This window comes from Pristiophorus japonicus, chromosome 5 (assembly GCF_044704955.1).
Source record: "Pristiophorus japonicus isolate sPriJap1 chromosome 5, sPriJap1.hap1, whole genome shotgun sequence".
Classification (NCBI taxonomy): Eukaryota; Metazoa; Chordata; class Chondrichthyes; family Pristiophoridae; genus Pristiophorus; species Pristiophorus japonicus.
This window is the reverse complement of record NC_091981.1, coordinates 158,807,053-159,095,410: the sequence shown is the minus strand read 5'-3', so window position 1 is coordinate 159,095,410 and position 288,358 is coordinate 158,807,053. Positions and strand designations below refer to the sequence as shown.

At 43.2% G+C, this 288,358-nt stretch overlaps 1 protein-coding gene across 2 annotated transcripts; it reads left to right on the top strand.

Moving 5' to 3' along the window:
• Positions 1-55,608: 55,608 nt before the first annotated feature.
• On the top strand, positions 55,609-282,275 carry glcci1a (glucocorticoid induced 1a). 2 transcript variants are annotated; one of them, XM_070881031.1, is made up of 8 exons: positions 55,609-56,240; positions 66,798-66,949; positions 182,076-182,165; positions 216,764-216,877; positions 235,903-236,055; positions 252,851-253,061; positions 272,548-272,668; positions 280,018-282,275. In XM_070881031.1, the coding sequence occupies exons 1-8, from the start codon at positions 55,859-55,861 to the stop codon at positions 280,367-280,369; spliced, it is 1,575 nt and encodes a 524-aa protein (XP_070737132.1). In that variant the 5' UTR covers positions 55,609-55,858; the 3' UTR covers positions 280,370-282,275. The 2 variants fall into 2 exon arrangements, with proteins under 2 accessions (XP_070737132.1, XP_070737131.1); XM_070881030.1 differs by having other exon boundaries at positions 216,761-216,877.
• The last annotated feature ends 6,083 nt before the right edge of the window (positions 282,276-288,358 follow it).

Below are 288,358 nucleotides of genomic sequence, written 5' to 3'. Positions count from 1 at the left end.
TCTCCTCCGCACAGGGTGTCCAAAGATCAGGAGTGTGGGACTGAAGTGCAACCAGAAATTGAGGAGCAGCCCCTTCAAATAATGGAATAGGGGCTGCAACCTCGCACATTGCGCGTAAATGTGGAACACGAACTCCTCCAGACCGCAGAAAATGCAGGCAGCCTGGGAGTCCGTGAACCGACGTAAAAATTTACTGCCCCGTGCAACACTCTCCAGGTTAAGTCCCCAATAGATAAAGGGAGGACTCCCGCATAGAGAACCCTCCATTAGGGACCCCCGCCTCCTCCGGACGGCAAGCTGATACACCATGGCTTGTCCGGACGGCACCCAAAGCTCTACAACTATTTTGTTGTGAACAATAAAAAATCATTAAATCAAAGTCAAGTGCCCCCTGATTAAAGGGCGGGACACACCAAACATTTTCAAACAAGTGCCCTCTTGTTCTTTGTTTTTTTGGGGGTTTTTTTTGAGGGCACTAAAAACACAAATTATACAAGTGCCCCCTGGCTAAAAGGGGGGGGGGGGGGCACTAAAACCGGCACAATAAACAATAAATAAAACTTTAGACAAAAAACATCAAATTTAAATTTGGTTGCCGGGGGTGATGATGTACTCCAGTCCCTCTGGTGCCCACCTCTCGCGGAAGGCCATGAGCGTACCGGTGGACACCGTATGCTCCATCTCCAGGGACACCCTGGCTTGGATGTAACCGTGAAAGAGAGGCAGGCAGTGAACGACCCACTCGACCGCCCGCTGCCTGGACCGGCTGATGGCCCCCTTGGCCGTGCCCCGGAGCAGTCTTACGAGGAGGCCCTTGGACCTACCCGCTCCCCTCCACACAGGGTGTCCAAAGATCAGGCGTGTGGGACTGAAGTGCAACCAGAATTTGAGGAGCAGCCCCTTCAAATAGTGGAAGAGGGGCTGCAATCTCACATATTGCTTTGTAAATGTTGAACACGGACTCCTCCAGACCACAGAAAATGTAGGCGGCCTGGGAGTCCGTGAACCGATTTAAAAACTTATTGCACGGGACTGCCCCGTGCACCACCCTCCAGGCCAAGTCCCCGATAGATAAAGGGACGACTCCCGCATAGAGAACCCTCCATTGGGGACGCCGGCCTCCTCCGGACGGCAAGTTGGTACACCATGGCGTGTCTGGACGGCTCCCAACTCTTTTTGTACAAAACAAAAATAAACATTAAATCAAGTGCCCCCTTATTAAAGGGTTGGACACTCCAAACAGTTTACAAGTGCCTTTTTTTGGTTTTTTGTGTTTTTCTGGGGGTGGGTTTTGTGGGGTTTTTTGGGCACTAAAATACAAATTATACAAGTGCCCCCTGGCTAAAAAGGAGGGGACACTAAAACCCGACACAAAAAAGAAACAAAACTTTAAAACATATAAAATCAAATTAAAATTTGGTTGCCGGGGATGATGCACTCCAGTCCCTCCGGCGCCCACCTCTCGCGGATGGCCACGAGCATACCGGTGGACATCGCGTGCTCCATCTCCAGGGACACCCTGGCTCGGATGTAAGCGCGGAAAAGAGGCAGGCAGTCGGGCTGAACGACCTCCTCGACCGTCCACTGCCTGGACCGACTGATGGCACCCTTGGCCGTGCCCAAGAGCAGTCCTACGAGAAGGCCTTCGGACCTACCCGCTCCTCTCTGCACAGGGTACCCAAAGATCAGGAGTGTGGGACTGAAGTGCAACCAGAATTTGCGGAGCATCTCCTTTAAATAATGGAATAGTGGCTGTAACCTCGCACATTCCATAAAAACACGGAACACGGACTCCTCCAGACCGCAGAAATTGCAGGCGGCCTGGGAGTCCGTGAACCGACTTTAAAATTTATTGCACTGGACTGCTCCGTGCACCACCCTCCAGGCCAAGTCCCTGATAAATAGTGGGAGGACTCCTGCGTAGAGTGCACTCCATCAGGGACCCCCGGGTCCTCTGGACGGCAAGAAGGTACACCATGGCGTGTCCAGACGGCACCCAACAGCTCTACAACTCTTTTGATAGGAGACAAAATTAACCAGTTAAGACAAGTGCCCCCCAATCTGGCGGACACTCCAAACATTTTTCGAAGCCCTTTTTTGTGTGTTTTTTTTTGTTTTTTTTGTATTTTTTTTGTGGTTTTTTGGCTGTTTTTTTTGGGCATTAAATCATTTTTTTTCAAGTGCCCCCTATAAAAGGGGAGGGGGACACTAAAACCCGGCAATTAAAACAAATTAAACTTTAAAAGAAATAAAATCAAATTAAAATTTGGTTGCCGGGCGTGATGATGCAATCCAGTCCCTCCAGCGCCCACCTCTCGCAGAAGGCCGCGAGCGTACCGGTGGACACCACGTGCTCCATCTCTAAGGACACCCTGGCCCGGATGCAGGCGCGGAAGAGAGGCAGGCAGTCAGGCTGAACGAACCCCTCAACCGCCCGCTGCCTGGACCAGCTGATGGCACCCTTGGCCGTGCCCAGGAGCAGTCCTACGATGAGGCCCTCGGACCTACCCGCTCCCCTCCGCACAGGGTGCCCAAAGATCAGGAGTGTGGAACTGAAGTGCAACCAGAATTTCAGGAGCAGCCCCTTTAAATAGTGGAACAGGGGCTGCAACCTTACACATTCAGTAAAAACGTGGAACACAGACTCTTCCAGACCGCAGAAATTACAGGCGGCCTGGGAGCCCGTGAACCGGCTTAAAAATTTGTTGCACGGGACTGCTCCGTGCACCACCCTCCAGGCCAAGTCCCCGATAAATAGTGGGAGGACTCCCGCATAGAGTGCACTCCATCGGGGACCCCCGCCTCCTCCGGACGGCAAGATGGTACGCCATGGCATGTCCGGACGGCAGACGAGGATGGCAAAGTTGAGAGTGTGCAGGAGCAGCCCGTACAGGAAACCCCTCCGCGCAGAACTGAAAGGCACGGAGGGAATTTCCCCGAGGCGGCTCAAGTTGTGAGGCGCCGGCTCCCGAGGGAGGTTCCGGGGTTTGGCGCCGATGAGGAATTCCATCCGGACGGGGGTCAGTTCGTACGGGATCTCCCCACGTGCTTGAGCTTCCACGATGCACCTAACGGAGTCATGGCCCAGAGCTGTTTTTAGCGACTCGATGGCATCGGTCGCGCGGCGGACGTCGGCCGAATTTAGGCGCTGCGCCAGCGTGTCTGGCGCCATCCAGCCCGCTCCTCCGCCATCGAGCAGGTCCCTGACCCTGGTCACCTCACAAGCCACAGCCCTCTCATCCGACTGCCACCTAAAACCTCGGTCGTGGAGGTACGGATTCCCGAGCAGTGGCTCCTGCAGGACAGCCGCCACTCCAGCCGGTGGAGAGCTGCACTTGGTGGAGACTTTATTCCAGACCCTGGTGAGATCCTTGTAAAAGACAGGCAGCTCCTGGACGGCGGTCCTGACGCCCCCCAAGCTCACAAACAGGAGCTGCGTGTCATAGTTGAGGCCGTGCTCCTGGCGGAAGAAATACGTCGCCAGCGCACGCCACCTAGGAGGGGGCTCGACGTAAAGGTATCTGTGCAGGGTCTGAAGACGGAAAGTCGCTAGCTGGGCGCTGACGCACACCAACGACTGACCGCCCTCCCTAAGCGGGAGACTCAAGACCGCGGCAGAGACCCAGTGCTTCCTGTTGTTCCAGAAGAAGTCCACCAGCTTCTTCTGTATCCTGGCGACAAACGCAGGAGGAGGGGTCAAAGTGACCAGCCGGTACCACAGCATAGCGGCCACCAGCTGGTTTATGACTCGCGCTGGACCCCTGTAGGACAGCACTCGGAGCAGTCCTGTCCAGCGCCCTAGGCGAGCGGCGACCTTGGCCTCCAGCTCTTGCCAGTTCGCCGGCCAGGCTTCCTCGTCAGGGCTAAGGTAGACTCCCACATAGAGGAGATGGGTCGTGCTCCAGGGAAAAGGCCTGAGCTCCTCCGGCAGGGAGTCCACCCGCCACTGACCCACCAGGAGTCCGGAACATTTCTCCCAGTTGATCCTGGCAGAGGATGCGGCCGAGTAAATCTCCTGGCACTCACGCATCCTCCGCAGGTCAACGGGATCTCTACCGCGAGGAGCACGTCATCGGCGTAAGCCGAGAGGACGACCTCCACGCCCGGCCCTTGCAGAGCCAGTCCCATCAACCTCGTTCGCAGGAGGTGCAGGAAAGGCTCCACGCAGATGGCATATAACTGGCCGGACATGGGGCACCAACAGCTCTACAAATCTGTGAGCATACTCGCAGGTGCATACATTACAACATCGTAACTCCCCTGCCACAGATTGTTGCCCATCCTCTCAAAACTGCTGTGATTACTTCCTGAAAAATACACCCTCAACCCTTTCATGCTCTTCAACTAACAACTCATCTCCAACCATTTTTTCCTCTTGAGGTCCTTGAATGCATCAGCATGACCCAGATCTGTGCTCAACTCTTCCACAACTCCCTGTTTGAATTGCTTGAGTTCCACTTTCATTGCATTAGTTCAAGTACAGTGTAGTATAAACTAAGCAGTATTGAACCTTAAATGTCTTTCAATTATTAACTGGAGACAAACATCCCACCAACATAATAAATGATCGCCTGAACTTTCAGTTTAGGCGGGGGTGTAAAATAGGTAATATCGCATCGGCCACCCATTATACAACCCACCCGATTTTGTTTCTATTGATTGGGAAGGAAAATCTGGCTAGTTGTATGACACGCTGCTAATCCAATATTGATCATTTTACTCCTCTGCCGAAGTTGAAAGTTCCACCTTATGTTTCGTAATAGATGTGTTGTCATTCTGGATAAAACACATCCAATAAAAAAAAATTTTTTTTAAATGTCATTACTTCTTGGTAATTTGGCTAATATCTAAAAATCTGTATCTGGCCTGAGTTTGATGGGGATAATGAATGCTGTAAAGCCCAGTTTCTTCCTGTGTGGTGATGTTGGGCAATCCTGTGGGTTAGTGGTGAGTGGAGGCCAGCTGCTCCCTGCATGTGATAGAAGATTGTAGGTTCATAAAAGATGTAAAATCCAGAATCTTTAACAGCAGTTCTCCTTTGAAAACTACAGACTAATTTAGTTTCAGGTTTTACAGTGGAGCTAAGATGAAGGGCTTACTTCAAAGAAAGAACTTGCATTTATATAGTGCCTTTCACATTTTCAGGACTTTCCAAAATACTTCACAACCAATGAATTGCTTTTGAAGTGTAGTTACTGTTGTTTTGCAGCCAAGTTGTATACAGGATGGTCCCACAAACATCAAAAAATGAATGACCAGTTAATCTGTTCTTGGGGTTGTTATCTGAGGGATAAATGTTGGTCAGGGCACTAAGAAAACTTACCTACCCTTCTTCAAATAGTACCTTGGGATCTCGAGGTGAACAGGCAGGTGAAGCTTTTGTTTAATATCATCTGCAAGACGGCACCTCTGACAATGCAGCACGACCTTAGTACTGCACTGAAGTGTCAGCCTAGATTATGTGCTCAAGTGCATGGAGGAAGGCTCCATCTCAATACTTTCTGATTTACAGGCAAAGTACTACTATTGGGCCAGGTTAACTTAACCTACTCTTTATACTAGCTATTCTGAAAGTTTTGTTTAGTGGCTATTGACTATGAACTATTAACTCTTAAAGGCTGATTAATGGACAAAAGAGTACAGTGTCACTTTAGATTTAATGCAGCTGAAAGAACATGTATGTAACTAAAATAACTTATTCTTACTGTTATGTCTGTAATGTACTTATGAATGACTCCACGAGGCAATGTGTTGTACTCAAACTGTAATGACCTTGGTCCTTTATTTGTAACTCCAGAGTGAGGCACAAGTATGGTGAGCAGCCTTTTATACTGGGCCCTGCACACCTATGCAGGTGACCGTCAGGTCTCCCACCGCAGTGCCCTCTGGTGTACAGCCTCTTCCACAGGGGCAGAAAAACCCGGTCTCCACCAGTTGCACCTTCTAGTGGTGCCAGCATGGTATATACACAGTGTAAACCTTATTGATAGTACATCAGGTAACAAGTCTACAGTGACTACACAGAGAGTATAACTATAATCTGCATATATAACATCACTTTCCCCAATGTCCTTTGTGCTGATTACCTTTGCACTATGTGCTCTGGCTTAGCTCTCCCCAGACCTAAGTGCCAATAGCCCTTGCACCTTGGCTGTGCTTTTGCTTGGCTCTCTCCCTGTTAACCCCCTAAGTCCTTTTGCCACAACGTTGGGTAGTGGTTACCAGTTTGGATGGTTCGATAATGCAGTGGAGGTTCCAGTGGGTTCTGGGTGTGATTCATGTGTGTGTCCATGGCTACATACATCCATTTACCCCCCCCGCCCCACCCCCCACAGCAAGATCATGCTTTAGGCCCGTTACATTAACATACAGGATTAGACACAGTGCAAGTATAAAGAAAGGAAGTTACAGCTTGTATCGTGACACCTTGGTTCAGTGACTTATATTCGTTACGTTTTGCGGTCGTGTGCCAGGATTGGGTAGATTGCATTCAAGGTTCAGTCATGGTAAGTACTGAGGTAGCAGTACAGGTATGCGAGGACGCAGGTTCCAGAGCAACCGGACGGGGTCCTGGTCCTCTGATAGCGGTGCTGTGCCCACTGCTAGCGGGGTGGGCTTGGCTCACTCACCTTGCCAGGACTCGGGGCCTTTGCCATTGCCTAGTGGTGGGCAGAGCCACAGGTGTGTGTGGCCTCCCTGTCCTCCTTTGAGGGCTGCAGAATCTTCTGCCTGCTCTCTAACGGTGTTGGGCACCTGACTGTTCCAGGTCCCGTTTGGGGAACTCGTTGGTTCTGACCTTTCGCTCCCGGACATGGCCGAGGTAGCGACTGGGTCTGGGGGCTGCGCTGTCTCCACCCAGGTGGTGGGCAACGGCGGCTGACTGCGCGTATTGGTGCCGTTTTCATTTCCAGGTCCGTGGTGAATAGTGCCATCGGGTGCCTGCAGCGTGGGATAGACCTGGGGCAGGGTATCAGGATCAGTGCCTTCACCCTCCTGAGGTCGCTGGCCTATAACTTGAGGGGATACCTGGGGCAGGAGATCAGGATCAGTGCCTTTACCCTCCCGAATTCGCTCGCTCGCTACTTTTGGGGACACTCTATTCCCGACATCTCGCAACAACATTTTGTTCTTTACATTAGGACTGGTACCGACATCACGCAACAACATTTTGTTCACAATCTTAAATCGGTTCGTTACATTGATTGCCATGCTTACAATGTCTCTAAGTTCAGTTGGTTGTAGGTTTCCTTTAAGAGAACCTTGCAGGCTTTACCTCAATCAAATCCTTTGTTAGACACCACGTGTTGCTCCCTCAGCGTTGCACCTCATGATATGGCCACGGCCATTTTTTTCAGGCTCACTGCACTTCGCTGCAGCAGGGACGCCATCTTGCCTCTCTCCTCGAGGTCGACTGCCTTGATCCTTCTCTCCCATGATTCTGCCACAAAAGCTGGAAGAGTGCCTGTGAATTCGATCTTCCTCCCCAGGAGTCCTGCCACTGGAGCCAGGAAGGTATTTTTAGGTCGTTCCGGTCGAATCATTTCCACGCAGTCGTGATGGACGGTCTGTGCCTCAGGCGCTGCGCTGGTCTGTTCTCTGGTGCCTTGACCAAGCAAAGGTGAGGTTTTGCTCTGTCTCTGAGCACGGGGGACATCGATTGCTGGAGTGAAGAGGTCTTCCCATTTTCACTGGATCTTCCCCATCCACCTTCTTCCAAGTAGCGTTGGACCATCACCTGCAACAATCCACAGAGGTAACTTGTGCATCACACCGTTATGGATTACACTTACATCCGCACTACCAAGGACTGGAATCAGCTCCTTGGTGAAGGTGCGCAACTTTTCCTGTACTGGACCCAGCTCGGGTCGTTTTTCATTCCATAGCCTCTCAAAGGCATCACGGCTCATCACTGACTGGCTCGATCCCATTCCACTTCCACGAAGACTGGAATGCCGTTTATCTCGACTTCCACCTTCACTGGAGGACAATCGGTGGTGCAGGTATACACTCCACACACTTCTTCTTGGGGCTGAGCTGCCTCTCTGGCCAAATCATCATACTCCCCGCTGGATTCAAAGTCATCTACCGACTTCTCTGCTAGACGGTGAGTCATATTTCTTTTACACATACGCTGGAGGTGGCCCTTCATGTTACAGGCTTTGCATACGTACTCAGCAAACCGACACTGGTGAACCCTATGGTTTCCTCCGCAATGCCAGCATGGTGCTACTCGATTAGCACCCCTCGGCGGACTCTGAATTCTGGAACCCTGAGGTCTGTGCTCTCTGCCCTGGGCAGAGCCACGTTCTACAGTCTTGCCTGTGAAAGGCACTATTTTGTGCACAGTACTTGCCGGGTTTGAGTCCACAGGATGAATAATTTGCTTGGTGCTGCAGGTCGAGGTCATGAATTCCTGACTGATGCTGATGGCCTTCTGCAGGTTGACTGTGGTGTTGGCAGATAGTAGCTTGTGAAGGAGGCCCCTCGTAGCCAATTTCCATAACGAAGATGTCTTGCAATGCTTCGTTGAGGTGCGTGCCGAAATCACACAGTGCTGCATGTCTCCTGAGGTCAGCAGCATATTTTGCAATCTCCTGGCCCTCAGGTCTGCGGTGAGTGTAGAATCTGTGCCTGGCCGTGAGGATGCTCTGTTTTGGTTTTAGTTGGTCGCGAATTAGTTCAGCTAGCTCATTGTATGTCTTATCTTTGTCCTTTGTGGGTGCCAGCAAGTTCCTGACGAGGCGGTAGACCTCGGGTCCACAACTGGTCAGCAGTATAGTCTTGCGCATCTCCGCCAATGTGTCCATCTCCCCTGCCAGTTCGTTTGCCACGAAATATTGCTCAAGCCTTTCCGTGAAGGCATCCCAATCATCACCCTCTGTGAAGTCTTTTAGTATGCCAAAGGTAGCCATAATCGCGTGAAAGTCCGTATTCTCATCGCCAGTTGTTATGTCTAATATACTTATGAATGACTCCACAAGGAAATGTGTTGTACTCAAACTGTAGTGACCTTGGTCCTTTATTTGTAATTCCAGAGTGAGGCACAAGCATGCTGAGCAGCCTTTTATACTGGGCCCTGCACACCTATGGAGGTGATCCTCAGGTCTCCCACCACAGTGCCCACAGCCTCTGCCACAGGGGCAGGAAACCACAGTCTCTACCAATTGTACCCTCTAGTGATGCCAGCATAGTATATACACAGTGTAAACTTTATTGATAGTACATCAGGTAACAAATCTCCATCTTATGCAACTATACAGTGACTACACAGAGAGCATAACTATAGTCTGCATATATAACACTGTAGCAGTAATTTAGTACCATAAAAAAAGAGAATAATCAATACATAGGTCGAACTTTGATAAGTTAAGTTAAGATAAGTTAAATATCATATTATCATAGAAGCTCTTCCGTGACTCCCCAACTGGACACAGTACTGTTTTTACTGCGCATCAAAGAGACAAATTGCAAACCCATTGCAAGTACATATAGATGTGATTATTTTTAACAGTGCAATTCATCAAAATATATATTTTTTAATCTAAATGACTGATTATCCCATCTTGTCCATTCTGGAAACTACTCAGCACCACACACTGATAACACAATGTTCAAGGTCTAACATTGACTGATATAAATATTAATTGCTTCAGTTAAGGTTTATCTTTTGTCAGCCAGGATGCTAGGTTTACAAAGGTGTGATATGCCACTTCAGCAAAATAGCAACTTCTTTTCTCCTCCTTATCTATTTAAACCTAATCACTATTTTCCTACATTTTAGATTCCAACAACACACACATTTCCACTGTAAACTGCTTCTAGGCCACTACTAATGCTGCTCTGCAAATACCAACCAGGAAGTGCAAGAGTGCAGTCTGAGGGATTCAATCATCAGTCCCCCACCTCCCACTCCCGCTAACATACACACACAAGCATTAAAATACCCTGGTGGCCTGTTTGTGAACTGGAGTTTGTTGTGTGGAGACCTGAAAGACTGAGACCTTTCACAATCTATTATGTATGAACTAGCAGAAACTCGCAAAACATTTGTGGTCAAATTACTATCTTTATTGCAACAGTACTTGTTTAGACTATCTTCTGTGTCTATAGAATCAGTGCTGATGTACTCCCTCCCCCTCCCGTTTCTCTCCTTCCCTCTCTTTTTCTCTCTCCCTCCTACTCTCCTCCTCTTTCTCACTCTCCACCTTGCATCCCTTCCTCCCGCTCTTTCTCCCCCTCCCTCACCGCATCCTCCCTCCCTCCCTTCCTCTCTCCCCCTCCCTCCCTTCCTCTCTCCCCCTCCCTCCCTTCCTCTCTCCCCCTCCCTCCCTTCCTCTCTCCCCCTCCCTCCCTTCATCTCTCCCCCTCCCTCCCTTCATCTCTCCCCCTCCCTCCCTTCCTCTCTGCCTCCCTTCCTCTCTGTCTTCCCCTCCCCCCTGCTCTCCCTCCTTTCCTCTCTCCCTCCCTTCCTCCCCCCCTCCCCCTTCCTCTCCTTCTCCCCCTCCCTCCCTTCTTCCCGCGCTGATTGGTTGTGAGGCCAGGCGGGCCTTGATCGCCCATTGGTCGGTGTATCTGTCATTCAGTCCAGACCACCTGCTCCCAGTCCCCTGGCCCCGGCCACACCCCAGAACAGCCACCTTTTTATTATAGATTTTTGTAGTTAACATCTGTATAGTTATTACCAATGCCCACAGATCACACTTAGTCAATACACATATATTTGTTTCCCATTCATTCAAATAGGTTATTTTTGCATTCCTCCTAATGGTTTGTATTTTGAAGGTAATAAAATTGAGGTATGGGTGGCATGGAACCATGTGGCACCCTGTTCCTCACACACATCAGAGCCACATTTTGTTTCTCACGAGGCAGGAATAAAATTTTTGCTCTTCCTCTCAATCATTTACAATCAATCACTGTGTTAATCCTCCAGATCATCTTTTTCTTCATGTTAGTTTATACAGTCGTAAATAGTTTTGTTTTATTATTCCTGTTATAAGTTAGTTTTTCTATATTGAAAATCAATGTATTTGGTTTGTGCTGCTTTGTCAGAAATAAATAGAGTTCAATAAGGAAAATTCTAATTGTCAACTGGTATTTCTTTTACCAACTGCATTCAGGGAATGACAAGTAACTTTGAAGCACCGTAGGAAGGAGTTTTAAGACTGGCTTAAATGGGAGCTGGCATCTGGCATAACTCAGGGAGGTGGGGTTGGAGACAGATAATGCTAGAGGGTGGAGTCTGACACCGTATGGAAGATATGCGTCTGAGGTTGTTGGGCACTCGGATGGAGGTCTGGGGTTTAGCAGTACTTGGTGGAGTTGGGCTCAGTAGCACCAATGTGGGTGCTGGATAGGATGTAGCATTCGAGACAAAGACAGTGGTCTGGCAGAACTGTAGATGGGATCCAGGATCTGACAGGATGCAGCAGTGATTCTATAAATAAAAAAGTAAAATATGCTGGAATCTGAAATAAAAACAGAAATTGCAGTAAGAACCAAAAAATACTGGAACTTTGATACAATAGATAATTCAACAGATCTCCTGCCTCTAACAGATAATTTGTAAGAAAGATTGTAGATTACAAATTATTTAGCAAAATAAATGGTGCCAACTTTTTGCATAAGAATAAAATAGTCTGCAATGCTTTGGACCCAGCAATATGCTACAAAGACCACCATTTATTAACAGACATAGAAACATAGAAAATAGGTGCAGGAGTAGGCCATTCGGCCCTTCGAGCTTGCACCACCATTCAATAAGATCATGGCTGATCATTCACCTCAGTATCCCTTTCCTGCTTTCTCTCCATACCCCTTTATCCCTTTAGCCATAAGGGCCATATCTAACTCCCACTTGAATATATCCAATGAACTGACATCAACAACTCTCTGCGGTAGGGAATTCCACAGGTTAACAACTGAGTGAAGAAGTTTCTCCTCATCTCAGTCCTAAATGGCCTACCCCTTATCCTTAGACTGTGTCCTCTGGTTCTGGACTTCCCCAACATCGGGAACATTCTTCCTGCATCTAACCTGTCCAGTCCTGTCAGAATTTTATATGTTTCTATGAGATCCCCTCTCATCCTTCTAAACTCCAGTGAATACAGGCCCAGTCAATCCAGTCTCTCCTCATATGTCAGTCCTGCCATCCCGAGAATCAGTCTGGTGAACCTTCGCTGCACTCCCTCAATAGCAAGAATGTCCTTCCTCAGATTAGGAGACCAAAACTGAACACAATATTCCAGGTGAGGCCTCACTAAGGCCCTGTACAACTGCAGTAAGACCTCCCTGCTCTTATACTCAAATCCCTTATCTATGAAGGCCAACATACCATTTGCCTTCTTCACCGCCTGCTGTACCTGCATGTCCAACGACTGATGCATCATGACACCCAGGTCTCGTTGCACCTCCCCTTTTCCTAATCTGCCACCATTCAGATAATATTCTGCCTTTGTGTTTTTGCCCCCAAAGTGGATAACCTCACATTTATCCATATTATACTGCATCTGCCGTGCATTTGCCCATTCAGCTAACCTGTCCAAGTCGCCCTGCAGCCTCTTCGCGTCCTCTTCACAGCTCACACTGCCACCCAGCTTAGTGTCATCTGCAAACTTGGAGATATTACACTCAATTCCTTCATCTAAATTATTAATGTATATTGTAAATAGCTGGGGTCCCAGCACTGAGCCCTGCGGCACCCCACTAATCACTGCCTGTCATTCTGAAAAGGACCCGTTTATCCCGACTCTCTGCTTCCTGTCTGCCAACCAGTTCTCTATCCACGTCAGTACCATGTGCTTTAATTTTGCACACCAATCTCTTGTGTGGGACCTTGTCAAAAGCCTTTTGAAAGTCCAAATACACCACATCCACTGGTTCTCCCTTGTCCACTCTACAAGTTACATCCTCAAAAAATTCCAGATGATTTGTCAAGCATGATTTCCTTTTCATAAATCCATGCTGACTTGGATCGATCCTGTCACTGCTTTCCAAATGCGCTGCTATTTCATCTTTAATAATTGATTCCAACATTTACCCTACCACTGATGTCAGGCTAACCGGTCTATAATTACCTGTTTTCTCTCTCCCTCCTTTTTTAACAAGTGGTGTTACATTAGCTACCCACCAGTCCATAGGAACTGATTCAGAGTTGATAGACTGTTCGAAAATGATCACCAATGCATCCACTATTTCTAGGGCCACTTCCTTAAGTACTCTGGGATGCAGACTATCAGGCCCGGGGCAATTATCGGCCTTCAATCCCATCATTTTCCCAAACACAAGTTCCCACCTAATAAGGATTTCCTTCAGTTCCTCCTTCTCACTAGACCCTCGGTTTCCTAGTATTTCCGGAAGGTTATTTGTGTCTTCCTTCATGAAGACAGAACCAAAGTATTTGTTCAACTGGTCTGCCATTTCTTTGTTCCCCATTATAAATTCACCGGAATCTGACTGCATAGGACCTATGTTTGTCTTCACTAATCTTTTTCTCTTCACATATCTATAGAAGATTTTGCAGTCATTTTTTATGTTCCTGGCAAGCTTCCTCTCATACTCTATTTTCCCTTCTCCTAATTAAATCCTTGGTTCTCCTCTGCTGAATTCTAAATTTCTCCCAGTCTTCAGGTTTGCTGCTTTTTCTGGCCAATTTATATGCCTCTTCCTTGGATTTAACACTATCCTTTATTCCCCTTGTTAGCCACGGTTGAGCCACCTTCCTCGTTTTATTTTTACTCAAGACAGGGATGTACACTTGTTGAAGTTCATCCATGTGATCTTTAAATGTTTGCCATTGCCGATCCACCGTCAACCCTTTAAGTATAATTTGCCAGTCTATTCTAGCCAATTCATGTTTCATACCATTGAAGTTACCTTTCCTTAAGTTCAGGACCCTAGTCTCCGAATTAACTGTGTCACTCTCCAGCTTCATAAAGAATTCTACCATATTATGGTCACTCTTCCCCAAGGGGCCTCGCACAACAAGATTGCTAATTAATCCTCTCTCATTACACATCACCCAGTCTAGGATGGCCAACCCTCTAGTTGGTTCCTCGACATATTGCTCCAGAAAACCATCCCTAATACACTCCAGGAAATCCTCTTCCACCGTATTGCTACCAGTTTGGTTAGCCCAATCTATATATAGATTAAAGTCACCCATGATAATTGCTGTACCTTTATTGCAGGCATCCCTAATTTCTTGTTTGATGCTGTCCCCAACCTTACTACTACTGTTTGGTGGTCTGTACACAACTCCCACTGGCGTTTTCTGCCCTTTGGTATTCCGCAGTTCCATCCATACAGATTCCACATCATCCAAGCTAATGTCCTTCCTTACTATTGCGTTAATTTCCTCTTTATCCAGCAACACTACCCCACCTCCTTTTCCTTTCTTTCTATCCTTCCTGAATGTTGAATACCCCTGGATGTCGAGTTCCCAGCCTTGATCACCCTGGACCCATGTTTCCGTGATGCCAATTATATCATATTCATTAATTGCTGCCTGTGCCGTTAATTGATCCATCTTATTACGAATACTCCTCGCATTGAGGCACAGAGCCTTCAGGCTTGTCTTTTTAACACACCTTGCACCTTTAGAATTTTGGTGTAATGTGGCCCTTTTTGTTTTTTGCCTTGGGTTTCTCTGCCCTCCACTTTTACTTTTCTTCTTTCTATCATTTGCTTCTGCCCCATTCTACTTCCTTCTGTCTCCCTACATAGGTTCCCATCCCCCTGCCATATTACTTTAATCCCTCCCAAACAGCATGAGCAAACACTCCCCCCTAGGACATTGGTTCCGGTCCTGCCCAGGTGCAGACCGTCTGGTTTGTACTGGTCCCACTTCCCCCAGAACCGGTTCCACTGTCCCAGGAACTTGAATCCCTCCCTTCTGCACCACTCCTCAAGCCACGTATTCATCTGAGCTATCCTGCGATTCCTACTCTGACTAGCACGTGGCACTGGTAACAATCCTGACATTACTATCTTTGAGGACCTACTTTTTAATTAAACTCCTAGCTCCCTAAATTCACCTTGTAGGACCTCATCCCATTTTTTACCTATATTGTTGGTACCTATATGCACCACGACAACTGGATGTTCACCCTCCCCTTCCACAATGTCATGCAACCGCTCCGAGACATCCTTGACCCTTGCACCAGGGAGGCAACATACCATCCTGGAGTCTCGATTGTGGCCGCAGAAACGTCTATCTGTTCCCCTTACAATAGAATCCCCTATCACTATAGCTCTCCCACTCTTTTTCCTGCCCTCCTATGCAGCAGAGCCACCCATGGTGCCATGGACTTGGCTGCTGCTGCCTTCCCCTGATGAGTCATCCACCCCAGCAGTACCCAAAATGGTGCATCTGTTTTGGAGGGGGATGACCATAGGGGACCCCTGCACTACCTTCCTTCCACTGCTCTTCCTGTTGATCTCCCATTCCCTATCTGTTGGTGCAACCTTTACCTGCAGTAAGACCAACTCACTAAACGTGCTATTCACGGCATCCTCAGCATCGCGGGTGCTCCAGAATGAATCCACCCGCAGCTCCAGTGCCGCAATGCAGTCTGTCAGGAGCTGCAGCCGGATACACTTCCCACACATGTAGTCGTCAGGGACACTGGAAGCATCCCTGAGTTCCCACATAGCACAGGAGGAGCATGACACGTGTCCGAGCTCTCCTGCCATGACTTAACCCCTAGGTTAACTTAATTTGGCAACAACAATGATAAAGGTTACCGACTGATAAAGGACAAAAATCAATGAATATCCAAATCAGTGCACACTAAACAAGCGATACATTAAATGAGTACAACTCCAATGAGGCACAACTGTATTTCGCACCTCGTAGCTGCATCGTCATGGCCAACAGTGTCGTGCCAAGGACCTGGATACAGTGCCAAAAGAAGTTTAACGACCTTGCATGGCATGTCAAGTTGAGTGAAGGCTTCAGTAAATGCTATATCCCACCATCTGCACCACAAGCATCGCACACTGCTCAATGCACCACACCCCAGTCACTCAACTACCAACAATCTCTACCTATCACCACTCAAATAGCAGAGGCTTTGGCCATCATTTTCCAATCCTCTCTGGCTACAGGTGTGATACTGGAGGACAGCTAACGTTGTACCTTTGTTTAACAACGAAGAAAGGGATAGACCAAGTAATTATAATCAGCTTAACCTCAGTGGTGGGAAAATTATTGGAAAAATTTTGAGGGACAGGATAAAGCTTAATTTAGAAAGACACGGATTAATCAAGGACAGTCAGCATGGATTTGTTAAGGGAAGGTCATGTCTGACTAATTTGATTGAATTTTTTGAGGAGATAACAAGGAGGGTCGATGAGGGTAGTGCGTTTGATGTAGTGTATATGGATTTTAGCAAGGCTTTTGATAAGGTCCAACATGGCAGACTGGTCATGAAAGTAAAAGCCCATGGGATCCAATGCAAAGTGGCAAGTTGGATCCACAATTGGCTCAGAGGCAGGAAGCAAAGGGTAATGGTTGATGGGTGTTTTTGTGACTGGAAGGCTGTTTCCAGTGGGGTGCCACAGGGCTTAGAACTAGGTCCCTTGCTTTTACTGGTATATATCAATGACTTGAATTTAGGGGGTATGATTAAGAAGCTTGCAGATGATACAAAAATTGGTTGTGTGGTTGATAATGAAGAAAGCTCCAGACTGCAGGAACATATCAATGAACTAGTCAGGTGGACAGAACAATGGCAAATATAATTCAATATGGAGAAGTGTGAGGTAATGCATATGGGGAGGGTGAACAAGGCAAGGGAATACACATTAAATGGTAGGACACTGAGAAGTGTCGAGGAACAAAGGGACCTTGCAGTAGATGTCTACAGATCCCTGAACGTATCAGGCCAGGTCGGTAAGGTGGTTTAGTAGGCATAATGAATACTTGCCTTTATTAGCTGAGGCATGGAATACAAGAGCAGGGAGGTTATGGTTGAACTGTATAAAAAAAACTAGTTAGGCCACAGCGAGAGTACTGTGTGCAATTCTGATCACCGCATCACAGGAAAGATGTGATTGCACTAGTGAGGGTACAAAGGAGATTTATGAGGACTGGAGAATTTTAGCTGTGAGGAAAGATTGGATAGACTGGGTTTGTTTTCTTTGGAACAGAAGATGATAAGGGGAGACATTATTGAAGTATATAAAATTATGAGGGGCCTAGAGTGGATAGGAAGGACCTATTTCCCTTAACAGAGGGGTGAACAACCAGGGGGCATAGATTTAAAGTCATTCGTAGGAGGTTTAGAGGGGATTTGAGGGGACATTTTTTCACCCAGTGGGTGACAGATGTCTGAAAGGGTGGTCGAGGCAGAAACCCTCACCACATTTTAAAAGTACTTGGATGTGCACTTGAAGTGTCGTAACCTAAAAGGCTACCCAACAGATCATTAGGAATGCTGAGGTCCGCCCCGGGAGAGTGGCAGTAGATCTGTGGAGCAGGAATCTTCTGTCCTCTATCAGGATGACCGCATTCCTATTCCTACCACTGGAACTCCACCATTTAGAAAATCACAATGCAATCCAATAAGGGAATTAAGGGTTATGGGGAGCGGGCGGGTAAGTGGAGCTGAGTCCACGGCCAGATCAGCCATGATCTTTTTGAATGGCAGAGCAGGCTCGAGGGGCTAGATGGCCTACTCCTGTTCCTAATTCTTATGTTCTTATGTTCTTATAATCAAAAGTCAGCATGGTTTTATGAAGTGGAAATCATGTTTGACAAATTTGTGGGAGTTCTTTGAGGATGTAACGAGCAGGGTGGATAAAGGGAAGCCAGTAGATGTCGTATATTTGGATTTTCAGAAGGTATTCGATAAGGTGCCACATAAAAGGTTACTGCACAAGATAAGAGCTCACGGGATTGGAGGCAATATATTAGCATGGATAGAGGATTGGCTAACAGAGAGTCGGGATAAATGGGTTATCTTCGGGTTGGCAAAGTGTAACTAGTGTGGTGCCACAGGGATCAGTGCTGGGGCCTCAATTATTTACAATCTATGTTAATGACTTGGATGAAGAGACCGAGTGTAATGTAGCCAAATTTGCTGATGATACAAAGATAGGTGGGAAAGCAAGTTGTGAGGAGGATGTAAAGAATCTGCAAAGGAATATAGATAGGGTAAGTGAGTGGGCAAAAATTTGGCAGATGAAATATAGGGCTCAAGTTTCGGCCTGAGTTGCTCCTATTTTTTTGAAGCAACTTGTTTAGAATGGAGCATCTTAGAAACTGCAATTCTCGCCATTTAGTTTGCTCCACTTCTAGTGAGTTAGAATAGTTTCATTTTAGAACAGCTTTTTTTTCAAAAGGGAACGTGTCTAGCCACTTACGCCTGTTTTGCAAGTTTAGGCAGCGAAAACTTACTCCAAACTATCTTAGAATGGAGTAAGTGTAGATTTTTGTATGCTCAGAAAAACCTTGCCTACATTTTAGAAATTAGGCGTAGGGAACGAGAGATGGGGGAGGGGAGGGGGTGAAAGGGGAGTTTAGTACCATTAAACACTTCACTTTTACAAATAAAGAGCCATCATCAATAATAAATGATAAATAAATCAATAAATCAACCAATAAATCAATCAAAAAAAATATTAAAAATATTAAGTTTCTACTCACTTACTGCAGCACCGGCAGCCCTCCAACAGCATGCTGGGACAGGGCTCCCCCAGGAGATGTCGGTCAGGCAGGCCCCGCCGCCGCCCAGGACTTCGGGCGGGCCCCGCACCTAGAAGAAGCCGGGCCGCCGCTGAGGATTTCAGGTGGGGCCCACCGCTAGCGAGATGCCGACGCCACTTCGGGCAGGGCCCGCTGCCAGAAGAAGCCGGGCTGCCGCCGAGGACTTCGGGCGGGGCCCGCCCCCCCGAGATGAAGTTGAAACTCAAAAAGTTAGAATGCAGGTACGGCAGATAATTAGGAAAGCAAATGGAATGTTGGCCTCTATTGCAAGGAGGGTGGAGTATAAAAGTAGGTAAGTCCTGCTACAACTGTACAGGACGTTGGTGAGACCACACCTGGAAGACTGCATACAGTATTGGTCTCCTTATTTAAGGAATGATTGTGATGGTTGATGTGCAACATTCACCACAAGTTAAAAAAATCCACGCACAGGCATCTTCCACCCCTTCAACTGGAGTTCAGGACTGGAATATCGGGTCCTTCATTGAAATATCTGTGAACTCACGTGGAAGCAAGTCATCCTCATTCAAGGGACCGCCTACGATGATGATGATAAGGAAGGATGTACTTGCATTGGAGGCAGTTCAGAGAAGGTTCATGAGGTTGATTCCTGAGATGAAAGGGTTGTCATATAAAGATAAGTTGAGCAGGTTGGGCCTATACTTACTGGAGTTTAGACTGAGAGGTGATCTTATTGAGGCGTTTAAGATTATGAGGGGGCTTGACAGGGTAGATGCAAAGAGGATGTTTCCTCTCATGGGGGAATCTAGAAGAGGGCATAGTCTCAGAATAAGGGGTCGCCCATTTAAAATGGAAATGAGGAGGAATTTCTTCTCTCAGAGGGTAGTGAGTCCTTGGAATTCTCTACCCCAGAGAGCTGTGGAGGTTGGGTCATTGAATATATTTAAGGTGGAGATAGATGGATTTTTGAGAGATAAGGGAGTCAAGGGTTATGGAGAGAGGGCAGGGAAGTGGAGTTGAGGCCAAGATCAGATCATGCATGATCTTATTAAATGGCTGAGCAGGCTCGAGGGGCCAGATGGCCTTCTTCTGCTCCTATTTCTTATGTTCTTATATTTATTGCTCTTGCTGCCGCCGAGGCCTAGGTGGTGCAGACTACAGCCAGGCCTTCTAAATCCACAGTTGCTCGAGGTTGTCCTGCAAGGCCATCTGAAGTCTCCCCCACGGAAACTCAGCAGCCTTCCACCAGCCATGCTGCAGCCACTGGGGGAGCACTGCGAGGGAGTACTAGACTAGGAAAAGGCACATGAATGACAGGCACTAAGGGATTGCACTAGGGTGACTAGTTCATATTATAATGTTTATTGCATACTGATAAATTAATTAATTTTGTTTGGAATGTTTGTTTTGTGGTGGCTCTCATTTCAGCGTAGTGCCAGGAGGACGCTGAGATGTTCCGTGAGAGAGCGATGGTATGATGGGGATGCGGTGAGCAACTTGGATTTGTGGTTTTATTCACTGTATTCGGAGTCTGATAAGGCGTTCATTGTAAGCCCGTCCAGAACAGGCATTTTTTGCCTACCTCCTCCCTTCCTCTTGCTCCTCTTTCTCTTCCTCCTCCTCCTCCTCCTCCTGAGGTGCTTCCGCAATCCCTGCTGGCAAGGGCTGCATCTTCATGACGGCCAAGTTGTGAAGCATGCACAGACGACCATGAAATGGGACACCTGTTCTGGCGGTTACTGGAGGGCTCCTCCCGAGCAGTCAAGGCAGCGGAATCATTGCTTCATCAGACCGATGGTCTGCTCGATGATGTTCCTGTTGGCAGCATAGCTCTCATAATATATGAGTGCTGGCAGGAGCGATGGGGTTGCGGAGAGGAGTCATCAGCCAGGTGCAGAGCGGATAGCCCTCATCTCGAGCAGCCATCCTCGAGTTTGACATAGTCGCTGGAAGATTACTGGCACACCGGACTGGCACAGGTTGAAGGCATCACGACTGTTGCCAGGATATCGGGCATTCACTATCAGGATGCGCTGGGCATGGTTGCCCCACAACTGCAGATTAATTGAGTGGTAGCCACTGTGGAAGATTTCAGGATTGGTAGGCAGCGCCCGCAAAGCCACGTGGCTGCAGTTGATGATGCCCTGTACCATGGGGAAGCCCGCCATCCTGGCAAAGCTACATGTGTGTTCCTACTGCTTCTCTCTGTTCCGAGAGAAGACAACGTAGACTCTTCTCCTGGTGTAGAGAGCCTCTGTGACCTCCTGGATGCAGTGATGGATGACGAACTTGGAGTTGTTAGCTGTGTCTCCAGCTGCAGATTGGAAGGATCCGCTCGTGAAGAAATTGAGGACCATTGTGGCCTTGAGGGCTACTGGGAGAGCCGTGGTCAGTCTGCTCGGAGGGTGCAGGTCTGGTTGCCGGAGGTGGCAGAGTTCTGTGACCACCTCCTTGGTGAAGTGGAGCCTCTAATACACTGCTCCTCGCTTAAGTGGAGATAGGAGAAGTGCTCTCTGAAGACCCTCGAGGGAAGGCCTCCTGTTGAGAGCCCTCCTGCCCCTCCTCCCCCCCCCTCTGTGCACATCTTCTCCTCTTCATTCGCTGCCTCTGTTCCCTGTCCCGAAGATACTTGAGCATGAGGCCCCATGATTGTGAGAAAGTGTTGTGAGCAGGAGTCTCCACTTGCACCAACAATCCCAGTCACCCCAGGAGCTTGAAACAAGTTTAGAAAGCTGCAAGAGTTGCAGAATGTTACACAGAGCCAGTCAAACTGAATAACCATGTCAGCTGGAAGTTGTTGCTAATGATCCCTTTAAATAGCACTGCTGGAGGCTCTTTCCTGCTTGTGAATGCTTGGTCAGCTGGTCGTGATTAACCCAGGCCAGTAAGTGGAGCGGCGAATGTGAAAATGGCAGATAAAGCATCAAGTGATCATTGCACACTTACTAACATCACAATCTGTATGCTCTAAATATCTCCAGCGAGAACGGTAATCGGCAGCACTGCCAACCTGCTGAAAATGCCGGCTGCAGTGAGACCTGCCGGAAGCGTGCGAAAGGCTGCCATTTTTTTCATCAAAATGGGCCTTAACAGCCAGCGCTAAAACCTCCAATTTCTAGGCCAAGTTGCTTAAATCCAATCATAAATAATGCCAGCCTAGTTCCTAAAAGAAAGTCAGAAGACAGGGTTTTAATACCGAAGTATACTGATTGTAATGTATTGCACTCTCTCATTATGATGGTGATGTAATGTTATGAACTAGTGCAATGTTTGTACAACTCAGCTCAACAGCACTTAGAGAGAAAATCAAAATGAAATGGTTTCAAACTTTCTTTCAAGCGACTGGCAAGTAGAGATAATAGGCAGACATGTAGAATTAGCACATGTTTAACTGCATACTCCCAAAATGATGCACTAAATGAGTTCCTCCTGCAATCTTCTGTTATTAGATGAACCAGTGTTAATATCTACCAAAAACTTAGAAGCTAAAAATAAAATTGCTGCCCCTATAACAGTGTGATCATAGAAAAGATGGATCATTATTTTTCATGCAAATTCTCTTGCTAACATCATGAAATTTGCAGTTGTATTTAAAGCCACTAGAATTGCAAAACTGGAGACAACAGTCTGTTCAACCTATACGTACAATAAATTAGATTTCAAAAGCAGGAACCCACTCAGATCCTGGAATCTTACCAGTAAGCATCAATAATATCTTAACATTATCTCTGGGTCAGTTATAAAAATCAGATTATCAGATTAAACCAAAAAGAATTTCTGTGGCATATAGTTAAAACATTAATCCCCATTAAAAATAAATACCACAAAATTAACATGAAAAATTCAATAATGCACTAAAAAACCTACCATTAAACCTCTCCATCCCAACTTATAATCACTCTAATGTCTTCTTTTCACCCCACTCCCCCCAAAGAAAAAAATCATCAGCCTCAGCTACACATAGACCATCCCCTACTAACAGAATCACCCCTTTAATCCATGGCCTCGCCAAATTAAAGCCCAATATCCTAACGCCTAATGTGGTGTGCATGTATTTGCATAGCATACCAAAAGCACATGAATATTGACTCCTCTGTCCCATTGTTCCCTCAACTGTCATGTCACGCCACTCTGCACTCTCCTATTTGCCTCTGGCTCACATGGCTCTGGTGTTGGCTCCTGCAGCTGTATATCCTGAGCCTCGGTTGGGACCACGACTACTCTGCTCCGCAGGCCCAGATTCACTCCACTCTGTTGCCAAGGACTGGACCCAGGGCAATCACTAACCACCTGAGCTGAGGGATGCACCACACATCATGGGGATGCCTTAGGAAAATCAGTGCTGGTAAGAAACAAATTTGTAAAAAGGGAAACAAAGAAACTAAAGTGGATCACATGTTACAGAAAAGAGGAAAATTATTGAAAAGCAGTAGAAAAGCAGTAGAATCCATAGGAGTGGAATCAGATTTACTTCCACATCAGAGTTTAGGGTTTTTTCTCTTATGCATTTATTAATTAAAGGATGCTCAAGAAGGAGAAAATATCTACGTGGGTTCCCACTCCTCAAAGATCTCAACAAGAGGAAGTGTGTGACAGCCATACAGAGTGAGCAGAATAGTGAGGTATACAATTACATGGAGAAAGAGTTTTTTTTTCCATGAGCAATACATCATGGAAGAGCAACCAATCTTGCTTCTTTCTTTTTACACATTCTTGTATAAAATTAATGTATTATAAACTGAACAGATCCATTTTATTTATAAAGGTGAAGTGATGTTTCTGAATGTTCAAATTGGTGCTTTTCCATTGAAGCAGTTATTTTGTTTCCCATCGTTTATCATAGGTACATGTATAGTAACAATTACAAGAATAATTTCCCAGGCAAAAAATAAATTCTGCTTGCCAGCATTTTAACACAGCTCGACTACATACAGCATACAAGCTGGACTGCTTTATAATTGGCACTTTGAAATATTCAAATAACCTCATAAATTTCCCCAAAAAGAGCTTTAATAGTTTAGTTAAACCCACAGAATATGCTATGTTCTTCAAAAATGATTCTACATATTTTCTTTTTTAATTACAGTAATTGATCCTCACAAAGTGTACAAATAAATGCTTTAAAATATTAAAATTAAAATGTTAAACAGTTTACTTCTGCTCAATCTGTCTTCTTCATCCACCTGTTTCCTGTTCTTTTTCTTTTCTATTCTTATCTTTTACATTTTACTTTTGGTTGTAATAACTGAAAAAACTTTGAATATTTATATATTTTAAAAATATTCCATTGCTACTTTTTCTTTATTTTCTGTGTTTTCTAGGGTCCCATTGTCCATTTTAGAGATGGGACCTCCAATTGAAACATTGGCTCCTTAATCAATCAAGTACCAAAACTGTAAAGATTGACCTAGATATGGACACGACCAGATAACATTCGACATATATTAAAAGATTAAACACAGATCCAGAACTACAAGACAGTACTTCTTGCCATTGCTGTTTGAGGGATCTTGCTGTGTGAAAATTGGTTGCCGTGTTTCCTTCATTACAACAGTGGCTACATTTCCAAAAAGTATTTCATTGGTTGTAAAGCACTTTGGGATGTCCTATGGTCATGAAAGGTAAGTTTTTTTTCCCCTTTTTGTCCGCAGCAATAGCAATCTGATCACAATGTAGAAAAGGTTGTTTTCATTTTTACGTCTTTTGTTTATTAGGAATGAGTAACATTAATACATGGAGAATGGAGCAAACATAAAACCTGCAAGGTATGATTTCAATATCTGACCTAAAGTTGAGAATGAATTGTTGTTAGTGTGAATCATATTCCTCAGGTCTTCATAGAGTATCCTCTTATCCTGTAAGTATTAAAGATTAATTAAGGAATTAGGTAACAAGGTTAGAAGAGTTAGGTTTAATGGCACACTATCTTATGTTGCAGTTTGGTTCCATTGTTTGTGATACAGGTTGGAATATGTGTGTGTTTAACATCCTATGCAAAGACATTTCAACAAAGAAAGATATTTAGTGGAGATGACATAATTGGACACTAAATTCTAGGACGGATTAAAAGGGAGAGTGATGCTAATTTAATCAATAAAAACATTGAATTTTTAAGGGCCACTTTATGAAATGCGTTCAGGAAGTAAGGCCTAGAAATTGGATTAGGCTGGGAAACGGCCGATGCCTCCGTGAGCAGAAGTGAATGACCGTCTGCAAAAAAAGCGCAGGGAGCATTGGTATTTTGGTGCTGCCTGCTGATTTAAATTAGCACAATGCAAAACCTACTGTATAATGTGCTGTTTCAGGTGGTGCTGTCAGCAGGTTCAATACAGCATGCCCATAATTTCCCTGGAGCGAGGCAGCGTTGTCTTAAAGCTAGCCTGACATTTCATAAAGGGGAACTGCCTTCTAAAATGAAAAACATTTTAATCATTTAAAAATAGGCAATCTTTAGCTATTAGAGCTCAACTGCCTTCTGAAAAAAAAATTAAAAATAATTCCGAAATGCCAGTCTTCAGCTCTTATAGCTGAACTGCATTCTGCACGTAAAAGAAATTGTAAAATTGCTTCAGTACTAACACAAATAGCTCAACAAGCCAGAGAAGGGGCACCCAGGGCCTCCACATAGCACTCCAGCTTGGTGTAGGGTGATAACATTCCAAGAGAAGCCCTCCAGAAAGGACAATATTGGATCAGATCTCCGAAGCCGTCACTGTCACTGTCACTGTCACTCCCAGTGCCCAAAGAAGTATCATGACCTCAGACCCGTGGTCAAGGTCAGTGAATGCATCTTCAAAAGGCGTCTCCTACCAGCTGCACCACTAGCCTCACACACTGCTCAGTGCCCCCGCCCATCACGCACCTACCAACAATCTGTACCAAATATGAGACACACCTCCCATTCCTAGCTTAACCTCACCCCCTTGAAGGAGACGGTGCTGGCCATTTTTAGTAGGGGCATAGCTGAGCCCTTGGCTAGCAGCGGGGCTGAAAGGATGCAAGATCCTGGTATCCTCATACGTTATCCTCCTTCTCACACCCCACTTCTCCCAGATCCTATATCTTGTGATTTTCAAGCGCATGGTGTAAGCATGCAGCTCTTGCTTTCCCGCCCTCCACTCACCACAACTCTACTCTTGTGCCTTCCTCATTTTAGACACACAAGAAATATAGCCTGTCTAGCCAGTGGGTGACCAAGAATAGAGAGAGGAGAATGAAAAAAAAAAGGAAAAAGACCATCAGTTGATTTCACACTCAGCCACCAGCTCCTCACGGCCATCTGCAGTGTCCTCTACTGAATGTCAGCAGCCTTCCACCAGCCATACTGCAGCCACTGGGGTAGCACTGCATGACGTCACTAGGATAGACAAAGGCACACATAAGATAGTCACTCAGCAAATGCACAATGGTGATTAGTTGATTTGTTGATGTCATATTGGATGGATAGATGTATACAGTTGAATTGGAAAGTTTGCTTTGTGGTGGCTTTTATTTCAGTATTGTGGCCAAGAGAACGCTGTGATGGTCAGTAACAGAGGGAAGGTAAGGTGTGGGAGAAATGCTGAAAGGGGAATTGGGATCGTGGTCACTGGTACAGTAGGCGGATGATTCCATCCCAGATATCCTGGTCAGTAAGGGGCTGTCTGTGTTGCATCCTTCCTTCCGCTTGTTTCTCTTCTGCATTATCATCTTCCCTCTGCAAGCAGATGCTGGAAATCTGAAATCAAAGCAGAAAATGCTGGAAATACTCAGCAGCTCAGGTAGCATCTGAACTTGGGATGTTAATTCTGTTTCTCTCTCTCCAAGGATTCTGCCTGACCTGCTTTAAAAAAAACAATTGTTCATGGGATGTGTGCTTCGCTGGCATCACCAGCATTTATTGACCTCGAGAAGGTGGTGGTGTGCCGCTGCCTTGAACTGCTGCAGTCCGTGTGGTGAAGATACTCCCACAATGCTGTTAGGGAGGGAATTGGTTCTCTCCCCACCTGCTTTTCTATTTTTCCTATCAGTGAGAAAGTAAAATGACAAAGGCTAAGATGAATTGTAAGATTATAAGCACATAAAAATACTGAGGGGCTAGGAGTCATAAAGATAAGTCGAATTGGTACAAAAATAAGGAGTAAGAGGAAAACAGAAAAGGTGGCTAGAACCACTGGAATTCCACATGTGTGATGACAACAAGTTCAGGCAAGGTTGTGATGCCCCATACAGATGAATAACCAGCCTACCTACACACATTGAGAAGTTTCACACATCATTAATTACCACTTGGGTCAGATATCCAGACTTCATACACTGGTAAAACTATATCTCAGCATAGAGACAAACCTTTTAGGGGAGAAAATTTAAAGAAAATTGGCAAGACTGGAAAAGGAAATGGATTGTAGATAGCAGCAGGAGAGATTTTCTTTCATATACAGGGGAGAATTTTAACCCCAAAAATCAGGTGAGTTGGAGTTGGTTGGGAGGTTAAAATGTTAAACAACTAAATCCCAACCCAAACCTGCTTCCAGCCTGCCCTGTTCCGATTTTAACGGAGAGGGGACGGGCAGACAACCAACCCAGGAGGCGGATCGTCCATTTAAATATTATAATGAGGCTGGCGTACCTCAGATTTAATCAGCATTTCAAATTTAATTCTGGCTGGTCGGGTATCGCAGGTCTCAGGGAACCCGCCAACTAAAGCAAGGTGATAACTGCTGGATCCAGGAGGTAAGTGCCTTTACACTTAGCTCCTGGATTCAATGTCCTTGCCTAACCCACCCCCGGCGATCAGAGACGTCTCCCACGAGGCCATCCGGTCGCATCGCTGGGCTCCCCACCCCACCCCTGCCTCACCACGATGATCCACAGGCCGGCTCTGATGCTCCCCCCCTTCCCCTCCCCCCGCTCTCTGATCCTCCAGCCCCAATCATTGCTTTTCTCGCTTCCTTGCCACCAACCTCCCCCAAACCTCCTCTGGCCCCAATCCATGCTTCTCTCTCAACTCCCCCCCTCCTCCCGCCCCAACCTTCAGCCCCAATTGTTGCATCTCTCTCTCCCTACCTGCCTGAATCTCCACAGGCCCGGATTGATGCTTCTCTCTCTCCTTCCACCCAATGTAAGATTTCTAAATCTCTGGCATTAAATTGACAGTGAGAGGATTCCTTTACAACAATTCGGAACAGTTTATTAAGCATAGAAACATAGAAGATAGGTGCAACATTAGGCCATTCGGCCCTTCGAGCCTGCACCATCATTCAATATGGTCATGGCTGATCATTTTTGCAACTTCAGTGCCCCATTCCTGCTTTCTCTCCATACCCCTTGATTTCTTTAGCCGTAAGGGCCACATCTAACTCCTTTTTGAATATATCTAATGAACTGACCTCAACAACTTTCTGTGGTAGAGAATTCCACAGGTTCACAATTCTGAGTGAAGAAGTTTCTCCTCATCTCGGTCCTAAATGGCTTACCCCTTATCCTTAGACTGTGACCCATTGTTCTGGACTTCCCCAACATCAGGAACATTCTTCCTGCATCTAACCTGTCCAATCCCATCAGAATTTTATATGTTTCTATGAGATCCCCTCTTATTCTTCTAAACTCCAGTGAATACAGGCCCAATCGATCCAGTCTCTCCTCATATGTCAGTCCTGCCATCCCAGGAATCAGTCTGGTGAACCTTCGCTGCACTCCCTCAATAGCAAGAATGTCCTTCCTCAGATTAAGAGACCAAAACTGCACACAATATTTAAGATGTGGCCTCACCAAGGCCCTGTACAATTGCAGTAAAAACTCCCTGCTCCTATACTCAAATCCTCTCGCTATGAAGGCCAACATACCATTTGCCTTCTTCACCGCCTGCTGGACCTGCATGCCAACTTTCAATGACTGATGTACCATGACACCCAGGTCTCATTGCACCAACCCTTTTCCTAATCTGTCACCATTCAGATAATATTCTGCCACCAAAGTGGATAACCTCACATTTATCTACATTATACTGCATCTGCCATGCATTTGTCCACTCACCTAACCTGTCCAAGTCACCCTGCAGCCTCTTAGCATCCTTATCACAGCTCACACTGTCACCCAGCTTAGTGTCATCTGCAAACTTGGAGATAGTACATTCAATTCCTTTGTCGAAATCATTAATGTATATTATAAATAGCTGGGGTCCCAGCATTGAACCTTGCGGCACCCCACTAGTCACTGCCTGCCATTCTGAAAAGGACCCATTTATTCTTACTCTTTGCTTCCTGTCTGCCAACCAGTTCTCTATCCACATCAATACATTATCCCCAATACCATGTGCTTTAATTTTGCACACTAATCTCATGTGGGACCTTGTCAAAAGCCTTTTGAAAGTCCAAATACACCACATCGACTGGTTCTTCCTTGTCCACTCTACTAGTTACATCCTCAAAAAATTCCAGATGATTTGTCAAGCATGATTTCCCTTTCATAAATCCATGCTGAATTGGACTGGTCCTGTCACTGCTTTCCAAATGCGCTGCTATTACATCTTTAATAATTGATTCCAACATTTTCTCCACTACCGATGTCAGGCTAACCAGTCTATAATTCCCTGTTTTCTCTCTCCCTCCTTTTGTAAAAAGTGGGGTTACGTTAGCTATCCTCCAATCCATAGGAACTGATCCAGAGTCTATAGAATGTTGGAAAATGACCACCAATGCATCCACTATTTCTAAGGCCACTTCCTTAAGTACTCTGGGATGCAGACTATCAGGCCCTGGGGATTTATCAACCTTCAGTCCCAACAATTTCCCAAACATAATTTCCTGACTAATAAGGATTTCCTTCAGTTCCTCCTTCTTGCTAGACCCTCGATCCCCTAGTAGTTCCTGAAGGTTATTTGTGTCTTCCTTAGTGGAGACAGAACCAAGGTATTTGTTCAATTGGTCTGCCATTTCTTTGTTCTCCATTATATATTCGCCTGATTCTGACTGCAAGTTACCTACATTTGTCTTCACTAATCTTTTTCTCTTCACATATCTATAGAAGCTTTTGCAGTCAGTTTTTATGTTCCCTGCAAGCTTACTCTCATACTCTATTTTCCCCCTCCTAATTAAACCCTTTGTCCTCCTCTGCTGAATTCTAAATTTCTCCCAGTCCTCAGGATTGTCGCTTTTTCTGGCCAATTTATATGCCTCTTCCTTGGATTTAACACTATCCTTAATTTCCCTTGTTAGCCACGGTTCAGCCACTATCCCCGTTTTATTTTTACGCCAGACAGGGATGTACAATTGTTGAAGTTCATCCATGTGATCTTTAAATGTCTGCCATTGCCTATCCACCGTCAACCCTTTAAGTATCATTCGCCAGTCTATCCTAGCCAATTCACATCTCATACCATCGAAGTTACCTTTCTTTAAGTTGAGGACCCTAGTCTCTGAATTAACTGTGTCACTCTCCATCTTAATGAAGAATTCTACCATATTATGGTCACTCTTCCCCACGGGGCCTCGCACAACAAGATTGCTAATTAATCCTCTCTTGTTACACAACACACAGTCTAGGATGGCCAGCTCTCTAGTTGGTTCCTCGACGTATTGGCCAAGAAAACCATCCCTTATACACTCCAGGAAAACCAGTTTGGCTAGCCCAATCTATATGCAGATTAAAGTCACCCATGATAACTGCTGTACCTTTATTGCATGCATCTCTAATTTCCTGTTTGACGCCATCTCCAACCTCTACTACTGTTTGGTGGTCTGTACACAACTCCCATGAGCGTTTTCTGCTCGTTGCTTCCCTCCTTCTCCCTCCCCCCTGAACCTCCTCCAGCCCCGATTGTTGCTTCCCTTTTCTCTGCGGCCGAGTGCCACAGGCCTACCGATCCACAGCCAGCCAGCCTCTCCATCTGACCTTTGAAATGCAAATCAGGTCCTGCTGTCAAATGCGGCAGGGCCGATCACTTCCTGGCCCCCATCTCCCACTCCCAATTAGAATTCTGGCCACAGTGTGAATTGAGGAGTGTTCATGACCAAATAGGTAATTTAAGGGATTGAAAGAAATAGTACAGTGGATGAGCAAATGGTAGATGTACTAAATGAATTCTTCAGTCTTCACAAATGAAACTTGTGGAGAAATTCTAAATCCTGTCAGTTTTCTCTATAACATGTTTAATCAGTTTCTGTATTATGAATAAACACAAGGCACCTGAACTGGATGAGAATCTCCAGTAATATGATTAATAATACCTTTACACGTTCCAGACATTTGAGGCACAATTCAGTGATGATGCAATTGTATAATGCACTCACGCATTCTGGGAGTGTGCCTCACTTAAGTGCTTTATTTGCAAGGCACTGAATTCAGTGAAGTAAACATTTTCTAACTTTTCTGGAGCATAAGCCTCATTTAATTTTAGTTAATTGTGTGCAAATTAGTCCCACGTGAAATTATCTTCAACTGTTCACTCTTTTCAATGCACCTCACTCAGTTAAACCTCTGCTCTGTCCTTTCGAAGATTGATTCTTAATAGTGCCATTAACAGTTTATTATAGTGTTTATTTTTTTTGTTTCTCTTTTTGCATAGCTGTAATCTACATTTTAAAAATTTGTTCCTGGGATGTGGGTGTCGCTAGCAAAGCCAGCATTTATTGCCCATCCCTAATTATAGTAAGTGTTTAAGTTATTAGTGTTTCAGTTGCATTGCAATACTCTTGTTGCACATGCTTCTCCCCCCCCCCCCACCCGCCCCCCCCACAGCACTGTTGCTGCCAGCTGCTGCTTCATTAGCAGCAACCAGTTTTTTAGCATGAGAATTCCACTGGGCATTTCAATAGGAACGATGGATTTGGAGGGTGAAGAGAAGTTCAGGCAGAGGGAACAATGGCAGGTGTGATTGCCCCTCAGGCATATGATCCCATAAAGCCTTGTCTCGGGTACCAAATCTTCAGAGCTAGACACACCTACTTGGAGATGTCTGAAGTGACTTGCCTTTGTTGTCTACACTTCATGAGGAAGGCAGTTGCAGAGTTATGCTGTCTCCTCAAATCCGACTTTCATACAAGATCTACCACAAAGACAGCACCGTCAGTGGCTGTGAAAGTTATCACAGTATAAATACATTGGGGTCGAAATTACCCCCCGACCAGAAAGTAATTGCACTCACCGATTCCTTAGGTCCGTCTCCGCCCCAATCCATGGGGCGGAGATTGACCGATATTCACCTCTTTGATGTTTATTTCCGGTCGGGGTGGTATTGAGTGGCGGAAGTGCCGTTGCAGCGGGGCGCCGTCGCTCAGGGTCATCACCGCCGCGCTGATGATGTCAGCGTGACACTGACGTGCTGCATTGCACTGGTGCGTCACAATGTCCCTCCCCTTCAGTTAAAGGGGAGGGCTGCATGGGGTTTAGTTACGCCTACTGGGTCACCAGGGAGCGTTTCGGCCGGACCAGCGGCCCAGTACCCAAGAATGGGTGCCGGGCTGCCTGACCGAACCCGTGGGCACCATTGTCGGGCTGACCTGGTATTCTGCCGACAATTAAAGTAAGATGGCGACTGCGGCAATGTACCTTCCCTTTTAAGGGCCGACGCGCCACCCAGCCACACACAGCTTCCCGCAGGGGAAAGCGGTCAGTGGCACTGACCGGCGGCCGCTCCACTCCTGCAGGGCAATTTCCCACGGGGTTTGGAAAGGGGGTCAGCGCCGGTCAGCAGCACGGGTGGCACGGAAACCCGTTGCACCGCTTCCGGCTCGGGGGCAATATAGGAAGGGTCGGCCCATCTGTCTACCCCCGGTCGGTATGGCCTATCCTCTAAGAGGCGGTAATGGAGTTTAAGGAGGAGGGCAATTTTGGCCCCTTTATATGATGGACAGTTCCAAGCAATTATCTGTGATATTTTTTGCATCTTTGAGTCTTGAATCTACTACTGCATAAAACAAGTGTAAGAATCTATATCTACCAGGGGCAACGTTTTCATTTCGTATGGACAGGAACGCACAGCACAAGAGGACACAGTACTTTTGCCAAATGGCAGGCTTTCCAAAAGTGCAGCATTGATAGCACTCATGTGACCATCAGGACCACGAACAACAAACCAATGGCATATATGAATAGAAAAGGCTTTTCTTCTATTAGTGTACAGGTGGTACCAAGCTATAAGAACAGAATAATCCAGGTTAATGTGTGATGGCCTGTGGGATCCACAATGCCTTTATTTGTGCCAGCCTACCCTTCCAACATTATTTGTGGGGACAGGAAAACCTAACTGCTGGCTCTTAGAAAACCAAGCATATAGATTACAGCTCTGGCAAATAACCCCATTGAGAAACCCCGAACAGAGTTGAGCCAGAGATACAATGCGCTAGGGGAACGGCTGGGTTGGGTAGATGTAGCATCATGTGAAGAGGTAGTTGGCTCATTGTGCCTCTTCTTGGCTGCCCTGGCTACTGGGTGTCCTGTTTGAATGTTAAGGGTCTGAATTCCCTTCAAGTGCAGTTCGCTGCTGGGAGTGCAGGAGTACTGAATTTACCCTATGGTACACTAAGACTTTCAGAAAGCATTTTATACAATTCTGTATCTTGTGCTTTTAACGAAGAAAACTGCTCTTTGAATAGTAGCAAATTATTAAGCTGGACTGAATAACGGATTGATAATAGAAAACAGAGGTCTTGATAATGGAAAAATTATGTTTGGGGTAGTAATTAATAGAGTTCTGCAGACATCTGTTGTGTTTACCCCTGTTAGTTCTACTGTATTCATAAATAATAGAGGAGAATACTCTGACAAGGAGGAGTTCAGTCACAATTTGAATGATAAAGTCTTTTTTAACTATCTATTGTTGATATGTGGCTGGTCACCTTAAATTTATGTTACAACAGCATACAATAAGGTCCCTTTGTTGAGCCAGTATTGTCATTATTGCTGTTATAATTAATAAACTTTTTATGTAGTTTATAGCATAAGCCATGGTCTTAGAGTATTGATTGTAGTGTTCATTTTACAATTTTGAAAAATCTGGGATATCACGTGAGGGCTTATAATGTATCCAGTGGGTTAAATACAGACTAGATTTTCTGTTTAACCACTGGGATCGCTACATTGCTGGAGATTGAGTGTACAAAGTTACACTCTGGTTTGTAGGAATTGAGGGCTTGCTTACGAGAGTGGTCTCTGGTACGTAACAGAGGGAAAATATCTGTAAAAAAAAATAAAAACATGGCAAGTACTTCTACTACTATATTTATTTTATATTAACTTAAGTACACGCAGTGTGCATTTCCATTTGTTCTTGGGATGTGGGGAACATCAGCAAACTTAAGTATTTAGTATTGAATTATTCTGTGTGTCTTTTTTATGCCTTCATTTCAGTTTTTACTTAAAGGTCACAGCCTCCCCCTTCAATCTGAGCTTAGTCTTGTATATTTTTTTAAATTTGTTCCTGGGATGTGGGAGTCGCTGGCAAGGCCAGCATTTATTGTCCATCCCTAATTGCCCTCGAGAAGGTGGTGGTGAGCCACCATCTTGAACCGCTGCAGTCCGTGTGGTGAAGGTACTCCCACAGTGCTTATAAGGAGGGAGTTTCAGGATTTTGACACAGCGATGAAGGAACGGTGATATATTTCCAAGTCAGGATGGTGTGTAACTTGGAGGGGAATTTGCAGGCGGTGGTCCTCCCATTCGCCTGCTACCCTTGTCCTTCTACCTGGTTGAGGTTGCAGGTTTGGGAGGTGCTGGCAAAGAAGCCTTGGCAAGTTGCTGTCGTGCATCTTGTAGATGGTACACACTGCATCCACGGTACGCTGGTGGCGGAGGGACTGAATGTTTAAGGTGGTGGATGGTGAATGTTTAGGGAGCTTATGCTTGAACTGTATAAAACACTAGTTAGGCCACAGCTAGAGTACTATCTGCAGTTCTGGTCACCACGTTACAGGAAAGATGTGATCGCACTAGAGAGGGTACAGAGGAGATTTACAAGGATGTTGTCTGGACTGGAGAATTTTAGCTATGAGGAAAGATTGGATAGGCTGGGTTTATTCTCTTTGGAACAGAGACGGCTAAGGGGAGACCTGATTGAAGGGGAGACACAATTATGAGGGGCCTGGATAGAGTGGATAGAAAGGACCTGTTTCCCTTGGCAGAGGTGTCAACAACCAGGGGGCATAGATTTAAAGTAATTGGTAGGGGATTTGAGGGGAAATGTTTTCACCCAGAGGGTGATGGGGGTCTGGAACTCACTGCCTGAAATGGTGGCAGAGGCAGAAACCCTCACCACATTTACAAAGTACTTGCATGTGCACTTAAGGTGCCATAACCTACAAGGTTACAGACCAAGAGCTGGAAAGTGGGATTAGGCTGGATTGCTTTTTGTTGGCCGGCGCGGACACGATGGGCCGAAATGGCCTCCTTCCATGCTGTAAATTTCTATGATTCTATGGGGTATCAATCAAGCGGTCTGCTTTGTCCTGGATGGTGTCGAGCTTCTTGAGTGTTAGTGGAGCTACACAATTCCAGGCAAGTGGAGAGTATTCCATCACACTCCTGACTGGTGCCTTGTGAATGGCGGAAAGTCAGGAGGTGAGAGACTCGCCACAGAATACCCAGCCTCTGACCTGCTTTTGTAGCCACAGTATTTATGTGGCTGGTCCAGTTAAGTTTCTGGTCAATGGTGACCCCCGCCCAGGATGTTGGTGTTGGGGGATTGGGTGATGCTAATGCCATTTGACTGTCAGGGGATGGTGATTAGACATTCTCTTGATGGAGAAGATTATTGCCTTTCATTGATTGGTGTGAATGTTACTTGCCACTTATTAGTCAAAGCCTGAATGTCGTCCAGGTCTTGCTGCATGTGGACATGGACTGCTTCATTATCTGAGGAATTGCGAATGGAACTGAACACTGTGCAATCATCAGCGAACATCCCCACTTCTGACCTTATGATGGAGGGAAAATCATTGATGAAGCAGCTGAAGATGATTGGGCCGAGGACACTACCCTGAGGAACTCCTGCAGCGATGTCCTGGGGCTGAGATGATTGGCCTCCAACAACCCACAACCATCTTCCGTTGTGCTAGGTATGATTCCAGCCAGTGGAGAGTTTTTCCCTTGATTCCCAATGACATCAATTTTACTAGGGCTTCTTGATGCCACACTCAGTCAAATGCTGCCTTGATGTCAAGGGCACTCGCTCTCACCTCACCTCTGGAATTCAGCTCTTTTGTCCACGTTTGGACCAAGGGTGTAATGAGGTCTGGAGCTGAGTAATCCCGGCGGAACCCAAACTGGTTATTGGTGAGTAAGTGCCGCTTGATAGCACTGTCGATGACACCTTCCATCACTTTGCTGATGATTGAGAGTAGAATGAAGAAGCGGTAATTGGCCGGATTGGATTTGTCCTGTTTTTGTGTGGACAGGTCATACCTATGCAGTTTTCCACATTGTCGGGTAGATGCCAGCATTGTAGCTGTACTGGAACAGCTTAGCTTGAGGCCCGGCTAGTGGAGCACGAGTTTTCAACACGACAGCTGGGATATTGTCAGGGCCCATAGCCTTTGCTGTATCAAGTACACTCAACCGTTTCTTGATATCACGTGGAGTGAATCATATTGGCTGAAGACTGACTTCTGTGATGGTCACAGGGCTGAATTTGGATTGTGCAGAGTACCTCATTTCCCAGGATACATCAGTGCCATTCAGTAAGCCACCTGACGTTTTACTTAACGTCCAAGCACTTTCTGGCCACTAACCTTTCTTCAAATAATTTGAGAAGATACATTTCAAAAGCTTTACATAGGTAACATTTATAATACAATTTAGAGGGTGTGTGATAGTGTTCTGATTACATACCTGTTTTAGCTTTTGTTTTGTTTTCTATAAACTTCAAAATTGTAAAAAACTGAAGGAGAGAAAAGGAGGAAGCAAGAAAGGGGTGCAATGTTTGACTATCCAAAATAAATACCACTTAAATTTTTAAGCGAATGAATTATCCTCACATATGTCTTATTTACAATTTTAGAAAAAGTTAAGCTAATTGCATACACATATAATTCTAATTTTGAGCACATATGCGATACAAGGGAGAGGGAAAGGCAGATATGCAGTTGTTTTTTCTAATTCTAATTAAATGTTTACGTTAATTTCTGAAAGCAAACAAATCCTCTCTTGAGAGAAACAGATAGGTAGAAGAGGAGGGAAGCTGCTTGAGGGCAAGGGGTCCTCTGGCTTATCAGCACCCACCATTAGGATAGTAAGTGGCAATAGGGGAGAGTGGATAGAATGTGATGGGTGAAGTGACAATGGAGCAAGGACAGGGTTAAGTTGGTCATTTAAAGAGGAAGATATGGGGCTAGTGATGGGAATGAGAAAGTGGTAGGAAAGGAAATGTAGAATGGGAAGTTGAAGAGGTGGGGAGATCTGATGGGAGTGAGGGGGTTGGGGCAAGGATAAGTGATTGAAGGAGGGAATGGGAAAGGAGGCATTTTCCCTGCAAACCCCACTCCAAATGCAGCCTTCATCCATTGATGGTTAGAGTACGGGAAAAGGACATTCGGCCCGTCGAGCCCATGCCAGCTCTCTGCAAGGGCACCTCAGCTAGTCCCACTCACCTGCCCTTTTCTCGTAGCCATGTAATTTTTTTTCCTTCAGGTACTTATCCAACTCCCTTTTAAAAGACGTGATTGAATCTGCCTCCATCACCTTTTCAGGTAGTGCATTCCAGATTTTAACCACTTGCTGCATAAAAAAGTTTTATTCTTATCTTGCCTTTGGTTCTTTTGCCAATCACCTTAAATCTGTGTCCTCTGGTTCTCGACCCTTCTGTCAATGAGAACAGTTTCTCTATCTACTCTGTCCAGACCCCTCATGCTTTTGAACACCTCTATCAAATCTCCTCTCAATCTTCTCTGCTCCAAGGAGACAAATCCCAGCTTCTCCAGTCTATCAATCTAACTGAAGTCCCTCATTCCTGGAATAAATCTCATAAATCTTTTCTGCACATTCTCTAAGGCCTTCACATCCTTCCTAAAGTGTGGTGCCCAGAATTAGACACAGTACTCCAGTTAGGGCTGAACCAGTGTTTTATACAGGTTCATCATAATTTCCACACTTTTGTACTCTATACCTCTATTCATGAAGACAAGGATCCTGTAACCTTTATTTAAACTGCTTTCTCAACCTGCCCTGTCACCTTCAACAATTTGTGCACACATACTCCTAGGTCTCTCTGTTCATGCACCCCCTTTATAATTGTACCCTTTAGCTTCTATTGCTTTGCCTCATTCTTTCTACCAAAATGTATCACTTCGCACTTTTCTGCGTTAAATTTCATCTGCCACGTGTCTGCCGATTCCACCAGCCTGTCTATGTCCCCTTGAAGTCTATCACAACCGTCCTCACTGTTCACTATACTTCCAAGTTTTGTGTTATTTGCAAATTTTGAAATTGTGCCCTGTACACCCACATCCAAGTCATTAATATGTATCAAGAAAAGCAGTGGTCTTAGAACCTACCTCTGGGGAACACCACTCTATACCTTCCTCCAGTCCAAAAAACAACCGTTCACCACTACTCTGTTTCCTGTCATTTTTATTTGATAAATAGGTCAATTTAAATGCTTGGTACGGTCACATTTAGAATCTTTTAAACATTGAAAGTAGGATATCTAGAACTACATACAAAGGACAGTGTTACATTTGAGAAGGTTCAGAAAAGAGTGATAATAATTCTAGGCTTTAAGTTATTGATGTTACAGAATTTAACTTGTTTTCACTGATTAACAGAGGATTAGCAAAGGTCTAAATGATGAGAATCATAGATAATGTAAAGTATTTAACAAAAACTGTGACAATAGAAGAAAATAAAATATCAAAGTAACCAGTATGAGGTAAAATCAAAGATTCAAGGGATTTTCTTGGAACCATAGAAGTTTGAGGAATACAGGAGGCCATTCAATCCACAGAGGGCAATTTTCAACTAATGGTCACCCATCTGATTACTCAGCTGATAATGGGTGGCCAATAGTTGAAAATCGGCTGCTCCATTGGTGCTCAAAACCTGCGTGGTACAATTTTCAGGCATCCCTGTAAATGGGGATGCAGCCCATCTGCCTGTTTCCAACGGGAGGCTGTGTAAATATGCAAATTTAGTCCTATGATGGTTGCAGTTTTGAGGTACAGATGAGCAGAGCAGTGCGGAGAATGCTCTGTCCATTTGTACCAGACGAGCCTAATCTGTGATGCAACCTTGAAATAGATTATAAAATCAAGGAGATATTGTATTTATATGGAAACTTAGTTAGACCACACTTTTAGAGTGCTGTGTGCAATTCTGAACTTGTTAGTACAAAAAGAATATTGAAGCACTGGAGAAAGTGCACCAATAGATTTAAAAGGTCGTTACCAGAATTAAGAGAATGCAACTATCAGGAAAGATTGAGCAGGCTGGGGCTGGAGAAGACTAAGAGGTGACCTGATGGAGGTCTTTAAAGTTATGAAGGGGTTCAATCTGATAGATGTGGCAAAACGGTTTTCATTTGTGGATGAGTCCAGAATAAGGATGCATAAATACAAGATAGCCACTAACAGACCAAATAAAAAATTTAGGAGAAACTTCATTATATCAAGTGTGGTAAGAATGTAGAGCTCACTGCAACTTGGTGGTTGAAGCAAATAGCATTTACACATTTAAGGGGAGGCTTGATGCATACATAAGGGAGAAGGGATATGGGGGTACGGTGAGAGTTGGAGGAAGTTTGTGTGGAGTATAAACACCAGCATAAACTAGCTGGGCCACATGGCCTGTTTCTGTGCTCTAGATTCTATGCAATTCTATGTAAAAATCTCCTTTTACGGAAGTAAAATGGGGGCAGAAGCAAAAGGTAGACAGGAGATAAGGAAAAGTGGAAGGCAGAGAAATCAAGGGCAAAGATCAAAAAGGGCCACATTACAACATAATTCTAAAAGGACAAAGTGTTACGCTCATAATAAAGTGATACAACTGAGTACTGTATGAAATGAGTAAGTGTGACCTTAGCTCCTTTAATTAAACTCCAGAGTGTTGGTACAGCATGGGAGACCTGCTTATATACAGTGCTCCCAAGGGATGCTGGGATCCCTTGGGACTCCAATAGGTAGGCCCTCTAGCGGTGGTATGATACAGGTTGCCTAGGGTTACATACATAACATTACTCCCTCCCAAAGTCAATAGTACACTTATTTACAGGGTGAGACGATCTGGGGCTTTTCACTTCTTGTCGATCGTCTCGGTACAAATGCAGGTGTGGGTGAGTTGGTTGGTTCTTCGCTGGGCTGCTGGGCAGTTGGTCTTGCCGAGCTGCTGGGGTTGGTGAGTTCAGCTTCGTGGTCAACAGTGATGTCGGCTGTCACTTGTGTGCGTGTTGGAGGGTCGAAGTTGGTTGTGTCCTCTTCGGGTTGCTTGTAGCTGTTTATGAATTGCAATTTGGTTTGGTCCAAATGCTTTCTGCACGTTAGTCCATTGGCCAGTTTGACCTGAAACATACTACTCCCTTCTTTATCTATGACTGTGCCAGCAAGCCATTTGGGACCATGTCCATAGTTGAGTACAAATACAAGGTCATTGACTTCAATAGCGCATGACAAGTTTGCGCGATCATGATACATGCTTTGCTGATGCTACCTGCACTCGACGTGATCATGGAGGTCAGGGTGGACAAGAGAGAGCCTTGTTTTGAGCGCCCTTTTCATGGGCAGCTCGGCTGGGGGAACCCCGGTGAGCATGTGGGTTCTGGTGCGGTAGCTGAGCAGGACTCGGGACAGGCGGCTCTGCAGGGAGCCTTCCGACATACGTTTCAAGCTTCGTTTGATGCTTTGGACTGCCCGTTCTGCCTGGCTGTTGGATGCCGGGCTTTAACGGGGCAGATGTGACGTAACATAGAAACATAGAAAATAGGTGCAGGAGTACAGCATTTGGCCCTTCGAGCCTGCACCACCATTCAATAAGATCATGGCTGATCATTCCTTCAGTACCCCTTTCCTGCTTTCTCTCCATACCCCTTGATCCCTTTAGCCGCAAGGGCCATATCTAACTCCCTCTTGAATATATCCAATGAACTGGCATCAACAACTCTCTGCGGTAGGGAATTCCACAAGTTAACAACTCTTTGAGTGAAGAAGCTTCTCCTCATCTCAGTCCTAAATGGCCTACCCCTTATCCTAAGACTGTGTCCCCTGGTTCTGGACTTCCCCAACATCGGGAACATTCTTCCCACATCTAACCTGTCCAGTCCCGTCAGAATCTTGTAAGTTTCTATGAGATCCCCTCTCATCCTTCTAAACTCCAGTGGATAAAGGCCCAGTTGATCCAGTCTCTCCTCATATGTCAGTCCCGCCATCCCAGGAATCAGTCTGGTGAACCTTCGCTGCACTCCCTCAATAGCAAGAACGTCCTTCCTCAGATTAGGAGAGCAAAACTGAACACAATATTCCAGGTGAGGCTTCAGCAAGGCCCTGTACAACTGCAGTAAGACCTCCCTGCTCCTATACTAAAATCCCCTAGCTGTGAAGGCCAACATACCATTTGCCTTCTTCACCGCCTGCTGTACCTGCATGCCAACTTTCAATGACTGATGAACCATGACACCCAGGTCTCGTTGCACCTCCCCCTTTCCTAATCTGCTACCATTCAGATAATATTCTTCCTTCCTGTTTTTGCCCCCAAAGTGGATAACCTCACATTTATCTACATTATACTGCATCTGCCATGCATTTGCCCACTCACCTAACCAAACCAAGTCACGCTGCAGCTTTTTAGCGTCCTCCTCACAGCTCACACTGCCACCCAGCTTAGTGTCATCTGCAAACTTGGAGATATTACACTCAATTCCTTCATCTAAATCATTAATGTATATTATAAAGAGCTGGGGTCCCAGCACTGAGCCCTGCGGTACTCCACTAGTCACTGCCTGCCATTCTGAAAAGGACCCATTTACCCCGACTCGCTGCTTCCTGTCTGCCAACCAGTTCTCTATCCACGTCAGTACATTACCCCCAATACCATGTGCTTTGATTTTGCACACCAATCTCTTGTGTGGGACCTTGTCAAAAGCCTTTTGAAAGTCCAAATACACCACATCCACTGGTTCTCCCTTGTCCACTCTACTAGTTACATCCTCAAAAAATTCCAGAAGATTTGTCAAGCATGATTTCTCTTTCATAAATCCATGCTGGCTTGCACCGATCCTGTCATTGCTTTCCAAATGCGCAGCTATTTCGTCTTTAATAATTGATTCCAACATATTCCTCACTACTGATGTCAGGCTAACCTGTCTATAATTACCTGTTTTCTCTCTCTCTCCATTTTTAAAAAGTGGTGTTACATTAGCTATCCTCCAATCCATAGGAACTGATCCACTGTCGGCAGACTGTTGGAAAATGATCACCAATGCATCCACTATTTCTAGGGCCACTTCCTTAAGTACTCTGGGATGCAGACTATCAGGCCCCGGGGATTTATTGGCCTCCAATCCCATCAATTTCCCTAACACAATTTCCTGCTTTAGAAGGATATCCTTCAGTTCCTCCTTCTCACTAGATCCTCGGACTCCTAGTATTTCCGGAAGGTTATTTGTGTCTTCCTTCGTGAAAACAGAACCAAAGCATTTGTTGAACTGGTCTGCCATTTCTTTGTTCCCCATTATAAATTCATCTGATTCTGACTGCAAGATTGTTGTCACTAATCTTTTTCTCTTCACATATTTATAGAAGCTTTTGCAGTCAGTTTTTATGTTCCCAGCAAGCTTCCTCTCATACGCTATTTTCCCCCTCCTAATTAAACCTCTGCTGTACTACAAAATTCTCCCAGTCCTCAGGTTTGCTGCTTTTTCTGGCCAATTTATATGCCTCATCCTAGGATTTAACACGATCCTTAATTTCCCTTGTTAGCCACGGTTGAGCCACCTTCCCTGTTTTATTTTTACTCCAGATAGGGATGTACAAGTGTTGAAGTTCATCCATGTGATCTTTAAATGTTTGCCATTGCCTATCCACCGTCAACCCTTTAAGTATCACTCGCCAGTCTATTCTAGCCAAGTCACGTCTCATACCATCGAAATTACCTTTCTTTAAGTTCAGCACCCTAGTCTCTGAATTAACTGTGTCACTCTCCATCTTAATGAAGAACTCTACCATATTATGGGCACTCTTCCCCAAGGGGCCTCGCACAACAAGATTATTAATTAGTCCTTTCTCATTACACATCACCCAATCTAGGATGGCCAGCCCTCTAGTTGGTTCCTCGACATATTGGTCTTGAAAACCATCCCTAATACTCCAGGAAATCCTCCTTCACCGCATTGCTACCAGTTTGGTTAGCCCAGTCAATATGTAGATTAAAGTCGCCCATGATAACTGCTGTATCTTTATTGCACGCATCCGTAATTTCTTGTTTGATGTTGTCCCCATCCTCATTACTAGTGTTTGGTGGTCTGTACACAACTCCAACGAGCATTTTCTGCCCTTTGGTATTCCGTAGCTCCACCCATACAGATTCCACATCATCCAAGCTAATGTCCTTCTTTACTGTTGCATTAATTTCCTCTTTAACCAGCAACGCCACCCCACCTCCTTTTCCTTTCTGTCTATCCTTCCTAAATGTTGAATATCCCTGGATGTTGAGTTCCCAGCCTTGGTCACCCTGGAGCCGTGTCTCCGTGATGCCAATTACATCATATCCGTTAACTGCCATCTGCGCAGTTAATTCGTCCACCTTCTTCCGAATACTCCTCGCATTGAGGCACAGAGCCTTCAGGCTTGTCTTTTTAACACCCTTTGCCCCTTTAGGATTTTGCTGTAAAGTGGCCCTTTTTGCTTTTTGCCTTGGGTTTCTCTGCCCTCCACTTTTACTTTTCTTCTTTCTATCTTTTGCTTCTGCCCCCATTCTACTTCCCTCTGTCTCCCTGCATAGGTTCCCATCTCCCTGCCATATTAGTTTAACCCCTCCCCAACAGCACTAGCAAACGCTCCCCCTAGGACATTGGTTCCAGTACTGCCCAGGTGCAGACCATCCGGTTTGTACTGGTCCCACCTCCCCCAGAACTGGTTCCAATGTCCCAGGAATTTGAATCCCTTCCTTCTGCACCACTCCTCAAGCCACGTATTCATCTGAGCTATCCTGTGATTCCCACTCTGACTAGCACGTGGCACTGGTAGCAATCCTGAGATTACTACTTTTGAGGTCCTACTTTTTAAATTTAGCTCCTAGCTCCCTAAATTCGTCTTGTAGGACCTCATCCTGTTTTTTTACCTATATCGTTGGTACCTATATGCACCACGCCAATTGGCTGTTTACCCTCCCCCTTCAAAATGTCCTGCACCCGCTCCGAAACATCCTTGACCCTTGCACCAGGGAGGCAACATACCATCCTGGAGTCTCAGTTGCGGCCGCAGAAACGTCTATCTATTCCCCTTACAATAGAATCCCCTATCACTATAGCTCTCCCACTCTTTTTCCTGCCCTCCTGTGCAGCAGAGTCACCCACGGTGCCATGGACTTGGCTGCTGTTGCCCTCCCCTGATGAGTCATCCCCCTCAACAGTACCCACAGCAGTGTATCTGTTTTACAGGGGGATGACCGCAGGGGACCCCTGCACTACCTTCCTTTCACTGCTCTTCCTGTTGGTCACCCATTCCCTATCTGACTGTGTAACCTTTACCAACTCACTAAACGTGCTATTCACGCCATTCTCAGCATTGTGGATGCTCCAGAGTGAATTCACCCGCAGCTCCAGTGCCGCAATGCGGTCTGTCAGGAGCTGCAGCCGGATACACTTCCCGCATACGTAGTCGTCAGAGAAACTGGAAGCATTCCTGACTTCCCACATAGTACAGGAGGAGCACAACACGTGTCTGAGCTCTCCTGCCATGACTTAAACCCTAGATTAACTTAGACGTGCTTGATCCCATTGTGGGTCATGAATTCCTTGAATTCAGCACTGGTGAAACACGGCCCATTGTCACTGACAAGGACATCAGGCAGGCCGTGTGTGGCAAACATGGCTCACAGGCTTTCGATGGTGGCAGTGGACATGCTTACAGACATTATTGCACATTCAATCCATTTTGAATAAACATCCACAACAACCAAGAATATTTTGCCTAGGAATGGGCTAACAAAGTTAATGTGGATCGTAGACCACGGTTTGAAGGGCCATGACCACAAACTCAGCGGTGCCTCTCTCGGTGCATTGCTCAGTTGAGAGCAAGTGTTGCATTGGCGCATGCATGACTCCAAATCTAAATCGATGCCAGGCCACCACACATGGTATCTGGCTATAGCTTTCATCCTTACTATGTCTGGGTGGGTACTGTGTAGGTCGCGTATGAACGTTTCCCTGCCTTTCTTAGGCAAAATCACGCAATTTCTATTGGCCCTTACGGCTAAGGGGATCAAGGGGTACTGAGGGAATGATCAGCCATGATATTGAATGGCGGTGCAGGCTCGAAGGGCCGAATGGCCTACTCCTGCACCTATTTTCTATGTTTCTATATTTCTACCCCACAAAAGACAGTCCGCCTGTATGGACATTTCATCTTTGCGCCGCTGGAACGGCGTGATCTCTTCATGCATCTCCTCTGGGTCGCTGGACCAGCTCCCATGGAGGACACAGTTTTTTTTAACCAGGGACAGTAAAGGATCCTGGCTGGTCCAGGTACTGATCTGGCGGGCCGTAACGGGTGACTTTTCATTTTCGAATGCATCCATCACCAAGAGCAAGTCTGCAGGCTGTGCCATTTCCACCCCGGTGGTGGGCAATGGTAGCTGACTGAGAGCATCAGCGCAGTTCTCTGTGCCTGGTCTGTGGCGGATTACATAGTTGTATGCAGACAGCGTGAGCGCCCATCTTTGGATGCGGGCAGAGGCATTGGTGTTAATCCCTTTGCTCTGAGAATAGTGATATGAGTGGCTTATGGTCAGTTTCTAGCTGAAAATTGAGAGCAAACAGATACTGGTGCATTTTTTACACCCCTTAAACGCATGCCAGAGCTTCTTTTTCAATCATGCTGTAAGCCCTTTCGGCCTTGGACAAACTACTGGACGCATAGGCGACCAGTTGCAATGTTCCCGATTCGTTAGCTTGTTGTAACACACACCCGACCCCATATGACGACGCATCACAAGCTAGCACTAATCGTTTACATGGGTTATACAGAACAAGCAATTTGTTGGAACATAACAGATTTCTGGCTTTCTCAAAAGCAGTCTCTTGTGATTTCCCCCATACCCAGTCGTCTCCCTTGCACAGTAGCGCATGTAGGGGTTCCAGCAGGGTGCTTAACCCAGGTAGGAAATTACCAAACTAGTTGAGGAGTCCCAGGAACGACTGCCGCTCCATCACGTTCTGTGGTCTCGGCGCATTCATGATGGCCTCCGTCTTGGCGTCGGTGGGTCTGATGCCGTCTGCCGCGATTCTTCTTCCGAAGAACTCGACCTCTGGTGCCAGGAAAACACACTTCGAGCGTTTCAACCCGAGTCCCAAGCGATCTAGCCGACGTAGAACCTCTTCCAGGTTCTGCAAGTATTCGATGGTGTCTCGACCTGTGACCAGTATATCGTCCTGGAAGACCACAATGCGCGGAACCGACTTTAGCAGGTTCTCCATGTTCCGTTGGAAAATTGCCGTGGCCGAACGAATCCCAAACAGGCATTTACTGTAGATGAACAGACCTTTGTGCGTGTTGATGCAGGTGAGGCCTTTCGAAGATTCCGCCAGCTCCTGCGTCATGTAGGCCGAGGTCAGGTCCAACTTGGTGAATGTCTTTCCTCCTGCCAGGGTCGCAAATAGGTCATCTGCCTTGGGTAGCGGTACTGGTCCTGCAGCAAAAAACAGTTAATCGTTACTTTATAGTCCCCACAAATTCTGACCGTGCAGTCGTCTTTGAGAACCGGAACAATCGGACTGACCCACTCGTTGAACTCCACCGGCGCGATGATGCCTTCTCGCTGCAGCCTGTCCAGCTCAATTTCCACTATCTCTCACATCATATATGGCACCGCCTGTGCCTTGTGGTGGATGGGCTGTGTACCGGGAACCAAGTGGATCTGCACCTTCGCCCCCGAGAAACTTTCAACGCCTGACTCAAACAATGACGGGAACCTGCTCAGAACCTGAGCACACGAGGCATCGTCGACGGACGAAAGCGCTCGGATGTTGTCCCAGTTCCAGTGGATTTTTCCCAGCCAGTTTCTGCCGAACAGTGTGGGGCCATCTCCTGGCACAATCCATAGTGGGAGTTCGTGCACTGCTCCATCATCGGAGACTTTTACTTCTGCGCTGCCAATAACAGGGAGCAGCTCTTTGGTGTAAGTTCTTAGCTTGGTGTGAATGAGGCTAAGCTTGGGCCTGTATGCCTTGTTGCACCACAGCCTATCGAAGGCCTTTTTGCTCATTATGGACTGACTTGCACCCGTGTCCAGTTCCACGGATACTGGAATTCCGTTCAGTTCAACTATTAACATGATCGGTGGACATTTCGTGGTGAAGGTGTGTATCCCGTACACTTTTGCCTCCTCGGTTCGAGTCTCTAGTTCAGCCTGATCCACCATGGATCGATCTTCCTCTGCAACGTGGTGATTTTCAGGGTTTGCAGCTCGCCTGCACATTTGCTGGAGGTGACCCATTGTTCTGCAGCTTTTGCATGCATACTGTTTGAAGTGGCATTGATGGACTCGATGATCACCTCCACAGCGCCAAACATAGAAACATAGAAACTAGGTGCTGGAGTAGGCCATTCGGCCCTTCAAGCCTGCACCGCCATTCAATGAGTTCATGGCTGAACATGCAACTTCAGTACCCCATTCCTGCTTACTCGCCATATCCCTTGATCCCCCTAGTAATAAGGACTTCATCTAACTCCTTTTTGAATATATTTAGTGAATTGGCCTCAACAACTTTCTGTGGTAGAGAATTCCACAGGTTCACCACTCTCTGGGTGAAGAAGTTTCTCCTCATCTCGGTCCTAAATGGCTTACCCCTTATCCTTAGACTGTGACCCCTGGTTCTGGACTTCCCCAACATTGGGAACATTCTTCCTGCATCTAACCCGTCTAAACCCGTCAGAATTTTAAACGTTTCTATGAGATCCCCTCTCATTCTTCTGAACTCCAGTGAATACAAGCCCAGTTGATTCAGTTTTTCTTGATATGTCAGTCCCGCCATCCCAGGAATCAGTCTGGTGAACCTTCGCTGCACTCCCTCAATAACAAGAATGTCCTTCCTCAAGTTAGGAGACCAAAACTGTACACAATATTCCAGGTGTGGCCTCACCAAGGCTCTGTACAACTGTAGTAACACCTCCCTGCCCCTGTACTCAAATCCCTCGCTATGAAGGCCAACATGCCATTTGCTTTCTTAACCGCCTGCTGTACCTGCATGCCAACCTTCAATGACTGATGTACCATGACACCCAGGTCTCATTGCACCTCCCCTTTTCCTAACCTGAACAAGGTATTAACTGCCTCGCATTAATGATTGATGGCGGACTCTGGGTCATCTGAGGTCGTGCAGCTGCCGGCGTGCATGTTCTGCCATATGCATTCCTGCCTGAAAACGACATTACTTTGTGTACAGTACTAGCCGAAACCTCTTTATGCCGCGAAATTTGTTTGGTGTTATCGCTGGTGGACATAAATGCCTGGGTTATCGTTATTGCTTTGCTCTGATTCGGTGTTTCAACAGTTTGCGAAGGATAACCTCATGGCCAATGCCAAGCACAAAAAAGTCTCTTAACATTCACAATGTCCTGCAAGACGCTTTAGTTCAACGACGTAGCCTGCTGACACATGTAGAACCGATACCTTGCCATCAAAACGCTTTCCTTTGGATTTAGATGCTCCCGGACCAGCGTACACAGTTCTTCATAGACATTGGTTGTTGGTTTCACCGGAGCTAGAAGATTTTTCATGAGGCCATAGCTGTTGCCCCACAAACGCTAAGGAGGATCGCCCTTCGTTTGCCAGTGTTCTTGTCCCCTTCCAGCTCGTTGGCCACGAAGTATTGGTCGAGTCTCTCCACGAAGGCCTCCCAATCGTCCCCTTCTGAGACTTTCTCCAGGATATCAACAGTTCTTTGCATTTTAGCGTGGTTGTTCGTTATCTCGTCGTCAATTGTTATGCTCATAATAAAGTGATACAACTGAATACTATATGCAATGAGTAAGTGTGACCTTAGCTCCTTGAATTAAACTCCAGAGTGTTAGTACATGGGAAGCCTGCTTATATACAGTGCTCCCAAGGGATGCTGGGATCCCTTGCAACTCCAACAGGTAGGTCCTCTGGTGGTGGTATGATACAGGTTGCCAAGGGTTACATACATAACACAAAAAGAGTGTTAAACAAACAAGCCTGAAGGCTCTGTGCCTCAATGCAAAGAGCATTCGTAATAAGGTGGATGAATTAACTGCGCAGATAGCTGTTAACGGATATGATGTAATTGGGATCACGGAGACATGGCTCCAGGGTGACCAAGGCTGGGAACCCAACATCCAGGGGTATTCAATATTCAGGAAGGATAGACAGAAAGGAAAAGGAGGTGGGGTAGTGTTACTGGTTAAAGAGGAGATTAACTCAATAGTAAGGAAGGACATTAGCTTGGAAGATGTGAAATCTGTATGGGTGGAGCTGCGGAACACCAAAGGGCAGAAAACGCTCATGGGAGTTGTGAACAGACCACCAAACAGTAGTAGTGAGGTTGGGGATGGCATCAAACAGGAAATTAGGGATGTATGCAATAAAGGTACAGCAGTTATCATGGGTGACTTTAATCTACATATAGATTAGACTAACCAAACTGGTAGCAATACGGTGGAGGAGGATTTCCAGGAGTGTATATGGGATGGTTTTCTAGACCAATATGTCGAGGAACCAACTAGAGAGCTGGCCATCCTAGACTGGTGTTGTGTAATGAGAGAGGATTAATTAGCTATCTTGTTGTGCGAGGCCCCTTGGGGAAGAGTGCCCATAATATGGTAGAATTCTTCATTAAGATGGAGAGTGACACAGTTAATTCAGAGACTAGGGTCCTCAACTTAAAGAAAGGTAATTTATAAGGTATGAGACATGAATTGGCTAGGATAGACTAGTGAATGATATTTAAAGGGTTGACGGTAGCTAGGCAATGGCAGACATTTAAAGATCACATGGATGAACTTCAACAATTGTACATCCCTGTCTAGAGTAAAAATAAAATGGGGAAGGTGGCTCAACCGTGGCTAACAAGGGAAATTAGGGATAGTGTTAAATCCAAGGAAGAGGCATATAAATTAGCCAGAAAAAGCAGCAAACCTGTCGACTGGGAGAAATTTAGAATTCAGCAGAGGAGGACAAAGGGTTTAATTAGGAGGGGGAAAATAGAGTATGAGTGTAAGCTTGCAGGGAACATAAAAACTGACTGCAAAATCTTCTATAGATATGTGAAGAGAAAAAGATTAGTGAAAACAATCTTGCAGTCAGAATCAGGTGAATTTGTAATGGGGAACAATGAAATGGCAGACCAATTGAACAAATACTTTGGTTCTGTCTTCACGGAGGAAGACACAAATAACCTTCCGGAAATACTAGGGGACCGAGGGTCTAGCAAGATGGAGGAACGGAAGGAAATCCTTATTAGTCAGGAAATTGTGTTAGGGAAATTTATGGGATTGAAGGCCGATAAATCCCCTGGGCCTGATAGTCTGCATCCCAGAGTACTTAAGGAAGTGGCCCTAGAAATAGTGGATGCATTGGCGGTCATTTTCCAACATTCTACAGACTCTGGATCAATTCTTATGCATTGGAGGGTAGCTAATGTAACACCACTTTTTAAAAAAGGAGGGAGAGAGAAAACAGGGAATTATAGACCGGTTAGCCTGACATCGGTAGTGGGGAAAATGTTGGAATCAATTATTAAAGATGTAATAGCAGCGCATTTGGAAAGCAGTGACAGAATCGGTCCAATTCAGCATGGATTTATGAAAGGGAAATCATGCTTGACAAATCTTCTAGAATTTTTTGAGGATGTTACTAGTAGAGTGGACAAGGGAGAACCAGTGGATGTGGTGTATTTGGACTTTCAAAAGGCTTTTGACACGGGTCCCACACAAGAGATTAGTGTGCAAAATTAAACCACTTGATATTGGGGGTAATATATTGACATGGATAGAGAACTGGTTGGCAGACAGGAAGCAAAGAGTAGGAATAAACGGGTCCTTTTCAGAATGGCAGGCAGTGACTAGTGGAGTACCGCAAGGTTCAGTGCTGGGACCTCCAATATACATTAATGATTTAGACAAAGGAACTGAATGTAATATCTCCAAGTTTGCAGATGACACTAAGCTGGGTAGCAGTGTGAGCTGTGAGGAGGATGCTAAGAGACTGCAGGGTGACTTGGACAGGTTAAGTGAGTGGGCAAATGCATGGCAGATGCAGTATAATGTAGATAAATGTGAGGTTATCCACTTTGGGGGCAAAAACAGGAAGGCAGAATATTATCTGAATGATGACAGATGAGGAAAAGGGGAGGTGCAACGAGACCTGGGTGTCATGGTACATCAGTCATTGAAAGTTGGCATGCAGGTTCAGCAGGCGGTGAAGAAAGCAAATGGCATGTTGGCCTTCATAAGTAAGAGGATTTGAGTACAGGAGCAGGGAGGTCTTTCTTCAGTTATACAGGGCCTTGGTGAGGCCACACCTTGAATATTGTGTTCAGTTTTGGTCTCCTAATCTGAGGAAGGACATTCTTGCTATTGAGGGAGTGCAGCGAAGGTTCACCAGACTGATTCCCGGGATGACAGGACTGACATATGAAGAAAGACTGGATCAACTAGGCTTATATTCACTGGAATATTATTCCCAAAATTCTGACAGGATTGGACAGGTTAGATGCAGGAAGAATGTTCCCGATGTTGGGGAAGTCCAGAACCAGGGGTCACCGTCTAAGGATAATCGGTAAGCCATTTAGGACCGAGATGAGGAGAAACTTCTTCACTCAGAGAATTGTGAACCTGTGGAATTCTCTACCACAGAAAGTTGTTGAGGCCAGCTCGTTAGATATATTCAAAATGGATTTAGATGTGGCCCTTACGGCTAAAGGGATCAAGGGGTATGGAGAGAAAGCAGGAATGGGGTACTGAAGTTGCATGATCAGCTATGATCATATTGAATGGTAGTGCAGGCTCGAAGGGCCAAATGGCCTACTCCTGCACCTATTTTCTATGTTTTCTATGTTTAGCCTTTTCTGCTCCAGTGGAAAGAGCATCTCAAATTTCCTCGTTACTTTGTTATCCCCAACATCATCCTGGTAAATCTCTGCTCTCTACGGATTTAACATCCTTTTATATAATGAAATGCCCACTCTAAATGTAGCTTAGTCAATATTTTGTACATGTTTATCACTACTTCTTTATATTATTTCTCAAATACCAAATGGAGTCGGCCATTTTCATGGTTTTTACAAATATCAATCTGTACTTGCACTTACAGGGAATTAAGTATTTCAACCCCTATGTCTCGCAGTTGATCCATATGCTTCAGTGTCTTTCCATTCAAGCTATATTCTCTTTCCTTGTTTTAGAAACATAGAAAATAGGTGCAGGAGTAGGCCATTTGGCCCTTCGAGCCTGCACCGCCATTCAATGAGTTCATGGCTGAACATGCAACTTCAGTACACCATTCCTGCTTTCTCACCATACCCCTTGATCCCCCTAGTAGTAAGGACTACATCTAATTTCTTTTTGAATATATTTAGTGAATTGGCCTCAACAACTTTCTGTGGTAGAGCATTCCACAGGTTCACCACTCTCTGGGTGAAGAATTTTCTCCTCATCTCGGTCCTAAATGGCTTACCCCTCATCCTTAGACTGTGACCCCTGGTTCTGGACTTCCCCGACATGGATTGCTTCATACTTGGATTGCCTCGGTGCAGTGTATCCAGGAAAATCAAGTGGCAAGAAGCAACGTCGTAATGGAGCCTACCTGATTTTAGGTTCATTTAAATTAATGGATTGAAAATTGGGCAGACTCCATTAGTGCCCTTCCCATCACCCCCGATTTTCCTGTATGCACTGTGCCCAGGCGATTCATTAGCCCCCGACACGAGAGTTTTCAATACTTTTTGAAATGGACCCATTTTAAAACCTACTTAATAAGTTTAATATATAATAGATAGTTGGTCAATTATTGTATGGAACCAGTCCTGCTGGTCTGTGGAATACTAATTGGTCAGAGTTAAATAATGTAAACTATAATGTTGGATTCATATCCTGGAATTTTGTGGGATTATTTCTGATGGCAGGAAAGTTTCACTGAATTTCCTCTTCTGGAAATGACTACCACCATCAACAGATTAAATAATTTGGGGAGAACTCATAATAATACAACAAAAACAAAACACTGCAGATGCTGAAAATCTGAAATAATAACAGAAAATGCTGGAAATACTCAGCAGATCAGGAAGCATCTGTGGAGAGAGAAACAGAGTAACTGCCTGTGTATTTCCAGCATTTTCTGTTTTTATTTCATAATAGTAGAACTTGTACTATGAAAGAGGCAAATGCCCTTCTTTACATTGACCCCTAAGCCACTCAACTTCATCTGTGCAGTCAGATTGCTTGTCCAACATCCAATCTTAGATATTTCACAACAACCTCCAACAAAGCATTGCGTAAACTGAAACTATTATCTTCGGCTTCTGCCACAAATCATGCTCAATTGTGACCAATTTCTTTGCTCTCTTTGGCCACTGTCTCGGGCTCAGCCACAACACTGTGCAACTTGTGTGCTGTTTGACGGAGCTAGGCTTCACATCTCACATCGTCTCCACCACAAAGAATGCTTACTTCCACTGCAACATTGTTCACCTCTGCCCCCATCTCTTCCCCTTCACCACTGAAAGCCACATACATACCGTCATCATCTCCAGACTTGACTATTTTACACTCTTCTTGCTGGCAGTCTAGGGTCAGGCATTTTGTGTTATGCAGCCACTCCTATGACATGAGTAAATTCCATCTATTAACCTTTTATATTGGGAGTACTGCCTACAATTCATGATATCGCAAGATTCTATGACAGCCTAATCCTGTAGTATTTCTTATCAACATTGCCACCAGGAATTTTTGGCTTGCAAGACAAAAAATTCTCTCTTATACACCTATCTGCACATGCTGTGCACTTTCCAATGGCAATGGCATCAGTCAACTGTGATCTTTTCAATAATGCTGTTTGAAGAGATAAAACAGCATGCTCGATACAAAGGCCTCCATGTGAAGCTCTTGCGATTTAAACTTTAAAATAAGCTTTATTGAAAACGTTTTGACATGCTTGTCATCATTATAGTTGGGTTACCAAGTGCAATATTTTAGATTTTCACTTATTACTCAGTTCCCCCAGTGGGACATAAAACCAATGCCATTAAATTTTCACTCTACGAATTCAGTCGCTCAATTAGCGATTGAGACATACTCATTCACTCCACCCTAGATGTTTTACATATTAATATAAGGAACGGCGTCTTTACAAAACAATGTTTAGAATGTTTTCTCTCCAGATGCTGCCTGACCTGCTGAGATTTCCAGCATTTTCTGTTTTTATTCCAGATTCCAGCATCCGCAGTATTTTGCTTTTGTTTAGCATGTTTATAAGTGTTTGCTAAATCTTACAACGGGAATGACATGAATCACATCATTCATAACAAACACTAGTTTGATGAGGGTTGGAACATTGGCGGTGGTTGAGTTCCTTCCACTAGTAAGTGGACTGACTGCAGAGAAACGATGGCATCCATGGATTTGCCCATTGGTGTTAACATTTTCGAAATGATGTTCTACTCGCTTCCGCCAACATGGGCAGTTAAGTATGGGTTTCCCCTCAAATGTTTCTGTTGTTGCAGATTATATCCCCCTCTAACCAAATTCTGCGGTGCTCCAAACTACCCCCCACTTCTTTATACGCGATTCTGCATACCAACCTAGTTTATACTTTGAACTAGTTAGTTTCAGAGAGCTAAATTCTAGCGAATAGGGAGATGAGGAGAACCGAGCATACGACTCGCCATTTTCATAGTAAGCGTGTCAAAGATCTATGTGGGCTTCATTTTTGTGATTAAAAAGGGCTCTCGCGAAATCCGAAAAATTCAAACCCAAGCGGACTATGCTGCACAGTCCCGCAGGCTGCATTTGTCGCGACTTGTGGACATAGGTACTGGGTCAATTTAAACTTAAATAGTGACAGTTGGCAGGTCTGCTGAGCCAAATAGTTTAAATACATTTCCAAGAAGGGATGGGGAAATAAACCTTTGATGAATAGGATACTGGATTCCGTAGCAAAAATACCACGGACTTCGAGCGCACACCACCAGGCAGTTTAGCAACTTAATGCTGAACAAAATTACAATGCAAATCAAACGGGAAAAAAAATGCAAATATTCCTATAATCAGCTAAACTACAACCAAAGAGTCAGAGGGACTCAAGTCCCGGAACAAACCTTTTGCAGGTTGAGTGTAAATGCCAATCACAGGTGCGTCATACCCGTCACCTCTGAACCCGGAGAGCTCACGAGGAACGCGCACCGCCCGCCCGCAGTGAGCAAGTGATTGGATTAACACGCTGTCAATCATACAGACACACTGTGGGAAAACGACGAGGTTGTTGTTCGAACAGCCAATAGGAGAGGAGAGAAGAGAACCCCGCCCCCACTGTTTCTTTTTGCTCAGGCTGGCTGGAGAATGGAGCTGTCCATCACAGCAGGAAGGCGGGCAACACAACATGAACAACCAATGGGATGAGGAGTTTGGGCTGTCGCGTGAATCCAGTTTGTTTCTTTGTGATTGGACAATAGCAGTGTCAATCACAGCTGGTCCTGTTCCATTGAAGAAAGGTACTGTCAGTCACAGCTGCAGCTTGGGCTCTGATTGGCGGAGACGCTGCCAATCCAAGCTCGCGAGCTGCGGCTGGCTTGTCATTTCTCTGGAGCCAGGTTGAGGATAGCAACGCGAGCGAGTGAGTGAGGCAGCGAGCAGCAGCCTGCAACAGGACCCGATTCAGGCAAAGGGAGAAGGGGAAAAATAATTAACAAAATAACTCGATTTGGGAGAGTAAACAACGGCAACAAAATATTTTTGAGCGTCCTGTATTCTTGAGAGCAGTGTGTCCGGAGTGAAGATATTTCTGCAGTTTTTTAAAACAATATATTTGATATAATTATTACCGTATTAAAGGGATCTCACCATGTCCTCCTCCTCACAACCAGCGTCTCAAAGAGTGCGACGCAATGGATCGCCGACTTCGAACCGCCTGCAGCCCATAAGGGCCACCGTGCCCTTCCAGCTGAGACAAGGCAATAACAGCCCGACCCGCTCCTCCTCCTGCAGCGGCAGCACCAGCTCACTGGCGGCGGCTGCTTCAGCACCAACTGCAACCACCTCGACCTCAACAGCAGCCACATCCACCACCTCCAACGGGCAGAAACTTTCCCCCACCTCCTCACCCACCTCTTCGCTCTGGGCTCCGGCTGCAGCTGTCGCCGCCGACGGACGCGTGAGGCACAGACGGTCTCCTGACAGCAGGAGCTCACCTGAGAGAAGGAGCCCCAGCTCTCCTGTTTATAAAGGTATAGAGGGAATCCAGAGAGACGGACTGTAAATATCACAGTTAAATTAAAAGAGTACAGCTATACAATTATTTGAACGCTTGTTTGTCAGGGTATGTATTGATGTTTCCCCCCCCTTTAAATCTGTTTACACAGGCTGGCTGTGTTTTTCTAGTGTATATATGCAGATTAGACTTTTTAAAAACAGAAAAGAGTAACTGGGATGTTTTTACACCCAATTAATAAATGTAGGTAAATAAACCTACCCATGCAGCAGTTTATAAAGCAACATAAGAGCATTGCAAGTACATGGCTCGGTATTGTTTCAAATGTAAGGGGTAAGAAACTGCAATTATGTGTATTTTCTGTGTATGATGAAGGTACAGAAAAGGATAACTGCAGGGGTTGGTGATGTTTTTGTTGATGCAGAAAGGGATTTAAACGACATCATGTGTCTGTTTATGCAGGCTAGGCAGAGACCCAGAAAGGAATTATTTTTTTCTGGGAATTAATCTACCACATCATGTCAGCTTTCCAGAAAATCCATGTATGAAGCAAGGGTATATTGTTTTATTAATGGAGATAAAAGACATTTTAATAGTTCATTAACTCATAAATAGGCAGAATATGAAAACTGCTCTTGGTTGTGTGGACTGTTAGTTTCCTACATCTGTGTTTAAATGATCTATATCTATCTTGTAAAATAGTGGCTGTTGTAATGTACAATTAAACTACTAAAATGTAATTCACAGCAAATGCCTACGACAACGCGAAATGCAGTAATGTAAATTCTAAATGACAATTTGTAGCATTGTAATATTTTTCCAATTGTTTTGTTATGGCATCCATCAATTCAGATTCCGCTTTCACCCTCTAAAGCTGAGAAACGCTAATGTAAAGCAAAGCTCAATTTGAAGGCCCAATCTGCCTGTGAAACACTACAACTAAGGAGGGAACGAGTTTGCCTTTTTAACTAGTCAGTGTTTATGATCTTTTCAATATTTCTATAAACGCTAGTGCTTTTCTCCTGAGATTCTACTAAAAGCTTTGCTTCAAAACAGCAACAAGACTAGATAATTAATGAGGTTAAATAAAACAATACTTTTTCTTTAAAATTCGAATCACTGGGATAACTATTATGAATGTTGATGTGTGCATCATTGCAACGTGAATGACGAGCTTATATTTGCAAAAAGTCTCGTCCTGCAAACATAAATGGCTGATACTCCGCATTTGTGTACAGTTGAACTTGAAACTGGATTGTGTATCAGCAGGGGGAAAAAAGGTCCTCGTGGTGTTGTTCGCCCAGTATTTATTTTTTATGTACACAGTTCAAGATTTGATGGCCGATTTCATCGTAATAGTATTTATTTTGACCACAAAATTAAAATGTCACCTTTTCCCACTGGCGTTTAAGCCAAGGTACGATTACTGGGGTTCTGGCTAAGTATTATACCTCCCCCCTCCAGGTTCTAGCCCGCTGATGCAGAAACTTAGATCATTGAAAAAAACATGGGGAGGGCGGGGGAAGAGGCGAAGAAAAACATGAATGAAATTAAAACGATAGTTTTAATTGTCTCTGCCCAGTGCAGACGTGCGTGATAAAATGCGGCTCTAAATCCGATTTTAATCACTTACAGCCTTACCAATGTATGCATTTAAGTTGGGGGAGAATATGTTTTAAAGGACGATAATCACATTCAGTGCCGGAGAATGGGCTGCTTTATGCAGAGCTGCCGATTGCACTTGGCATTCAGACAGTAACACATGGACCGAGGGTTTGTGGCATTTTAATTCATTCGGGGGCCGTAGCAAAGGGCAAAATAGGGATTCCTCTAAAGCTAGGGAACATCGAGCTTGCATGAAATGCACGCACTTGTGGAATTTGTTCAGAAAAGCTTAATCATCGATTTACATTTTAATAAAAATTGAAACCTTGAACATTTTTTGCATGAATCAATGAAAATTAAGATCACTTAACCGGAATCACCCCTTCCTTCCCCTCCCGGCCGCCAGATATTATGTGATTTAAGAGCAAGTCGGTGGGTTATTCGCCTTCACTGTTTGGAAAACATGTTTGCTGCCTGACCTGGTTTCCATGAATCGGGCATTGCATGAGTTGGTCCTGATCTGATGCTTCTCCTCTGTCTGTGCGGAGACCGCATGCAATAATCTCTGCTTCCAAAAAAGGTCCTCACGTCAGGCATCACCAAATATGTCGACGGGTTTCAGTTGCCACCAGTCGTCCTGTGCAAATTACTAGTGCACATTTAGGAATCGTGATTTTAAAAAAAATAAACAAATTAGGACGTTTAAAGTCAAAACACATTTAACCGGGGCGAAATTTGCACCGATGCCCACTTCGATCCGTCGTTCCCCATCCTGCAAATGTTTCCATTGATGTGAAAATATTTTTAACAAATACAAATATTTTCTTTCTGGAGCCCCAACTAGCTGTCACTCTCGGTCGCTGAGCACGTTGACAGGGGCTGGGAGTCGGTGGATGAAGGCGGGGCTGGAGATAGGTTTCCTTGTGTGTAGACTGGAGGCGAATGCCAGTCTACCAATATTTTAAAAAAAAATACCAACATTTTAAAACGACTTTGGACGAGCTGGACTATATCCCGACGGGTTCAGGTATCTTACGTGAATCTGTTTGGTATTATTAGCATTCACCAATTGGCAGCTTTATTTGTGAGAAAAAAAATCATCTTTTAAAAATCTGACTGCAAACAGAAAACCTTTTTGGAGACTGGAAGCACAACAAACATATTTTTTAGTAGGAGGTTTGCACTTCCTGGGCAACTCTCGTTTCTTGGGGGAGTGGATGCAATTCCAGATATTTCACTAATATCGCTGTTTCATCGGATATGTTTTAGATATTTTTTGTGTGGAAGAGGATTTGAGACCGTGATCTTGCAATCCTTGTTTAGATCCTGGTTAAAATGAAGCGTTTAGAATTGGGACCAGTTTTAAATATATAGATTGATTGTCCAGGATTACAATATCTATTTTTGGGCTAAACTCTCTATTAAAATGTTATTTTTTAATGAGGAAAGTAAATGCACGATATGGTTGGAAAAAATACATGTCATTGATGCAGTGATACAATTTTGGAACTTTATTAAAAAATCAAATACCTAATTATATTTTAATAAGTCAGTAGATTTGAGAATGGGGCTTGTCAACTGTCAGTTATTTCTAGCAACAAATGTGGATTTTTAGTGAAAAAATGTTTTGCTATTCAGGCAATGGATTAAGTCTGCTTTTTTCTAAACAAAAATCATCCTAGTTTGTGACGGTCAGACCTTGGCATTACTGGGGCACTATATCATATTTCCTTTGTTCTGTAATAGTTTGGTCTAGTACCATTTAACACTGTCATTAAAATCAGATCATTTTGTAGACAGAACCAGAGAATTTACAGCACTGAGACCAATTGGCCCATCCTGTCTTTGCCAGCTCTCTGCTAGAGCAATCCAAAACTAATCACAGTGCCCTCTCTCCAGAGCCTTGGATTATCCTATGCTTCAAATAGTATCCAACTTCTAAACGATGGAAAGGTCTCTACCTCAGCCACATGTTGTGGCAAAACATTCCAAGCTCCAACAGCTGACTGTATAAAGACATCTCTCACACATTGGTGGCAAAAACACGAAGGCAGAATATTACCTGAATGGTGGCAGATTAGGAAAAGGGGAGGTGCAACGAGACCTGGGTGTCATGGTACATCAGTCTTTAAAAGTTGGCATGCAGGTAAAGCAGCCGGTGAAGAAGGCAAATGGTATGTTGGCCTTCATAGCAAGAGGATTTGAGTATAGGAGCAGGGAGGTCTTACTGCAGTTGTACAGGGCCTTGGTGAGGCCTCACCTAGAATATTGTGTTCAGTTTTGGTCTCCTAATCTGAGGAAGGACGTTCTTGCTATTGAGGGAGTGCAGTGAAGGTTCACCAGACTGATTCCCAGGATGGCAGGACGGACATATGAGGAGAGACTGGATCGACTGGGCCTGTATTCACTGGTGTTTAGAGGGATGCGAGGGGATCTCATAGAAACATATAAAATTCTGACGGATCTGGACAGGTTAGATGCAGGACGAATGTTCCCGATGTTGGGGAAGCCCAGAACCAGGGGATATAGTCTAAGGATAAGGTGTAAGCCATTTAGGACTGAGATGAGGAGAAACTTCTTCACTCAGAGTTGTTAATCTGTGGAATTCCCTACTGCAGAGTTCATTGGATATATTCAAGGGAGAGTTAGATATGGCCCTTACGGCTAAAGGGATCAAGGGGTATGGAGAGAAAGCAGGGAAGGTGAACGATCAGCTATGATGTTGAATGTAGTGCAGGCTCGAAGGGCCAAATGACCTATTCCTACATTTATTTTCTATGTTTCTATAACCTTTCTCCTTTCTCTCTCTCGGTGATTTTAAATTGATTGCCCCTTATCACTGACTTCCCCAGTTAGAGGAAATAGTCTTTCCCTTGTCTCTCTATGAAACGCTTCATTATTTAAAGATCTTTATTAAATCTTCTTAGCCTTTGGTGCTCTGGCGGAAGTAGTCATGGTATCTGGAGTCCTTCCTCATAATTATAGTTTCCCATCCTGGTGAATCTATGTTGTAAGCTTTCTATGGTTTCAATGTTCTTTCTATAATTGTGTGGCAAAAACTGTGCACAGTACTCTTTACTGTGGCCTAACGAGCATTTTGAATACATTTATAATTACATCATTGCTCTTGTAGTCCATGTCCCTATATATAAAATCTAAAATTCTATTGGCCTTTGCACTGCATTTGGTTTTGGGTACCAAACCTCAGGAAAGATATTTTGGCCTTGGAAGGGGTATGGCGCAGATTCACCAGAATTATGCCACAGCTGAAGGGTTAAATTATGAAGACGGGTGGCATTAACTTGGCTTGTATTCCATTGAGTTTAGAATAATAAATAATAACTTATTTATATAGCACCTTTTTAACGTAGTAAAACTTCCCAAGGCACTTCACAACAGTGTTACAGACAAATAGATAAATTTGACACCAAACCACAGAAGAAATTAAGGCGGATGATCAAAAGCTTGTTTAAAGGTAAGTTTTAACGAGCGTCTTAAAGGAGGAAAGAGAAGTAGAGAGGTTTAGGGAGGGTGTTCCAGAGCTTACAGCCCAGGCAGCTGAAGGCACGTCCACTGATGGTTGAGCAGTTATAATAGATGTTCAAGAGGCCAGAATTTGAGGAGCGCAGACATCTTGTGGGATTGTGAGACTGAAAAAGATTAGCGATAATGAGGGGAAAGTCCGTGGAGTGATTTATAAACAAGGAAGAGAATTTTGAAATCGAGGCGTTGTTTATCTGGGAGCCAGTGTAGGTCAGAAAGCACAGAGGGTGTTAGGTGATCTTGACTTGGTGTGAGTTAGGACACGGGTTGCTGAGTTTTGGATGACTTCAAGTTTACGTAGTGTGGAATGTGGAAGGCTGGCCAGGAGTGAGTTGGAGTAGTCCAGTCTAGAGGTAACAAAGGCATGAATGAGGGTTTCAGCAGCAGAAGAGCTGAGGCAGGCAATGTTACGGAGGTGGAAAAAGGTGGTTTTAGTTATGCCGCGGATATGTGGCTCGAAACTAATTTCAGAGTCAAAAATGACACCTAGGTTGCGACAGTCTTGTTCACCCTCTGATTGGTGCTAGGGAGAGGGATGGAGTCAGTGGCTAGGGAATGCAGTTTGTGGCGAGGATCAAAGATAATGGCTTCTGTCTTCCCGATATTTAATTGGAGAAAATTTCTGCTCATCCAGTACTGGATGTCAGACAAGCAATCTGACAATTTAGATAACAAGCAGGGGTCGATAGAAGTGGTGGAGAGAACATTGAGAGATGACCTAATTGAGGTTTTTAAAATGATAGAGGCATTTGCTAAGATAAATACAGGGAAACTATTTCCTCTGGTGGGGAAATCCAGAACAAGAGAGCATAATCTTAAAATTAGAACTAGGCCATTCAGGAGTGAAATCCGGAAGCACTTCATCATACAAAGGATAGTGGAAATCTGGAATTCACCTGAAAAAAAGTGAAGTAAGCCATTTTCGGAGTTAAAAAAATCCCAAATAATTGGAGTAAAACACTAAATGAAAATGCACAAGGATGAACAGAGACACCTAGGGCTTCAAATATATAATTCCTTAAAATTGAAAGTCCAGGTATGTAGGAACATAGTAAAAGGAGTAGGCCATTCAGCCCCTAGAGCCTGTTCCGCCATTCTATTGGATTAAGACTAATCTGTACCTGTGGATGCTTGATCAATAAACATTTTCAAGGTTGTGATTAATAAGATTTTTGTTGGGTAAGGATATCCAGGGATATGGAAAAAAAAAAGGGCTGGTAAATTGAAGTTTAGGTACAGATCTGCCATGATGTAATGGAATGTTAGAAGAAACTCAAAGTGTTGAATGGCTGATGACTTCATATGTACATGCACGCGTATACTTAGGAATTACGTTTTTGAACCCCGAGGTGTCTCTGCTCATCAACATCCTTCAGTGTCTTTCCATTAAGCGTATACTCCAGTTCCTTGTGTTTTTCTCCCATAATGCTTCACTTCACACTTATCCACATTACATTGCATCTGTCATCTGTTTGCCCATTCTGCTAACCTGTCTGTTTTTCCTGAAGTCTGTTATGTCTGTAATGCACTTATGAATGACTCCACGAGTCAATGTGTTGTACTCAAACTGTAGTGACCGTAGTCCTTTATTCGTAACTCCAGTGAGGCAGTCGCATGGTGGCTCCCCTTTTATACAGCCCTTGCCCCAGGGCAGGAAACCCTGGTCTCCACTAGTTGCACCCTCTAGTGGTGCCAGCATAGTATATACACCGTGTAAACCTTATTGATAGTACATCAGGTAAACAAGTCTCCATCTTATGCAACTGTACAGTGACTACACAGAGTATATCTATAGTCTGCATATATAACAAAGTATTTTATAGTTCTCACTGTTTGCTGAATCTCCATTCATAGGAAGTTTGGTATACAGTGAGGAGGACTGTAAAATACATATTTTAAAAAAAAAAGGAAATAAACAGATTTAAGCTGCTGACGTGCAAGACTCATGTTGTTCTACCATATTGGACTGTGCCTTGGTCATACTATGCACTGTGGTCTCTGCGTGCGATGTGGGATTATAATATTGGTCAAATCACTTCTAGGGCTATTTCAATGATTTTTTTGCATGAAATTTCAAGATGCAGGTTAGTATTGAGTGCAGTAGCTATACCATGACCAGTTTTCTGCTCTTCCTTCTCCATGTAGTGAATATCAATACCCTAATTATTTATACATCTAGTGCTAAAACAGATTTTTTAAAAATGTAAAGTGTCAAACAAATTTATATGAATTTTATACTATATGATTTGGATGTTGCTCATCACTGTAAATTCTTTCTGCGGGTGGGATTGTTCAGACTGTTAGGCGACAGACTTCTTCAACGCACCCATGGAAATTCTTTGTGTAAATGCCTGTTAAGCCTGGACTCCGAATTAGCTGAGTCTCCAATGCTCTACACTAAACATTTTAAAACAAATGATAAATTAATATCACAGTTTGGGCTATTTAATTGATCCTTTTGTGTGAGATCACAAGATGCAGGGTAGTATTGAGTGCAATAGTCCTACCATGACCAAATAGTTCCACAGACATCCCTCTTTCTTCACAGTCAATAGTAAGTGCACTTTACTGTAAAAAATCAAACTTTCCTACATAGTGTTCCCATTGGTAACCAATTTGAAATAATTCATTGCTATGTGCGCTCCATTTAATGTAGCTGCCCAATTGTGAACTCATGAAACTAAGTTGGTGACGTATAGTTCTGCGCTCAAACCTGTCACCACCTGGCTGGAAATGAAATACACAACCATTTCAGCTTTGAGTCCTCAGATTTCACATCATTTCAATCTGTTAAACATTGAAAAATTTAAGTTTGAATTGAATTCTTTTTTAAATGTCACTAGTATAATTTTAAATGTATGGCACCTTTCATAACATTAAAGTTCCACACACTTTATTTGTATATAAATATTGCAATCTGATCTCTAGAGTTGGCATATGATGCAGCCAGTCTTGTTTGGAAGTACCTGAATAATCTTAGTGATTATTAATTGATCATTCTCTTTTGTTTAAAAATGTTCTCAGTAGTTGCATCCGAGAGTATTTGACTCTCTGCTAATTCAGATTCTAGTCTTAACTAGTATTTACAATAAGAATTTCCATGGGGATGTTTTTGATTTATTTGGGTAACCAACATCAAAGTCTTTTTTTGTGGAATGGAAGTATTCCCATATTCCTTGTATATGTGTACTAACAAAGAAACAGGATTCATGGCATCCATGGAGATTTCTATGGACTGAACTATTGTGCCCCCTTTGCAATAGTGGAGGGGATTGATGAGAGGAAATCATTCAACTTCTGATTTGGGAGAAAAAAAACACAATTTCTGTGTTTATATCCTATTCAACAATTTCCTTTTTTAGGCTGCTGCTTAGCATTGTTTATTCGAAAGGGTGAGCAGGCAGTCAGCTGCCAAACCTGTGCCACTATCATTACCCTTCTGGCTGATGAGTGGAGGTGTAAGAGCTGATTGGGATGACTTGTTTTAGTTCCTTTTTACCCCTCTTTCTTTCCTTCCTTCCCTCCCTCCTGAATCATATTGTGTTTGCCTTGTTGGCATAGTTCAGAGTGGCAATTTACCATGTGGAAGGCTGTGGATATGAACTTATTTCCTTCCCCTCAGTGGCACATAATATTGAAGCATTAATGCGCCACATGACTTTTATCTTTTGATTTTTACTCTGTGAAACGATCCCTTGCTTTGAATGTGCTGCCCAGTTGTTTGATCCCTATTCCTGGCTGTGCCATTAGAACCACCATTCCATGGCAAAACGCACTGGAGCAACAATGCACCACATGAGTTTTGCTGCTTTGTTTTGCTTTGTGAAATGATCTCCAGCCATGTGTGAATGTGCTGTCCTGCCGTGTGAGGCCTACTGCTGGCAACGTCACAAGAACTAACATGATGGAAGTAATGTCAATACTGTATTTGTCTACTCTGGATGCTAACTATGTAATCCTCAAAGATTATGTCCATTAACATCTGAATAATGTTTGCTGGGGGCGGGCAGACAGACTGAGTGACAGAGTTTTGTAGCTACTGTGTTACCAGTTACTCTGCATTGGCTATGGTTAAAATGAGTCAGTCCACAGGTTTCTCTTATGGCATCTCCAAAATTGATTAAGCTTTCTCGGTGAGATAAATTCTTACGACTTTGTCAATGATTTGCCCAGATTGTTAGGCAGTTCTCACATAGTTCAATGCAAGGCAGAGCTGAGGTGCATTTCTATTTGCAGAGGCTAACAACACTGGTTATTGCTGTATAGAAGACTCACTGAATGAGCTATACAGCAGTAACCACATGAACTGATTAAAAAAGCTACTGGGGGCTGCTTTGAAAGTTTGTGCCCCTCACTCCCCATTGAATGGAAAGCACAGCCTCATTAATTCATGTCAACATGTCCGAGGACTACTTTCCTGCAGCACAGTGGAGATATAATCTTGCGTAGAAGGCCTGGTAGCCAAAATCTTTTATCAGTGGCAATTCTAGTTGATTAATCAAATAGTAGTTGTTGTGCTCTTAGTTCATATTTACTCTGCCTATTCAAAGTACCAATGTATTGCAAGTCTTTTTGAAGAGATCTTTGTTCATAAATGTTAGAACAGAAAAGTTTTGCTTTCATTTTCTGAACAATGAATGACATATTTGTAAACACAAATTTTCACAAGGTGAACCATAAATTAGAGTCTATTGTTGCTGCATGATGCATAGTACCTGACTGAGTTGAGAAAGAATTAAAAAAAAAAACTGGGCCTAGGGGTAACTAGTGTGTTTTAATTTATGACTCTTTGGGAGACACTAATTTGACTGACATTCAAATCAGGTAGAATTTACAAACTCTGGTCAGACTGCTATAGGATGTAGGAAGAGCTTGCAGGACATGTCTCACTTTGCAGAAGGGTACCACTTGTTGGCCAGTCATGGACTAGCTGAAGGAACAAATATTGTTGGTGGGAGCTCCTGGCAGTGAGAGAGAAAGTTGTAATTATTCTGGATATTTAATGTGGTGTTAGAATGCATCTAGTAGTTGAGAAAGGCAAAGTTGTGAGGGAATGCTTACGGGATCAGAATGTCTCCATAGCCATGCATCTTATTTTATCCAATCTTAAAAATGGTGTGGGTGTCTGTGGAGAAGAAAGATAGGAGGAAGAGATGCAGTAAATTCTTAAATAAAGGTGCACCCAATGAGGTGGTGAAGCCTTGATTCCATGAAATGGTAACCACAACGTATCTGTGCATAGTGCGTTTAATAATGTGCAGCATGCTTGATAGGCCAAATGTTCTTAAGTATGTTTAATGTGTACATGAAGTATTTTTTTTCCAAACATAGTTTTACAGTGTATTTATATTCCCTCCTGTGAGGGATCATTTTGATCATTAGGGCAAGAGCTGTGTAATATTTACTGCTCCTTCATTTTTCACAGTTGAAAGATCCAAGTCTCAACAGATGAGAACATCAAATACCATCCGGCGCACCTCATCTCTAGACACCATAACAGGACCTTATCTCACAGGACAGTGGCCACGTGATCCCCATGTCCACTATCCATCATCTATGAAAGACAAAGCTACGCAGGTAAAGAGCAAAATTGTGATTTGGAGTTTTATTGTAATATCATCATTTTGTCAGTGCTTGGTTAGTGCATAACCACCATTCATTTTTTGAAATACTTGTTCCATTATTAATTGACCTTGTGCTTCGTCCTTGAAACATATCTTGAATGTTGATTTTTTTTTTAAATCATTCAGCTCTTGCTGCTGTTTTCGTATTAGATTTAGGGACGTTCCAGATTGCTGAAGGATATGCCAGTGGTAAAGTCGTTTTCTCAGTCAATGGACCAGAATTGCTGTCATTATCATATCTTATGATTAGAGAACAAGGAGTCAAATGCAGGCACGATTACTGTTATTAAATAACGTCTGTCATGGACAAGCATCATGTCTAACATGGTAGCATTGTTTCCATAGGAACCAAGAGTTGCTATATTGTGTATAGGAGAGAGATATGTTTTTATGGAGGTTCCACGTTGATGGGTTGTGAGCTGAAATCATCAGTGGCTTTGGTTTTCCAGTCTTTAATTATGGGGTCTAGAGCACTGCAATTCTTGTTTAAAGTTTTAATTTAAATTTTGTTTTAGTATCTAGTTTTTAAATCTATGTGTAGTTTTTTGTGTTCCCTCCTGTTTGTAGCACTTCTGACCTACATAGCTATTTCTGATAGTCCATTACCAGCGCACCTTTCCCCAGTTGTCTAATTATATCAAGAGTCTGCACCTTAACAGAGACTAGGCTGTTATATTGTTGCAGTGTCCAAGAAAGCAACAGATTGCATATCTGCTGCAGTGTGATTTAGGCTGAGTAATGTAACTCTCGATGTTCCTCCTTGCTCTTGCAACAGAGAGCCAAACAAGGCCATTGATGCAGGAGGGTTATTTTGCGGGGTGGCGGGGAGGGCTTCCTATATTGAGAGCTCCTGCTTTCTCAGCCCACTTATGGGACTCAGTGTTTCACTGCTGGTGGTATACCTACCAGAATCAATCATGCTATAGTCATCGAATGGCAGAAACTGGCTTCACCTGCAGATTCAGGCTGGGATTGTGGTCTGGAGCCCTGAAGAAAAATTAAACTCTTTCACTGCAGTTATTTCCATTGGTGGGGAATACCTGAAACTCCATGTCAGATCAGGTTGTGCCACAATTTGTGGCCTGTGGGTAAAGATAAACAAACTAGCTGTGTCCTTGGTGGTGTAGAACCCACCAGTGGTATTAAAATAAAGGGAGCTCTATCCAACACAGGACATTTCTCAGGTCAGTCGTGGATGTACCGAGCTAGCTCATCTTGACACTAATGTTGCCTTCTCCACCCCCATTGGATTTTCAGGGCCTTTGACCTTGGTATATGATTAAACTGTGAGGGTATTTAGATGCAGGAAAATATGATCTTCCAGACCTAGTTTATGATGACAATTGACTGCTGTGATTTGTAAGTGAAATTGACAGCTTGTGGATTTCACCCCTTGAATTGGATTTCTGCTTGGTTGCAGGAGAGGAACTGTAAATGTCGAGCTTGCTATAGGAACTAATTGATCATATGCAAGTCAATGCAACAGAGTTGAAGGATTCTAGTTATAAAGAACAATTTTCTTGTAATACTTTTTCATGGTTAAAGTTAAATCCGGTTGGGAACATTCCATTCTGTTTGAATGTATTTCAACAAGTGCGTCACTGGTTAGCTCTCTGAAAAGTGTTAAATGAGGTTATTTTGGCTGTGCTGCTGGCAGTCTTCCTTGCATGGATGCTTGTCTAAAGTAAAATTGTGGTCTGATGTATGATGTATTTTGAACTGTGCTCCACTGTTTTTCTGGGTGGTTTGAAAAGGATAATAAGTCTTATGAACTTTTAGATTGATCTGTTAAGATTTCCAAATGAGTATGGGGGATTTTGTGGCTTCTGGGGGTTGAATCTAATCCAGATTGATAAAATGAGAGTCTCATCTCACTGATTGTTCAGGTTGAGTAAATTAAATTTGGGCAGTTGCAGTACATTTTATGTTGTATTATGTTTTTGCAGAAAACCGCTCACATATTGGCACAAACTTAGTTTGTAAGGATGGGTTTGTGGACAATGCAATTCGCACTAGTGGAGTGGAGAGTCTGGTTCTTTTCTAAGGTCACGGTCAATTGCATTTTTGTGGCAGGATACAGGGAGCTTTGCTCTGCATGTGGCCAGAAGTAGAAGATTGCTCTCTCCACAACATCCCTCGACTCGATAAACACAAATATATTGAAAACTTATTTGAAAACCTCCTTCAGTATTTCCTTAATTACATCTACATGTTAATTTATGGCATAGACTAATAAATCAGTAGTATGTTTAGTCAGCAGTGCGAATGGTCTATAAGATTCACGATGTATGCATTGCTTATTCTGGAGATTTGGCTTATCCATGGAAACAGTGATTGGTAGTATTATTGATCCCTTGATTACCACTGATCAACTCTGGAGTCAACCTTGTAGCTCTCCAGCAGGGGTTTTGATCAGTTTGTTTGACACCACTTTTCGATCTCTCAAATGTCAAAGTATAAATCCCGACTTCAGCTGGTCCAGGATCACTGAAGTGCCCTATGCCCTGCCCTAGGCCCACACCCAGCCTCACATAAGAACATAAGAACATAAGAATTAGGAACAGGAGTAGGCCATCTAGCCCCTCGAGCCTGCTTCGCCATTCAATAAGATCATGGCTGATCTGGCCGTGGACTCGGCTCCACTTACCTGCCCGCTCCCCGTAATCCTTAATTCCCTTATTGGTTAAAAATCTATCCATCTGTGACTTGAATACATTCAATGAGCTAGCCTCAACTGCTTCCTTGGGCAGAGAATTCCACAGATTCACAACCCTCTGGGAGAAGAAATTCCTTTTCAACTCGGTTTTAAATTGGCTCCCCCGTATTTTGAGGCTGTGCCCCCTAGTTCTAGTCTCCCTAACCAGTGGAAACAACCTCTCCGCCTCTATCTTGTCTATCCCTTTCATTATTTTAAATGTTTCTATAAGATCACCCCTCATCCTTCTGAACTCCAACGAGTAAAGACCCAGTCTACTCAATCTATCATCATAAGGTAAGCCCCTCATCTCCGGAATCAGCCGAGTGAATCGTCTCTGTACCCCCTCCAAAGCCAGTATATCCTTCCTTAAGTAAGGTGACCAAAACTGCACGCAGTACTCCAGGTGCGGCCTTACCAATACCCTATACAGTTGCAGCAGGACCTCCCTGCTTTTGTACTCCATCCCTCTCGCAATGAAGGCCAACATTCCATTCGCCTTCCTGATTACCTGCTGCACCTGCAAACTAACTTTTTGGGCGCGGTGTCCACCGGTACGCTCGCGGCCTTCCGCGAGAGGTGGGCACCGGAGGGACTGGAGTGCATCATCACGCCCGGCAACCAAATTTTAATTTGATTTTACGTTTTAAAGTTTAATTTGTTTTAATTGCCGGTGCTTTTAGTGTCCCCTTCCCTTTTATAGGGGGCACTGGGAAAATTGTGATTTTAGTGCCCCAAAAAAAAAAGAAAAACACAAAAAAAAAAAGGGCCTTGTAAATGTCTGGTGTATCACCCAGGTCGGGTGGCACGGTTTAATGTTTTATGTTTTGCAGGTAGACTCTAAAAGAGTTTCATGCACAAGGACCCCCAGGTCCCTCTGCACCTCAGCATGTTGTAATTTCTCCCTATTCAAATAATATTCCCTTTTACTGTTTTTTTTTTCCCAAGGTGGATGACCTCACACTTTCCAACATTGTATTCCATCTGCCAAACCTTAGCCCATTCGCTTAACCTATCTAAATCTCTTTGCAGCCTCTCTCTGTCCTCTACACAACCCGCTTTCTCACTAATCTTTGTGTCATCTGCAAATTTTGTTACACTACATTCTGTCCCCTCTTCCAGGTCATCTATGTATATTGTAAACAGTTGTGGTCCCAGCACCAATTCCTGTGGCACACCACTAACCACCGATTTCTAACCCGAAAAGGACCCATTTATCCCGACTCTCTGCTTTCTGTTCGCCAGCCAATTCTCTATCCATGCTAATGCATTTCCTCTGACTCCGCGTACCTCTATCTTCTGCAGTAACCTTTTGTGTGGCACCTTATTGAATGCCTTTTGGAAATCTAAATACACCACATCCATCGGTACACCTCTATCCACCATGCTCGTTATATCCTCACAAGAATTCCAGTAAATTAGTTAAACATGATTTCCCCTTCATGAATCCATGCTGCGTCTGCTTGATTGCACTATTCCTATCGAGATGTCCCACTATTTCTTCCTTAATAGTTTCAAGCATTTTCCCCACTACAGATGTTAAACTAACCGGCCTATAGTTACCTGCCCCCTTTTGTCTGCCCCCTTTTTTAAACAGGCGTTACATTAGCTGCTTTCCAATCCACTGGTACCTCCCCAGAGTCCAGAGAATTTTGGTAGATTATAACGAATGCATCTGCTATAACTTCCGCCATCTCTTTTAATACCCTGGGATGCATTTCATCAGGACCAGGGGACTTGTCTACCTTGAGTCCCATTAGCCTGTCCAGCACTACCCTCCTAGTGATAGTGATTGTCTCAAGGTCCTCCCTTCCCACATTCCTATGACCAGCAATTTTTGGCATGGTTTTTGTGTCTTCCACTGTGAAGACCGAAGCAAAATAATTGTTTAAGGTCTCAGCCATTTCCACATTTCCCATTATTAAATCCCCCTTCTCATCTTCTAAGGGACCAACATTTACTTTAGTCACTCTTTTCCATTTTTTATATATCTGTAAAAGCTTTTACTATCTGTTTTTGTTTTGCGCAAGTTTACCTTCGTAATCTATCTTTCCTTTCTTTATTGCTTTTTTAGTCATTCTTTGCTGTTGTTTAAAATTTTCCCAATCCTCTAGTTTCCCACTAACCTTGGCCACCTTATACGCATTGGTCTTTGATTTGATACTCTCCTTTATTTCCTTGGTTATCCACGGCTGGTTATCCCTTCTCTTGCCACCCTTCTTTTTCACTGGAATATATTTTTGTTGTGCACTATGAAAGAGCTCCTTAAAAGTCCTCCACTGTTCCTCAATTGTGCCACCGTTTAGTCTGTGTTTCCAGTCTACTTTAGCCAACTCTGCCCTCATCCCACTGTATTCCCCTTTGTTTAAGCATAATACGCTCGTTTCTGACATAACTTCCTCACCCTCAATCTGTATTACAAATTCAACCATACTGTGATCACTCATTCCTCGAGGATCTTTTACTAGGAGATCGTTTATTTTTCCTGTCTCATGACACAGGACCAGATCTAAGATAGCTTGCTCCCTTGTATGTTCTGTAACATACTGTTCTAAGAAACAATCCCGTATGCATTCTATGAATTCCTCCTCCAGGCTACCCCGTGCGATTTGAGTTGACCAATCGATATGTAGGTTAAAATCCCCCATGACTACTGCCCTTTTTCACATGCCTCCATTATTCCCTTGATTATTGCCCGCCCCACGTGAAGTTATTATTTGGGGGCCTATAAACTATGCCCACCAGTGACTTTTTCCCCTTACTATCTCTAATCTCCACCCACAATGATTCAACATTTTGTTCATTAGAGCCAATATCGTCTCTCACAGCTGCCCTGATATCAGCCTAGTGAATCGTCTCTGTACCCCCTCCAAAGCCAGTATATCCTTCCTTAAGTAAGGTGACCAAAACTGCACGCAGTACTCATCCCAGCACTTTCATATGATCCTATCTTTAGGCCCTGGCCTCCAATCTCCATTTCTCCCAGTCCTGACTCTAGATCCCTCTTGCTTTCAGACCTTGGTGCTGAGACTGTCACTCACTTCCGTGGAACCAAAATGTATGCCATTGAGAGCTGAGACAAAGGAGAGACTTACCCAGCTGAGAAATGGACTGCACCCTACTGTTTGTGCAGGAGGAGTATGAAGGACAGAAGGTCTGGAAGCTGATTTGATCAGCCATAAAGAACAGGACAGGAAGTGTAACAAGCCATGCTGTAAGACTGCAAACATATAGCATGAGATTGAAGCAAGTTAATTGTAGTCTCTGAATGTTGAACACATGATAGCAAATAAAAAATAAAAACAAGTTACAGATTTCTATATTGAATATGTGTGCAGAAAATTATGTATGAAGCATCATCTTAAGAGTTCACAATAACAATACCCTTTTTCGGTCTTGCTACTGTTCTAGGTGCTGGGCCTTCTGTAGGTTAAAACTTTACGATTGTGGCTGCAGGTTTAACAGTCTACTGCTGTGATTACAGTACCACAACATGCACAAAACCACTTAAGGTGACATATCTATTGGTTTTTCTTTCTTTCCTCCCTTCTATTCTTTCCCTTTTGCTCTCTCGCGCGCACTTGCTCTTGCTCTCGTGGTCTCGCGCGCGGTCGGTATCTCGCGCTCTCTCGCTCTGTCTCGCGTGCGGTCGGTATCTCGCACTCTCGCTCTGTCTCGCGCGCGCTCTGTGTCTCGCGCGGCCTCGCTACTTGCACCATCATGAAATTAGTGATCTCAGCATATGTTTTGTGATGCTTACAAATAAGCAGAATGAATATTCGCATGAGTGAGCGCAAGTGTGTTTGTATGAAATCCCTTTGTCTGGATTTTTAATGAAGGCATTAACCTTTTTTATTGTTTACATTTTTTTGCATGTAGCATACGCACTGTGTAATTTCACAGCCATGGCATATAATAATGTTTCAATTTTGCATTTCTAATTGTGTGTAAGACACTTATTTAACATCACCTAATTTGTCAGACTTCTTTTGGGAATGACAATGTTTTTTTACTTCATCACTAGATCTGCCTGTTGATACCCACACTTTTATAATTTCAGGGAGGATGTGTGAAACCTCTAAGAGGACTGTAGTAAGAAGGTTGTAATTTGAGTGTATGGTATTCTTGTGTTCCTTCCTGCTTAAAAATAGCTTTTTTACAAGTGAGCTGCTTAACTTTAATTTTGATAACTATCAATAATTATCTTTGGGTGGTGGTATTACATTGTAGGCGGTGTAACTTTTGTGATTATGGAGGCGGGGAACACAGAGAAGGAACTCTAGTTATTTCTGTATGTAAATAAAGACTTGCATTTATATAGCGGCTTTCACGTCCCAAAGTCCTCTATAGCCAATGAAGTATTTTAAAAGTGTAGCCATAGTTGTAATGTAGGAAACATGACCGTCATTTTGCACACAGAAAGGGCCCGCAACAGCAATGAGAGAATTGACCAGTTAATCTGTTTTAGTGATGTTAGTTGAAGAATAAATATTGTCCAGGACACCGAGGAGAACTCCCATGCTTTTAATATGGACTTCATACTTAGACGAAAGATGAATGAAAGTATTGTGGGGTCTGTACAAATTACTGAGAGCGCTGAATGATCTGTCCATGTCCTTTCAACTGATGCAAACAATTTGCATTGTTGCATGCAGCCATTTGAAATGCTAAAATGATCGCCCCGATTTACTTGGGACTGTGAAGATAGTGTGGGGGCTGGATTTCCGGACGGGAAACCCTCCAGTACATCTTGAAAAAGTTTTCAGCAAGTTTGCCATCCGACACCCAGCCTGATTAACAGGCTGACTGTTGGGCAGGAAAGCAGCCGGGAAGTGGATGCCGGGAAGTTTGCGGAGTTGGAGATTGGGTGGGGGACGTCTGAGATTGGCGGAGAGAATCAGATCACGCTCTGGGTGGGGATTGGGGTTGGGGATCGTCGGGGGTGTAGAGATTAGCTTGTTGGGCCTGGAGGAAACATAACTGCTCCTCCTGGCTCACCAACAGTGCTGCAAATGCACATACCACAAGGATCTGGCCCTTCTCGTTTCCTTTTACCTGCCTGGATATCCAAGCTCTGGAAAATCTGGCTTCCATTGGTTAAAAATAAAAATCCTGTTAAAATAGAGGCACGCAGCTTCCTTAAAAACTTTACTGAACAGTTCACCTTCTTAGAACAGATTGGTCGCACGCCCTTCCACCTGCCTCCGTTATACCTGAAATTGGGTAGATTGTGGGCAGATTTGAAACTTTACATTTTTTTACTTCCCACCCGATCCCAACCCACTCGTCTACTTTGTAAAAAATCTCCTCTGTGTGTACTGTAGCCCATTACCTGATTACACACACAGCAGTACCTGGCAATCTCACCACTTGTATTTGCTGATTGCAGTGCCATTTGATATCCTGATTGCAGTCAGAACTGATCATTGCAAGATAACAGAAAATATAATTGCATAGCTACCTACAAATCTAAAAAGTGAAACTCAAGTGCTTTGGCTGAATTGAGCAACTTATCTGGTAACAAACATACATGTTCTAGTATAGGTACGATTTCTAACACTTCACTTTTCACTCCTTCTCTTCCCTCAAACTCTAATAATGCCCTTAGAGGTAATGCACTAAAGTCCTACCAAAGTGCTAAAAAAAAAGTGTTTTTTTTAAATGGTTATTAAGTCTTGCTACTGCTGGACAGCTGGAAGCATTTTTTTGTCTATCCAATAGGTTCAAGAACAGTCAAACACCCCCCTTTTCTTCTGAAGACACTGAATCATGACTATGTAAAGTTTAACGGGTGTCACCAGCTCTCCAGTATCTCTCTCAAGTGGCCATTCGCCATGTGAGTCTTGACTCTGTTGACAGGATACTTGATCTGTAAGCAGCACAGCTTGGTGTAATCTTTTCGCTCAGTGACTTCATGCACTTTCCAGGAAGGAGTATAGGTGTGTGAATCTTATCTACTCCCAAGTCCGGTGTGCTGAGACCAAATTTAGTACCCTTTGTGGCCAAGGTGAGCTCAGCTAATCCAACTAGGACTGTAGATACAAAAGCAAAATACTGCGGATGCTGGAATCTGAAATAAAAACAAAACGCTGGAAATCTCAGTGGGTCAGGCAGCACCTGTGGAGAGAAAAAGAGTTAACGTTTCAGGTCGACAACCCTTTGTCAGATCTGGCAAGTGTTTGAAAAGAACACATTCTTAAGGAGCACTGAAAGGGGGAGGGGAAGAAAGAACAAAAGGGAAGGTCTGTGATGAGGTGGAAAGCAGGAGAGATTAGAGAGACAAAAAGGATGATGGCCCAAATTGAAATGGTAATGCCAGGAGTTGGAAAAAGATTAGTCAAGATAAGGTGTGAATGGCAGAATAATGACCAACTGCGATTGGAGACAGAGGAAAAAAAACATAAGCTCAAGGGGGAGGGGAAAGGGAGCCAAAGATGGGCAGCAGTTATGCTCTGAAATTTTGAACTCTATGTTGAGTCCCGAAGGCTGTAAGTGCCTAAACAAAAGATGAGGTGCTGTACCTCAAGCTTGCGTTGAGCTTCATTGGAACAGTGCAGGAGTCCGAGGACGGAGATATAAGAGTGGGAATGGGAGTGGAGAATTAGTAACAGACAACTGGAAGCTCGGGGTCACACTTATGGACTGACCGGAGGTGTTCCACAAAGCGGTCACCCAATCTGCATTTGGTCTCCTCAGTGTAGAGGAGACCACATCGTGAGCAGCGAATACAGTATACTAAATTGAAAGAAGTACAAGTAAATCGCTGCTTCACCTGGAAGGATTATTTGGGGCCCTGGAGAGTGGGAAGGGAGGAGGTAAAAGGACAGGTGTTGCATCTCTTGCGTGTACATGGATAGGTGCCGTGGGAGGGTGAGGGGGTGACTGTGGAATGGAGCAGGGTGTCGTGGAGGGGAGCGGTTCCTTTGGAATGCTGGGAGGGGAGGGGAAGATGTGATTGGTGGTGGGATCACGCTGGAGATGGCAGAGGATGATCCATTGAACGTGGATGCTGGTGGGGTGAAGGGTGAGGACAAGGGGAACCTGGTTCTGAGGGGAAGGGGTGAGACAGAGTTGCATGAAATAGAACAGACATGGCCGAGGGCCATGTTAACCACGGTGGAGAGGAATCCTCTGTTGAGGAAAAAGGAAGACTGTCAGCGGCACTAGTGTGAAAGGTGGCGTCGTCCGAGCAGATGCGACCGAGACGGAGAAACTGGGAGAATGGAATAGAGTCCTTGCAGGTTTCGGGGTGGGAGGAAGTGTAGTCCAGGTAGCTGAGAGTCAATGGGTTTATAGTGGATATTGGTCGAAAGCCATCCCCAGAGATGGAGACAGAGAAGTCGAGGAAGGGAAGAGTCGGAGATGGACCATGTGAAGGTGAGGGTGGAGTGGAAATTGGATGCAAAGTGAATGAAATTTTCTAGTTCAGGGCAAGAGCAGGAAACGGCACCGATACAGTCATCAATGTACCGGAAAATGGTGAGGGAGGGGACCCGAGTAGGACTGGAACAAAGAATGTTCCACATATCCCACGAAAAGGCAGGCATAGCTAGGACCCATGCAGGTTCCCATAGCAACACCTTTTAATTTGGAGAAATTGAGTCGAGTTAAAGGAGAAGTTGTTCAATGTGAGAACAAGTTCAGCCTCCTGGAGGAGGAGGTCGAGGAGGTCGAGGAGGAGGAGGAGGTCGAGGAGGAGGAGGAGGTCGAGGAGGAGGAGGAGGTCGAGGAGGAGGAGGAGGTCGAGGAGGAGGAGGAGGTCGAGGAGGAGGAGGAGGTCGAGGAGGAGGAGGTTGAAGCAGGGCCATCCGCAGGCCGCCCCGGTGGGGATGGACGTGTAGGGGAACTGGATGTCCATGGTGAAGGAGCGTTGGAGGAGTCGCGGATGTTGGTGTCGAGTGGACAGGGGAGAACAACATAGTCAAGATAGGAAGAAATATATTCTGTGGGGCAAGAATAGGCTGAAACGAACGGTCTACCGGGGCAGTCCTGTTTGTGGATCTTGGGAAGGAGGTAGAAGCGGGCTGTGTGGGGTTGGGAAACTATGAGGTTGGTGGCTGTGGAGGTAAGATCTCCAGAGGAGATAAGGTCAGTGACAGTCTGGGAAATTATGGCTTGATCAGTGGTGCGGTCATAGTCCAGGGGGAGGTAGGAGGAGGTGTCAGAGTTGGTGGTCAGCTGCTGCAAGGTAGAGGTCGGTTCGCCAAACAACAACAGCGCCGCCCTTGTCAGCAGGTTTAATGACCAGGTTGGGGTTGGATCTGAGCGAGTGAAGTGCTGAAAGTTCAGAGGGAGGTAGGTTGGAGTGAATGAGGGGAGCAGAGAAATTGAGACGGCTGATGTCCTGTCAGCAGTTTGCAAAGAAGAGGTCTAGAGAGGTTGAGGCCAGAGGAAGGGGTCCATGTGGAGCGAGAATTCTGAAAACGGAAGGAAGGGTCAGCTGTGTAGGGGAAAGACTCCTGGCCAAAGAAGTGGGCATGGAGGCGAAGGCGGAGGAAAAAGAGCTCCGCATCGTGCTGAGCTCAAAATTCATTGAGGTGGGGGGTATAAGGGGATGAAGCTCAGACCTTTGCTGAGGACTGATCGTTTCAGGTCAGAAGATAGTGAAAACACAGCAGCGGATGATATTGGAAGAAGGGATGGGATCAGAGGGAAGTGTAGGGGAAGAAGGTTCCGGAGGGGCGTTAGTGTCCAAGACTTGTTAAAGTTTACGATCCTTGACACCTGAAAGGAAGGAAAAAAGTTTTTGGTTAAAATGTCGGATGAGGCGAAGGATGAAATGGAACTGAGGACCAGGACGGCTTAGAGATAGTGAGTCGGTGCTGCTAAAGAGAGAGGTAGAGAGTGACGTATAGCATTGAGTGTGGATCCCAGGATGCGGCGAGAGCGGTGGTTTGAGGAACGTTGAATATCTCAGATATCTGTAATCCTGGGTGGATCCAAAACATGAGGGGTGGTATTTCAGTTGAAATCCATGTGGCTGTAGATCATGGGTGTGGACTTCCAGTCTACATGGCTTATTACTACACTGATTAGTGCATTTACCCATTAAGGCATCAGGGAGCTTAGTAATATTTTAAAATTGATATCAATCCGAATTTGTTATGGTGCTTTCATTCAGGATTAAATAATCTATTGATATTGCACAACGGATTCTGCAAGCTTTTTTTTAATTAATTGTGAATTTTTATATCTCGATAGAATAAATGTTTTCCTTATTCTGTAACTGTACCTTTTGGTAAATCTTATGCTTTTATTACAATTCCAAATTGTTTCATATGCATGAGCACTGACTAATAGTCAACTGGATCTACAGTTTAAAGATTTAAGTTTAGAAAACAATGGCCCGGATTTTGTTCTGTGGCGAAGGAATGGCGCTTGCTGTTCACCTCGCTCACAGCTGCCCACAGACTCTTTGCGGACTTATCAGTGGAGATGTCCTCTAATCTGGTATCTCTTCCTGTTTTGGCGCCCTCTACAGGGGATCTGTGGCGTGTGTGTGTCAAGCAACAGCGAGGTTCTTTGACCAATCAGATTGAAGAATCCTCACTGAGACATGCAGAGTCCAAACCAGAAAGTATAAAGCATGAAATATAAATTAGATTTAAATGATGTACAGAAAGTGGAATAAAGATTGGGAAATACAGAAGGAATTAAACGAGAGATATGAGACAGAAAAAGTAAAAATAATGTCTTTTAATTTAATTTTATTTTTATTTATATATTTTTTTAAAATCTCCAACACTAATTTTCTTCTACGGGAATGAGCGGTTGTTCAGTAATCATCACTTATCATGCTGTTTAAAAACTAACTTATTCCTGAATGCACTAGCCCTAACATTTTCAACTGTTTTTAGTGCGGAACTAGTGGGCAAGTACCCCAAGATCATGCCATCCCATTCATTTCAGTGCCAAGTCTATTGGCGAGGACTGCAACAGCGCACCCTGTGGAGGAGCGGGGTATCTCTAACAACTACTTCTGGATTTCAATGTTTAAATGCATATGTGCATACTCCAGAAGTTGCTTCCATATACCCTCCATTGTAACGATGGAGGCTTTCTGCGCTCATCGTTATAATGGAGGAAATCTGACTTATAACAGTGCATGCTGATAGCCTTACCGTTATTCTCATTGCAAATTCTGAGCCATTATAAACTTATGAAATTGATTCTAATCTTTCCAGATATTTGGTTACATGATCTTAGTGTTCGGATAGTTGATGCTGAAATTGTATGAAGGAAATAAAAGCATCTGTAATGTCATCTCTTAAAATGAGCACCTCGGTCTACATTTCATTTTTGCAAGAAAACACATTTTGTAAATGAGGATAGAAATAATGAATTCAGTGCTGCAATTGTTTTGCAATTTTATTTACCACGCAAGCATGTTTTTACTTTTTTCAGTACTGCGATTAATGTGTTCTCAAAGTAATTTGTTGTGGGCCCACTGGGCCCCACAAATGAAAACTTTTTGGGTACATGTCGTGTCGTTAAAGCAAATATGCTGGTCATGTTTGTCTAACGTGGGGCATCATTGATTCTAGAACTGTCATCCCCTAAAATTTTTGATCCTCGTTCTGGTTTGGTTTATACATTGGATGTTAATTTTCTTCCCTCGAACTATCCATGATGTTTCATGTTTTGTTTGAGTATTTTACAATTATACAGCTGCCTTATGGTGCACCTTTGTCTCCAACCTATCCAGCTGAACAACTCTAATGCTGACTATTGAGCTAATAAGAGACATCACCAAAATGTTGGTGAGGAGCGAATCTGTACCTAAAGTAGAGAAGAGTGAACTTGACTAATGGATGGTTGATAATTTACCAATGTGACTGTGGTTTGGGTGGTTGGGATCTATGTTGATTTGAGGTTTGTATATGAATTCCTGTCCCTTCTCTAGATTGTTTTAAATGTTTTCCTTCCATAAACAATGTTGATTGCAAAAAAATGGTGCATTTAAAAAATATATATATTTCATGGATCTCCAGCTTCCTCCACCCTCTGCAGAAACTTTTTTGTCCTTGCCTTGTTTACCTTTCCTCCTTCCCCCATTCTTCCTCTTTCACAAGCAGTTTCTGTCCTTCCTTGCTTCCCAGGTACTGACTTGCTCACTGGAGATGCAATGGGCCATGCTCATGTTCTACAGCATTGGTATAACATTCCTGTAATCTTTATAGGTGTACCCAGCATCCCGGGATGCAAAAATGAAGCCAGCACAAGACATGAACAAGCCAGGAGTGGCATTGAAACAACGCACTGCAGTGTTAGTTTGATACTAGTTGGGTGGGGGTGGTAAAGAAAGGATGTTGTCAAGACTCGTCTTCAGTGCTATACATTTAAGTTCAAAATTAGGATGTCTTTCAGTATCTCTCTCTCTCTCTCTCTCTCTCTCTCTCTCTCTCAGGAGTTCTTGCAATTCAGCAAGTAGCCACCACAGCTATTCTGAGCAGTGGTGGCTGTCTTCCTTTGCGTCTATCTCTTTCTCGGCCGTAGTTTCTTTTAATCATTTTACCTACACACTGGTTCCCTGACTTAAATTGTTCTGTTCTTCTTGCCTCTGTCTCACGCCCCCAACCCGGCAACAAAGTGTACTCACAACCAGTTTAAACACTAGATTTTATTTCCAGTTCTGCCATTCACTTGCATTTCACACCTTAGACTCTGCGTCTACATTTTTCTCTTAACCAATTTTCTCCCTTCTTCTTTGAAGATGCTGATTCCTTACGGGGATATCGTTCTGTGCTGGGCCCAAGTGGTTCTGTTTTATGTGTGAAACCTAGCTAGTGTCAGCAGGCTATTTGACCACAGGACTACCATCATCCGCATTTTACATAAACTTCCAGGTTCAGTAACTGGATAATTATGAGGAATGAGATTCCTATGGCTTCTCTTCCTTTGAAATCCCTCCCCTCTCCCCCCCCCCCCCCCCCCCCCCCCAAAACAATGCAAGGGCACTTAGACCAGCTGTAGTGTTTCTGCTGATGCTTTGGTTATGGTTACAGGCTGTGGGTTAAAATTGAGGCCTTCTTGGCCTGTACAGCTCAGCTATTCACTAATGTACCTATTGCGGAGCCCTGTATATATAGATAATGTGGTTGGAGTCAGAGGATGATTAGAGTGGGGTGAATTGCAGCAGGAGGAAGATTGGGGGGGGTTGGGGTGAATAGCGGCTGGAGGATGATGATGGAGTGGGTTGGAGGGTTGATCGGAGGCCTTGGGGGCATGAGATTGGGGGTGATCGGAGGCCTCGTGGGTGGGGGGGGGCAATCAGTGACCTCTGGGAGGTTGGGGGTGAGGGATCAGAGGCCTGGTGGGATGGGGTGAGGCAGAGATGCTGAATCCAGCAGGAAACTGAAAATGTTGGATCCAGCAGTCCTTGCCTCCTTTTAGCTGACGGGTTCCCGGAGGCCTGGGAAACCTGAGCAGCCTGTGTTAAATTTGTAATAGTACACGCCAGCCTCATTATGATATTTAAAAGGATGACTCGCCTCCTGGCAGAGGGTTGGACGCTTGCCCCGTTGCGCCTCCATTAAAACTGGAAGTGCGCGGGTTGGGGTCTGGATTCAGTTTTTTTTTAAAACTCTTTAACCTCCCAACTGATCCCAACCCACCCATTTTTGGGGGATTAAAATCCCCCCTTGCCCCCCTCCAATATGTCTGGGTATTTTTAATGGCAATCAGCTGGAGCTGATCTCTGATGTGCACAAAAGATGGTGTCAATTGTCTCTGATTTTGTGTGTTGCACATAATTTTTACTAAAATACTACTCAAGTACTTTTGTAATGTCAGGGTGGGCAAGCCTCTTCAAAGACTGAATTAAATCTCTGTTCGTACAAAATATTTGCTGCATGTTGATTTGAAATCTGCTAATATAAATAAGCATGGGGACCAATTATTTTCTAGCCAATGGTTTCTAGTACTTGTCTCATCCCTTTTCATTGTGTCAATTGTAAAATCAGAAAAACACCCAAGTTGACCATCGATTTCAAGAGAAATACAAGATAATTTTCAGATAATTTAGCAGGAATTAATGAAAGCGGTGTTTTTTTTTCCCCCATCAATTTTTCTCCCCTCCACTTGGAGGTATGATTCCTTGCTGAGGTATGGTTCTACGTGCCTTGGGCACCTAAATGGTGCTTCACTTAAGGAAGCACTGTTCATACTTAACTCTTGATGATGTGTGTCAGCTGGCTAATTGGCTATTAGAGTATCTTGGCTTAATTCAATCCGGTTCTCACTGGCCTAAGCATACACATTTCTAGCATGGATTATTGATTAGCTGTCAGGGGCTCCCACCCACTGGCACTGAGGCCAGTTGTAATTTCCCACCTGTTGCCCTGCCTGAGATTAGCTAACTTAGAATAAGCCAGAGACTGGACTTGGGACCTTCCCTGTCTCTGTAGCTCAGCTACTCTGCATAAACTGGCTGAGCTGTTAGACAAGCCACATTATTGACATCCTATCTGGTATCGGGTTTTTTTTAAGTCCAAGTCCCTATAGTTTAATACTTTAAATTAAGATGATGTTTACGTTCTTAAAAAAAAATTCTAATTTATCGTAAGTGTGACCACACATAGAGTAAACATCTTTAAACTGGTGTCAAACCAGAATGATGCATCTCCCTGACTTGCATCTCCCGAATCAGGGGGAAACAGAATGATAGTAAATGCGAATCAGATCATCTTGCATTGTGCTTCTGGTCTCCTTGTTAAAGCTATGATTTTCTGCTATCTGATCACCACTTGGTTTTTTTTCAGTTGTATTGTAAATGCCACAAATGTGGAAATTCTGGAACTGATGTTCAAGACATTGAGCGATCCAATGCTAGTATCACACTGTAAACCATAATCTTCAAGTAATTATCATTTCTGCTAGTAAGTGAAAGTCTTCAGTTTGGAAACCTGTTTTGCTGTTTAAGTATCATGATAGAATGAGTATTCCTGTTTTACTACACAAAACCTGAATAAAGTCAATCTTCCCCAGAAAGGTGGGAACGTGGAGAGGGAGAGAAAGAAATGACTTAGCACTGGTACTATAAACTGAGGCGAGAGTTCAGAGCGATTTCTGAAAACTTAGGCCAAACCAGACTAGGATGGACCTTGCTGCTGTCACTCTAAAGAAGACTGCATTGTCGTCCTTCATTAACCAGAATGCAAATGTTTAAAAAAAGTGCACACCTGTTTTGACTTTTTTTATTAAACTAATACATGAAAGCAGAACTGAGCTGCCATGACAAGTTGATTTTCCCATCTATAAATGCCACACCTTTGATTTAATTTAAGTTTTTTCAGTGGATGCTAAGTGAATATTGCATGTGTTAATATATTTTTTTAAATGTCATTGGTGTCTGGGAATATTTGTGGGACAAAATAATCTAAAACATGTTTTAGTAGTTCCAGTTCTTGTAAACAAAAAAACTAAGGGAATCTGTTGCATTAACCAGGCTAGCTGAATAGAATATTGAACAATTAAAGATCTGTGAATGTATCATTAAATGGGGAACTCTATTATTGTTGAAGTTCTAGTTATTATCTCTATCTAGATGCTTGTTTTGAGGGACTAAAATACTTGTGGCTGTAGATTTTTAGGAACTAGTGGGCTGAAGTGTGTGACTGCTTGTAATGATCGATCTTATAATCTTGATTAACTGCAGTGTTCAAGGTCAAAGTAACTATTGCAGAAAGAGGAGCGAGTTCCCATGTCAGTGACCCAGGTGCAAATGCTCGTTTCTCCAGTCATTTGAGATTGGCTACCCTCTTTAGATGGGAGAACAGGTTTTTAATCAGCCTGCATGGATGGACTGTTTGTTTCGGTGGCAGAATTTTCTCAGCAAAGCGCAATTGTTATTAGCATGACCTATCCCACCTCAAGTTACATCATCTGTTGCTGATTTGTCTGTGGCTCAGACCTTCCTAGTTCAGAGAATGTTGAGACAGGAAAGCAGAGAAGGAGATAAAACATTGTTTGGCAGGAAGAGATGACAAATGGTTATGTTAAATTGTAAACTTAAAGAGGAAGCATACCATTTTTATGCTATATTTTAGCCTTTCTCTAATTTTAAATGCCCATTTACTTTTCAAGGTTGTACAGTATTCCGCAGTGTTATATTGTTGAAGTATAAATAACTGATTTTGTATATTTGGCTTGTGAGACTAGGATTTACCAGTTATAAGGTGCAGGGAAATAACACATGGGCGTATGCTTCCTATTTGAAAAATGAATATGAACGCCTCCGCTTTCTTTCAAGTATCTGTAGGAGTATTAAGAATTTCAGAAATAACATTTGCTAGTTCGCTACGGTTTTGGACCTTGGGATGTTGAATAGTATGGTGTACAAGATGTGAAATTAGTCCATGAATGTTGTCGAATATATTTAAAAAATGTATCTTTTTAAAAGAAGGAAGCTAAATCTAAATATCTGACTAAGTGGAATCTACCAGCCAACAAATTTCTTTTTTTAAAAAAAAAGGGCCCATCTCAAGAATTTGCATGTTTTGAGAGATTATTGAATGTTTTTAAGCGCTTCATTCTTCACAGTGCAATATTCCACTGTAGCTTTGAATAGCAAAAGGACTTTGTCAATTTAAAATTACATCAAACTTTCTCAAAGTAAGCGTTCTTACAGATTCTTTCTATGAAGTTACAACCTAATATAGCAAGAATAGTGTTGTAGGCTGTAGTGTCCAATATATTCTCTCTCCAGTAGCTTGCTTCACAACCGTTCGATTATTTGAAATGCAATCTTTTTTTAATCCTCATGCTGGTGGTACTTCACAATTTTAGAATGGGATAACAGATATCCATTCATTCAATTATTAGATACTGTAAAGTTATTTGTGAATGAGATGAGGTTTCAGGGCACAATTTTATAATTTGTATGTTTGCTGCAAGCCCACTGGAGGGTGGTTGGTCTTGGAGCCCCCTTCTATTCTCTAAAATGAAAAAAATCAAATGGGTTGAAAAATTTATTTTTGAACTGATTCTTTTTGTTTTCTTAAAATATGAAAAATGTAGATATATATGTATACAATATCTGTTGTGTATGGAGAAAAGTCAGACTGAACACAGAGCTCAAAGTAATGTGTGACCTTAGTCTTTTATTGCAGGTCTCCAGAGTATCTCTCCAACCTGTGAAGCCTCCTTAAATACCTGTGCTCCCAAGGGATTATGGCTATCTGATGTGCATGGAAACCCATTGCCATGTTTAAAAGTCTCCAAACAAAGCTATTAGGAAAATGATACCTGCAAAGCTCCTGTTTGCCTGATGTGTAGTGCACATTTATACAAGTCCAGATTGGTAGAGATCATGCTTATAGATCACACGGTGTGTGCTGGAGTTTAATTAGTTGTTGGATCTCCATCTTAGTGTGAATTATACTAATTAATGATGGGAAATCAAAATAAGTTTGCATTTCAACTGCTTTCTGCCAAAACTGCCCTAGTGTACATATCAGATAGATGCTGGCATTCACATATAATATTGTTATATCAGAGTACTGGAACAACCTGGTTCAGTAATCAAATTACCGAGTTTGCCACAGATGGTGAACTTGGTGGTTCCTGGTTGTTACCACCCCCTTGCCGAGAATAGCTTTTAGGAATTTGTTCTGAATACCATCCACTACTACAGATGTTGGTTGCACTTTTGGCAGGCATAGCCATTTGGGCATTGCTGTCAGATGATCCCATGGCATGTCTTTTTTCACGTAGTAACATGCAACTTGCTGGGCTGTCCTTATTCCTGCCCCTTCCTTTAAAAGTAAAACTGCTATCTTAGCAAAATTGGAGGGTACTGTGAAAGCTCACATTTATTCTTCAATCTAACTGCAGATGTTTTGAAACTTTGTGGGTTTCAATTTTGAAATTTCAGAGACTGTTCATTCATGTATCCTAGTGCTTTATCATGTTGCCTCTTCAGTGATCTGCTTGCTCCCTTGCTACTTTTGCTCCCCCTCACACTTCCTTTTGAAACATCTGGCCTTTGGGAGACTCTTCATAGAATAGTATTGTAACATTTCAGAATGTGTAACTCCAGAAGAGAGCAGAACATATTTTTATATAGATAAATAACTTGCACAGAAACAAAGTGCTCATCGGGGTGTTGGATCTCCATCCTAGTGTGAATTATACTAATTAATGACGGGAAATCAAAATAAGTTTGTATTTCAACTGCTCTCTGCCAAAACTGCCCTAGTGTACACATCAGATAGATATAATATTGTTCGAGTCCGCTAAGGGAAGGGAGTGTCTTGGGGTGTCTTTATGTTTCCAAATTTACATCTGATTTTAGGGTAGAAGCAAAGCTGTCTAAGTTTGCAGATGATGTCAATCTTTTGTTGAAGATCAAGTAATAGGGAAAAGGCAAATCAAAAACAAAAGGATCTCGATAGGTCAGGAAGGTGAGCTCATGAGTGTGCAAATGGCAATTAACGGTAATGAGATTAAGGAAGGGGAATAAAAAGTGGGAAGATAAATTAACTAGCTCTATATTCCAGGATAAGAGCGAGAGAGAGAGTGCTGGGGGTATTGATAACTGCCTGAAATCAATGGCACAATGTGCGGTAGAAGTAAGGAAAAGTAATTTGATCTTGGTATGTCTAGCTGGAGCGATTGAGCATAAATCACCAAAGGCGATCATGAGTTTGTATAAGGCTCTGAAATGGTTACTCTTGGATGTACTGTATACAATACTAGTTGCCATACTACAGCAAGGTTATGTGGCTATTGGAGGTACTGCAGAAAAGTGCAATTAGCTATGATGCCTTAAGCCAATTAACAGTTTGATAAATTCAAGAGCCTGGAATTGTTTGCTCATTAAGAGAGAAGGCTCAGGAGAGACACCCTTCAAGGATTCAAGACTTTTAAAGGAATAGACAAATTGAACCCTGATGTTTGAGATTGCTGCAAAGATTCAAACCAAAGGACATGGGCTTAAGCATAGAAGAGGGAAGGTGCTCAGCCAGTTTGGGTTTAAATACCATCTGCAGATGGAGGTGAAAATGTGGAATGAAATTCCTGGGAAAGCACTGAAGGCAGTTAGCATGGAAACATTTATAGGAAAATTAGATAGATATTTGAGTGAGTGGGTGATTTTGGGACCAGCAAGAGGACTTCAGAGTCTTTTCCAGACCTGTACTTTTCCTTTGCTCCAAATTATAGATGGGGAGTGTAAGGATTTCAAGCTTGCCACCCACCATGGCTGTGGCAGCAGTTCAACGCCTGCACCAGGGATTTCCTCGGGGCTTTTCCCCCTCCGCAGCTGTAAATTTGCCAGAAGCCCCATTTATGCACATTAATGGGGTTTCTGCTGAACTTCCACCAAAGTAATGGCGATGGGAACAGGAAAACTAATAGCACCCAGAGAAATGGTATAAAGGGAAGTGGCCCATATCTCTGGGAATGCTCATGTTACGAGAGCGAGAGAACCTAAGCCATTCCAGGGTGTTTGAGATGGAACGGGCAGGCTGTGTCTGTTCTGCATGGGGAGGTAATCAGGCACCACTAATAGAAATTTTTGTTATAGATGTGGTGCTGAAGGACAAACACACTATGTCCACCTCAAACAGGTGTGGATTTCATTTTATTATTATTGTGGGCAGAAGGGATGATCTTGATCCTTACCTGAGTGTTGTCTGAGCCTCCCCGTTATCAGCACCCTGTCTGCTTTTTGTGTATAGTATTGTGTACTATAAGATTTAACTATTTTCACCGCTTGCCTACGTGCTGGAATATGTTGTATTTCCCTATTTTGAATATGAAAATCTTTTTTTTCAGTCTTCTACTTAATGAAGTAACAACTCGAGATTTTAATGCCCATCAAAATGGTTGCAGTGCATACCTTCAAAACTAGATGGCGAAAAACCTGTAATTACACACATAATTTAGTCAGGAATACAGTTAAACTTTTAACAGTTAGCATTAAACAGACTAATATTTAGATATCCTGAGAATCTTGGACAATGAGGAATATATGTACAACATAGCAGGTGAGAGAGAGGTTACAGGAAACCAAGGGAAGGAACTGAAGAAAAAGAAGGAACTGAACAGCTACTTAATAAAGTAAAGCGAATAGAATCCCAGTATTACAAGGAAAATGGGCCAATAAACATGTAACAAGAAAAGACTTGCATTTATATAGTGCCTTCACAACCACAGGACATCCTAAAGTGCTTTACAGCCAGTGAAGTACTTTTGAAGTGTCGTCACGCTTGTAATGTAGAAAACGCAGCAGCCAATTTGCACACAGCAAACTCCCACAAACTGCAATGTGGTAACATAAGAACATAAGAAATAGGAGCAGGAGTAGGCTATTTGGCCCCTCGAGCCTGCTCCACCACTCAATAAGATCATGGCTGAACTTCCCTGCCTGCTCCCCATAACCCTTTGCTCCGTTATCGCTCAAAAATCTGCCTATCTCCGCCTTAAATATATTCAATGACCCAGCCTCCACAGCTCTCTGGGGCAGAGAATTCCATAGATTTACAACTCTCGGAGAAGAAATTTCTCCTCATCTCAGTTTTAAATGGGCGGCCCCTTATTCTAAGACTATGTCCCCTAGTTTTAGTTTCCCCTATGAATGGAAATATTCTCTCTGCATCCACCTTGTCAAGCTCCCTCATTATTGTATAAGTTTCAATAAGATCACCTCTCATTCTTCTGAACTCCAATGTGTATAGGCTCAACCTATCCTCATAAGTCAACCCCTTCATCTCGGGAATCAACCTCGTGAACCTTCTCCGAACTGCCTCCAATGCAAGTATATCCTTCCTTAAACAAGGAAACCAAAACTGTACGCAGTACTCCAGGTGTGGCCTCCCCAATACCCTGTACAGTTGTAGCAGGACTTCTCTGCTTTTATTGCAATAAAGGCCAATATTCCATTTGCCTTCCTGATTACTTGCTGTACCTGCATACTAACTTTCTGTGTTTCATGCATAAGGACCCCTAGGTCCCTCTGTACTGCAGCACTTGCAATTTTTCTCCATTTAAATTATAATTTGCTTTTCTGTTATTTCTGCCAAAATGGATAACCTCACATTTTCCCACATTATACTCCATCTGCCAAATTTTTGCCCACTCACTTAGCCTGTCTATATCCCTTTGCAGATTTTTTGTGTCCTCACAATTTGTTTTCCCACCCATCTTTGTATCATCAGCAAACTAGGCTACATTACACTCGGTCCCTTCATCCAAGTCATTAATATAGATTGTAAATAGTTTATTTTCATGACATTGCTTGTGGGATATATATTGGCCAGAACATCTGCACTTCCTCAAACTAATGCCACAGCTTGTTGCATCCAGCAGAGAGGGCAGCTAGGGCCGCAGTTTAACGTCGCAACCAAAGGATGGCACCTCCAAAAAGCGAAGCACTCCCTCAATAGCTGCACTGGAGAATTGGCCTAGATGTTGTACTCAAGTCTCTGGAGTGTGACTTGAACCCACAACCTTCTGACTGAGGCGAGAGAGCCACTAAACTAATGGGAGGGAAAGGGCAAGTCACAAGGAATGTGAGACAATAGCAAGGAAGACCATATCTAAATCTTGAGTGTTTAACTGCTTTTTCTTCCCTGTAATAGAGTTCCACTGAGTCAAAGGGAAATTCATTACAGCAAGAGATTTGCCTCAACAGAATATGTGACAGAGGGTTCAATCTCTATTTACACTAAACATGTACTTTCTCATTGAAAGGTGTAACACTTTTGAAAGTGTCATTGTCATAGATCTGGGAGGTGACTACATGTCCAAGAAATTCAGTGACTTGTATAGATAAGGTTGCCAGTCATCTGCACTGCAAGATAGCATACATGACAGTGAGATGAATGACTAGTTAATCCAAATTATCATTGTGGAAGGAATGTTGGCAAGGCACTGGAAGAACTCCCTGCTCTTTCAAATTGTGCCATGAGATCTTTAACATCAGGTGGATGGTGCCTTGTCCAAACCACAGCACATCCTCCACATTGCATTGGGATGTCAGCCTAGATTATGTGCTCCAGTGTTGGAGCATGGCTTGAAACCGCCACCTTTTGATTGATGGGAGAGAATGTTTGCAGCAGTGCCAAGTTGGCCTGACCAGAAAATGGTATTGAGAATGTGTAGGCTGTGACTATATTTGCAGCATTTTGATCTTGCAAAATTGGCAGGTGTCACTGTTAATGATTCTCTACAGTTACTTAGACATGCAGAACAATATTTTAAGAATTTTTGGGGGTTTAAATACAAAATTCTACAGATTTGGACACACTCATTTAAGCATAAATTAATCACTGGAAAATCGGGAACATTGTGAATCCGGCTAACTGACATCCACACAATTCTTGGATTTGTGCTCCCATCGTATGATATTCTGTGCTGGGAGTGGAGCTTTGCAAAATTTACCCTTTAATGTATAGATCTTCACAAGTCAGGTTTTCATCTCTCGGCCAAACCAATTAAAATATATATATTTTTCTTCACTCACCCACCTACCCCCTCCACAAGTAAACTTTATTCTAAGTATACATTGGGTGATTTTGAAGAGTGTTTTGAAGACTAACCAAGGCTGCATTTAGACTACAGTCACAATTTTGCTTCACACCAACCCTGTAGCTGTAGAGGGTAAATGAAGGCGAGGGACAGATCAACCATGATTTAATTGAATAGTGGAACAGACTTGAGGGGCTGAATGGTTTACTCTTGTTCTTTTGTTCCTAGTGTAAATGCAGCCCTGGTTTGGTGCTGATGCCTGATCTGACACCAGAATAAAGTGGAGTAATCTTTCTCTGCTTTCCTTTGAAGTTAATTCAGATCTTCATACCAAATTTAAACTCCAGATTTACAATTTCTGGATTGCCAGGGCTCATGGGCTCCAAGTAGCCCATTTGCCTTGGGATGGATGCTTCTGCTCTCGTCAAATGTTTTTTAAGGTTATTGTGTCTTTTATGGAATGGAAGTGCTCAGACTTGTATAGGGTAAGTTCACTTTTAAAATTTGTTCTTGGGATGTGGATGGTGCAGGCAAAGTCACATTTATTACCCATCCCTAGTTGCCCTGGGAAGGTGGTGATGGACCTTCTTGAACTGATGCAGTTCTTGACCTAATGGTGCTGCCACATGGTGTTAGGTAGGGAATTCCAGAATTTTGACCAGATGATTATGAAGGACAGGGATAAATATCCAAGTTGGGACATTGTGTATGATATGGATGGAAATTTTAAGGTGATTGTGTTCCATAACATTGCTGTTCTTGACCTGCTTTGTGGTGGAAGTTGTGAGGCTTGGGAGCTGCTGTTGAAGTAAGTTTGATGATGTGCTGCAATACATACTATGGATTGAGTATAGTGCAGCCACTGTACCAGTGATGGAGGGGCAGATATTGAGTTCAATTATAAGGGTGTGGATCAAGCGGATTTTTCTGCCTTGTAAGTTGTTGAGCTTCTTGAATGTTATTGCAGTTGCAGCCATCCAGGTGAATGGTTGGTATCCGATCACACTTCTGACTTCAGCCTTGTAGATGATGGAAAGGCTTTGAGTGGTAGTGTCCAGCTCTGCAGAGTGTCAGTGCTGAATCCTCCAACATCCTGGGGGCTAGCAATGATAGCTCTGAAGGTCTGAGAGCTGGTTGAGCCTTTTCTTGTTGGAGATAGACTTTGCCTGGCACTTATTTGGCGTGAATGTTACCACTTGTCAGCTCACGTTTTGTTGTTGTCCGAGTCTTGGTGAAGCATGGGCTGCTTCAATATTGGAGGAGTTGTGAATGGAGCTGAACACTGTAGAATTATCAGCGAACAGCCCCACTCCTGACCTTATGATGGAGGGAAAGTCATTGATGAAGCATCTGAAGATGGTTTGGCCAGGACATTATCATGAGGAATTCTGGCAGCAATGCTCTTGGATTGTGGAGAGTGGTCTCCAACAGCCATGATCTTGCTTTGTGTTGTAAGTCTCCAGCCATTGGAGAGTTTACTCTTGACCTCCATTGACCTCAGCTAGGGCTCCTTGGTGCCATACTCAGTCGAATGGTGCCTTGATACCTCTCCAATGGCATTCAGCTCATGTGTCCATGCCTGTAGCAAGGCTGGTATGAGTTTGAGCTGAATGAATGGTATCAGCAGTACCTGAACTGAGTGTCTGCGAGCAGGTTATTGGTGAGTAGGTATTGCTTAATGGTAATCAAAGGAATTTTTTTTTTTAAACGAGCAATGTAATTGGATCCCCTTCTCTCTTTTATTGGTAATTTTTCTGCTGCCTGCTCATTGTTTAGATGTTCTCCTACATCTTTAACAGCTTTTCATTTGTTTGCTTGCTTATATTGGGCTAGACTTTTGGCACATATTTGCCCATTTAGCACCCATATAAGCGCTGAGATGCTGTTTATTGCCCATATTTGATGATGATAAATAGAAACTAGCAGCCGATTATCACCCATTTATCGCCGGCGCAACTTTTGACATACAGGAATGAACTGAATCGCCCGGCCTATTTTTTTAAAATAAAATCTGACATCACTCGTGCAAGGCCCAGAATACTGTTTATAATGGAAACTAGCCCAAATATCACCCAGATTATCGCCAAGCGCTACTTTTGGCATTTTGCCCATATTGCACCCAAATCATCGCTTGCCCAAAAAGACACAAGAAAAGCTGCACTCACCGACCTTAACCCGGCAGTATGGACGCCATTTTGTAAATCGGAGGAAGTTTAATAAAAGGCTGCTTGAAGTGGTTGGGAGCACTCAAGTCATTTGTGAGTGATTTTTAAGGGTGTTTTAAAATCTTGCCAATCATCTAATCACATTGTGGTCAATTTCGAATTTCTATTGTATTTGTTGAGGACACTAAGAATATTTGAAGACCGATTAGGGCATTTATAGTGATGGGGCCTGTAATTTATCAGCCAGTATTGATGACTGCTCACATGCTGCAGAATAGAGATGGGAGAAGTTCATTGAAGAGCATTTCCAATTAGAGATGGCAACTGCTGAGGAGGAGACCTTACACCCAACGCGTTTACAGGGATAAGCGATCATACCTGGACTAGTCCGATAACCAGTGTGTTAGAAGGCTGCCCTTCTGAAAGGAGGTAATCAGTGAGATATGTCAGTTAATTAAGGGAGATCTGCAGCCTACCAGCGCCATCAGGACCGCATTGCTCATTGAGGTTAAGGTTACTTCGGCACTTTCCTTCTATGCATCGGGCTCCTTTCAGGCTTCAGCTGGCGACATTTGCTGCATTTCTCAGCACGCCACACATTGCTGCATTCAACAGGTGACTGAAGCCCTTTATGCACGCAGATGGACTTTTTGCCTCCCTGGTCTTAGGGAAGTTTATAGAGTGAGAGGGCTTTGGGGTTCACGAGAATAGCAAACTTTCCTAAGGTGTAGCGAGCAATAGAGACTGTGCACGCATCACCTTGCGAGCACCTTTACAGGATGCAGAGGTGTTTTGGAACTGAAAGGGATTCCACTCCCTGAATGTGCAGCTCATTGTTGACCACAAGCAAATAATCATGGTAGTAAATGCAAATTTTCCAGGGAGCATCCATGATGTGTGCATCTTGCATGAGAGCACTGTCTCTGACCTGTTTAAGAGTCAGCCACAAGGTCACGGTTGGATACTGGAGGATAAAGCCTTGCCAGCTTTAGTTCTTTTGCCAATCACCATGAATTTGTATCCTCTGGTTCTTGGCCCTTCTGCCAATGGGAACAGTTTCTCTCTATATCTACTCTGTCTAGACCCCTCAAGATTTTGAACACCTCTATTAAATCTCCTCCTCTTCTCTGCTCTAAGGAGAACAACCCCAGCTTCTCTCATCTATCCACAAAACTGAAGCTCCTCATTCCTGGAATAATTCTCGTAAATCTTTTCTGCACTCTAAGGCCTTCACATCATTCCTAAAGTGCAGTGCCCAGAATTGGATACAATACTCCAGTCGAGGCCGAATGAGTGTTTTATAAAGGTTCATCGTAACTTCCTTGCTTTTGTACTCTCTGCCTCTATGTATGAAACCCTGTATGCTTTTTTAATCGCATTCTCAACTTGCCTTGCCACCTTCAACAATGTATGCACATATACCCCCAGGTGTCTCTATTCATGCACCCCCTTTAGGATTGTACACTTTAGTTTATATTGCCTCTCCTCATTCTTACTACCAAAATGTATCACCAGGCTGAATATAGAAAGTTCAGAGGGGAAATGAAAAAGGAAATAAGAGGAGCAAAGAGAGAGTATGAGAATAGATTGGCAGCTGACATAAGGGGAATCCAAAATCTTCTATAGGCATAGACTTTCACATGTCTGGTATGTAGCAAACACTTTCAAAACATTAACTTAGAAGATATAGATGTAGATGTATATTAAAGAAGACATGTATCACAGTATTTCTGTTACTCTGCTTATGATTTGTTTGGAGAGCAATGAGGAGGTGATATTACTGTATGAATAACCAATTTAGCATCTTAATCAATGTGAGAACTAGTTTCCCTGAACATCTTAGCCTGGGCTAGGAATTGGGTCTCCAATGTAGTTGGCTGCATTCTATGGTTTACTGCTGTGAATTGCTAAAATTCAGTGTTTCCAATATGTCAGACTTCTGCATCATTTGCAGTACAAAATTTACTTCCTTTGTTTGTATTTTCATTGTTGGTTAAGCTCCACTCTGGTTTTTTGATGAGCTAATTTTGCTGGCCACCAGGCTACTTGTAATACCTTGTTCATGAGAACCAAGAATTTAAACACCTAGTTATGAGGAACATTATATGTGTGATTAACTGAATTGTTAAACTGTACATAGAAGAATGATCCCTTATTGGCTCAGGTGGGAGTTAGGAAACGTGTTGAGATTGTGGAGGTGGAGGCGGGTAGTATAGGGTAAGGATGTTTATAATTGAGAAAGTGGATGGAGTGGGCTTCATGGGCCAAATAGATTTTTTGTTTGAGGCTTTGACCTCCAGTTAAGAGGTTGGGCTGCTGAACTTCCCAGGGTGGTGGTCTATTTGCATATGTGGATTATGAATGATACCCTGTATATAACAGGATTTCTGCCATTGGAAGTGATTTGGTAATCTGGGCTCGCTTGCTAAGGGCAGAATGGCAATAGTGGGCAATTATACATGTTGAATCTCGTGCATGTGTAGTTAGTTGTGGACCTTTCCTGTTGTTTGGTGGAGCCATTTGTGCAGGCCATCAGCAGCAAAAGTGATTGCTGGCTTGTATGGGCAAGCTGAGTGGTCAATCGAATGCTGATCATGCCCAGAATGGCAGACTCCAACCCAGGTGTATCTGGCAGTGCTTTTGATATGTGCCATTGGTGTCGCCCTTCAGTCAGAGGCATTGATGATCCTGTCCCAAGAGAAGCCTTGGTGCCTCTGACACTGGTTCACTTTATTTTATAGAATTGTCTCCAGTGACACTGCTGCTATCTCAGGAAATCCAGTAAGGTAAATGTATCTTTTTTTTTTGTTCTGATTTAAAACCTAAATGGAAATACTGGAGGTTGTCTGAGGTTTTTAAGCAAGTAACAGTAAGGTTGTTGTTTTCTGGTTGCAGAAGAAGCCACCTCACCTTTTGAAGATTGTATTAAGTGAGGTTGGCACTGTTGATACTTTTGGGCAACACAATAATAAAAAAAGAACCACAACAGTTCTAATAAGCAAAGTAACCTGTTTTTTTTTTTAAAAAGGGGTGTAATTATTTTTAGATAAAATTCTCTTCACCCTTTTGTATCATAATAGTAGCCGGACAGGAAGTGAAACCAGACAAGACTACAGAGATCTATTTTCACCCTTATAGGCTCGCAGAACAACGTGTTGATGCTTCATTGAAATGGGAGTGTACTGGAACGACTCACCACAACCCAAATAGAAAGTGAGACTCTGACAGCAGCATGCTGACACAGAGCAGTTGTGTTAAAGAAAATACATCATGCAGGCTATAAATTGAAGTGTTTAGTTTGCATTTAAAGTAATACAAATTGTACTTTTTAAAAAAAAAAACTTTTCTCACCTACCACTTGGGTTGCAGTGAAACTTTGACCAAGTCTCCATTTCCTGGGAGCTTTGGCATTGTCTTTTGTTTTCCAGTTAGTTTACAGGAATTTTGAATCACTGCTTTTGCACTAGGCTGAAATACAGCTGCTTCACAGTTCAAACAAAATGGACAGAGATGAGAGTTTTCAACCCCAAATTGATGCTAAAGACCTTCTTGAAGGTGAGCCACCATCTATAGTCGATGCATACAACAACAACTTGCATTTTAAAATGCACCTTTAATGTCTTAAAACATCCAAAGGTACTTCACAGGAGCAATTGTCAGACAGTGTCTTAAAGGGGGAGAGAGAGAATTAGGGAGGCGATTCCAGAACTTGGGGCCTGGGCAACTGAAGGCACAGCCGCCAATGGTGGAATGATTAAAATCAGGGATGCACAAGAGGCCAGAATTGGAAAAGCTCAGAAATCTCGAAGGCTTGTAGGGCTGAAGGAGGCTACAGAGATACAAAAGGACAAGACCATGGAGGGATTTGAAAACCAGGATGAGAATTTTAAAATTGAGGTGTTGATGAACCTTGTTGACAATGGACATTCTGTGGATGTGATATTTAGAATTAAGAGAGGCTTTTGATACCATATCACACAAGCAAATGATCCAAAAGATGGAAAGGCATGAAATAGGAGGCAGGCCTCTGAATTGTATTGAAATTTGGATGAATATAAAAAGCAAAGGATAGTTGTGAATGCATTAACATGGCAAGGGTTCACTAGTGGGCTGCCATAGAGATTATGGTGCCATTGCTGTTTACAGTATAAATTGATGATTTGGAGCTGGGGAACACACCGCTGTCTAGGTTTGCAGATGTACCAAATGGGGGAATGAGGAGAGAGAAGGCAAACTAAATATCAAGGGATCTGCATAGGTTGGGCAGGTGGGCTGATGAGTGGTAAATAGTATTTAATATGGACAAATTCAAGGTCACTATGTTTGGGAAGGAAAATTAAACTGGGAATATAAACTAGATGGGTCTAGGCAACAAAACACAACACGGAAGAGTGATTTGGAGACATTGGCATTTTGTCCACTGAAACCACTGGTGGATAGTTCACTTCAGAAACAGAATAGAAAGCTAACTGAATCTGGCAGATACAGCCATAGGGATGGAGCACAATTCATAGGAGATGGAGTTTGTGTGAGGCACTGGTCGAGCCTCACCTGGAGTATTGTGCTACAACAAGGAGATTCAAGCATTGGAGGCATTGGTGCAAAGAGCATCAAAAATGATACCTAGTTTAAGACATCTGAGATATGTGGAAAGGCTGTAGAACCTGAAATTATTTTCCCTGGGCAGAAAAAAAGCAAAGATGCGATGTTCTTGTGGGAATAGATAAATTAAACCCTGACTGTTCTAGAATGCCACAAACTTTAGAACCAAGTTACACGGACTGAAGTTTCAAGGTAAGGCAGTCAGTTTGGATTTTAACTACTTTACAGGATGGTGAACATGTGGGACAGACTGGGGAGCTGGGAGTGGGTGGGGCAGAGGAGACTGTGTGTGGAAAAATTTGAGAATTACATAAATATTTATGTGAGTGGAAATTAAGAGGTATGCATTTTTGTGGCTGATCAGAAGGACTGCAAGTTTATTTTGCAAGACACATACTTTCTTATGTTCCTTATGATTAATTCCCCCCCCCCCCCCTCCCCCACCGTTTCAATTTTTGTTCACCTCTGCTGATGGCACTAATTATACTGGGATACAGTTACACTTGCACGATAGGCCACCAATACTTGACCCAACTAATCAATGAGTGAGTGACTCTTCAGTTCTGACAAACTCAAAAATATAGTTACCTGATCTCTGCATGTGTGCTTTCCAAACAGGGACATTAAGAGTAGGAATCCTGATTGATTCAAGCCTTCCCACCACTCCAGAACCTATTGTAGTGCCTCATTGCCCCACCCACCTATCTGACTGGGATCAAATGTGGCACCTTCTTGATTTGTATGGCTGCGTTCCGCATTCTCTAACATATCGTGGAGTACATGGACGTGCAATTCTGAGGAGGTGATTTTTGAAGCTACTCATTTTAAATATGAATACACTTCTGGCTCAGAATGTGTTCAGAATTGTGAAATTTGAAAAATGTAATTTTTGAAATTCTTCCAGATAATGGTTTGAGGCTGTATTATGTGTTGGGTTTGTGTCTCAACATCCTGAAGTTCTAGGAGCAGGGAAAAGTAGAGAGAGGGCAGATCTACCGCTGGTTCGGCAAGTCCTAAATCTCCACCTGATTTAAAGTGAACATCAAATTCCGGTTGAGGGAGGAGTGAACAAGACTTTGGCCTATCCCCCTCCCATGTCAAGAGGGTGTCAGCTCCAGGGCTACCTGGAGAATTCATGTGTAATGAATTCCCATTAAACCCAGTGGAACTCTAGCCAGCTTCAAGCTGGTGTGGATTCTGTTCAAGGCCTCACTAAAGTCCCCAAGACTGTCCAGAAGGTATCACTTACCTTCTGTTTGCTCCCTTAAGAGCAGACTAGGGGACATAATCTTACAATAACGGGTCGCCCATTTAAAACTGAGATTAATAATTTCTTCTGAGGGTTGTAAATCTGGAATTTGCTGTCTGAGAGCTGTGGAAGCCAGGACATTGAATAAATTTAAGACCGAGATAGACAGTTTCTTAATCGATAAGGGATTAAAGGGTTATGGGGAGCGGGCAGGGAAATGGACCTGAGTCCATGATCGGATCAGCCATGATCGTATTAAATGGCGGAGCAGGCTCGAGAGGCCGTATGGCCTACTCCTGCTCCTATTTCTTATGTTCTTATATTTTGTCTCAACTCCTTTTCATCTGCCGTTGAAATACCAGAGAGCTACTCTTGCTGCTGTGGGGTGGGTACCTCCTGAAGCACCATTACAGGTGTGGTTATCCACCTAGATTATGCTAATTATCCCATCCCCAAAATTTGAGAGAGGATTTGCATCTATCTCTGGATCCTGGAATTTCAGGGCTAAAATGAATAATGTGATTGAAGCTGTCACTGAATAGCTTGTGCAAGTGGCGTGTCTAAAGCAGTTACCTATTATCAAAATATGCAAATGATGAAATGTAGAATATTTTCAAATAAAAATCATTAATTAGTAACCCATTTGTGTTGTGACACTAGATTTTTAGCTATAAAAGAGCACATATTTAAATTCCTAGAAAGTGATTTCTCAAACATATTTCCTTTTTTTGATACATTTTCTTTGTTCAATTTTTGAAGTTATGAAAGATTACCATCAGGCATTGACCTATTGTGGTACGTCCTATTTTAAAAAAAAAGAATTCCCATTTTAAAAAAAATCTAGTACCATTTTAACCTGTGGGTTACACACTGATGCTTTTCATTTTCACTTGAGGTGGTGTATTCTGAAGCTAAAGTGTTCTTGTAATGAAACCACAATGGAGCTAAATTCAGGAAGAGCAGCTGATTTCCTCTGGTTATAGTAACCTCACTGGCATAAAGCTATAGATCAAAGATAATGGCTGCAGCGTGACAAACGCGTGTTATCTATGCAGTGCAACTTCTACTTTTATTAGAGGTAAATGGCAAAAATAAAATATGTTGGTGCTATAAATCTGAAACAAAAACAGAATGCAGAAAATGCACAGGCAGCCAATCAGCACCTAGAGGAGAAAGGGGCTTAATGGTGTTATTTTCATCAGTTCTGAAATGTAAACATATCTTTCTCTTTCAGATGCTGAGCGATCTACTGTATTTCTTCTCTGTGCATATGCATCTCTACAGATTGTGTCCACAGGCATATCATATTCTGGACCTAAGCTTCTAATTTTGGCATGTGAGCTACTTGTGTCAGGTAAATGTGCACAGGAATTGATTCTATGTGAATCAAACATTGGCACTATAGGATTCAGGTATCCAATCCATAACATCAATAATTTCCCCTCTGGCTTTTGTCTGGCTTGCCCTAGTTTTACACCTCTTGAACCACACTCAACAACTTCAGTTCTGGCTCTGACTAACCTTATCTTCTACCTAGTGTTTTCATAAACCTCTGCCTTCATCCCTTCACTTTTTTGTGCTTTATATAACATCTGCAAATGTGTGTACATTTTTAATGTATTTTAGGTTTGGAATAAACAGAACATTTTTATCTTGTTACTGGAAATCATTATTGTTTTAAAAGTTAAGTAAATGCCCATTACCTATATGGAGCTGTCCTGATCTAGCAACGTTGACTATTAGAGTTCATTGAGCCGATTTGATACTGTGTTTTGTGAGCATTGGTATGCCGCAAAAAAAGGAGCCTGGTTCCTGTCTGAGAGATGAAGGGCCAACAGTCCTGAGTTATATCTGTCATACATTGGGTAGGGAAAATTGTGCCCTGCCCAAGTTTTGTGTTTGTTCAGGCTGCATAGATCGCATGTTTACTGTGAACATTTGAATGCACACATATACCTGTTGCAGAAATTCTGTTGCTTGAGTTCAGTATGAGCAAATCAACAGCTGCAGAGTGCACACAAGTGTTGAGTGACTTTAACTCGCTGCCTGCCATTCTATTGATAATTCACAATTGTAATTTTATAACTCAGATTGGATGAGAAAGGGAAACTAATGTCAAAAAATGTCAGTCTCTTCTATGTGTCATAAAATTCTGCAAGGATTATCACCAGGCTACAGTTTGCAAACAGGCTGAGTTGGGTTGCTGCAATTCTTTGTACAGTACACACCATACTGTAACTGAGCATATTCATTCTCATTTTCAAATGGTGATTGTGCACTACATGCTATATATGAAAACTTTGAAGGAACTGTTCCAATTCATTCTCCCACAGGAATTTATAAATTTAAACTTGCTGTTCAAGGAGACTTTCTGTGACTAGAATGGCCTGCAAAGGGCTTGCTTCCGTTATGGTTATTTTGAGATGAGCACCACAGATTCTGCACTTCTGAAGAGAGTGGGTTTGCCATTGCATCAACTGCAAATGAAACGGTAATACTGTAATTAATGAGTGTGCATCCACATAACTGAAAAGACGAAACTAAATACAGGAAACTCAGATATCAGTCTGTGATAACACATCTGCTTTCAATATCTTGATGAATGTCTTGTGTTCAGTTTACCTCAAACCATGGATTTTATTGTGCAGAGTTTTACTTATTCAGAACACCTGTACAACAGTATATTTTGCAAGCATTTTAATACTGAATTTTAACATTGTTTTCCCCCACTTCACAAACTTGAATTAATTTTAATGTCCTCAACACCTATTTCCTTAAACTGGTTGCTTACCAAACCACCACACAATGTAAGTTAATGGAAAATTCACAAACTCATTCAACATTTTAAGCATTAAGTTAGACATATCTACGTATCTGAGGCGGCTCCTCTGCATCTTTCATAAATTATACATTTGAGCACTAGTCAGTTAATGACATTGAAGTCCATAGTCAATAAGGAAACCCTACCCACCCTTAATTCAACCTAAGTCTACTGCATAGAATGGACTCTTTCCTCATCCTTTCCTCTTCGCCTCCCACTCCACCCCCCCCCCCCCCCCCCCCCACATCCCTTCGTCAGAAAAATTGTTTAATGTGAGGAGGTGATTGGTAATGAATAATTGATGCAAGATGCCATGAATAGCATAGATGTGATTTCACATGTAGGCAATAAGCATATTCTAATGCACATGGTTATCAGGAGCATGATATTGACATTTCCTGATGAAAAAGTAGGTGACTTGACAAATAGCGAAGACTGTCAAAGACTTCAGAAGGACTTGGGTTAGTAGAATGGGCTTGCACATGGCATGTGCAGTTTAATTTGTGGAAGTACAAGATAATACATTCTGGAAGGCAAAAGAAGGAATGGCGGTAAACACCCTGGGGGGCCTGAAATTGGTGGACCTACTGCTCAAAATCGTGAAATTAATTGAAGAATACCCACATGCCGGCGGAAAATTCATCAGCGACATACCGCAGGGCAGTATGCACACTGCAGTCATACCACCCAAAATTGCAAAATTCATCATTTACCACTGACGTACTGCCGACCGCTCTGGAAAAGGTGCTTTTAAGTTGATCTGTCGGCAATATGCATCTTTACCTGTAAACAATTTTTTCTCTTTTTCACCCCCCCCACATACCTTCACATCGCTCGCAGGCCAGCAGTCTCTGGATTCTTGTCGGTGCCTCTCGGAGGGAGGGACCTAAAGATTCTAGAGTGAATAGGGTCACCACCCGCACTCCACTCGGCATACCGCCATACTGACGAGAAAAATGTGACAAAAATCGTGCATACTCCACCCCAGCGGTGTGAAACGACATACCACCGGCATACTGCTGCGAAATGAGCAGACCATCAGTTTTGACCAATTTCGGCCTGTAGTGTCATAGAATGATAGAATCATAGAAATTTACAGCACAGAAGGAGGCCATTTCGGCTCATCGTGTCCACATCAGCCGACAAAGAGCTATCCAGCCTACTCTCGCTTTCCAGCTCCTGGTCTGTAGCCTTCTAGGTTACAGCACTTCAAGTGTACATCCAAGTACTTTTTTAAATGTGATGAGGGTTTCTGCCTCGACCACTCTTTCAGAGTTCTAGACTTCCATCACCCCCTTGGTGAAAAAATGTTCCCACAAATCCCCTCCAATTACTTTAAATCTATGCCCCCTGGTTGTTGGCCCATCTGTTACGGGAAATAGGTCCGTCCTATCCATTCTATCTAGGCCCCTCATAATTTTATACACTTTAATAAGGTCTCTCCTCCGCATCCTCTGTTCCAAAGAAAACAAACACAGTCTATCCAAACTTTCCTCATAGCTACAATTCTCCAGTCCAGGCAACATCCTCGTAAATCTCCTCTGTACTCTCTGCAGTGCAATCACATTTTCCTGTAACGTGGTGACCAGAACTGCACGCAGTACTTTAGCTGTGGCCTAACTAGTGTTTTATACAGTTTAAGCATAACCCCCCAGCTCTTGTATTCTATGCCTTGGCTAATAAAGGCAAGTATTCCGTATGCCTTCTTAACCACCTTATCTACCTGGCCTACTACCATCAGGGATCTGTGGACCTGAACTCTAAGGTCCCTTTGTTCCTCTACACTTCAGTCTCCTACCATTTAATGTGTATTCCCTTGCCTTGTTGGCCCTCCCCAAATGCATTACCTCACACTTCTCCAGATTGAAATCCATTTGCCACTGTTCTGCTCACCTGACCAGTTCATTGATATCTTCCTGTAGTCTACAGCTTTCTACATTATCAACCACGCAGCCAATTTTTGTATCATCTGCAAACTTCTTAATCATACACCCTACATTCAAGTGTGAATCATTGATGTATACCACAAAAAGCAAGGGACCTAGTACTGAGCCCTGCAGAACCCCACTGGAAACCACCTTCCAGTCACAAAAACACCCATCAACCATTACCCTTTGCTTCCTGCCTCTGAGCCAATTTTGGATGCAACTTGCCATTTTACCCTGGGTCTCGTGGATTTTGTGACCAATCTGCCATGTGGGACCTAATCAAAAGCTTTGCTGAAATCCATATACACTATATTAAGCACACTACCCTCATCGACCCTCCTTGTAACCTCCTCAAAAAATTCAATCAAGTTAGTTAGACATGATCTTCCTTAACAAATACATGCTGACTTTTTCTAAATGAAGATTTATCCTGTGTCTCAATTTTTTCCAATAATTTTCCCACCACTGGAGGTTAGGCTGAATGGTTTGTAATTACTCGGTCTATCCCTTTTTCCCTTTTTTAAACAAAGGTACAACGTTACAAGAAATAAGAACACAAGAAATAGGAGCAGGAGTAAGCCATACGGCCCCTCGAGCCCGCTCCACCATTTAATACGATCATGGCTGATCCGATCATGGATTCTGGTCCACTTCCCTGCCCGCTCCTCACAACCCCTTAATCCCTTATCGGTTAAGAAGCTGTCTATCTCGGTCTTAAATTTATTCAATGTCTTGGCTTCCATAACTCTCTGAGGTAGCAAATTCCACAGATTTACAACCCTCAGAAAAGAAATTTCTCCTCATCTCAGTTTTAAATGGGCGGCCCCTTATTCTAAGATTATGCCCCATGGTTCTAGTCTCCCCAATCAGTGGAAATGTCCTCTGCATCCACCTTGTCAAGCCCCCCTCATAATCTTATACATTTCAATAAGATCACCTCTCACTCTTCTGAATTCCAATGAGTAGAGGCCCAACCTACTCAATCTTTCCTCATTTCCGGAATCGACCTAGTGAACCTTCTCTGAACTGCCTCCACAGCAAGTATATTCTTTCGTAAATATGGAAACCAAAACTGCATGCAGTATTCCAGGTGTGGCCTCACCAATACCCTGTACAGTTGTAACAAGACTTCCCTGCTTTTATACTCCATCCCCTTTGCAATAAAGGCCAAGATTCCATTGGCCATCCTGATCACTTGCTGTACTTGCATACTATCCTTTTCTGTTTCATGCACAAGTATCCCCAGGTCTTGCTGTATTGCAGCACTTTGCAATCTTTCTCCATTTAAATAATAACTTGCTCTTTGATTTTTGCCAAAGTGCATGACCTCACACTTTCCAACATTATACTCCATCTGCAAAATTTTTGACCACTCACTTAGCCTGCCGATGTCCTCCAGTCCTCCAGCACCACACCTGTAACCAGAGAGGACCGGAAAATGATGGTCACAGCCTCTGCTATTTCCTCTTTTGTCAAGGCACAGAAGAGTCTGGAGGAAGATACCATGGTGGCAAATAGATAATTTTGTAAAAGTGCAGATAGATAATCCATAAAAAGGGCAACTGTATTTTGGGTTCTGTATATATGGGCATAGAATATGAGCAAAGATGTGATTTTTTTTAAAAAAAGGTAATGGTTAGGCAACAGTTAGAATATTGTGTGCTGTTCTGAAGGCCCCATTATAGAAAGGACATTAAAGTCAGAGAGCATGCAGCATAAATTCATTAGGATGAAACCAGGAATGGGAAACTATAGTAATGATTAGCAACTTGATATATTAGAACTGTTTCCACTGGACCAAAAAAGGCTGAGGAGATTTAATAAAGATTTTCAAACTTTATGGAGGGTTTTGATCGGGTAAATAGAGAAAGATTATGGCCAAGCATTTCCCCCGCATTGCTACTGCTCTGCTCCTATAACATCACCAGATAAACCAGATTTCCAGTGAGATTACAGCAGCAGCTCCAAGGAAATTGTCGACATATTTTCTCTGGTTGGAGAGTCTGTAACGAGCAGTCAAAAATTAAAAATTGTCAGTGAGGAAAGATACGGGGAGAAATTTATTTATGTAGAGTATTAAGAGTATGGCATGCTTTGCCACAGTGAGGAGTTCTGGCAAAGAGAAGATGAGCATTTATAGAAGAATTTTACAGAACGGAAGGAGGCCATTTGGCCCATCATGCCTGTGACGGCTGTCTGAAAGAGTTATCTACTTACTCCCATTTCCCAAGTCATTTCCCCCTGCCTTTTTGGTTTTTAAAACAATATGTATTTACTTCCCTTTTAAAAGATGAGGAGAGGAGAGGGACCGAAGGGGGGGCGGGGAGGTGGAGCGAGGGACCGAAGGGGGGGCGGGGAGGTGGAGCGAGGGACCGAGGGGGGGCGGGGAGGTGGAGCGAGGGACCGAGGGGGGGGAAAGGTGGAGCGAGGGGGGGGGGGGGGGGGGAAGAGAAAGGTGGAGCGAGGGGCGGGAAAGGTGGAGCGAGGGACCGACGGGGGGGAAGGTGGAGCGAGGGACCGAGGGGGGGTGGGTGGAAAGGTGGAACGAGGGACTGAGGGGGGGAAGGTGGAGCGAGGGACCGAGAGGTGGGCGGGGGGGGAAAAGGTGGAGCGAGGGACCGAGGGGGGGGGAAGAGAGAAAGTTGGGGGGGGGGGGGGGGGAAGAGAAAGGTGGGGGGGGGGAGAGAGAAAGGTGGAGCGAGGGACCGAGAAGGGGGGGTGGGGAGAAAGGTGGAGCGAGGGACCAAGGGGGGGGGGGGGGGAGAAAGGTGGAGCGAGGGACCGAGAGGGGGGGGGGGGGGGGGGGGAAGAAAGGTGGAGCGAGGGACCGAGGGGGGGGGGAGAAAGGTGGAGCGAGGGACCGAGGGGGGGGGGGGAGAAAGGTGGAGCGAGGGACCGAGGGGGGGGGGGGAGAAAGGTGGAGCGAGGGACCGAGAGGGGGGGGGGGGGAGAAAGGTGGAGCGAGGGACCGAGAGGGGGGGGGGGGGAAAGAAAGGTGGAGCGAGGGACCGAGAGGAGGGGGGGGGGGGGAAAGAAAGGTGGAGCGAGGGACCGAGAGGGGGGGGGGAAAGAAAGGTGGAGCGAGGGACCGAGAGGGGGGGGGGGGGGGGGGGGGAGAAAGGTGGAGCGAGGGACCGAGAGGGGGGGGGGGGGGGGAGGGAGAAAGGTGTAGCGAGGGACCGAGAGGGGGGGTGGGGAGAAAGGTGGAGCGAGGGACCGAGAAGGGGGGGGGAAGAGAAAGGTGGAGCGAGGCGGGGGGGGGGGGGGGGGGGAGAGAAAGGTGGAGCGAGGGACTGAGGGGGGGGAGAAAGGTGGAGCGAGGGACTGAGGGGGGGGAGAAAGGTGGAGCGAGGGACCGAGGTGGGGGGGGGGAGAAAGGTGGAGCGAGGGACTGAGGGGGGGAGAAAGGTGGAGCGAGGGACCGAGGGGGGGGGGGGGGGGGGGGAGAAAGGTGGAGCGAGGGACCGAGGGGGGGGGGGGGGAGAAAGGTGGAGCGAGGGACTGAGGGGGGGGGAGAAAGGTGGAGCGAGGGACTGAGGGGGGGGGGGGGGGGAGAAAGGTGGAGCGAGGGACTGAGGGGGGGGGGGGGGGAGAAAGGTGGAGCGAGGGACTGAGGGGGGGGGGGAGAAAGGTGGAGCGAGGGACTGAGGGGGGGGAGAAAGGTGGAGCGAGGGACTGAGGGGGGGAGAAAGGTGGAGCGAGGGACTGAGGGGGGGAGAAAGGTGGAGCGAGGGACTGAGGGGGGGGAGAAAGGTGGAGCGAGGGACCGAGGTGGGGGGGGGGGGAGAAAGGTGGAGCGAGGGACCGAGGTGGGGGGGGGGGAGAAAGGTGGAGCGAGGGACCGAGGTGGGGGGGGGGGGAGAAAGGTGGAGCGAGGGACCGAGGTGGGGAGAAAGGTGGAGCGAGGGACCGAGGTGGGGGGGGGGGGGGAGAAAGGTGGAGCGAGGGACCGAGGGGGGGGGGGAGAAAGGTGGAGCGAGGGACCGAGGGGGGGGGGAGAAAGGTGGAGCGAGGGACCGAGGGGGGGGGGGGGGGGAGAAAGGTGGAGCGAGGGACCGAGGGGAGAGGGGGGGCGAGGGGGAGAAAGGTGGAGCGAGGGACCGAGGGGGGGAGAAAGGTGGAGCGAGGGACCGAGGGGGGGGAGAAAGGTGGAGCGAGGGACCGAGGGGGGGGAGAAAGGTAGAGCGAGGGACCGAGGGGGGGGGCGGGGGGAGCAAGGTGGAGCGAGGGACCGAGGGGGGGAGAAAGGTGGAGCGAGGGACCGAGGGGGGGGTGGGGGGGGGGAGAAAGGTGGAGCGAGGGGGGGGTGGGGTGGGGGGGGGGAGAAAGGTGGAGCGAGGGGGGGGTGGGGTGGGGGGGGGGAGAAGGTGGAGCGTGGGGGGGGGAGAGAAGGTGGAGCGAGGGACCGAGGGGGGGGGGAAGTTGGAGGGACCGTGGGGGGGGGGGGGAAGGTGGAGCGAGGGGACAGAGAGGGATGGGGGAGGTGAGGGAGGGAGAGGGACTGGGGTGGGTTGGGAGGGAAGGAGGGAGTGGGACAAGGCGGAGGGGTGGGAAGGAGGGAGTGAGACTGAGATGGAGGGAAGGAGACTGGGGGAGAGGGGGAGAAAGAGGGGTGAGGATCCCGACACATGTAGTCTGTTCCCAGGGACTGAGTGGTGGCCGCACTTTGCAACAATACAGGTGCAGGTGCAGCACGTGTACAATGGCCACTGGAAGGAGGCTAAAACAAAGAAGGTTAAAACAAATTAAGAATAATATTTAAAGCTGGGAAAAAATACGGGTATGTGATGTTGAATGTAAGTTTCAGTTAAATCTTGCCAGCTGTTATCCCCTTTTTGAACGCGTCTATCAGGGTTATATAAATCACATGTGTGGAGGGAAAAAGTTTGTGCCCCCATTTGTACCTGAGTCTGTGCGAGATGGAGTGGACCGTAATAGAAAAAGAGGAAACAACTTCTCAAACTGATCCCAGCTCATCGCCAAACCTGGGGATCGATAACCTCACTGCCGCCTTAGGAAGTTTAACCATTTTATTCACTTTCTTCTTTGAGTTCCGTTTGGAATTAGTGTATTTTATTATTTTTTGTTGTATGTTTAACAACAGCATTGAAGAGGGAAGGAGAAACTTGGAGCAACTTCTTCTGTCAAAGCTGCAACAAGACTTGTAAGAATTTAAAGATTTTTAATGAACTTTTCATGAAAAATGAGTGTTAAAAGCATCCCCCCCCCCAAAGTTTTGAATATGATTTTGGAAGAAACAAAGAAAAATCAGTGTTCCCCTCATCTAAACAAGTTTCAACCACGTCTTGGAAGTAAAAATGCTTTTAAAAAGCATCTGAAATGCTTGGAAACACTTTAAAATTGAAATTTTTGAATGTTTGATTTTGAGCAATCGACTGAAATGAGTGCTTTACACAAACGTGCAACCATGCAGTTGACGCGGGGGGAGATCGGGGAGGATTTGTAGCAGTTACATGTTGCTTTTTTAAAAATATCTGTTTAGGAAGAGAACCAAAAAAGGGGAAAAATACACACCGTTTTATTTTGTCAGTTCTATAGTCCTAAAGTCCCAGGAATAATATGAGAAGATTTCCTCTTAAATGTTTAATGGAGTTTTAATAGAAACACGAGTTATGTAATGATGTATAAAAATTGCAGGAAGTTGCTTTAGAAGAAACTATTTGTTTATTGAGAAAGACACACAAAATAATTTGATTAAACTGATATTGTACAATTTTGATTTGGTATAAATGTTTGTACTCTCAATTTGTAATCTATTTCAATGAACTTTGTTTCCCACTATTTAATTGGGAAGTACCTAAAATAATTCAATACTTTGAGATAAGAGCAGGGATCAATATTATGGAGAATGTTAGAGAAAAACATTAGAAGAAGAAGCAAAATTCATAAATTAACAGTCCCGAATTTGCGGTCGTTGGCTTCCCACGGGGAAATGCCTCTAATCTGCAAATAACATGCCCGCGTACCTGGTGGTCCTGCAAATAAAGACCCACATATCTTGGGTGCATGCGGTTCGCAAGCGCCCCTGGGATCACGTGGACTAGCCCAACCAATAACCGAAGGGAATCCCCATTCATGCTTATGGGGATTCCCTATGTGCGGAAACCCCATAATCATGAATGGGAATACACCAAAAAATACCTCTACACACCAAATTTTTTTTTTAAATTACATATTTAAAATTAATTAAAATGCCATTTAATTAAATATTTAAAACAAAAATGTACATTTTTGAAAAATAAATGTTAATGTTTTAAAGGGGGTAAGGCTAAACTTTCCTTTTGTACAGATTTTTAAAAATGTATCAATGATAAATTATTTTTCTTTTTTTAAACTCTTCGGCTGGTAAAAGCAGGCCTTACACTTTTACCAGGTGTAAGAATTTGACAGGCATTCGCTGGGAAGAAGTTGGGCAAAAAGCCCAACTCTCTGCCCGTGGATGCCCTTTTCCCAAGGATGCATTCGATCTGTCAAAATTCTTGACTGTGCGAAAGCCCAAAATTTGCGCGCCCCTAGGAGCCACAAATTACGAGCCGACATCTTTACTTCAACATATTAGTAAACATTTCCAAGTCAGTCTGATTGGTTCTCCTGTCCAGGAAGAAACATGAATGTTCATTTCTGTTCAATCATAGCTTTTCCTGCTTTTTGTTTTTAATTCGGTGATGCAAAGTGTGTATAGGCTAGATACCGCCCAAAATACTGCCAAGATTTTTAAATTACCGTCGGTGCAAAATTCCACAAAAAAAGGAAAAATTTCCGCCTGGCGGGGAAAAAAAAGACCTTGCACTCCGATTCTCGGTGGAAAATGTAATCTCGGGCCGATTGGGCGGTTCTTAATCAAAATGGGCGGTAACTACTAAAATTTAGACTGAGGCTATGGGTTGGGCCGAGGAGGAGGAAAACACATTCTTTTCCAAAAAAAAAAAATCAGAAAGCATTCTCAGGACCCTTTTCACCTTAATCACTGTAAAATAATTTTAAAATAATAATTAAAAAAAAACCATTAACTTACCTTTTTTGGCAGGGCTACTTACCCAGCTCCCGCTGCTTCTCGTGAGTGTTTTTTTTCTTCTACGGGTCACCATTGAGTCACAAATTGGGCAATGGCGGTCTATGTATGGTGCATGGCAGCGGTCTGCTCCATCAGCGGTTTTGAAATTGCAGGTGGAACTCTTTGTAGAAATTTTTGCCGACCCAGTTTTCGCCCAAAACTTCCAATACCACCGAGAAACCAGCAGAAATGCAATGCAAATTCTAGCCCCATGTCTTTTTCTGCACTTGTGAATAAGTATTACATTGCTGACATGTTGCAAGTGGGGTGTGTGTTGGTTCAAGAAGACAATGTTTATTAATGGAAGTAATTGAAGTTGGAAATATGGATACCTGTTTTTGTTCAATTCTTTTCAATACTTTTCAGTAACTAGTGGGGTGCCACAGGGATCGGTGCTGGGGCCTCAACTATTTACAATCTAAATGACTTGGATGAAAGGGCCGAGTGTAATGTAGCCAGGTTTGCTGATGATACAAAGATGGGTGGGAAAGCAAAGGGTTATAGACAGGCTAAGTGAGTGGGCAAAAATTTGGCAGATGGAGTATAATGTGGGAAAGTGTAAGGTTATTCACTTTGGCAGAAAAATAAAAAAAGCAAATTATTTAAATTGAGAAGTTATAAAATGCTGCAGTACAGAGACCTGGGGGTCCTTGTGAATGAAACACAAAAAGTTAGTATGCAAGTACAGCAAGTAATCAGGAAGACAAATGGAATGTTGGCCTTTATTGCAAGGGGGATGGAGTAGAAAAGCAGAGAAGTCCTGCTACAACTGTACAGGGTATTGGTGAGGCCACACCTGGAGTACTCTGTACAGTTTTGTCTCATTTAAGGAAGGATATACTTGCATTGGAGGCAGTTCAGAGAAGGAATCATTGGGTTGATTCCAGAGATAAGGGGGTTGACATGAAAATAGGTTGAGTAGGTTGGGCCTATACTCATCGGAGTTCAGAAGAATGAGGGGTGATCTTATCGAAACATAAGATAATGAGGGGGCTTGACAAGGTGGATGCAAAGAGGATATTTCCACTCATAGGGAAATCTAGAACTGGGGGCGTAGTTTCAGAATAAGGGGTCGCCTATTTAAAACTGAAATGAGGAGGAATTTCCTCCTGAGGGTTGTAAATCTGTGGACTTCTCTTCCCCTGAGAGCTGTGGAAGCTGGGTCATTGAATATATTTGACGTGGAGATAGACAGATTTTTGAGTGATAAGGGAGTAAAGGATTATGGGGAACGGGCAGGGAAGTGGAGCTGAGTCCACGATTAGTTCAGCCATGATCTTATTAAATGGCAGAGCAGGCTCGAGGGGCCAAATGGCCTACTGCTCCTATTTGTTATGTTCTTAAAACTGTGAACTAAAGAACTATAGCACTTTATATTTGTTGGTTGTCTGGTTGCATTATGATTAATATTCTAATGACTTATGTGGGCTTACAGCACATCAGTGCGATAGGAATGCCATTGCTCCTGCTGCCTGTGCAGCCATTGCTATAGTGACATGAGAGATGGGCTACTACATTGAAAACTTTAAAAATGAATACAAATCTGAATGAATAGATATGCCTTTTTCAGCTTGACTTGGGCTTTTGGATTGTTTGACGATAACTGTGACTGAGTGACGTTTCTGAAGTGTTAATTGCATTTTTATTCAGTTCTTTTATATCCCAGTTATTTCTGACAAGTAATTTTTTAATATAGAGTTTGTACATGACGAACTAAAAGCTTTTAATGAATTCTACCGTAAACAAATTTGCAGAATGGGCATATAAATGAGAAATGAATTTCAATATGGATGTGAGGTGGTGCATTTTGGTGGGAGGAATAAAGAGGCTACATGCTCCTTGGAAAATGAGTGTCTAAATGGAGTAGAGGTACAAAGGGATCCAGGATACAGATTCACAAATCATTAAAAGTAGCAACACAGGTTAAAAATGCTATAAAAGTGCAAATAAAGCACTGGGCTTCATTTCTAAAGGAATCTAATTCAGAAGCAGAAAAGTTATGTTAAACTTGTATAGAACCTTGTCTGATTGTCTCATGATTTGAGATATTGGGGTGGGGGGTAATATGGCATTACAGTATATGTGCTTTTAAGCGGTTGCTGTTGTAAAAGTTAATGTTTTAAAATTTGCTCACAGACGAAAATGTCACGCTTAAAGGAGATCGTGACCCACTCAGTACAAAAAAAGAGAGGGAACATTGCTTGACAGATCGCAAGTGAGGCTAATAGCACCTGCCAGTATTTATGTGCAAATGCCATAGCAACTTCGAGCGAGGTCAGATGCGCGATTAAACACAGAAATCGAGAAGTTGCTGTTGGAGATGCGCCGCTCCATCATTAGCTTCACGAAAACGGCATCTTGCTGTCTGGCTCACCGTTCAAATGCATTGAGTGGTGTGAAGTTACTGTACTTGCACAATAGATACAAAGTAAACTTACTACAGAAAGATAAATCAAGTCATTTCAAATCTAAATACCCTTTTAACGACAGTGTTAACTACTGCCAGTCAACCTCTCTGGCACTGAAGTGATGGAGTCTCATTTCTTCAGGTTTAAATTGTTGGAGATTGAAAAATATATATTTTTTTTACTTTTCTTTTCTGTCTCTTTTTCTCTCAATCCGATCTTTCTTTCTTTCTCTCTTTCTGTATCTGATTTGGCATTGAATTCACCATTCTAAATTATATTTCCCTCTCCGTTTTTGTGCTGTTAATTTCAGAAACCTTCAATCTGGTTATGGGGATGCACAGTTGCTTGGCTTGTTCACTCAGGGCCCAGATGCTCTACAGATGACAATGTGCTGTTTCCATCTTGTACTAACAGCAACTTGCAGAGCAAAGTATAATCGACAAATAACACTGGGCACAGCTCGTTGGCTTGCCACGGGAAATTTGGGGCCAGTGTTCCTTTTTATACAAAAAAATCTTTCACTGAGAAGTTGTCAGTTAACCTTTTTGCACTACTTATACTGTGCACAAAGGTGGCAAGACCCTTAATAGAAGATGTATAGCAATTGCATGTTGGATGCCCACATCATTGTGGCTACTTCCCAGACATTTTGTTTATTTGCATATAAAAAGTCTTCATTTAAAAGAGAGATTTACTGGCGGACAGGATAAACAAATGTCTGAAGTTGTGCATGTGAACAAATACTCAAGATAGAATATCTGCCATCAATATTTTTCTAGGAAAACCATGGGAGTGAATTTCCTCAAGCCTTCTCCTGTTACGTCGGTGGTAAATCCAATGGCGTTTCCGTCAAACTTCCATTGGTGCAGTGGGAGAAAGCTTGAGAAAATTCACCCCCATCTTTTTACTTTCTGTTTATAAAGAGTGTAACCTAGTAATACAAGATCAAGTAACGTTGATTAAATTGGCAGAAGTAATGTAGCCCTACTAAAAGCTGCGGCGTTTATCCCAAGGTGGGATCCTTTTGCAAGCTAATAATCACCCAAAACCAGTAAATGGAAGATAATCTGTGAATTGGTTGCAGTGGCACGGGCATCCCATTGAAGGGTTCACATGACACCCTAAAGCAAGAGAGTAGATATGGTCAATTTATTCAGCTGAATCCTATTGTGGGATTACTGCTTAAATTTATTGATAACTTTTCATTTTACAAGCCAGACATTGAATTTTAATCGTGCAGTTTTTTCTTGCTGTTTTGACAGCATATTCTTGGAATTTTGGTGTTTTCAAATTAAACCAGTGATTTAAAGGCAAAGATTAACAATTTTATGATGGAACTTAAAGGTAAATTGGATTGTAAGAGTAATGTGTGCATTACAAAAGCTGCTTAATGCATGATCATTAGCTTATTTTGGATAGGGGTATGGGTGCGCTAAAATTGGCCTTGCTATCCCTGAACTGTTGAAACAGAATATAGACTAGAATTCCTGCTCCTGATCATTATTCGCTGACCAGCCTGCATCGGATATATACTTGAACAGGAGAAGTTTGCAGGGCTCTGGGGAAAGAGCAGGGGTGTGCGACTAATTGGATAGCTCTTTCAAAGAGCCAGCACAGGCGCAAGGGGCTGAATAGCCTCCTCCTGTATTGTAAGATTCTATGAGTCACTTGGATGAGTTACAGGAGGATTGTTGGTAAGCATGCATTCATCTGGTATGACTCACTGTCCTACGGAGTGGAGGGGGAAGGCTGGAATAGGCAAACTCTCACTTCTACCTCTTGGACTGTAAATAGCCTGAAGTAGGATTTACTAAGGTACAGAGGTGAGTTAGCTGTATCCAATTAGCTAATGGTATACTGTCTTAATGCCATACGATAAAGTGAAGGTGATAACCACTTCCAAACACACTCCTGTCTCCAAAACAAGGTGACCTGCTGAGGAAGTATAACTGTCAATTATTTATGCTTACGTTGCTAGGTTTATGAAGTGCGTTACTGATATTGATCTACAGAAGGAACTGATAATATTTCTGTTGCAGAAACACTTCACATTGTAACGTCCTGAGACTCCTGGTGTTGTGGAATTGACTTCCCATTATTATCAATGAGAATAAACCCCTAAAACAAGAAACACAACATAATAAATACATCAAACACCTCACACATTTAAAATTAATTGAAAATAAAGTTTAATTAAATGTTTGAGAAAAAATATTTTTTGAAATTTTTTGTTTTAATACGGTTTAAAATAAACTTGCCTTAATGGACAGGGTTTTTAACAATGTGTTTTTAAATTTAATTTTTATGTTTTAAAACTCTTATGCTAGTAACAGTAAGCTATGTGCCTGCTTTCACCAGGCGTAAGAGTTTGAAGGACATTCGCTCGGCATGAGTTGGGCAAATAGCCCAAACTCTCCCGCGCAAATGTCCTTCTGGGGAATCCTGACAGATCGGAAAAGTCGTTTTTTGGCGCATGCGCATTGCACCCTGAAAACTGGCTTTTGCGAGGCCTTGCCGGGTCCATCTGCACTTCGTATGGACCCGATGAGACTAGAATTTTAACCTCAGTATGTTTCTATGCAGTTTGTCAACAAAATCGTTGTGTAATCTTTTAAAGCCCAAGTCACGCAATTTAGATAATGGAAAATAACTCAACCAGCGCTGTTGAAAGGTATTAGGTTCCTGTTCCAAAATTAAGGCAGTATAATGGTTGCTATGCAAAGAAGAAAATGCCTGCACATATATTCCTGAGCTGGAAAGTTACTATTATAATTTAAATTAGTAAAATATTGACTTGCAGTTTATCATTTTGAACTTCAGCTGCTAATTGTCATTTTCTTCAACAGGAGAGTGAACTGTGACTAATTTATTTCACTTTTCTGCCGCTCTAAAACTAAGCAATCTGAAACAAATTGTAATACCCTCACTGCCGCTCTGGCTCAGATCAGCTAGTGACGGTCAGTATGGGATTGAACCTGGGACCTTCCTGGTCCTTGTGGCTGGACAAATTCAGTGAGGGGCCTGAATTCTGTCTTTATTGAGTCTGAGATATGTACTGATTTTTCTTTCAGCATGATCGATCCTGTGGTCAGTTATTTCAATGTCTGTATTTTCAACTTCTGCAAAATAAACTTGTGCCACATTGAGTTTTACATTTGATTTTCAAGTCGTTGGAAATCCAGAGTGATCTCATTTCACTTGCCCTGCTCATGTTCTCTTCCCTCTTAACCCAGGTTTAAGTTCAAGCATTTCACAGGCATCAGAGATGGTAGGGCCCTAAATGTCCGCTGTTTTTAACCAAAAAAAAAATTATTCTTGGGATGTGGGGGTCGCTGGTAAGGCCAGTATTTATTGCCCATCCCTAATTGCCCTTGAAGGTGCTGGTGAGCCGCTGCCTAGAACCGCTGCAGTCCGTGCGGTGAAGGTACTACCACAGTGCTTGTTAGGGAGGGAGTTCCAAGATTTTGACCCAGCCACGATGAAGGAACGGTGATTTCCTTCCAAGTCATGGTGTGTGATTTGGAGGGGAACATGGAGGTGTTGGTGTTCCCATGTGCCTATTGCCCTTGTCCTTCTAGATGGTAGAGGTCGTGGGTTTGGGAGGTGCTACCGAAGAAGCCTTGGCGAGTTGCTGCAGTGCATCTTGTAGATGGTGCACACTGCAGCCACGATGTGCTGCATGTGCTGATGGAGAGAGTGAATGTTTAAAAGGTGGTGGATGGGGTGCCAATCAAGTGGGCTGCTTTGTCCTGGATGGTGTCGATCTTCTTGTGTTGTTGGAGCTGCATTCATCCAGGAAAGTGGAGAGTATTCCATTATACTCCTGACTTGTGCCTTGTAGATGGTGGAAAGGCTTGGGGAGTCAGGAGGTGAGACACCTGCCACAGAATACCCAGCCTCTGGCGTGCTCTTGTTGCTACAGTGTTTATGTGGCTGGTCCAGTTAAGTTTGTGGTCAATGGTGACCCCCAGAATGTTAATGGTGGAGGATTCGGCGATGGTAATGCCATTGAATGTCAAGGGATGCTGGTCAGACTCTCGCTTGTTGGAGATAGTCATTGTTTGGCACTTGTGTGGTGTGAATGTTACTTGCCACATAACAGCCCAGGTTTGAATGTCATCTAAGTCTTGCTGCATGCACTGCTCCATTATCTGAGGAGTTGCGAACGGCATCGATCACTGTAGTCATCAGCGAACATCCCCACTTCTGACCTTATGATGGAGGGAAAGTCAGTGATTAAAACAACTGAAGATGGTTAGGCCTAGGACACTGCCCTGAGGAACTCCTGCAGCGATGTCCTGGGGCTGTGATGATTGATCTCCAACCTGGAGTTGCTGTTGAAGAAGCCTTGGTGAGTTGCTGCATCTTGTAGATGGTACACACTGCAGCTACGGTGTGCCGGGGGTAAAGGAAGTGAATGTTTAAAAGGTGGTGGATAGGGTGCCAATCAAGCAGCTGCTTTGTCCTGGAAGGTGTTGAGCTTCCGGAGTGTTGTTGGAGCTGCACTCATCCAGGCAAGTGGAGAACATTCCATAACACTCCTGACTTATGCCTTGTAGATGGTGGAAAGGCTTTGGGGAGTCGGGAGATGAGACACTCGCCACAGAATACCCAGCCTCTGACCTGATCTTGCAGACATAGTATTTATGTGGCTGGTCCAGTTAAGTTTCTCGTCAATGGTGATCCCCAGGATGTTAATGGTTGAGGATTTGGCGATGGTAATGCCGTTGAATGTCAAGGGTTGGTGGTTCGACTCTTGCTTGTTGGAGATAGTCATTGCCTGGCACTTGGGTGGCATGAATGTTACTTGCCACTTATCAGCCAAGCCTGAATGTCGTCCAGGTCTTGCTGCATGCGGGCATGGACTGCTTCATTATCTGACGGGTTGCGATTGGAACTGAAAACTGTGCAGCCATCAGCGAACATCCCCACTTCTAACCTTATGATGGAGGAAAGTTCATTTATGAAGCAGGTTGAAGATTGTTGAGCCTAGGATACTGACCTGAGGAACTTTTGCTGTGATGTCTTGGGGCTGAGATGATTGGCCTCTAACAACCACAACCATCTTCCTTTGTGCTAAGTATGACTCTAGCCAGTGGAGTGATTTTACCCTGATTCCCATTGACTTCAATTTTACTCTGGCTCCTTAATGCCACACACTGTCAAATGCTGCCTTGATGTCAAGAGCAGTCACTCTCCACTCACCTCAGAATTCAGCTCTTTTATCCATGTTTGGATCAAGGCTGTAATGAGGTCTAAGGCCGAGCGATCCTGGCGGAACCCAAACTGAACATCGGTGCGCAGGTTATAGATGAGTAAGCGCCACTTGATAGCACTGTCGACGGCAGCTTCCATCACTTTGCAGATGATTGAGAGTAGATTGAAGATTGATGGAGCGGTAATTTGCCGGATTGAATTTATCCTGCTTTTTGTGGACAGGTCGTACCTGGGCAGTTTTCCATATTGTCTGGTATTCATAGAATGGTTACAGCACAGAAGAATGCCATTTGACCCATCTAGCCCTTGCCAACTCTCAGCTAGTCCCACTCCCCTGCTCTTTCCCGGTAGCCCTGAAAATTTGCTTCCTTCCTGCGTAAAAATTTTTTTTTCTTGCGTCGCCTTTGGTTCTTTTGCCAATCACCTTAAATCTGTCGTCTCTGGTTCTCAACCCTTCTGCTAATAGGAACAGTTTCTCTATCTACTCTGTCCCGACCCCTCATGATTTTGAACATCTCTATCACATCTCCTCTCAATCTTCTCTGCTCCAAGGAGAACAACCCCAGCTTCTCCAGTCTATCAACGTAACTGAAGTCCCTAATCCCTGGAATAATTCTCGTAAATCTTTTCTGCACCTTCTCTAAGGCCTTCACATCCTTCCTAAAGTCAGCGCCCAGAATTGGACACAGTACTCCAGTTGAGACCGAACCAGTGTTTTATACAGGTTTATCATAATTTCCACACTTTTGTACTCTATACCTCTATTCATGAAGCCCAGGATCCCGTAAGCATTTTTAACTGTTTTCTCAACCTGTCCTGCCACCTTCAATAATTTGTGGACACATAACCCCAGGTCTCTCTGTTCGTGCACTCCCTTTAGGATTGTACCATTTAGTTTCTATGTCCTCTCCTCATTCTTTCTACCAAAACTTTTCTGCATTAAATTTCATCTGCTACATGTCCGTCCATTCCACCAACCTGTCTGTCATCTTGAAGTCTATTACTTTCCTCCTCACTGTTCACTATACTTCCAAGTTTTATTTCATCTGCAAATTTTGAATTTGTGCCCTTTATACCCACATCCAAGTCATTAATATATATCCAGAAAAGCAGTGGTCCTAGAACTGATTCCTGGGTAACACCACTGTATACCTTCCTCCAGTCCGAAAAACAACTGTTCACCACTGTGTTTCCTGTCACTTAGCCAATTTCGTATCTATGCTGCCACTGTCCCTTTTATTCCATGGGCTTCAACTTTGCTGACAAGCCTATTTGGCACTTTGTCAAACGTCTATTGGAAATCCATGTATACTACGTGTTATGTCTCAAATAAAGCAATGTGACTGAGTACTGTAGACTTGAACAAGTGTGACCTTAGTCTCTTTATTCTGACTCCAGAGTGCTGGCACAGCATGGGAGCCTGCTTATATGCACTGCTCCCAAGGGATGCTGGGATCCCTTGGGACTCAAGCAGATGCGCCCTCTGGTGGTGCTAGAACGCTGGTTACAAGATGTTGCATACATAACACTACGTCCACCACATTACCCTCATCAACCCTCTGTTACCTCATTAAAAAACTTGATCAAGTTGGTTAAACACAACTTGCCTTTAAAAAAATCCGTGCTGGCTTTTCTTAATTAATCCACACCTATCCAAGTGACTGTTAATTTTGTCCCCAATTATTGGGATCAAATTTCGGCCTGAGTTGCTCCTATTTTTTTTTGGTGCAATTAGTTTAGAATGGATCATCTTAGAAATTGCAATTCTCGGCATTTAGTTTGCTCCAGTTCTAGTCAGTTAGAGCAGTTTCATTTTGGAACAGATTTTTTTCAAAAGGGGGCGTGTCCAGGCCACTTGCGCCTGTTTTGCAAGTTTAGGCAGTAAAAACTTACTCCAAACTAACTTAGAATGGAGTAAGTGTAGATTTTTGTACGCTCAGAAAAACCTTGCCTACACTTACAAATCGGGCATAGGTTACACATCAGGCATAGGGAATGAGAGAGGGGAAGGGAAGTAATTACATTTTACAAGCATTCAACAGTCTCACATATGCAAATAAAGAGCAATCCTGAATAATAAATAAAGCAAATAATTTTTTTTAAAAATTGAATTTTCCTATGTGTCTGAAGCAGCAGCAGCAGCACAGCAGCCTCCCGAGCTGCACTGTGACTTCGGCCGTTCGCCCAGGAGACAGGGGCGGGACACGGTTGGGGCCACACACACAGGCAACGCCTCACGAGCTGTGAAGTTATTTTTATAGGTGGCAGGCCGGTCGGCCAGGAGACAGGGGAGGCATACAAAGCACCAGGAGGGAGAGCCAGCCAGAAAGTTTAGAAGTTAAATTTGTAATTATCAACACCATGGATTATGCAATGGTTCTCCATCAATTCACTGCATGGGAGAGAATTGATTAGAGCTCACCGCACCAAGAACGTCACAGCCCATAGGCTGATGGGCAGGAGACCTTACCCACATCGGCAATATCGAGCCAGGCGCTCATACCTGGACATGAGGGAGGCTGATTGTGTCAAAAGGCTGCGTTTCCGCAGAGAAGTTGTCGTTGAGATCTGTCATATGCTGAAAGCAGATTTGCAGCCCAGAAGCAGAACGCCGACTGCCTTGTCTGTTGAAGTGAAGGTAACAGCTGCACTTGACCTCTATGCCTCGGGATCGTTTCAGGCTACAACAGCAGATGTGTGCCATCTCTCAACGTGCAATACATGCCTGCGTTTACCAGGTCACGGCTGCACTGTATGCGCGGAGAACTGACCATCAAATTTCCAATGACCGCACAAGCGATCCATGACAGGGCTGTGGGCTTCTCCAGGATTGCTGGCTTCCCACTGCTACAGGGCTGCATTGATTGTACCCACATCGCCATGAGAGCATCTGTGGAGGATTCCGAGCAGTACAGGAATAGAAAAGGTTTCCACTCCATCAATGTGCAGCTCGTGTGTGACGGCAAGCAGCACATCATGTCAGTCGATGCGAGATATCCTGGCAGCACCCATGATGCATTCATCCTATGCGACAGTGTTATATCTGACATGTTTGAGCAGCAGCCAGAAGGGCAGAGCTGGCTACTAGGAGACAAAGGGTACGGCCTGACCATCTGGCTCATGACGCCCCTACGTGTGACACGGACGGAAGTTGACCGTCAATACAACATGGCGCACATTGCGACGTGTAGTATCATAGAGAGGACCATTGGCATATTGAAACAGCGTTTCCGATGCCCGGACCATTCCGGAGGCCACTTGCAATACTCTCAGATTGTCGGTCACTTCACTGTTGTGTGCTGCATGCTGCATAACTTAGCCATCATGAGGCAGCAGGAGCTGGTAGTGGAACCAGAAGCCCCACATGAGGGGCCAGTGCATTATAGTAATTTGGAAGAGCAGGATGAGGATGATGACGACGATCAGGAAAGCATGCAAGTGCCTGATGCCGGAGCACGAGGTCGGAGGAGGGCGGTCCATCGTGCTCCTTTAACAATTGCTCGAGCCCTACACCAGCAGCTCATCCGTGAACGCTTCAATTACTGATGCCTGAGGGCTCTGCGACAACTGTTGAGCATAGACATGTTTATTTTTTGGAGTTGTTCCTATGTTGTGTTGTGTAAATGGAACATGATTCAGTTTTAATGAAAAAATATTTTATTGAAAAGTGAAGTGTAATAAAATATTTGTTGCATCAAACTTTACTTTTTCATATGACTCTTGAAGATCACTTATAAACTTGTAAAGTTACAAGAGTTACAAAACAATTTCAATGTGAAAAATCTTACACTCTCAAGATCACAAACTTTAAGATCACTTTTTAGGTGCAAAATTAAATAAGTTACGTGAGTATTTACACTAAGATCACGTAAAAACCCTCAGATCACTTAAGTTGTAAAGTTACAAAACTTACAAAACAATTTCAATTTGAAAAACGTTACTGCAGTTACATCAAGAACAAGAACAAAAGCAGCAAAGAAAGGCTGCAACCATGTTTCATCCACATCTCAATGAATGTTCACTTCTTCATGGGGGTGTAATTTGATTGGCGGGGCTGTGTGCCCTTATTGCAGCAGCTATTTCCATGAGGGCCTGTGCTGTCACTTGCATGCCCTCCCTGACGGCCTGTGCCGTCAATTGCTCTCCCTCGGACATTCCCTCCCTCATTTCCCAAGTCATTACAGCTATTTCCCCCGTTAGTACCGTCACCTCTTCACCCACTGCAATGACTCTGCCCACGAGTGATCAGGTAAGCTCATCTGTTGCATGCTGCATCTCAGGAGAGCGTGTCCCCAATCATCATCTCCTCTGCCTGGGTCTGCCTCGCTACATTGGGAGGCGCAGGCTGGGACGGTGGGGCACTGGCTGTAAACTGCTGGATTACATCAGCAGCACCACTGGGACCCGCAACATCGGAATCAAAACCATGGAAGGTGGAACCAGAACCTATGCAAGGGGTTGAAACTCTGATGCCCGCTAATGTGGGCTCATAAACATTAATTTGGAAGGTCTCCCCTGAAGACATTTCGGCCATCGCCGCCTGCAGCCAGTCTGGATCGTCCGCTTATGGTTCTTCTGGTTCTTGTTCAGGATCTTCAGGGTTGGCATCATCATCATCTTCTGCAAAATACATCAGAACAGTCAAATGTTTAGCAGTAGAGGAGGGGGCAGGATGGGTGGCATGAATACTCTCACACATAGCAGGCCAGGCAGCAGGTTGATTTGAAGGGCCACGATGCATTTTCAGGACTTGCCCTCTTCCTCGCGTGCAGGCCCAGCTTGTGCTGTACTGATTGCTTTTCTCCATGTACGACTCACCATAGCCCTCTGTTCCAGTGGATGCAGATTGGGCATGCCTCCTCCTGTTCGAGTTCTTTCCCTTTTGTTGTGGGCCAATTTCTTCTGCAAAGAGTAAAATATAACTTTTTACGGAGTGCGTCTTTCTGCAGGGTGGGACATACAGATAGTCACATTTACAATTACGATTCCATTAAAAAATGAAAATATTACTTACACTAACTACTTGACCAAGGTCGTGCCATTTCTTTTTACGCTGGCTTCCAGACCTTGGTGTTCACCACTGCGTAGTCATCTTCTGCAACTTGGTTCCAGCGTTTCTTCATTTCTTTGGGTGGCACTTTTATGCGACCTTTGTTGCTGGTATCCAGCTCCTACCATCTCTGCTCAATGACGTTAACTAATATCTCCACTTCCTCATGCAAGAAATTCTTTGTTCTTGCTGGATGTTGTTCCATTGCTGAATTGAATTGACACTCTGATTTTTAAAAATCACAGTGCTTATTTTGCATGCACCTATGCAGCACTTGTTTTGGAAGTTTAGCAGCAAAAAGCAGCACTCGCTGATTTCAGCAGGTGATTTCTTCAACAGTGCTGCTAAAAGCACTCCTTCAGGCACAAAAAATCACCAAAATTCACACTCAAACCTTTCCACAGCGCCACAAAACAAATCAGTACTTTTCCTCATGTACCTTTAAAAATGGCCGAGTGCCAATGTTTGTCTCCCACTGCGCATGTGCGCACACACAGGGCTGCCGGCACGACATCCTCTTCTCAGACCTGACTTTACTTGCCCTGACTTTCCCCGAGTGGGAATGTACTTCAACTGTACCTGAACTACTTCCTCTTTAAAGACAGTCCATTGTTCCATTACAGTTTTGCCTGTCAATCTTTGATTCCAGATCCATTCTCATCCCACTGAAATTGGCCTTTTCCCAGTTAAATGTTTTTACTCTAGATTGCTCCTTGTCCTTTTCCATAGCTGTACTGGAACAGCTTGGCTAAAGACACAGCTACTTCTGGAGCACAGGTCTTCAGCGGGATGTTGTCGTGGCTCATAGTCTTTGCTGTATCCAGTGTGCTCAGTCGTTTTTTGATATCACGTGGAGTGAATTGAATTGTCTGAAGACTGGCTTCTGTGATGGGGATGTCAGAAGGAAGCCGAGATGGATCAGCATCATAGTAAATGGCCTACTCCTGCTCCCATTTCTTATGTTCTTGTGATCATCCATTTGGCACTTCTGGCTGAAGATGTTCCAAACACTTCAGCCATGTCTTTTGCACTCGCGTGCTGGGCTCTGCCATCATTGAGGATGGGGATGTTTTTGGAGCCTCCTACTCCAATTAGTTGCTTAATTGTCCACAGCCATTCACGACTGGATGTGGCAGGACTGCAGAGCTTTGATCTGATCCGTCGTTTGTGGAATCGCTTAGCTCTATCTATAGCATGCTGCTTCTGCTGTTTAGCATGCATGTAGTCCTGTGTTACATCTTCCCCTAGGTACACCTGGTGTTGCACCTGTATGCTGCTCTGCACTTCTCTTTGAATCAGGATTAGTCCCCTGGCTTGATGGTAATGGTAGAGTGAGGGATATGCCTGGTCATGAGGTTGCAGATTGAGGTGGAGTACAATTCTGCTGATGGCCCACAGCGCCTCATTGATGCCCAGTTTTGAGCTGCTAGATCTGTTCTGAATCTATCCCATTTAGCACAGTGGTAGTGCCACACAACACGGTGGAGGGTGTCCTTATTGCAAAGACAGGACTGCATCACCACAAGGACTATGCGGTGGTCGCTGCTAACAATGCTGCATCTGTGACAGGTAGATTGGTGAGGACGAGGTCAAGTAAGTTTTTCCCCTTGTGTTGGTTCTCTCACCACCTGCTGCAGGCCCAGTCTGGCAGCTATGTCCTTCAGGACTTGGTCAGTAGTGTTGTTACCAAGCCACTCTTGATGGTCATTGAAGTCCCGCACCCAGAGTACATTCTCTGCTCTTGCTACTCTGTGCTGCTTTGAAGTGGTGTTCAACATGGAGGAATCAGCTGAGGGAGGGCGGTAGGTGGTAATCAGCAGGTTTCCTTGTCCATGCTTGACCTGAAGCCATGAAACTTCATGGGGTTCAAAGTCAATGTTGAGAACTCCCAAGGTCACTCCCTCCCAGCTGTATACCACTGTCCTGCCTCCTCTGGTAGGTGTCTCCTGCCATGGGACAGGACATACCCATTGTTAATAGAGGAGTCTGGGACATTGGCTGAAGGGTATGATTCTGTGAGCATGACCATGTCAGACTGTTGCTTGACTAGTCTGTGGGACAGCTCTCCCAATTTTGCGCAAGTCCTCAGATGTTAGTGAGGAGGACTTTGCAGGGTCGACTGGGTTGAGTGTGCCTTTGCCGTGACCTAAGCCGGTGTCGATGTCGATGTCGGGTGGTCCGTCCGGTTTTAGTAATGTTTTCAGTAGCAGTTTGGTACGAATGTGGCCTGTGAGGCCATTGCAGAGGGAAGTTAAGAGTCAATCACATTGCTGAGAGTCTGGAGTCACATATAGTCTAGATCTGGTAAGGATGGCAGATTTCCTTCCCCAAAGGACATTATTGAACCAGATGGGTTTTTACAACAATCCGGTTGTTTCATGGTCACCATTTCTGATACTAGCTTTTTATTCCAGATTTATTTAATTAACTGAATTTAAATTCCGCAGTTGCCATGGGGTATTTGATGTTGAAATTTTGCCCCAGCAGCCCAACAGCACCAGACTGGTCAATATATCTGCAGAACTTGTGGTTTATGTATCTGAATATATTCAGTGAATTGTTTCAGTAATAGAATATTAAATCAGCCCTATTAAGTAAATATGGTTTTGAACTATACCTGAAAAAATGTGAGCCAAGTTGTGGATCTATCTAATTGTTAAATTTGTCTTCAGTGTCCTTAAGCATATGTTCCTATTCTGTGTGTGTTTTATATGGAAATGATAAGGTCAGGAATATTAAATATAATGGCCCAGAATTTGCAGTCAGTGGCAAAGCAAAGGCGTCCGTCGCTGGCCCCGAAGAAAGATCTCGCGATCTCTGTGGCGATAAGTTTGGCTTTATTGACGCACAAGTGATTTCAGTGCAATATAATGGGGGAAACCTCAAAGCGAGCTGCTGTGACGTCAACAAGCTGTCTAAGCAGCCAATCACATTGCAGAATTCTCAGACAGGGAAGCAGGAAATGAGAAGCTGTTAACTCTGATTTTAAAAATATTACAATAGAGCAAAACAAAAATTTGGGGCTCTCGTGGAGATAAGGTAAACCTGAAATAAATATGAACAAACTTGTTTTTTAAAAAAAAAAAGTTTTAAATGTTTTTAAAAGTATCTTAAAATTTTAATTTTTATCATAATGGAGAAATTTGACACTTAACAAAATTAAAATTAGTTTTTCAGGACCATAACGTTTGTTTAGCAGTCAATACGCTGTTAGAACCTCAGTTACACCTAATCCAAGGCCCAATATTTAATTGGGTATTTAACAATGATATTACTTCGGAAAAGCCCAAGTTTTTGTAGATTTTACTGATCACTAGCTATTGGATGGGGGAGGGGGTGGTCCACAGTGCAGCCAGTGTCTGAGCAGCAACTTCAGGATTTCCGCACATGCGCTACATGCTGAAGTTTCAAAGGGGTAATAACGACGAATGCTGCTGGTTCACTGTTATTACCCACTGCAAATTCCAGTCCATTATATAACAAACAGTATTCTGCTTAAATGTAGGAATCTGTTTCTTAAGGCTACAATGTCTAATTGATGGTAAACATTGCATGATTTCCTCTAATGATTAATTGCTATTCAGGCTTGTGGTCAGAGCCCTCGCTTTCAGACATTGATCCAGCACTGTGTTGGCAGAGAGGTTTTCTGTGCATTCAAAATGGATGCCTTTGTTGCGTTATACTTGACTTTTGAAATATGACGCGGAAATTTGCGTTGGTGTGTGATGTCTGAAAGGTAACGGGAGACATACACATGTAATAAATAAATAATGAAAAGAAACATTTTCCACAGTGTCACACTGTCTCAGAATTGTGGAAAATCCGGTACCTCTCTGATTCTGCCCTTCACCCTCCCCATCCCCAATGCTGAATCTCACTAAAAAATCAACTTAAATAAACTTGAATCTGACCCTTTTTTAAAAAAACTTTTTCTTAATACTGAAATCAAGTATATTTTATATGGAAAATCAAGTGAGCGAAGCAGGCAAAGGAAAGGTGGGAAAATGGGGAGTAGTGTTGCAAATATGAATCTCAGTCCATAAAAATCAGATGGCTATAATAAAATGTACCTGGAATCTTGAATATTGAACAAATATAATATGGTAAATGTAAAAGTAGCTATGTAATATCAACTTTTTATAGCCAATTCCAGTCGCAGCCATCAAAATTGTAGAATGGATGCTTTGGAAAATGCAATTGTTAATTTAATGTTAACCAACAGGCTTTTCAAAAAACAAAGCTGGGCCCTACTTTATGAATAACCTCATCACTTTTTTTTTTACCTGTTTCAGCTTGAGTGTGTAGCATTGTAGGCCTCAGTCCTTCACACCTGTTTCTCAATAATAGAAAATAGGGACAAAGCACATTTTACATTTGATTTGTATGGATGAACACTCCCCTCCCCTTATTTTACCAATCACAATGGATTAGTAATAAAAGGATAGGGATGAAGAAGGTAACCTTGCAGTGGAAAGTGAGTGAATAGCAGATACAAAGAAAATACTTTGCCTCTATTTTCAGAAAAGGCGGGTATTCGGAATCTTCAACACTTTTTTAATGGCATCTCGCTTTAGCCGCTGTGAAATTTCTTCTTCACTGGTAAGAGGTCTCAAATTTGCAGGTCCACCATTTATAGCCAGGAGCGATTGACAGTTAGGCTGCCTTCTCTTTTTTTAAAAGAATGAAAAAAGTGAGAATTATCTTCCACTTCCATGAGATGCAGTAAATCTCATGTGTCTGCATGGAGCCCCTAAAGGGGATAATTGACAGGTGCATGCATCAAGCAATAAAAATGTATGTGATCCTGACTCATTACTCCGAGGTTGAGAGTTCAAATCCCATCATGTAATTTGGTAAATTGAATTCAATAAATTTGTCTAACTTACACCAGAAATAAGATGACCATAAAGCTGCTGTTTGGTCAAAAAAAATCCAACTAGTTTACTGATGTCCTTTCTCAGGGAAGGAAACCTGTCCACCCCTACCTGGTCTGGCCTACATGTGACTAGTCCCACACTATATGGTTGACTCCTAAGCCACTCAGTTGTCTGGGCAACTCGGGATGGGTGATAAATGCTGCCTTGCCAGCATATATTCTGAAATCAAATTTTTTAAAAAACATTCCATGTGAGAGTTTTAATTAGGTCATTTAATATAAGGCTGAGTGAAGGAACTTTGCATGCTGGGGGAGAGTTTAAAATGGTAAGCAATTCAAGCACTTCAGCAGAGTATGAGGGCAGGACATTGTAAATGGCAGACATGCTTAGTAGAGGCATGAACATTAAATTATCCACTGCACCAAAGAGCACTGCGTTAGGTCATGTAATTTACACTGACAGCAGTGGCTTCTTCCCTCCACTGGCCCTTGGCAGCACTCATTGGTGTCTCTTCATTGGAAATAGGGTCTACATCCTGCAGAAGCATGTCCACATCTGCATCAGCTAATCTGGGGGCTCTGTGCCCTGCTGCAGACCTTTCAGATATTGTATGCTGCTGATCTTTGAGGTTACTAGCAAAGTTCTTCTGCGGATGGATGGCCGTTTAAGTTGCTGCAGGCATTTAAAGCCTGCAGTAGGACACTAGTTACCACCTCCAAATGGGTGAGCTTTAAATCTGTCTTTTCCAGCACCTGTACATTACCCTAATTATGCAAATCGCCCTGTCTCTCCAAACATCGGCAATCATGCAGTAGGGCAGGTAGAAGTCCCGGCCTATTGCGCTTTTGGCAGGGATTATGTACCTATACAAAATCTAGGTTTATGTGTCTTAAAATGTTAGTGTCCTGTGATTTCTCCAAATTTGGACTGCATCCATTAATTGTGGGAAATAAAAATGAATCTAGGACTAGAACACACTAAAGTTAACGTAAATAATAAAAAAGTATTGGAAAAATTAATTGGACTAAGGACTAACAAATCCCCAGGACTTGTTGGTTTCCACCCCAGGGTTTTACAGAAAGTAAGTGAGGAAATTGCAGATACTTCAGACATAATCTTCCAGAGCGCGCTCGATTCAGGAATTTTCCCTTTAGATTGGAAAATTGCAAATGTAATTCGATTTCTTGAGAGGCCAGAGAGAAACCAGGAAATTATTGACCTGTTAATCTAACTTCTGTTGTGGGGAAGTTATTGGAATCTATACTGAACAATATAATGGGAGGGGGAAGATCCAGTTGTCGTGGTCCAGGTGGGTACCAATGACATAGGTAGGACAAAGAAAGAGATTCTGCTGAGAGAGTATGAGCAGCTAGGGGCCAAATTAAAAAGCAGAACCACGAAGGTAATAATCGCTGGATTGCTACCTGAGCCACGAGCAAATTTGCATAGGGTAAGTAAGATCAGAGTTAAACAACGGGCTCAAAGACTGGTGTGGGAAAAATGGGTTTTGGTTCGTGGGACACCGGCACCAGTACTGGGTTAAGAGGGAACTGTTCCGTGGGGACAGGTTCCACTTAAAGTGCTGGGACTAGGGTCCTGGCGAATCAAATAACTAAGGCTGTAGAGAGGGCTTTAAACTAATTGGTGGGGGAGGGGGGGAGGATTCAGGTGAGCGAAAATTAAAAAAGTCAAAGAATAAGGAGAAGGCAATAGATCAGCGTAGCACTGGGGGAAATGAAAACCTGAGCGTGCCAGGGAGGGACAGAATGTATAAACATAAAAGTGAATCAGAAAGTGGGGTCAAAGCAGGAAAAAAATGGTAAAACAAATTTAAGAGCTCTTTATCTGAATGCACGCAGCATTCGTAACAAAATAGATGAGTTAACAGCACAAATAGATACAAATGGGTATGATCTGATAGCCATTACAGAGACGTAGTTGCAAGGTGACCAGGACTGGGAACTAAATATTCAGGGGTATTTGACAATTTGGAAGGACAGACAGGAAAAGGAGATGGGGTAGCACTGTTAATAAAGGATGAGATAATTGCATTAGTGAGAAATGATATTGGCTCAGAAGATCAAGATGTTGAATCAGTTTGGGTGGAGATAAAGAATAATGAGAAAGTCGCCGGTGCAAGTAGTCTATAAGTTCCTTAACAGTAGCTACAATGTTGGACTGAGTATAAATCAAGAAATAATGGAGGCTTGTAAAAAAGAAACTGCAATAATCATGGGCGATTTTAACCTTCATATTAATTGGACAAAACAAATTGGCCATGGTAGCCTTGAGAAAGAGCTCATAGTGTATCCAGGATAGTTTCTTTGAACAGTATGTTGTGGAACCAACTAGGGAGCAGGCTATCCTAGATCTGGTACTGTGTAATGAGACAGGATTAATAAATAATCTCCTAGTAAAGGATCCTCTTGGAATGAGTGACCATAACATGGTTGAATTTCAAATTCAGTTGGAGGGTGTGAAAGTTGGATCGCAAACCAGTGTCCGAAACTTAAATAAAGGAGACTACAAAGGTATGAAGGCAGAGTTGGCTAAAGTGGACTAGGAAAATAGATTAAAGTATGGGACGGTTGATGAGCATTGGCAGACATTTAAGGAGATATTTCATAACTCGCAACAAAAATATATCCCAATGAGAAGGAAAGACGATAAGAGAAGGGATAACCATCCGTGGCTAACAAAGGAAATAAGGGATGGTATCAAATTGAAAACAAGGGCATACAATGTGCTAAGACTAGTGGGAGGCCAGAGGATTGGGAAACTTTTAAAAGCCGGCAAAGAAAGACTAAAAAAAATAGAGAGGAAAGATAGATTATGAAAGTAAACTAGCACGGAATATTAAAAGAGAGCTTCTACAGATACATAAAAAGGAAAAGAGTGACTAAAGTAAATCTTGGTCCCCTGGAGGATGAGACCGGGGAATTAATAATGGAGAACAGGGAAATGGCAGTGACGTTGAACAAATATTTTGTATTGGTCTTCATGATGGAAGACACTAATAAGGTGGATGAATTAATAAGATGGATGAATTAACTGCGCAGATAGAGGTAAACGGATATGATGTAATTGGGATTATGGCGACATGGCTCCAGGGTGACCAAGGCTGGGAACTCAACATCCAAGGATATTCGATATTCAGGAAAGATAGAAAGGAAAAGGAGGTGGGGTAGCGTTGCTGGTTAAAGAGGAGATTAACGCAATATTAAGGAAGGACATTAGCGTGGATGAGGTGGAATCTGTTTGGGTAGAGCTGCGGAACACCAAAGGGCAGAAAACGCTAGAGGGAGTTGTGTACAGACCACCAAACAGTCATAGTGAGGTTGGGGATGGCATCAAACAGGAAATTAGGGATGCGTGCAATAAAGGTACAGCAGTTATTGAAAGTTGGCATGCAGGTACAGCAGGTGGTGAAGAAGGCAAATGGCATCTTGTCCTTCATAGCTAGGGATTTGAGTATAGGAGCAGGGAGGTCTTAATGCAGTTGTACAGGGCCTTGGTGAGGCCTCACCTGGAATATTGTGTTCAGTTTTGGTCTCCTAATCTGAGGAAGGACGTTCTTGCTATTGAGGAAGTGCAGCGAAGGTTTACCAGACTGATTCCCAGGATGGCGGGACTGACTTATGAGGAGAGACTGGATCGACTGGGCCTGTATTCACTGGAGTTTAGAAGAATGCGAAGGGATCACATAGAAACATATAAAATTCTGATGGGACTGGATAGGTTCGATGCAGGAAAAATGTTCCCGATGTTGGGGAAGTCCAGAATCACAGGGGCACAGTCTAAAGATAAGGGGTAAGCCATTTAGGACTGAGATGAGGAGAAACTTTTTCACTGAGTTGTTAACCTTTGGAATTATCCACCGCAGAGAATTGTTGATGCCAGTTCGTTGGATATATTCAAGAGGGAGTTAGATATGGCCTTGACGGTTAAAGGGATATGGAAAGAAAGCAGGAAAGGGGTACTGAGGTGAATGATCAGCCATGATCTTATTGAATGGTGGTGCAGGCTCGAAGGGCCGAATGGCCTACTCCTGCATCTATTTTCTATGTTTCTATATTATCATGGGTGACTTTAATCTACATATAGACTGGGCTAACCAAACTGGTAGTAATACGGTGGAGGAGGATTTCCTGGAGTGTAAAAGGGATGGTTTTCTAGACCAATTTGTTGAAGAACCAACTAGAGAGCTGGCCATCCTAGACTGGGTGTTGTGTAATGAGAGAGGATTAATTAGCATTCTTGTGCGAGGCTCCTTGGGGAAGAGTGACCATAATAAGGTAGAATTCTTCATTAAGTTGGAGAGTGACACAGTTAATTGAGACTAGAGTCCTGAGCTTAAGGAAAGGTAACTTCGGTATGAGACGTGAATTGGCTAGGATAGACTGGCGAATGATACTTAAAGGGTTGACGGTGGATAGGCCATGGCAGACATTTAACGATCACATGGATGAACTTCAACAATTGTACATCCTTGTCTGGCGTAAAAATAAAACTGGGAAGGTGGCTCAACCGTGGCTAACAAGGGAAATTAGGGATAGTGTTAAATCCAAGGAAGAGGCATATAAATTGGCCAAAAAAGCAGAAAATCTGAGGACTGGGATAAATTTAGAATTGAGCAGAGGAGGAGCCAAAGGGTTTAATTAGGAGGGGGAAAATAGAGCATGAGTGTAAGCTTGCAGGGAACATAAAAACTGACTGCAAAAGCTTCTATAGATACATGAAGAGAAAAAGATTAGTGAAAACAAATGTAGGTCCTTTACAGTCAGAATCAGGTGAAGTCATAATGAGGAACAAAGAAATGGCAGACCAATTGAACAAATACTTTGGTTCTGTCTTCACTAAGGAAGACACAAATAACCTTCCGGAAATACTAGGGGAATGAGGGTCTAGCGAGAAGGAGGAATTAAAGGAAATCCTTATTAGTCATGAAATTGTGTTAAGGAAATTGATGGGATTGAAGGCCGATAAATCCCCAGGGCCTGATAGTCTGCATCCCAGAGTACTTAAAGAAGTGGCCCTAGAAATAGTGGACGCATTGGTGGTCATTTTCCAATGTTCTATAAACTCTGGATCAGTTGTTATGGACTGGAAGGTAGCTAATGTAACCCTACTTTTTAAAAAAAAAAAAGGAGGGAGAGAGAAAACAAGGAATTATAGACCAGTCAACCTGACATCGTTGGTGGGGAAAATGTTGGAATCAATTATTAAAGATGTAATAGCAGCGCATTTGGAAAGCAGTGACAGCATGGATTTATGAAAGGGAAACCACGCTTGACAAATCTTCTAGAATTTTTTGAGGACGTAACTAGTAGAGTGGACAAGAGGGAGCCAGTATATTTAGACTTTCAAAAGGCTTTTGACAAGGTCCCACACAAGAGATTAGTGTGCAAAATTAAAGCACATGGTATTGGGGGTAATGTACTGACGTGGATAGAGAACTCGTTGGCAGACAGGAAGCGAAGAGTAGGAATAAACAAGTCCTTTTCAGAATGGCAGGCAGTGACTAGTGAGATACCGCAAGGTTCAGTGCTTGGGCCCCAGCTATTTACAATATACATTTATTTAGACGAAGGAATTGAATGTAATATCTCCAAGTTTACAGTAAGCTGGATGGCAGTGTGAGCTGTGAGGAGGATGCTAAGAGGCTGCAGGATGACGGACAGGGTAGGTGAGTGGGCAAATACATGGCAGATGCGGTAGAATGTGGATAAATATGAGGTTATCCACTTTGGTGGTAAAAATAAGAGGGCTGATTATTATCTGAATGGTGATAGATTGGTAAAGGGGGAGGTGCAACGAGACTTGGGTGTCATGGTACATCAGTCATTGAAGGTTGGCATACAGGTGCAGCAGGCGGAGAAGAAGGCAAATGACATGTTGGCCTTCATAGCGAGAGGATTCGAGTATAGGAGCAGGGGGGTCTTACTACAGTTGTACAGGGTCTTGGTAAGGCCACACCTTGAATATTGTGTACAGTTTTGGTCTCCTAATCCGAGGAAGGACATTCTTGCTATTGAGGGAGTGCAATAAGGGTTCACCAGACTGATTCCCGGAATGACAGGACTGACATATGAAGAAAGACTAGATCTACTAGGCCTGTATTCAATGGAATTTAGAAGAATGAGAGGGGATCTCATAGAAACATATAAAATTATGACAGGATTGGACAGGTTAGATGCAGGAAGAATGTTCCCGATGTTGGGGAAGCCCAGAACCAGGGGTCACAATCCAAGGATAAGGGGTCAGCCATTTAGGACCGAGATGAGCAGAAACTTCTTCAGAGTTGTGGGCATGTGGCATTCTCTACCATAGAAAGTTGTTGGGGCCAGTTCGTTAGATATATTCAAAAGGGAGTTGGATGTGGCCCTCATGGCTAAAGGGATCAAGGGGTATGGCGAGAAAGCAGGAATGGGGTACTGAAATGCATTATCAGCCATGATCATATTGAATGGTGGTGCAGGCTCGAAGGGCCGAATGGCTACTCCTGCACCTATTTTCTATGTTTCTAAAAACATCTCAATAGTGGATAATCAAGGGGCTGTCGGGAGGGAGGAATGTAATAGAATCACTATCACAAAAGAAGTAGTACTCGGTAAAATAATGGGACTAAAGGGGCAAGTCCCCTGGACCTGATGGCTTACATCCTAGGGTTTTAAAAGAAGTGGCTGCAGAGATGGTGGATGCATTGATTGTAATCTTCATCCAAAATTCCTTGAATTCTGGGGTGGTCCAGTGGATTGGAAAACCGCAAATGTAACACTCCTATTTTTAAAAAAAAAAAGGCAAACAAAAAGCAGGATGCTCTAGACGAGTTTGTCTAACATTGTCGTTGGGAAAATGCTGGAGTCCATTATTAAGGAGCAGCAGTGGGACATGTGGAAAAGCATAATTCAATTAAGCAGAGTCAGCATGGTTTTATGAAGGGGAAATCATGTTTGACAAATTTGGAGTTCTTTGAGGATGTAACGTGCAGAGTGGATAAGGAAGAACCAGTGGATTTGGTGTATTTGGATTTCCAGAAGGCATTCGATAAGGTGTCACATAAAAGGTTACTGCACAAGATAAAAGTTCACGGGGTTGGGGGCAATATATTAGCATGGATAGAGGATTGGCTCACTAACAGAAAACAGAGAGTCGGGATAAATGGGGTCATTTTCCAGTTGCGGGTGCCGCAGGGATCAGTGCTAGGACCTCAACTATTTACAATCTATAATCATAGGCAGTCCCTCGGAATCAAGGAAGACTTACTTCCACTCCCAAAGTGAGTTCTTTGATAAATGACTTGGATGAGTGTAATGTAGTCAAGTTTGCTGATGATACAAAGATGGGTGGGAAAGCAAATTGTGAGGAGGATACACAAAATCTTCAAAGGGATACAGACAGGCTAAGTGAGCGGGCAAAAATTTGGCAGATGGAGTACAATGTGGGAAAATGTGAGTTTATCCACTTTGGCAGAAAAAATAAAAAAGCAAATTATAATTTAAATGGAGAAAAATTGCTAAGTGCTGCAGTACAGAGGGACCTGGGGGTCCTTGCGAATGAAACACAAAAAATGAGTATGCAAGTGAGTAATCAGGAAGGCAAATGGAATGTTAGCCTTTATTGCAAGGGGGATGGAGTATAAAAGCAGAGAAGTCCTGCTACAACTGTACAGGGTATTGGTGAGGCCACACCTGGAATACTGCGTACAGTTTTGGTCTCTGTATTTAAGGAAGGATATACTTGCATTGGAGGCTGTTCAGAGAAGATTCATTTACTAGGTTGCTTCCGGAGATGAGGAGGTTGATTTATGAAGGCAGGTTGAGCTTATACTCATTGGCATTCAGAAGAATGAGAGGTGGTCTTGTCAAAAAATATAAGGTAATGAGGGGGCTTGACACGGTGGATGCAGAAAAGATATTTCCACTCGAAGGGGAAATTAAAAGTAGGCCCATTTAAAACTGAGATGAGGAGAAATTTCTTCAGAGGGTTGTAAATCTATGGAATTTTCTGCCCCAGAGAGCTGTGGAGGCTGGGTCATTGAATATATTTAAGGCGGAACTGGACAGATTTTTGAGTGATAAGGGAGTAAAGGGTTATGGGGAGTGGGCAAGGAAGTGGAGCTGAGTCCATGATCAGATCAGCCATGATCTTATTAAATGGTGGAGCAGGCTCGAGGGGCCAGGTGGCCTACTGCTGCTACTTTTTATGGTCTTGTGTTCTTACAACAATGAGCACTTGGAGAAATTTGAGCTGATTTAGAGAGAACTGACATGGATTTGGAAGGTCGTGTGTTACAAACCTAATTGACTTTTTTGAGGAAGTAGCTAAAGTAGTGGACAGGGGAATCTCGATGTAGCTTATATGGACTTCCAGAAGGCATTCACGATGGTTTCACGTAAGAAACTGTGAGCTAAAGTTAAAGCTCGTGAAATTGAAAGCAAATTATTGACCTGGTTAGGGAGTTGATTAGGTGGTAGAAGACAGAGTATTGATAATTGATGTAAACTCAAATTGGAAGGTATGCTGCAAGGATCTGTGCTGGGACCTCAACTATTCACTATTAATAACTTCAATAATAGAGAGCCATATATCCAAGTTTGACAATAATGCAAAGATTGGTGGTGTAATAAGTAGTGTAGATGAGTGCATAATATTACAAAGAGACATTGATAGATTAAGTGAGTGGGCAAAAGGTGGCAGATGGATTTCAATGCTGGTAAGTGTGAGGTCATCCATTTTGGAGGAGGTATCGATCCCAAGTATTTTTTTTTAATGGTGAAAAGCTAGCAATAATGGAGGTCCAAAGAGATTTCGGGGTCCATGTACACATCACTAAAATGTAGTGGTCCAGTGCAAAAAAATAATCAAAAAGGTAAATGAAATGCTGGTCTTTATATCTAGAAGGCTATAATATAAAGGGGAGGACGTTTTACTACAGCTATGCAAAGCCCTGGTTTGATCACATCTGGTGTACTGTGGTTCTGGGCACTGTACCTTGGAAAGGATATATTCTAAGTGCAGCTCAGATTCACCAGAATGTAACCAAGGCTCCAAGGGTTAAATTATGAGGAGATTACATAAACTAGGCTTGTATTCCCTGGAATATAGAAGTTTAAGGGTTGATTTGATTGAAGATTTTAGGATTTTGAAAGGAATTGATAGAGACAAATGTTTTCTGCTTTTGGGGGAATCTAGGAGTCTAACCTTAAAATCAGAGCCAGGCTATTCAGGAAATAAGTTAGGAAACATGTCTTTACACAAATGGTGGTAAATTGGCCAGAAAAAGCAGCAAACTTGAGGACTGGGAGAAATTTAGAATTCAGCAGAGGAGGACAAAGGGTTTAATTAGGAGGGGGAAACTAGAGTACGAGAGGAAACTTGCTGGGAGCATAAAAACTGACTGCAAAAGCTTCTATAGATATGTGAAGACAAACTTGGGTCTCTTGCATTCAGAATCAGGTGAATTTATAATGGGAACAAAGAAATGGCAGCGGAACTACTAGGGGACCGAGGGTTTAGCGAAAAGGAGGAACTGAAGGAAATCCTTATTAGTCAGGAAATTGTGTTAGGGAAATTGATGGGATTGAAGGCCGATAAATCCCCAAAGCCTGATAGTCTGCATCCCAGAGTACTTAAGGAAGTGGCCCTAGAAGTAGTGGATGCATTGGTCATCATTTTCCAACAGTCTATTGACTCTGGATCAGTTCCTATGGACTGGAGGGTAGCTAATCTAACACCACTTTTTAAGAAACGAGGGAGAGAGAAAACTGGTAATTATAGACCGGTTAGCCTGACATCAGTAGTGGTGAAAATGTTGGAATCAATTACTAAAGATGATATAGCAGGGCATTTGGAAAGCAGTGACGGGATCGGTCCAATTCAGCATGGATTGATGAAAGGGAAATCATGCTTGACAAATCTTCGAGAATTTTTTGAAGATGCAATTAGTAAAGTGGACAGGGGAGAACCAGTAGATGTGGTGTATTTGGACTTTCAAAAGGCTTTTGACAAGGTCCCACACAAGAGATTGGTGTGCAAAATTAAAGCACATGGTATTGGGAGTAATGTATTGACGTGGGTAGAGTACTGGTTGGCAGACAGGAAGCAGAGAGTCGGGATAAACAGGTCCTTTTCAGAATGGCAGGCAGTGACTAGTGGGGTGCCACAGGGCTCCGTGCTGGGACCCCAGCTATTTACAATATACATCAATGCTTTAGATGAAGGAATTGAGTGTGATATCTCCAAGTTTGCAGATGACACTAAGCTGCATGGCGGTGTGAGCTATGAGGAGGATGCTAAGAGGCTGCAGGGTGACTTGGACAGGTTAGGTGAGTGGGCAAATGCATGGCAGATGCAGTATAATGTGGGTAAATGTGAGGTTATCCACTTTGGTGGCAAAAACAGGAAGGCAGAATATTATCTGAATGGTGACAGATTAGGAAAAGGGGAGGTGCAGCGAGACCTGGGTGTCATGGTACATCAGTCATTGAAAATTAACATGCAGATACAGCAGGCAGTGAAGAAGGCAAATGGCATATTGGCCTTCATAGCTACAGGATTTGAGTATAGGAGCAGGGATGTCTTACTGCAGCTGTACAGGGCCTTGGTGAGGTCTCACCTGGAATATTGTGCTCAGTTTTGGTCTCCTAATCTGAGGAAGGACGTTCTTGCTATTGAGGGAGTGCAGCGAAGGTTCATCAGACTGACTCCCGGGATGGCAGGACTGATATATGAGGAGAGACTGGATCGACTGGGCCTGTATTCACTGGAGTTTAGAAGGATGAGAGGGAATCTCATGGAAACATATAAAATTCTGACGGGACTGGACAGGTTAGATGCAGGAAGAATGTTCCCGATGTTGGGGAAGTACAGAACCAGGGGACACAGACTAACGATAAGGGGTAAGCCATTTAGGACTGAGATTAGGAGAAACTTCTTCACTCAGAGTTGTTAACCTGTGGAATTCTCTACCGCAGAGTTGTTGATGCCGGTTCATAGGACCATATTCTAACTCCCTCTTGAATGTATCCAAATGGCTAAAAGGATCAAGGGATATGGAGAGAAAGCAGGAAAGGGGTACTGAGGTGATGATCAGCCATGATCTTATTGAATGGTGGTGCAGGCTCGAAGGGCCGAATGGCCTATTCCTGCACCTATTTTCTATGTTTCTAAGTGTAGATCTCTCTCTCTCTCTCTCTCTCTCTCTCTCTCTCTCTCTCTCAAAAAGCAGTAGATGCAGGCTCAATTAATAATTTTAAATCTGTGATCAATAATTTTTGCTAGCCAAGGGTATTTGGTGCCATGATGGATAAATGGAGTTAGGCTACAGATCAGTCATTATCTCATTGAATGGCAGATCAGGCTCGAGGGGCTGAATGGCCTACTTCTGATCATATCTTCCGACAGTGAAGGGAGATAGTGTAGAATTAGCAACAGCTGAATCATTAAAATCAATTCTCTCACTGACTATTTCAGAACAAAAGGCGAAGAGGTGATCTGATCAAGGTTCAAATTTTAGAGTTCTGATTAGATAAATCAATAAAATCTATTCATGATTGATGAATTGGAGGACATAAATTTTAGATAATCAAGAATGAAGGGTGAGTTCAAGAGAATCTTTTCCGTAATAACTTTAAAAGGGAAATGGATAAATATTTGAAAAATTAAAAATGGAAAATGCATGGGAGTACATAACTTTCAGGAGCCAGCACAAATGCAGTGAGCCAAATGTCTGTCTTCTGTGCTGTAATCTATTACTCCGCAAGATCCTACAAATCCCCTGGGAGGACAGACGTTAGCGTCCTCGACCAGACCAACATCCCCACTGACTACACTTGATCAGCTCCGTTGTGCAGACCACATTGTCCGCATGTCAGACACGAGACTCCCAAAGCAAGCACTCTACTCTGAACTCCTTCACAGCATACGAGCCAAAGGTGAGCAGGGGAAACGTTACAAGGACACCCTCAAATCCTCCCTGATGGTACAACATCCCCACTGACACCTGGGAGACTCTGGCCAAAGACCGCCTTAAGTGGAGGAAGTGCATCCGGGAGGGCGCTGAGCACCTCGAGTCTCATTGCCGAGAGCATGCAGAAATCAAGCGCAGGCAGTGGAAAGAGCATGCAGCAAATCTGTCCCATCCACCCTTCCCCTCAACAGCTATCTGTCCTATCTGTGACAGGGACCGTGGCTCGTATTCGGCTGTTGAGCCACCTCCGGACTCATTTTGAGAATGGAAGCAAGTCTTCCTCGATTCCAAGGGACTGTCTATGATGATGATTAATCTATTAATTCTAAGACCAGAATGGATTAACTCTGGCTACAAGTGAAGAGCTTTGAAAGGTTTTGACTGACATAAACCAGACGAAAAGCTGAAGTTTACTGACACAACCTGAGGCAGAAGCAAGCTCATTCTAACCTGAAGCCAAATAAACTATACATTAAGCTGAAGACAGGAAAGACAAGTGGGAGTGGTGAAGGCATACTGTGAAATATGGCACAGATGAAAAAATAAAGCCTTGTCATTAAAGAGTTACTAAAGTTTGGAGATCTATTATAATGTTTAAAAAAAAAACTAGCATGGAGCAACTTGAGTATCAGTCCCAGGAAAGACATTGAATATCATGGTGCTCAATAGGATTAGTAAGGCTGTGAATAGATGATCATGCAATAATCCAAACTTTGTACTCTGCAAAATCATTGTGCAAGTTATGAATAAATAAAATGTCAGCTTTATCATTTAGTTCTATTTTGAAAAGCCTTTAACAGTCTACATTGATTTACAATCTGCTAAATCTTACACCATTAAGTATTTCCTTAGAAAGACATAAACATCATTAAGGAGCTCTGAAGCAATGGAATGCGATTTTGAAGTAGTGCCTAGGACCAACTGTGGTTTGAAATAAAGACACGAGTCCGGCATTAGGCCATCCCTATGATTTGGAGTGGCAGCAGAGCTGAAAATATACATAGTCAAAGAGAAAAACAGTGGGCTTGGATTGAAGAAACAGCAAATATTTGGATTTTTTAAATGATATAGTATTGTTGGCAGAAATAAAAGACATAGGCATCAAGATGGACAAATGACCTTTCAGAAGGAAACAAAAGGTCTGACCTTTGGAATGGATGAGCCCAATGTTGTTCAGGTCAGAGCAGAAACTCTGCAGAACGCAGATACTTCATCAGTCACACAAAAAAGCTGTAGTTATTTGTTCAGAAGTTTTTCATGGACTTTTACAATATTCATAATCACAGAATGTAAAGGGATTCTGTTTTTTTTTAAACACTTTGGGCTCAAATATTGAAGAGTTGCCCCGATTTTTTTTGGAGCAAGTAGCTTTTTTTGGAGTAACTTAAAAATTGCAAATTTCCCCATTTAACTTGCTCCAGTTAGTTAGGCTTAGCTTTTTTTCTCCAAAAGGGGGTGTGACCAGTCACTTAGACCTGTTTTGGCCATAGAAGCAAATTTGACCAGCTGAAAGCTACTCCAAACTAACTTAGGTCAGTGTATATGGCCACTTTTGTAGGCACAGAAAAACCTTACCTACATTTACAAAATCAGCGCAGATAGCCAGAAATGAGGCGAGAGGGGGGTGGCTGTGGGGAAGGTGAGTTAGAGGATTCCAAAGCTCTAAAGACCTTCACGACATCAGCACAACATTACAACATCTTCAGCACAACATTACAACATCTTCAGCACAACATCACCATAAATAAATGAAAGATAAATCAGCTACAGAAAATAGAGCAGTCCTACCTTGCCGACTGCAGAACACACCGGCTAGCCCTCCTGCCAGGGCTAGGGGCGGCAGGCACGCATGACTGTAGGGGTGAGAGATTTTTACTTTTTACAGTTGACCCTAAATGTTGCGTGGTCCTAATGGAGGATGATTCAGTTTTGATGCAAAATATCTTTCATGAATTTTACAGTGCACTTCAACGATACAAACAATAATAGCAGCAGGAAAGAAAGTCTGCACCCATCCCTCACCCACATCTCGGGGAAAGTGCACTTCCTTATAGGGTTGATGATAATGGTGGGGTGTGTTGGGGGCCCGGCTGGGATCTGACCGGTGGCTGGTGCGTGGAATGAAATTTGAGTCTCTGGCCTTTGTGCCCTTATTGCAGAAGCTAGCTCCCTCATGGCATCTGCCATTGTCTGTACACCCTCTGAAATGTCTGCCCTGACTTCCCGCCTTAGTGCAGAGATTTCACCCAATAGTGTGGCGACCTCATCGCGCACCCCAGTGACGGCCGCCACGAGTGATCTTGAGGGCATTGGTCTCCTCACCCAATGAAGAAACATGATTTACTTCTGCTGAGGCCTGTCTCTCAGGAGACACTGGTCGGCTCCTCCTTCCCCTTGCCGTGGGTCTACCTACTGGCACCCCTCCAGTGCGAGGAGCAGGCTGGGACGGTGGGGCATTGGGTGTCCCAAGATGCATTTCCCGACCGCCACTCAGACCTGCGAACTTGGAAGGTGTGAACCCATGGAAGGTTGCCGAAGAGCTAATGGAGGGGTCTGGCTGTGTGATGCCCTGTGATGTGTCCTGATCGATATCGTGGTCAGCATTCTCCTGAGCACACATTTCCATGGATCCCTCCTGCCCCCACCCGCCTTGGTCTGGAGCGCACGCATCTGGATCCTCAGGATCTTGAGGAGTGTCGTCGTCTTCTGCAAAAGACAACACGACAGTCAAATGGTTAGCAGCACAGGAGGGGGCAGGATGGGTGGCATGAGTAGTCTCAGGCGTAGCAGGCCAGTCAGCAGGTTGATTTGAAGGGCCACTATGCATTTTAATGACTCGCCCTCATCCTCGTGTGTGGGTCCAGCTTGTGCAGAGCTTATCCTTTTTCTGCCAGTGCGAGTCAGCAAGGCAGCAACCCTCTGTTCCAAGGGTGTCAGTTGGTGCAGATTTGGCGGACCTCCTCCTGTTCTAGTTCTCCCTTTTGTGGGCCAATTTCTTCTGTAAAGATGAAAATATAAATTGTCAGACATGGTGCGCTTCTAATGGGTGGGCCATATACAGATGGTCACATTTTCCACTGCAATTCAATTTAAAGATGAAGATATTACTTACACTCGCTACTTGACCAATGTCCTGTCATTTCCTCTTGCACTGGCTTCCAGATCTTGCGGTGTTGACCCCAGCGGAGAATTCTTCGGCAACAAGGTTCCATCTTTTCTTCATTTCCTTGGGGGAGACCTTTGACGGACCATTCTTGCTGATGTCCAGCTCCAGCCATTTCTCCTCAATAACCGTTACTAATTTCTCCACTTCCTCATGGAGGAAATTCTTGGTTCTTCTTGCACGCTCTTGTGCCATTCGTCTATTGGACTCAAACGCAGGTAATGTTCAAAGATCACACTTACACCTATCCAGCCCTCCTTTCCACTCCCTCAGCCACACAAACATCAATATTCAGACCTCACCTTTATATATGCTCCATTGCCACTTATTCTGAAGACGCTCTCCCTTTAATTGGCCAATTGCCAAGCTTCCTGTTACACTGCGCATGTATGCAGACTGAAGCACCCATTGCGTATGCGCGCTCAAACGGTCAAGCGTGTCCCTGCCGGCACTGCACGACACGCTGGAGCCAAGCCCCGCCCCCCTGCCAGACGGGCTGAGCAAGCGCGGCCAAAGCTCCGGCCCCTTCCAGACTCTGCTGCCCGACACCGATTGGATCCGGGCGACGAGGGAGCTGCCAAATTACAAGGTAGATTTTTGGCGCTTTTTTTCCTCCAGGAAGTCGGCGCACCACATCGCGATACGCCGCTCTACGCGGCTGGGGAAATTTGGGGCCATAATAAGAGTGGGATACTATTATGAAAGTCTTCATAAAAGCTATATTTTAGCTCCGTAGAGTTTACAGTGCTATCTTTAAGTACTTGACTGATTAGAGATTTTTTAACCTATGTAAAATGGGGCTGTAAAATCTTCACATCTGCATAACCCTTTTATTGGTGGATCTGGCAGGAAGTTCAGTATTTTCCCCCAGAATTGGAGCAAAATCCAGCAATGAATCTGACAGCAATTGAATATTTTTCTGGCATAATATTCTTTTGAGCAGGTTGGGGTAATGTAATCCATATATATTTTATTGTAGCTTCCTTAGTTTCTGGTACATATGTCTTTATACTGTCATCAGGATCTCTAGTTCTTTAATGCTTCCAGTTTTGTCTTTAATTACTGGTAATTGCTGACCATAATGATGTTTATAAAGTAAAAGTAGTCCAGATGTTTCCATGAAAAGTATCACACGGTAACAGTAAAGTTGTTGTGATTGTAGATGCCTGGTGGAGAAAAGGAATGCATATTCTTGTAAAACATTGGCATACTTCAGTGCATCAGAAAGCTAACTACCACAAAGTGCTGGATGCTTTTAATAAAAGGCACTGTCTTTATAAAATGTAAAATTAGCAGACAATTTTTTCTGTTTGTCTAATGCTATGACCTAATTCCTCATTACATCCGATGCATTTAGATTTCAAGACTGTCATCTTGGCTCAGCTGTTCATTATTCTGAATCATGACACTTGAATCATAAAATATATTGACTTAGCACTCCACAACTTTTGATTTCATGATGCAATATATCTGCTATAGTGATGTTCAATGCAAGAAGTCTAGTTTGAACCTTATCACAGTGAAAGGGATCAAATTGGTCTTCAGTAGTAGTGCACAATGGGTGGTAGCGATTCTGTCGCCCATGTTGCATTCTGCCTGATTTGCTTTTCCATTTGAAGTCAACAGTCAAAGACCAATTTCACCCCAAATGATCTAAAATTCAAATTCATTCACTTATCACCACTACCGAATTTGTTCAGTCTGGGATAGGACAATAACTAATCTGTCAGATTAGTTAGAATTAATGGGGAGATCCCCCTAAAAATGGAACTTTCACTCACTAATTTGTTTGCACACTGTACCAGCAGCAGTGATTCCTTGATGATTAGCCTCAGTAACGTTTGCAGTATGTTCAGTCTTTGCTGCATTAACTAATCACGTTTGTTGGCTCACTGGCATTAAGTGCAATATCAATTAGGAAGGCTCGCTAATCCAGAGACTTGCACATAATGTTAATAAACTGAAAATTAAACATGGTTGTATTTTCTTAATAACCAATGTGGTAGTTTTTTAAATTTGTAGAATATGTCAATTTGAGTATCATTTAGTTTGATGTTTCATTTAATCTGTGCTGCTGTTTGAAACCAAAGAAAAACTGCTATTCCAGTTGGGGCAAACTCTGCTATTTTACATATATGACACTGTCACGTGCACTGTTGCATGACAAACAGTGTAACTATCAACTCACAATCTGACCAGTGCAGACAACATCTGGTGCCATGTTTTCGAAGATAAACAAAGCTCTACACAGTATATTATAAAGAGTTTCAACAAGTGTTACATGTGCCTGTAGAACATAATTTCCATCACTAAAGTTGCTCTTGGCTCACAAGCAAGTTAGTGAGTAAATAGTTCCATTTTTAGGGAGGTGTCCCATTATAATTTGCATGCACACTGCATACATTGTGATTTTAATCTAGATTGGTGGGTGGGAGGGGGTTGGAAATAGTGCAGATAGGGAATAAAGAATAAGTATGGTAAAGGTACAGATTTGCCTGAAATAGCAAGCTTTGGGTGTGTGACTGTGGAGAGGTTATGAAGAAGTCATAGAGAAGGAAAGAATAAGTAGGGGGAAAAAGTAAGAAAAGGCTACGAATGTTTAGGAAATGCTCAAAGTATGAATGGTTAAGGTTGCAGTGTTTAAATGTTTAAGAACATAAGAAATAGAAGCAGGAGTAGACCATTTGGCCCTCGAGCCTGCTCCGCCATTTAATAAGATCATGACTAATCTGACGATGGACTCAGCTCCACTTGCCTGCCCGCACCCCATGTAAAGCGTAATGAATTTAAAATGAAGTTGAGGAACTATAGGCAATAATTAGAATGGAAGCCCAGGAAGGAACAATACAGCGCTAGGTCTGGTTTTGTGTAGCTTTAGACGGAAGAACACTTGGGAAATGGTCACCATAACCTAATTAGGTTCACATTGAAAATATAGAAAGAAAGAAAGAAATGGAAATAATTGTTCTAGATTAACTTGCTCCACTAGAAATTAGCTAATTTTGGAAGAATGAAAGAAGAATGAAGAATTAACAGATAAATTGGTTAGGAACAGTCTGACTTGGTTTCTCCACAGATACTAACTGCCCAGCTGAGTATTTCCAGTTTTTTCTGTTTTTGTTTTCATATTTCCGTCATCTGCAGTGTTTTGATTTTTGTCAGAATATTCATAATCATTTAATCCTCAGTAAGCTTTGAGAGTGTGAAGTCTGTATTGTAAATTCAGATCTCAAATATTAACCAAGATACTGCTAGGTGTAGAGAATGCAGCAACTGATCTGAATCATCAGCTACAGGTACGGCAGTGGTAGTGATAATGGACCAGTAATGCTGGACTAATAATTCAGAGAACCGACATTCACAGCCCACCATGACAGTTGGAGAATTTGAATTCAGAATAAAATGCCGACATCAGCAAAAGTGGCCATGAAGCTGTCAGATTGTTGTAAAAACCCAACTAGATCCCTAATGTCCTTGATTCCTAATAGGGAAGGAAACTTGTCATCCTTGCTTGTTCTGGGGCTATATATGTGGCTTCAGTCATACCAGTGTTGACATCTGAAGGGTAACTAGGGATGGGAATAAATTCTGGTCTTACTAGCGATACCCATATCCCAAGAGTGATTTTTTTTTTTTAAACAAGGTGTAAGAGGCGGAACTATATTTTCCTTCATGTGCTCAGTTGCTGAAGAATGGAAAGGCTAAAGCAGAAGTGTGGCCCAAAGTAACTCCAAGGAAAGTAGAAACATTTAATTCGCTCACCAGAAGGTAGTGATGAAGAGAGTTGCATCTTGGATTGTGTGGTTTTACCCAGCTTTCAGAATTCCTTCAGATGGGCCATGGAGCCAGCATTCCTCAAGCTTGCTAAAATTCCAACTCCAGAGCTTTGTGCAGAAGAGAACAATGGGATAAAGAAGCTTCTCCAGTACTTCAGGATTTCACACAAAATAAGTAAGCAGCAACTGCATACAAAACCATCCTGGTACCACACGTTGCCACGGTCTACACTTAAACATTCACTGCTGTCTGAAACGGTTTTATTTTTATTTTGCTGCTTTCATGTCTGATGCTGGATTTTAGTCTGTTTTTTGGTTGTACTTCATAAACAGAACAGATTACATGGTGGTTTGTAAATTATGGTTTGCTGTTGCGATGTATAAAAATATAATGCATAGCTTTGTGGTTGAACACCACAACAAATTTTAAACAGCTTGTGTTTTTATATTTTTTTTACCAAGGGAAATTCCTGTAAAACCCAAGCAGATCATCTAAGCTTACCATCTGCCATTATGTATAGAAGTACATGTATAGACGTTCACTGGGTATGAAATTCTTTCATTTTCTGTGGTCACCGGTTACAATTTGTAATTAATCGGCACATGATTTTCTGTTTGCTAACATTTGTCACTGAATACATTTTCTAGGCTGACACTTCAGTGCAGTGCAGAGGGAGTGCTGCACTATGAGGGGCTGCACTGAGGAAGTCCTACAGCAAACATCAATAAAACAGAATATCTGGTCATTTTATCTCATTGCTGATTGTGGGAGCTTGCTGTGTGCAAAGTGTTTGCCATGTTTTCCTACATTACAACAATGATTACACTTCAAATAATATTTCATTGGCTGCAAAAAATTTTGGGAAATCCTGAGGTGGTGTAAGGCCCTATATAAATGTAAGTTTGTTCTTTTTAAAGTCAGCAACAGTTTAAACAAGTAGTTTTGCTGGTTTAAGCACACCAGGATTATTGAATTCGTTATTGGTTGAGAATGCCGCTGAGTGCATTATTTTTGACTATCGGTGTGAATTTAAAGGAATACTAAATGTGTAGATTACATACTTAACAATTGCAGTCCAAAATCAATACTTCACAGTATTTATCAGGTTATTTACTATAATCTGCTCAACAATACTACATTTTAACTACTTGAAACCATTTACATTTTAAAAATATTCTGCTCAGTCACAAGCAAGTGTTGACCCCTTGCTGTGGTATATTCCGTGGATGTTGGTTGTATCTCCTGGTACCTTGGCCAAACAGCCATTATTTGGACGAGTCTTGATAGATTATTTGACTACAGACACATCAAAAGCTGAGTCGGATCCCATTCTCCTCTGATGTGAGCGCCCAGCAGAGATCGCTGGATAGAAATCTCAATCAGGAGTGGGAACTCTGGCTGGCTTTCCACTCCCTAAGCCAAGGTTGCTGAAGCCAATGTTGCCCAGCTGATATCAGCAAATTCAGCATAGACTGGGATTGAATCTACTAGGACCTACCTGCTCTATGTTTGGTTAACGGAGTCTGAGTAAATCTTTTGAGTGATTGGGAAAGCCCAACTGTGGCACACAAATTTCCCAATATGTTGCTGTCTCTAATTGGACATGTCATGTGATTAGAGAGACATGGGAAGTCCTGTGGTAAGGGCAGTCTCATTTAATGAATGCAATATATGTAGAATTGCCAACTCTGGTTGGATGTATTCCTGGTGGTTCAGTCACGTGATATTTCCCTGTTTGCAAATGTTATTTCAAAGGTTGTGTCCTCTGTAGTAGTGCATTTGCTTGTGGTTTCTTTCTTCTGTACTTGAGATGGCTTCTTGCTGCTTTCAGCAATGATAGAGACTTTTTTTGAACTATTCATCAAAGTCAGCGTAAGACATACTGTGGTTCAGTATGCAAATCCCTGGTTGTGGGCGAGCGGGAAGTCAGCTGGCTCCCACACTGGGGGTCGAGTACGGATTGTCAGCAGGCCACAACTTTTTTGTGAAGCCAGGAAAGGAGCACTGCTCCTGAGGTTCAGGAATGGCGCCTCAATGCGTGACCCTAGTAGTTACACCCACACCAGCCTATCTGTGTGGCAATGAAGTGGCGATGTGGCCTGTCGTTGGCGTGCAACATGGCCACCACATTCCAAAGCCCATTGGCTGCATCCTGCAGCGAAAGCTGAAGGCAGCTCAGTCTTTGATCTCAAGAAGTGAAAGTGTGCAATACACAAAGTAGCTTTCTCCTGGGTTCCTAGTGGCAGTGCCTGGGAAACCAATCTTCCATTTTGGGAGATTCCTGGAAAATCTGGGAGGCATTAACAATGCAAAATATGTGTTCACATCGATAGAGGACATCACATTGTTCATAAGATCATAACAAGAAATAGGAGCAGGAGTAGGCCATTTGGCCCCTCGAGCCTACTCCACCGTTCAATAAGATCATGGCTGATCAGATCTTGGCCTGAACTCCACTTCCCTGTCTGCTCACCATAACCCTTGACTCTTTTATCATTCAAAAATCTGTCCATCTCCACCTTAAATATACTTAATGAGCCAGCCTCCACAGCTCTTCAGGGTAGAGAATTCCGAAGATTCATGACTCTCCGAGAAGAAATTCCTCCTTCATTTCCGTTTTAAATGGGTGACCCCTTATTCTGAAACTATGCCCGCTAATTCTAGATTCCCCCACGAGGGGAAACATGCTCTCTGCACCTACCCTGTCAAGGCCCCTCAGAATCTTGTACATTTCAATAAGATCACCTTTCATTCTTCTAAACTCCGATGAGTATAGGCCCAACCTGCTCAACCTTTCTTCATAAGACAACCCCTTCATCTCAGGAATCAGTCTCGTGAACCTTCTCTGAACTGCCTCCACTGCAAGTATATCCCTCCTTAAATAAGGAGACCCAAACTGTACGCAGTACTCCAGATGTGGTCTCACCGCGCCCTGTATAGTTGTAGCAGGACTTTCCTATTTTTATACTCCACCCCTCTTGCAATAAAGGTCAACATTCCGTTTGCCTGCCTAAGTACTTGCTATACCTGCATATTAACTTTTTGTGTTTCATGTACAAAGACCCCCAGATCCCTCTGTACTGCAGAATTTTGTAATCTCTCCCCATTTAAATAATTTTCTTTTTTATTTTTCCTACCGAAGTGGATAACCTCGCATTTTCCCACATTATACTCCATCTGCCAAATTTTTTTCCCACTCACTTAGCCTATCTATAACCCTTTGCAGATTCTTTACATCCTCCTCATGAATTGCTTTCCCACCTATCTTTGTATCATCAGCAAATTTGGCTACATTACACTCGGTCCCTTCATCCAAGTCATTAATATAAATTGTAAATAGTTAATGCCCCAGCACTGATCCCTGTGGCACTGCAATAGTTACAGTTTGCCAACCTGAAAATGACCCATTTATCCTGACACTCTGTTTTCTGTTAGTTAGTCAATCCTCTATCCATGCTAATATATTGTCCCCAACCCCGTGAGCTCTTATCTTGTGCAGTAACCTTTTATGTGGCACCTTATCGAATGCCTTCTGGAAATCGAAATACACCACATCCACTGGTTCCCCCTTATCCACCCTGCTCAGTACATCCTTAAAGAAGTCTAGCAAATTTGTCAAACATGACTTCCCTTTCAAAAAATCATGCTGACTCTGCTTGACTGTATTATGATTTTCTAAATGTCCTGCTACCGCTTCCTTAATAATGGACTCCAGCATTTTCCCAATGACAAATGTTAGGCTAACTGGTCTATAGTTTCCTGCTTTCTGTCTCCCCCCTTTCTTTAATAGAGGTGTTACATTTGCGATTTTCTAATCCGTTGGGACCTCTTCAGACTCCAGGGAATTTTGGTAGATTACAACCAATTATCAATTATTGCGATGCTTTTAATGTCTTCTACTATGAAGACTTATACAAAATATTTGTTCAAAGTCTCTGCCATTTCCCCGTTTCCCATTATTAATTCTCCATTCTCATCCTCTAAGGGACCAATGTTTATTTTAACTACTCTCTTCCTTTTTATATACCTGTAGAAGCTCTTGCTGTCTGTTTATATTTCTTGCTAGTTTACTCTCATAATCTATCTTCTCTCTGTTATTTTTTTAGTCGTTCTTTGCTGGTTTCTAAAAATTTCCCAATTCTCTGACCTTCCACTAATCATCGCAATATTGTATGTTTTCAATTTGATACTTTACTTCCTTAGTCACGAATGGTTCATCCTTCTCGAGAGTCTTTCTTACTGGAATATATCTTTGCTGAGAGTTATGAAATATCACGTTGAAGGAATGCTCTATAAAACAATCATTTGCCTTAAGTAGGACTTTGGCATTGTCTTTAGTTGATTTTTGTCAAAATCTTTGATGTAATCAATGTAGTGTAGGACACTCTTTCCTTCCTTCTGGCCATCTTAAGATTTACCCTATCCCAGTAAGGACGATATAATCATGAGATGGCAAGTCCTGTTGCATGAAGTGAATATTCCTGGAAGGTGAATATAATTTTGGATAACAGTTTTTCTACAGTGTAGAAATTGGCAGAATGGTCACTACAGGAGGCAATGAAAACCCTGTTGTGCTTCACTAACAGTCTCAGCTAGAAGCTGTTCTTTGAAATGATGTATTTATGTTGAACAGTGGTGTTAATTCTGTAGCACAACTATTCTAATAAAAGCTGACCTCCCAGAGCTCCCAGTCTGATTTCTACATTTGGCTTGCAATCAGATTGATAGGAAATTTTGAGCTGTTCCAAATGAATTATGTGTTTGGCATCATTGACATTTCTTTTCATTTCTATGTGAGGAAACACAAAATGGAGTGAGTTCCAAAGTTTCTGAGAGGGAAGTACCTGTACATTATCAGCTATTGCCCTGTGGGCCGACATCTGGTTGAGAATCGCTGTTACTGGTGCTTGTGTAACACTTTACTCGCAACCCTGAGAAAAAATGCAACGGAGAGGAGGTGTTGGATGTTATCAGCTCTTGACCAAGTCTGATCACGAGTAGCTTACAAGCGCTCTCCCTGCTGTTTTTAAAAATAGTGTAAGTGATTGATTGCATTGGACAGGGCTAACAAGGCAACAGTGGTTCATTTTTTCACATAACTGGTTATGAACCAGAAAGCTGCAAGTTTGCTCTTTGACCAAGAGTCATTGACCTCTCCTTGGCTCAGTTACTGAACTTCATCCATTCTGGTCTCAATTGAGTTTGTTAATTAGAATGTTGCTTGGCAGCAAGGAATTCCAACTCCAGTGGAAGGGAAAACTAATTTGCCTGCATGGATTACTACTTTTGGCTGCTCATTATCAAATCATAACTGTGGAGATATCTATAACCCAGGATATTCTGTATCATCATCATCATTATCATAGGCAGTCCCTCGGAATTGAGGAAGACTTCCTTCCACTCCTAAAGTGAGTCCTTTGGTGGCTGGACAGTCCAATGTGAGAGCCACAGACCCTGTCACGGGTGGCACAGACATTCGTCAGGGGAAGGGGGTGGGACTGATTTGCCGCACGCTCCTTCCGCTGCCTGCACCTGACCTCTTCACGCTCGCGGCATTGAGATTCGAAGAGCTTAACGCCCTCCCGGATGCACTTTCTCCACCTAGGGCAGTCTTCGGCCAGGGACCTCCAGGTGTCAGTGGTGATGTCGCACTTTACCAGGGTGGGTTTGAGGGTGTCCTTGTAACGTTTCCACTGCCCACCTTTGGCTCGTTTGCTGTGAAGGAGTTGCGCATAGAGCAATTGCTTAGGGAGTCTCGTGTCTGGCACATGAACTATGTGGCCTGCTCAGCGAAGCTGATAGAGTGTGGTCAGTGCTTCAATGTCGGGGATGTTAGCCTGGGCGAGGACACTGATGTTGGTGCGCCTGTCCTCCCAGGGGATTTGCAGAATCTTACGGAGACATCGTTGGTGATATATCTCCAGCGACTTGAGGTGTCTTCTGTACATCGTCCATGCCTCTGAGCTATACAGGAGGGTGGGTATTACTACAGCCCTGTAGACCATGAGTTTGGTCGTCTCCCTCGTTTTGTGAGGCTTACTGCACCATTCTCCCTGGCTGAAGCACTTTCACACAGGTAGGAAGATGGTTTATTTAATCTTTTCTTTGCTTATGAATTTTTATTCAGGTTGGATTTATTTGTATAATATTTGTATAAGTATAAATAAGGATTGATTGTAGAATTTAATGAGTTCCCTTCCCCCACCCCCCCCCCCCCCCCCCTCACCTCGTTCTGGACGCCTGATTTATAACCTGCGCCTGATTTTTTAATGTGTAGAACAGGTTTTTTCAGTTCTACAGAAATCTTCACTTGCTCCATTCTACGTTAGTTTGGAGTACATTTTCACTGTGGAAACTTTGAAATCAGGTGTCAGTGGCCGGACACGCCACCTTTCCAATCAATCCTTATTTATACTTATACAAATATTATACAAATAAATCCAACCTGAATAAACATTTATAAGCAAAGAAAAGATTAAATAAACCATCTTCCTACCTGTGTGAAAGTGCTTCAGCCAGGAAGAATGGTGCAGCAAGCCTCACAAAACGAGGGAGACGACCGAACGCGGGGGGGGGGGGGGTGGGGGGGGGAGGGGGAGAGGAGGGAGCCAACCGAACGCGGGGGGGGGGGGGGGGGGGGGAATGGAGCCGTTCCAGACGGCTGGCGGGACAGAGAGAAGGCTGCAGGAAGCCTCAAATTGAGGAGCCATTTCCCGACGGCAAAAGGGGGAGGTCGTCGGGAAACGGCTGCCTCAACTTTCTGAGACTTCCTGCAGCCTTCTCACTGCTACAAGAAGCCTCTGTGCTGATGGTAATGTACTTTTATTAAAAAATGTTCAAAAACTAAACAGCTACAAAGAACTACAAAAATGGCCGAGTGCCAATGTTTTTTTCACACTGAGCATGCGCGAACGCTCCAACGTGCACGTGCAGCGTTGCCGGCAGGAAAAAAACTAATTTAAATAGTACCCGCCCCCTCCCACTTACAAAATTGGTGTGAGTGTAGGCTCCGCCCCCCTGGGCGCCGCGCCAAGCAGACAAGGAGCTGCAGGGCGCTCCAGAATCGCTCGTTTTTTTTTCGGCGCCGTTTTAGGCGCGAGAAACTGGCGCCCAGCTCGGAGGGGCGTCCGTTTTTTATCATGTGGAAACTTGGGCCCTATGATTCTATAAAAATTGAGGTACTTGTCATGCCACCTTGGATGAAGCTCAGTATTAACACTGCAGATATCACCTCCGACCTCGCACGATGCGCCACACTAACAATCCCCAATCCTTAAACCGAGCAGTCTCAACATTAACTTGTTGAGATTACAGCATCACTGAGTTTGTTACTAACTCGGGGGAACACAGATTGAAGTGGAAGCAATGACACACAATCCATGGTCTGTTTCCTTTACCTGCACAGCAGGAGCAACACTTGTTTCAGGCTCCGGGACAGGATGATCTACAAACCGGGCTCTGCTGTCAGTACCTGCAATCCATTTCCCATCGATCCCCCGAGGCCTAGCCGATCTTTCTCAGTCAGATTAACAAGAGCCTGGAAACAACTGAACCTGCGGCCCAGCTGGAGTAGAGAAACACCCAAGTCTGTTTAGTGATGGAAGACATGGCCAGGGGGCAGGACAAGGAGAGGGAGGGGTGTGGCCTGCAAGATGGCAGGCCCAATGGGGAACAAGCGGAGTCGGGGGGGGGGGGGGGGCGGAGGGAAGCACACTCTATGGCTTGTCCTTTTTTTGGGCCATTGGACTGAAGTGAACAGTTTGCTGAGTATTGGGACTCGGATTGTTCACTCTGTCACATCATTTCACATGGAAAACAGAATTTAACACGGCCTTTTCTAAAAGCGACTGTGCCATTATTCTTCACTGTGGGGAATGGTTCAGTCCCGCTTCCGAGATAGGAAGAGAGACTTAGAAAGCCAGTAAGCTGATTTCCCTTGATGCACTGAAATGACTTGCTATTGGATTACAGATCCAGACTGACCCTTTGATTTGATGGAGATGGATATTGAGATTTGCTTCCCAGATGATTATCCTTTGGAGATGTTTACTGTAGATATCTCCGAATCTTGCTCTCTCCAGATTATTCTACAGGCCCCCCCCCCAAGGATCCACAGACCATAGTTTGTGAAACACTGGCATGGAAGGACAGCAGCAGAAGATATGTGGAAACACCCTCACCACCAAGTTCTCCTCCAAGTCGCACATCATCCTAAAGTAAATCAAAATTGTCGTTTCTTTGTTGTCGCTGGGTCAAACTCCTGGAACTTCCCACCTAACGGCATTGTAGGGACACCTTCACCACACAGACTGCAAAAGTTCAAGAAGGCGTCTCACCATCCCCTTTTCAAGAGCAACTGGGAAGGGCGATAAATACCAGCCTTGCTGACAATGTCCGCATCCCAAGAATTAATTTTCTTAGTGTATGTCCCTGACTCTACTAATGCTTGTTTACTGCTCTTCAGAAATGCACTCTTGCAAGCAAAGACAGGGAATCTTCTGTTATAAAGCGCATTGTTTGTGTTAAAGATGCACAAATGGAAGAAGATAAATTAGGGGTTTTGCTGTCACTTTGAGATGAATGATTATTTGGGATTAATGAATGTGATGCTATTAAGTGAAATTCAGCTCCCAAGGGGTTAAAAACACTTGCTTCTGGGATTAGATCCAGGCAAAATAAGTTATATGGGGTGTCATGAAATATCATGAAATAGATTAAAATACATTATGAGCTGCTTTTTGTTCATTCAAATATTACATGTAGAATAAACCAGTTTGTTGGCTTACAATTGACTTCATGTTACTGGAGTTTTAAAATTTAATTTCGCTCAAATTTAAAATGCTCCTCCATGGCCTTGCCCCACCCTATTTCTTTGATCTCCTCCAACCCTGCTGCCCTCCCAGATCTTGTTACTCCAATTCTGGTGGCTTATGCAGCTCGGACTTCCTCACCGCTCCTTTGGCAGCCGTGCCTTTAGCTGCCTAGGCCCTAAGCTCTGGAATTCCCTCTTTAAACCACTCTGCATCTCCACCCCTCTCTCCTCTTTTAAGACACTCCTCAAAAGCTACCTCCTTTGACCAAGGTTTTGGTCAGCTGTCCCAATATATCCTCCTTTGGCTCGGTCTTAATTTTGTCTGACGACCATCCTGTGAAGTACCTTGGGATGCTTTACTACATTAAAGGAGTTATGTAAATGCAAGTTGTTGACTGTTTCAGTACAATTTTCAGAAGGTAGGAAAATGTAGGTTAAGGTATGTGCGAGATTACGGTACCCAGGTTATAGAACAAGGTGTTTCATTGTTATGAGACCCAAGCCACACGATTATGTAACTGTATATTTTGCAGTAAAGGTAAGCAGCTAATCGTAGGGGATGCAGGATCTGCTTACAGGAGTGACCAGTGTCGCTGAAGTTAGGAGAATATCCCATGCAAACCTGAAATTGCAGCATTTGCAATATCTTGGGAGTGCTGGGTATTCAGTTCTACTCAAAGTCTTAACAACTGCTATGCTGAAGGATCTGATTGTTTGAGATATTTATATTTTTTGTAAACTAGAAGAGCTTTGTTTTTGTTTTTTGTCTGTTGAGTCTGGTATGTATTAAAATTTAGTTATTTCTAGTAAGTGGATGATGTTTTAGGGTTTTAGCAAGCTGTCTTTCCTTGGTTTAAAAGTAAGAACATCTTGAGAAACAAAAAATTTTAGCATCAACTTCTTACCATATCCCTCAAACCCATCTCTTTTCAGAAACTCAGCTAATTATGTCTTAAAAGTATTTGTCCCACTTTTTTCAATGGCCTTCCTTGATGTGTTTCATAACTCTTGCCCTTTGAGTGAAAATGTTCTGCCCTACCCTCCAAGACACAGACTGCCTATTTCCATCGCGAACATCACCCACCAGGGCCTAGATGGCTGAAGGCATGGTTGCCACTGGTAGAGCAAATTAAGTGGGGGTCCACAGGAGGAATAGAATTGGAGGAGAGTTGTAGCGCTGGAGGAGGTTACAGAGATAGGAAGGGGTGAGGCCATGGAGGGATTTGAAATCAGCTGAGAATTTTAAAATCAAGATTTGCTGGATCAGAGCCAATGTAGGTCAGCGAGCACAGGGGTGGTAGGTGCATAGGATATGAGCAGCAAAGTTTTAGATGAGCTTAAGTTTATGGAATATGGGAGGCCGGCCAGGAGAGCATTGGAATAGTCGACTCTGAATGTAACGAGCATGGATGAGAGTTGCTGAGACGATATTAGAGGTGGAAGTAGGCAGTCTCCTTCATGTTGCAGCTCATGAAAACCGTGCGAGACAAATGCATTAGGTCCAACAAAAACATTTAACATCAAGTGCCGTCATTTTTCACAATACGTTCGCATATCGTGTTGAGCATTTCAGTTGTTGTGAATATCCAGATTTCTTTCCCTATGAAAAAATTTGTCTCCAGTTTCAAATACAGAAACCATAAACTTGTGAGGAACCAATGGTGGCACTTATGATTTACTTGCTAATGAAGCTGTAGCAGTGTCTAAGGGAATTAATAGAATTTGATGCATGTGCTTTCTACATCATTTGCACAGCTGAGGCCCAAAATGGACGCGTCGTCATGAACGCATGCACGTACACAGCGCCACTGTTTCAATCTGAGTTTAATAATGTAGTTGTAGGGTTTTACAGGATACTGAAATATTTATCCTTCAAAAACTTAAAGCATAAGGCGTACAGTAAATTATGGGGGGAATCTTAAAAGATACCAGTTCTCCAACAGATACTGAGACATTTACTGTTGTTTTATTCATCATGTAATACCAGAACTAAATCATAGCATTCAACAATGCAATTTTGAATATTCTCGTCTGTAATGTTTATGCAAATCTGCTCCCTGCAAATCTGCCTTGAAAAAGGCATCAACAATTTTTCAAAACTGGGAGGGTAAGAGAAGGCAGTGAAGATGATGCAATGGTGCTTTAAATGTGCGAACAAACTAAACCGAGCTTGTTTTACTCTGGCTGATATTACAGATGAGGCCCTGGTACCCTGCAGTATTCTTGCAGTGACACAGATTCACCAATTGCTGGATTTAAAATACTCGGCATGCTTTAGACAGTTACCAGATGTGTGGACCGATTTTACAAAATCACGCTCCCAGTAGGGAGCCTCACCCATCGGAAATGTTTCTTGGGAGTTTGGGCTTGAAGCTCATGGGGAGTGTAAGTCCAGGCTCCTAATGTAGACTCCCAGCAGACAGCTCCCTGGTAGGAGAGTGATTTTGTAACATTGACTCTCGCCTATTTCACCACCTTTTAGATGATTTATTGTCTATGTCTCTTGCCTTTACAGACAGACACTTTTCATGGTTGGGCTGTTTATGGCATTAAAAAAATTATGCAGGGTTTCAAAGATCTTCAGGATGTTGGCCCAAAGCTCAAAGGTGTGGAGTGGTGTAAAAACATTCTTTATATTGTATGCGTTTTGTATATATAATCATGTTACAAAGATGAACTTTAATAGTTGTAGTGATCCCTGTTATAGTAGATTAATTCAGCCCGTCATGCTTACACTGAACCGCAGAAAAAAATGCAAGGGTATGCCCTTTTCCCCCATACCCGTAGAAATGTTTCCTTTTTAAATATTTCAGCTTTGCTTTTGAATGCTATATATGGATTCTGCTTCTGTCAATATTTCTGGTTGGGCATTCCATGTCTCAACAGTTCTGTGTTTAAAAATGTATATTTTCTAACCTTAGTTCTTTTGGTGATAAATTTAAGCCCTCTAGTTACCAATTCACTGAACAATAGAAATAGCTTTCCCCTAATAACGATCATTAAAATTGATCATTTTGATCATCTCGAAGATCTCCTGTTAACCTTCTTTGAACTTTAGGGAGCGGGAAAATGAGAGAAGTGAATATCAGTTTGAATGGGGAGGGGAATGGAAGAATTGTGCCAACTTGAACAGAGGAAGGTATGGTGAAAGAGTGCCAGCTTGAATTGGGGGTGGGATGGGTTGGGGCAAGGGGGGGAAGGGAGAGTAATGAGTGTTAGTCTGATCTGGGAGGGTTAGAAAAGGAAAAATGTTTTGGCGAAAGAGTGGGGAGTTGGATGGGGTACAGTGTCCCTGTCTGGAAGTTGGAAATGAAGGGGACATCTTTGAATTAGGGTGCGGAATTGGGTGAGTGCAACTGTTGAGGTAACATTTGGAGAACTGATTGTCTGTTTGGTCTGTTGAAAATCCAAATGTCACTTTGTTTTTCCTTTTTATAAGATTAAAATGCTGACTTTTAAACGCACTTAAAATTAACCATACATCATGTTGGCCCAGCAATTGCGGTCGGAGGCTTCTCATGGGTGGATCCCTCCGACCTGAAAAATTTCTACGAATCTACCTGGTGGTCCGGGAGGTTCAGAGACATGGAGTCCTGAGCCTCTACGCAAAGGCCCACTTAGGCACTTTGCACACGTCCTTGGGATGGTGTGGACCAGCCCAATCAATCCAAGTAGGCGTATTCCCATTCATACTTGTGGTGAGTTACGTTTGAACAGAATCACCATAAGTATGAATGGGAATACCCCCCTACAAACACACAAACACTTAAAATAATTTTTTTTAAATCACTTTAAATTAATCAAAATGGAATTTAATTAATTATTTAAAACAAAAATGTATTTTTTTGAAAAATACATTTATTATTTTAAAGGGTCTAAAAATAAACATGCTTTATTGAACAGGATTTTAAATGTTTAAATTACTGGGGGAAAAAAGTATTTTTCTGTCCTTTTAAAAGTCTTACGCTGATAAAAGGAGTTGTAAGAATTTCAAGGACAATCGCTGGGCAGAAGGTGGGCAAATAGCCCAACACTCCGCCCATGAAGGGAGCTTTACTTCCGCATGCCTAAACCCGGAACTTGCTGGTCCCCTACGGACATGTGCGCACCTCGTACGTGCCCGTAGTGGCCACAAAATCAGGGCCAATAATGTAATTTTTTTTAAAATTCGACAGGAACAGGTCCCTGACCCCCATCAGAAATGCAACATAATTTTTGCTTTGATGTGCCCCAAAGTTCAATACCTTATAGACACATGTTATTAAGACTCAAACATGAATAATGGCCACTTCAGTGAAGTATTGGAGATGACTTGTGCCCATGGAACCTCAGCAAGGTGAGATGCTATTATGGAGAGCGTGGATAGGGGTTGGGAGGGAAATCATGTGCGTATAGGATACCTTCAAGGCAGTAATTCAGCAAGGGATTCAGCAAATATATCTGAGCTACAAATTACAATTGGTACCTTTAAATTTGTTTTGATCTATTTGTTATTTTGTAATAGATTTGTAACCTTTGCCAATTTGTATTTCAAATATCTTATTTTGCTACTAGATTCCATTTGTCTGATGTGGAGATTTTTTGTTTCAGATTGGGGATGAAATTATCGGCATGTGATATGCCCAGGTCACATAATTTTTTTGGATTGTATCTGAAGACTTGTGCATCTCGTAAAAGAATCTGAAAGATTACCAGGCACTTTTCTAGACAGGATTACAGAAATAAAATCTCCGACTTGTCTCGTCTCCCTCCCTCCCCCCCTCTCCCTCCTTCCCCGCTCCCGCCCCCCTCCCGCCCCTCCTAATACCTGCTCATTTCACTTGGTGTCCATTTTTTGTTGATGCCTATGGACATTTTTCTATGTTAAAGACCATATTTAAATACATGTTGATGAAATTCCTGCTCTTGACTGTTATAAATGTGCTCTCAAATTATCATCCTTAACTAATCTAGGAAAGTGGATAAAATTTATATTTTTTTAACTGAGATTTCATATCAGTTATGAGCTAAACTTTGAACACAGTCACATTCAGATAAAGCTGGTTGAAATTCTTGTTTACATGTATTGTATTTTTTTTGTCCACAGTTGAACAGCCCTGTCTGCTTGCTGTGCGTTAGGATTCCGGTGAATAAAACGATGGCTTTTTCCAGCCTTGGTCTTGCCTTTCTTGAATGAAGAGTTCAAATAGCTAATTTAGATCAATTGTTTTTCATTCATTTTGGGTTTCAGTGACTAATTTTAGTGACCGTGTTCAAAATGCTACCCTTCACTGGCGACCCTGAACTTTGTCTATAATATAAGATTAAAAGCAGCACAGATTTACACAAGTTACGCATCTAGCAACTTGTATTTGAACAGCACTGCATTCTAACACATTAGAGGAATTCAGTTATACTGTAGTACAATCTTGCATCTTTACCATAGACCTACAAAGTACTTTACACAGAAGGGTTTTGGGAATGTAATCAGAAACTTCTACCCATTCATGCTCCCATTTTGCTGATGTCTATTTACACCCAAATTTCTTGCCCATTAGTATATACCGAAATGTAAATATGACAAATGAGCAGAAATAGTGTAAGCTGTCATGGCCTGAGAAAAGGAACGAATTCACAATATTCATGAAGTATGAACATTAAATATTCAAGCTGTTTAAGTATCATCCATGCACTGTCAGAGGTGTTATTCTTTGGATGAATTAACCCAAGAACCTGTTGCTACGAGGTAGTTGATGCTGCTTGTATCTCTGGAGCTTGTGTGTGGGCAGCTTGGTATCGCCTCCTATGTGTCATTGGCATCCAACTCGGCGGAAGAAAGCTGGATGTCTGGCATGTGCTGCTGTCCTAAGAAACAGAGCCTACACCAGCCTTTGCCATTCAACTGGGCTCTGAATTTTGTGTCCCTATTGATCAGTGGGATGGTTGGTCTAGTGGCAGCTATCAGCCCTGAAAGCCCTACGAGTTAGAGGCCAGCACCCTGGCTAGCAGGATCTGAAAGTTGATACGCGGGGTCCGTTCTATTCTCTGCTGCCACCCGAACTGCAGTGCTTCAGTGCAGGAGGCCTTGCGACTGGTACCTGGCCAATCCTTGGGTGGAGGGAGTTACTGTCACAGATTCCAGTGAAGTTGACACATTCACTGTTGCTACCTGCAGCAAAGACCATGTTTCCCTGATACTGCAACTGCATGCTGTAGATTCCAGAGTCACATCTGTCGGTTGCTGCAGAGTCCAGCATGCAGATGTGATGTTCCTCAAACGTCCTTTTACATGAGATTTGGGTCCCACAGCTCAAGTCATGGGCAGCCTTCTCCTCAGCATCTGGGAGGATGGATGGCATTCTTTGAGGATGTAACGAACAGGGTGGATAAAGGGGAACCAGTGGATGTGGTGTATTTGGACTCCCAGAAGGCATTTGACAAGGTGCCACATAAAAGGTTCATGGGGTTGGGGGGTAATATATTAGCATGGATAGAGGATTGGCTAACTAACAGAAAATAGAGAGTCGGGATAAATGGTTCATTCTCTGGTTGGCAATCAGTAACTAATGGGATGCCGCAGGGATCAATACTGGGACCCCAACTATTTACAATCTATATTAATGACTTGGAAAAAGGGACTGAGTGTAACGTAGCTAAGTTTGCTGACTATATAAAGATGGAAGGAAAAGCAATGTGTGAGGAGGACACAAAAAATCTGCAAAAGGACATAGACAGGCTATGTGAGTGGGCAAAAATTTGGCAGATGGAATATAATGTTGGAAAGTGTGAGGTCATGCACTTTGGCAGAAACAAATCAAAGAGCAAGTTATTATTTAAATGGAGAAAGATTGCAGAGTGCTGCAGTACAACGAGACCTGGGGCTACTTGTGCATGAAACTCACGAAATATTGTGTTCAGTTTTGGTCTCCTAATCTGAGGAAGGACGTTCTTGCTATTGAGAGAGTGCAGCAAAGGTTCACCAGACTGATTCCCGGGATGGCAGGACTGACCTATGAGGAGAGACTGGATCGACTGGGCCTGTATTCACTGGAGTTTAGAAGGATGAGAGGGGATCTCATAGAAACACATAACATTCTGACGGGACTGGACAGGTTAGATGCAGGAAGAATGTTCCCAATGTTGGGGAAGTCCAGAACCAGGGGTCATAGTCTAAGGATAAGGTGTAAGCCATTTAGGACTGAGATGAGGAGAAACTTCTTCACTGAGTTGTTAACCTGTGGAATTCCCTAGCGCAGAGAGTTGATGCCAGTTCATTGGATATATTCGAGAGGGAGTTAGATATGGCCCTTACGGCTAAAGGGATCAAGGGATATTGAGAGAAAGCAGGAAAGGTGTACTAAGGTGAATGATCAGCCATGATCTTATTGAATGGTGGTGCATACTCGAAGGGCCGAATGGCCTACGCCTGCATCTATTTTCTATGATTCTATGTATGCAGGTACAGCAAGTGATCAGGAAGGCCAATGGAATCTTGGCCTTTATTGCAAAGGGAATGTAGTATAAAAACAGGAAGTCTTGTTACAGTTATATAGGGTATTGGTGAGGCCACACATGGATTTATTGCCTGCAGTTTTGGTTTCCATATTTACGAAAGGATATACTTGTTTTGGAGGCAGTTCAGAGAAGGTTCAGTAGGTTGATTCCGGAGATGAGGGGGTTGACTTCTGAGGAAAGGTTGAGTAGGTTGGGCCTCTACTTATTGGAATTCAGAAGCATGAGAGGTGATCTTATCGAAACATATAAGATTATGAGGGGGCTTGACAAGGTGGATGCAAAGAGGATGTTTCCACTGATGGGGGAGACTAGAACTAGAGGGCATGATCTTAGAATAACAGGCCACCCATTTAAAACTGAGACGAGGAGAAATTTCTTCTGAGGGTTGTAAATCTATGGAATTGGCTGTCTCAGAGAGATGTGGAAGCTGGGACATTTGAATAAATTTAAGACAGAAATAGACAGTTTCTTCATTTCATTTCATAGGCAATCCCTTGGAATCGAGGAAGACTTGCTTCCACTCCGGAAGTGAGTTCTTTGGTGGCTGAACAGTCCAATACGAGAGCCACAGACTCTGTCACAGGTAGAACAGATAGTCGATGAGGGAAGGGGTGGGTGGGACTGGTTTGCCGCATGCTCTTTCCGCTGTTTGCACTTGATTTCTGCATGCTCTCGGCGTTGAGACTCGAGGTGCTCAGTGGCCTCTTGGATGCACTTCCTCCACTTAGGTCGGTCTTGGGCTAGGGACTCCCAGGTGTCAGTGGGGATGTTGCACTTTATCAGGGAGGCTTTGAGGATGTCCTTGCAGCGTTTCCGCTACCCACCTTTGGCTCGTTTGCCATGAAGGAGCTCCGAGTAGAGGACTTGCTTTGGGAGACTCGTGTCTGGCATGTGGCCTGTCCAGCGGAGCTGATCGAGTGTGGTCAGTGCTTCAATGCTGGGGATGTTGGCCTGAATGAGGACGCTGATGTTGGTGCGCCTGTCCTCCCAGCGGATTTGTAGGATGTTGCGGAGACATCGTTGGTGATATTTCTCCAGCAATTTGAGGTGTCTGCTGTACATGGTCGATGTCTCTGAGCCTTATAGGAGGGCAGGTATTACTACAGCCCTGTAGACCATGAGCTTGGTGACAGTTTGGAGGGCCTGGTCTTCAAACACTCTCTTCCTCAGGTGGCCGAAGGCTGTACTGGCGCACTGGAAGCGGTGTTGGATCTCGTTCTCGATGCCTGCTCTTGTTGATAGGAGGCTCCTGAGATATGGGAAGTGGTCCACGGTGTCCAGGGCCGCGCCGTGGATGTTGATGACTGGGGGGCAGTGCTGTGCGGTGAGGACAGGCTGGTGGAGGACCTTTGTCTTACAGATGTTTAGCCTAAGGCCCGTGCTTTCGTACGCCTCAGTAAATGTGTCGACTATGTCCTGGAGTGCAGCCTCTATGTGCGCAGACACAGGCGTCGTCCACGTACTGTAACTTGACGACAGAGGTTGGGGTGGTCTTGGATCTGGCCTGGAGACGGCGCAGATTGAACAGGTTCCCACTGGTTCTGTAGTTTAGTCCCCGGCGACCTCCGGCTGACTTCCGACGTCCCCCAGCGACTTCCGCCTTCCCCCAGCGACCTCCGGCAACCCCCCGACGACCTTCAGTGAGTCCCACAAGTTTGGGCCATCCAGGCCTGCCACAGGCTCCCCACCACCTCACCCATCGACTACCTATGACGCCCCCTGGCGATCTCTGAAGACGGCGCCCTCAACTTGGACCTGGCTATCGGGAATCCACCACCGCCCCGTCCCCCCCTCCAGCGACGGCAGATGGGCCTCTCCTCCCCGACAGAGTCTGGGCCTCCTCGACGATGGCTGGACCTCCGTGGCGACAGACGTCCTCCTCCTCAATGACGATCGGGTCCCCTCTCCCACATCGGCGACGGGCCTCCCCTCCTCCTTCAGCGACGACTGGAGCTCCCCTTCTTCACCGGCGACCTGGCCTCTTATCTTCCTCCAACACCTGGTGAATTCCATGGCTGTGACCCCCCCCCTGCCCTCCCACCCTGAACCCCGGTGGGCCACTGACCCTCCCAATGCCTGTCCCCAACCAGGCTTCGGATCACCTACCACCAAGGGCGCTACCCAGCGCCGAGCCTGCGACCAACATCTCGCCACAGGCAACTAGGCCTATATAGCAGTGCCTGGTCTCCAGTCGTCTTGGGCACTGGATCAAGACCTCGCTCTGCTAAGCCCGTGTGGTAGCCGGTGTGAAACGATCACCCCACGTTAAAAGAACTCGCGCACAGGCATCTTCCACTCCGTTAACATGAAGTTCGGGACCTGGAACGTCAGGACTCTCATGGACGACCCCAACAGCGACAAGCCATAGTTGCCCGGAAACTTAGAGGCTTTGATATCGACATTGCCGCCCTAAGCGAGACCCGGCGGGCAGGGGAAGACCCGCTTAAGGAACAAGGTGGAGGTTACACCTTCTGGAAAGGGAAACCAGAAGAAGAACGTCGCCTCCATGGAGTCGGCGTTGCCATCATAAATGAGCTAGTTGACCGCCTCAAAGACCCCCCCTGCGGGGCTAATGCTCATGACTCTTCAGCTCACCCTATCCCAGTACCAGTGCTCCACAGTCATCAGTGCGTACGCCCCGACACTCGATGCAACTGATGAGACCAAAGGCGGGTTTTTACGGCAACCTTGAAAAATCCCTGATCTATGTCCCCGCGGGCGACAAACTGATCCTCCTCAGTGACTTCAACGCCAGGGTTAGCAAGGACACAGCCCTCTTGGGAGGTGTGATTGGCAGAGAAGGTTGGGGAAAACCAACTCCAGTGGTACCCTGCTCCTGACAAAATGTCTAGAGCACGAACTTGTCGTCACCAACACCTTATTCCGCCAGAGAAATACAAGGCATCGTGGCAACACCCTCGCTCCAAACACTGGCACCTGCTCGACTATCATCATCCAAGCCAGAGATTGCAAGGATGTGCGCATCACCCGTACCATGACAGGAGCCGATGACTGCTGGACGGACCACCGCCTAATCCGATCCATCATCGACATTAACATAGCCCCAAAGTGGAGGGGGCAGCAGAAGCAATGCCACAAAAAAGTCAATGCCGGAGCACGTAAGGACCCAGCTAAGAGAGCCCTATACAGTCAGCGCCTCACAACTAACCTGGCGTGCCTTAACAACCCGAGACACAGAATGCCCACAGCGCTTGGTCTGCTCTCCAGGCCTCCGTAACCAGTGTCTGCAAAGAGACACTCAGTTACTCAACTAGGAAGCACCAGGACTGGTTTGATGAGAATGATCAGGAGATCCAAGAGCTAATAGATCGTAAGCGCAGGGCATTTCTGAGCCTTAAACACCAACCCAATGCGGGAACAACAAAACGGCATTACAGACGGCTCAAGGCCGAGTCCAACAAAAAACCCGGGACCTAAAGAACAGGTGGTGGATGAAGAAAGCACAGGAGATACAGCAGCTGGCCGACAACCATGATGTGCGAGGATTCTTCTTCACAGTCAAGGCCACCTGTGGGCCAAGGCCCCACCCCACTGCTGGCCAAGAATGGGGAAACACTCATCAAGGACACCGAGACAGTCAGGGCCCTTCGAAGATCTCCTCAATCGAGACTCTGCCTTTGACTCGAGTGTTCTCGACTCCATCCCGCAGCATGCTACCCGCCACCACCTCCGTGACGGTTTCTTAAACGATAAGGGGTTATGGGGAGCGGGCAGGAAAGTGGAGCTGAGTCCATGATCTTATTGAATGGCGGAGCAGGCTCGAGGGGCCGTATGGCCTATTCCTGCTCCTATTTCTTATGTTCTTATATCTTCATTCTCTGGCTCCCTTGTGTTCTGTAAATCACCTTGTGCCATCCTCACTAATACTGACAGATTTCCCCAGGTGAAAGTGTCTGAGGTGGTAAGTGGGAGTGAGAAACCAAGTGATGCATGGATGAGATGGAGGAGGTTGTGAAAGAGGAACATGGGATAGGTTCTTGATCCTCTTCATTATCATCATCCACTTTTGTATTTTTGTCCTCAAGGATGAGTTCCCTTCTCTCATTCTCCTTTTCCCCTCCCCCACTCTAATTCCTGTGATAGATTTGCAGGAGTGGTTTGATAGGGTAGATGTAGAGAAGATGTGAGGTGACCAAAACTAGGGATCATAAATATAAGATAATCGTTAATATATCGAATAAGGAATTCAGGGAAAATTTCTTACCCAGAGTGTGGTTAGAATGTGGCACTTGATACTACATGCAATAGTTGAGGCAAATAGCATAGATGCATTTAAGGGGAAGTTGGATAAACACAAGTACAAGAAAGGAATAGAAGGATATGATAGGGTGAGATGAAGTAAGGTGGGAAGTGGCTCGTTTAGAGCAGTTGGGTCAAATGGTGTGATTCTGTGTTGTAATTCTATGAAAGGAGGGTATAAGGTACAATTGGGTAAGCCAAGCCCCCTTGGGATTAAAGAGAGAAAAATGGTGTCAAAAGGTGTGCTGCTTCTTGGGGTTGCCACGATGGTTGTGTAGATGCTCACCCACTATCTGGCACTGCAACTGTGCCTACCAGCTTTGTCATCTCCATGAGTAGAGCAGCTCTATGGCCTGCTCCTCCTCATGGGTGAGCTCCTTAATGTTGAGGATAACCCCTCTGGTCCTTTGACTCTCTGGAAAGCTCACAGAGGAAGGATGTCTTCCAGGTGGAATCAAAAAGCCGATGCAAGCGGTCTGGTGGTATCACCCAGTTAAAAGTGGAGGAAGGGGTTTTTAAGGATCTGCTTGCAAGTAAGTACTGTTTGGGGAGAAGGTAACATATACTGTGTAGGATCCTGAGTTGATGCCAATTTAAGTAATCACTCAACATAATCCAGTCGCATCATCCCTTCAATCATTCTGGCTGCTCTCTTCTATATCCTTTCAATAACTGCAATATCCTTTTTGTACTGGGGTAACCAGGACTGTACACATTATTCTAAATGTGTTTGCACTGAGTTACAATTGGTGAATCTGTGCTGTACTCTCAGTGAAGGTCAGTATATCCTTCCTGAGGTTTTGTGCCCAGAAATGAAAGTAGTATTCATGCTGGGGTCTGACCAAGGCTGTACAACTGAAGCTTCACTTCCTCACTTTTGTATTCCAACCCCTTGAGATAAAGGCCAACATTCCATTAGCTTATTTAATTACTATTTGTACTTGTACATTAGCTTTTAGTGATTTGTGTACCCTTTGCTCCCGTGATATTTATACAAGATAATGTGGGGGTTTGTGCTTTTAATGTTTGCTGATCTATGAATTTGACTGTTTTGGCTAAAGCCAAGCAAGAATTTCTATTGTAACTTGAAGACTGTTAAAAGGGTTATGAGTCACAGTCTCCTAACCTTTTTTGCTTGGTCACTTTTGCCTCCAACTTGTTTTATGTCGAACTGTTTTTCTTAGTTTAGTACATTGTTAGGTTTTGATTTTGATGGTAGTGACCACCCTTCCTGAGAGAGGCAGCCAGAGATCAACGTTAGTCTGCTTTATCAATACAGTACATGGATAGTGTCGTATTTTTCATGTACTCTGTTTAAAGAGGTAGTATTTCCTTTGCTAGCTCGCACAGGCAGGACATCTAAACTATTAAAAATAAAAATCTATGCATCTTTAACATTCTACAGCCAACACACAATTCCACAGTTTCTTATTAAATTAAGACTATAGAAATAAAAAGTGCCACAGTTAGTGGCTACAGTCTTTATTTCTAGAATCACTAGAAATGCAAGTGTTTATTTAAAACATTTTTTTTAAAGCTTGCCATATACTTGGCTGATCCTTTAAAAAAATTTTGTGAAATAGTCTGGATTACATAAAGGGTATTGCCTATTTAAACACAAAATGCTGTATACTGCAGTTGCCCTGTTTTGCTGAACAATTGAAAGGGAATTGCAATTCTTGTGGTTTACCGACAGTGGCCCTGATTTTGCGGTCACCGGCAAACAAACGGCACTCACCGTTCATTGCACTAGCCCACAGACTTTACACTGATTTGTGGGACTTAGCGAGCAAATCACAGTGTAAAAGCAGGAAAGCAGGATCTGGGACCTGTATGAACTGGGCAAGCAACAGCATGTCTCCTCAACCAATCAGATTGAAGAATTGTTACTGAGATACACAGTCTAAACAAGGAAGCATAAGTCTGTATATTTAATCCAATGCAAAATCATGTACAGAAAGCAAAATAAAGGAAAAGTAAAATGGGATTAAGAGCAAAATAAGAGGCAAAGAAAATGTTTAAAAAAAAAAAAAAATTTTTTTTTAATTACTTTAAATTTCCAACAACAATTAGAATCTGAAGGAATGAGACTCGACACTTGTAAAAGTAAATATTCAATGCCAGAGAAGTTGTTTGGCAGTGATTAAGACTTAACATGTCGTTAAAAATTCACTTGCACTTGCCTGGACAAGCCCTAACTTTTTCTGGCATGTTTAATTGATATCTAGCGGGTAAGCAACAACTTGTATTTTATAGTACCTTTAACGTAGTAAAACTTCGCAAGGTGCTTCACAGCATTATAAAACAAAATTTGACACCGAGTCACAAGAAGATATTGGGGCAGATGACCAGAAGTAGATTTTAAAGAGCGTCTTAAAGGAGGAAAGAGAAGAAGCGATGCGGAGAGATTTAAGGAAATAATTCCAGAGCAAGTTATCTTGACAGCTAACACCACGGCCACCAATGGTGGAGCGATTTAAAATGGATGCTCAAGAGGCTTGAATTGGAAGATGGCAGATATCTCGGAGGTTTATGGGGCTGGAGAAGATTAGAGATAGGGAGGGGCGAAGCCATGGAGGGATTTGAAAACAAGGATGAGAACTTTAATATCGAGATGTTGCTTAGCTGGGAACCAATGTAGGTCAGCGAGTATAGGGGTGATGGGTGAACGGGACTTGGTGCGAGTTTGGACACTGGCAGCAGAGTTTTGGATGACCAAGTTCACGGAGTTTGGAACGTGGGATGCTGACCAGGAATGCATTGGAATAGTCAAGCCCAGAGGTAACAAAGGCATGGATGAAGGTTTTAGCAGCAAATAAGCTGAGGCAGGGGCGGTCGGGTGATGTTAAAGGTGGAAATAGACAGTCTTAATGATGGCATGAATATGTGGTCGGAAGCTCATCTCTGGGTCAGATATGATACCAAGGTTGCGAATAGTTTGGCTCAGCCTCAGATAATCGCCAGGGAGAAGAATGGAGTCGATGTCTAGGGACCACAGTTTGTTTCGGGGACTGAAGACAATGGCTTCGGTCTTCCCAATATTTAGTATCTCAACTTCACACTGTTGCATGTATGTGAATGCAGAGTCTCTTGGCAAAACACTTGTTAGTGAAGCTTGTGGAGGAGCCAGGTAAATTGGACCGCATCTTCCTGATTTTCACTTAACTACGCATGTGTGGATGCCGAAAGTTGCTGTCAGTTTATTTTTTTAAAACGGTGGGCACTGATAGCCTCACCGTTATTCTTACTGCAAAATCTGGACCATCATGAAAATTCATTCTTGGGATGTTGCTGGCATTTATTACCCATCCCTAGTTGACTGAGAATTTGGTGGTGCTGGCTGCCTCCTTGAACCACTACAGTCTGTGTAGTGAAGGTACTCTCTGTGCTGCTAGGTAGAGAATTTAGGATTTTGACCGAGTGAGGATGAAGGAACGGTCCAAGTCGAAATGATGTGTAACTTGTAGTGTACACATGCATCTGCTACCCTGGTCTATCTAGGTGGTGACAGCAAAGAAGCCTTGATGGGTTTCTGCAGTGCATCCTGCAGATAGTACACTGGTGATGGGACCAGGTGGATGTTTAGGCTAGATATTTCCTGCTCTCGCCTTGAACTAGAAAATGTAATTACTTTGCTTCCAATTTCTACCCTTCCCTCACCTTCACATGATCCATCTCCGACTCTTCCCATCCTCAAATTCTGTGTCTCCATTTCTGGGGATAGACTATTGACAAATGTCTACTTTAAGCTCACTGACACCCACAGCTACCTTGACTACACTTCCTCACGCCCCACCTCCTGTAAGGACCATATTCCATTTTCCCAGTTTCTCCGTCTTCGTTGCATCAGTTTTGACGATGCCACCTTCCATACTCGTGCTCCCAATACGTCTTCCTTTTTCCTCAACTGAGGAATTCCCCTCTACCCTGGTTGACATGGCTCTCGACAGTGTCTGTTCCATTTCCTGCACTTCTCTCACCCTTCCCCTCCTTCCTTCCCTGAACCACGATAGGATTCCCTTTGTCCTCCTCTTTCATCCCACCAGCATCCACATTCAACAGATCATTTTCTGCCACCATCAAACACATCTTCCCCATCCCTTTCAGTATTCCATAGGGAGTGCTCCCACCATGACACCCTGGTCCACTCCTCTTCACCCCTCCCCTTCCCGTGAAAATGCAGGAGATGCAACACCTGCCCTTTTAATTCCTTGCTTCCCACTGTCCAAGGACCCAAATACTATTTCCAGGTGAAACAGCGATATACTTGTACTGCGTTCAGTCCGTAAGCGTGACCCCGAGCTTCCGGTCGCCTGTCACTTTAATTCTTCATTCCAATCCCATTCTGACCTCTCTGTCCTTGGCCTCTTACACTGTTCCAACGTAGGCTCGAGGAACACCTCTTTCGTTTAGGCACTTTACAGCCTTCTGGACTCCACATCGAGTTCAACAATTTCAGATCATAACCTCTGCCCCAATTTTTTCAGATGGCAGCTGTTGATAATTCTGCCATTCCCATTTCATAGAATCATAGAAATTTACAGCACGGAAGGAGGCCATTTCGGCCCATCGTGTTCGCGTTGGCCGACAAAGAGCTACCCAGCCTAATCCCACTTTCCAACTCTTGGTCCGTAGCCCTGTAGGTTACGGCACACAAGTGCATATCCAAGTACTTTTTAAATGTGATGAGGGTTTCTGCCTTTACCACCCTTTCAGGCAGTGAGTTCCAGACCCCCACCGCCCTCGGTGAAGAGTTTTCCCCTCAAATCCCCTCTAAACTCCCTACCAATTACTTTAAATCTATGCCCCCTGGTTGTTGAGCCCTCTGCTAAGGAAAATAGGCCCTTCCTATCCACTTTATCTAGGCCCCTCATAATTTTATACACCTCAATAAGGTCTCACCTCAGCCTCATCTGTTCCAAAGGAAACAAACCCAGCCTATCCAATCTTTCCTCATAGTTAAAATTCTCCAGTCCAGGCAACATGCTCGTCAATCTCCTCTGTACCCTCTCTAGTGCAATCACATCTTTCCTGTAATGTAGTGACGAGAACTGCACGCAGTACTCTAATTGTGGCCTAACTAGTGTTTTATACAGTTCAAGCATGACCTCTCTGCTCTTGTATTCTATGTCTCGGCTAATAAAGGCAAGTATTCCGTATGCCGCCTTAACCACCTTATCCGTCTGGCCTGCTACCTTCAGGGATCTGTGGACATTTACTGCAAGGTACCTTTGTTCCTCTACACTTCTCAGTGTCCTGCCATTTATTGTGTATTCCCTTGCCTTGTTAGCACTCCCCAAATGCATTACCTCACAATTCTCCATATTGAATTCCATTTTTGCCACTGTTCTATCCACCTGACCAGTTCATTGATATCTTCCTGCAGTCTACAGCTTTCTTCTTCATTATCAACCACACAGCCAATTTTAGTATCATCTGCAACCTTCTTAATCATACCCCCTACATTCAAGTCGGAATCATTGATCTATACCACAAAAAGCAAGGGACCTAGTACTAAGCCCTGTGGAACCCCACTGGATACAGCCTTCCATCACAAAAACACACATCAACCATTATCCTTTGCTTTCTGCCTCTGAGCCAATTTTGGGTCCAGCTTGCTAGTTTGCCCTGGATCCCATGGGCTTTTACTTTGTGACCAGTCTGCCATGTGGGACCTTATCAAAAGCCTTGCTAAAATCCATATACACTACATCATATACACTGCCCTCATCGACCCTCCTCAAAACATCCGTGCTGACTGTCCTTGATTAATCCATGTCTTTCTAAATGAAGATTTATCCTTCGCTCAGAATTTTTACACCTCTTCTAGACTCATCTTTTGATTCTTTACTTGTCCCATTACCATCTCCTTTTGCTTTGTACAATCATACTTTTGTCATTTAATCTCTCCTGCCTTCCACCCTATCGCAGACCTATTTTGTGCTTTCCTCCCCTCCCCCTTTCCCTGCCCCCGCACTTGCGTAAAATCTGTTACCTCCATTTTCTTTCCGGTCTGATGAAAGGTCATTGACCTGAAACCTTAACTCTCGCTCTCCACAGATGCTGTCTGACCTGAGTATTTCTAGCATTTTCTGTTTTTGTTTGTTTGCCCATGGATGAGTGTAATTGGCAAATGAATTTTGAAGTGCATGGTGGTGAATTTTGGTAGGAAGCATGAGACCACCACTCCTTGGAAAATAAGAGCCAAAATGGAGTTTAGGAGCAATGGATCTCGGGATGCAGATGTACAAATCGCTAAAAATAGTGACGCAGGTTAATAAGGCCATTTTTTTTTTTAAAAGCCCTGGGGCTCATTTCTAGAGGGAAGGCATTGAAAAGTATCGAAGCTATGTTAAACTCATATAGAACTGATGCTAGATCACACTTGGAGTACTGTGCACAGTTCTGGTCTCCATGTTATAAAAGGCATATAAAGGTACTGGAGAAGGCTCAAAAAAGATTTAAAGGCTGATACCAGAACCGAGTGGTTACACCTATCAGGAAAGATTGAACAGGCTTGGGGCTCTTTCTTCTTAAAAAGAGAAGGTTGAGGGGTGACCTGATAGAAGTCTTTCTGAAAGGCTTTGATCGGGTAGACATTGAGATGTTTCCACTTGTGCGAAAACCAAAACTAGGGACCGTTAATATAAAATAGTCACTAATAAATCCAATAAGGAATTCAGAAGAAACTTATTTACCCAGAGAATGGTTGGAAAATGGAACTTGCTACCAAAAGGAGTAGTTGAGGCAAATAGCATAGATGCATTTAAGGGAGATCTCGATAAAGAAATAGAGGGTTATGTTGATGGGATTAAATGAACAGGGGTGAGAGGAAGCTCGTGGAGCATAAACAATGGTGTGGACCAGTTCGGCCGAATGGCCTGTCTTTGTGCATTCTATGTAATTAAGGCAAATGGGTAAATTACAGGGCTTAACCGAGAAAAGACCAATGTATGGAATGCCTGAAAAAAAATGGACCAGACCTATAAATGTTGGCCTAATTCATAACTAGCCTTTTCATATGTAGACAATCTGTGAATGGGCACAAGTTGAGCTCATTAATATGTTGCCTCTGAATTGCAATATAATCCAATGTACTTGTTGCAGGGTCCCATTAATGGAAATCCTAGGGTTATATAATTGGTACGCCAGCACAATCCCAGCTTTGCTAATAGGACGACAGCCATGGGGATTTTGCACTAATGTGACCAAAACACTAGATCTTGTTTGATCCCTTTAAGCTATAACGTTAATAAGTTAACAGTAGAGAGGAGACTATTTTATTTCCCACTCCCTCCAGTTAGAACAATTCTCTTCTAAGGAAGTCTAACAAGTTTTGCTGTCGTTTTCATTGTTGTTTGAGTCGCTCTATTGGCTGCATTTGAATTAGATTAAATTACACATGGATCAAACGGAGCATCATCTCTCATGCCGGCATTTATGTTCCTCTATACCCGCCTCGTGCTTATCTAGCCTCTCTTAAATGCATCTATACTATTTGCCTCAACTACTCCCTGTGGTAGCGAGTTCTGCATTTTCACCACTCTCTGGGTAAAGAAGTTTCTTCTGAATTCCCTATTTGATTTCTTGGTGACTATCTTGCATTGATGGCCTCTAGTTATGGAAACACGTGGAAACACTTTGCATCTACTTTCTCAAAACCTTTCAGAATTTTAAAGACCTTATTTAGGTCACCCCTCAGCCTTCTCTAAGTGAAAAGAGACCCAGCCTGTTCATCCTTTTCTACCCTCTCATTTCTGGTATCATCCTTGTTAATCTGCTCTTCACCTTTTCCAGTGCCTCTATCCTTTTTATAATATGGCGACCAGACTTCTTGTATGTGGTCTAATCAAGGTCCGATAGAAGTTTAGCATAACTTCACTACTTTTCAATTCTATCCCTTTAGAAATAAACCCTAGTGCCTGGTTTGCTTTTTTATGACCTTGTTAACCTGTGATGCTACTTTTAGTGATTTGTGTATTTGCACTCCGAGATCCCTTTGCTCCTCTACCCCACCCAGCCAGTGGCGTCCCTATTCTTCCTACCAAAATGTAATGCATCACATTTATCTGTGTTGTATTTCATTTGCCATAATGTCTTCCTGTAATTTGTTGCAGCCCTCCTCGGTATTAACTATCCCCCCAATTTGGTGTTGTCTCCAAATTTAGAAATTGTGTTTTTGATTTTATAAGTCTAAATTGTTAATATAAATTGTGAACAAAAGTGATCCCAGAAAATGATCCTCGTGAAACATCTCTACCCTACTTCAGCCACTGTGAATAGCTACCTTTTACCCCTACGCTCCTGAGCAGGTAGCAAGGCACATGCCCGGAGCCAACAGGGTCCTTCTTTACATATGCATGTTGCTGCCCGATGACATGGCTCCCACACCATGCACCGTGACTTAGCTCAGAAAGTGGTGATGCACCTTCCTCCCAAGATTCTTTGTGTTGTTCAGGGTTATTGAATAGGATTTGAGAAATTAGCCGAGGGTGACTCTCTCCCCACTTCCATCCCTGTAAGGAGGTGGCTTTCTTTACTTCCATGTGTCCACTTAGCAGCACACCCATCACATGACTGAATACAGTAAGTTGCTGAGTGTGCACCCACATCCTACTGTTCAAGATTCATGTATATTGTCACTACATCTCTAACTTCTTTTAAAATAGCATGGCAAAATTTGTGTTTTCTCCTAAGGGGGGTGATTGATTTACTTATAAGTTGGGGTTCAGCTGTGGCTCAGTGGGTAGCACACTCGTCTGGGTCAGAAGGTTGTGGGTTCAAGTCCCACTCCAGGAACTTGAGCACAGAAATCTAGGCTGACACTCCAGTGCAGTGAGTGCAGTGCTGACAGAGCACTGCACTGGTCAGAGGGATGAGACGTTAAACCCAGGCCCCGTCTACCCCCTCATAAAAGATCCCATGGCACTTTCGAAGAAGAGCAGGGGAGTTATCCCCGGTGTCCTGGCCAATATTCATCCCTCAATCAACATAACAAAAACAGATTATCTGGTCATTATCACATTGCTGTTTGTAGGAGTTTGCTGTGCACAAGTTGTAATGTGGGAAACGCAGCAGACAACAGTGACTACACTCCAATAATACTTCATTGGCTGTATTATCGCTTTGAGACATCCGGTGGTCATGAAAGGCGCTATATAAATGGAAGTCTTTCTTCTTTAACGTCTCTCCTGTCGTCTTATTGTTCCACACACCAACAGCGGCTGTGGGTTAACTGTTTTCATACCTGTATCGGACCTGCTTCAAATTGGACACTCGACAAATTGCTTCTTTTTCTTCCTGTCCAGCGAGGAGGCAGCAGACTTTCACTTTGCATTGGTTACGAGCCTTGGTAGCGTTTTTCCCCACTGCTCTTCAGTAGTGCATCTACCTTCCAGTAGTAATTGGATTTTTGTGTGATGAACCATATTCACTATTTCATGTCAGGTGAAGGCTGTCTATTTACCATTCGTACAATTACGCATGTGCAATCAACATACTGAGAGAAAATATCCATTTTATGAATCAACCTCCAAAAGGCCTACAGGAGCAGGTTCAGCAGATCACAACATAAATCGGGGAGAATAGCACATGCCTGCTACCTATGAAATTTTCTTTAATTACCATAATATTTTTGAACAATAAAAGAGTATGTTTCTTCTAATGTACAGGAAAATGTCACTGGGTGGAGAGAATCATGCTGGGTCACCTTCCCCATCACTTCGGGGTGTGGGACAAAAATCAGCTATTTGGTGGTGCTTTCTTCGGACCTGATTGAGGTAATAGTGTCTTTACAGTAGTCTCAATGAGGGCCACGTATTCCACGTATTTGTCTGCTACCAAATAGCTCATTTTTGTCTCACACCCCTAAGTGATGGGGAAGGAGAATAGTGGATGACCCAGCATGATTCTCTCCACCCAGTGACATTTTCCTGCACAATAGAAGAAACATACTCTTTAATTATAATGGGTGACTTTAATATGCACATAGATTGGGTTAACCAAACTGGAAGCAATACGGTGGAGGAGGATTTCCTGGAGTGCATAAGGGATGGTTTTTTAGACCAATATGTCGAGGAACCAACTAGGGGGGAGGCCATCTTAGACTAGGTGTTGTGTAATGAGAGAGGATTAATTAGCAATCTCGTTGTCCGAGGCCCCTTGGGGAAGAGTGACCATAATATGGTGGAATTCTGCATTAGGATGGAGAATGAAACAGTTAATTCAGAGACCATGGTCCAGAACTTAAAGAAGGGTAACTTTGAAGGTATGAGGCGTGAATTGGCTAGGATAGATTGGTGAATTATACTTAAGGGGTTGACTGTGGATGGGCAATGGCAGACATTTAGAGACCGCATGGATGAACTACCACAATTGTACATTCCTGTCTGGCGTAAAAATAAAAAAGGGAAGGTGGCTCAACCGTGGCTATCAAGGGAAATCAGGGATAGCATTAAAGCCAAGGAAGTGGCATACAAATTGGCCAGAAATAGCAGCGAACCTGGGGACTAGGAGAAATTTAGAACTCAGCAGAGGAGGACAAAGGGTTTGATTAGGGCAGGGAAAATGGAGTACGAGAAGAAGCTTGCAGGGAACATTAAGACGGATTGCAAAAGTTTCTATAGATATGTAAAGAGAAAAAGGTTAGTAAAGACAAACGTAGGTCCCCTGCAGTCAGAATCAGGGGAAGTCCTAACGGGGAACAAAGAAATGGCGGACCAATTGAACAAGTACTTTGGTTCGGTATTCACTGAGGAGGACACAAACAACCTTCTGGATATAAAAGGGGTCGGAGGGTCTAGTAAGGAGGAGGAACTGAGGGAAATCCTTATTAGTCGGGAAATTGTGTTGGGGAAATTGATGGGATTGAAGGCCGATAAATCCCCAGGGCCTGATGGACTGCATCCCAGAGTACTTAAGGAGGTGGCCTTGGAAATAGTGGATGCATTGACAGTCATTTTCCAACATTCCATTGACTCTGGATCAGTTCCTATGGAGTGGAGGGTAGCCAATGTAACCCCACTTTTTAAAAAAGGAGGGAGAGAGAAAACAGGGAATTGTAGACCGGTCAGCCTGACATCGGTAGTGGGTAAAATGATGGAATCAATTATTAAGGATGTCATAGCAGTGCATTTGGAAAGAGGAAATATGATAGGTCCAAGTCAGCATGGATTTGTGAAAGGGAAATCATGCTTGACAAATCTTCTGGAATTTTTTGAGGATGTTTCCAGCAGAGTGGACAAGGGAGAACCAGTTGATGTGGTATATTTGGACTTTCAGAAGGCTTTCGACAAGGTCCCACACAAGAGATTAATGTGCAAAGTTAAAGCACATGGGATTGGGGGTAGTGTGCTGACATGGATTGAGAACTGGTTGTCAGACAGGAAGCAAAGAGTAGGAGTAAATGGGGACTTTTCAGAATGGCAGGCAGTGACTAGTGGGGTAACGCAAGGTTCTGTGCTGGGGCCCCAGCTGTTTACACTGTACATTAATGATTTAGACGAGGGGATTAAATGTAGTATCTCCAAATTTGCGGATGACACTAAGTTGGGTGGCAGTGTGAGCTGCGAGGAGGATGCTATGAGGCTGCAGAGCGACTTGGATAGGTTAGGTGAGTGGGCAAATGCATGGCAGATGAAGTATAATGTGGATAAATGTGAGGTTATCCACTTTGGTGGTAAAAACAGAGAGACAGACTATTATCTGAATGGTGACAGATTAGGAAAAGGGGAGGTGCAAAGAGACCTGGGTGTCATGGTACATCAGTCATTGAAGGTTGGCATGCAGGTACAGCAGGCGGTTAAGAAAGCAAATGGCATGTTGGCCTTCATAGCGAGGGGATTTGAGTACAGGGGCAGGGAGGTGTTGCTACAATTGTACAGGGCCTTGGTGAGGCCACATCTGGAGTATTGTGTACAGTTTTGGTCTCCTAACCTGAGGAAGGACATTCTTGCTATTGAGGGAGTGCAGCGAAGGTTCACCAGACTGATTCCCGGGATGGCGGGACTGACCTATCAAGAAAGACTGGATCAACTGGGCTTGTATTCACTGGAGTTCAGAAGAATGAGAGGGGACCTCATAGAAACGTTTAAAATTCTGACGGGGTTAGACAGGTTAGATGCAGGAAGAATGTTCCCAATGTTGGGGAAGTCCAGAACCAGGGGACACAGTCTAAGAATAAGGGGAAAGCCATTTAGGACCGAGATGAGGAGGAATTTCTTCACCCAGAGAGTGGTGAACCTGTGGAATTCTCTACCACAGAAAGTTGTTGAGGCCAATTCACTAAATATATTCAAAAAGGAGTTGGATGAAGTCCTTACTACTAGGGGAATCAAGGGGTATGGTGAGAAAGCAGGAATGGGGTACTGAAGTTGCATGTTCAGCCATGAACTCATTGAATGGCGGTGCAGGCTAGAAGGGCCGAATGGCCTACTCCTGCACCTATTTTCTATGTTTCTATGTTTTTCTATGTTTCTAATTGTTCAAAAATATTACGGAGATGAAAGAACATTTCATGGGTAGCAGACATATGATACTGCTCAGATGTCTTTATCTCTTCTCTCTTTCTTGCTCCGTTTTCTCTCGCTCTCCTTTCTCTCTCTCTCTATCTCCTTTCTTTCCCCTTTCTCTCTCTCTCTCTCTGACTAAGTCTGAGTGGTCGTACTCGATCTGACCTCCAGACTCTGGTTACTTTGCATACACTGTAACTGACTAGTACGCCTTGTTCGAACTATTTTGTATAGATGCATTTAAAACAGTGTTTACATAGGTTTGTGTTTTATTTCCGTACATGATTTTGAGTATGTAGCTATTCTACTTTGAATAAATAATACACAGCTTTCACTGAGAACATTGAGTCCTTATGCAAAACAAAATACACCTAATCAGTCTTTGGAGTTTGTAACATTGTTTTGAGAGAAGGTGCACTTTGAACCTTGTGTGTGTATTCAGCATAATATTGTGGAAATTGAATTTACCATTTCTATTCCAAAGTTGGCTTTGTTTTGTTTTATAAGATAAATTGCACTAGAATGGTGGTGAAAGAGGGTGCAGTCTGTACTCTTGTATTTTTTCCCCACTGGATCTTACAAAGGAGCATTGTAACATGACTTCGTTTATGCATTCACATTTAGTTTAGACTTTGGATTCATCAATTACCTTGGGCATTACTTTTTTGACCTAGCCATACAACCACTGGGAATATTGCACATTTTCTCTGCCTTAAAGCCTCACTTTCCTTCCCCCCTCATCCTCCTTCTGGGGACTTGAACAACTCACTTTTCCCTCCAGAAAATCCATTTCCTCTTCCAATAAGTTAAGCATCAAGGATTTTTTTTCAAGCTCAAGCACTTCCAATGCTGGCTGATAGCAGCCTGGATCCTCTGGTATTGAGTATCAGAGAGCGACTGCGTGCTCCTTTTTGAAGACAAAACACAAACCAGGAAATGGCTCTCTTTGTCTATTATTGGTTTTGTAAAGAGACCAGCTGGTTTTCATTTTTTGGAAAAAAAAGTTGGGTACTGGCTATGTCTCCCCCCCCCCCCCCCCCCCCCCCAAATCATTTCTGAATTTCCTGGGTTGCCAATTCTTTTCTGTTTTGGATTAATATTTTGTGTTGCTCACACCATGCTTTTAAAAGTATCAGTCTTAATTCATAAAACTGCAGTTTGAGATTCCATATTCACTTAGCTGATCAGTATCCTTCAGTTTGACTGCTTTAGAATGACCAGGTTGGAGAGGAGTGTCAGTAAGTTAACAAAAAATTGATAAGCTGTAAGTAACCAAGATTTTAAGAGGGAATAATAATTGTGATTCAGGAAAAGGTCATGTATACTCTTGGATTCACATACATTTTAATATAATCCTAAAAAATCATCCAGGAAATGAGAATGGAAAAAGTGATCTGAATTTGCTACTTTTTTCAGAAATCATTCAGATGTATTCTGTATGAATTCTTAATGTTGATGGGACCAGTCCAGTCAGTGGTCAAACTTGTTAGCTGAACTCCTTTTTAAAATATGGCTTTGTTGTTCTCACTTTCCAGACACCCAGTTTTTGGTCAGATGAAGGAACCGAAAAGAAAAGCACACATCAGCGCTCTGCTTCATGGGGAAGTGCTGATCAGCTGAAAGAGGTATGGAGCAAGCAGTTCAAAAACAGCATAAAATTAATAGCGTATTGTGAATCTTCTCGGTTTAATTTTTTTTAAATACATTTTTTAAAGTTTTCCATTGATCCTGAAGTGGTCCCAAAATGCTATAGTTGTATATCTGTCAGTTTCTTGACCCATTGCTGTTGATCACAGTTCTTCTCATGTTCTGGACACTCATTTCTATGAAACTGTAAACACCATGAAAATTGCAATCTGTTCCGTAGTTGGTTTCCTGTGATATTTAGTTGGTCAGTTTTTGTTTACTTAGCATTCTTAATTAGTTGCTCTGTAAAATCAATTAGTTTGTATGAGAGTTTGGACAAACAATGTGGCCAGGATATTTGACTTTGGGGGCATTCCAGTTGAGTCCAAACCTATTCTCACCAAGTGCCCAAATGCAGTGGGAACCCTGGCTAATTTTTCTGGTTTGTTGTCTGGTGGAGGGGCTGAATCAATTGCCTGGATATTGCAGTGGGTATGAGCGTCCTCTGCTGTACCTGCATTAAATCACAAACTTGCAGTCTGTCAACATACGCAGTGGCTGACGATCCACTCTGCCACCGAAAACCTAATTGCTGGTGCAGAGTTGGGCTGTTTGCCTACTAACTATCTAGCAATTACGTACGGAAATTTCACGGCTGGTGGAAATGGGCACAGGGCCTGTTTCCACAGTGTAAGGGTATACACAATGAAAAAAATACTTAAAAAAATTAAATGACATCCAGGAACATTAAAAGCTTTAATGAGAAGCAACCCTAGTGTATGTTAAAGCTGCAGGTTATTTTAAAATAACGTTTAAATTTCATTACTTTCTACACAGTGCACAGTATTTGTTTACAAGTGGAAATTGAGTAATGAATTGGATTCCCACGATAAGCGCTAAATCTATGTATTTTAAAGGCTGTAGTAATGTAGTAATTTAAATGTTTTCTGATTGGCGGACCAGGCCCATGTAATCCCAGGTATGTTCCCGCACAAGCTGCGTCCCTGGGATCGTGGGCCATTACACTGCCCTCCTGCTCGCAGCGTCAGTGAGCAAGCTTACGCAGGAGGGCTGCTATCAGGTAGATGCGTATTCTTTGCGCAGGTTGGTGGATACTTCGGAGGTATGTTGCCGACCACAATTTTTGGCCCAATACCTGGTTAATAGTGGCATTGAAGATGATGAGGATAACGAAGGATAGAAACAATGTAATATTTTTAAGGAACATGGTGCTAGTGAAGATGGAATGATTGTCATGAGAGATTGAGATAATGGAGTTTTGTTGGGTTATATTAATGGATCAAGAGGACACTTCAGAACTTTTGGCATCTTCAATGGCTCAATATAGTCAGGGATTTTTCCCTTTTTATTGGAAGGTAGTTTGTGTTGTTCTGATCTTTTTTTTTTTAAAAAAAAAAGACAAATCCGAGGCAAATAACTACAGGCCCATCAGCCGAGCAACACCCATCATTGGGACGATACTTGAAGGCATCCGAAGAGATGCCCTTTATGATCACTGGGAAAGAGAAAGTGCCAATAGAGATGCTCAACACGGCTTCCGGAAAAGATTGCCTTGTAAACTTAATTGAGTAACTTGGAAACATAGAAAATAGGTGCAGGAGCAGGCCATTCGACCCTTCGAGCCTGCACCACCATTCCATATGATCATGGCTGATCATGCAACTTCAGTACCCCACACCTGCCTTCTCTCCATACCCCCTGATCCCTTTAGCCATAGGGGCCACAGCTAACTCCCTTTGAATATATCCAACAAACTGGACTCAACAACTTTCTGTGGTAGATATTGTGTTCCTAACACAGATGAGGCTGCACACAGGGAGGTTAAAGTAGCAGCGACCTCAGTCTTTAATAAGACACTCCAGAGTGACGAACAGGCCTTAGGGGCCGGCTTATATACAATGCTCCCAAGTGATGCTGGGATCCCGTGGGACTTAAAGGGATGAGCTCCCTGGTGGCGGAACATGGGAGTGCATGCTTTACAGATACACAACATCACACCCCACCGCCCCCCCCCCCCAAAAAGTCGAAGTGAAAACTATTTACAAGGTGAGGCAGTCAGGAGCCTTTCTTTCCCTGGTGCACCGCTTCAGTACAAATGTCTGTTCTGGTGTGTTGGCTGTGCCCTCGCTGGGCTGGCGTGTTGTTGCCCTGCTCGGTGAGCCTGGCCTTGTTGGGCGTGATTGGTTCGATTTCCTGGTCCGGGGTGGTGTCATTGATCCTTTGGGTGTCTGTTGTGGGCTCGAAAAAGGTGGTGTCTGCTGTGTGTTGTTCAGGGCAGTCTGTGAACCGCAGCCTCGTTTGGTCCAGGTGCTTTCTGCAAAGTTGTCCATTGTCTAGTTTGACTACAAACACCCTACTCCCTTCTTTAGCTATCACCGTGCCCGCGATCCACTTGGGACCATGTCCATAGTTTAGCACATACACAGGGTCATTCAGATCAATTTCCCGTGACACAGTGGTGCGACCATCGTTTACATTTTGTTGCTGCCGCCTGCTCTCTACCTGATCATGCAGGTTGGGGTGAACCAGCGAGAGTCTGGTTTTAAGTGTCTTTTTCATGAGTAGCTCAGCTGGGGGCACCCTGTGAGCGAGTGGGGTCTCGTGCGGTAGCTGAGCAGTACTCGGGACAGGCAGGTTTGGAGTGAGCCGCCTTTGACTCGTTTAAGGCTCTGTTCGATGGTTTGTACAGCCTGCTCTCCCTGCCCTTTGGAGGCTGGTTTAAACGGGGCCGAGGTGACATGTTTGATTCCATTGCGGGTCATGAATTCTTTAAATTCAGCACTGGTGAAACATGGCCTGTTCCCACTGACCAATTTGTCAGGCAGGCTGTGGGTGGCAAACATGGCCCTCGGGCTTTCAATGGTGGTGGTGGCGGTGCTTCCCGACATTATTTTACATTCAATCCATTTTGAAAAAGCATCCACCACCACCAGGAACATTTTACCGAGAAACGGGCCCACATAGTCAACATGGATCCTCGACCATGGTCTGGAGGGCCAGGACCACAAACTTAGTGGTGTCTCTCTGGGCGTGTTGCTCAACTGAGCACACACGCTGCATTGCCGTACACAGGACTCTTAAGTCCGAGTCGATGCCGGGCCACCACACGTGGGACCTGGCTATCGCTTTCATCATTACTTTCCCGGGTGTGTGCTGTGGAGATCCGAGATGAACGTCTCCCTGCCCTTTTTTGGTTGCATTACGCGGTTACTCCAGAACAAGCAGTCTGCCTGAAAGGACAGCTCGTCCTTTCGCCGCTGGAACGGCTTGATTGGCTCTTGCATTTCAACGGGGATGCTGGCCCAGCTCCTATGCAGTACACAGTTTTTTACTAGGGACAGCAGAGGATCTTGGCTGGTCCAAGTCCTAATCTGATGGGCCGTGACAGGTGATTTATCATTTTCAAACGCTTCCATGACCATCAGCAAGTCTGCGGGCTGCGCCACCATCAACAAGTTTGCAGGCTGCGCCATTTCCACCCCCGTGGTGAGCAATTGTAACCGACTGAGAGCATCCGCACAGTTCTCTGTGCCTGGCCTGTAGCAGATGGTATAGTTATACGTTGATAGCGCGAGTGCCCACCTTTGTATGCGGGCTGAGGCATTAGTATTTATCCCCTTGTTTTCAGCGAACAGGGCTATAAGGGGCTTGTGATCAGTTTCCAGCTCAAATTTGAGCCCAAACGGATACTGATGCATTTTCTTTACCCGAACACACACGCTAATGCCTCTTTCTCAATCATGCTGTAGGCCCTCTCTGCCTTATACAAGCTTCTGGAAGCATAGGTGACAGGTTGCAACTTCCCTGCAACGTTAGCTTGTTGTAATACACACCCGACTCCGTACGATAACGTGTCACATGCTAGCACAAGTCGTTTACACGGGTTATACAATACAAGCAGCTTGTTGGAGCATAAAATGTTTCTGGCTTTCTCTAAAGCAATTACTTGTTTTTTTCTCCATACCCAGTTCTCACCTTTGCGCAATAACACATGTAGGGGCTCTAAAAGGGTGCTTAACCCCGGTAGGAAGTTACCAAAATAGTTGAGGAGTCCCAGGAACGACCGCAGTTCCATGACGTTCGGTGGCCTGGGGGCGTTCCTGATGGGCTCTGTCTTGGCGTCTGTGGGCCGAATGCCGTCCGCCGCGATCTTTCTCCCCAAAAACTCCCCTGCCATGAAGACGCATTTCGACCTCTTCAGCCACAGCCCTACGCGATCCAGTCGCTGGAGGACCTCCTCCAGGTTTTGTAGGTGCTCGGTGGTGTCCCGACCCATGACCAATATGTCGTCCTGAAAGACCACCGTGCGTGGTACCAACTTGAGTAGGCTCTCCATGTTTCTCTGGAAGATCGCTGCAGCCGACCGAATTCCAAACGGGCATCTGTTGTAGATGAACAGTCCCTTGTGCGTGTTGATGCAGGTGAGGCCCTTTGAAGACTCCTCCAGCTCCTGTGTCATGTCGGCCGAAGTCAGGTTGAGCTTGGTGAACGTTTAGCCAGCGTCGCAAATAGGTCGTCTGCCTTAGGTAGCGGGTATTGGTCCTGTAGCGAGAAACGATTAATAGTTACTTTATAATCGCCGCAAATCCTGATCATGCCATCACTTTTGAGTGCTGGAACAATCGGGCTGGCCCACTCGCTGAATTCCACTGGGGAGATGATGCCCTCACGTTGCAGCCTGTCCAGCTCCATTTCCACACTCTCCCTCATCATGTGAGGAACTGCTTGCGTCTTGTGGTGAATGGGTCGTGCCTATGGGACCAAGTGGATCCACACCTTCGCCCGGAAAAGTTTCCAATGCCTGGCTCAAAATGGGAAGGAAATTTGTGAAGAACCTGGGTACATGAGGCCTTGTCGACGTGATAGCGCTCGGATGTCATCCCAGTTCCAGCGGATTTTATCCAGCCAGCTCCTTCCAAGCAGTGTGGGGCCATCGCCTGGGACAATCCAGAGTGGCAGTTCGTGCACCATGCCTTCGTAGGTGACCTTGACCATGGCACTGCCCAGGACAGTGATCAGCTCTTTGGTGTACATTCTCAGTTTCGTGTGGCTGGATCTCGGGGCTGGTCTGAGTGCCTTGTTACACCACAGTCTCGCAAACATCTTTTTACTCATGATGGATTGGCTAGCGCCAGTGTCCAGTTCCATGGTTACGAGTAAGCCATTCAATTTTACATTTAGCATTATAGGTGGACATTTCATCGAAAATGTGTGCACCCTGTGTACTTCAGCATCTACCTCCTCTCTGAGGCTCAAAACTGCTTTGATCCACCATGGACCGATCTTCCTCCGCCACGTGGTGTTTAGCAGGTTTTGCAGAGCTTGCAGCTCCAAACTCGTTGGAGGTGCCCCATTGTTCCACAGCTCTTGCAAACATACCCTTTGAAGCTACATGAATAGGCTGAATGGAAGTCTCCACAACGCCAACAAGGTGTGAATTGCCTTGTATTCATCCTTTGTTGCGGACTCTTGAGTCATCTGGGTCACCTGAGGCCTGCTGGCAGTTGCAGACTCGTGGGTTCTGCCCTGTACATTTCTGTTCGCAAACACAATTCTAGTTAATTTATGAACATTGCTAGCACTTGTGTGCTGAGCGATTTGTTTGGTGTTATCATTGGTGGACATAAACGCCTGTGCTATCGCAATGGCCTTACTGAGGGTCGGTGTCTCTACAGTCAAAAGTTTTCGTAGGATGGTCTCGTGGCCAATGAACAGTACAAAAAAGTCTCTGAGCATTTGCTCCAGGTAGCCATCAAACTCACATTGTCCTGCAAGTCGCCTTAGCTCGGCGACGTAGCTCGCCACTTCCTGACCTTCAGATCGCTGGCTCATGTAGAACCGATACCTCGCCATCAGCACGCTCTCCCTCGGGTCAAGATGCTCCCAAACCAGTGTACACAGCTCCTCATATGACTTATCTGTGGGTTTCACTGGAGCCAGAAGATTCTTCATGAGGCTGTAGGTCGATGCCCCGCAGACTGTGAGGAGGACCGCTCTCCTTTTTGCAGCGCTTCCTTCTCCGTCCAGCTCGTTGGCTACAAAAAGTACTGGTCTAGCCGTTCGACATAGGCTTCCCAGTCCACACCCTCCGAGAACTTCTCCAGGATGCCCACAGTTTGCTGCATCTTTGCGTTGGATTCGCATTCTCGTCACCAGTTATTGTGTTCCTAACACACACATGAGGCTGCACACACAAGTTAAAGTAACAGTGACTTCAGTCTTTAATAAGACACTCCAGAGTGAGGATCAGGCCTTAGGGGCCAGCTTATATACAGTGCTCCCAAGGGATGCTGGGATCCCTTGGGACTTCAGGAATGAGCTCCCTGGTGGCGGAACATGGGAGTGCATGCTTTACAGATACACAAAAGTAGAGAATTCCATAGGTTCACAATTCTCTGGGTGAAAAAGTTTCTCCTCATCTCGGTCCTAGATGGCTTACCCCTTATCCTTAGACTGTGACCCCTGGTTTTGGATTTCCCCAACATTGGGAACATTCTTCCTGCATCTAACCTGTCCAATCCCGTCAGAATTTTATATGTTTCTATAAGATCCCCTCTCATTCTTCTAAATTCCAGTGAATATAAGCCTAGTCAATCCAGTCTTTCTTCATATGTCAGTCCTGCCATCTCGGGAATCAGTCTGGTGAACCTTTGCTGCATTCCCTCAATAGCAAGAATGTCCTTCCTCAGATTAGGAGACCAAAACTGCACACAATACTCAAGATGTGGTCTCACCAAAGCCCCCTGTACAACTGCAGCAAGACCTAGGTTAGTGGATGAAAATAATCGAGTTGACAGTCTACTTAGACTTTTTGTAAATATTTGATAAGGTACCACACAAGATTACGTCACAAGATAGAATCTTGTAGTATCAGTGAGAAATGTGCTGGATTAGGAATTATCTCCAATTCAGCAGCCAAAAAGTTTTAGTCAACAATTGTGGATCAGCTTGGAGGCATGTTGCTAGTGATGTCCTCCATTGGGCCCACTACTGTTCACGAGTTTGATTAATTACCTGGACAGTGGTGCTTGGGGATACGGTCAGTAAGTTTGCAGATGATAAAATTGATGCAAGGGGTAAAACAGTAGAGAAGTAAAATCTTGTGCTAAAAGATTTAGATTTGCTAGGGAATGAGCCAAATAATGCCAAATGGCATTTAACCAAGAGAAATACAGTGTCACGCATGTAGGTAGGACCAACACAGCGTATACTTATCATTTACAGGGAAGGATACTGAAAGCTGTTTAAGAGACAAAAGGATCTAGATGTCATTGTGCCTACGAGAATGTTTATTAGCTTAAAGAACCATCAGTATTGGGTAAGCTTAAAGAGTTGAGTCTATTTACTTCAGAGCAGTGTAGACTTAAAGGGGACCTGATGGAGTATATAAAATAATGAAAGGGCTGAATTGTGTGCCTATTGATAGATTATTTCAGTTTGACAGATTCGGGAGGATCAGGGGACATGTATTTAAAAGTACGAATAGGCTAGATATTAAGCGATTCTTCTTTTCCCAGAGAGTAGTGAGCCGCTGCAATGCGTTGCTGGCTTGTGTGGTGTGTGCTGACTCTCGGCTTGCCTTCAAGAGGAAGTTGGCTGGGGCACAGATGGCATCATGTAAGTGGATTAACAGTTAATGTACGTATGGTCAATGTGATCTCCTAGACTAATTTTGATCACCTGAGGAGGTCGATGAGGAATTTTACAAGATGAGCTCTATTGGCCCTGTTTTTCTTTTCCAAGTGCTCAACAACAAATTGTATTTATATAGCACCTTTAATGTAGTAAAAGGGCCCTAGAGATTACATAGCTGCAGGTGTATATGAAGTGTTTAATCATGATATTCCAGGCACCATGCATCTGGGTCAGCCGGTATTTTCCTGCCCCTCACTTTTGTATGTTCGTATTTTGGGAGGAATGCCTTGTTTGACCTATAGAACTTCTCACTCCAGTTACGTTTTTGAGAAATCTTGAGAAAATCATGGTGAGGGGTGAAGAGGATTGCATGTGTGTATAAGAGATGATTTAAAAAAAAAACTGCAAACATAAAGTTGTATCTTAAAGAACAAAGTCTTATATTTGATGCCAACATTGCTTTGTCTCTATTTCTTTGCTGGATCATACATCTTGCATCATGCTTCTTCACTGAGGGCAGACGGGAGACCTCTCCCAAGGCTGTGTATAGATGCAAAGAGTCTGTATAGTTGTTCATAGAAAATTAATGTTAAGTCATCGACAAATGGAAACTCTCAAATAAAGCTCTGATTCTCATTGTACTCATGGATTAATGTTTTAATGCTGCAAAATGCATGGCCTCCCTTTTTAATGTGCTGCAGAATTGCATAGAATAAACCCTCAGTGACTCTAATCATGCTGATTAGTGATGAAGATGGAAGATATGATTCTGTTCAAGCTCCCAATGGGAAAGCTCTGATAAGTTAGCGATAACAAACTATCTGTTCTGACTTGTGTGGGAGTTTATTCTCGGCAATAACACACTTGGGGTTCAGATTATTTTCGTCTCTTGAGCTTTGCTCTTGTATGATGTCATCCTAATTTATTAAGTGTCGCTGGTTTATAAACACATCCCAACTGCTTATTGACTTTATAATGTCTGTTATTAAAGTGATCTCATCTTGTAATTCCCACAACGTATAGAACGCATGGAGATGTCAGAATTTGGAATGGATTCAAATTTGTTGCTTTATTTGCATGGTGTAGCTCTACTTTGGAAGTTCATCATGCAGTGAGCTAAAATTTTACCCAGTGCATTTTATAATGCTTTTGTATATAAGCCAGTGTTGAAATTCAATTTTGCTATTTTTTAATTTTGTTATTTAAAAAAAACAGCACCACCTCAACACATAAAGGGGCTCATTTTCCTCTTTGGAATGTTTCCTTTGTGCCTGTTTCTAGAGCATTTTGATGACCTATTATGCTGGGTGAAGGTATGCACGTGTTTCCAGGGGCAGCATGGATGGTTACAGGAAGAAGCCATCTGAAAGAGACATTTAAAATGTCGAGGAAGTGGTATCAAAATTGGATTTCCAAAGGTCCAGGGTCTAATTGATGGCATCCATACAGCCCCAATGTGTTCCTGCAGTGGCCCATAAAGTGAATTGCAAGGGTTTTTAATTCCATCTTTGTTCAGTATGACCAGCTGCAGCAGACACTGCCGGTACACTTCCTTGTATATTGAGAACCTGCTCCCCAAAAAGGGAGAGAAAATGTAGCTTGGCAGTGTCTCATTCCATCTTTGACCTCTCCCTCATGTGTGCTACCTACTACAAAAACAGGCTCGTAATGAATAGTTGATATTAGTGGCTAGTTACATCCCTAAAGTCTATCTGTAGGTATTACGAAGACAGTAATATGCAATGTGGAAGGAGTTGGCAGGGCCTTCTGTTGTGCCAGCTCCTGTGATCATGGACATGGGAGGTGCTGGAAGTGTGCTGTACAGTCAAAAGGGCCTCCGTGGGGAACTTGGGGACAACAGAATGCATGAATAGGAGGAAGAGTTTTAGCTAGTGTCGTTGCTGCAGTGCCTAGTGAGTAAGGTCCCCTACCGTGCCACTCCTGATTAGGTCATTCTTTGGACAATGTTTCCACATCCTCTTATTAGTGGAGCTCACATTCAGCCCACCAGCCATCTCCTACCAAGGTCTGTGCCCCGTGGACATGATTGTATCTCTGGGAGCAGGAAGTTTCACTTTAGCTGCACTTACTGCAGCAGGATATCCACTGTCTACTCTTCAAAATAGGGTGTCGCTCCCATGCTGTTGCTAAATCTTAAACAGCAAAGAATTGTTCTGCCACCAGTCAAAAATAAATGAGGGCGTCTAAGGATTATAGTCACATGAATTTCTGGACAGGTTATGGACAATTGTCTTAGATTAAAGGGGGTTGGTGGGAAAGCAGCCTGGTGAGCCGGTCCAGGGATGGCAGTGGGAAAGCAGCCTGGTGAGCCGGTCCAGGGATGGCAGTGGGAAAGCAGCCTGGTGAGCCGGTCCAGGGATGGCAGTGGGAAAGCAGCCTGGTGAGCCGGTCCAGGGATGGCAGTGGGAAAGCAGCCTCGTGAGCCGGTCCAGGGATGGCAGTGGGAAAGCAGCCTGGTGAGCCGGTCCAGGGATGGCAGTGGGAAAGCCCAGCCAGTTTTAATGGCCGGACATCTTTAATGTGCCACTGATGGACTACCTGACCCAAAAGGCCAGAAAGTTACTGAGAAGTGGTTGCAAAGATCAGGCATCTCATAGGCCACTGGCCTGTCCTATGGTAAGTGGAAAGACAGGGGGTCCAGAGAAGTCAGCAATTTGGTGGAGTGAGGGGGCAATCTATGTTGGAGAGGCCTACATTTTCCTTGTGGGGCCTGGAGAAGCACTCCTACTCTTCCTAGCCCCACAAAGGAAAGATATAAGCTTTGTCTAGAAATGAGTTTACTTGGAGGGGCCTTTTCTCCTGCTAATCCTCCTACCAGCTTTAGCCTGTTGGGAAAGTCACAGCGCTTCACTGCTCAGATCAATGATAAAGTGGCAGTTGGGTTGGGACCCAATCTGCAAATTTAAAGAAGAACCCGCTGGCTTTGTGCGGATATCCTTGGCGCTTGCAATTGGTGGAATCGCAGTTGGAGGCCAGGGGGTAAGTCTCCTGCTCCATTTTAACTGCCCCAGATGTCTGGTTTCTGCCAGGTGGAGGAGGGGGTGGGGGAAGAGTGTTGCAATTCCCCCTTTGTTTGCGAAAGACATGAGTGTTGTGCATGTGTTTTTATTTTTACCACTCTGATCTGCGCTCGCATATTTGTAGTGACTCTATGTATTCACTGTTGAGGCCATCCATAGCTTTAAATTGACAGATTGCATGTTATCCTTGTGCACTTTGGTAGGTGGGTGTTAGTTTCAGTTGCTATGTGCGCTAAGTTCCATGTCCTCTCCTCCTTTGCAATACACCTTTGTGTAATACTTATGGTTAAACGGAAGTCAGATTGCCGGCCATTTCCTTGAACAGTAATATTTATGAGACTACCTCAGTACAGTTACGTAGCGGTTGCAATATAATTAGTCAGATTTTACCTTCACTGTACCTTGGCTTCAATCCTTCCACCTCTGAAGAGCCTTGGGGTGCCTTTCTATGTTAAAGGAACTATGTAAATGCAAGTAGTTGTTGAAATTGTTGAAGCTTGTAAATAGTATTTGGTGTGTACACCAAATTTCACTCATTTGGGTAGTACATGGTTAATGTTTCAGGTAGATCATAACATAGTATTTATCTTAATATAATTTATTCTGTGACATCTTCAATAACTTAAGAGAAATATGTACAGGTGGGTTTTGTAGTTCTATTGTGCATTTTTCAGCAACATTTTTCACTTTTATCCTTTAAAGAGGGGGCTCCATCAGTTCTGTATAAATTGAGGGGTTTCAAAGAGTATATTAAAGTTAAAAGGGTAGATTTTCCACAGCCCTGCTTTAAATAGCATCCCCCCAAAAAAATTTATTGTGGAGAAAATGAGCACTGATAATTTTCCTCCTCCTATTTTTGAATACTGTTGCCCTGAATTTCCTTTAGCTTTTCTGGTGTCTTTGCCTGACTGCCTGAGAGGCTGCAGCAGTGTAAATAAAATACATGCAAGTGGCTCTGCACGGATTTCCTCTATTAATGCCCAGTGAAGATCTGGAACAGATTGTCCCCCATAAAAACTTGGCTTTCCTGTTTTCTAAGCTGCCTTGTGCGTGCTTTTGTTCTTGGTGACTGGCTGGTATTTGCTTTTTTGAATAAGGTGATTTTTTTTCTGCTTCAGAACTTGGTGAATAGTGTTAGTCTAGTGTACTTAGTGATAGAAGCCGTACTCAGTACTGTCTCACTCCCTGCCTCATTTTATGCATTTTGGCTTATTTGGAAGCAGGGGAAACAGTTCCAAGCCCTCTTGATAGCTGCTGAAGAAATTCATCTGGCCATCTCCTGGGTCACTATCAGCCATATCCCGATCACAAGGCAAAAATCCTCCACTCCCCACTGAGCATACAACTGCAGCATCCCACCTTGAACAAAAAAGTCTCAGTCAAATCTGCATCTTCTGCTATTCCTGCACCATCATTCTTTCAACCCAATCTTGTTTTCCATGCTCCTCCACCCACAACTTGTCATCACGGTGCTGTCCTTTTACCAACTCCTGCCAAGGCAGACTGCAGCAGGGTATGGAGTCATGCTGAGAGTGCTACTCCCATTCCAGCCAGGGTACATTAGCATGAACATATTCGCAATGGACAGCACAATTAACTAAATGGGCAGACCACAGAAATACAAACCACAGCTTCTGGGTGGCTAAAATGAATTTCGTCCCTCATCAAGAATTCTCCAGCTGCTGCCTGGTTTAAAATTTGCTGTGCCAGACCCCTTCAAATTCACAAAAGTATTTTTTTCTTTTACGGGGCTTTCTTTGTGCCTGCCCCTTTAAGGTGGCTGTTGCTTCCGAGGCCCAGAAACACCAGGCCTCCTGTTCTCTTCTCCGTGCAGCCAATCGACAATTCTTAAACATTTGTTCAGGTGACCAGTTCTGACTGGTGACATTACTGAGGATGCTGGCTGGGAAGGGTTACTGACCTCAGCTAGTGTGAGGGAATTGAAATAACTTGCAAGAATATCAAAGCTGACAGTAAAAGTTTTATAAATATATTAAGAGACCGAACGTGGGCCCATGACAGACAAATGCCATGATACTATAATGGATAATAAGGAAATGTAGACTTGTTAGATGAATACTTGATATCCGTTCTCAGAATAGAGGAAGAGGACAAAATTCTAGAGGTTTAAGGGAACCTAAAAATAAGTCAAGGGGGAAGGAACTCATTGGAGCTAAAAAAAACGTAAGAACATGTTAATGGAAACAATAATGTTATTTAAGATAGACAAATCTCCAGGACCTGAAATAGATGAGTAAATTGCAGATGTGTTCATCATCATCTTGCAAAATGCTCTAGATTTGGGAATTGTGGATTGGAAAATTGTAAATGTCACTCCATTATTTAAGAAGGGAGGGAGAAACCAGGATACTACAGAGCTGTGGGGAAGCAACTGGAATTTATCAGCAACCGTGTGACTGAGCACTTGAACAAGTATGAGCTGCTCAGAGTCAGCATGGATTTGTGATGGGTGGATCATGTCTGACTAATCAAGTTGAATTTTTTGAGGAGGTCGCTATCATAGTGGATAGGGGAGTGTCTATGATGTCTTTATTTTTGAGTACTGCACCTCAGGAAGGATATCTTGGCCTTGGAAGGAGTACAGCGCAGATTCACCCCAGAATAATCACACGCTTAAGGAGTTGAATTATGACAATAGGTTGCAACCCTGCTTGTCCTGGTCCACAAAGATTCCTCAGAAAAGTAAAATTATTATACTTAACATGGCTGCTTCTGGGCACTCCCTCCATCTCCTGCTAGGCCTTGCTGTTGGTTTGGCCCCATGCTAGACTTCTAACATTTTTAGTTCAAATGGTAGTGTTGATGACATCATCGGGCTGCGACACTTGCAGGTAAAGTAGGCCACCACCTGCCTGGAGCAGGTGCCCTTCCGTGCCTGTTCTGAGCCCAATGTAAGTTATGTAAGGGCTCGGTTGGATGTTGGGCTGTATTCCTTTGAGAGAGCTGGATCTGTTTCTGGCTGGAGCAGAGCGCACTTCATACAAGAGGTAGGTATCCTGTGATATATAAATCAAAGACCATGAGATCCCCTGAACTAGTTACATTGTCTCACGGGGTCGGAGAGGAATTTTCCAGCTTTTTTCTAAATGATTGAAACCTTGTATTGAGAACTGGTCTAACGAAATTAGAACTAGCACATTAAATATCACGGCAGAAATACACTCATTGTGCAGGATGTAAAGATGTACCATGCTGTGTTCGTTCTTTGTAGGTAAGGTTAATTATTTGCTTTTGATATCTCAAGCTAAGGTCAATGTCAGCTTGGGATATCAACACAATTGCAGAATTCTAAAAGGCAATTTAATATTGTTCGTACAAGGCTGTACTAGATTTTTTTTAAACGGTACAATTAATTGACAGGAACACAGCATGCCTGTACATGTCTAAGCAATGCACTTGAACTTCCTGGTTGTTGGGTTCAGGGTGTGATGACTTCTGGTAATTAATTCCCCAAACCTATTAAAGCTGTGCTGAGGGAAGAAAATTCAGCATTACTCAGTTAAGAATTGAAGGACAGCCATCTTAAAGTTGAGTTCAAAATGGAAAAAAATAATGTTATAGTGAAATAGCCATTATGATACCCAGATGTATTTAAGTTCTAAACTAAATCCAACTCCAGGCTTCATTTCCTTTTCTCCAAAGTGCATCATAATCAGGGTTGTTCACTTTGTATTTTTCCAGCTTCTGAATCTCCCTACCTCTTGCCATCATTGATTTTTTTTAGCTCTCCTATATATCAGTTTATAAGCTATTTGTTTAAAGCAGAGGTTGCAATTCACAGTAGCATACCCAGCCATGGGTTGCAGTGCTAAAGCTTGAATGTCTGGTACCTGGTTGATTCCTTTTTACCATATACAACAACTTCATGGTAAAGACTAAAGGAGGAACACATGGGCCATCACAACGATGCACTGAAGTATGTTTTTACTGTTATGGGCAGGAGGGTTCTGGTAACCATGTAACAGCCATTAAATGTTGGTAGTCTGGTTTTACACTATTTTACAACAGATACTTTGACGACCTGCCATATTTTGATATTTAGCTCAATTGTCGATGGTTACCATTTAAAAAAAAAATCTACATTTTGTGTGCTTACTTTGAAACATGTTTATTTATGATTAGGCTTTCTTTATAATTTTCACTTATTTTACAGTTTGTCTATCATGTATCCAGACATGTTTACTGCTTGTACTATTACATAAGATGTGCCACCAGAGGGCACTACTATGGGAAACTTGTACATCAGCCGTATGGTCACGAAGGTATGCCACCAGAGGGCACTGCAGTAGGAGACTTGTAGGTTACCTGTACAGGTGTGCCAGGCCTAGTATAAAAGGCAGGCCATGTGTGATCCTCACTCTGGAGTTACATTAAATGGACTAAGGTCACTACAGTTCAAGTGCAATACGTTGCCTCGTGGAGTCATTATCAGAGCATCTAAAGACATAAGTCTCCGCACATGCCTTTTACTGTTTTGAATACACTTATTAATCGTGTCCTTCTTTATTTCATCGATCAGATACATTGTTGCTGTTTTCATGGAATTGTCCTGCATTTCATGGGGAGGAGGGAGGAACTCAAATTATTTTTATAAAGTGAAGTAAGAATACAAGTCAAATGTTATTACTTTCTGTGAGAAATGGACTGAAAACAATAGAGTAATAGCAGAGTTTGAATATTAGCTGATTAAGAAAGACTTGAGTGGGAAATTTTAAAGGGGAAAAGAAACTGAAAGGGGAAACACTAGCTTAGTAGAAAGTTAGCTAGCTCCCTCTACTCAATGATAGAGAACCAAATCTTTGGGTCAAGCTGCTGACAAGAGAAGGAAACAAATCTACCAAATGAATCATTGTTCAGATAGAACTGTCAGAAACATATACACAAGATAATTCAGCCTCGTGCACATCATTGTGACTCTCTCGATCCCAGTTAACTTTAATTCCCACAAATACTTCTATGCTCTAATGTACATAATATTGATTTAGGCTTTCTGCAACAGAATGAGACAAGTTTTCCCATTATGGATAATTGGCTTGTGGGTGAAAAGAATGCATTATCACCAGGGTTTGACAAGGTTATAAAACAAGTTGCTTTAGATCAAGAGTAATCATTTTGATGGTTGAATTTGTTTGAAAAGTTAGGAAAGCTTGATTAATTATGCATTCTACAGATCCACAATTTCTTTAGTGCCGCTCTATAATAAATGTAAAAAGTAAAGCAACTGATTATGATTAAGTTGACAAAGTATTTTCATCTTGAATGTACTGTGTTGAGCTTTCTTATAAATTAATCTTTCCTCCTGTTGTCAAAAATGATGCCTCCAACAAGCACTACCCATCATTGTCCGTGATTGGTACAGTACTTCTAGTGTAGGAGACTCAATTGACTTATGGTTTTATTGGGGCCAAGTTTCGGCCTGAGTTTTTTGGAGCAACTGGTTTAGAATGGAGTATCTTAGAAATTTGAATTCTCGGTATTTAGTTTGCTCCAGTTCTAGTCAGTTAGAACAGTTTCACTTTGGAACAGAATTTTTTTTTCAAAAGGGGGTGTGTCCGGCCACTTACGCCTGTTTTCAAAGTTTAGGCAGTGAAAACTTACTCCAAACTAAATTAGAATGGAGTAAGTGAAGATTTTTGTACGTTCAAAAAAACCTTGTCTACACTTTAGAAATACAGGCGTAGGTTACAAATTAGGCGTAGGGAATGGGGGGGGGGGGGTTTAAAGGGAAGTTTACAAACAGTAAACACTTCAGTTTTACAAATAAAGAGCCATCATCAATAAATCAACCAATAAATCAATCAAAAAAATTAATAAAAAATAAATTTTTAAATAAAAATCAATAAATAAAACATTTTCTATTTACCGACTGCAGCACCGGGAGTCCTCCAACAGCGTGCTGGGACGGCCCCCCCAGTGTGTCTGTCAGTGTCTCTATCTCTCTGTCTGTCTGTCTGTCTGTCTGTCTGTCTGTCTGTGTCTCTCACTCTCTATCAGTGTCTGTGTTTCTGACAGTGGGGGGAGAATGGGCGTGGGGGAGAAGGGGGGGTGGGGAGAAGAAGGAGGGGGGAGAGGCGGGGGGGTGGGAGGGGTGTGGGAGAGAAGGGGAGGGTGTGGGAGAGAAGGGGAGGGTGTGGGAGAGAAGGGGGGTGGGTGGGAGAGGAGGGGGGTGGGGGGGTGCGAAGAGAAGGGGGGAGGGGGGGGAGGAAGAGAAGAGAAGGGAGGTGGGAGGGGGGGGGGGGGAAGAGTAGGGGGTGGGAGGGGGGGGGGGGGAAGGAAGAGAAGAGAAGGGGGGTGGGTATACATGAGGATCTTTGCTCTTAGACATCCAGATGTTGGTTAAATGTTTATGTTGGCACAGCCAGCTCTCTACTAATCATTAAAACGATTTATATTTAGTATGAAAAGTTTGCTTTGCACTGGTTGCAACTGCACTATGACCAAAGTGATGAAACTATCTCCTCTGGAATACAATCCTGACAACTGCACTTGCAAGTTGCACTACTTGTATGATTAGTGTGCCAGTTGAACACAGTTGTATAATTCCTATTGCTGTGTCCAATTTATCACCACCATCAGGCATTCCATACTTCGTAATAAATTGGACAAAACTGATCAAATATCTTGATGAAACTGCTTGAATCACAACTTATACTCTGTAGCAGGAATTTCATAAATTGTCTGATAACTGGCACTGATGTTCTCTGGGCTAAGTGCACTGGATCCTTTAGGAGTTTGTTGTATTAATGCTCACATGCAGCAAGACCTGGATAACATTCAGGCTTTGATAAGTGGCAAGTAACATTCATGCTGCACAAGTGCCAGGTAATGACTATTTCCAACAAGCGAGAGTTTAACCACCACCCTTGACATTCAACAACATTACCATCGCTGAATCCCCCACCATCAACATCCTGGGGGTCACAATTGAACAGAAACTTAACTGGACCAGCCACATAAATACTGTGGCTACAAGAGCGGGTCAGAGGCTGGGTATTCTGCGGCGAGTGTCTCATCTCCTGACTCCCCAAGACTTTCCACCATCTACAAGGTACAAGTCAGAAGTGTGATGCAATACTCTCCACTTGCCTGGATGAGTGCAGCTCCAACAACACTTAAGAAGCTCGACACCATCCAGGACAAAGCAGCCCGCTTGATCGGCACCCCATCCACCACCTTTAACATTCACTCCCTCCGTCACCAGGGACCGTGGCTGCAGTGTGCACCATCTACAAGATGCACTGCAGTAACTCATCAAGGCTTCTTTGGCAGCATCACCCAAACCCGCGAGCTCTGCTACCTATAAGGACAAGGGCAGCAGGTGCATGGGAACACCATCACCTATAAGTTCCCCTCCAAGTCACACACAATCCTGACTTGGAAATATATCACCATTCCTTCATTGTCGCTGGGTCAAAATCCTGGAACTCCCTCACTAACCGTATTGTGGGAGTGCCTTCACTACACGGACTGCAGCGGTTCAAAAAGGCGGCTCAGCATCACCTTCTCGAGGGCAATTAGGAATGGGCAATAAATGCTGGCCTTGCCAGCAACGCCCACATCCCATAAGCGAATAATTAAAAAAAAAATGATTCACCTCGTAATAAAAGTAGAATTAACTACAAAGTGGTTTACTATGTTTTAGTGGCTTTGCTTTTAATAATCTCCTCATGGCCATTAACAACAAGTACTCTTCACAAAGTTGAGGTTTGTATTTCATTTTGACCTTAACAGCTTTTAAAAGCACAGTTCCAAATTCAGTTGTAATTCAAGAATATAGGAGGCGTACATAAGATCATAAGAAATAGGAGCAGGAGTAGACCACCTGGCCCCTCGAGCCTGCTCCGCCATTTAATAAGATCATGGCTGATCTGATCATGGACTCAGCTCCACTTTCCCGTCCATTCCCCATAACCCTTTATTCCCTTATCGCTCAAAAATCTGTCTATCTCCACCTTAAATATATTCAATGACCCAGCCTCCACAGCTCTCTGGGACAGATAATTCCATAGATTTACAACCCTCGAAGAAGAAATTCCTCCTCATTTCAGTTTTAAATGGCGGCCCTTTATTCTGAGAAGCTTTATTTTTTTCTTGAGCAGTATGCTACCTCTGATTGTGATCAATGCTGGCGCTGTGCCAGTTTATTGGCATGTGCTGATGAGTGTTGAGATGTGGGTCTGCACTTGGCTAAATATTTTACCGGTTTCCGCATCGTTGTGAGTAACTGCCAATCTCGCTAAGCTTGTTTCCGGTGGCAAGCTGGTCCCTGATACTGTAGTCAGGCTGCATTTAAACTGGAACTGTAGCATTGATGGCCAGCCAAACCACTTGGACTGATACAAATGTAATGTAGAATGCATTCTAGATAATTCATTTCTTGTTTTGTAATATTTGCTGTATGTTGCAACACTGTTGCTGGACTCGATTATCAAGAGTCAAAGTGATGTAGAAGTTCTTCATTGTATGCCTCTTATTGTCTGTGTAAGGCAAGTTGGAATACATTTTTAAAAATACTGTTTTTGCTGGTAACATCTTTGAAGGGCATTGTGGTATTTAAATTACACTCCAGGTACATGGTGGAATCAACATTCTCCAGGTTACTGGTTTATCTACCAGATGATCTTTGGCAAGATTGAAGGATGTGATGAATGAGATTGGATTTGTTATATATGTAAACCTGTAAATACCTGTTTAACCACCAGAGGGATCATCCCCTGGAGTCCCAAGGGATCCCACAATCCATTGGGATCACCTGTACATAAGGAGGCCTCACAGGCTGGAGAGGCACTCTGGAGACCGGTTATAAAGGACTGCAGTCACACCTTACTTTGAGCTCACGGTATCTGGTCAGACTCTATTCAATACATAACAGGATTGATTTTGGTTTTGTTAATTTTAAGCATTCTGGTTGTTATCTAACCAATTGGCAACTGTAATCATATAATTAATTAACATTTTTTTCAGCTGTTTTATTAAGCTTGTGATTTAATGTAGGACTCTTAAAAAGAAAAAGGACTTTGATTAAGAGGACATCTTGGGGATGTCAGTGTTGAATAGGAATAGAGTTGAAGATGTCTGTGCTGTAGACTCTGTGTACCTGAAGGACTTTAGTTTCAACTTTGCTTAAATCTTTTAATATGCACCATTTTCAAATATAGGTTGAACTTCCCTTACCTGGGACTCCCTTACCCGGCATCTCCCTCGTCCAGCACCATTTCCGGCCGCTCTGACATGAACAAATTGAAGTTCTTCCTCACTCTCGACTCCCACAATCGCTGGCCTGACCCCGCGATCCACCCCCCCCCCCCCCAATGATCTCTTTGCCACTCTCCAAGCCCCAAGCCAGCCAGCCCCAATATCCCCTTGCTCAGTACCTATACCATCCAATTTAACGTGACCTCCCCTTGTCCAGCAAAATCCCTTATCCAGAACAGCCCAGATCCCGAGGGTGCCGGATAAGAGAGGTTCAACAAGTACACTTCTTTCTAGGTCTTATTCAAAAGTGATTAAAACCATGGTTTTATTGCCTTGTAACAGAAATCCTCTACCAATCAACTGTGTAGTATGTTGTGGCTTTACTTTAGCAAAAAGCTACGGTCTAAAAATGTAGCTCCAAATTCAGTCTCATTCTCCGTATAGCACTGCTGTAAGTTTGCCCAGTAAATTCAGGTGAAATTGTAGAAGGAGGGGTAAAATTGCTCATTGGCAGTAGTGAAAAACAAATGAGCAAATTAGCAGTTCTCCCAACAAAATAAGAACGTAAGATGGGCTGCCAATGTTACAGCCTATTTTTATGCTACTGAAGGCCACCTTCACCCCCAGTGTGTCTACTTTAGAGCCTCATTCAGGTAATAAAACTACATTGAAAGACAAAGACATCGACGGTTTCTATGTAACTTTGAATGCTAAGGGTGACTTGACAACCTTTCAAGCTGAGGAAATAATGTGTGCCGGCTCTTGGAAAGAGCTATCCACTTAGTCCCACTGCCCCTGGAAGAATGATCACTTTGGATTCCAGACATCCATAACTGATTACTAGTTCTACATCCTGTTGCTGCACCCCCCACACACCAACCCCTCCTCAACCCATATATTACAACAACTTTATTTCTGTAGCATCCCTTATTTGCAGAGAGTTGTTTCAAAGTGGTTTGCAGGGATCTGGGCAAAGAGCAGACACCAAGCAATCAAGAGTTGAAGGGGAAAAAACATGAGATTTAGTGGTTTAGCAGACAACGGCAAAGTTGTTAAAGGCTGGGAGGAAGGTGACTGAGCAGAAGTGCTTGGGAAGAGTGTTTGAGGACGAGCTGAAGGAGCAGCCACTGTTGGGGTGGTGTGGGGGTGGGGGGTGAACAAGGAGAAGACTGGCCTTCAAGCAATTGTGTATATCGGCATGTATGGCTAGAGGAGACTGCTGAGGCAGGGCAAGGTGCAAGGGCAAAGATCTTGGTCAATGTCACGGGGCTTCCTTTGTGCAATTAATAATTTAAAGCATCATAATTAGCATTACTATAAATTGGTTAGCATGAATACAAAATACTACAGGAAGTTGTGTAAATGAGCTGGGATCTCAACAGATAAATCACTGAAAAAGGGATTTGTCCCAAGCTAAATATAGGAATCTGGCTTTTCTTGTGTCTGATGCACTAATGTATAATTTTATGCTGTTGTATTTAATTAATGTAATCCTGTAGATGCAACGCAACACCATAAGCACATTTCCCAAAACACCTGCTGCCTCACTGTGGTACATCCTTCTCTACAAAAAAAAAAAGCACAAGTTTTGAAGTGAAAACTAATTGAACTAAATGAAAGATGCCTGGTGGGCTGTCCTTGGTCTCTCCATGCCTTTCAGCCTGTCTCCCAAAGGTGTATATAATAACCCTGGACAGAGTTACTTTCAGTCTTCTTATTATCCATTTTTCTTCTCTCTTCTGCACCTGTTTTTGTATTTGATTTTCTTCAAACATTCCCAAATAGTGTCTGAGCTAGTTTCAAACAGAAGATGGCCATAACTGACTCTGAACTGGACAAACAATTCATCAGCCTCGAGAATAATATAAACATGCATTAAGATACTTTCAAAATATATATCTAATTTTATATTGCTTCGAAGACTTTCTAACATTATGGAGATGAGGTATTGTACTTGAATACTTTCCATAAGCCATCTATTCAGAAGAATAAGATCATTTTTAAACTCTGGGAGATGAAACATACGCAGAATCAACATTACGTTTGGAGGGCCTATTCTGATCCCTTGATTCACTAAGAAGTAATTCTCTCAACTCTGTTCAACATTTATCTTGTGTTTATGTAAGTGTCTTCCAACATCTAGGCTGATTGTTATTTACTCCACCCTACCACTTAGTTGGACACAAATTCAACCTTGATCAAAGATGTATGCCCACATTCATTTCCAAACTATACGTAAGATTGAGAATTCCCAGCTCCCTTGAGAGTTCTTGCAATTTGAAAAATGGATCTGAAGTATATTATTGAAAACTTGTCGAAGCTAAAATGTAATGACCCATTTGACCAAATGTAATGTGTGTGCGCGTACGTACAAGTGCTACTTCATAAAATGAAGAGAATGCATTTCACAGGATCCCAAGGTCACCCTGTTTGAGGATTTGTATAATTTAGCTGCATCTCCTGACGGAGAGAATGCAGTCAGACTTTGTTTAATTGCAAAATGATTAATACTTTAAAAATGATAAAGTTGAGCATATCACAGATCGTGCTGTGGTAGATTGACATGCTGCTGCAAGAATCCTTAGAGAGGCTCCCTGCTGGGGTACAACTCCAAGGGGGAGAAATTGGAAGTTTTAGCACTGGGAAAAAGATGGTGGCCAGCACTCTTCCGCCAGCACATGCACCGAGATGTGGATGAGAGCTAGGTGCAGCCTTTCTTTGCTGCTGGTGTTGATGTAGTAGTTGTTGATGCCACTGTTGTAACTGTTTTCAAATTGAAATTGTTTACTAAGTTTTGTAACTTTATAAGTATATAAGTGATCTTAAAGTGTAAATGTTCTCGCATTTAATAAGTTGTTTAAATTTACTGCGTTAAAAGTTATCTTAAGGTTTTTCAGTGATCTTGTTCACATTGAAATTGTTTACTACGTTTTGTAACTTTAAAACTTTATGTATTTGGAGTTTGTAAGTGATCGGAAAGAGTCATAAAATTAAATGTTGACACAAGAATGATTTTATTGCGCCAAGTACATTATAAAGCTTTCAATGAAATATATTATACATTGAAACTGAATCATGACAAGAGTGCTTTTATAATTGCACTACAGTAAAGTACATTGCAAACGTTTCAATAAAGTTTATTAACATTGAAACTGAATCCAGGCCCATTATTATATCACCACACAACATTTAGGAACACCTGCAAAAAATAGCCATCCCTCACCCCTTCAGTCATGCCTGCCTGCCGCACCTAGCCATGACCGAGGGGCATGCAGGTGTGGCGTGTCGTGGCTCGGAGATCTCTCCTGCTGCAGTGGGATGGGTGTCCGTGGGCCGAGGAAGCCAGCGACTGATTGCCCTACAGTATCTGAGACGCATAGATTGGTCCTGCTGCTGGCTGCGAGGGGTTGGGTTGGGGGCGGGGGGAGGGGGAAAGAGTGGTGTTGGGGGTGTAGGAGTGAGGAGGGACACAGGGAGCGAAGAGGTTGGTTGGGGGGGGCGGAGAGAAAGAGTGCTGTTGGGGGTGTGGGAGACAGTGGTGGGTTACACCATGTTACTCTAACAGTCAGTCCCTGACAGAGGCACGTTAATGCCAAACGATTAGTTTTTACAAACGAGAGATAATCTAGTCCGAGGTGAGTTATTCAAGCAATAGGTTGGACTAATGGGGTATGATGATTTACAAAGGATCAACTCAGCCACAATTCGGTGTTGATGTGTCTGCCTCAGCCGGGAGCCTACACTTGCTGATTTATAAAGAGAGAAACAACTGTCCTCACTGACGGAGCTGCGCTGTTTTGAGCAACATCCAAAATTTGGACCCAATGACGGGGAGAGCTGTTGTCTAGCAGCAGGCTGCAGCAGCGATATTTAAAAGCACCATCCCCAATCAGTTGCACCTGACATGGTTCAGCAGTTTCAGTGGCTGTTTGTTACTTCCTGCAACTGAAACTGCTTTCTTTAATTATTTCAAGTTTTTGATAACGGAGTGCTGCTTCAAGTGCAGAAGTCCCTCATTATTTTTTTAAAGGCTTCTGCTCACAACAGTCCTCAGTCATGAGGGCTGTACTGGCAGTCGTCCTTGCCCTCAGGATCTACAGCAGAGGGAGCGGAGGCAACGAGGAAGGCGGGAACCTGCGTACAGAGCCAGGAGGAGGAGGAGCGCCATGAGGACTCAACAGGAGCCTTGCCCAACGAGGGTCTTCGGATAGCACTTCTCCTACATCCATTTAAGCAAGGAGCAGTGTCTTAGGAGGCTATGCTTCACCAAGGAGGTGGTCACAGAATTCTGCCACCTCGCAACCAGCTCTGCAGCCTCTGAGCAGGGCAACCACGTCTCTCCCAGTGGCAATCAAGGTCACCATGGCACTCCATTTCTTTGCCAATTGACCCTTCTGGTCTGCAGCAGGAGACATAGCTAATATCTCTCAGTTCACCATCCATCGCTGGTCAGAGGCTCTGTACATCATGAGAACGGCCTACATTAGCTTCTCTCTCAGCAGAGAGAAGTGGGCATATGGCTTTGCCAGGATAACGGGCTTCCCCATCGACTGCGCACACGTGGCTTTGCGGGCATCGCATAACAATCCTGAGATCTTCCGGAACCGCAAAGGCTACTACTCACTAAATATGTAGCTGGTGTGCAGCCACGCACAGCGAATCCTCAATGTCAATGTCCGCTATCCTGGCAGCGGCCACGATACTTTCTATTGTGTTCCTAACACAGTTGAGACTGCACACAGGGGGAGGTTAAAGTAACAGTGACCTCAGTCTTTATTAAGACACTCCAGCGTGAGGAACAGGCCTTAGGGGCCGGTTTATATACAGTGCTCCCAAGGGATGCTGGGATCCCTTGGGACTTCAGGGGATGCGCTCTCTGGTGGCAGACCATGAGAGTGCATGCTTTACAGATACACAACGTCACTCCCCCCCCGCCCCCCCCCCCAAAGTCAAAGTGAAAACTATTTACAAGGTGAGGCGGTCGGGAGCCTTTCTTTCCCTGATGGACCGCCTCGGTACAAATGTCTGTTCTGATGTGCTGGCTGTGCCCTCGTTGGGCTGGCATGTTGGCCCTGCAGGGCTGCTGGGTGAGCCTGGCCTTGCTGGGTTGTTGGGCGTGATGGGTTCAATTTCCTGGTCCGGAGTGGTGTCGTTGATCCTTTGGGTGTGTGTTGTGGGCTCAAAAGGTGGTGTCTGCTGTGGGTTGTTCAGGGCAGTCTGTGAACCGCAGCCTCGTTTGGTCCAGGTGCTTTCTGCAAATTTGTCCATTGTCTAGTTTGACTACAAACACCCTACTCCCTTCTTTAGCTATCACCGTCCCCGTGATCCACTTGGGACCACGTCCATAGTTTAGCACATACACGGTCATTCAGATCAATTTCCCGTGACACAGTGGTGCGATCATCGTTTACATTTTGTTGCTGCCGCCTTCTCTCGACCTGATCATGCAGGTTGGGGTGAACCAGCGAGAGTTTGGTTTTAAGTGTCCTTTTCATGAGTAGCTCAGCTTGGGCACCCCTGTGAGCGAGTGGGGTCTCGTGAGGTAGCTGAGCAGTACTCGCGACAGGCGAGTTTAGAGTGGGCCTTCTCTGACTCATTTAAGACTCGGTTTGATTGTTTATACTGCCCGCTTTGCCTGCCCATTGGAGGCTGGATTAAACGGGGCCGAGATGACATGTTTGATCCCATTGCGGTTCATGAATTCTTTAAATTCGGCACTGGTGAAACATGTCACTGACCAGTATGTCAGGCAGGCCGAGGGTGGTAAACATGGCCTTCAGGCCTTCAATGATGGCGGTGGCGGTGCTTCCCGACATTATTTCACATTCAATCCATTTTGAAAAAGCATCCACCACCACCAGGAACATTTTACCGAGAAACGGGCCTGCATAGTCGACATGGATCCTTGACCATGGTCTGGAGGGCCAGGACCACAAACTTAGTGGTGCCTCTCTGGGTGCGTTGTTCAACTGAGCGCACACGCTGCATTGCCGTACACAGCAGAGTCGATACCGGGCCACCACACGTGGGATCTGGCTATCGCTTTCATCATTACTATACCAAGGTGTGTGCTGTGGAGATCCGAGATGAACGTCTCCCTGCCCTTTTTGGGTAGCACTACACGGTTACCCCACAACAGTCAGTCTGCCTGATTGGACAGCTCGTTCTTTCGCCGCTGGAACAGCTTGATTAGCTCTTGCATTTCAATGGGGATGCTGGCCCAGCTCCCATGCAGTACAGAGTTTTTTTTTACCAGGGACAGCAGAGGATCTTGGCTGGTCCAAGTCCTAATCTGGCGGGCCGTGACAGGTGATTTATCATTTTCAAACGCTTCCATGACCATCAACAAGTCTGCGGGCTGCGCCGCCATCAACAAGTTTGCAGGCTGCGCCATTTCCACCCCCGTGATGGGCAATGGTAGCCGATTGAGAGCATCCGCATAGTTCTCGGTGCCTGGCCTGTGGCGGATGGTATAGTTATACGCTGATAGCACGAGTGCCAATTTTGTATGCGGGCTGAGGCATTAGTATTTATCCCCTTGTTTTCAGCGAACAGGGATATGAGGGGCTTGTAATCAGTTTCCAGCTCAAATTTGAGGCCAAACGGGTGCTGATGCATTTTCTTTACCCCAAACACACACGCTAATGCCTCTTTCTCAATCATGCTGTAGGCCCTCTCAGCCTAAGATAAGCTCCTGGAGGCATAGGCGACAGGTTGCAACTTCCCCGCAACGTTAGCTTGTTGTAATACACACCCGACTCCATATGACGACACGTCACATGCTAGCACAAGTCGTTTACACGGGTTATACAATGCAAGCAGCTTTTTGGAGCATAAAATGTTTCTGGCTTTCTCAAAAGCAATTAGTTGTTTTTTTTCCCCATACCCAGTTCTCACCTTTACGCAATAACACATATAGGGGCTCCAAGAGGGTGCTCAACCCCGGTAGGACATTATGAAAATAGTTGGAGTCCCAGGAACGACCACAGCTCCGTGACGTTCTGTGGCCTGGGCGCATTCCTGATGGCCTCTGTCTTGGCGTCTATGGGCCGAATGCCGTCCCGCGCAACCTTTCTCCCCAAAAACTCCACTTCTGTTGCCATGAAAACTCATTTCGACCTCTTCAGCCGCAGCCCTGCATGATCCAGTCGCTGGAGGACCTCCTCCAGGTTTTGTCGGTGCTTAACAGTGTCCCGACCCATGACCAATATGTCGTCCTGAAAAACCACCGTGCCTGGTATCGACTTGAGTAGACGCTCCATGTTTCTCTGGAAGATCGCTGCAGCCGACCGAATTCCAAACGGGCATCTGTTGTAGATGAACTGTCCCTTGTGCGTGTTGATGCAGGTGAGGCCCTTCGAAGACTCCTCCAGCTCCTGCGTCATGTAGGCCGAAGTCAGGCCGAGCTTGGTGAACATCTTGCCCCCTGTCAGCATCACAAATAGGTCGTCTGCCTTAGGTAGCGGGTATTGGTCCTGTAGCGAGAAACAATTAATAGTTACTTTGTACTCGCCGCAAATCCTGATCGTGCCATCACTTTTGAGTGCTGGAAGAATCGGGCTGGCCCACTCACTGAATTCCACTGGGGAGATGATGCCCTCGCGTTGCAGCCTGTGAGCTCGATTTCCACACTCTACCTCATCATGTGAGGTACCACTCGCACCTTGTGGTGAATGGGTCGTGCCTCTGGGACCAAGTGGATCCGCACCTTCACTCGGGGCATTTTCCAATGCCTGGCCCAAAAAGGGAAGGAAATTTGTTGAGAACCTGGGTACATGAGGCCTCATCGACATGTAATAGCACTTGGATGTCATCCCAGTTCCAGCGGTATTTTGCCCAGCCAGCTCCTTCCAAGCAGTGTGGGGACAATCCAGAGGGGCAGTTCGTGCGCCGTGCCCTCGTAGGTGACCTTGACCATGGCGCTGCCCAGGACAGTGATAAGCTCTTTGGTGTACGTTCTCAGTTTCGTGTGGATGGGGCTCAGGGCTGGTCTGAGTGCCTTGTTGCACCACAGTCTCTCAAACATCTTTTTACTCATGATGGATTGGCTAGCGCCAGTGTCCAGTTCCATGGCTACGGGTAAGCCATTTAATTTTACAGCTAGCATTATAGGTGGACATTTCATTGAAAATGTGTGCACCCCATGTACTTCAGCATTTGCCTCCTCTCTCTCGGGCTCGAAATTGCTTTGATCCACCATGGACCGATCATCCTCTGCCACGTGGTGGTTAGCAGGTTTGGCAGAGCTGCAAGTTTGTTGGAGGTGCCCCATTGTTCCACAGCTCTTGCAAACATACCCTTTGAAGTGGCATGAATAGGCTGAATGGAAGCCTCCACAATGCCAACAAGGTGTGAATTGCCTTGCATTCATCCTTTGTTGCGGACTCTGTCATTTGGGTCACCTGAGGCCTGCTTGAGGTTGCAGACTCGTGGTTTCTGCCCTGTTCATTTCTGCTCGCAAACACAGTTCCAGTTAATTTATGAACATTGCTAGCACTTGTGTGCTGAGAGATTTGTTTGGCGTTATCACTGGTGGACATAAAAGCTTGTGTTATCGCAATGGCCTTACTGAGGATTGGTGTCTCTACAGTCAAAAGTCTTCGTAGGATAGTCTCGTGGTCAATGTCCAGTACAAAAAAGTCTCTGAGCAATCTGCTCCAGGTAGCCATCAAACTCACATTGTCCTGCAAGTCGCCTTGCGTCGGCGACGTAGCTCGCCACTTCCTGACCTTCAGATCGCTGGCACGTGTAGAACCGATACCTCGCCATCAGCACGCTCTCCCTCGGGTTAAGATGCTCCCAAACCAGTATACACAACTCCTCATACGACTTATCTGTGGGTTTCACCAGAGCCAGAAGATTCTTCATGAGGCTGTAGGTCGGTGCCCCGCAGACCATGAGGAGGACCGCTCTCCTTTTTGTAGCGCTTCCTTCTCCGACCAGCTCGTTGGCTACAAAGTACTGGTCTAGCCGTTTGACATAGGCTTCCCAGGCCTCACCCTCCGAGAACTTCTCCAGGATGCCCACAGTTTGCTGCATCTTTGCGTTGGATTCGTATACTCGTCGCCAGTTATTGTGTTCCTAACACAGTTGAGACTGCATACAGGGAGGTTAAAGTAACAGTGACCTCAGTCTTAAGACACTTCAGATTGAGGAACAGGCCTTGGGGGCCGGTTTATATACAGTGCTCCCAAGGCATGTTGGGATCCCTTGGGACTTCAGGGGGTGCGCTCCCTGGTGGCGGAACATGGGAGTGCATGCTTTACAGATACACAACATTTTCATCCTGCGCCATACTGGTGTGCCTCAATCTTCCAGCCACCACAGCAAACTCTAGGGTGACTCCTTGGAGACGGTCTATCCGGCTCATGACTCACCTCTGCACCCCCAACGCTCGTGCCAGCACTCGTAGATTGAGAGCCATGCCTCCACGAGGAACATCATTGAGCAGACTGAAGCAGCAGTTCCGCTCGGGAGGAGCCGTTCAATACTCGACGGAGTGAGTGTCCCATTTCAAGGGGGTTTGCTGCATGCTTCACAACTTGGCCATCATGAGGACGCAGCCCTTGCCAGCAGGGATTATGGGACCACCTCAGGAGGCAGACAAGGAGGAAGAAGACGAGGAGCAAGAGGATGAGGAGGGAGAGAGTAGGAGGCACCCATTCATCCAGCCAGACAGGCTGTCCGTGAGCGGCTCGTCAGACTCCGATTCCAATGAATGAAACCCCAGATCCCCGTTGCTCACCACATTCCCATCATACCATGTGCCACGGCATATCACATCGCTCTCCTATCTTTAAATCTCTCCCAGAACAGTGAAATTAATGTGCAGTCTAGCTTCTGACTTGTTGCTCAATCTATTTCAGTCTCCCAGGAGTTGCTTAATGGTTAAATTCAGCATTTAAGAAGTCCAGGTTTTTCCTGCTCCCTATCTAGGTTGTGCCATTCCCCAGGCAATTGGGTAGGCAACCTTTATCAGGGCTTCTTTGATCAGAATTGCTCGAGAGACAGAGAGTAACACTTCTCTCCAAATGTTGTGTACTACTTCTCTTCTGTGATACAGATTAATTAAATTGCAGATGCAAATCTGTTTCCTACCAGTTGGAACATTAATGGAGCACTGCCCTTCTTGTTCTCTGGCAGAGCAAATTAAAACCAGAGTTTGCAGGGGAAGAGCAGAATTCATATAACTGCGGCCCTTTGTTCTTGTGTGGTAATGTCAGAGTGCAGCTTGGGACAACTGCTGAAGTAAATACAGTTGTCACATGAACTTGATCCAGCTAGCTTATTGTAAACACAAACAGAAAATATTTGAGAAATTGTACTGTTACAAGCCTGAAACTCAGATTTCCCATATCCTGATGAATGTTGCAGCAATCAGAGTTCAACAATTGATGGTTGATTCTGTGTTTGAAGTTATCCAGCTGTGCTGCCTCAACTCTTCCGCCACCAAGAAATGTATTTTTAATTTGTTTGTGTGCGCCACTGGTTGTTCCAACATGGCATCTGCTCAAAAATAACACATTAAATTTTGATTAAATTGGAGCAACTCAGAGTGGCCCTTGGGAAATGAGTATTATGTTTTGAAGCCTGCTGATTAAATTAGTTGTATTATATTAAGCTGTTGCTGTCTGCTACCTTCTATTATGTATGTTGTGTTGTACTTTTTTTGCATTAAATACTGTTATGGGCTGATATACTTAAGACTTGATATGATAATTGTACCTAGTGTCTTGAACATTAGTCTAAATGATTTTTGTGTGTGAGAAGCTTTCTCTGTACCCAGTCAGATGTTTAATGATGGGCTAATGTAAAGTTCTTTTAGTCTTAGTCAATGCAGCATGAAAAACTGTAGTCTTCCAATTTCTTCCCATCCCGAGTTTGTGATTTCAGCTGTGCTGATGAGGGTAGGTGCCAAGCAGGAGCTAAGCACTTCACTGAAAGGGGGAGTAGAGGATTGGTGATACAAGCATCTCCTTCCCAGAGCGTGACATTGCTGGGTCCTGGAAACATGCCTGTCTGACCTTCTGCCAAGGAATAGTGTATTTTCTGATACGAAGGCTAGGAAGATTTGAAAAGTTGTGGCTTATCTAGATGATATTGGACTTTGTTTGGCAAACCCATGGTTTACTGTTGAATAGAATGTCAGTGTTTATAGTTTCTTGCTGCTGACTTCCCCCCCCCCCCCCCCCGAGATATCAGTTCAGTTTGCATCTGTAACATGATGTCTGCACATATGGATTCATACAACCATACTCTGCATCTTGAAAAGCTGGAGCAATAACATCTGTCATTTTATATTCCTATTTAACATTTTCAGCGTATGCAGTTATTTTTCTTAACGGTAGCTCCATATCTTCGGGCTGTGGCAAGAGAGCAGACCAGTGGGATAGGATTTGTTATACTCTAGCAAAGAGCATATACAGACATGGTGGGCCAAATAGTCTCCTATGCTGTAAACTTCAATGATTCTAACTCTGATAGTATACAGGATGAGTTAGGTCTGTTTTTGAAGAGGAATAGGGTTCATGGGATGTGCAGGAGAAGCATTTGGAAAAGAACATTTTTGTTTGAGAGTTAGTAGGCGTCAGAAGAACTGTGCTTTTGTTTATTATAATGGTGATATAAATTCAAATCAGGTGATGTATATTAGTGCAATATGGTACATATTTATATACCTCCATTATTATCATAGGCAGTCCCTTGGAATTAAGGAAGACTTGCTTCCACTCTTAACATGAGTTCTTAGGTGGCTGAACAGTCCAATACGAGAACGACAGACTCTGTCACAGGTGGAACAGATAGTCGTCTAGGGAAGGGGTGGGTGGGACTGGTTTGCCGCACGCTCATTCCGCTGCCTGAGCTTGTTTTCTGCATGCTCTCGTGCTCTTGGTGATGAGACTCTCGGTGCTCAGCGCCCTCCCGGATGCACTTCCTCCACTTAGGGCGATCACTGGCCAGGGACTCCCAGGCATCAGTGGGGATGTTGCACTTTATCAGGGAGGCTTTGAGAGTGTCCCTGTAATGTTTCCTCTGCCCACCTTTGGCTCGTTTGCCGTGAAGGAGTTCCGAGTAGAGCGCTTGCTTTGGGAGTCTTGTGTCAGGCATGCGAACAATGTGGCCTGCCCAGCGGAGCTGATCGAGTGTGGTCAGTGCTTCAATGCTTGGGGATGTTGGCCTGGCCGAGGACGCTGATGTTGGTGCGTCTGTCCTCCCAGGGGATTTGTAGGATCTTGCAGAGACATCGTTGGTGGTATCTCTCCAGCGACTTGAGGTGTCTATTGTACATGGTCCATGTCTCTGAGCCATACAGGAGGGCGGGTATTACTACAGCCCTATAGACCATGAGGGTGGCAGTTTTGAGGGACTGGTCTTCAAATACTCTTTTCCTCAGGCGGCCGAAGGCTGCACTGGCATACTGGAGGCGGTGTTGAATCTTGTCATCAGTGCCTGCTCTTGTTGATAAGAGGCTCCCGAGGTATGGGAAATGATCCACGTTGTCCAGGGCTGTGCCTGGAGTTCAGCCTCTATCTGCGCAGACACCGGCGTCGTCCGCGTACTGTAGCTCGACGACAGAGGTTGGGGTGGTCTTGGACCTGGCCTGGAGACGGCGAAGATTGAACAGGCTCCCACTGGTTCTGTAGTTTAGTTCCACTCCAGTGGGGAGCTTGTCAACTGTGATTCTGATGACATAATAGTATTAATATTCATCACAAAGAGAATTTTCCATTTGGTCAGTTAGAATCATAGAAATCTATAGCACAGAAGAAGGCCATTCGGTCCATCGTGTCTGTGCCGGCCGAAAAAAAGCTTCCAGGCTAAACCCACTTTCCAGCTCTTGGTCCGTAACCCTGTAGGTTGCAGCACCTCAAGTGCACATCCAAGCACTTTTTAAATGCAATGAGGGTTTCTGCCTCTTCCACCCTTTCAGGCAGTGAGTTCCAGACTCTCGGTGAAAAAAGTTCTCCAACTCCCCACTAATCCTTCTACCAATCACTTTAGATCTATGCCTCCTTATTATTGACACCTCTATTAAGGGAAATAGTCCTTCCTATTCACTCTATCTAACAAGGCATCTCATAATTTTATACACCTCAATCAAGTCTCTCCTCAGCCACCTCTGTTTAAAAGAAAACAACCACAGCCTATCTTTGTTATATGAAGAAAGGTTGAGCAGGTTGGACCTATATTCATTAGAGTTGAGAAGACTGAGAAGTGATCTTATTGAGACGTATAAGATTCTGAGGGGACTTGACAGGGTAGATGTAGAGAGGATGTTTCCTCTCATGGGGGAGTCTAGAACTAGGGGACAGAATCTCGGAATAAGGGGTCGCCCATTTAAAACAGAAATGAAGAAACATTTCTTCTGAGGATTGTGAATCTTTGGAATTCTCTACCCCCAGAGAGATGTGGAGGCTGGGTCATTGAATATATTTAAGGTGGAGATAGACAGATTTTTGAAGGATAAGAGAGTCAAGGGTTATGGGGAGTGGGCAGGGAAGTAGAGTTGAGGCCAAGATCAGATCAGCCATGGTATTGAATGGTGGAGCAGGCTTGAGAGGCCAGATGGCCTACTCCTGCTCCTATTTCCTATGTTCTTGTGTTCTATCCAATGTTTCTTCATAGCTAAAATTCTCCAATTTTAGTTGGACCGGATGAGAAAAGCAGCAGCTCGTGTAACCCGATGAATGTTGAAGCTTCTTCTGTGCTTGTAGTAATTTTTATTGAAACTTATAACTTAGGTTATTTTGTTTTGAACATAATAATTCCCATAATTTGCCTGTTGTATAAACCAATGACATATCTGAAACAGTGGAATAGTCAATTATTTCTGGGCACTTGGGAATTGCGTTGTTGTTTTTCTCACTTGTGTAATGAATTGAGTGAGCATTCTGCATACCATTAGAAGTCTAAACAAGAAATAGTTATTCTGCTTTTTGAATACAATCTGAATACATTGCAAATATAGTAACTGAATGTGCTATGTTGACAGTCAGTGGTGAGTAAACCTGGTATGTGGTATTGGACCTGGATGTCTAAAACATTAAGCATAATGAAAGCTGCCTTATCTAGATGGTGTCAACATGCTGAAAGCATTGGCTGTCATATAGCTGATGAAGAAACTGAGACTTAAGATGACAGCTACTGGACAGTGGTATACGAGGGCCAGGTAGGAGACTACCCACCCACATATCCACAGTTTGGTGGCTACTGTGAATGGGTTGTAGAGAAGCAAACCGGTGCAACTGATGCTCTGCATTTCCAATTGTTGGAATAACTATTCACTGGGATATGATGTGTGTCCATTCAGTGCCCAGGCAGATTGTAGCACTGCACGCACACATTTTATGGTGAGATCTGCTGCTCATCAAGCTGCTTATGAGTATCTCTGGTTACCTGCCGTCCATCTAGTGTGGGCTTTAACCTGCGCCTGTCAGTTGTCTAACAATCAATTAGTGACTATCCTCCTTTGTGGCCTCTTTGGAGTCTAGTTGGCCCCATGATGACCATGGTGATGCGTTTACAGATGTGTCTGACACTTGACTGTCAGAGACTGCGTGCAGTGGTCATGGGAAATGATTTCCAGTTAATTTATTATCAATATGTATAACAATGTAGACAATTTTGTCAGTTTGTAGATTCTTATTTTGTATTTTTTTCTTTGTATCCAATCATTATAGCAGATTGCCAAACTGAGGCAGCAGCTCCAGCGCAGTAAGCAAAGCAGTCGGCACAATAAGGAGAAGGACCGCCAGTCTCCGCTCCACGGCAATCACACTGCTATCAATCAGTCTCAGGTAAGCTGCTCTGGAAGATTAGATTTGTATAAAATCTTTTGAATCAATTACATTCCTCTTTCACTTAACGAGATGATATCTGTGCACCGTGTTTTCATCACAATGACATTTTCACAACAAATATGCTTTCTGATGTAAAATAAAAGCAATAAATGCTGTATATACACAGCAGGGTTTTCAGCAGCTTGGTGATGACTATGCTAATGTTTCAGGTGAGAGCCTTCACTAATTCTGGTTCCAACTAGAATCTCAAACCGATCTTTCAGACGCTGTGCATTTACAGCATTTTCTATTTTTGTTTTGGATTTGTAGTTTTTCTTTTTAATCTCTCTCCTCGTTTTCCTGGGTTGCGTTGTCACGGCTGATTGGCTTTTTTTGTTTGCCATTAATTTTGGTATAGATTATGCAATTTTAAAAATGAAGGTAACTTCAGGGTCAAGTAATGAGTGGTAAGTATTAACCCATAGATGTACCTCAAATGGTTTGGGTTTTTGAAAACCATTTGTTTTTGAAATTTACAGCACTGCTTCAAGGCTAACTACCCGAATACTATTTCCACATTAAAATGGACAAACTCCTTTGGCTTTCTTCTCTAGAGTTAAAAATGGTGCACTTTACCACCAAAGCTGCAACAAGGCAAACATGTGCCATTCATCTAGATAACAGCTGGCTGTGTCCCCCACCTTCTAAGTGGTCCTCCTAAAAGAACAAACATAGATATAAATACATATTAAACAAATCCACATTTGGGCTACTATTGCTAAAGAATATAAAGAAATGGCAGAAAGCTATTGAATAATGAAGCATGTGGGCTTTCGTTGGATTTTCTTTCTGCAAATTTATCTCTGAGTAGCAGCCTGCGTTGCATATTAATAGGATTTGATTGCGGGATTAGGAGAGCAAATTTTTGATGAAATATGCAAGTAGGTTATAATTCACGTGATGGACCAGTCTGTGTTTTAACGAGTATTTTATGCACGTAAACAACTTAAGCCTGCTGTCCTGGTTACTAAAGAACTGGAGAAAGATCAGGACTTTAGATTTAATCACTTTGCAATTTAATGGGAGTTACTGCGCTGGTGGATTTCACACTGCAGAATATCCAATTGCAGAATTTAGTAACCATTTCATTGCACCACAAAAGCAAAGTCTTGCCTTCTGAGCACTGAAATATTTTATCTATCAACTGCAAATATTTTTTCTATAAATTTGTATTGACTAAAATTCTGGGGATGCTCATCATCTGCTTTTTAAGTGGTCAGTAAATCAAGTGATGTTGGAAGAGATGTTCTATATGTTGCTCGTTATAGGTATTAAAAGAACTTTATAAGAACAAATATATCCAACCCTATGAATGTATAATTGAGTTCTTGCCAAGTGTTTGTGGTGGTTATCACACAAAATTAAATGACAACCTAGGTTATCGTTGAGGCATTAGGCTATCTAGTAAAATGTGCTCAGGTTGTCATATGCAGTCACTCAAAATGCACATAATTCAAATTGAATGCCCCTTTAAATCTTGTTTGAAGTCAATAACATTTAAAAAAAAATGTGTTCCAGACTGTGGTTGCCAGTCTATCTGATTGAATTTCACAGTAGAGCCCAATGCATGTTACCATGGAGTGGTGGTATATGGATTAATAATGGTCATTTCCCCACAGTGCTAGATCGTAGCCGCTCAGTGCTTCCACATAGAAAGAGAGTTATTCCCGTGCACATCTTTGTGGCTGGTTTTGGGGCTTATTACAAAGGCTGGATAGTGGCTACCCACCTCAGTCGGTGGTGTGTGTTGCATGGGGAGATCCACATTGTAAAATGGAAGAAACAAAGTTAAAAAGGGAGTATTAACTTCATCAAATCCAAGTCTATCTTAAACCACTTAAATAATCTAGCTGCTTGAATGAATCGTGATTGATTAAGGGTTAAAGAAAGATTGGGCAGGTGAGTGTTGCTCCATCTCTTAATGCTACTGTCAGATGAAAAATGTGAAGGCAGGTTACCACCAGCAATAATATTCAAAACAGCCAAGCTCTTGAAGTGACACTCTTAATTCATTGTACTTACACTCCTAAAGGCAGCCGAACACAATGTGGTGTATTCAGTATTGGGCTTCACATAGCTTTAATATTTGTACATCTCAATCATGACTAATGAGTAAAGATTAATTTGTGTAACTTCTGCCAGCACCTGGATTAAGGCCTCTGTTCTATTGAAATAGTAAAATATTTAATCAACCTCCTAGCAGTTTGTATTTTTTGTGCCTATAAAAGAAGGCAGCATTCTACTGAATGCCTTTACTATAAAAAGCACCAAGGGAGCTGAGTGACTGAGTTGGAAAACTCACATTTTACTTCTAGTACTTGTGTCTGAATTCAGCTCAGGAAGGCATAGAACTAGATGAACATTTTTCCCTCCCTTTTCATGCTTTAACGGTCCCACATGACATGAATTAAGCTAATGTTAACTGCAGCACAAAATTGTACCAAATGGCTGGTTATGGGAAGATGGCAGATATGGTATAGAAATGTCAAACTTCTGCAGTAATGGGACCTTTGTGCATGTGGCTGTGGTATACCTGTGTGGGAGTGCTTGATGCTGACTGGGTGTAAAAACAGCAACATTTCCTAATTTCCCAGCACTGATATTCGTAACTTTTTTTCTTTCATTTTTCTTTTTATAATTTATTGTTTACAAGAAAAGCTGATTTCTAAACCTTATTAATGTAAATTCATGGATATGTTTTCATAACCTTAACTGCCTCAGTGAAGAATGGTTTCCAACTGCACATAGAAATTTAGCCCTAATGTACTGAGGAGACCTTGCGTTTTGGGAGCAACTATTCAACATCGGAAAAATCAGTTCAATCTCCCTGAATCTAGCAGTTCCCACTTAGAGTGCATATGCGGTCACCAGAATAAATCTGGCTTTGGTTACACAAACATCGCCTCGAGGTTTTGGAAATTAACCAACTCAGAAGAGTTATAGCACATGATAGAATATTTTAAAATGACTAATTCAGCCCAACTCAGTTATGTGTAAATGGATACAAATCTCCAGCAGATTCTAATGTAATAAAATCATCACCATGGTACACTTTCCTTGTGCCTTGCTTTATATAAGTATTGACTAAGCTTTTGTTCAGCTAAAATGCAGTTTTTCTTTTCTCAAGCAAAATTCTGCAATGTACCATTTCCAAGCACATTATGGAAACCCATGGTTTAGACTCCGCTACAGGATAGAAATGGTCATTCGGCCCATTTAATCTGTGCCACTCTATTTCTCCATGAGCCACCTTATCTAATCCCAGTCTTGCTCGCTCACTGTGTCCTTAAATATTTATTTTTTTCCAAGCAACTATCAAACTTATTTTAGAAAGGATTATGGTTTCTGCTTTACTGTTTCTTACAGGATAATTCCATATTCTCTGTAAATAATGTTATTCTAACCCCACCCTTCAATTTTTTAAAAAATCATATTAAATTTGTGCTCTCGTTACCGTCTTGGTAACCAATGGGAACATTCTATCTGTGGTTAAGTGGTGGCACTCTCACCTATGAGTCAGATGGTCTTGGGTTCAAGTCCCACCCCAGAGTACATAATCTAGGCTGGCACTTTAGCACAGTACTGAGGAGTGCTACACTGTTGCAGGCCTCAACTGTGTCCTCGGGTGGATGTAAAAGATCCCATTACATTTTTCGAAGAGGAGCAGGGGAGTTCTCCAGGTGTCCTGGACAATATTTATTCCTAAACTAACATTAAAATAGATTATCCCTGATCATTATCTCTGCTGTTGTTGGGACCTTGCTCTGCACAAATTGGCTTTTTCTTCAGCGTGATCCCACCATCAATCTTCCCCTCCCCTCCCCTCAGTATGCCGAAGGGACCGCTCCCTCCACGACACCCTGGGTCCATTCCGCAGTTCATCCCAGCACCCCTCCCCTTCCCACTGCACCTTTCCATGCAAGCGCAGGAGATGCAACACCTGCCCTTTTACCTACTCCTTCCGACTATCCAGGGCCCCAAATATTCCTTCCAGGTGAAAGTGTTTTACTTGTACTTTTTTCAACTTAGTATGCTGTACTCGCTGCTCACAATGTGGTTGTCTCTACATTGGGAAGACCAAATGCAGATCGGGTGACCGCTTTGCGGAGCACCTCCGTTCAGTCCGTAAGCGTGACCCCGAGCTTCCAGTTGCCTGTCATTTTAATTCCCCTGCTCCACTCCTGCTCCGACATTTCTGTCCTCTGCCTCCTACGCTGTTCCATTGAAGCTCAACGCAAGCTCAAGGAACAGCACCTCATCTTTCATTTAGGCACTTTACAGCCTTCTGGACTCAACATTGAGTTCAACAATTTTGGATAACCTCTGTCCATTTTTGGTTCCCTTTCTTTCTCCACCTCCCCCCCCCCCCACCACCACCTCCACTGATCTTACATATTTTTTCTTTATTTCCAAATGGCAGCTGGTCATTATTCTGCCATTCACACCCTATCTAGACTCACCTTTTTCTAACTTCAGCCATTAACATTTCAGTTTGGCCCATCATCCCTTTTGTGTCTCTAATCTCTCCTGCTTTCCACCTTATCACAGACCTTCCCTTTTGTTCTTCTCCTCCCCCTTTTAGTGGTCCTTAAGAACCTGTTCTTTTTGAACGTTTGCCAGTTCTGACGAAGGGTCATCGACCTGAAATGTTAACTCTGTTTTTCTCTCCACAGAAGCTGTCTGACCCACTGAGATTTGCAGCATTTTCTGTTTTTATTTCAGGTTCCAGTTTTTTGCTTTTGTGTTGGCTGTTTCCTACTTTACAATAGTGATACCAGTTCCATAGTACTTCCCAAGGTGTTTCACAACCAATGATGTCCTGAGATTGTGAAAGGCACTGCATTTTATCATTTGCAGTTCTTTCCTTTTCTTTGCACTTTATAACCGTTCAGAAACTTAAAGACCTTTATCAAGTTACCCCTTAAACTTCTCAGCTCTGCTGATAAAAACACTAACATCTCAAATTCCTCTTTAACTGTAGCCCCTTAGTACTCAAGAGTGACGGTCTTCGTGCAGAAACTGGTATAAGAATGTAAAGTATGGAATAAGAAGAAAACAAAGTCTCATGGCGACCATTCCTTTCACAAGACTGTACCATTTGCAACATCTTTACTCCACCTAATTCAATTCACTGAGAAGTGAATAACCATGGGTAAAGCCTTCCAAGATAAAACTCTTTGAAATTTCTGCATGACCATCAAAGATTGAAATCCTGAAGCTTTTGTTCAAACCTGCAATCAACACAATTTAAACCTGATTAGTTGCATTCCACAGATTACATTTCCATTGCCCTGCCACAACAAGAAACCTACATATCTTCAATGGCGAAAAAGATTCAATCATGTTTTCAAGACTGAAGGTGATTTTAAAAACTGTAATTTTCTAATTATTGTGGTTCTTTGTGGCTTATGTTCCAGTTGTTTATAAAGTGTACATGCATAAGGAGAATCATGGATTTATATAGTGCTGAATCTTATTTGTTTCAACAATTTTAAAGAACAATATAGTATTGCAGGGTAGATATTAGTTGAACCAATATTAATTATCCATATTTGTGTAATGCAGCAAAGTATAAAAAAATAAAAATACACTTTGCAAATTATACAAAAGGGGTTTAAAAAAAATGATAGCCTACAGTACATTGGATGGCATCTACATGCCTCAGCTTGCCCCTACAATCCTCATCAAGTTGAAGTGTTCCATACTTAAGTAAATAGGATGTGTTCATTGCAGGTTACCAGAGGGTGAAGACAAACTATTGAATAGCTGTTACCATCTGAACGAATGTGTGCTTGCTTCACAACAAATCACTGTTGGCTAACAACCGGAGAATAATCTATCTTTCTGACAAGTCTTGTGAATTACGTGATTTTTTTTTTTTTAATTTAAAGGTGTAGAAAACTGGAGTGAGTCTTAAAATTAAAGAGATCAGAAGAATGGAGCTGGTGTATTGTACACAATTCTATGCATCCCATTATAGGAAGGATATTGGAGCCATGGAAAGGTTCGATGAAGATCCACTAGAATAAATCATAGAAATTTACAGCACGGAAGGAGGCCATTTCGGCCCATCATGTCCGCGCCGGCTGATCAAGAGCTTTCCAGCCTAATCCCACTTTCCAGCTCTTGGTCCGTAGCCCTGTAGGTTACGGCACTTAATGTGCGCATCCAAGTACTTTTTAACTGTAGTGAGCATTTCTGCCCTTCCCAGCCTTTCAGGCAGTGAGTTCCAGACTCCCACCACCCTCTGGGTGAAGAGATTTCTCCTCAAATCCCCTCTAAACCTCCTACCAATTACTTTAAATCTTTGACCCCTCTGCTAAGGGAAATAGGTCCGTCCTGTCCACTCTACCGAGGCCCTTCATAATTTTATACACCTCGATAAGGTCTCTCCTCAGCCTCCTCTGTTCCAAAGAAAACAAACCCAGCCTATCCAATCTTTCCTCATAGCTAAAATTCTCCAGTCCAGGCAACAAGTCAATATGGGTAGAGCTACGAAATACCGAAGGGCAGAAAATGCTAGTGGGAGTTGTGTACAGACCACCAAACACTAGTAGTGAGGTTGGGGACAGCATCAAACAAGAAATTAGGGATGCGTGCAATAAAGGTACAGCAGTTATCATCAGCAACTTTAATCCACATATAGATTAGGCTAACCAAACTGGTAGCAATGCGGTGGAGGAGGATTTTCTGGAGTGTATAAAGGATGGTTTTCTAGACCAATATGTCGAGGAACCAACTAGAGGGCTGGCCATCCTAGACAGGGTGATGTGTAATGAGAAAGGACTAATTAGCAATTTTGTTGTGCGAGGCCCCTTGGGGAAGAGTGACCATAATATGGTAGAATTCTTTATTAAGATGGAGAGTGACACAGTTAATTCAGAGACTAGGGTCCTGAACTTAAGGAAAGGTAACTTGGATGGTATGAGATGTGAATTGGCTAGAATAGACTGGCGAATGATACTTAAAAGGTTGACGGTGGATAGGCAATGGCAAACATTTAAAGATCACATGGATGAACTTCAACAATTGTACATCCCTGTCTGGAGTCAAAATTAAACGGTGGCTCAATCATGGCTAACAAGGGAAATTAGGGATAGTGTTAAATCCAAGGAAGAGGCATATAAATTGGCCAGAAAAAGCAGCAAACCTAAAAACTAGGAGACTTTTATAATTCAGCAGAGGAGGACAAAGGGTTTAATTAGGAGGGGAAAATAGAGTATGAGAGGAAACCTGCTGGGAACATAAAAACTGACTGCAAAAGTTTCTATAGATATGTGAAGAGAAAACGATTATTGAAGACAAACATAGGTCCCTTGCAGTCAGATTCAGGTGAATTTATAATGAGGAACAAAGAAATGGCAGACCAGTTGAACAAATACTTTGGTTCTGTCTTCATGAAGGAAGACACAAATAATCTTCCGGAAATACTAGGGGACCGAGGGTCTAGTGAGAAAGAGGAACTGAAGGAAATCCTTATTAGGTGGGAAATTGTGTTAGGGATTGAAGGCCGATAAATCCCCGGGGCCTGATAGTCTGCATCCCAGAGTACTTAAGGAAGTGGCCCTAGAAATAGTGGATGCATTGGTGATCATTTTCCAACAGTCTATCGACTCTGGATCAGTTCCTATGGACTGGAGGGTAGCTAATGTAACACCACTTTTTAAGAAAGGAGGGAGAGAGAAAATGGGTAATTATAGACCGGTTAGCCTGACATCAGTAGTGGGGAAAATGTTGGAATCAATTATTAAAGATGAAATAGCAGCATATTTGGAAAGCAGTGACAGAATCGGTCCAACATGGATTTATGAAAGGGAAATCATGCTTGACAAATCGATATGAATTTTTTGAGGATGTAACTGGTAGAGTAGACAAGGGAGAACCAGTGGATGTGGTGTATTTAGACTTTCAAAAGGCTTTTGACAAGATCCCACACGCGATTGGTGTGCAAAATTAAAGCACATGGTATTGGGGGTAATGTACTGACGTGGATAGAGTGTAATATCTCCCAAGTTTGCAGATGTTCACCGCCTGATGTACCTGCATGCCAACTTTCAATGACTGATGTACCATGACACCCAGGTCTCATTGCACCTCCCCTTTTACTAATCTGTCACCATTCAGATAATCTGCCTTCCTGTTTTTGCCACCAAAGTGGATAAACTCACATTTATCTACATTATACTGCATCTGCCATGCATTTGCCCACTCACCTAACCTGTCCAAGTCACCCTGCAGCCTCTTGGCTCACACTGCCACCCAGCTTAGTGTCGTCTGCAAACTTGGAGATATTACATTCAATTCCTTCGTCCAAATCATTAATGTATATTGTAAATAGCTGGGTCCCAGCACTGAACCTTGCGGTATCCCACTAGTCACTGCCTACCATTCTGAAAAAGACCCGTTTATTTCTACTCTTTGCTTCCTGTCTGCCAACCAGTTCTCTATCCACGTCAATACATTACCCCTAATACCATGTGCTTTAATTTTGCACACTAATCTCTTGTGTGGGACCTTGTCAAAAGCCTTTTGAAAGTCCAAATACACCACATCCACTGGTTCTCGCTTGTCCACTCTACTATACATCCTCAAAAAATTCTAGAAGATTTGTCAAGCATGATTTCCCTTTCATAAATCCATTCATAAATACTGGAAGCGTGGAGATGAGAGGATTGCATCTCTCAAACTGCCACCAGTATGGAGAAGCCATGGTAGTAATGTGCACAAGCAGGCACTGGTTGTATGGATGGTCATATTGTCTTCCAGTTTGAAAATGAATGGCAGTATTGGTGGAAGGTACTAGAGAAGGCTGTCTGTGTGATAACATTTCTCTGAACAAGGTCTTTCATTGCGAGGCAGAGATGATGTCGTTGGGTTTCCAAATAATGGTAATTATCTGGGTGTGTTGGAGATTCTCGCAAGCTATGATGCATTTCTTGCTGAACATGTAAAGAGGTTTGCCAACAAAGGCAAGGGGCATACTTCATACTTGTCTTCCACCACTTGTGAAGAACTGATTCGTCTGATGGGTGGCAAAGTACTTGAGACGATTATCCAGGAATTGAAATCAGCGAAGTTCTATTCAATATCTGTTGATTCAACGCCAGATGTCACACATTCAGATCAGCTGAATTGTCGTCCATTATGTTCTACCAACTGAGGAAAGATTCCTAAAGTTCTTGCCGATAATCGGTCATACTGGACAAGAAATAGCAGAAATAACACTGGCCTTCCTGGATGGGAACGGGATCGACATACAAAATTGTCAAGGACAATCTTATAATGCTTCAAATATAAGTGGAAAATACATTGGTGTCCAAACTATCATCAAAGAGCAATGCCCAAATGCGATGTTTATAACATGTACAGCGCAGTCACTCAACCTTGTGGGGAAAAACAGTGCCGAATGCAGCCCAGTGATCGTCAGATTTTTTGATATTGTACAAAAGTTATACACTGTTCTCTCTGCATCGACGTATCGCTGGCGACTGCTTTATGAAAAACTAAAGCCTTTAGGACTGTCTGTCATCAAACAGCTTTCTGTTACTCGATGGTCAGCAAGGTATAAAGCAGTGTCAGCACTGCTCAAAGGTTACACTCCCATATGAGAAGTGTTGGAATGTCTGGCAACTGACGTGGAACAGAAAGTTGAATGCCGAAATGAAGCTCAGTTGATCCTTGACAAACTGGGCGAACTGGATTCAGCTATTCTCATTGTTATTTGGAACACTGTCTTGAAGCGCTTTCACCTGACCAATCTCTCATTTCAAGAGACCGGCTTGAATCTGAATGTCATGGTGTCCTTACTCGAGTCCCATAGCGATTTTTATCAAGACCCAGCGGGCAGCGTTTGAGGACTTTGAAGGCTTGGGGATTAAATTGTGTGGCCACAACGAGTACAATTCAGCTCAGAGGCGTGTCCAGGTACGCAACCGTCGCTATGGTGATGGAGATGCTGAAAACACTGTGCTGACACCCAAGGAGAAATTCAAAACTGAAGTGTTCCTTGTCATCATTGATCAACTAATCAGTACCTTGAAACGCCGTCTTGAAGCATACAAGGAAATCAACTAAGTTTGGATTCCTGTCCAAGCTAGCCACTCTCTCGACTCATGAGATCAAGCAAGTCGCAACAAATCTTGCCCGCTCCTATCGCAAAGATCTGGAATCTATGATTGAAAGTGAATTCATCCAGTTTTCTAGCTTGGTGGCATCCTCAACAGAGCTTGTGTCAAACAAACTAAGTCAGCAGAGCTGAGAATGTATCAATTCCTCCATGCACACCCCCTCGCCCAAACCTTTTCTAACACTGAAATAACTCAATCATGACCATCAGAAACAAAGTACTGAGAGGACTTGACTTTGCGAAAATCATTGACGAGTTTAGCCGACAAAAATCTAGGAAAAGACCAATGTAATGTTATACTTGTAGTTACCTCTGTCGAGGAAATGGAATGTAAATGACAAATGATGGTCTTCCAAAAAAATTGCGCTGTCTTGTTCTAAATTGTCATTGTCAATTTAGTTTCAAAATGTAAGGATTTAAAAAAAATTGTTTACTGTTTATACAGGGTTTCATCAAGGTATCTGTTTGATTGTTTGGAAACATCATAAGATATTAAATGAGTGTCGTCATAGTATCAATGAGAACATAACCTGAGATATAGACCTGACCTTGACCTGATGCACACTCAGTATAGTGCCCTGTGACTTAGTTCACTAATGTAATTTACTGCTGATGTGAATGCGAGTCGGGGGGCCCCTGGCTGGGGTACTGCTCAGAGCCCGAGGCACCTTTAATCCGTCCCTGGCTACTCCAGATTGAACAAGGCTTAACTTTTTCATCTGTCTTTAGAGCGAGATTAATGGGTAATTAGTTTAAATTCACGCCTAACAATGATTTCTATGCAGATTCCATCGGCAAAGACTGCAAAAGCACACCCTGTGGAGGAGCTGGGTATCTTTGACAGCAACTTCCGGATTTCTGCGTTTCACTGCGCATGTGCGGACGGCAGTAATTGTTGTCAGTTTTACCCAGTAATAGCAGCAAACAGTGACAGTGTCATCCTTAATACTACTGCAAATTCTGGTCCATAAAAAGGAACAAATGCTGTATTTAATGAAGAAAAGCTTAAAAATTAGATTTTTTTTAACTGGAGACAAAAGGATAATGGAGGCGGGGAGGGAACCGAGAGATTTACAAAATTATGAAAAGTTTTGAGGATAGCTTTTACTAGTTGATGAATCAGTAACAATTGGGTACAGATTGAGGATTATCACTAAAAAAAACTAAAGCAGAAGTTAGGAAAAAAATTACAAAAGGTTATAAGAAAACAAATTGCTTCACCATTAGTGGCTATGGAGACAGAGGCTATAAGCATAATTTAAAAGAGAACCGGATATGTATTTGAAAAGAAGATTTGGAATTACACCCAGCTCTATGCTGCCACCACCTCACTCAATGCCTTTAGAGCCTCTTTGTTGTCAAGCTAGTTGTCTGGCATCCAGTCTTGGATGAGCCACAATTTCCTCCCAATAAACATTTGGAAGACTGCAGGCATTGTCCTTGGCCTCCATCACAACCTCTGTACCCTTATCACTGATTCAATCCCCGTTCTAACCTTGGTGTCCGATTCAACCCCATATCCTCTCCACCTCCAAGACCTCCTACTTTGAACTCTGTGTAATATTGCCCACCTCAACCATTCTGTCCCTGATGCCCTCATCCATGCCTTTGTCATCTTTAGACTTGACTATTCCAATGCTCTCCTGGCTTACCTCCCATCCTCCAACTTCTGTAAACTTAAGCTCATCCAAAACTCTTCTGCCTGTATCCTATCCTACACCAGATCCTGCTCACCCATCATCCTGTCCTTGCTGATCTGCATTGGCTCCTAGTCTCACAACATCTCAATTAAAATCCTCACCATTGTGTTTTAATCCCTTCATGGCTCATGCTTCCTATCTCTATAAACCTCTACTCCCCAAACTCTCTGTTAAGATTTTGATGGGTTGTGCATTCCCCTCTTTGCCCCAGCATTGGTAGACATTTCGTCAGCCAGTTATCTAATCTCTACACTCTAGAATTCCTTTCCAAAACCCCTTTGTCTCTCCACTTCCCTTTCCTCCTTTATGATCCTCCTTCAAATCCACCTCTTTGACCAAGCTTTTGGTCACCACTCCTAATTTTTCTTTCTTTGGCCTGGAATTAATTTCTTTGGTTGCAGCTTGGTGATGCGTCTTGGGGTATTTTTCTATGCTAAAATTTATATAAATGCAAGTTGTTCCAGTGGATAATTCCAGTTGAAGAGCTAGCAGCAACACAGAGCCAATTGCCACCTTTCTGTGCTGTAATGATTTTATAAATAAATGTACATTCCCCAGGATGTGGACAGCTCTCTGGCCCTTTCAGTTTCCAGTGGTGGGTTGGCGGTCTTAGTCATGGGGCACTGTAGTTGGCAACAGCATTCCTTGGCGAGTGAGAAATAAAGGCTTTGTCTTGATTATAAGGCATGTGAATTATTCTTGCTCAGAAACTGGCATTTTGCTGTGGTCCTTGACAAGCAAACAATGTTGCACATAAATGCCTGGGATATGTAATGCCATACTGTGCCTCACCAAGGGTTAAGGACACAGTCACGCTCAAATGTAGTTTCTTTCTCCCCAACCCCATTCCCTCAATGAAAAAGCTTGCCAACATAACTGTCTAGGCTCATGTGTGAAGAATGTCCATTTGAGCGAGATACTGGAGGGAATGTGCAGTGGTGGAATGAGACCCTGTGGGCATTGGCTACTTTTTCCTTTATCTTTATCTTCTTTATCTCTTCCTTTAGCACCTATAAATTACTTTTTCTTTTAACACCATGTTGTGCTCACTTGTACATTCTTGTACTTTTAGCCTCATAAGTACTTTAATATCTTGGCTTATTTCAACTAAAAGATCACTTCAGGCAGTCTGACCAATTACTTTCATAAAGGTTAGTATGGAAATATAAGTTGCAAAGAAATCTAACTTGTAGTTTTCAAAATAAGTGTTATCTTTTGGGATTCTTCATATTTTTACTTGGTTACAAATTAGTTTGTCATATATTGCTGTTGATATAGCTATTAATGATTTAAGCATCCAATAATATTTTATGAAAGCAGAAGTCAATGCCCTGATTATTTTACCACTTCATTCATCACTGCATTTGGGGTTCAAGTGGTCACTCTAAAAGTTAAAATTTTCATATCACCAGAGCTGCTACAAATTTTCCTAAATTATTGAGGCCATGTGTATTGCAAACTTTTATTCCTGTCTTTTCCAACCTGAAGGTGAAAGAAATGACCAGGGTATAATCATATGAAGATAGATTTTCCGAATTCTCACCCACATCTAGGTAACGTGCTCCCAAGAACATGGATCAAAACATTACAGACACTCTACCTATGGATCTACATTTGGATGAAGCCAGGTACCTCACTACGGTTGAAGATGCAGAAGATCTACTATTTAATGTGAACAAAGAGAACAAAGAAGAAAATGACAATCTATACTAGTCAGATTCCATATCAATCTTTCTTTTGCCTCAAAGTATTGATTCATCATGCGGTATATTCCACGAACACCCACTGCTCTCTGAAAGATTTTCTGTGTAAGTGAGCCTGGACAATGAAATTTGACAACCTATATATGGTTGTGCAGGACAAAACATTGAGTCCTATCCTGTCTTGCTTGACATTCACACGTACTCCTTTCCAACAGTAGTTATTGCAAAATGATCAGAGGGTGGTTAGAATGTGAAATTCTCTGCCATGATCTTGTTACAGTCTTCATAAATTCTTTTCAAAGGAAATTAGATAGTTCTTTGAAACAGAGGAATATTAAGGGATACTGAAAGTGAGCAGACTCCTTGAGAAAACATTGGTGTAGATTTGGTGGGTCAAATGAGCTGTAACATTCTATAAATACTCAGGAAAAAGCAGTACACTTTTTTGTGACAGAAATTAAATATTTTTGGCCTGCCCCTTTAAATTCAATCCCAATACATGTGGAGTATAAAAGCCAGCAAGAGCTAAGTTCCATATCCCCACCTAAATGAATACAAATGTTGAGGTTTGATTGAGAGAGGAGTCAAGCTACTTAATTCCAATATAAACATGGCTGTTTGGTTCAGTTACCTGTACTGCTGAAAGCTCCTTTTTGAGGTGACTTGGTTATTTAAAAAGGAGCCCTCGCAATCGTTTCAGGGGTATTTAAAGTCAGTAGATTTTTTTTAAATTGGAGATTTGGTTGGAAATCTTCAATCAGGTCAGTGTGATTGATGCAGTGGTGAAAAATATAATAACATCACTATATATTAATTCGATATGAAGATTGTGGTTAGTTGTTACCCTTTCGAGGAGCTGAATAGTATTTCTACTGTAAATGTATTACTATCTTAGGTAGTCCCTCAGAGGATGACTTGCTTCCACACTAATAATGAGTTCTCAGGTGACTGAAAACTCCAGTGCAGGACTTACAGTCTCTGTCACAGGTGGAGCAGATGGTGGTTGAAGGAACGGGTGGGTGGGGTGCTTGAGTTGCCACGCACTCCTTCCACTGTCGACGCTTGGCTTCAGCTTGCTCTTGGCGAAGAGACTCGAGGTGTTCAGCGCCTTCCCGGATGCTTGTCCTCCATTTTGAGAGGTCTTGGGCCAGGGATTCCCAGGTGTTGGTGGAGATGTTGCACTTTTTCAAGGAGACTTTGAGGGTGTCCTTGAAGCATTTCATAACATAAGAAATAGGAGCAGGAGTAGGCCATTTGGCCCCTCGAGGCTGCTCTGCCATTCAATAAGATCATGGCTGATCTGATCATGGGCTCAACTCCACTTCCCTGCCTGCTCCCCATAACCCTTATCACTCAAAAATCTGTTTGTCTTTCCGCCTTAAATATATTCAATGACCCAGCCTCCACAGCTCTCTGGAGCAAAGAATTCCATAGATTTACAATCCTCAGAGAAAAAATTCCTCCTCATCTCAGTTTTAAATGGGCGACCCCTTATTCTTAAACGATGCCCCTTTGCCCCTCTCTGTCCACCTGGGGCTCGCTTGCTGAGAAATGCAGGAAACAGTACCAACCCTTGTACATGGCCGCCTTTGACCTCACAAAGGCCTTCGACACTGCCACCGTGAGGGATTATGGAGCGTACTCCTCAGATTCGGCTGCCCTCAAAAGTTTGTCATCAACCTCTGTCTGCTCCACGATGACATGCAAGCTGCGATCCTGACCAACGGATCCACCACAGACCCAGTCCACGTTCGGACCGGAGTCAAGCAAGGCTGTATCATCGCCCCAACGCTCTTCTCAATCTTCCTTGCTGCAATGCTCCATCTCGCCCTCAGCAAGCTCCTCGCTGGAGTGGAGCTAAATTACAGGACAAATGACAATCTGTTCAACATCCGCTGCCTCCAGGCCAGATCTAAGGTCGCCCCATCCTCCGTAATTGAATTACAGTATACAGACGATGCTTGCGTCTGCGAACACTGAGGCCGAACTCCAAGCCATTGTCGTATTACTATATTGATCAGTTTACTGATAAATTTCAAAAACAAGGTCTGATGTTGTGATGCTCTGTAGCTTTCGTAGACAGGTGAAAGATACTGTGGAGGTATAAGATCATTCTAGTAGCTGAAATAATTAACTGATGTTTTCTGTATGTTATCCTGGGCATATGAAGATACTCTTGGTCATCTGGTCATGTTGTGGCTCATCTATAAGAAGCTGAAAAGTTTAAAAGAAATAACACAAGACCCAAAACCATAAAGGTCTTATCCTTGAGTATTTGAACATACTACACGTGTATAAATTTATAAACTTCAAACATACCACTTAGCAGCTGGCTTTTTGATTGAGGCCATATTTCTAAGACTAGATGCCCAACGAGACATTTCCGTGCTTAACCGCAGCTCCAAGAACTCTGTTTCTCTTTGAAAGTAAATTAGAGTTGTATTTTTTCATAGAAATGCTTGATAAGGCCATTGCAGGACCTTCTGTTGTAGTTCTTTCAGATTCTAACGCAGTACACATGATTCAGCCTTCAAAATAGTTGATGGCTGATCTCATGGAAAAATACTATGGAAGTAATAATAGATTTTAAATTGCTTTTTAGGCTGTGGGAAATTATAGATATGTCAAAACTCATTTTATTTTTTTCAGAAAATTTTCCTGCGAGGAGTTATTTCCATGAATCCTTATCCCACCATTCCGTGCCACAATGAGTCATGGCCCCAATGTGCTGAGCATCATACTGCAACTTTAATTTTAGTAAAATATATTTCTCTCTTTAAAAATCTTGGTAGAATTTTGAAACTGATCAGAAATTCTTATAGCATCCTGGAAGCTGCATATTAAATCCAGGAAGAGTTGACCAAGAAACAGTGTTTTATGCTAATTCATTGATATGACTATCACCAAAAAGTTGAACACTAGATTGATTGTCTGGGATTGATTCCAGGAGCCTCATTCCCTCTATCCTCTTGTTTCTCTCTAACTGGTACCTGGGTAATCGGATGCAAACCCGCATTGTGCCATAATCTTGGTGTTCATAATGTTGGATAAAAATAAAAGTAATATATTTAACAATATGATTGCTTCTTTGGATGGAAAGTCAGTGAATCCTAGTTGGTTCTTGTGCATCAGCTAGAGCTTTGTTAGACTTCAATTACCAGAACATTTGGAATAGGTCGCCTGTTGACTTAAAGCTGAGGTTTTCAAACTTGATATATGCTGACTTCCTACTAATATTGCTGCACTCCGACTCCTGTGGCCTAACTTCTCAAAGATGGTATTAGCAACCCAAAGGAAAATCACACCATCATTGCAGAAAATTGAATTTAAAATAATTAATACACAGCAAGAGAAATAACGTGCTAATAAGTCAATAAATACAGAAATTTGATGACCTTGCAGTTGTCTGTGTCTAACGTCCCAATTTGAAGACCTCTGACTTAACAAAAGGAAAAAAAATAAGCAGAATGAGATTAAAAGACCAGGATAATGTCACTTACTTGGATTTTGTGCTACAACCACATATTTCTTGCATTCATAACGCTCTTTGCATAAAAACATCCAAATACGACACAGAACGGGGAGGTGGGCGCTGAACATAAAAAGGAATATTTTTAGCAAGTCAACAGCAAAAGCATGGTTGAAGAAATGTGTTTTTGGAGGCTTTTTAAGTTCTGGAGGGAGGTAACAAGGAAGGTAAGATAGCTAGCTTTGTGGTGTGAGCTTATTTCCTGCATAGGACCCTTCCTCTGTTTGATCGGTGGGAAAAGGTGTGGTATGTATCTTGTGTATCTTAACAATTCAACAAAACATTTGAAGGTTGCGAGCAGAGTGATTGTTTACATTTGATGGAAAAATGCTACTGTAGTCCTTCAAATGGTGATCACATTTTCCATCTGTTTCTTCAACATATGTGTAGTTGATGTTCCATTACTGCAGTCTGCTGTGCTTTGTGTCCTCAGAGGTGCCCAGTCACATACAGACATTCACTTTGGTCAGCAAGTACTTGAGCTATATAACATCATTTATAATGGCATCAGCTGTTCTGTTACTAAAAATTCTGTACAAAATTGTTTTGGGGTTTATTCCACGATTCAATACATTTCTCAAATTTTTGTTTTACAAGTAGACATTTTTTAAAGCTGACTGGGAAAAGTTAAGAATCTCACATTGCAAGTATTCTTTATTCACAAGCAATTAGCCTTAGGAGTATCTGACATGGAAAGCCAGGTCAACATTTTGGCTAAGACCCATTATCAGAACTGCAGTTACTTTTTTCTTTTCATCATATTTATTCCACTTTTATTGTCAATATTGAGCATTTGAAATGTATCTGAATGTTTTGGTATAAATAGCTGAAATCTGCATCTGAAGCACTGTAAAAGCTTAGTGCAGTTTTTTTCCACAGTATGATTTATGTTTTTAGCATGGAGATGACAATGTAATTTGACATTTACTGTTATGACGTAACTCTAGGGACCTAATTAAATGCTCAGAACAGTTGGTGAAAATGCCTGAAGTCAGTGTTGGTAATATTACAGATTCTTTGATGTGCGCTAAATTTCTAGTTTATTGCTAAGAACAGATTTTAAGTGGATTGCCTACATCAATACCATTATTGTATGCTTGATCACCGATACCTCCTGGTATCCTTGTTGGATGATATTATTACACTAATGGGAATAATCTAACATAATTCAAGGACATCCAAAGATGGTTATGTGTATATGCCATTGGAAATTAGAAATATTATGTTTTATATTGTACAGTACCATCACAATTCTGGGTAATGGTGATTTTTTTTTTTTTACTTTCAGTTGTATGCACTGTTTGCTATTGATTATTTTTCTCCTCCTTTCCTTCCTGTCTTACTTTTCCACACATTCTTTTAAATACACTTGCAACAGCTCTGGATTGACACAGCAGAGATGCAGCTGCCCTGCTCACAAACTTCTGCTTATGCAGCTTTTAAGCTTGGCCATTAGGTGTGTGGGAGAGACCTATGATAACATATGTACCGCCATTTAAAAGACAAATCTTCTGCTCAGTGATGCTCCTCTTTTCTCTCTCACCTGTGCCAGGTGTTACAGCCAAGATAGGGAATTCATCATTTGGGGAAATTCCCTGGTGTGAACCTCCAACCTTTAGGCACTGGTAGAGGCAGTCTGAGCATTTAGTGCCACAATTGTCTAGTATCTTCAGAATCTACTTAGTGCCACAATTGTCTAGTATCCTCAGAATGTACAAGTACTTTTATCAGTATTTGTCCACATGATGCTGGTACAGAAATATATTACATTTCACAAATGGTGCTGGACTCTGTCCCATTAATGTATTGTGTCTGATTTACATAACCTCAGCTTTATTTCTTGTTTGTAGAAATGCACCATTACTGTTGTGAATGCCAATGCTCGTATTCTTAAATCCTTTTCAAAATGTTTTTCTTCTTTGTAGGCCTCTGCAGCAAGATTCATTCCAGGTCCAGCATCAAACATTACAGTTTCGAAATCTGCAATTTCACGGGTCCAGAACAGTGTTGAAGGCATAAATCAAGAAATAGAAAGAATGTTTATTAAAGATAATGGAGAAAAGGAAGAACTATCAAGGGTATGTGCAGACTCAGCCTTTTATTGTAAGTGTATTTACATAGCAATGATGAATGCTGATGTGTATAAACTAGGTTATGATTATAAAGAGAAAAACAAATTATTGGAAATGCACAAGAGGTCATCAGCATCTGCAGATGGAGCCTTTCAACAGAACCTCATTTCATGAGTCTCACCGTACACTTTTTTAACTGAATTGCTCTGCGCTTCTAAAATGTTCTATTTTTATTATAAATTCGAAAGGTTGACTATGCTACAGGTGAATCATTTCGTGAAGGGCTTTTGGATGCTGAGTCCCACCGTGGCACTGGTTTTGCATATCCTTGTTTCCCTGAGAAGCATAGATTATGTGTCAGTGCTGACTAAGTTGTAGCAACACTTTCTACCATAAGATTCAAAGACCCATGTGTTAAGCTGGACAGTAGCCAGATAATTAAGATAGTCTTTTGCACAGATGAATTCCGTTTTTCTGCAAGTACCCGGATCCTGTTACAACCTTCATAGTGGCATTAAATCCCAGTGATTACATCACTCATCTTTTGTTTTTTAAATTAGTGTGAATGTTTTTCAGGTGCTTGTTTTTGCTCTGATCTCATTACTGGCCATTTATTTAATCTGTTTGGGTTACCATGACATGTTCTTTTCTCTACAAAGACTTCTGGGTAAGCAAATTAATTAATGACTCGTCGTTCATGTGGAAAGTTTCCCTCCGCATTTAACTTTGGTGTCATAGTTGGTGGACTTCTCCACACGAACTTTGAATTCTCTGTTAAATACATAGCCAGATAAGAGATGCATTCAGAAATTAGAAAGGTCATGAACTTTTGCCCAGGTAACAGGACTCTGGTGAAAATGGAAAATACTGAATTCTGATGGGAGGTGTGTATTAAGCACAGGAAAGTTTATTAAAAAAAAAATTCTGTTTTGGCTTCTATTTTGCATTTCCTATTCAATTTTTTCATAATGTCAATTTTATGTAAACTTTCAAAATCCTTTGGGTAAGAAATTCGGCAGGTCTGCACCCGTTTAGCACCATGGCAAAGCTGAAAAAGACATTTTTTTTGGCACTAAACAAGTTGCACAAAATTCAGCACCGGGTGGAAAATTTGGCAGCGGTTTTGCGCCAGCATGAAAAATGATCTGCGGCCCATTTTTTAGCCGTTTTTATGACTTTAATCAGCGTGCAACGCAGCGCTATCGCCGGCGACGGAAAATTCGGCAATTATCGCCATTTTTATCGCTGGCCCAAAAACACGCCCGATAAAAATCAAGTCTTACCAGGTCGGATCCAGGGAGAGCACAACGCCAACGGCACTACCTCGAAAAACGGAGCAGAAATTCATTGCATAAAAGGATTTGGAGGGAAGGCTGCGTTTTACACACTGAGTTCTATGTGAGTTCCAAGGTCATGTTTAAGGATATTTAAGGACATTTAAAAGAATGGGGGCTAAAATATCTGAAGTTATTCCTGGCTGCTTTTTCTGTGCAGCATTGAGCTGGAAGAAGGCTTATGCAAGAACATTTTAAGCATAATCGAAGAGCTCGCAGACATATGGGGAGGAGGCCTTACCCCCCATGAGTTTACAGGCAACAGCGCTCATACCTGCAGCTGTCTGCGGCACAGTGTGTTTGAAGGCTGCGCTTCCGAAAAGAGGTGCTCACGAGATATGCCAGCTCGTAAAGGCAGACCTACAGTCTACCAGCGGCAACAAGACTGCACGGCCCGTCGAGATATAGGTGACTGCGGCACTTGCCTTCTATGCCTCCTGCTCCTTTCAGACATCATTAGGGGACATATGCTCCATCTCACAGTTCCCTACACATCGCTGCATTCACCAGGTGACTGCTGCACGGTTTGCACGCAGGAAGGACTTAATCAGCTTACCAATGAACATGGAGGCACAGATGAGAGGGCTATAGGCTTTGCACGAATTGCTGGCTGCCCTAAGGTTCAGGCTGCCATTGACTGTACGCACATCGCCCTGTGAGCACCTTTTCAGGATCTGGAGGTTTACCGAAACCGAAATGGATTGCACTCACTGAAAGTACAGCTTGTCTGCGACCATACGCAGCATATCATGGCGGTAAATGTCCAATTTCCAGGAAGCATCCATGATGCTTTCATCTTGCATGAGAGCAGTGCTTCATACCTGTTCAAGCGTCAGCCACAAGGTCAGAGCTGGATGCTGGGGGCAAAGGTTACGGCCTCGCCACCTGGCTCATGACCCCCCCCTCCGGAACCCTCTGACACAAGCCGAGGGGAGTCGGGAGGCAGAGCGGCAGCATGGTGAGGCCTACATGAAGCCCAACAGGAGCGTCGGAGTGACCAGCAGGGAGTTGGGAGGCAGAGTGGCAGCGTGGTGAGGCCTACAAGAGCACCGGAGCAATCGGCAGGGAGTCGGGAGGCGGAGCGGCAGCATGGTGAGGCCTACAAGAGCACTGGAGCAACCAGCTTGGGAGTCTGGAGGCAGAGCGGCAGCATGGTGAGGCCGACAAGTGGCCAGCCGGTGTAGCTGCAGCAGGGAGATTAAAAAGTAGAAAGAAATCGAAAGGTGATGTCACAGCCAAGGGTGTAAGTGATTGGCTGGTGACTGGTGAGTAGGTTTTCTCTTTTTTTTCAGTAAGTAATCTTTTAGAATTGTTGTTGCCAAATTAAGTTAATGGCAGGGGAGCTCGGACACATGTTATGCTCCTCCTGTGCTGTGTGGCAAGTCAGGGACGCTTCCAGTGTCCCTGACAACTACATGCGCGGGAAGTGCATCCACCTGCAGCACCTGACAGACCGCGTTGCGGCACTGGAGCTGCGGGTGCATTTGCTCTGGAGCATCCACGATGTTGAGAATGACGTGAATAGCACGTTTAGTGAGTTGGCCACACCGCAGGTAAAGGGTACACAGCCAGATAGGGGATGGGTGACCAACAGGAAGAGCAGTGGAAGGAAGGTAGTGCAAGGGTCCCCTGCGGTCATCCTCCTGCAAAACAGATACACCGCTTTGGGTACTGTTGAGGGGGATGACTCATCAGAGGAGAGCAGCAGCAGCCAAGTTCATGGCACCCTGGGTGGCTCTGCTGCACAGGAGGGCAGGAAAAAGAGTGGGAGAGCTATAGTGGTAGGGGATTCTATTGTAAGGGGAATAGATAGACGTTTCTGCGGCCGCAACTGAGACTCCAGGATGGTATGTTGCCTCCTTGGTGCAAGGGTCAAGGATGTCGAGGAGTGGGTGCAGGACATTTTGAAGAAGGAGGGTGAACAGCCAGTTGTCGTGGTGCATATAGGTACCAACGATATAGGTAAAAAACGGGATGAGGTCCTACAATGTTTCTATGTCTATGAATTTAGGGAGCTAGGAGCTAAATTAAAAAGTAGGACCTCAAAAGTAGTAATCTCAGGATTGCTACCAGTGCCACGTGCTAATCAAAGTGGGAATCGCATTATAGCTCAGCTGAATAAGTGGCTTGAGGAGGGATTCAAATTCCTGGGACATTGGAACCGGTTCTGGGGGAAGTGGGACCAGTACAAATCGGACGGTCTGCACCTGGGCAGGACCGGAACCAATGTCCTAGGGGGAAGTGTTTGCTAGTGCTGCTTGGGAGGAGTTAAACTAATATGGCAGGGGGATGGGAAGCTATGCAGGGAGACAGAGGGAAGTAGAATGGGGACAGAAGCAAAAGATAGAAAGAAGAAAAGTAAAAGTGGAGGGCAGAGAAACCCAAGGCAAAAAGCAAAAAGGGCCACATTACAGCAAAATTTTAAAGGGCAAAGTGTGTTAAAAAGACAAGCCTGAAGGCTCTATGCCTCAATGCGAGGAGTATTTGGAATAAAGTGGACAAATTAACAAGTTAACGGGTATCACGGAGACATGGCTCCAGGGTGACCAAGGCTGGGAATTCAACATCCAGGGGAATTCAACATTTCGGAAGGATAGACAGAAAGGAAAAGGAGGTGGGGGGTGGCGTTGCTGGTTAAAGAGGAAATTAATGCAATAGTAAGGAAGGACATTAGCTTGGATGATGTGGAATCGATATGGGTGGAGCTACGGAATACCAAAGGGCAGAAAGCGCTAGTGGGAGTTGTGTACAGACCACCAAACAGTAGTAATGAGGTTGGGGACAGCATCAAACAAGAAATTGGGGATGCCTGCAATAAAGGTACAACAGTTATCATGGGCGACTTTAATCTACATATTGATTGGGCTAACCAAACTGGTAGCAATGCGGTGGAGAAGGATTTCCTGGAGTGTATTAGGGATGGTTTTCTAGACCAATATGTCGAGGAACCAACTAGAGGGCTGGCCATCCTTGACTGGGTGATGTCTAATGAGAAAGGACTAATTAACAATCTTGTTGTGCGAGGCCCCTTGGGGTAGAGTGACCATAATATGGTAGAATTCTTTAAGATGGAGAGTGACACAGTTAATTCAGAGACGAGGGTCCTGAACTTAAGGAAAGGTAACTTCGATGGTATGAGACGTGAATTGGCTCAACTAGACTGGCATGTGATACTTAAAGGGTTGACGGTGGATAGGCAATGGCAAACATTTAAAGATCATATGGATGAACTTCAACAATTGTACATTCCTGTCTGGAGTCAAAATAAAACTGGGAAGGTGACTTGACCGTGGCTAACAAGAGAAATTAAAGATAGTGTTAAATCCAAGGAAGAGGCATATAAATTGGCCAGAAAAAGCAGCAAACCTGAGGACTGGGAGAATTTTGTAATCCAGCAGAGGGAGGACAAAGTGTTTAATTAGGAGGGGAAAATAGAGTATGAGAGGAAGCTTGCTGGGAACATAAAAACTGCCTGTAAAAGCTTCTATAGATATGTGAAAAGAAAAAGATTAGTGAAAACAAACGTAGGTCCCTTGCAGTCAGATTCAAGTGAATTTATAATGGAGAACAAAGAAATGGCAGACCAGTTGAACAAATACATTGGTTCTGTCTTCACAAAGGAAAACACAAATAACCTTCCGGAAATACTAGGGGACCGAGGGTCTAGTGAGAAGGAGGAACTGAAGGAAATCCTTATTAGGTGGGAAATGGTGGTGGGGAAATTGATGGGATTGAAGGCCAATAAATCCCCGGGGCCTGATAGTCTGCATCCCAGAGTACTTAAGGAAGTAGCCCTAGAAATAGTGGATGCATTGGTGATCATTTTCCAACAGTCTATCGACTCTGGATCGGTTCCTATGGATTGGAGGGTAGCTAATGTAACACCACTTTTTAAGGAATGAGGGAGAGAGAAAACGGGTAATTATAGACCAGTTAGCTTGACATCAGTAGTGGGGAAAATGTTGGAATCAATTATTAAAGATGAAATAGCAGCACATTTGGAAAGCAGTGATGGGATCGGCCCAAGTCAGCATGGATTTATGAAGGGGAAATCCTGCTTGACAAATCTTCTAGAATTTTTTGAGGATGTAACTAGTAGAGTGGACAGGGGAGAACCGGTGGATGTGGTGTATTTGGACTTTCAAAAGGCTTTTGACAAGGTCCCACACAAGAGATTGGTGTGCAAAATGAAAGCACATGGTATTGTGGGTAATGTACTGACGTGGATAGAGAACTGGTTGGCAGACAGGAAGCAGAGAGTTGGGATAAACGGGTCCTTTTCAGAATGGCAGGCAGTGACTAGTGGGGTACCGCAGGGTTCAGTGCTGGGACCCCAGCTATTTACAATATACATCAATGATTTGGATGAGGGAATTGAATGTAATATCTCCAAGTTTGCAGATGACACTAAGCTGGGTGGCAGTGTGAGCTGTGAGGAGGACGTTAAAAGGCTGCAGGGTGACTTGGACAGGTTAGGTGAGTGGGCAAATGCATGGCAGATGCAGTATAATGTGGATAAATGTGAGGTTATCCACTTTGGTGGCAAAAACACGAAGGCAGAATATTATCTGAATGGTGGCAGATTAGGAAAAGGGGAGGTGCAACGAGACCTGGGTGTCATGGTTCATCAGTCATTGAAAGTTGGCATGCAGGTACAGCATGCAGTGAAGAAGGCAAATGGTATGTTGGCCTTCATAGCTTAGGGGATTTGAGTATAGGAGCACGGAGGTTTTACTGCAGTTGTACAGGGCCTTAGTGAGGCCTCACCTGGAATATTGTGTTCAGTTTTGGTCTCCTAATCTGAGGAAGGACGTTCTTGCTATTGAGGGAGTGCAGCGAAGCTTCACCAGACTGATTCCCGGGATGGCAGGACTGACATATGAGGAGAGACTGGATCGATTGGGCCTGTATTCACTGGAGTTGAGAAGGGTGAGAATGGATCTCATGGAAACATATAAAATTCTGACTGGACTGGACAGGTTAGATGCAGGAAGAGTGTTCCCGATGTTGGGGAAGTCCAGAACCAGGGGACATTGTCTAAGGATAAGAGGTAATCCATTTAGGACTGAGATGAGGAGAAACTTCTTCACTCAGAGTTGTTAACCTGTGGAATTCCCTACAGCAGAGCGTTGTTGATGCCAGTTCATTGGTTATATTCAAGGGGGAGTTAGATATGGCCCTTACGGTTAAAGTGATTAAGGGGTATGGAGAGAAAGCAGGAAAGGGGTACAGAGGTGAATGATCAGCCATGATCTTATTGAATGGTGGTGCAGGTTCGAACGGCCGAATGGCCTACTCCTGCACCTATTTTCTATGTTTCTATGAGCATTGCTATAATGACAGCCATATAGCCACACGCAACATTGTCGAAAAGACAATTGGAGTGCCCAAGCAGCGCTTCCGATGCCTGGACCACTCTGGAGGCTCCCTGCAATAGTCCCCTCAGCAGGTCGCTGAGTTCATTGTGTTGTGCTGCATGGTACACAACTTAGCCGTCATGAAGGAACAGGATTTGTCACTGGGAACTGCAGGACCACCTCAGGAGAGAGGGGACGAGGATGCGGAGGAGGACAAGGAGCCCGGCGATGAACCCATCCCTGCACCACCACAGAGAAGGCCTTATGGAGCTTTCATCACTGCAAAAGCCTTGCGTCAGCAGCTTATAATTCATCGCTTTGCATGAACAGTGAACGGCACGTTTGACCATTGCCTACCCACTCTATCCCACCATGTTGACTATTCCCCCTCTTATTCTGCAAATGCGACACTACACAAGAATGGCTAAGGTGAACAAAATAATTTATTTAACATACAGTAATTTGAATAAGATTTATTAAACATTGTAAACGTAATTTGGAAACTGTAATAACATTTATTAAACATTATTTTGAACTTTTAATAACAACAGAATTGGGAAACTTTGAAAACTTTTATAATATAGCAACAACAACAGTACAACGAAAGAACAATCCTTGCACCGAACGTCTTTTACCTGCTCGGCCTCATCACTCACAGGTGATGTTGGTCTGGGTGGTGTGACACTGGGGACTGCAGTGCCAAATGCCGAGACCATCAATTGGGCATGGTCATTGGCATGGCCGATAATCTGAGACATGCCCTCCCTCATGTCTGCCGATAGTGCCGCAATGCTTGTGGGAAAAGCACCCAAGACGTAGGCTGAGTTGGATGCTCTCCCTGGACAGTCCCACCATGTCCAGGTGTGTGACTGCCTGTCTGTCAGCAGACCAGCTTTGCCGGCTCACCCTTTGGAGAGATAGCATATGGGATTCTGACCAAGGGTTATTGCTGCTTCATTGATTTATCGATGTGGTGATTGCTGCTTCATTGATTTATCGATGTGCATTATTTTGGTGACAAAGTGGTGGTGTACAAGATGCTGGGCATTAAAATAAAAATGCCTGTTGAAAGGCTGTCAATTTGCTTTTGATACAAAGCTGTTGTTTTGTGAATAACATGGCCCCTTGTCTCGCTTCATTTGTCTGATCTTACAGCTTCTGGTTTCCAAATAGTTATTTTAACGTGAATGAGAAGTGATTTATTATGGTCTGTTTCTAAGACTGACTTCAGTACTGCATATGGATGGTGAAATCTGAATTTGGTTTGTTTATCTAACAATTCTTCAAACAGCTTGTTGCACTTACTGAATTGTTTTTATTATGACACACCCTTTTGGTTGATATATACTTAGGTGGCAGTTATACTGCAGCTCTCGATCACAGATTGGTGTCTGTAATGTGTATCAGATTGGATATAATGCTGGCTATGCATCCCACCAGGTCGTAGCAAGCCCTAACACAATAACAAAGCTTTACGCATGTGTACTTGGACACACGTCAGAACTCCGTTCAAAGAAAAGAGTGTTGGCTTTCTACTAACAAGAGAAAGCTTCCATTGCAGTTATATTAAAAGACTCCAGGAAACCTGGACCCAATTAAATGTACCTTTGAGCTGGAGTTGGGCTGCATTCTGTAAATTACTATGATGTGAGATAGCCCCCTAGAAAACAGGGGTAGGGGAGAAATGTCTCTCACTCACATGTCCTTGTTCCAGCATCTGATTTGCGGGTTATGCTGCCACTCCCTGGTCACTGCACCTGAAACCTCTTCCCAGAAACATGAAAGTAGCAGTATAACTGCCAATTGTTTTTCTTAAGATTAATAGACTCATCAAACCCTGTAGCTCCACAAAGTTCACAACAAAAAAAAATCTATTTTTTCAGAATTAAAAATTAACAGTTTGAAACTGAATTCAAAATAATTTTTACTGGCAGGTTGTGGAGGAACATAAAATGCGTACAGCTGAATCATGGTATCATGGCATATTCAATGATCAAACTTGACTGCATTTAAATTTAGTTATTATAAAATGTATTTTTTTCTCTTGCTTGTGCCCCTTCTCCAGATTTGCTGTGTTCCAAGCAGTCAGGTGACTTTCCCTAACACGGAAACCTGAGTACTGCTGCTGGGAGGTTGACGATGGCAAAGTCAATAAATCCAACTCTATCGATAAATGCATCCAATATGACATCAAGAAATCAACTAATCACACTTCTGCATTCCCTTTGTGACTGTTTTGTGTGTGCCTTTGCCTATCCTACTGATGTCACACAGTGCTACCCCAGTGGCTGCAGCATGGCTGGTGGAAGGCTACTGACCTTAAGTGGGGGACACTGCAGGTGGCCTTGCTGATCGATCTTGAGGAGCTGGTGGCTGGGAGTGTCAAATCGAATGAGGGTGTTTTTTCTTCTTCACTCTCCTCTTCCTCTTCTTGGTCATCCAGTGGCTGAGCAGGCTGCATTTCTTGGTTGTCTGAAATGAAGAAGGCACAAGGGTAGAGTTTTGGGGGTGGTAGGAAGGCAAGAGCTGCATGCTTGCACCATGCAAACCTTGTAAATCAGAAGATATTGTGGGATGAGAGAAGGAAGATAACCTATGAGGATACCAGCATCTTGTATCCTATCGGCCCCGCTGCTGGCAAAGGCTCAGCCATGCCCCTGCCAAGGATGGCTAGCACCATCTCCTTCAAGGAGGCAAGGTGAAGCTAGGAATGGATGGTATGACTCTTATTTTGTACTGATTGTTGGTAGGTGAGTGATGGGGGCGGGATGAGGGGGTTGTGCTAAGAGCAGTGTGTAAGGCTGATGGTGCAGTTTTTAGGAGACAGCTTTTGAAGATGCATTCGCTGATTGGGGCCATTGGTCTGAGGTCATGAAACTTCTTTGGGCACTGAGACCATGTCCTAGAGATGACATTGCTGACAGTGACATCCTCGTGATCCGGTCCCACGTCATCCTTTCTAGAGGGCCTCCTGGCCCCCGTGGGAAGAGGACCTCTCTTGCAGTGTTGACCCCCCTGCACAAAGCTGGAGTGCTGCGTGCGAGACTCTGGGTGCCCCTACCCTGGCTTGTTGATACATTTTATTAGTGCTGAAGCACTTTTACCATTTTTCACATGCAGAAGGCAGTTCAGCTTTTAAGAACTGAAGACTGTCATTTCAGAATTATTTTTAATGTTTTTTTTTCCAGAAGACAGTTGCACTTTTAAGGGCTAAAGATTGCCTGTTTACATTTTTCTTTCATTTTCGAAGGCAGTTCCACTTTAAGGGATCAATATTGCTTTTTAAAATGGCAGACTAGCTTTAAGAGACACTGCCTCACTCCAGGGATGCTACATCCACACTACATTGGCTCTCCTGCTGAGACTACTGCCCAAAATTTAAATAAGCAGGCAGCACCAAAATACTGGTGGTGCCTGCGCTCTCTTTGCAGGCGGCCGTTAATCTCGGCCTGCGGTGGCACTGGCTGTTTCCCGGCCTAATCGAATTTCTAGGCCACTGAAATTTCACTGTACCCAAGTGGCACTGTGTGTGGGGATGTAGGACTCCATCCATTTTAGATTTGTGTTTACCCTGGCAGTTTTAAGCAGTCCACTATCATATTTCCATTCTGCACAGTATACTTGAAATGTGCAGATTTAGGATCTGTTGTGTTTGTAAGAAAGATAGTAACCCGAGTGCTGAGTTCATGGGCCCATTGTAAAAGTTTAAATGTAAACAGTGCTGGTGCTTGGTTTCACAGGAGCTGAATTTTGCTATTCCAAATGGAGTTTCAGCGAGATCGGCTGGCTGATGTTTCCATCTAAGGGGACTTTTCTACTGTTGTCATGCACTGTTTGTCATGAGTTTCATTTTATATTTTATCAAATTTCTTGGTTGAAATCTTTCCCCCCTTATTCTGAGAGACTGCTTGTTGACTGGAAGTTAGTAGCTTCTTGTATAAGAGCATATCCCACAAATGAACGAGGTTTGTTTGTATTGGATACAAACCAAACAATTAATTAGTTGTACAGATCATTGCTTATGGAAATGTAATTGTAGAAGGGCGAGCATCCTATGGAACAAACTATAACGGCACACTTTTAAAAGGACAGCCAGTGCCTCTTGAAGGAAAATGCAGTCATATGTACTCAAATGAGCACTTTAAATAAACCGTTGTAAGAAGGTCTCATTCTGAAGGTCATTAACAAGTCATCGAGCTGCTTGTGATAGAGAGGGAAATGTTAGTCTGCTTTAGAACCCCTATTTATTTTTGCTTGTACAACGTGTTTCCTTGAAGTTGTCGTGTGGCTGTGATGTAAGGGACTTGTTTTTTCCTGTGCTGTCTACTGGTGATGCAATAGCAAAACTGCTGTGCTTTATGTAAAATGCCACTGTTCATTTTTGTGCCAGTGATTTGGTCCAAGGAGTGAAGGGAAAATTCCAGTGCTAATTTAATCCTGACTGTTCACCCAAATAGATGATGTATAAAATGTAACAGATGAAGCAGTTATTGTATTTTTTTCTGTTTTGCACTGTTGCGTCACACGAGCTTCCAGTTAAAAAGGGCTACTGATCTGCTGGAATGTTTCGTGGGAGGGACTCTTTTTTTTTTTCTCCCCTTGGAATTGATAACTATATCTTTCTGCAAAAGCAAAATACTACGGATGCTGGAAATCTGAAATAAAACAAAGTGCTGGAAGTACTCGGCAGGTCAGACAACACCCTTGGAAAGAGAAACAAAGTTAACGTTTCAGGTTGATGACTGTTTATCAAAATTGTTAAATGTTAAGATGTAATAGGTTTTAAGTAAGCACATAGTCACGGTTTGGGGGGGTGGGGTGAGGTGGCAGGAAGAGGAAAGAATAAAGGGAACGTCTGCTTGTAATTGGAGCTGGAGATGGGTGGGGCTTGGTTGGTGGTGGGATGGGGGGTAAAAAGTTCAAATCACAACAGCAATTGGTGATCAGTGAATATATTTAACATTCCTGTCATATTGTTGGTGTCAGTCCAGTACCAATGCCATGTGTGCAGTGGTCCAAGCAGGATATTCCCAGATTGTAGATAGCTTTTGCATACATGTGCTAATGTTGTACCAAGTGAGATTTGAAAATAGCAGATGAGTATTCTGTTTCCACCCCCTCAACCCCCCCCAAAGTTTCTGCTTTATAGAAGTGAGTATATGGTAGGATTGGTAAAGCTGAGGTTGGACTAGCACCAGTAACGTGGTGCTGCATTTTGTCATATTGGCATGAAGAAAAATCACAGCATGACACTGATGTCAAAAGAGCAGCATATCCAAGGACTGCAATACAAGAGACTTGAAAGAATAGCGACAAAAGTTTCAAGCTGTCTGTACAGTTTTCTAATGAACACTTGATAGGTTTGTTCCCTCCTTGTTGGAGTTGTGAAAAAATGTAATTTGGAAACAAAACCTTGGCAGGACCGGTAACACATAATCAGCTGGCTCATGAAAGTGTGCATTTCCTTTTTTTAAGGTTTCAGTATGAGTGAAAATAGAAGGAAAAATCTTTGGCAATGGAGTGTTTAAAGGGGCAGCTCAAATCTCCCATTGTGCTCATCCTATCCCAATAAGCAGGCTTTGTTTCTTTTCGTGTCTCCAAACTTGACCTGTTAAGTGATCCTTCTTTGTTATCTGGTCACCTTCTGATTTACATATCTTTGTCTTTTATGCATCCTCCACACAGTATAGCTGAATAGTCTAACTTGATTAGTTTCTGGGGCAACCAATTCACTTGATGTGGATGGATGGTGCCAAATGTCGTCTTATTGCCATGTTGTATAAAATACCCAGCAGTTGCAACGGTTATTTTTACCGCCATTTAAGGTGTCTCTTTTCTGTCTGATCTCATCAAAATGTGGGACAAAGTCTCAAACCTCCAGTCTCTCTACAGGAGTAAGTTTGATTAAGAACATAAGAAATAGGAGCAGGAGTAGGCCATTTGGCCCCTCGAGCCTGCTCCGCCATTTAATAAGATCATGGCTGATCTGATCTTGGGCTCAGCTCCACTTCCCCACCGCTCCCCTTAACCCTTCACTCTCTTAGCGTTCAAAAATTTGTCCAGCTCCACACCGTAAATATATTCAATAACCCAACCTCCACAGCTCTCTGGGGCAGAGAATTTCAGATTTATGACCCTCGGAGAAGAAATTCCTCCTCATCTCAATTCTAAATGGGCGACCCCTTATTCTTAAACTATTCCCCCTAGTTCTAGATTCCGCCACGAGTGGAAACATCCTCTCTGCATCTCATCATCATAGGCAGTACCTCGAAATCGAGGAAGACTTGCTTCCACTCTAAAAGTGAGTTCTCAGGTGGCTGTACAGTCCAATGCGGCAATTACAATCTCTATCAGATGGGGCAGACAGTTGATGAAGGAAAGGGTGGGTGGGGAGTCTGGTTTGCCACACGCTCCTTCCGTTGTCTACGCTTGGTTTCTGCATGCTCTCGGTGAGGTGCTCAGCTCCCTCCCGGATGCTCTGCCTCCACTTAGGGCGGTCTTGGGCCAGAGATTCCCAGGTGTCAGTGGGATTGTTACACTTTATCAAGGAGGTTTTGAGGGTATCCTTGAAGCGTTTCCTCTGCCCACCTGGGGCTCGCTTGCTGTGTAGGAGTTTTGAGTAGAGCATTTGCTTAGGGAGTCTCAGCATCTACCTTGTCGAGGCCCCTCAGTATCTTATGTTTCAATAAGATCACCTCTCGTTCTTCTAAAATCCAATGTGTAAAGGCCCAACCTGCTCAACCTTTCTTCATAATCCCTTTGCAGATTCTTTGTGTCCTCCTTACACCTTGCTTTCCCACCCATCTTTGTATCATCACCAAACTTGGCTACATTACACTCGGTCCCTTCATCCAAGTCATTAATATAGATTGTAAATAGTTGAGGCCCCAACACCGATCCCTGAGGCACCCCACTAGTTACGTTTGCCAACTGGAAAATGACCCATTTATCCAACTCTCTGTTTTCTGTTAGTTAGCCAATCCTCTATCCATGCTAATATAGTGCTCCCAACTCCGTGAGCTCTTAGCTTGTGCAGTAACCTTTTATGTGGCACTTAACCGAATGCCTTCTGGAAATCCAATGCACCACATCCACTGGTTCCCCCTTAACCACCCTGCTCATTACATCCTCAAAGAACTCCAGCAAATTTGTCAAACATATTTCCCTTTCATAAAATCATGCAGATTCTGCTTGACTGCATTATGATTTTCCAAATTTTCTGCTGCTGCTTCATTAATAAAGGACTCCAGCATTTTCCCAAGGACAGATGTTAGGCTAACTGGTCTATAGTTTCCTGCTTTCTGTCTTCCTCCTTTTTTTTTTAAATAGGGACATTACATTTGCAGTTTTCCAATCCGATGGGACCTCTCCAGACTCCAGGGAAATTTGGTAGATTGCAGCCAATACATCCACTATCTTTGCAGCCACTTCTTTTAAGACCCTGGGATGCAGGCCATCAGGTCCAGGGGACTTGTCCACCTTTAGTCCCATTATTTTACTGAGTACTTCTTCTTTAGTGATTGTATTAAGTTCCCCCCTCTCTATAGCCCCTTGATTATTTATTATTGGGATGTTTTTCATGTCTTCTACTGTGAAGACCGATACAAAATATTTGTTCAAAGTCTCTGCCATTTCCCTGTTCCCCATTAGTAATTCCTCAGTCTCATCCTCTAGGGGACCAACATTTACTAGCTACCCTCTTCCTTTTTTATATGCTTATAGAAGCTCTTACTTTCTGTTTTTATATTTCTTGCTAGTTTACTCTAGTTTATGAAATATCTCCTTAAATGTCTGCCACTGCTCATCAACTGTCTTGCACTTTAATCTATTTTCCCAGTCCAATTTAGTCAACTCTGCCTTCATACTTTTATAATCGCCTTTATTTAAGATCAGGACACTGGTTTGAGACCCAACTTTCTCACCCAGAGTAACATTGTCCAGCCTGTCCAGGTTTTAGCATTTCTTAAGAGGTCAACTCTTGGTTTTGTACTTGCAGAAATATTATACTATTTTCTTTGCAAGCAAAAAGTCAAAAAATCTGCTATTTAGGTTGTATGGTAGAACCAGCAACCAAGTTCCTTTATTGCAAACCAACTAAACAGGTTATTGGGCAAAAAGTTAAATGCAAAGAAATAGGTGAAAGCCGTGTCAGCAGCTACTGTCAGTAACTCCGTCTGTTCTAAGCAAAATGGCCCAACGTACGGGAAAGCGTTTCCCATGTGTTGCCTGTCTCGTGGTACCCATAACACCAAACCGTATTTAAATTAGTTGTCTTAGGAAAACACACCTGATTTAGTGCCCGGGGGGCAGGGAGCACAGGACACACATCTTATAGTTCTGGAAGAATTCATGTTTGGGAGAAAAGACTAGTCCGTAGACTATTATTGGTACAAGTCTGATTGTTTTACTTTTAACTATCTACTTTAAAGACCACCGCTGCCTTTTAATTCAAATAAAATTTTGAATGAGTAAAGGTGCTAAGTCTATATTAAGTAACTATAGTATTAAAAAATAAAATGACCCTAGCTTGCTGTATGTTACCTGTCTGGGTATCTGTACCTCACTCATTATACTTATGATTTTGAAAGTACCAATCCCTTTCTACTGTATCGTACTTTACTAATCAAAATGGATTTTGGTTGCATTTTTTGACATGGTTTATATTTAACTAATAAACCACTTCTGCCCTCTGGGGCTGAGGGTGGAAATTGCACTGCATATTACTGCTTGGCCTTGCTATCTGTCTGCTGAAACCATGCACCAACCACAGCACTGGAGGGCAGGATTTCTAGCTCAGTTGGTATCTGCTAATGGAGATGTTCCTTTATTAGGGAAGTGTTTTTCAGGCACCAATTGATTTCCCATGCACTTAAATGGTGTTCCTAGGTTTTGATTGATGGGGGCAATCTGATGAGGTCGATTGCATCTCCACTGAGACATTCGAATTTACAGGCTTTACTTGAATGTGGGCTTGATTAAGCTTTAATATGGCACTTGATTTGTCTGGAACCCTTTGAATAAGGTACAATAAAAGGTTTGCGCCAGGTACAATCTTTTTAAGCCCTGGAAGAATGGTGGCTTAAGGCATTTCCCATTTCTGAATGATTTCTCAATGAGTATTGCAATCAAGGTAGTGCCAGAAGGTCTAAAGGATAACAGTTGAGATGTAGGCTCTTGGTTTATTGTGTGAACTGCCTACATTTCAGGAAGTTATATTGTGCTTTTGGCATCACCGTGTCCTAAATCCCCTTCATAGATTCACAGGTATTTTAAAGCAACAAATTGAATTACTCTAGTTTGTCACTGTACCATGTGGTATGGATCCCTTGACAGAAGTGAAACTAAATTAAATATCGTCTAACATTTACCTTGCACTGTTAAAAAATTGTTAGGACCCCAAATGCAATGTCAAATGGGGTTTACTGTATTATGAGCAATACTGACTTACAGGCATAGTTGCTGATATTGGTGTAGTTCCTTTTTAAGTTTTTGTTGCTTTACAGATCATGTTATGTAATGAGTTTAATATAATGTATCATTTATCGTTAGTTAAAAGGTCAAACATCTCTGATTAAACACGTGAAACACTTATTGGTGTGGCAAAAGGATGATAAATTAATGTCCACAACTGTATCTGTAGAATAAAGCTGGAAATCTGTAGTTGAGTTGCTATTAGGAATGTTGATGTCCCCATAGCACACTGACCAACCGTTCAAAGGAAGCATCCGGATTTATTTTAATTTTTCCAACCAAATGCCTCAAAGTGTTTAATAATCTGAAGGGATTGTAATATGAGGCATTTTGGTGAATGTTTATTTGAAATCCCATCAGTTATATTCACAGCTAAGGATTTTCTGTGAAATATTCATTAAAAGCAAGACGAATGGACACTGGTTGTCTTTCAGTATGCTCTGCTTTGGCCTTATTTTCGTATTAATTCTAAGCTAAAAAATGTTATGTCTAGTTTAATATCTGTGAATTTTATTTTGACAGTAAATCTACCAAACCCTAATTTAACACGTGTAGTTCCCTTTGAGTTCTGTTGAAAAATTAGCATTAACATTTGCTGCTGCTGTTATAATAATGTAGCACTGTTCATTTATGTTCTAGCCCCTGGAGATTCCTGATGGCCACCGAGCACCTTTCCCTTCCCACTACCGCAGCAGCAGTACTCGCAGTATTGACACACAGACACCCTCTGTCCAAGAGCGCAGCAGTAGCTGCAGCAGCCACTCTCCATGCGTCTCCCCCTTCTACCCTACTGGATCTCATGAGGGAAGCCCTTGCTCAGCAGAAGACCTTCAATATGACAGGGACAAAGGTGAGAGAATAGGCTTCAAAATAAGTCTGTGAATGCTGTTGGTGAGTGGGAAATGCTGTTAACTCTGCTTCCTATTGACCACCTACACGCAGAGTCAGACAGGGCTATCGCCTAACTTAATGTGGGTTTTATTACAAAATGTTGCATGAGTTAATCCTACCAACCTTTATTTAAGCGTGCAGAAGTAATGATCCATGCAATGCAGAGTACAAATAGATAAATTGCACTAAGATTATTCTGACACTGTACATGATCATTTAATAGATTCTGCTTGTCAAAATGAACCATTTCTGGGAGGAGTTATTGTTGCTGTGATTAGGGCAATGCCAAATCGCATTTTGCTGTTAGAAATTGTTCCTTTTATTTTAAAACACCCAAGATTTGAAGTTGCAGGTACCAATACAAAAAGTTTGATGCCTGGCATTGAGGTGTCAACATTCAGTTTCCTGAAACTGCCATGTTCATTCTGGAGTGGTTTCATGAGGTGAGGGAGGAGAGGAAAATATGGGGGCTGATTTTTGTCTTCAGCCCTGGGGATATAATTGGGCAGAGCAGATCACATGTAGAACCCGGGATGGGGGTTCTGCAATGGGCAAACAATCCACTCCACCATATTAACACCCAGGCGGTAAAGAAGAAGATCTATCCCATGGTCTCCTCCAACATAATTGCTCCTACTCTCCTTTACAGTGGTTTTACATCGGCTTACTGGGGGATGCATCTGCTCCCTCTGCTCAAGTTAAACTGTTTAATCAAAAAAAAAATAACTTGCAGAAGTATTTACTTTTATTTTAAGTCTAGGATAGTTGTAGCAGCAACAGCAGTCATGGTGAAACTGGGGAAATCTGCTGAGGATGGTTAAATTGATTACAGAGGCTCTGGAGAAGTCAAAATAGGGCAACCCAGTCTGTTGAGAAGTCTGCAGTTCGGAATGACTGCAGTTTATGTGCCACTGTATCTGGTGGGATTTATAGATACAGAGACAAGTTGAGAGTTGATAACTCGAGAACTGATCTAACCGTTATCTATTTTCGATGTGAACCTAATTAGATTTTTGTCCCTTTCCCAGATATTCTCTTACCTTCAGTTACATTACCTTTTTTTGCTTCATTATTCAACCAAATCTAGCACTGCATCCCTCCTTGTTGGACATGCAACATACTAAATACGGAAACTGTCCTGGACGCTTTCTAGAAGCACTCCCATCTTGGTCACAAACTTTGCCATCTCTCAGTCCAGAGAGGACAGTTAAAGTCCCCCATTGTTACAACTCTTACTGCAGCAAACACCTGTAAACTGCCTACAAATTTCCTAAATTTATTTCCCATTATTCAGTGGTCTATAACGTGCCCCTCATCCTTGCTCACTCCAGACAAACTTTTTTTTATGGCTATAATTTTGCCCTTAATTAATCCCATTCCTCCCATTTGAGAGCCACTGCGTTAGACTAACTGATGTATAGTTACCTGGTTGAACCTTCTCTCTCCATGAATAGAGGTGTTACATTGGCTACTTTCCAGTCCCTGGCATGAAATGCATATCTAAGAAGGATTGAAAAGTTTAAATTTAAAACAAATTCTTTCAATTTCTAGTTATGCTTGAGACTTGCAATTTTATACTCGTCCCTCCCGAATCCTCTGATCGGTTTCATCAATTTTTCCATTTTCTTGCCATTACCCCCGCTCCCCCTTTCTCTATTTAAGATGTTAGCTCCTTGCTGAGATGTGGCTGTATGAAAGCCAGTTACTTAATTACTCCCTGCAAAACCATGAGCAGAGCCTGCGATCACAGTTCATCATCCAACTCATCTACTGTATCTCCATTCAAATTTTAAAAACCTGGAATATATTCCTTCCATCTTCACTACAGTGAAATCTTAAGCTTCTCCAATCAAGCTTTTGTTTACCCTGGCAATGTTCCCTCTAAGCCATGCAGCAATCGGGAAGGTACCATGCAGGCTGCTCACAGGCTGTTTGCTCTAAGATACCATGCATGCACGGCTGCGCAGCAAATTTAAAGGTATTGCGCACATAAAAAAAATTAGAGGGAACATTGTACTCTGATATGTTTACTTCCTTGCAGTGCCAGTGAATGCATGGCATACTGTGTGTTTTGGGGTGCTTCTCAGGAGGATGCAACAGCGCAGCTAGTCAGACATTCATTCCTTTGTGATGTCACTGAGAATCTACTGTTGCAGCTTCCTTCAGGAAGAGAAGCCTCCACCCACACCACTGGTCTGCCAAAGCGAGGTATTTTCAATTCTGTCTGCAGATATTAATTTCCAGTGGGGCAGGACTTCTGAGTTTTTTCTTCTGGCTATGGCACATAAGTTATGCAGTTCAGGTAGGAAAATCTGATGTGAGCCTAAAGGACAACTTTAATATTGCAGTTTGGCCTCATTGCAGAATACAACAGAACAGTATTTCCTCTGCCATTTGAGTTCCTAAAATGTTTGCCCATCACTGCAGCTCAGCTGCACATCTGCCCTTATTTACATGAGTGTTTGTGAAAACATCTCTCCTCAACTATGAGAAGTCTCATCTCCAGCAAAAGCAGGATATGACATCAACCACTGAACCCTGGTTTAAATGCTCCTTCGTTCAGATTCGTTCTCAGTCTTTCAAAAACCAATCATCTGTCCCAAAGAATGGGATTGATCACAATCAAACACAGTTTGTGTTTTTGGTCTGATGGTGACAATTGTCTTTGTAGTCCTCAATGCAAGACTATTAGTGAGAGTCTTGCAATTGAATCACCTTTGCTAGCACTCTTGAAGTGTATGCACACTTCATTCTATTTACCCTTTTTTGTCACAAGTTGTTTACACTAATGAAAGATATTGATTATTTTTGTACTAAGAAAATAAGATTGGAGAATACAAGTACAAAATTCACAAGTTTGAGGAAAGTGAGAGATTAGAGAAGGCTCTTTTTATTCCAACTTTGAGAGCACAGTTGAATAAAGATCAATGGCAATTCTTTTAAAGGGAGATGGATTGATATATGTTAAATGTTGAGGGTTACAGAAGTATTACAAGTCCTGCAGGAATATTTTTGGGCACGTAAGGAAATAAATGCAGTGCTCCTTAAATGAAACAAGGGGAGTAATGATACATGAGCTCTGGTAGGAGCAGCTTGATGAGCCAAATGGTCTCTTCTCTCCTCCTGCCTTCTGCGCTTTTATCCTTTGAGAGATCTGTCCATTGATATATCTTTAAAGTCACAACTTTGAGCAATCTGATATCTTAAAGCATTATTGTTGATATTTAGTAGCTTCTGACACTCGTTTTGCTGGGTCAGTAATGGCAGCTTGAGTCTGTCCTGCCCAGGAAGCTGGTCATTTTCCTTTTCCTGAGCCGTTGGTCTCTAAAACAATGCAGAGGATGCCAAGAATAAAGAGAAGGGAGTCTTCATTCTTGGAATCAAAGGCACCATCCATCTTGATTGCTGATGCAAGAGAATATTGCAAGTTATAGGGCTGTGGTTAATTAGTTTAAATTATGATATTCCGTGGACAACTGCAGTCACCTGGAGCTTGCTTGATTGCCTTAGGAGAAGAATTTCTCAGAGTTATTCCTGAATTGTTCAGTTTTCATTTGCCTCTCCCAGGAGATAGCATTACCAGTGGGTGCAAACTTATTTCATCTACTCGATGGAGCAAGCTTGATAGATCTGATGGTCTTCTTTTCATAAGCTGATGTCTAAATAAGTCATGTCCACCCATCAATCACATGGAGTAAGTTAAGGTAACATAAGTTACTTTTCTTTCACGACATTGGAGTAAAAACAAACTACGGTATTGTAGTAGATGTTTTGTATGTAATGGGAATGCAAAAATCTCGCAGGCAATATGTGCAGGTCTTTACATCGCAACTGTCTTAATAGGACACTATCTGATGTGCCTCTTCACAGCAACATTTGTCTTGTGGCATTGAGGTGCAATTTGATGCAATGAGGTGTGGAGGATACCTTTTCATTTGGAAAAAAACTCCCTTTCAATACCAATTTCCTCTTCCACCCCCGCATGCAATATTAATTCACAGTTAATGGTTATGTAAGTAATATCACTTGATAATTTTTGCATCAAATTGTGAACTGCAGGTTTTTATTACATGCCAATATACTTTTGATTAACTAGTTGTCTAGGTGGAGTGACAGAATGGGAAAATTGTGTTCTCTACAGCAACATGATTTCCTGCTTGATCTGATACAGATCAGTCAAAGTTACCCAGCATTTTGGCAGGTGTGATCAATCAAACATTCATGAATATGATCAGAATAAACCTCTTTACACAGAGTTACAGTGTGTATAGATGGCATAATAGGTGACGAAGTAGAAGACAAGCCTATGCATTCATCAGTCTAGACTGACTCAATTTGCAAACCAGATTAAATGTTACAATACTGTTTCAAAAAAAATGAATGAAAATAACATGATTTTAGTAATTTTTCCACCAGGCTGCTACTTGGTAATGAAAATTGGCTACTGTAAGTTAATGTTTTATATAATTCTCTGCCACTTTTCATGCTGTAAGGTTAGTGGCGAGAAATTATGTTGAATGCAGCATAAAATGAACCAGCTTAATTTTGTTTCTCTGTAAAGCAAATTCTGAAATCTATTCATTGAGGCCATTTTGGCCTGATGCAGGTTACTAACCAGACCAAATAAGGCTGTAATATTTGGAACTGTTATGAAGGTGATTTAAAATTTAAGGAATAGTTGCTGGAGAAAAGTCTATTTTTATAAGCACAGAGTATCTGTTTCTGGAAAATGAGTTTAAATTAAATGTTTATCATCCCTTTTCCTTAATAATGAGTTGTTGCAGTATTTATGAAATGTTTCTTTTCTTTCTCTCTCCCAGGCTTCTGTCCATGCTACTCATGAGCTAACTGCTAGAAAGTGCAAGAGATCAGTCCAGGCTGACTTGCTCTCCTTTTTTAATTTGTTCCCACTCTTCTCTCTTTCCCCCTCCCCCACCCACCTTTTAAGATGAGGCATTCAACCATGTTTCTTTACATCCTCTCCATTGGACTACCAACAAGTACAGAAAAGTTCTCAAGTGTGATTCTCTGATTTCCTACAATGTTGTAACCAAGATCAGAAAACCACCGATGTGGTGAATGCTGGTTATCAACTCATATCCTACTACTTTGTAGTTTAGTGTGTTGGCTGTTTCTAGTGCTGTGCCATCACACCAAGAAAAGTAAATAATAGGAAAGCAATTTGTGACAGCATCTAGTTTTGATATAGTTTAGTCAGTGACCGTATAATGCTTGATGAAGCAGGCGAAGATGGTCGGGCTGCTGAGGAACTCCTGTAGCGGTGTCCTGGGGCTGAGATAATTGGCCACCAAAAACCACAACCATCTTCCTTTGTGCTAGGTATGACTCCAACCAGTGGAGAGTTTTCATCAGCAACTATTCCTTAAATTTTAAATCGCCTTCATAACACAGTTCCAAATATTACAGCCCTACTTGGTCTGGTTAATAATCTACATCAGTCCAATTTGGGATTTGCCCAGGACCACTCAGCTCCAGACTTCAGTACAGCCTTGGTCCAAACATGGACAAAAGAGCTGAATTCTAGAGGTGACGTGAGAGTGACTGCCCTTGACATCAAGGCAGCATTTAACAAGAGTGTGGCATCAAGGAGCTCTAGTAAAATAAGAGATAGGAGTAGGCCTTTTGGCCCCTCGAGCCTGCTCCACCATTCAATAAGATCATGAGTGATCTGATCCTGGCCTCAACTCCACTTCCCTGCCTGCTCCCCATAACCCTTGACTCCCTTATTATTCAAAAATCTTGTCTATCTCCACCTTAAATATATTCAAAGACCCAGCCTCTACAGCTCTCTGGGGTAGAGAATTTCAAAGATTCAGGACCCTCTGAGAGAAGAAATTCCTAATTTCGGATTTAAATGGGCGATCCCTTATTCTGAAACTATGATCCCTAGTTCTAGATTCCCCCATGAGGGGAAACATCCTCTCTGCATCTACCCTGTCAAGCCCCCTCAGAATCTTATATGTTTCAATAAGATCACCTCTCATTCTTCTAAACTCCAATGAGTATAGGCCCAACCTGCTCAGCCTTTTTTCATATGACAACCCCTTCATCTCAATGAGAATTCAAGGGAACATTCTCCACTGGCTGGAGTCATGCCCAGCACAAAGAAAGATGGTTATGGTTGTTGGAAGCCAATCATCTCCGAATGCCTCCATTATAAATTCTCATCCTTGTGTTCAAATCCCTCCATCACCTCACCCCCTCCTCTATCTCTGCAACCTACAACCCTCCAAAATTCTGCTTTCTTCCAATTCGTCCATTTGTCTTTCCTACACACCATGATTGGAGGCCTTGCCATGAGCAATCTAGGCTCTAAGCTCTAGAATTCCCTAGACCTCTCGAGCCCCCTCTCCTCCTTTAAGACACTTCTTAAAACCTAATTCTTTGACCAAGCTTTTGGCCATCTGTCCTTGTCTCTTCCTTCGGCTCGGTGTCAATATTTATCTGATTACATTCCTGTGAAGCGCCTTGGGACGTTTTTCTACATTAAGGTGCTATTATAAATGCAAGTTGTTTTTATGACTGTTCCCAGATCTAAAGTGATGAAATGTTCAATATGCTAATCCCATCAGCAGTCAACCAGCCCACTATGAACTCCTTTTCTTTAGAAGCACTGAACTCTAAAAGTATTTCTTTTGGATCTGAGACAGGTAGGCTTGAGTTACAAATGAATTTTTTGAAAGTGTCAGTTTTGGAAAAACAAATCTAAATGATTGAGAGTTGGATGAACAAATGCATACTATGGAACAATCAACTCCATCAGTGCTAGACGGAAAAAGGCGAAAGTAAATGATCCCGATTTCTTTTGGGTTTTCTCCGGGTGGTAACTCCACCTTACTGTAACAATGACCAGTTATCACCTGACAAAAAAATCACTGATGTATGCTAGACAATTCACAGAATAATGCATGTTTCAGAGCAGTTGCAAGACAGTAATGAGGAGGAGAGGCTACAGATATACTTTAATCTGTGCAATTCATAGGACGATTCTATTTGATACTCTAACTTTTCTGCTGACCAACCCACTATGCAGATTCTGATGACCATTGAGGTTCATAATAACTTCACATGACTGAGAGATAATTGTGTGTGTTAGATATTCATAGTGAATAGCTGGTCTTGTGTGCTCTAAAGTGCACAGAATAAGTCGCAATCAAGCTGATCTGTTTTTATGTCTTAAATTTTATCCATGGTACAGTTTTACTGAAATAATATCAATTCCAAATCAATAAACTAGGATTGACCTCGTCACCTGACTGCCAGGAGTAGCTGAACAACAGAATAGTTACTAAACACTAACTTAACTAAAGCAACTCGGTAGGGAATAAACATCATACTTCTGACTTTGGCCATTTTGTTTCTTGACTTAAATGGGGAACAAAACTTTTGTTGAAGATAATAATTCTGAGCAGTTAGTGGTGTTTGGGACAGTGACATTTTGGTCTTCTATAGTAAATTAAACAGATGTGAATTTATGAAAATGACAGACAGGCCAAGACCAGGTGCTGCATCGAGCCTCTCCCACACAACCATATTGCAACTGGGCACCATGATCCCATGTGCTCCCCATCCATCAGCACCCATAAAACCTACTGGCAGACATAAACCAGATTTAAAAGAAACTCTGATCCAAAGACAATAAAAACAAGTTCCAGGAGACCACGGTGACCGTGAGGCACATCACCCAATACCCCAGCTACCTTTTGTATATTGGCCACAGCCAGGGACCTGTCCAGATCCCTTTTGATATGACATTCATTTCATCATCCTCTTGTTGCTGCCCCAGTCATGGGTAACATTAAATCTCATCAAAATATATTTTTTGCATGCTAGACAAGTGTTGCCTTTAACCTTGAAGTTGAAGATTTGAGGTTAAGGAATGTTGATTGAGATATTGATTGAGCTGCTATTATGTAATGGAATTCAGCACATGATCATTGCAATGCTTCATTCGCCCATCCCATCTGTCGAACATATTAGTTCAATCTATCAGTTTATTTTTAAGTACACTTTTATAATGTGTGTGATTTTTAAAATCCACTTATCGAAACAGATGTGGTGCTCCTACATCATGCTGCTGGTTGAAGCGTTTTCTTGAGAAGCTGGTATGCACCAATGCTATGTTCCCACTAACTCAGTTGAGCCACAGTTCTGACTGACCTATTACTCGAGCCACTTTCTGGAACACGATAACATATCCTGTAATGATGGCAGGCAGGTCTGTGGTTACAATTCTCCACATAGTGAGCTCCCAATTTTCTATTAAACCACTGTGGGTGGTAAGCTCCTGATTTCTATTATGCATTGTGCACAGTTGGCAAGTACAGGACTGCACTTCTACAATAGGAAACGAAAAATACCTGGTGAAGTGATAGTTCTATTTTTTTAATCATACTTTTTGTTGTGTGGCAGTTGGATTAATGCTAATTCCTAATGACATGCCTTTACCTTTTACTGGAGAGCTAGAAAAAGAGGGAGGGAACCTGAATGAATTCTGGCTGATGAACATCCCACAGTTGAGTGGGCAAGCTGTGAATAGAATCCTAGAGAAACATGGGATTTTCAAGTTGGACCCAAAGCGGGCATGATATCGGTGGTGTTCCTGTGGCAGTCGCTCAAGGCCACAGTCAGGAGGCCTGAACCATTTTCAGGTTTAAGCGTCAATTATATCTTACCGTTGAGCTACAGGCACCAAGTGGATGTTCCGCTGTGGCTTGCCATTTTGGTATGGCAGAAGATTGGCTAGCTTCTGGATGGTGCCAGCCAACAGGTAGAGCCTGTTAGGGAGCAAATCTGGAGGGCGTGAGAACGGGCTGCTGTGGATGGAAGGTTTTTGTGGGACCAGGAGGAGCATGAATGACATTTTTGGAGTGGCCTTTAAGGACCGCTGATTAGGCTGCTCAACACCTGGAAAAATTACACTTTGCATGCCCTGCCCGTTTCTCCATGAAAATTGCAATTTGGGTTCTCCAACTCCCATAGGACCCAGATTTGCTTTTTTAAGCAGCCTTCCCTTCGGCTTCGGGAAGGCGTGTTGGGTGTCCATTTAAAGACCTGCCTGAAAATTGAATCAGGCAAGCATACAGGTGTCCAAGGCCCCCACCAGATTTTCCTCTACTTGTTACCCATTTTTCAGACAAGAACAGGTGGCCTGCAGTTGAAAATCCCCCCCATGAAGCAATAAATTGTTGAGGGCTACTAGTGAAGGAGCACCGCCACAAATGGCCTGTGGCTGGTATTACGAGTACCACTGTACTGAATATAACATGTCAGTCTTCATGGGTAGTATTACTGTACTGAGTGGCATTTGGGTACTGCCTGTTTGTGGTCTTGTGGTTTTATGCTGGTAAAATTGTAATCTGTACAACTTCTATGGAATCCCCAAGGTGGCACTTTTCTCTAATTACTGATATTTAAAACAACGGGTGTCCTCTGCATTGAGTCAAACAGAGGATATATTCTGCATATTCCTTAGCTTGCAATATCAGCAAGGATTGTTAAAACTGAAAGAAATTTAGATATAATCATTAAATAATAGTGACCTTCATTAGTTATAATACTTTGGCAATTATTGGTGCAGAGGATAAATGTTTTTTCATGTAATATAATCACTCGGTTTTTAGAAAACAAAACTTTTAGGCTGCAGTAATTTAAGAAATTCCAGCTCCATGGATAGCAAAATAGACAAAGACTATTGTTTGTTTATTTGACCTCCCCCAAATCATTAGTGAGTTTAATAATGTAGCCAATTTTTGAAATGCTGGGTAAAGGTGTAAAATGCATCCTATACAAAAATCACATCAGATTGTGTTTAAATATGCAAGTACTTGTTTTTTTAAAAAAAAAGGGATGAACAAGCAATAGCTCCAAAATAGAAGGGAAAGCAGTAGAATGTGAATCACGTATTCTGAGTATCGGTCCAATAGCGGAGGCACCGAACACCTTTAGAGCAAACTGGATCAAATATGCATTTGTCATGTTGGTAAATCATGTGCTTCTGATTGGGGTGGATGCACAGATGGTGAAACTCCAGACCAGCTTTCCCTCACTGGTTGTGCATACATTAAGGTTTAGTCTCGTTAGTGTTTCACCCTTTACAGAGAGGATGTGCATGTTGAGTTTATGTACTGGGTACAGAAGTTGAATGGTTGAGAAGACATTACCCCCTGCGTCCCCTCATAACACAAAATCTAACTTATATTTGTGGATGTTCTGGATTATATTATTGTATCTAAAGAATGTTATTTTTTAATGTAATGTGGTGTGCATGTGTGTGTAAAGAATTATATTCATTGATGAGTTGCTCTATAGTGGGATCCACTATCCAATACATAAGAAAGTAAAAATAATTCCAGCATTCATTTTCAAGTAGCATTTACTGTTTGATTCTTGTGTTTCAAATCGTCTTACATTGAACTAGTAGTGCATTCATGAGGAATGCTAGAATTTATGTCACATATAAACGTATATTTATTCCTGGGAAGTTCACGGTTGAAAGAAATTTTAATACAAAATGTCAAATTTGTAAAATATGGCACAATCCTGTCCTGTGTATGTAATATATTGGCGAGTGATTCATGAATATAATTTACTCATTTTTAACAAACTCGGAATATATTGTGAACTAACACTGTGATGTCTATGTTGAGTTAATAAACTGGTTTGTTTCACAGCATGAAACACACCTGTGTTACTTTTGTTAATAAAAATGAAGTTCTGAAGACTTAATCCAGTGTAAGAGATCATTGTACTTTGCATGATATTTCCATAAAATAATTTTGTTTGGATTGCATTAACACAATATGAAGAAGCCATTGTGTGTAATATTGTGTAATCTCAGGTATTTGGTGATCCTCACATATTTACTGTAGATGAGCAAACTTGCACAGTTCAAGAATCATCAGGCTGGAAATTCCCCAACCTAGCACCGGGTTTTTCGGCGATATTTCGCCATTTTGGGTGGAAAACGGTACGGTGGGAAATTACCTTGAGTCTTGCGCCGGTGGTTTTGAAATACTACTGGCGTGCGGACCGCCGGCGTGCAAGACTGGACAAAGCACTTTCACCTGATATTTGGCTCAGTGGTGACCCGTAGATGGGACCAAAAACAACACCAGGAGAAAAGCTGCATTGCAGCCCTTGGAATGGCGCTAAGTATGAAGACCTGCAAAAAAAGTAAGTTAAAGTTTTTATTTTAAAATTCTTTTGCAGCAATTTGCTAGACAAGGGTCTTGTGAATGATTTGAGATTTTTAAATTTTTTTGTTTTTTTTTTTGAAAATCTTTTGGTGTTTCTCTCCCCCCCCTCCCCCCCCCCAGGCCCAACTTGCCGCGGTATCGGACTCGGAGAAAAGTTGCAGAAAATTAGCGGTTTGCGCCACGAATCCTTGTGAAATGCCGATGTTTTTTCCCGCTGGGCGCATTTTTTCCTGAATGTTAGGCCTCAAAATCAGTACTGAGTCATAGTGGTATTTTTGGCAGAAAAAAACCGCTGAGACTCAAAAAAACTGAATTTTTAGCCCATAGTCAGTAAAGTGACCATAACTTTCTCCATGTACCCTCTCTATTCTGCAAGTTTAATAACCTGTGTATTCCATCATGTGTGCTTTGGTTGATGAAGGAAAAATGCAGTGCATGTTCCTTTGAAAACCATCTGTGATGTGATGGCCATAATCTACTTTGCACCAAAGTTGTGCTCCTTTTGCTGCCATTGATCAACTGCAGAGGTCACTCTGCCAGCTTAGCTGTGCTCAGTCTTTTGCACTGTTGGGAAGGTGCCCCTTTTCACCAAGAACAGGAGCTGTTGCCTGCCTTTGCTATGGGTAGCCCACCAGGCAAAGTCATTTTTGGGTTGTGGGTACTGCTATCAGCAAACTCTTCTGGGGAGCCACAGTGAGATTTTGGATGAGCTGCAGAGACCAATGTCCCAGGCCACTGCGGGTAGGACCTACATCAGCAAAAGTAAAAAAAAAAGGAAGGTTTATGGCAATAAAATTAGATCTGTTTTATTTGACAATGTTGGAGTCACCTGGATCTGTTTATGGAATCCTCAAATAAATTAAGAGTACGCCATCATACCGACTGCAAATTCAGGGCCAATATATACACTCCACCCCACCTGAAACCTTGTGATCTCCTGGGAGAGGCTAAAAAAAACCCAGACCAATTTGGGGGGAAAAGTCTGGGAAATTCCTCTCTCACCTATCTAGGCGGTCAAACCAGGAGATCACTCTGACTCTGAGTTCCCTGCAGTCCCTACCTTCTGTAAGAGGTCATCTCCGCCACAGACAGAAACAGGTCCAGTTCTCGTTTGAAGGAATGCAGCGAGTCAGCATCCTCTGTGAGAGACGGCAGCCTGTTCCAGAGGTCCATCATTCTCTGTGAAAAGAACCACCTCCTGACATCTAACCTAGATCCTGCCTTATACAATTTAAATGTGTGACCCCAGGTCCTCCCTAACCTATTTAGTTGAAACTAACTGTCAACTGGAACACAATCTATTCCCTTCATTACCTTATAAACCTCAATTAGATCACTGCTAAGTCTACGCTTCTCTAAGTGTAGCATCCCAACTCTTTTAGCCTATCTTGATTAAGATGCTTTAAACAGGGAATTAGTCGATTGGCCCTCCTCTGCATCCTTTCCAAAGCCTCAATAATATAACACATCGTGAGGAAACCAAAACTGGACACAGTATTCCAAGTGCTGACTAAGGTCTTGTACAAGGACAACACAGAATGCATCGTATTGTACTCAGTTGTCCTAGGGATACACCCCAATGCCCTATTTGCTCTAGTTATTGCTTCATGGCATTGCTCATGTACCTTTAAGGATGTATGTACTAGAATGCCCAAATCTCTTTCCATCTCCACCTCCTTTTCCTGGAGGGTGTATGAATGTTGAACATTTTCCCTGCCCACATGCATAACACTGCACTTATCTAAGTTATATATCATTTTCCAGTCATGAACCCAATCTCCCAACACATTAAAATCTGCCTGAAGCAAACGAGCATCAGTTACAGTCCTAACACACTCCTAAATCTTATCTTCAAATTTGCAGATTGTGCCCCTAACACCTATATCCAGATTATTAATAAAAATAATAGAGTAACGGTCCCAATATCGAGCTTTGTGGGACATCACTGATGACCAGTTTCCAAACAGATCCAAATCCATCTTTAACTACTTTTGCCTAAGTCCTGCCAGCCAGTTCTGAATTCAGCTCAATATATTAACAGTAATACCAGAGGCTTTGATCTAAGAGAAGTCTCTTGTGTGGTACCCTTTATCAAAAGCATTTTGGAATGTCTACTGATCTTCCCTCATCCACCAACTTTGTAATGTCTTCAAAAATTACAATTATATTTGTAAGACATTAAAAAATATAATTTTGAAAGTGTGCATGCATCAGAGTGGCAGTAAGTGCAGATCTGATAGTAAATGAACAGGGTAATTATTTTTCTGCCTGTCTATAGCAGTAGTGTGGTGTGGTGCTCCAATTGGTGGGGAAGCTATTTTCTATCTAGTGGTAGTCATAGACCAGCACTTTGCTTTCAACTCTGACAGTCGTTGACCTTTGCCTAATTATGTCCCATCCCCATTTTTTTGTTTTGAGTTACCTCTAGAGGAGGGAACATCTGATTAAACATCCCAAAATCTTTGCTCCCTGCATGCACTTCCAGTCAAGTTCAATATACATGTTGTGCAAGAAATGACATATCCACATAGGCAAGCTGGTATCTGTTCTTTGGAATTCTGCCAACTGAGGTTGAAGGAGAAGGCTGCTGCAGTATGCAAAGCCATTTACAATGTTTCTTTTCCTTCTGCAATATATTCTTTGCTATCTTTAACAATCAACATTTAACCACCTCTGTTCTGTATTTTTATCTCTTGATTTTCATTAACTTTTTTTTGTTTTGCTACTTCAGTCTATTTTGGGCTGAATTTAGACTGTCCTCTAGGAAGTCAAACTAGTGTGAAACAGTCTATGGCTTTTATTGTGTTGGGTTGTCTCCTGAGTTATACCACCACTTTCACACTGATGGGCACCTAAAACCACTTTGTACTGATTCAAAAGTGACAATGAATGCAGCTTTTAAATGACTTGCCCTCGAGGCTTATCGCTTCTTCTCCCTTTGTTGTACACCAACACAAACTTTATATCCAATAATCCTCTCTGTGGAATATTGATGATGTTGCTGTGAAAATTTCTGCCTTAAAACCTCAAAGTCCCCTTCCTGATGTGAAGAGAGTCACAAATATAATTTCATTGCAGGTTACAGAGGCAGTCACTAACTGCCAAAACTGCTGTCAATTGGTTCTGCATTGGAATAGATGGAGCTCTATGGAACAAACACAGACTGAGGCAGTGTTTAAACTGCCTACTGCCAGCATTAAATACGAGTTTTTGTGCATGCATAGCAGTTGAGAGGCTTTCCAGCTGAAATGGGATTACCAAACAGAAGTGTAGTTTGTGAAACAATTTTAATTAATCTTTACATGAAAACAAATTGTTTTAGTAGTCAGATGTCTCCGACAACAGTGTGAAAACTGTGTATATGTAGAATGCAAAACCATGCACCCCATCTATTTTAATGACCTCAACCACCCATCCCAACCCCAGTAGGAAGTTAATTTTAAAACCAGAAAACTGTAGGAGAAGCCAGGGGAAGGTGAGGGGGCAATGCGTCCACATAAATCGCATTCAGTACATGGCGTTCTGCACACAAGAAATGGAGATTTCTTGGAAAATTATAAAAGGAGAAATAAAGCACTAGTGATTGTAAATGGATTATGAGCTCGCATTTTCTTTTTAGCTATTTATATGGCAGGTACAGAAGTGGTTCAAAATTAAGCAACCTGGCAAAATGCATGACTAAACCATATTTTACAGATAGTGCCTTCAGTGTTTCCGAGTATTGCATTATTTCTGCACATTTACCACCAACATTATTATTGCAAAATATCTTCTGCTAAATCTTTCCCAGAAATGGACAGTGAAGATTTAGTAAGTGTTGAAAACTGGAAATAAGTGCAGTTTGCTGATATAGCATCTGTTGATGGTTTTATATTCAATTTTATTCAAAAATTTCACTGCTGCCATTAAGAAATAAACCTCTGTGTTGGGGGCTGCTGTGTGTTTATCCGGATACTGTCCCACAATCCTTTGTGGCCCTGAAACCCAGACATCCAAGTGGACCTTCAGGAAGTTGGACTTGTCCTGCCAAGGGCAGCGATAACAGTCGGAATCAGGAGGCAAAGACTCACGAATGAGGCACTCCAGTGAAAAATAATTTCTACATGCCACCAAGGCAGGTAAAGATGCTTTTCAGATGCCCTTGCTGTTGTTTACTTCCCCTGAACTGTGCAGTCAATAGCAATTATTAGATTATTGTAACATTAGCATGCTTGATTACAAGTGTAAAATGTTTAATCATAAAAGAGAGTTTCTTGGCTATATGTAAATTAAGTGGAGCTAAAACTTGGGGATGGAGGGAGGGAATTTTGTGTAGATTGAAACTTATAGCTGGACAGGTACCCTCCCTTTATTCAGTCCACCATTTACCATGGCAAAGAGTAGACACCATATAATGGGCATAATATCCTTATGTTCTTAAAATTGTATTTGAATCCTGTGATTTTTGTCTTGGTCAAACTGCATCTATTCTTGAAATATTCAACATCACCTTCTCATCTCCCTCTTTCCTGGTGTAGAAATAGTCTGGTCACACTGTCGGTATATGTCCATTTGAGAACAATTATTTTTTTAATTTTAAACCTATTTTTCCCATAATGGGGCATGTAGTAAGTGATTTTGCTTCTATACTTGTACATCAAGGATCTATCGATGTTGCATTGTCAGTAATTGTGTGATATAGTGATGTGAGCCCTAGCTGTGTGTGGGTACAAACTAGATCTCTACTTTTGTAATGTGCTGTTATTTCTAACTGCAAACCATTTAATTCTGTAAAATCTGTTAGGCTGCAAGATGATGTGAAGGTCAGGACTTGTATATTCAGGAAGATGCAAGATTGCCATTTGTAAAGATGTGTTGCATGCTATCCCAAATTGAAACAACCAAATTAGTGTAGTTGTTTTCCTTTTTTTTCTCGAATGCATGCTGGGGTATGGTTCCTATTCTTCATCTTACTGAATCTTACAGCCTAGAAGAAGGCCACTTGGCCCATCATGCCTGTGCCAGCTCTTTGAAAGAGCTATCCAATTAATTCCACGTAGCCGCTCTTTCCCCATAGCCCTGAAAATGTTTCTTTTTCAAGTACATATTCAATTCCCTTTTGAAAGTTACTGTTGAATCTGCTTCCACCATCGTTTCAGGCAGTGCATTCCAGATAGGAGTCTAGCTGGTGAGTGTCAACAATATTTCAATTACAAATATGAGATGTAATGATTACCATGCAGCATCAATCACTTGTGTATCAAACAACAAAAGATATGGCAAGCCATCCGCCACCCGCCCCCCCCCCCCCAACTTAAAAGATAACATTTAATTTCCCAATGGATAGAAACACTCTTTTTAACAGCAATTATATACCAAGAACAGCTCTGCTATCAATAGCTGGCATAAACTGCTTCAGCAATCTCATTTGCTGTTTTTCCCTGAGCAAAAGCAATTCTTTTTGCTGAACCTAAAAGGAAAAAAGAAAGGAATCTGGTTTCTATCTTCAGACTCAGACAATACCATAAACTGTATATTGTGAAACGTATGTATTGCTCTGGAACAGTATAAAATTTAGAGCTGAGTTTGTGATCGTTCTCTTTAGCTGGCCTGTTTAAAAGACTGTGCTTGCTTACCTAGTATTTTTAAGGGGGACATTTTTGCATTAAATGACCTGTTCAGAACAATGATCTTTTTTTTTAAATGTTGTTTCTGTAAACAATTGACTTAGTGACAGTAACTACATTGGAAAATGTTCTGAGGTATGCAGTCTTAAATCTCTATGCACTTTTGAGGGAAATAGCGGTGAAAAGAGGTTATTCTCTTGTGATTATGATGCACATGCTGAATGTATTTAATGCCTAAAAAAAATCAATGCAACATTGATGCAGTACAGGCCATATCCTTGATGCCCCCTTGTCTAATGTCTTGTTCCAATGGATTGAGGGTCAACTACGCATGAAAATTTATTTTGCAGCTGTACCTTTTCAATTGCTGCATTGTAGTAATGGCTATGGTCGTCTCTTGTTATGTCACACTCCGGTTTACAGTGAAAGCATATGCTAATTTAAACTCAAATACATCGTGTGTCTGCTGCCAGCTCAGTAACCCTTTAGACATGTATGTGATGGGATCGCAAGATGAGAGCTGCTCTTTTAACCCCAGTCAGTGGAAGAAAGATTTGTTTCTCTCCACAAAATACTACTTCTCGTTGTGTACATATTTAATCCATATATACTTTTTTCTTTGATTGCTGAATGTAACTAAAACAGATTCAGAGTATGAGAAATTATCCATTTAAAATGCTGGTTTCCTTGTGATCTAAAATATCCATGTACATAAGAACATAAGAACATAAGAATTAGGAATAGGAGTAGGCCATCTAGCTCTTCGAGCCTGCTCCGCCACTCAAAAAGATCATTGCTGATCTGGCCATGGACTCAGCTCCACTTACCCGCCCTATGTACAATTCTGATTTTGCGCTGACCTGATTTTATAACTTTGCACAATGTTTAGGATGTTTCACTGTGTGGTGCCTGATATTTGTGCATATTAATTTTCTTCAGTTGAAAATTCTGTACTGAATGAAACTGCAGAATTCAAACTAATTTGATTAATAAATAAAACTGTGCATCTACATGTAACTAAGGGAAGAGTGGTATATAGAGTATTAGAAAGCAATCACAATTCACACCATACTTGGCCGAACTTGACGAATTAAAAAAAAAGAAAATAGTGAAAATGGAGAGAAATTGTGGTTAAGAACAAATTCATTTTTCATTCCAGAATATTTTCTTTCAAATAGTGTTTGAGATTGGAGCTTGCAGTGAATGAATATTTAGGAGACAGTGAGGTTAAAAACGACAGCAAAATTGGGACGATGCATAGAATTAAACCAAAATTACAATATGGAAACTGGCTGTTTGGCTCAACCAGTCTCTGCTGAGAGAAACAGATGAACGCGCATATTAAAGAAGTGAATGATTTTTTGTACAGCTGGTGTGGTGAGGAGGGAGGGAACGGACTTGTAAATATTCCATCACCTAGGTTCAAGATGTGCTTGCATACACAAGTACAGAACATATCTGTTTGCTGATGCATACAGTGTTAAATATTCATTGCGTCAATTTGGAATTTTCATAGCAGTCATAAGCACTGTCACATTGCTGGTAGTAATATCTGATAACGTTGCGGTGAAATAAGAAGTGGCATTGATCAATATATTGTTTGTAATGGAGGAGACTGTAACTGAGAACTCAGCAGGGATGGAGCTTGGAGTATGGATCATGTAAAGGTGGGAAAGGTCACTGACTGTCCTGCAGTCAGGAAGAGAATGAGGTCCCAGGCTTTGTGCTGTATGCTCCAGTTGCCTTGGTTGCCTCAGTTGTGCATGCTGTTTTTTTTGTTCAAACAGTTGATTTTTTAGTATCACTTGTGCTACATTGCAGTGCAGTTATTCTAAGAACTTTGTTAGAAGAAGCATTATACAGTAAAGTCCATTGAGCTGAATGCTAAGTATTGAAGCAAGATGTTTAATGTAAAAGCAAACTGAAGTCTAGTTTTTTGAGAAATAAAAGACAGAATTACCCTGTTATGGACTTCCAAAGTAAATATTTTTAGAGGATTTAATATTTATTAAATATGCTGGCAGGCATTTATTACCCAGTTAATATCCTGTTCTCACTGAAAAGGATGTTTGTCTGAATTTTTGCACTTTTCCTATTTAAAAAAAAAAAACTTTTCATCTGTTTAGGCAGAGGATATGTGATTAATGGTAATCTTTTCTACAAAGGCAGGTTGAATGAACGTTTTGGTGTATGTTTGAATTTCTTCATTTGTCCCTTATGTTTCAACTGGATTTCATTTAAATATTTTAATAGTTACATTTTTCATGCAGGTTCATGCTTTTAGCATTTACATTTATTTTCAAAGTATATGATCGAGCTTACACAAACTGTGTGTAATCTGTCTAGTTTGAAGAGGTTGCTCTACACTGCTGTGACATACTTAGAGCTAAAACAAACTACTATGTGCAGTTTTATGCTACATTAATCCCATCTTGAAGCTTAAGCTTGTTCAGAACAGATGATATCTTGTGCTAAAGCAAATGAGTATTAATGCTTTTCATCTGAAGCAAAGCCCAAATCCCAGGGCTGAAATGCATTGTGTATAGATTACCCATATCTGGACTAATTTGTTCCTTTACAATATGAGGATCTTCAGTAATCTCTTCTTTTGCATTTACAGACAGCGGGAGTAGCTCACCCCTCCCCAAATATGCTTCATCACCCAAACCAAACAACAGCTATATGTTCAAACGAGAACCCCCAGAGGGATGTGAGAAAGTGAAGGTCTTTGAGGAAATGTCGTAAGTATTTCCTTTATTCTTTTATAAAATTATTTTATTATTGGGCACTTTTTGGAAATGACTGAAACACACTGGGCCATTTAGGATTAAATCAATAAATTGCATCTTTAGAGTTTTGCAACAAATGCTATAGCATCCTTTTACTAACTGGGGGAAAAAGACAATGGGCTCAATTTTCCCTGAGCCCATTTTCTAGCGTACTTGCCGGAGTTGTGCCGCTTCATTACGTCAGTAGATGCTCCAGAAAAAAATCTTCGGACTTTTGCCGCTGTTTGGCCTCTACTCTGCAGCCGTGCAGCGTGGCCAGTCGCCTCTGGGTGGGTGGAGCCTGCGTTCCGCGCTGGGAAAATGTGCTGGGACGTCTGCGAATGTGCGGTGGAAAAAAGTGACGTTCCTGACATCTCTGAAATGGTCATGCATGCGCAGTAGTGCTCTGAGTTGGCACTTGGCCATTTTTAAACAGCTACTTGTGTCTGCAAGCTAGAAGGAGTGCTGTGTTTTTGTTGGTGGGCAGGAGTAAGGTTGTGGGCTAGCATCAAAAGAATGGTTGCTGGCAACAAGGTTAGTAATGGAGAAGCGGTTTCAGGAGAACCCTGTTCATTCTGTCTCCACAAGGAAAGTAAAACAAAGTTTAAAAAACGTACCTGTTTGCGCTTCTGGTTAAATTGCCGCCGCTCTGTGGCCCCCGTTGCTGGCCAGTTCGCTCGCTCCCGCCCCTAGCCCAGGCTGAGTGGCCTTCTCCCTTCCAGTCCCAGCACCTAACAACAGCCCCCCCTCTTTCTCCCCCCTTCTCTCTCTCTTTCCCCACCCCCTTACCTTTCCTGCTGCTGCTCTCCGGGTATCTGCTGCACTTACCTGCACCGATTTCCTTACCTGCGCCGATTTCTTTAACTCTCCACAAGGGTTTTCTTGAATGGCCACATACACCGGCCTAAATAGAAATGGACTAACTATCAGCTGGCCAAAGTTGCCTAAATGGGCAGAATTGGTGTAGGTGGCTGGTAACGCCCCCTTTTGAGAAAAAAAACTACCTAAAAAAATGTAACTAAGTCAGTTACGCTCGTGCATATTGATTGGGGAAACTGGGGATTTTTAAGTTAGGCCAGAAAAAGCAGCCTACTCCAAAAAAAAATGGAGCAAATACTGGGGAAAATTGAGCCCCATGTTTGTGGTTTGGAATCTATATTTACATGGTTAGCATAACAGCAAAGTAAAAGTTCAAATTCTTTATTAAACATACATATTTTGGAATATTTGGCAATTAAAAACCATAAATGCCTGCTGATTCTTTTACAGTTTCTTGCCAGTAAATACAATGCTAACTTCACTAGGATGTGAAGTTATGGCTATTTTTTCATCCACACTAGAGGGCCTCAACTGAGTACATGAGTTCAGGATATTCTTTTGCACCAAGGGATCGAGCTCCATTCCCAATGAGATATTCTGCAAGGAAATATAAGTGCATCTTTAAATGGAAACAAACTGTTCTAATTAAAAATAATAAAATGTGCTGTACTGCAGAATAGACCAGATCAAGAGCAGCATTGATAGAGGTAACTATATATAACCTAGAGAGAAAATAAATGTGCTTTTTAATATATTAATTATAAGAAAATTTAACTTTAATAACTTACAATTGGTATCTTTGGTAGAGTAAGGCATTATTCTGAAGTTTAATGCCATGGGATTTTTTTTGTACAAATGTAATGTGAATGGCTGGATTTGGTGTCTCATTGGCTCCAATATTTGTGAGGTTGGAGGGGAACCCGGAAATCCTGACTAATTTAATGGCGGGAGCTCATCATTTTTTAATTCCATTTCTCACCCGGTGGCTGGTCAGCTGCTGGGCAGGAAGCCAGAGGTAGAAGGCCACAATGGCCTTGGAAAAGATCGGAGCTCGGTGGTGGGAGTAAAGCAGCGAGAAGAGTCCACGATCAGCAACAAATTTGCTTGGGGGGGTGAGGGAGGGGGAGTGGGGGGGAGAAACGACCTCCTGCTCCTGGCCCACAAGCTGTGCTATAAAAGGAACTTACCTGCTTGATCTGGCTGCTCCTGTCTCCATTTAGCCACCCGGGTTTCCTGAGCCCTGGGAAACACGGCTGGTCAGCATTGAATTTAAATCGGGCTCCCAACTGCACTGTGGGAGCCAGATTCCAATATTGTAATGAAGTGTCCCGTCCCTCCAAGACAGGCACGGCATGCAACCCGCCGGCGTAAAAATGGCAGCAAGCTCGTACCCTGCGGGTTGGGATTGCTTTTCATAATTTTACATTTTTAAACCCTCCCTCCCCACCTGGACCTACTTCCGATCTTCGTGTGGAGGTTAATATCAACCTCTTTATATTCATCATACTAATATGTGCTACCGAGGACCATTTCCAGTGGAACAGAGAAGGCTAAGGCAATTTAATAAGAGGTTTTTAAAATTATGACTAGTTTTGGTAGGGTGAATAGGAAAGGGCTATTTCTTTTAGTTGAACAAAAACTGATGAGTTATCATGAATTTAAAATCGTCACTGAGGAGAAAGGTTCGGGGAAATTTCTCTCCACAGTGGATTATTGCAGCATGGAATGCTTTGCCACAATAAAAGCTGGAGCAGAGAATGTTGTACCTTTTGAGGGAAAGTTGAATAAATATTTGAAACGGGAAGATACAAGGCTACAGGGAGAAAGTAGGGCGGTGGGACTAATTTTGGTTTGCAGCAAAGATTTGACACCGAGACATGGACTGAATGGCCTTCTCCAAGTGCCAGCACTTCTATGGTGCCAGCATTTCAAGATTTGGAAAGTTATAATACTATTTACTGCACATATTATATCATACAAATTTTGATTTAATAAAAATGAATTGCCCCGGAGATATCAGCATTCATTTACACCATGGTCACTCTTTAGCCCTGTAGTGCACACTTCAAAGCTGCAGCTACAAAATGTGATTAATATTTGCCCCATGGTACTCTTTAGAAAGGTTACAGTTTATATACATAGGTGTGCCGTAGGGATCAGGATAAACCCAGTTTATCCACAAACAAAGAGGTGGTAATTAAGCAAGATTAATAAAATATGAAAGAAATACAGAAAAAAATAGTTTATAAAAAAAATACACACATTAAAGGAAAAATAAATGAAATAGTTTAATGGAAAGAAGGGTAGCAAACATGGGAAATGGAAGAATATATTTACTTCATAAAGATCTTTCTGAGATATGATTTTCATTTAAAGAATATTCGTGAGCGCAATTACACTCAATCCAGAGGATGGTAAGGTTAATAAAATCAGCCCGAGTAATGGATTGGATCAAAATTATAACAACTTGTATTTTTATACAGTGCCTTTAAATATATATAAACATCCTCAGGCCCTTCACAGAGGGAAAAATAAACTGATTCTGAGGCAAAGAAAAATATATTGGGAAAGATGATGAAAAACTTGAACAATTAAATGGGTTTTAAGGAGGATCTTGGAGGCGGAGAGGCATGGGGAGGGAAGTCGAGAGAATGGGACCGAGGTGGCTGAAGGCATGGCTGCCAATGGTGGGATTGGGGAAGGAAGGGGAGAATGCATAAGAGGCCAGAGTCACAGGAATGGAGAGTTAGGAGGGTGTTTGGGGAATGTGGGGGGCATTATAGGGCTGATGGAGGTCACTGCAGTAGGGCAGGGCACAAAGGCAAAAATTTTAAATTTGAGATGTTGAGTGACTGGGAGCCAAGGTTAGGTCAGTGAGGAGGTGGATGTTGGACAAGCAGGACTTGGTATGGGATAGAATATGGGTGCAGAGTTTTGGGCAGGATAGAGTTTATGGAAGGTGGTGGATCATAGGCCAACAAGTTGGCATTGGAATACTCGAGTCTAGAAGTCACAAAGGCATATGAGAATTTCAGCAGTGGATAGACTGAGGTAGGTGATGTTGCAGAGGTGGAGGGAATTTAGGGTCAGAAACTCAGTTCAGGGTCAAACAAGATGTCGAGGTTGCGAACTGTTTGATTTAGTCTGATGTTTGGGAGGGGATGGAGTCAACATGAGTGAGCAGAATTTGTGGTGGTGCAGGGGGTGGGAAAGCGGGGTGGAAAGAGAGAGATGGTGAAAGATGATTACTGCAGTCCAAGATTAAATGTGGGGTGGGGGGGAATGACACGGATATGGTGAAAGATGATTACTGCAGTCCAAGATTAAATGTGGGGTGGGGGAGAATGAATGACACGGATATGGTGAAAGATGATTACTGCAGTCCAAGATTAAATGTGGGGTGGGGGGGGAATGAATGACACGGATATGGTGAAAGATGATTACTGCAGTCCAAGATTAAATGTGGGGTGGGGGAGAATGAATGACACGGATATGGTGAAAGATGATTACTGCAGTCCAAGATTAAATGTGGGGTGGGGGGGGGAATGAATGACACGGATATGGTGAAAGATGATTACTCCAGTGCAAGATTAAATATGGTGGTGGTGGGTGGGGTGGGAGATGGTGAAAGATGATTATTCTCCAGTCCGAGATTAAATGGGGTGGGGAGGGGGAGAGATACTGAAGGAATGATTACTCCAGTCCAAGATTAAATGACAGATAAGTAATCTGCATAATTGCATAAAGCTGTTTTGGTTCCTCTAAGAAGCTGGAGTTAGACTTAGCCTCACAGACAGAAGCTTTGTGCAAGACAGCTGCACTGGTTTGTCAGTTATATATTACAAATTAATGACACAATGCAACATTATACAATCCTTTCCATAAAGCTGAAAGTTTGACACCAGAGCAAAGTAAATCTAATTTCTTGTCTTTACTTTGCTGGTAAAATTTTGGTTTTGTAAAACAAATCACCCAATTAGATGTTTTGAGACAATTGATTCATTTTCTTTAATACTGCTTAGCTTTTTATCTTTGTTCTTTGGCAAAAGTATATAGTTCCCAAGAGCAGTGGCCTCAGACTGACAAAAGAGATGTTTGTCTGAATCAGAACATTTAATTTTATATATAAATTTACTAGCATCGATATAACAAAAGGAGTCTACATTTTGAAGTTATGGTATCAAGCCTTTTTATGGAAGAACACATAATGCAGAATATATTTCCTGTGCTGGTTTGCTCTTTTCCCTCAGCGGACCAACTGTACCCCTGATGAGCAGAGTTTCTGTAATAGCTTTTTATAAATAGAACAAGGTAATTGGCATTCAATTTACATTAGATTCTCAGATTGGTCAAAGTGACACAAAATGTATCGATTGCAAACTGCAAAGTTAGCTAGTAGATGTCTGAAGGAAACTCTTTCAATCTAAGTATTAGAAAACTTAAAACCTGTTTTTCCTTAAATACTGACTTCAGGAAAGTTTGTTTCCTTATGGAATTTTATCTGTAGCAATCTCATGGTTAGAAAAAGTAAAATAAAAAGGGATCACAAAATAGAAGGCTTGATTGCTGGTGAGGCTGGATGCTTGCATCAGGATGCCTGAGATTACATCTGATGAGTTGGAAAATCACAATTCAGGAAAACACTTGGATTCAACAGGAAAATGTCAGAAATGAAATCCCTTTTGCATACTCCAAAAAAATGTTGCCAAGTGTGATAAATTAATTTCAGTGTAAGGTACATTTAACATAGTAAAAACCATTCTGACATGATTGCTTTACATTCACTGGGTTTAGGTTACTGGTCAAAGGGAAGCATAATACTTGATATGTTAAGCCATTGGTGAGTTGGGCATACCGAGATTGTGATGCACAAAAAACTACCTTGATTTTTCCACGTTGCAAGTGGACAAATGCACATATTGGGGACTTCTGGTGTTATTAGCAAGATTAAAACTAATCCAATCATTGCATTTCTGGGCCTTTTACAAGGCATACAATTTAATAGGAGATCCTGCTCTAGTTATATTGAAATAAATTAGAAATCTAAATTTCTCTTTAATCGAAGCTCTGGTTGTGATGCCTTTGATGTCTGTAATCTCTTTAGCTTTCATCTCTGAATATTAATGGAGAGGAAGAAAAAGCAAGCTGTTTTACTATGGAAATATTTGAGAACAATTATTCAGTATTTAGTTCTCTAATGTGATTAAAGTGCAGCTGGTTGAACAAAATTTCAGTATTTCTGCTGGGCCTAACTATTTAATTCACCAGAAGTGAAATGATTCTTTGACATAATCTATCTGTATCTATGATGGTGTCGGGTAACTTCAATTTCAATGAAATAGCTCAGAAACAGGCTTGACTGTTTGGTACCAAGAGTTTATATTGATTTTGTGTGATCTATATGTTTGTTCCCCCTCTAAGGTCATTGTAAAAATAATTTGTAATTGAATTGTTTTGCGGGAACAGTGTGGCTTGAAATGATGTGATGCTAGTGTTGGTAATTAGCGTGCACATGTAAATGGGAAAAGTCCTTGAGGAGGAAGGTTGTATGCTTTATGGTGAAGAGTACAACTATGGCAGTAGGAATATAAAGAGTTGCAGCATCACGTTTTTTGCTCATTAAAGGCAATCCAGAGGTATTTCTGGTGGAAATGCTGAGAATTATCATTTCCTACAAGTCATGAGAGAAAGAGGAAGCATCAAACAGCAATACACAAAAGAATTGAGTGTAGCTTTCTTTTCTTTGTTGTGCCCTTTCTCTCTCTCTCTCTCTCTCTCTCTCTCTCTCTTTCTGTGATGAAGAATCGACCATACAGCAGCCCCACTTAAGGTTGGCAATTGAATTGTAATTTTATTTTAAATGTATGTTGTTTTCGGTTGGTAAAGACGTTATATTAACATGTTAACATAATAGAATGAATAATAAGGACTGATGAGCTCCCAAGATTTCTGGTAACTTTGAAATGTCAGTTTTGCTATTTTTCACGATGCCAGCAGTGTGGAATTAGTTATATTACAAGTAACAAAGCTGAAGATGTTTGTGTTGCATTTTGATATGTAATATATTTTTGAACTGAAATAAAAACATTTCTGCATTAAAAAAAATCAGTGTTATGAACATAGAAATGATATTCATTCTATGTAGAAATAATTTAAACAAATATTCTTGATTTCAATTTTGTGAAATTTTGAATTGTCAAATGAATCTGTTTCCTTTTAGATTATATGTTTGCCAATATCCTTTCTTCACTCTCTAATTGAACATATTCAATCAGTATTGTATCTCATTCTGCCGAATCTTTTAGCAAAACCCTGTCAGTTGAAACCGTTGTCATTTTTTTGCTGTGATGCTGTCTCTCAGTAATGTCGCACTCATGGAATTGTTTTCATTTTCACTGCTGAATCTCCTCATGAATATTGGAAACTGTAGTAAGAGAAATTCTGGGGCACCATAAAGGGTGTATCTCCTTTTTGAGTTTATTGATAATTTTGCTCTCTCCTAGGTCTCGTTCTCCCAGCTCAGTCCCTTTGTTTTCCTGTCCTGACAGAAACAAAGTGAACTTCATCCCTAAAGGGTCAGCTTTCTTTCCTGTAAGTATCGTCAGCCGACCTCTGTTCTCCACCTCTGACCTGATGCTCAAGAACTCGTCATTCTCTGGCCTCAGTCCCAGCATAGCATCCAGCACTGTGACTGCTGAGCAGTTTTCAACTCAGGTCTCATTCTCACCTTTGTCAGATGACACCAGCACAACGGACTCTGAGGCCTCTGTGCAGCAGACATCGCGTCAGCAGCAGCAGCTCCACGAGTCTCAAACTGAAGAACTCTCCTCAGCTCAGAACTTTGTGATCATTTAGCCCCCGCCCCCTCATGGTGGAGCAGGCCTCTGCCCTTGTGTAGGGGTAGTCTATATATCGGATCGTCTGCATGGAGTAGCACCTGCATTCTGAACAAAGGTTCTTAGAATTTTAGCATATCTTACACTGTTCTTGGCAGGGATAGAATTCCTCTTTTAGGAAATGTTTGTGAAAAGCAGTGATGCTTGCGAAACACATGCTTTCATATAAGTGTTTTAAGTGCAGACTATGCATTACATGGTATGTTGGATGGATTAGTACTGTTGTCCTGTGTTCTGTTCCATCTCCTACAGTAAGAATAAGCTCTATATATAAAAACAATGCCTGTCTAAAAGATAGAAAAATAGATGTTGTGTTATGTCCAATGGAGAAAAAAAATATTATGTTTACAAACAATCCAGGTTGTTTAAGTTTATAAATTCTGTAACACATACAATGCAAAAAAAAAAAATGGCCACAAACCGTTGCACAGTGCCCACCCTATGGCCTAGCTTCAGGTACTTCAGTTGAAGTCTAAACTCAGGTAATTTGGAATGTATATCAGCGTAGGATTTGAATGAATTTGTGGCTGAACAAGCTAAGGGGGAGTTTAGGGTAAGCATCACTCTCTTGCCTTTCCTTTTTGTACATTAACCTTTCTTCATTACATTCCACTTTCTTTAAATAGAAGTGCATTCTGATCCGGGAAAGACCTGGACGAGGGTGAATATTAAAGAACCAGCATTACTGTGATGTCTGACATCACTTGTTTTAGTGGATGTTCGGTCAAAAATTTGCATAAACCATTGTTTTGAAACGTATCAGCGTTTTGTGTGACATTTCAGAATTTAGGAAAAAAAAGTTTCAGGTGTTGAAGACTGTTAAGCTGTTACAAATACAGTAAAGTGTTGAATACTGGGCTGTATCTAAGAAACATTCCATATTGTGAAGAGATCTCAATGATCAAACGTTGAAGTTACATAACCGGACTCTTCAGGTTCTTGTGTTGGATATGTTCCCTTTTCTGTGTGCGAAGTTTAGAATTGGCAGATACACAAAGTAAAATGCTGTTACAAAGATGAAATAAAATTAATGTTTAGTTTCTCATCTTGACCCCTACCTTTTATGTTAAAACCCTTGTTTGCACAATTTTCTATGGCTATTGCCAGGTAGCTTTTCATTTATAAAGAGAGTTTTTAAACAGTAGTTACTTAGCTAGTATTTATTTAACTAAAATGTACTTTGGTACAGAAATGTGATGGACTAAGGTTCAGCATGGCTGATTATCTTTTTAGGATTCAATTCAATAAATGACTCCAATTATTTGAGTGTTACACTGGAATGGATGAAGAACGTGCCAGTTATTTTGCGGAACAAGAACCCAGGACTTGGCATTCAACTGCAGAAATAAAGATTGCATCTGATGTTGGATTTTACCACTAAGTTGGTACAGGGTGACATAGATGAATATCCATGAGAGAGAACTTACTAGGGGACCGATGTGTCCAAAACCCCTTTTAACTTAATTTTTCACCTGAGAAACTAGATATTAATTTTTACCAAACACTGTTGCAAATCTGTTCTGATTATGATCTTTATTAAGGTTTTGAACCAAATTGGTTGGAAATTAGCTGAACTTAAAAAAAAAAAGTAAATTTAAAACATTTATTGGTCTCAGAGTGTATCTTACATCCAGATGTAGAAATTTTGTTTGTCAAACACATTGTTTAAAAACCTGTTTGAAATTGTGTACATAGTTTTGCTGTTATTTCTAGCCATTGTGCTAAACAGTATTTATGAGTTGCCACACAATGTTTCTTTAAATAATGCATAGTGTGGCTTTTGTTTTGTATTTTTTCAGTATATAGTTCTCGTGTCTTATTTAAAATAAAGTTATAGCAAAGAGCATGAATAAAAGCTGGCAATTTTCTAATCATATTTGGTTTTTAATAATTTTAGTTGGGAGCCAATTCTTTGTATATTATAGATTTCAAAGGTAGAAAGCTTCAGTTGTCAGGATTGCAACTGACCACAACAACTGTTTAATGAAGTATTTTGAGTTTGTGTCCAACTTCAAACTACCCGGAGTTCTTGGTTTATAAAATGGTTGTTTGACATCATTTTGTGCCTCCCATTTTGCAAGAATACAGTGTGTTTATAAAAGCACATGGTGCAGGCATGATTCTACTGGAAAGTGGTGGAGCAGACTCATAGGCCACCCTTGTTTTATAACTGCTGAAGTGGAAGAGGTGCTACATGATGTGTTTGTGAAGCCGCTGTACCTTACCATCTACCTGGTAACTCCAGGTATCTATCACAGGCACTAATGAAAATTATTAGTAAATGTGATAGTTTACAAATAAATTGGGAACAAATGTACAGTCTTAACATAGCTACAGTTCTTTTTTTTATGGATGGCATAAACTTATTATTTTAGTCAAAATTTAATCATGGGTTAAGCTGAAGCAGTTCTACAGGCATTTATATTAATACCCAGACTTCAAATGTTAATTCTCATGCGACAAAAGACAAACAAGTAATGCCCCTTCCCCCTTCAATTAACTTAGTGAGCTCTATTACATTTTATGTTCAAATCTTGATGGAAAAATAAACTTTGATTTCTCTTGAGTCCAAAACCCATTTTTAATTCAAATTTTGATTTTGTTTTTAATTAGAAACTCCTACCTTATTGGAGTGTATGCACCAATTACAGGTTTAATGAAGACTCAAAAAAAACTGTTGAGCTCAACAGACTAGTTTAACAATATCAGTGATTTATTCTTCCACTCCATTCTCTCACGTGATATTCTCTTATCACTGGTATGTGTACTTCTAAAGAACAGTGCCAGCCCAGATACTGGAGGGATTCAGGACTCCAAGCTGAAGTGTCACTAGCTAACGGGGCATTTGGAAATAGCGATTTGCCAACCACTAAAATTTGAAATATTACCCTATGGTATTCTATCAAGTAGACAGGAGAAGAGCTAACACTCTTACTAGCTGAAAGGATTCCAGTTTGAAAAATCTTTAGAATTTGGAACAGCAGAACTAATTTAAATGTGCTTCAATGCAATATGAATTAAAATAGGTTGGAATAAACAGTCCCGTTCATATATCCTCTCTTGCTTGGCACACTTTCAAACTGTGATTTCTCACTTTACCCAGCTAAAGAGTGTGCTAAATGTATGTTGGATTCAGTTGAGAGATTGTGATCTGAATTTTATCACTATCCTAACAGAAACTATTGAATTTCATTTTATAATACATATTTAAATAATTGTAATCTAAAGCATCTTTGATAGAATAGTTACCTAATGACATTGGCCCAAAAATTGCAGTTGGCGACATAGCTAGAGTATGCCGCTAACCTACGAAAAGAATAAAAACTTACCTTGTTCGAGACCCAGGACGGAGACTTGCTCTTCAGCGCTGCAGCGTTGTCCAAAATGTATTACATCAGGAAGGCCATGAGCGCAGCGTATGGCTATACTTGAGGGAAGACACACCCACAAAAGCTGTCAAAACTAAGCTACGCCCATGGAAACTTCCAGTCTCTTCCATTGAAATTACATTTTTAAAACTTTTCATTTAAAATGGTACTTTGACTTATTTCATATCAGCATTTTGTGTTTTTTTCATCCAAACTCTCCATTTATAAGTCCCTATGTATACAACTTTCTGTTTTGATACTCAGTAAAAGTCTAACAGTGTTTTATCTCCTACAAGTAATGTTGTTGAACTTCAAAAAGAGATTCTCAGCCATATATTCAATATTAATTTTCACGATTAAAATACACTATTTAGACTGGTAACAGATAAATCTATTTTCCTTGTTATAGATACATTATATTTAGTTTATTTTTGAGTTAAAAGGACAGAATTGATCAATGGAATCTGATAGATGTTCACTTTATTTAACTTTCTTAACCAATTCCATGAAACTCAACCAACAAAAAAAGTTTCCTCCACCAAAACATACACAGCCGAAAAGAGGATCTATGGATGTATATTGTGTAACAGACTCCTGCATCTGCTTCCACTAACTAAGAAAACCACTGGTAATTGGTGGGTAAATAGCCTAACTCTGCGCCAGCCATTGGGATATCTGAGGTGGTACGGATCATCTTGACAAAGCGAAAGTTTGGGGTTTATCGCATGCATTCATACCCACCGCACAATCGGAACCATTTTGTTTCTAAATGAATAAAATACAAATTTGTGTTTAATTTCCTACCTCCATCAATGATGTTGAATGCTGCTAATTGTTTATTCACTGCACACACCACTGCTTCTCCTTTTTAGTCACTATGAACTTGCATTTATATATAGGGTGACTATATTTTCTTAACAGAATCTGGGTGACACACACGGTGGGAGCACAGCAAAGTAGCCAGGATGGAAAATGTAGGTTTTTAGCAGAAAAGATTTTAACAATTGCACATATACACTACAAATGTAATACAATTGTGTATATGGATGTACAACTATGGATGTAAAGCCACATTATTGAAACGCAGTCACCCAACCGCCTCCCCCAGTGACTGAGGTCACACCTGATACAACTCCCCCAGTGACTAGGATCACACCTGATACAACTCCCCCAGTGACTAGGATCACACCTGATACAACTCCCCCAGTGACTGAGGATACACCTGATACAACTCCCCCAGTGACTGAGGACACACCTGATACAACTCCCCCAGTGACTGAGGACACACCTGATACAACTCCCCCAGTGACTGGGATCACACCTGATACAACTCCCCCAGTGACTGAGGATACACCTGATACAACTCCCCCAGTGACTGAGGACACACCTGATACAACTCCCCCAGTGACTGAGGACACACCTGATACAACTCCCCCAGTGACTGGGATCACACCTGATACAACTCCCCCAGTGACTGAGGATACACCTGATACAACTCCCCCAGTGACTGAGGACACACCTGATACAACTCCCCCAGTGACTGGGATCACACCTGATACAACTCCCCCAGTGACTGAGGACACACCTGATACAACTCCCCCAGTGACTGGGATCACACCTGATACAACTCCCCCAGTGACTGAGGACACACCTGATACAACTCCCCCAGTGACTGGGATCACACCTGATACAACTCCCCCAGTGACTGAAGTCACACCTGATACAACTCCCCCAGTGACTGAGGACACACCTAACCACCCCACTACTGTGACTAAGGTGACGCCTGCCCACTCCATCCCCCATGACTGAGGACTCGGCTGACTTCCCTCCCTCTCTCCCTGCTGCCATCCCTCCCCCCCCCCCCCCCAGTGACAGGTGACACTTAAACATTCCCTCCCCCCTCCCCCCCCAAAGACACCTTTTAACTGGAGTAGCCCATTTAGCCCCTCGAGCCTGCTCCACCATTCAATGAGATCATGGCCGATCTGCAACCAAATTCCGTATACTTGCCTTTGGCCCATATTCCTTAATACTATTGGTTAACAAAAAATTGTCAAACTCTGACTTAAAATTAACAATTAATCTAGCATCAATTGCCATTTGTGGAAGAGAGTTCCAAGTTTCTACCACCTTTTCTGTGTAGAAGTGTTTCCTAATTTCAGTTCCGAAAGGTCTGGCTCTAATTTTTAGACTGGGCCCCCTCGTCCTAGAATCCCCAATCACCAGAAGTAGTTTCTCTCTACTCTTATTAATATCCCCATCCTCAATGATGGCAGAGCCCAGCATGCAAGTGTAAAAGACAAGGCCAAAGCATTTCAGCAAGAAGGGCCGAGTGAATGATCCATCGGCCTCCTCCTGAAGTCCCCATCATCATAGAAGCCAGTTTCCGGCCAATTTGATTCACTCCACATGATATCAAGAAACGGCTGAGTGCACTGGACACAGCAAAGCCTACGAACCTCAACAACAACCTGACAGTCATGCTGAAGATTTGTGCTCCAGAATTAGCTGCACCTCTAGCCAAACTGTTCCAGTACAGCTATAACACTAGCATCTACCCAACAATGTGGAAAATTACCCAGGTATGTCCTGTCCACTAAAAGTAGAACACTTCCAATCCGGCCAATTATCACCCCATCAGTCTACTTTTAATCATTAGTAAAGTGATGGAAGGTGCTATCGATAGTGCTATCAAGTGGCATTTACTCACCAATAACTTGCGCACCGATGCTCAGTTTGGGTTCTCCAGCAAGTGTCTCACCTCCTGACTCCCCAGAGCCTTTCCACCATCCAAAAGGCACAAGTCAGAAGTTTGATGGAATACTCTGCACTTTTCTGGATGAGTGCAACTCCAACAACACTCCAGAAGCTCGACACCATCCAGGACAAAGCAGCCCGCTTGGTTAGCACCCCATCCACCACCTTAAACATTCACTCCACCACCGGCGCACTGTGGCTGCAGTGTGTACCATCTACAAGATGCACTGCGTCAACCCACCATGGCTTCTTTGGCAGCATCTCCCAAACTTGCAACCTCTACAACCTAGAAGGACAGGGGCAGCAGGCACCTGGGAACACCATCACCGCAAGTTCCCCTCTAAGTCACACACCATCTTGACTTGGAAATATATCGCCGTTCCTTCATCGTCGCTGTGTCAAAATCGTGGAACTCCCTCCCTAACAGCCTTGTGGGTGTACCGTCGCCACACGAACTGCAGTGGTTCAAGAAGGTGGTGCACCACCACCTTCTCAAGGACAATTAGAGTTGGACAATAAATGATCTCTTGTTGGAGATAGTCATTTCCTGGCCCTGGTGTGGCATGAATGTTACCTGCCACTTATTAGCCCAAGTCTGAATGTTGTGCAGGTCTTGCTGCATGCGGGCATGAACTGCTCCATTATCTGGGGAGTTGTGAATGGAACTGAACATTGCAACCATCAGTGAACATCCCCACTTCTGACCTTATGATGGAGGGAAGCTCATTAATGAACCAGCTGAAGATGGTTGGGTTTAGGACACTGCCCTGAGGAACTCCTGCAGCAATGTCCTAAGACTAAGATGATTGACCTCCAACAATCACAACCGTCTTCATTTGTGCTAGGTATGAATCCAGCCAGTTGAGAGTTTTCCCCATGATTCCCATTGAATTCAATTTTACTCGGGTTCCTTGATGCCACGCTTCGTCAAATGCTGCCCTGATGTCAAAGGCAATCACTCTCACCTTGCCTTTGGAATTCAGGGGGCCGAAATTCGACCTCCTGATAAGGCCTCTGGCCGCCTGAAAGCGGCGCCATGGGACGGCAGGGAATGGCTGCCGATTTATAGCAGACTGGTCGATGTTCGCAAAATTGAGCTCAGGGCTTTTTGCTGCGGTACGAGTATCCGCTCCGCTTCCCCCCACTTCCGTCCCGCTCCCCCCACTTTCGCCCCGCTCCTGTAGATGCACCTCAGTGGCTCTGCCCCGGAAGGAAAATTCATATAAAAAAAGTCTTGTGGCCTGTCAGTGCCCCTGACAGTGTTTTGTGTCAGTGCACAGTGACGGCTCAAGACTGCCAACGGACTTTAAAGGCGCGCTACATGCATCTCCATTTTTTGGGCAGATAATTTTTCAGACTTCTCACAAGTTTGACAGTTGCCCTTTTCAGAGCGGCATTGAGTGCTTGTGGGTTAGGGTCCTCAATCTGTACCAGATAGAGGCCTCATTGTGGAGGTTGAACTTGCAGAGGCAAAAGGCTCAGTGATGGCAGCGTAACGCCTCTTGCACACTGTGCGCAGCAGGAAGGCACGCAGGAGAAGGCGGTGCCAGCTCCAAAGGCAGCGGGCAAGGGACACAGCAGACATGGATGCCCAACATGTAAAAGGCCATGGAAATGGCGACAGACCTCAACCCAGAGAGGTGGCCCAGGAAGGATCTGCTGTCAGGAGGAGGGTCTGCTAGGCTGACCGCCCCCCCCCGCCACTCCCCACGCCACTCCCCACCCCCTCCAAATAGTGGGCAAAATCGAGAGAAGGCAGGATGCAAAGGAGGCAGATGCTTGCCAACCGGAAACTGCAGAGGTCGAGGAGCAGAAAGAGCATG

Coding starts and splice junctions, on each gene's coding strand:
- glcci1a (XM_070881030.1), top strand. CDS start 55,859: ATGTCCTCCTCCTCACAACCAGCGTCTCAAAGAGTGCGACGCAATGGA. Junction 66,950..182,075: donor TGAAAGACAAAGCTACGCAG/GTAAAGAGCAAA, acceptor CTCACTTTCCAG/ACACCCAGTTTTTGGTCAGA. Junction 253,062..272,547: donor TCAATATGACAGGGACAAAG/GTGAGAGAATAG, acceptor TTGCATTTACAG/ACAGCGGGAGTAGCTCACCC.